At 38.8% G+C, this 288,358-nt stretch overlaps 3 protein-coding genes and 2 pseudogenes across 6 annotated transcripts; 3 read left to right on the plus strand and 2 right to left on the minus strand.

Moving 5' to 3' along the window:
- Positions 1-292: 292 nt before the first annotated feature.
- On the plus strand, positions 293-31,573 carry LOC125125352 (vitamin D 25-hydroxylase). 2 transcript variants are annotated; one of them, XR_007134410.1, is made up of 6 exons: positions 293-578; positions 9,336-9,477; positions 14,407-15,039; positions 16,468-16,797; positions 17,882-18,255; positions 30,565-31,573. XR_007134410.1 is itself a non-coding variant. In XM_047776227.1 (5 exons), exons 1-5 carry the CDS (start codon positions 354-356, stop codon positions 18,055-18,057), a joined length of 1,506 nt encoding a protein of 501 aa, XP_047632183.1. In that variant the 5' UTR covers positions 293-353; the 3' UTR covers positions 18,058-18,799. The 2 variants fall into 2 exon arrangements, 1 of the variants encoding a protein (XP_047632183.1); XM_047776227.1 differs by lacking the exon at positions 30,565-31,573 and having other exon boundaries at positions 17,882-18,799.
- A 9,565-nt stretch (positions 31,574-41,138) lies between these two features.
- PDE3B (phosphodiesterase 3B) lies at positions 41,139-230,399 on the minus strand. 3 transcript variants are annotated; one of them, XM_047776229.1, is made up of 16 exons: positions 229,138-230,397; positions 114,547-114,597; positions 102,776-103,024; positions 98,141-98,232; positions 90,625-90,731; positions 82,268-82,469; positions 81,596-81,672; positions 75,216-75,367; positions 74,360-74,497; positions 73,268-73,379; positions 71,648-71,761; positions 58,412-58,611; positions 51,161-51,364; positions 48,407-48,568; positions 44,332-44,587; positions 41,139-43,153 (listed from the first exon to the last, which is right to left on the minus strand). In XM_047776229.1, exons 1-16 carry the CDS (start codon positions 230,113-230,115, stop codon positions 42,939-42,941), a joined length of 3,309 nt encoding a protein of 1,102 aa, XP_047632185.1. In that variant the 5' UTR covers positions 230,116-230,397; the 3' UTR covers positions 41,139-42,938. The 3 variants fall into 3 exon arrangements, with proteins under 3 accessions (XP_047632185.1, XP_047632184.1, XP_047632186.1); XM_047776228.1 differs by having other exon boundaries at positions 98,090-98,232; XM_047776230.1 differs by lacking the exon at positions 48,407-48,568 and having other exon boundaries at positions 98,090-98,232; positions 229,138-230,399.
- Positions 104,966-106,296, minus strand: LOC125125354 (olfactory receptor 4C46-like; annotated as a pseudogene).
- Positions 230,145-233,541, plus strand: LOC125125355 (translation initiation factor IF-2-like). Its single transcript, XM_047776231.1, has 2 exons — positions 230,145-230,749; positions 233,427-233,541. Exons 1-2 carry the CDS (start codon positions 230,280-230,282, stop codon positions 233,440-233,442), a joined length of 486 nt encoding a protein of 161 aa, XP_047632187.1. The 5' UTR covers positions 230,145-230,279; the 3' UTR covers positions 233,443-233,541.
- A 22,953-nt stretch (positions 233,542-256,494) lies between these two features.
- Positions 256,495-258,205, plus strand: LOC125125356 (40S ribosomal protein SA-like; annotated as a pseudogene).
- Positions 258,206-288,358: the final 30,153 nt, after the last annotated feature.

A 288,358-nucleotide genomic window follows, 5' to 3' on the forward strand; every position in this document is an offset into this window, starting at 1 on the left:
TCCAAAGAAAGGGCTGGTCTACAACGACGCAGGGTCCCTGGCCCAGGAAGGGAGGCGGTACTGTCTTGTCTTCCAGGCCCTGGCTGTCAACATCCTGGAAAAAGCCTCCAGGCTCGGTGCCCAGCCAGGCTGGGGATTGCCTAGAACCGCGCCCAGATCCAAAGGGCTGCTCGCCTTCCACACAGCGAACTCTGATCTCTTCCAATCCCGTTGTAACTGGCCGCAGGCCCTACGCTCAGCCAGCCAATGGCCATGGCAGTGAGGCGGGTCCTCGGGTCCTCGGGCCAATAGGATGCGGCGGAGTTGGAGCACTCGCTGGGTCCTACGGTCGCGGGGGGCCCCAGCTGCGGGCCATGTGGGAACCTCCCGGAGCTGAAGTGTTCCCGGCGGCCCTTGGCGGCGTTCTCTCCTTGCTGCTCTTCGCCCTCGGGGTCCGCCAGCTGCTGAAGCAGAGACGGCCGTCGGGCTTCCCCCCGGGACCGTCGGGGCTGCCATTTATCGGCAACATCTACTCGCTAGCCGCCTCGGCCGAGCTCCCTCATATCTACATGAAAAAGCAGAGCCAGGTGTACGGCGAGGTACAGCCCGACGGGCCTCGGGCAGGGAGAGCCCAGACCTTACTCCCGGGCGGTCCGACGCTCGTGGGCGCAAACTACCGTGAACCCTCTCTGTGCCGGCGGCTTGGAGAGGCCGGCTTCCGGGGTTGGGGTGCGAGGTCCACCAGCCGCGCCGCCGCTGGGGGGGGTTGGGACGAGGGGGGGAGTTCCTCCCAGCCGCGCTCTCCACCCACCCGGCGTCGGCGGGATCGCATCGGGTCCTCCCGCCTCTGAGGGCTCCGGGGAGGTTTCCCCGCGCATGCGCAAAAGTGGCTCCCGGCCGCGCCGGCCGCCCCGTCGGGCGTGACAGATGCTGTTTAGAGCACCAAGAAGCCTGCGCCCAGCTTCCCGCACGTAGATTAGCTCTCACCTATGGCTTCTGGGGAGAACCAGGTGTCTGAATTATAGGACCCTGTTGGTGGTTAACAAGAGGTTGTTTGCAATTGAGAATGGCTGGTCTAGGGCGTTTGTTGTGAGAATGGGAGCGCAGGTGAAGGCTCCGGGGAAAATGACAGAGCGAATTAATTAGTGAGTAAAAATCAGTGCAGTGCGGGTGCCCAGGGGCAGGTCTTCTGGTTCTCCCGGTTTTACGGAGCAGGAAACAGCAGCGCAGGCCCGCTGAGTGACTTACAGGCGTCACACTGCTGCGAGCTAGCAGGGAAAAGCCCACAACACCAGCTTGCGTTTGGAGGGGTGTTCTGATCGCACGTAGCCAGAAGTTTCCAGAACACTGGTCCTAGCCAGACTCACCGGTTTTCTTTTTTTCTTTTTTAGGGCTTCACCGGCGGCATATGGAGGTTCCCAGACTAGGGGTACAATTGGAGCTACAGCTGCCAGCCACAGCCACCACCACAGCCAGGCCGAATCTGATCTGAATCTGCCGCCCACACCGCAGCTCATGGAAATGCCAGATCCTTAATCCACTGAGTGAGGCCAGGGATTGAACCCGAAACCTCATGGTTCCTAGTCGGATTCCTTTACACTGCACCACACAGGAACTCCTAGCGGGATTTTCTTTTGAATCCATTCCTTTATAGTAAACAACGAGCCAGGCTCTGCCAGGTGCTGGAAAGGAAGAGGTGAAGAAGGCAGTCACAACCCGATTTTAGAGTTACAGTCTGATGAGAAATAAATTAATCTAATGATTGACCACAAATTGTGTGAGTTGTGAAGGAAAAGTACAACAAGGTTGTTTGGCAATTGTATTTTTGGTTTGGGCTTACATCCATATTTTAACTAATTTTTACAAGAATTATTCCAGGTTTTTGTCATTCACTAATGGCTTATATTCCTAAAGGGAGGCTGGACTTAGATAAAGCAAATATATTTAATTCTTATATTTTATTTTCCAGTCCTCCAATTCTTGAGTGTATTTTCATGGTTTTCATCAAATATATTTTATCTCTGTTATGTTGGTAAGAAGCATCATTAATATTCTAGAGAAATCATAAGATGTGAAAGCATAAGACGGAGGTTGAGTCCTTTCGGCATATAAAATTTGACCTTTATTTGTCTGAATCTTAATTTTTTTTCATATACATAATGGTGATAGTGATAACTGAACACAGTTAAGTGTTACTCAGACATTCTTGGTTATTAATTACAGAACTATTAATTGGATCTACAATGTAAAAAGTGTTGTGGTTTTTGCGGGGCCAAGTGCAGGACATAGGGAAGTTCAGGGGCCAGGGATCCAACCTGTGCCATAGCAGTGACCAGAACCTCTAGTGATAAGGGAGCTGCTGCAGTGACAAGGCTAGATCCTTAACCTGCTGCTCAGGGAATCTCCTAAAAAGTGTTTTTAGACCAGTTATGTGAAATGCTGTTGTGCTGAATAGGAAATTGTTTTTCATACATAGATACTTGAAGTGAAAGGAACTCTATTTTCTATGAATGCTATTTTTAGGGGAGGGGGTAATCTAACTGTTCCAGTAGTGTTACCCAAAAAACTGGGTTTGCCTTTTGGTGGGTGACGAAAAACAAAAACAGCCCAAAGATCAAAAAAGGAGTGATTTATTACTTGCAACAAGTAAGTAGAACACCAGGGATTTTTCCCAAAACAGCCTCTCCCCCAAACAGCAAAGTTGGGGAAGTTTTTAAGTTGAGAACATGCATATTCATGAAGACTTGGGCGGTATGTGCATATTCATGAAAGGGATTGAGCAAGGGAATTCAGCACAGAATTGGGACAAAGGTCAACGGAGTCCAAACTCTAATTGATTGAAGTCTCAGAGGGTCAGAAAAGGTCAGCATCATCTCTTAGGTTGCTGTAGAGGAGGTGGCTGAATGCTTCATACTAATCGTTACCATTGGTTACCATTCACACAGAACTGTGAGGCTTTACTACTGATACATTATCTTTGCCGTTGTTACTTCTCTTGCCAGATAGCAATCATTTGTTCTTTTGTTCCTTTAGGATTTATTACTGAGACTTGTTCAAGGGCAAGCATTGTGGCCAGGCTTAGATCCCAAAATAACTTTGGGCAAAAATGACTCAAGTCAAAAAAGCAATACCAGATTCTCTTTTTCTGGGGACCCCCCTACCCAATCTGCTTATAAACAGTGGATTATCAATTAAACAATAAATGTGTTGGAAGACTGTCATCTTGGGATAGATAGCTCTGGTTTAATGGATTTGGGCATGAGTAACCAGTTTGTTGCTGGTTACACTATTTGAGGCAACCATGGGTCTTTACAAAGAGTCATTTTACTTGAGGTGGTTAAATCAAATAGGGCTAACCTGTGCTGTTAGGTGCAAGAGAGACAGAAAAAAAAGAAGTAGAGGGATATATGCATTGAATAGTAGGCATTGTTGGAGTAACTCTGCTTGAGATTGAAGTTGAAAACCACCTAACACATTAACCCTTTAAACTACTTGCTCTTAATCTTAGCTGTGAAACACCCCTACATGTCTCCCACTGTCATAGAGGTATTTTCCAGTCCTGACAAAGTCTCGAAGTTGGTGTGAATTGTTAAAATACTATACATTTTTTGGGAAGAGGAGGAAACTGTTATCTCCTGTACTTCTACATGGTTTTGGAAAGTTGTTTATATGTCCTATTTATAAATAGAATCTTATTTTTCCGCTGTCTTACTTGATGATGTGGAGATGTGTGCTTGGAGAAGAAAGCTCTGGACTTTAAAATTGCTTATGAGAAATGACAATCACTTCAAGTGACACCTACTTTTATGAAGTCTGTGAATTCAATTCTCCTTCATAATTCTTGAAATGAAGACAACCAGTCCTCAAGTCTTATACAGTCATTTTAAAGACAGTCTAATATAGCAATGTACTGCATTGAGAATTACCATTTCCTTGGAGACTCACTCTGAATGTGTAAGCTTCTGCAGTGACTAATCTTAACCCAGATTTCAAGAAGCATTCCCTAGCTAGCAAAGCTAGTACGAGAGCTTTTACAGATTATTTTCGGGTAATGCATGTAAGGATAATAAAATAATTACTTTGAGGCAAGTAGAGTTGACAACCTATAATTTATTTATACAGTAAGCATTTATTGAGATTTATGCAAGGCATTGAATGAGAGTCTATGGAGCATTCAAAGATGAAAGAGATGAAATCACTGAATCTGAAGAATTTATAATTTAGCAGGCAAGCAGAAGCCAGGAATATGAATGCATCTTGTTTTAAATACTATTAAATAAGTGCCACAGGAACGTCTAAGCATGTGCTTTGGTGGTTTAAGAGAGAAAGAGAGTGCACCAAGAAAGGCTTCATAGAGGTTGGCTCCTAATGACTTGGTGAGGTTTGGACAGTATGGCAGTTAAAGAAGGCATGACAAATGAGAATACAGCCCAAGCAAGTGTTGAAAAGTAGGTGGCAATTATTTATCAGTTTTCATCAACAGCACTTTTTACATTCCTCTGTTATTATCCCTCAGCCCATAGTGTTTGTGTATCTCCACCACTATTCTTTAAGTCAACATATATTTATCAATTGTTATCATGTGCTAAGTACTTTCTTAGGTATGAATATATAGCAATGAACAAGACAGATCAAAATCCCTGCCGTCATGTAGCTTACATTCTAGTGGTGGAGGGGGGTGGGGAGCAGGACAAAGACAGTAAGTTATGGGAGTTCCCATCATGGCACAGCGGAAACAAATCCGACTAGAAACCATGAGGTTGTGGGTTCAATCCCTGGCCTTGCTCAGTGGGTTAAGGATCCGGCACTCAGCGATGCTGTGAGCTGTGGTGTGGGTTGCAGACATGGCTCAGATTTGGTGTTGCTGTGGCTCTGGAGTAGGCCAGCAGCTGATTTGACCCCTAGCCTGGGAACCTCCATGTGCTGCGGGTGCAGCCCTGAAAGGACAAAAACAAAACAAAAACAGTAAGTTATATAATGTTAGGGTACAGGGTATAAAGTAAACTAAATTCGGGTAAGGGAGATGGAGAACACTAGGAGGGGAAATTTCAATGGGTTAGAGCAGGGCTCACTGCAAAAAAAAAGGTATCTGAGCAAATGCTTAAAGGAAGTGAAGGAGCAAGGTATGGGAATATCTAGGGCAAGAATATTCTTGGCCAAGGGAACAGGTACAGAGGCCATGTAGCAGGAGTATGCCATATTGAGAATCACCTGTAAAGAGACAGGTTAAAAGGCTGTAGAGATAACACTGGGGAAAAATGAAGGATCAGAATGTCGGTGATGGAAGTGGTACGAAATTGTCATGTTCTATCTGTATCGTGAAAGTTGAAACATCACCCTGAGCAGTGATGTGGGGCTAGGGTGAAAAATGGAGTCAACACGGGCAGCTCATGGGCAGTTTGATCCCTGAATAGCTTGAAGGATGGATGTAATGGTCATTAACTTGAGATAGTGAAAAATTGTGGGTAGCGCTAGCTTGGGAGGAGGGGAAGAGACTTGAAAATCATAGACTGACTCCTAGAAGGTGTTTCATGTGTTCTCATTTCCATCTCTGCCAGCATCATAACCAGCCCATAGTAATACTAAAAATTATTTGAATAAATTAAAAATATATAGACCTAGTCTTGGATGCTTCCATAGATCAAAGTAGTATAAGGATGAATTTTCACAATTTGATTTACAAACCTTTACCAAAAGTCCTTGAAAACAGCATAAACCAGAATAGATGCTAGTTCAAGTAACAGTTTCCCCAGTTTTGCCCTCAAATAGAGAGATATCTCATTTTTGAATAAACGTGGATTGTATAACAACTTTCTCAAGCTTGGCTCCTCCTTGGTTTTTATAATTCCTAGTGTCCACAGCCTGGCAGCTTTACCCTGAAGTTAACTGCCCTGTTCTGCCTTCCTATTAACGCAATTTTTAATCTTTGTAAAATCAATCACAAAATTGATTCGATCACAAAGTTAGGATTTTTTTCTCCTGCATCAGGAGCACTGTCTATTCAGTAATGCCATGCTTTATTAACTGCTATGAAATCATGATTTTTAATAAATATGTATTTGGTCCTTGTACCTTTCCTGGCACAACCTCCTTAAACGCTGAGAATTTCATAAGAGTTAGAGTGATAAAGGCATCTTTTGTATCCTAACAAGCTCCTTTCACCCACCTCAGAGTTCATGTTTTAATATTAATGGAAAACTCTTAAGAATGGGAACTTGTTGCCTGGAGAACCAACCAGAATTAGAGGGTTGGAGCTTTTAGTCCTCCTCACCTTTCCTCTGGGAAAGGAAGAGGGGCTGGAGTTTGAGTCAATCACCAGTGTCCAGTGATTTAATCAACCATGCCTAGGTAGTAACGCCTCCATAAAAAATGCCTCATTACTGGCCTCGGAGAGCTTCCATGTTGAATTGGTGAAATGGTGAACCAGTGGAGGTGAATGGAGGCTAACACGCCTTGAGAGAGCATGGAGACTCCTTACCCCTGTCCTTGTACCTTGCTGTTGGGCTGCACTCTGCAGGCCTACAGGGCCTGTACTTGCCCAGCTTCAAGACCGAAGAAAGAACACGGAGTCAGCATCAGAGACATCAGTGGTTTAATGGATGGGGGAATCTTCTGTCTGAAGCAAGGTCTTGGAGCAGCATCCCACAGTGCGTGGCAGATGGTGGCCAGAACTGGCGGCATTCTTTCCCTCCTAGGGGGGATGGGTGGGGAGGAGATTACCAGCCATCGAGAGAATTGACTCTGGTTGGTTCATTAGTTACCAGGGAAACTAGCAGAGGGACACATCCCTCACTGCCCCTTGATAAGAACAATCTTGGGGCCTGGGGCAAGTATGTAGGAAGGTTAATCAGTGAGTAGGGCACTGGCCTGGGATGTACCAAGAACAAGAGAACAGCCAGTTAGAGTGGCCTGACTATACACTTGCCCTATCCACCTCTTCCTTACAGCTGCTCCTCAGTTATATCTTTTCCTTTTCTCCCCCCGTCCCCCCCCCCCCCTTTTTTTTCTTTTTTGGCTGCCCTGCAGCATATGGCATTCCCAGGTCAGGGATCAGATCCCAGCCACAATTGCAACCTAGCAGTTGTAACCTATGCTGCAGCTGCAGCAACCCCCTAAGAAACGGGTAATCTAGAAAGGAAAATAATTGTCTTGAGTTCTGTGAACCACTCTAACAAGTCAATCAAACCTGAGGAGGAGATCATAGGAACCTCTGATTTATAGCCCCTTGATCAGAAGCACATGTAACAGCCTGGACTTGTGATTCGAGTCTGAAGTGGGGAGTCCGAAGTGTCTTTTGTGACACTGAGCTCTTAACCTATGGAGTCTGACACTTTCTCCAGGGAGATAGTGTCAGAGTTGAGTTAAATTGTAAGCCACCCAGCTGATGTCACAGAATTGCTTAATGTATGGAAAGTCCACACATATGGTTGTCCTAAGTGTTGCAGAGAGTAGAGGAGACACAGGAGGGGAGTTTTTCCTTTTTATCTGCTTAAAATTACACTTCTGGTAAAAGACCATCCCATTACTGCTTTGGAAACTGATAGAACCCCACCTTTGCTCAGCTCATAACTCCCTTTATGCTGAAACTCTTACACGACAGCTTTTGACTAATAACAGCGCTTACGGTAGGGAGTCCAAGCTCCTTCCCCAAAGTTCTGGATGTACCTGCTGACGCATTCTTGTGCCAAAGACTGTTGCTCAGTTGGTTGACTGTTACTACTTGGAGGTCTCCACCACTTGGGCTGCTGTAACTATTTTTCTGCTGAACTTCAATTCTCTGTTAAGCCTCCTGGTTCCCCCAGCCGTGGAATAATAAATGATATGTGGATGGAGTCACTTCCTCATTCATCTTGTAAATAAACAGAGATTCTGAGATATCATTGAATGTTTTGAGCTGGAATGAATTTTTTTTTTTTGGCCTTGCCTGTGGCATGTGAAAGCTCCTGGATTGAGGATCAAACCTGTGCTACAGCAGCAGCAACCCAAGCTGCTGCAGTGACAATGCTGGATCCTTAACCCACTGTGCCACAGAAGACCTCCTAGAATTAATTTCAAAAGAGCATATGTGGAGTTCTATTGGAACTCAGCGGATTAAGAACTTAACATAGTCTCCTTGAGGATGCAGTTTCGATCCCTGACCTCACTCAATAGGTTAGGGGTCTGGGGTTGCTGCAAGCTGCGGCTCACATCTGGTGTTGCCATGGCTGTGCCAGCTGCAGCTCTGATTTGTCCTAGCCTGGGAACTTCCACATGCTACAGGTGCAGCCGTAAAAAGAAATAAAATAAAAGAGCATATAACTCAAATTATTTTTTGACTTTCTATGGCAGCCCTGAAGCCCAAAATTTTTCTGCCCAGTGCCCTATATCTGTTTTGTGAAAAGACTTATACTAGAACTCAGGTCTTCTGAGCCTGTTACTCTTTTCTTTCTTTCTTTCTTTCTTTTTTTTTTTTTTGTAAGTAAGGTTTATTGAAGAATAATTTGTATGTAGTAAAATCCACCCTTTTTAGGTGCAATAAAAAAATTTTTTTTGGTCTTTTTAAGGTCGCACGGCATATGAAGGTTCCCAGGCCAGAGGTCTAATCGGAGCTGTTGCTGCCAACCTTCATTACAGCCACAGCAACACCAGATCCAAGCCACGTCTGTGATCTACACCACAGCTCACGGCAACACCAGATCCTTAACCCACTGAGCGGGGCCAGGAATCAAACCCACAACCTCATGGTTCCTAGTCGGATTCGTTTCCGCTGCGCCAAGATGGGAACTCCAGGTGCAATAAATTTTAACAAACTCGTACAGTTCAGTGTCCACCATTAGAGTCAAGATACAGAACATTTTTCTCAACCTAAAACTTCCCATGTTCTCCTTTGTTGTCAAACCCCTCCATGCATTTCCAGGCCGCAAATATGAGTTTGCCTCTTCCAGAATGTCATGTAAATGCAATAATACAATATGTAACATTCTGAGCCTCGCTTTTTTTCACTTATCATAATGCATTTGGGATTGATTCAGATTGTTGTACATATCAATAGTTCATTCCATGTCCTTGTTGAGTAATATTCCACTGCATGAATGTACCATGTTTTTTTTTTTTTCTTTTTATGGCTGCACTTGCAGCACATTACTTACACAATGTATAGGATTTTTGTCTTGAGCCACTGAATGCATAATGAAATCCTGGTGTTTGATATGCCTTGTAGAGAGAAGGAACTCTTAAACCTTGTCAGTTCAGTAATGGCCAAAATTTTCAGTATTTCAAACAAATACTGGAAGAGCTGGCCTTGGTTTGTATGGATTTCCATGGTTATTTTTCTCCATATATCTTGCCATTTAAATATTTTTCTTTTCTTCTCACAGATCTTCAGCTTAGATCTTGGAGGTATATCGACTGTGGTTCTAAATGGCTATGATGTAGTAAAGGAATGCCTTGTTCATCAAAGTGAAATTTTTGCAGACAGACCATGCCTGCCTTTATTCATGAAGATGACAAAAATGGGAGGTATGTTTATTTTCACCTATCTTGTGATTTACTAAACTGTTTTAAGTAATATTTCTTATTTTATATAAATTTAGTGCATAGAGATTTGATTCCATTGTGGTGATTAACAGGAAAGTATTAATTAGTCATTTTAGGTTACAGAACCTAGTATTTGAGGACCTTTCAGGTTGCATTACAGTCATATTTTAGACCAGTACATTCTAATTCTACTGTGGTAGTTCAGTTCTAGTAAATAATGTTTTAAAGAATTAGCACTTGGGAGTTCCCGTCGTGGCTCAGTGGTTAATGAACCCAACTAGGAACCATGAGGTTGCGGGTTCAATCCCTGGCTTTGCTTAGTGGGTCAAGGATCCAGCGTTGCCATGAGCTGTGGTGTAGGTCACAGACACGGCTCAGATCTGGAATTGCTGTGGCTGTGGCTGGCGGCTACAGCTCCAATTAGACCCCTAGCCTGGGAACCTCCATATGCCGCAGGAGCAGCCCTAGAAAAGGCACAAAGACAAAAAAAAAAAAAAAAAAGAATTACCACTTAATAAAATGTGCAGGTTTTTTGAAACAAGTTAAGAATACCCACATGCCACCACAGTTGAATCAAAAGTATCTTTGAGGCTAGTCTTGAGAGCTTGGTGACATTTTATAGTTGTAGCTATCGTTTTATAGCTTGTAGATCCTGAAACAGCCCCTTGCAACTAATAATATTATGATATGCAAATGAAGAGTGGCAGAGTTTGTGTAAAGAACTAGAATTCTCTATGGTTTAGTGTTGATCAGTGCCGGATGATTTGATATTCAACAAGGGAGAAAGGCTGAAAATTAACAGAATGAGTGAGAGGCAAGCAGCAATAGAAAGCTTAAAATAGAATGTTGACATCAAAATACATCCGTTTCATACTTAATGGTGTGAGCATTTTTATAACAATGATGAGTAAAATTTTCCAATTTAATGAGAGATTCACACTTCATTTCAAAGGAAAATTCAATAATGTCTTGGTTATGTAGACTAAAGATAAAGACATTGATTGAAAAAGAAAAAAATTAAAATTAACTGTATTAAATTGCAAAGCAAATAAACTAATGCAAAGAAAACACCAGTTTTAAAGGCCAAATTCTCAGATAAGAGTATGATGATACTTGAAAGCAATAATATAAATAAAATGCAAATCTCCAGCTTCTTAAATGCTCAAAATTATACCACAATTATAATAGAAGACCTTTAAAGAAATTATGAAAATGAACGATGTAGTCAGAATGAAATGTAGGATAAAGTACTTTTTTTTTTTGTCTTTTTGCCTTTTCTTGGGCCGCTCTCGCGGCATGTGGAGGTTCCCAGGCTAGGGGCCGAATCAGAGCCATAGCCGCCACCAGCCTGCACCAGAGCCACAGCAATACGGGATCTAAGTCACATCTGCAACCTACACCATGGCAACGCCGGGATCCTTAACCCACTGAGCGAGGCCAGGGATCGAACCTGCAACCTCATGGTTCCTAGTCAGATTCATTAATCACTGCGCCACGACGGGAACTCCTAAAGCACATATCTTAAGCTATAAATTTATAGGTTGAACTATTTTTATCATAAAGATAAGATAAACATTCAACTAAAGATTTTCAAAGAAATAGAGAAAAATAGAAAATTAGATGTGTTATTTTAAGATGCATATGCATTGAACTTAAAACTGGAAAATCAGAACCACCATCAACCGGCTGTTTGAATAGAGAATAGTTGCCCTTTAGGTGGGTTCAGCCTATGCCCCGGCACACAGGTTGGCCAGTGTAAGGTTATATAATAAGGCTCCGCTGTACTTTTTTCTGTGCAACTGTGTGTATATGTTATGCACATGTATCCCACATGCATACATTTCTCTTAGGCTTGCTTTCATCTCAGTGCCTTTGCACTGATTCTCCCTGCAGTGATCTTTCCCTGAATATCTGCTTGATTCATTTCCATCTCCTATGTCTATCTTTACTTGTGTCAACTCCTCAGGAGTTGAGAGGCTTTTCCCAGCCATCCTACATCTCCTTCCTTGCTGTGTAATTTGTTTGCCTCTCCTCACTCGTATGTAAGGGCCATGACAAATAGTCATCTTTGCCTCTTTTTTTCATTCATATATCCGTGACACTTTTGCTCCATAATACCTGTTGAATGAATATTTGTGGAATTAAGAGTCATCTGGGAGTATGAAAAAGAGAATGGACTAAGGACTATAAGATTGTTGCGCAAGGTTAAAGATGGCCTTATGTATGGTGAACTTTTTTTTTTTTTTAGGGCTGCATCTGTCGCATATGAAAGTGCCTAGGCTATGGGTTGAATTAGAGCTGCAGCTGCCAGCCTACACCACAGCCACAGCAAGGCAGGATCCCAGCCGCGTCTGTGACCTACACTCTGGCTCAAGGAAACGCCAGATCTTTAACCCACTGAGCAAGGCCAGGGATCAAACCCGCATCCTCATGGATACTAGTTGGGTTCATTACCGCTGAGCAACAATGGGAACTCTGGGTATGGTTAACTTTATCGTAAGCTCCAAATTCAAAAATTATTGTACAAAATTTGTTGGAATGTAAATTACATAAGTATCTCATGTAGATAAAAGAACATGACATTTTCATCATAGGTTCACTTACGTACCAATAATGAATGAAATTCTGAGTAAACTACATGTTACATAAATATATGTGCGAAAGATGTTTTTTCTTTTTTTTTTTCCTTTTTCTTTTTGTCTTTTGAGGGCTGCACCCGCAGCATATGGAGGTTTCCAGGCTAGGGGTCTAATCAGAGCTGTAGCCACCGGCCTACACCACAGCCACAGCAATGCCAGATCCAAGCTGCGTCTGTGACCTACACTACAGCTCACGGCAATGCTGGATCCTTAACCCACTGAGCAAGGCCAGGGGTCAAACCCGCAACGTTATGGTTCCTAGTTGGATTTGTTTCCACTGTGCTGTGACAGGAACTCCTGAAGGTGTTTTTTCTTTCTTTCTTTCTTTTGCCATTCCCATGGAAGTTCCTAGGCCAGGGATCAAACCTGCACCACAGTTGTGACATACACCACAGCTGTGGCAATGCTGGATCCTTAACCTGCTGTGCCACATGGAAACTTCTGATGTTTTCTTTCTTATTAGTTGATTTAAAGGGAAAATATTGCATAGTAGACATGCCAGAATGGTGGAGTGTACTGTGGAGACTCTGAAATATTAAAGCAAGCAGTATCAACATTAGAGGTTTGAGTTTCATATTTGTCCTCTTAGTTTGGTCTGCTGTAACAGAAAATCACAGACAAGAGTGGCTTAAACAACAAATATTTATTCTCACAGATCTGGAGTCTGGGAAGTTTAAGATCAAGGTGCCAGCAGATCCACTGTCTGGAAAAAGCCTGCTTCCTCCTTTGTAGATAGCTGTCTTCTCCTAATATCCTCACATAACCAAGAGCCATCAACTTTTCTCATGTCCCTTCTTACAAGAACACTAAGCCCATTCATGAGGACTCGTGACCTAATTACCTCCCAAAGGCCCCACCTCCTAGTGCCATCACACTGGAGCATTTGAGTTTTGTGGAGGCACAAACGTTCAGTCCCTAGCATCTCCTTTAGTTTAGTTTTTTTTGTGTTTTTTTTTTTTTTCATCTTTTTAGGGCCATACCTGAGGTATGTGGAGGTTCCCAGGCTAGGGGTCCAATCAGAGCTGTAGCTGCCAGCCCAGACCACAGCCACAGCAATGCAGGATCCGAGCCGAGTCTTCAGCCTGCACCACAGCTCATGGCAATGCCGGATCCTTGACCCACTGAGCAGGCCAGGGATCAAACCCACAACCTCATTGTTTCTAGTCGGATTCATTTCTGCTGCGCCACAACGAGAACTCCTCTCCTTTAGTTTTGATATTTCCATTACATTCCTCATTCACCCTTGCCTCTGCCAGTTATATTATTAGATAACATATGCCTTTAATGAGAGGAAATTTGTATTCTAAAATCTAGTCTCAGAGTTCTCTGATGGTCTAGTGGTTAGGATTCAGTGTTTCCCTGCTGCAGCCCAGGTTGAATCCCTAGCCTGGGAACTTTCAGAAGCCATGGGTGCATACAAAAAAAAAAAGATAAAAATAAAATCTAGTCTTTTAGGAGTTCCTGCTGTGGCACAATGGGATTAGCTGTGTCTCTGCAGCACCAGGCTGTAGGTTCGACCCCTGCCCCAGCACAGTGGGTTAAAGGATCTGGTGTTGCTGCAGCTGCAGAGTAGGTTAAAACTGTAGCTCAGATCTGATCCCTGACCCAGGAACTCCCTGTGCCATGACACAACCAGAAATGAAGAAGAAGAAGAAAAAAAAAATTTAGTCTCTTAAAGTAGAAAATGTCTAATTCTATAAGGATGATTTTTCAGGTGTGTGTTTAGTCCAGGATAAAGTTTTGCCCATAGAACACACAGCATTTATCTTCTGTAAATTAGGCTTATATTAAAGGTTCGATAATAAAGTCACCTGGGCCTAGTTCACCCAGATTAAATTACACAAGGATGGTCCAGTTTCTTGTGGTGGGAGATTATCGGTCTTTGCTGCTTATCCTCAGATGAGACATAGAGACAAGCTTTGTTTATAATATTCCATGGCTAACAGGTAGCAGAGAATAAGGCTTACCTATTGCGTCTAGTTTTGGTTTTATAGAAAATTTGAAGAATGACTAACCAGCCTTGCCCCCCCTCCCACCGCCCATAGCATTTTTAGCTATAATGTGATGTTGGAATGACAAAATTAAAAAAAAAAAATTTTTTTTTGGCCTTGCTCAGGGCACGCAGAAGTTCCTAGCTCAGGGATCAAACCCACACCATAGCACTGACATTGCCAGGTCCTTAACCTGCTGAGCTACCAGGGGACTCCTTTAATAGTTTTATAGAAAGATAATTTTGAGAAGAATATGACTAACCATTCTTTACTTTTTTTAGGGTTACTCAATTCCAGATATGGCCGAGGATGGGTTGATCACAGAAGATTAGCTGTAAACAGCTTTCGCTCTTTTGGATATGGCCAAAAGTCTTTTGAATCTAAAATCTTAGAAGAAACCAAATTTTTCATGGATGCTATTGAAACATACAGTAGTAGACCTTTTGACTTTAAACAATTAATAACAAATGCTGTTTCAAACATAACCAATCTGATCATTTTTGGAGAACGATTCACTTATGAAGACACTGATTTTCAGCACATGATTGAGTTATTTAGTGAAAATGTGGAACTAGCCGCCAGTGCCTCAGTCTTCCTCTATAATGCCTTTCCATGGATTGGCATCTTACCTTTTGGAAAACATCAGCAGCTGTTTAGAAATGCAGCTGTGGTCTACGATTTTCTCTCCAGGCTTATCGAAAAAGCTGCCATCAACAGAAAGCCTCAGTCACCTCAGCATTTTGTTGATGCTTATTTAGATGAGATGGATCAAGGTGAAAAGGACCCATCATCTACTTTCTCCAAAGAAAACCTGATTTTCTCTGTAGGTGAACTCATCATTGCTGGAACTGAAACTACAACCAATGTGTTACGATGGGCAATTCTTTTCATGGCCCTTTACCCAAACATTCAAGGTGAGAATTCTCCTTATCTCGAGGTCTGTTCTTAGAGTTAGGACTCACACATGTTTTAGAGTCTTTGGCCATGTAGAAAGCATTTTATTTAGGAACTCCTATGTAGCCAGAGAGCCTAAATAGCTAGCCGAAAAGAAAAATATTTAATACTTAATAAGGTTTTCAAAACTGTTAACTCATATAAAAACCTCAGAGATGGATCTTGGAATACCTATTTTATAAATGAGGGAAAAGGCTGAATGGATGATTTGCCACTAGAAGTGACTTAGCTGGGACCTGAACACCCTGGCTTCTATTTTGTTGTTGTCAGTTTTTCATTTTTGTTTTTGTTTTTTTAAGAGCCGCATCTGCACATATGGAAGTTTCCAGGCTAGGGGGTTGAATCAGAGCTGCAGCTGCTTTCTCATGCCACAGCAATGCCAGATCTGAGCCACATCTGCAACCTATACCACAGCTCAAGGCAGTGCCAAATCCTAAACCCACTGAGTGAGGCCAGGGATCGAACCCACATCCTCATGGCTTCTAGTTGTTACTGCTGAGCTACAAAGGGACTCCTGTTTTTTTTTAATTCAAGTTTTTTTGGGTTTTTTGGTTTTGTTTTGTCTTTTTCGGTCCATACCTGCCCCATATGGAGGTTCCCAGGCTAGGGGTCGAATTGGAGCTGTAGCCACTGGCCTACACCACAACCACAGCAATGTCAGATCAGAGCCGAGTCTGTGACCTATAGCTCACAGCAATGCCGGATCCTTAACCCGATCAGCAAGGAGGCCAGGGATTGAACCTGTGTCTTCATGGATGCTCGTCAGATTCCTTTCCCCTGAGCCATGACAGGAACTCCTAATTCAAGTTTTTATGCTTTGCTATTTTCCTTGCTGAGAGTGATGTTATTCTAACCCTAGGTTTGTTTGTTTGTTTCTTTCTTTTTTTTTTTTTTTTGGTCTTTTTGTCTTTTCTAGGGCTGCTCCCATGGCATAGGGAGGTTCCCAGGCTAGGGGTCTAATCAGAGGCTGTAGATGCTGGCCTTCGCCAGAGCCACAGCAACATGGGATCCGAGCCACGTCTGCGACCTACACCACAGCTCATGGCAACAACAGATCCTTAACCCACTGAGCAAGGCCAGGGATTGAACCCGCAACCTCATGGTTCCTAGTTGGATTCGTTAACTACTGCGCCACGATGGGAACTCCAGTGTCATTTTTATTTTTATTAATTTTAATGTATTTTTCACAACAAAATTACTCAGAGCATTGGCTACTGATTGTATAAGATATATGGCATGTATTTAAGATAATGAAAAATCTGAATCCAGGGTGTACGCATACCTTATTGGCTTACTCTGGGCTATCCTTTATTTTAATCCCAAAGGGAAATTACTTTAGATATAATTCTAAGAATTGCATAATAACTTGAACACTTTTTCTGTTACAGGACAAGTTCATAAAGAGATTGATTTAATTATAGGACCAAACAGGAAGCCTTCTTGGGATGACAAATGCAAAATGCCTTATACGGAGGCAGTTTTGCATGAAGTTTTAAGATTCTGTAATATAGTGCCATTAGGGATTTTCCATGCATCTTCTGAAGATGCCATTGTACGTGGTTATTCCATTCCTAAAGGCACAACAGTAATTACAAATCTCTATTCTGTACACTTTGATGAAAAGTACTGGAGAGACCCAGAAATATTCTATCCAGAGCGATTTCTGGACAGCAGTGGATGTTTTTCCAAGAAGGAAGCTTTGGTTCCTTTTTCCCTAGGTAAGAGAACTTTCACAGGGGCAGAATTTTAGGACAAAGTATAATGATGATTTACCACATATAACGTCTTAATCTGAAGCTTCTGTTGTAGAATTAATATTCTAATTCTAAAGCAGCATTTACTCTTACGGGAGGGAATGGTTGAATTAGAGATCCCTAACATCTGTTTCTACTCAGAATAAACAAGCCACGTGTTAGCAGCTAGAGAGAAACTGTTGAGAAGCTTTGGCTTCTTCTGAAACTTTCTTGCTTGTGGATTTTTGGCTTGTAATCAAAACTCACAGAGCCAGACATCAGTAACAGGCAGCTTAGGAAGCTGAGACCCAGCGAGGGGAATGGCATCATAATGTGAAGTAGCTCTCTTGGCTCTCAATTATTATACCTCATTGTCAAAAATATTGCTTCTGGAATTCCCGTCGTGGCGCAGTGGAAACGAATCTGACTAGGAGCCATGAGGTTGTGGGTTTGATCCCTGGCCCCGCTCAGTGGGTTAAGAATCCAGCGTTGCTGTGAGCTGTGGTGTAAGTCACAGATGAGGTTCAGATCCTGTGTTGCTGTGGCTGTGACGTAGGCCTGCAGCTGTAGCTCCGATTAGACCCCTAGCCTGGGAACCCCCATATGCCACGGGTGAGCCCTAAAAAAGCAAAAAGAAAAAAAAATTTTTTTTGGCTTCTGTTGGTAAAAACTACACAGATCACAAGACCCCTGGAAGATGGACCGGAAACTTATTTCATTGAGGGAGGGCACATGTGCCGTCATTTGAAATGAGCTTCTCCTGGGTCTATAGAACAAAATGTCACACCTCAGATCTTTCACAGCCCATCTCAGGTTCTGTTGCCACATGCAAAGAAAGTGGAGAATGCGACTAAAAAGCTTACAAAGAGTCTTGACCTGACAAAAGGTGGTAAGGTAAAAAGGGGCTCTGGGACCCAAAGTGCCAATGTCTGTTCTTTGGGGCTTAAGAAAATCCTTTAATAGACTTTCTTTAAATTCTAGATTTCCCAAGTGGTATATATTAGCCATAAATTTTGGCAAATATCTTGGATTTAAAAAAATTATTATGCCAGTTTTTTTTTATGTTTAGGGAGAAGACACTGTCTTGGAGAACAGCTGGCTCGGATGGAAATGTTCCTGTTTTTTACAGCCTTGCTTCAGCGATTTCACTTGCATTTTCCCCATGGACTGGTTCCAAATCTGAAGCCCAAGTTGGGCATGACGTTGCAGCCCCAGCCCTACCTCATCTGCGCAGAAAGACGCTGAAAATGCACAGATGTTTTTTTTTGGAACAAGGCTATATGTTTGCCTCAGAATAAGTATTAGCTGTTATTTTTTTCCTAACCTTTATGACTTACAAAGTAGAATCATCTGATGAAAACAGAGGTCAAATAACAGTTGTTGCTGAAGATACTAAGAAGGGCCATTGATGCCCTGACTTTGCAGCCTCTTGTTGAACACCAGGTACGCTTCATCCCTTCTTGACTCCAACTTACTCCTGTCTGGGGGCTTTGCTTCCAAATGCTAATGCCAGCTCTCTTCTGATCAGGTATTGTCATTAACAGATTGTGTGGTACTTATCTGGTTTAATAGTGGGCTAAAGAAATTAGAACCCAACTAGATGAGTTTGTACTACAGAGTTATTTTACGTGGTGACAGGTGATAGATAAATATCTATATATTTAATGTAAAACCTACCAATGCCTTCAAATCTTGCTTCCCACTATATCTGCATAAAAGCTGCATCATTCTTCCTACAAATGAGGTTCCCTGTGACCCTTCATAGCAGTAGTTCAGGAAGTTACAATAATGTATTTAAAATAAAAATGACATGTGACTATTATTTGTGGAAACAGACTTTTCCCCCCAGTACCACTTCTTTTCCAAAATAGTCACAGTGCCTAAAGATTGAATCCTTTAACTATTTATTTATTTATTTATTTTGTCTTTTTAGGGTCACACCTGCGGGATGTGGACGCTCCCAGGCGAGGGGTCCAATCAGAACTATAGCTGCCAGCTATGCCATAGCCATGGTAACTTGGGACCCGAGCCATGCCTGCACCCTACACCACAGCTCATGGTAAGGCCAGATCCTTAACCCACTGAGTGAGTCCAGGGATGGAAGCCACATCCTCATGGATATTAGTCAGGTTTGTTTCCACTGAGCCACAACAGGAACTCTGAATCCTTTAATCTTTTAGCGGTCTCTAGGCAGTTCCTTGGATTACTATTAGTTTTCTAAAAAGAATACTATTCAAATACAAAAAACATGCTTTAGAGGCAAGGTAACTGCATAAATCGAGACATTTAAGAATGATGGGGGAATTCCCATCATGACTCAGTGGAAACGAATCTGACTAGTATCCATGAGGACGCAGGTTCGATCCCTGGCCTCACTCAGTGGGTTAAGGATCTGGCCTTGCCATGGGCTGTGGTGTAGGTTGCAGACAGATGTGGCTGGAATCCCGGTTGCTGTGGCTCTGGCATAGGCCGGCAGTTGTAGCTCTGATTCAACTCCTGGCCTGGGAACTTACATATGCCTTGGGTGTGGCCCTAAAAAGAAAAAAGAAAAAAATGAAAGAAGACCTACATTACATAATCAGTAAGGTAGAGCTGATGACTATACATCAGATTTTAAACCTGATAATAGAATATGCTATTTTTATAAGTGCCATGTAATGTTCATGAAAATTGTGTAAGGGACCGAAAATGAATTTTGAAAAATTTTAGAAGTATAAATATTAAAGATTTGATTATGAACATAATGCAGAAAGAATGGATATTGGGTATTAACAAAATTTAAAAACCAGAAAATAGGAGTTCCCGTTTAGTGGTTAACGAATCTGACTAGGAACCATGAGGTTGCAGTTTCGATCCCTGGCCTTGCTCAGTGGGTTAGGGATCCCACGTTGCTGTGGCTGTGGTGTAGGCTGGCGGCTACAGCTCTGATTAGACCCCTAGCCTGGGAAGCTCCATGTCCCTCGGGGGCAGCCCTAAAAAAGGCAAAAAGACAAATAAATAAGTAAATAAATAATAAAAAAAAACAGAAAACAGAACTGTCTTTATATCTTGAAATTAAAATGAAATTGCAAAATAATCTTTGGGCAAGGAGAAATACAAACCATAATTGCAGAATTTCTAGAAAACAGTGATAAAAACTGCACATCAGAATCTATGGAATACATAAAAACAAAAATAAACAAATAGGACTTAATTAAACTTATAAGTTTCTGCACAGCAAAGGAAATCCTAAACAAAATGAAAAGACAACCCACATAATGGGAGGAAATATTTGCCAGTGAAGCGACTGACAAGGGATTAATCTACAAAATTTATAAACACTTCCTACAGCTCAATACCAAAAAAAACAAACAACCCCATCAAAAAATGGGCAGAAGGTCTAAACAGGCAATTCTCCAAAGAAGACATACAGATGGCCAAAAAACACATGAAAAGATGTTCAACATCACTCATTATTAGAGAAATGCAAATCAAAACCACTATGAGCTACCTTACACGGGCAGAATGGCCATCATCAAAAATCTACAAACAGTAAGTGCTGGAGAGGGTGTGGAGAAAAAGGAACCCTATTACACTGTTGGTGAGAATGTAAATTGGTGGAACCACTGTGGAAAACAGTATGGAGATTCCTCAGAAAACTGAAAATAGAACTACCATTTGATCCAGCAATCCCATTCCTGGGCATCTATCCAGAGAAAACCATGACTCAAAAAGACACGTACTCTAATGTTCATTGCAGCACTATATGCAGTAGCCAAGACATGGCAACAACCTAAATGTCCATCGACAGAGGAGTGGACAAAGAAGTGGTACAGGAGTTCCCGTCGTGGCGCAGTAGTTAATGAATCCGACTAGGAACCATGAGGTTGCGGGTTCGATCCCTGCCCTTGCTCAGTGGGTTAACGATCCGGCGTTGCCGTGAGCTGTGGTGTAGGTTGCAGACGCGGCTCGGATCCCGCGTTGCTGTGGCTCTGGCGTAGGCTGGCAGCTACAGCTCCGATTCGACCCCTAGCCTGGGAACCTCCATATGCCATAGGAGCGGCCCAAAGAAATATCAAAAAGACAAAAAAAAAAAGAAGTGGTACATATACACAATGGAATATTACTCAGGCATTAAAAGGAAAGGAATAACGGCACTTACAGCAACATGGATGGACCTAGAAATTATCAAGCTAAGTGAAATCAGCCATACAATGAGAAACCAACATCAAATGCTTTCACTTACATGTGGAATCTAAAAAAAGGACACAATGAACTTCTTTGCAGAACAGATACTGACTTATAGACTTTGAAAAACTTATGGTTTTCAAATGAGACAGGTTGAGGGGTGGGGAGATGCGCTGAGGGTTTGGGATAGAAATGCTGTAAAATTTGGTTGTGATGATTGTTGTACATCTACAAATGTCATAAAATTCATTAAGAAAAAAAAATCTATGGTATACAGATGCAGTCGTCCTTAGAAGAAAACTCACAGCCCTATGTATTTATTTCCATGAAGAAATTAATGTTGAGAATGAATTAAACATGCTATTTTTTAAATTAGAAAAATGGCAAAAAAAAAAAAATTGCAAACCAAAGAAAAGTAGAAGGAAGAAATTACAAATTTTTGACAAGCAGGAATTAATGAGGTAGGCAATAGAAAAATAAAACCAATAGGTTACATACTTTTTTAAAAAAATCAATACATTAGGAGTTCTGGCTATGGCGCAGTGGGTTAAGAATCTGACTGCAGGAGCTAAGGTCACTGCAGAGGTGTGGGTTCAATCCCCAGCCCAGCACAGTGAGTTAAAAGGTCACGCCTGTGGCTCAAATTCTGTCCCTGGCCAGAGAACTTCCATATGCTTCGGGTTCAGCCAGTGGAAAAAAAAAAAAAAATTCAATACATTAGATCAAGGGTCTGCAGTTTTATATCCCACAGAGGAAGTTTTGACTGCCATCTGTTTTTATAGCCTACAAGCTAGGAATTGTTTTTACATTTTTAAATTGTTGAAAAAAAAAGACTATTTTGTGCCACATGAAAATCTTCAGCCTTTCAAAGTTAGAGTTCATAAAATTATCTCAGAATACAGAAAAGAAATAAATATGTATAAAATGATATAAAAACTTACAGGCATTTTTTGTGCTACAATGGTCTAGATGAGTGGTTGTGATGGAAACTATGTGGCATTCTCATCACCCCACATGCTGCTTCCTATGCCACACATGAGTGATGCACTTATAATTCAACAGCATTTCTAGTAATATCTCCAGATAGCAATAATTTATTTAATATTTAATTTTTTTTTTTTTCTTTTTTTTACTGCCAGCATGTACTCATTATGCCAAGCTAAAACAAAAGGAGAAAAGTGAACTTTGAACATTGGGCTTTTTTTTTTTTTTTTTTTTTCTGGCTGCACCTGCAGCATACAGAAATTCCCTGGGCCAGGGATCAAATCTGAGCCACAGCAGTGACAATGCCAGTCCCCAGGGAACTCCTAAATGTCAGGCTTTCAAGGCTCTATGGAGTGTGGATTATTTTGTTACCAAATTAGGTGGCAAAGCTTTGTGTGTGTTGTGCAATGACTCTGGAGCTCTACAATAGACTTAGGCATTACCAAACTCATCATAGTATTCCTAACAGAAGAAAAGACCATCAGAAAAATTAGAAATTTTAAAAATGGACCAGGAGTTCCCTTCATGGCTCAGCACTTAACGAACCTGACCAGGATCCATGAGGATGCGGGTTTGATTCCTGGCCCTACTTAGTAGGTTAAGGACATGGCATTGCCATGAGCTGTGGTGTAGTTCACAGACTTGGTTAGGATCTGGCATTGCTGTGGCTGTGGTGTGGGCTGGCAGTTGCAGCTCTGATTCCACCCCTAGCCTGGGAACCTCCATATGCCTCGGGTGTGGCCTTAATAATGCAAAAAATATAAAAAATAAAAATGGACTACATGGTAGCACAATTTCTTCACAAAAAATGAAAATGAAGCTGCAACTGAAGTAAATTTCTGAATGGCTCATTAGTTATCCATGCAAGGAAAGCCATTGACTAATTGGGAATTTATTAAATTGTGTATAATTGCAGCAGCCAAGGAATTATGTCCAGAGAAAATAAACTTAAGACTAATAGTCTTGCAGTGAGCACAGCTGCTCAGCATTGAGGACATTGGTCACAATGTTCAGTCAATTAAAGAACAAAACAGACGATTGATTTTCCTTTGCTCAAGGATGAGTTAACAGATATTACAAATACTGTTCAGTTGTTTATTCAAAGAGTCAATGCCAAGTTTGAAAATTTAGCCTCTGTGAATAGTCTGCGTAAAACATCTACAAAGATGAAAAAATACTAATTCACTACAGCCTAGGAATGAATCTGCTAAGATGTGTTACAACTGAGGAGTTCCCATTGTGGCACAGCAGAAACGAATACAACTATTAACCATGAGGTTGCGGGTTCCATCCCTGGCCTCGATCAGTCAGTCAAGGATCTGGCGCTGCCATGAGCTGTGGTGTAGGTTGCAGATGCAGCTCAGATCTTGTGGTGCTGTGCTGTGGCATAGGTGGGCAGCTGTAGCACCAATTACACCCCTAGCCTGGGAACCTCCGTATGCCAGGGGTGCGGCCCTAAAAAGCAAAAAAAGAAAAAAGATGTGTTATAACAGATAGAAAAAAAAAATAGATGTGGAGCATCAAAAGGTACACTTTTTCAAATAACATTATCAACAGGTACTTTGCAGAAAATACCCGAATATGTGTTATAAAACCAGTAGTGTCAACGATACACTTCGTTTATTCTCACGGACTTAAGTACCATCCGTTTTGTGAATTTTTGTCAGAAATTAAATCTGAATATCCTGAATTGCTCTACCACCTAACAGTTCAATGATTTAGCAGCAATAACATTTTACTGCAAATTTTTGAGCTCAGGGCCAAGACAAATTTTTCTGAGGGAGGAGAACCACCCTCAGCCATTGTTACCAAATACTGAATGGCTTTGGACATCAGCTTTTTCCTCAGACTTGATGGTTCCTAATGAGCTTACTCCAAAGTGCTTCTGTGGAAAACTTACTGAGGTGAAGTCATTTTGACAACAACGTGAACACTGTGTATTCTTGGGCTACCAATAGTTAAAATAAGAAGTTAGGCCTCCATTCCCGTGCAGCTTTTCAGCAGATACATCTTTTGAACTTAAAATATAGTTCCAGAAGCTCTTTTTTAGACCTGGATGCAAGTGCAAAGAAAATATCCTTATTTCACAATTTGTTTAACTGTGCAATTGAGAAGCTTCCACCTCAACTTCAACTGCAAGCAATTAGTCTGCAAAATAATGACATGCTAAAAGGCAAACATCAGAGAATTTACCAAATTCTATAAATGCTTTTCCAGTGATTAATGTACTCAATTAAAATCAGATGCTCGTGGATTGATATCAGTATTTGGCAGTACCTGTCTGTGTAAAGAGGCACTTAAAAATATGAAACATGTGAGAGGTCTCTTGTAGCCCAGCAGGTTAAGGATCCAGCATAGTCACTATAGCTCCTTGGGCCACTGCTGAGGCACAGGTTTGATTCCCGGCCTGGGAAGTTCCACATGCTGCAGGCATGGCAAAAAAAAAAAAAAAAAAATTTATATGTTATATGAAACATATAAATCTCATTACAGGTCAGCATTAGCAGATGAACATTTGTAATGTTTCAAATGATAATGAAACACAAACTTTGAACCCCAATTAAGCAAAATGTATCCCTCAAAGTAATTCTTTTTTTCTCATTAGTGGGTCAATATTACTTTTTTTAAAAAGTATAACTTTAAGGAGTTCCCGTCGTGGCACAGTGGTTAAGGAATCCGACTAGGAACCATGAGGTTGCGGGTTCGATCCCTGCCCTTGCTCAGTGGGTTAACGATCCGGCGTTGCCGTGAGCTGTGGTGTAGGTTGCAGACGCGGCTCGGATCCCGCGTTGCTGTGGCTCTGGCGTAGGCTGGCAGCTACAGCTCCGATTAGACCCCTAGCCTGGGAACCTCCATATGCCGCGGGAGCGGCCCAAGAAATGGCAAAAAAAAAAAAGACAAAAAAGTATAACTTTAAGAGTGTAATTACTATAATTATACTATGAATATCATCAATAAAATTTTTGCAGAAAATTTTTACTCTTTTATGTAAGTACCTACATAATGTTCTTGGCTTGTAAAGCCTAAACTATTACTATCAGCCCCTGTACAAAAAATGTTTGCTGATTCTGAAATTACAAACTAGTTTCTAACCTGATTAATCAAAGAAAAAAGGGAGACAGCATCAATACTCAAAATATAAAATGACAAAGGAGAATAATCCAGAAACAATTTTAATAATTGTAAGAAATTGATTTATACAACTAAGTGCAAAGAAGTTTGAAGACTTGAATGAAATGGATAATCTCTATGAAAATATAATTTACCAAATCTGCCCTCGAAGAGTTTCAACAGACCAGCTTTCATAAAATAAAAAGTTGCTGAAGATGTGGCCCTCAGAAAACTATCTGAGAGCTATGCTATAGCATAGAAAGAAAAAGTAAATTTTGAATGCTTTTTTAGAATCTAAACAGCAAACTTATGCCTGTTAACTTTATGTATGTATGTAATTAGTCTTTTTAGGGGGAACCCACAGCATGTGGAAGTTCCCAGGCTAGGGGTCAAATCAGAGGTGCAGCTGCCCATCTATGCCACAGCCACAGCCAAGCCAGGTCTGAGCCATGTCTGCGACCTCCACCACTGCTCATGGCACTGCTGGATCCTTAACCCACTGAGCAAGGCCAGGGATTGAACCCGTACCCTTCTGAGGTAAGAGGTAGCTGGGCTGAGAACAGCTGGGACTTGTTAGGCAAGTAAATTGGGCCTTGTTTTTCTCTGACACCTCGAGGAAGGTTAATGGCAAGAGCTGAGTTCTGCTGGAGCAGAAACAAGAGGACCACGTCCATCACTCCTGGGGTCAAGGAGACCTCCCCAGTTACACATGCGCAGTAAGACTACCAGGGGCAAAAAGGGCGGGATCGCCAGGCTATAATTCGTCCGGATCCTGGACATTGCTCTAGAATCCATCTTTGTCAAAAGTTGCGTGTGCATATTAGGGAAGGTCCTGTGCCCCGTCCGGTGTGAAAACTAAAACTATTAGCCAAAGGAAAAAAAGACCGGAAGGACTGTGCCATATAAGTGCTTTAGGTCACCTCCCTGGAGTGCTCCACCTTCAGGAGACACCAGCACCCGCACTCCTCTTTAGGGTGTATATTACCTCTTTGCTTCTGACTTAAATAAATTCCTCCTCTATATAGTAGTAGACTATAAATAAGCTACTACACAAACTCTATATGGTAGTTTATAGAGAGGAGTTTATTTAACTACTCTCCCACATATACCTGTTTTCAGAATCTTTGCCTCCTTGAAACATTCTTGCTTTCAACAGGGGGCAAGAATCGGGGCAATTCTACTTTTAGCCTCTAGCTAATCTAGTGACTGGGATTCCTGGTTTTCAACTAAGTTGCCCAGGTTCAGTTCTTGAGCAGAAAATTAAAATCTTGCTCCGAGCCGTCACTCACAGCTCTCTCTCTGAGATCACACCTGGATACTAGTCAGGTTCTTAACCCAATGAGCCACAATGGGAATTCCCCCTAAATAAATTTTTAAGAAAAGATCCAACACTACATTTATTTTATTTTATTGTCTTTTTAGGGCTGCACCTGTGGCATGTGGATTCCTGGGCCATTTCCTCTGGCTGATCTGAGAATTAAATCAAAGAGTTCCCTTTGTGGTGCAGTGGTTAACGAGTCCAACTAGGAACCATGAGGTTGCGGGTTTGATCCCTGGCCTTGCTCAGTGGGTTAAGGATCCGGCGTGGCCATGAGCTGTGGTGTAGGTTGCAGACACGGCTCAGATCCCGAGTTGCTGTGGCTCTGGCGTAGGCTGGTAGCTATGGTTCCGATTGGACCCCTAGCTTGGGAACCTCCATATGCCTCGGGAGCAGCCCAAGAAATGGCAAAAAGACAAAAAAAAAAATTAAATTGACATGAGAGATTAGCAGAAGATCAAACAAATTTAGTAACATGTATCCAGGAGATTCAGGAAAACTGAGTAACTCACCCAAAAGGCTGCAGCCCTCTCACCTCATCATTCTCAGCTTTAGCCTCTTTTAAGAGGCTGATGGAGGTGGGGAGAGTTATGGGAGTTTACCAAGAAAAGCACGGTAAACAAAGGATGATTGTGATGCAGATTTAAGGCATCAGCTTCTCCCTGGATAAAGAGTTTCTAGAGACTTGTCCCTTCTCCTCGTCTGGGTACAGAGAGGGAGATGTCCTTCCAATTAGTTTTCTCTTACACATGTAAATGTCATGGGATTTCAGAGTTTTTCCCTAGTCTGCCTTTTTGCAGAAAATAACCAGCCTAAAACAATATACTAAAAAAATATATCTTAGGGTGGCAAATTCTGCTCCCCTACACAGCTAAAAGAAGATTTTGACAAATGGATAGATAAGCTCTTGGATAAGGAGACAACACAAAGCTGTCACTTATCCCTAGGCTAAGGTATGAATTTAATGAGATCAGGGTTGGTTTGTTTTCTTTTTTTTTTTTTCCCCATAGAACCAGAGAAGCTGTTTCTAAAAGTCACAGGAAAAGGTAAAAGAATAGCCACAAAAAGAAGAGCAGTGTGGAGTTTTAGCCCCATCAGGTATTGAAACATATGATAGAGTTTGAATAATTAGTGTCATATTGGTGTGAATAGACAAATGGAATTGAAAGGGTTAGAAAAAAATGCAAATACGTAGAAGACCATCAAGCCAGTGGGGCAAAGATGGGCTTTTTAGTAAGTAGTATTGGGGCTATTCTTCAGTCATTTGGAAACCAGCTAAAATTTGAATCCATATAGCATATGCCTTGTTTTCTGGGAAAGAAATGCACAATCTAAAAGTTGAGAAATAATTCTCAATGATGCTTCATTTGGGGGCATTACTGAGGACATAAGTCAGGCTCTCCCAGATAAGGGAGGAGCAAGAATATATAGGCGTTTTTGCAAAACAACGACAATAAAAAGAAATCAGGTAGTAAAATATCAAAACATTACTGCTTAAGAAAAAAGACATCTCAAATTAATGATTTTAGCGCTTTTCCCTGTAGGGGAAGATGCAAGAGTCTGGACTTTGAATGCACCTTAACTATCATAGGCTAGTATCCTTTTTTTTCTCCATCTGAATCCCAGCAGGGTGCACTGGGGGGATGGGGACTGCTGAGGGCTTGACGGCTGCAACATTCTTTGTTTACATTCTGTAAACTCTTTTGTTTAATGTGATTTATCCTGGAGATGTCTAGGTATCACTACACAGAAGACTTTCTTATTCTTTATATAGCTACACAATAACTATTCTAGTGCAGGATATACTGTAGGAATAAAACAACATGAAAACAACGACATAAATCTTCTGCAAGGCAAACAACCCTATAAGTGGAAACAAGCTGGGAAAAAATATGCAAATCTTATTAAGGCTAATTTCCTTAATCTAAGAACACAGAAAAAAAATTTTAATAATGCATTAGAAAACATTGGTCAGAAGTTCCCTGACTAGTATCTGACTAGTTTCTGTAAGGACGCAGATTCTATATCTGGCCTCCCTCAGTGGGTTAAGAATCTGGCATTTCTGGGAGCTGTGGTATAGGTCACCGATGCAGGTCAGATCTGGCGTGGCTGTGGCGTAGGCCAGCGGCTACAGCTCCAATTCAACCCCTAGCCTGGGAACCTCCACATACCACGGGTGCAGCCCTAAAGAAAACACAATCATTGGTCAGAAAACCAGTTAAGACACTTCTCATCACATACACCACACTGGAAACATCCAAAAAGATAACTAAACCTTACTCAAAGAAGGAAACGCAGAAGTTCTGTGGTGTGGTGGGTTAAGGATCCAGCACTGTCGCAGAAGCAGCTTGGTTTCCTGCTCTGGCATAGGTTCGATCCCTGACCCGGAAACGTATACATGCTGTGGACTCAGGAAGAAAAAAAAAAAATGTAAATGTAAACTTTACTAAGATAACATATCTCATCTATGATATTGGCAAACATACTAGAACTTGACAGTAATCACTATTGAGAAGGTGTGCTGAAACATGCACTTTCAGACATGGCAAAAGTACAAAGACATTTTCTATGGAAGGGAATTTGGCATTAACTCTCAAATAAGAGATGCCGTCATCTTTTGACTGAACAATTCCAGTTCTTAGGAAACTCTTGCGTTTTCACTTTGTTGCCTTAAAAACATGCACAACCTGGAGTTCCCGTCATGGCTCAGTGGAAATGAATCTGACTAGTATCCATGAGGTTTCGGGTTCGACCCCTGGCCTAACTCAGTGGGTTAAGGATCCGGTGTTGCCGTCAGCTGTGGTGTCGGTCACAGACGCGGCTAGGATCCTGAGTTGCTGTGGCTGTGGTGTAGGCCAGCAGCTACAGCGCCCATTTGACCCTTAGCCCCAGGAACCTCCATGTGCCTCGGGTGCTGCCCTAAAAATAAAAAGACAGGAGAAAAAAAAAAAAAAAGCACAGCCTAAAAGTTGAGAGTTTAGTTTTATTTGGGGTATATTCTGGGAGGCAGCATTTCTGAGAGCTCTCCCAAGAGGAAGGGGAGAATATTAGTACATATGTGATTTCAGCGAAGGGGGAGGCACATGCCGTGAAGCACACATTTTGCAGACGGTTGCTGCTAGTCTCATGAAGTTTACTGTTAGTCACAAGGAGCAGATGTCACCAGGCAGGATCTGAGTGCTTTTCTGGATATGAGGAGATAACAAGAATTGGGCTCATTAAATCTTCTCCTGAAAACATCTACCTGAGGACCTGCTCTGCCAGTTTTCCCAGAGCACTGAATGCCTCACACCTGATCTTCACTTTCAGCTCCTTTCAGGGGGTGTTGAGGATCAGCAGCTGCAGGGGCTCGTGATTCAGTCCGTGTAGAGGCAGATGGCAAGTGCCAATCTCCAGTTAACAACTTGAACACTTATGAAGGGACATAAGCGCCAGGTTATTTACTAGTGTTTTATTTCTAATAGCAACATGAGACAAAGTCAATGTAACAAATTTTTATCTATCGAAGAAAAGTGTATCCTTTAACAGAGCATGTTACAGCTTTATAAAGAATCAGGCTTTTTTCTATGTATGTATGAGGTGGAGAGAGCTCCAGGATAAATCATTAATCATTAATCGTTAAAGACGAGGAAAACCAACAGATGGAATGCGGTCGCTAGCCTCAAAAAATACCCTCAGCGATGCTCAGCTGGTACACACCTTTAATCGTGGCCGGTCTGTGTGATGAACAGAATGTGATGAAAGTGGTGGTGCGTGAATTCTAAGGCTTGTCTAAACACATTGCAGCTTTACACCCTGGACTCTTTGCTCTTCCGGGGGAAGCCAGTTATCATGTCATGATTGTTACCAGAGAGATGTTACCAGAATCCAGGTTTCTGTTCACGGAGCTGAAGAATGAACTTCAACACACAGGCAGCAAGCAAGCCCAAGTCTTTATTACAGGACAGCAAATAGCTCCCAGCACAGACACTGGGAGGGGAAGGATGAGTCCCCCCTTCCTGTTGTTTTATGGAGGTTTTTATTTCTTAGGGTTGGGGGTACCAACGGGGGGTCCAGACATTCTTCCCTTTTCCCATTGGCTTTGTCCAGTCACCTCTCTCAGGCCTCGTCCAATAGGTCTTAGAGGTGGCTATGTCCCATAAGTTTTCCGGCTACTTTGTTCTTTCCTCTAGATTGGGAGTCGCCATTCCTCTCCTGAGGACACTGAAGCAGTCCTACAAGGAGAGAAACTGAAGCCTCCCGCCAATTGCCCGGATCATCATGCCAACCATGTGAATGAGCCACTGTGGGAGTAGCTTCTCCCCAAACCTCAAGTTGACTGCAGACCCAGCTCGCATCTGATTGTGATCTCATGAGAGATCCTGAGCCCTTTCTAAATCCCCGACTGCCTCACAAAACCTCACAGTAAATACCTTGGGTCTCTCTGTCCACAGTTTCTGGCTCACAGTTCCCAAACCCTTGGGAATTTCCTCAACAGTAAGACCCAGGGGAGCATCCTTTGTTATGATATTTGGTTTCTTGTCCTCAGTTTCAGAAAAAATGCTGCAGACCCCTGCAGGTGAAAAGGGAGTCTGGTTATTCACAATAAGCCTCTTTCCACCACAATTGGGTTTATGTTAATCAGGTGATTTTAGAAAGCACTTAAGGACGGGCTGGTTATCAGGGGAACAAATTTGCTTAGAGGGTGGGAACTCTCAGTCCCACCCCCTGATTGCAGAGGAGGAGAAAATGTCTGGACGTTGAATTAATTGCCAACGCCAGTGGATTTAATCAACTCTTCCTGGGTCCTGAAGCCTCCGCAAAATTCCAAAGGAAAGGGTTTTGGAGAGCTTCCAGGTGGGTGAAGCAGATCGCCTCCACATGCCACTGTGGTTCCAAACTCCAAAAGGACAGAAGTTCCTTTGTCCAGGACCTCGCCTTGCATATCTTTTCATCTGGCTGTTGGTTCGAATCCTTTTAACATCGTCCTGTAATAAACCAGTCATCTGGTGAGTAAATTGGTTTTCTGAATTCTGAGAGCTGGTCTTGCAAGTTAATTGAACCCAAGGAGGGGGTTGCGGAAGCTTCTGTTTTATAGCCAGTTGGTTAGAAGTACAGGTAATGAGCTGGATGTGAGACTGAGCCCTTAACTTGTGGTGTTTGATGCCGTCTCGGGGTAAATGGTGTCGGAATAGAGTTGAACGGTCGGACCCCCAGCTGCTGTTCCAGCTGCTGTTGGAAAAATCACTCTTTGCTTGTGTGTGGAAAGAAACCACACCCCCACGCTGGAAATGGTTCCAGAATATTTAGGTTTAATTTCATTTCTATGTATTTATTTTTTGTTTTGTTTTTCAGGGCTGCACCCACAGCACATGGAGGTTCCCAGGCTAGGGGTCAAATCAGAGCTACAGCTACCGGCCTCTGTCACAGCCACAGCAACTCCAGATCCGAGCCGAGTCTGCGACCCACACCACAGCTCACAGCAACGCTGGATCCTTAACCCACTGAGTGAGGCCAGGGACCAAACCCGCAACGTCATGGTTCCCAGTCAGGTTCGTTTCAGCTGCACCACGACGGGAACTCCTAGGTTTAATCTTAAAAATAAAACTTTTAAGATTTAAACATCTAGATTTCTGGAGTTCCCATTGTGGCTCAGTGGAAACGAATCTGACTAGTGTACCTGAGGACACAGGATCGACGTTGCTGTGAGCTATGGTGTGGGTCGCAGACGTGGCTCCCATCTGGCGTTGCTGTGGCTGTGGTGTAGGCCGGTGGCTACAGCTCCGATTTGACCCCTAGCCTGGGAATCTCCATATGCTGTAGGTGCGGCCCTTAAAAAAAAAAAAAAAATTAAAAATACAGATTTCTTGTAAAAATCTGTATTTTCAGCTTTTCTTTAAAAAATGTGATGTTCCATCAATGCTGGGCTGGCATTTTGTTAGCATTTATTTCTGCTCTGATCTTTATTTCTTCCTTTCTACTAACTTTGGGTTTTGTTTGTTCTCCTTTCTCTGGTTGTTTTAGGTGTAAGTTTAGGTTGTTTATTTGGAATTTTTCTTGTTTGCTGAGGTGAGATTGTATTGCTATAATGGGCTGGCATTTTGAATAGAAAAAAACAATTGGAGCTGAGTTTGTGGCTTTTTACATGATAGGCACTGCACCAAATGCACATCATTAATTTGAACTTTCTGTCTGGTCTTGTAGGTATTTAAATATATGGCCCCCACCTTATTTATGTCTTTTTTAGGGCTGTACCCGCAGCATATTGAGTTTCCCGGACTAGAGGTCAAATCAGAGCTGTAGCCTCTGGCCTACGCCACAGCCACAGCAATGCAGGATCCAAGCCACAGCCCACAGCAACACCAGATCCTTAATCCGCTGAGTGTGGCCAGGAATCAAACCCACAACCTCATGGTTCCTAGACAGGAACTGCAGTGGCCCACCCACTTTAAACATTAGAAGAATAAACATTAGAAGAAAGCTCTCACTTGGGTTCCCCTGTGAATCTTTGTTTCTACAGACTCAAGTATCATAGCTTCTTTATCTAATTTGGCTCTTATCATTCTTCTCTGGACTTTTAATTTACCAGTGTTCCATTTATTTTCTCTGGCTATTTCAGAATGGGTGGATGCAGACAATATATTTTGAGGAATGCAATTTGAGACACCTTTTTCTTTTTTTCTTTTTTTTTTTAACCCGAGAAACATAGATAATTGACAACAGCTCCCAGGGCTTTTATCACTAGAGGGCTTATTAAACCAGCCCTTCTCCATTTATCCTTTTCCGAATGCAGTTATTTGAACTCAAATGTAATGAATCATACCAAGTCTTCTTAACGGTGCATATTTTATATCTCTTTGGATCTTCTTTGTCTTCATTCAGGCTGATAGTGTTGAAACGGTTATTAAGGGAAAATAGACCGAGACAAAGCGTTAGCAACCAGATCTCCACTTACGCTGTCTGTCTTCCTGATGACATTAACTATGACTATCCTTTTTAAAAGCTTTCCTTAAAGAAAAAAACAGAGCCCCAGCTGGAAATTTTGACTATGTGTGAAGCCTCTTCTAGACAACTGAAGTGAGTCTGGGGCCCTGAACTTGGGGACCATTTCTCGAGTAAAACTGGTGACAGACTTTGATCCTGGTCTCTGAAAATGCAATCGAAATTAGTATATTGATAATATATGACAACAGTGCTAAACTTTCTATTTTGAAAAATTTAATTCTTTTTCTCAATTCCTTGGGATTTTCTATTAGGAAATAAATATCTTTAAATAATGACAGTTTTGTTTCTTCCTTTCCAATTATTATGGCTTTTATTTCTTACTACTACTGTGGTTAGAACTTCCAGTCGTGTGTTAATGAAAAGTGCTGATAGTGAACTTTCTTGTCTAAGGGAATGACTTAACATTTCATTGTTACATACGACATTGACTATCGTTCTTCTATGTGTAACCCCCAGACTTAAGTTCCCTTATATTCTAGATTTCTCTTTTTTTCTCTCCCTGCCATCCATACAGCCTTCCTTCTTTCATTCCTCTTTTCTTTATTTCTTCAACGATGAAGGGTGGCTTTTATCATTTTTTGCATCTATTGAAATGATCAGGAGTTCCCATTGTAGCTCAGTGGGTTAAGAACCCAACTAGCATGCATGAGGAAGCAGGTTGGATCCCTAGCCTCGCTCGGTGGGTTAAAGGATCTGGTGTTGTTGTGAGCCGTGGTGCAAGTTGCAGACACAGCTTGGCTCTGGTGTTGCTGTGGTTGTGGTGTCGGCTGGCAGCTGGAGCTCCGATTCAACCCCTAGCCTGGGAACTTTCATATATGCCACAGATGCGGCCATTAAAAATAATTCATTCTTGGAGTTCCCGTCGTGGCTCGGTGGTTAATGAATCTGACTAGGAACATGAGGTTGTGGGTTCGATCCCTAGCCTTGCTCGGTGGGTTAAGGATCCGGTGTTGCCATGAGCTGTGGTGTAGGTCAAAGACTTGGCTCGGATCTTAAGTTGCTATGGCTGTGGCCAGAGGCTACAGCTCCAATTAGACCCCTAGCCTGGGAACCTCCATATGCCGAGGGAGTGGCCCTAGAAAAAGGCAAAAAGACAAAATAATAATAATAATAATAATAATAGTAATACATTCTTGGAGTTCCCGTCATGGCACAGCGGGAATGAATCTAACTAGGAACCTTGAGATTGCAAATTTGATCCCTGGCCTTGCTCAGTGGGTTAAGGATCCGGCATCGCCCTGGGCATGGTGTAGGCCACAGACGCAGACAAGGCTCGGATCCCCAGTTGCTGTGGCTGTGGTGTAGGCTGGCGGGTACAGCTCCAATTAGATTCCTAGCCTGGGAACCTCCATATGCTTCGGGTGCAGCCCTAAAAAGACAAAAGCCAAAAAAAAAAATTTGTTCTTTCTTCTCTTTAATTGGTTAATGTGTCAATTTCTAATGTTAATTCTCCCTTGCATAACTGCCCTCTTGGCCTAAATACCTCCTCAAAGGCCCACATCCATTGCACTGGGGATTAGGTTTCAATATATGAATTTGGGCAGGGACACAAAAATTAGGCCCATTGCCATGACTTGGTTAAGTCCAACATCTCTACTATTTGATAGTGTGATTTGAAGTTCTTAATCATGGTTTTGTAGTTTACTAGTTGAAATTCTTGAGGAGGAGTATGAGAGACAGACTAAGCTTAGTTTAAGGATTAGAACTTGGGTTTGGTGTAAATTCTTGAATCAGTGGTGGCCAGAGAGATGGGTTTTGTGCTTCCAACAAGGTGATCTAAACCACATGGAGACAGAAGTTTTCTATTTTCTATCTTCCATTGGATTCTTAAATTGTCTCATTGTTCTCTTCAGAAGGTTAAGGCATCGCAGGTATTAACTAACTTTCTCCTACCAAACTCAACTCTAGGCATGGGGCACAGACAAACTCTGTCCCACTCATCTCTGGAATCAATCTACACGGTGTTAAGAGTACACTGAGGAATCTCCTCTGCCAGCAGGTGGGGTCTAGAAATGAGTCCAGCAGCCATTAGCAATAAGTGCCTGTGTCCCCCTCCCCTCTTAGGGGGCCTTTTTTAATAGATCTAATTGAATGTTAATTAGTTTCAGGTGTACAGCATAATGACCAGTGTTTGTATTAGTGCAAAATCATCCCAGTGTGTCTAGTAAACAGCAGCCGGGGGAACCGGCACAGTCAAATTCTCTTTCCTCCCAGAAATCTCCTTGCATGCTGCAACTGATAGGGTCTCCAGGGACCAAGTGAACATGACAGTGTCATCTGAGCTACAGCTCCAGTGAGTGTCCGGCCATAGCACAAATTTAATTCTGCTGCCGGGCTGTACACAACTTGTAAAAGAAACATGGCCTTCACCTTGTTCGTGTTGAAAATAGATATCTATTGAGTGAGTGAATTAATAATGGATAAACAAGATAACTCTGCAGCAAAAGTTTAGGGACATGGAAAAATGTTCCCTGGTCAATAATTCTGATGTAGGAAGTGAACAGAGAAGAGGGACCCCCATCACCTCCCCTGGGGCCCATCCTAATAGGAAGTCCCACGTGGAGGCTGTACTCTGGTCTCTGAAAGGCTCTTGGCTGTACCTGCCACTGTAGTGGCTAGTTTACCAGAAGGTCTTGAAGCCTTCAGTGTCTCTCACTTAATACAGCAGCTGCTGTGACACCCACTCCATTTGGACAGCTCATCTCTGTTCCTTCATCTCATTAGAGGCAGCGCTTGCTCACCTCCATTTGTCTAAGGAGCCTGGGCTCCTGGGGGGAGAAAAGGAGACCGTTTACTGTAAATTATTCCATTAGAATCAGGAGCTAGGGCGGTTTCTGCTATTGTCAGACTGGCTAATCCCAGGGCAGCTGGAGATGGCTGGGAATGTTTAATCTGCAGGATCCATTAGGGCTGTCAACAGAGAGGGGACAGCAAATACTGGGGAAAGCAGTTACGAGGTATGACTGCAGCTTCAGCAGTAGCCCTAGGACAGGAAGGAGGCACCTGAGGGTATTGGAGGGAGCAGCAGAACAAGGCAGATCAGGGTGGTCCTCAGTCATGCCTGCCCTGCAGGGACTTCTAATACATTGGTTCTCCACCTTGGATGCTTACTGGAATCTCATGGGACCTTTGCAAAATGCAGATACCCAAGTTCGACCCTCTTCTCCTCATTCTGATTAAATTAGTCTGATTTAAGACTTGTGTATCAGGGCTGTGAGGCTCTCTAGGTGAGGAGGCTGTGAAAGGAAATGGAGAGATCTTATTTCATAGTGGGAGAGCTGGAAGGACCCCTCCAGAGCAAGGTTTTTGGGAGAAGCAACAGGCCAAGTGGGAAAGGTCACCTATCCAGATTAATGATAAAGGGCCATAAGTTTATCTCTTGAGCTCCCCAGCCAATTCATTTTCCCATTTGTACTCCTTTCCCTTTCCAGTCATGTGGTCTTTGGTCAAGTCTCATTTTCCTCACTTGTGAAATGGGTATTGTCCCCTAATTGACCTACTTCCTAGGAGTATTTCTTTTTTGATCTGGAAGTTATTTAGGAGCAATTTCTTAAATCTATCAAGCATACATAGTTTTTAGAGTTCTTTGTTATTTATTCCTTTTTCTTTCTTTTTGTATTTACAGAAAGAACTGGTTATTTATAATTTTGTTGCTTTATGAAGAAATTACAGTCTAAGAAACAAAGTTTATATTATTCACCAGATTTTCCCTCCCACATAATATACCATGTTTGCAGTCTTCATTCTCAATGAAAGACCCAAAATGACTATAATGAATATATTTCCTTTTGTATTATTTATTTCTAATTAATTGCTTTGTAATCAGGGAACATGGGTTGTTTGAAATTTATTGAGATCTGCTTTATAAACAACTGCGTGGTCAACTTCTAAGTGTTCTTTAGATGTTTAAGAAAAACAGAGTCACTCTTGGATTTGGGGGTCCTGTATTTGTCCAAGACTGTTCATCGTGCTATTCAATTTTTACACACTTCTGGCCTATTTAACTCATTGAGTTTTTCTTTTGTTAATTTTACGGCTGTACCAGTGGCACATGGAAGTTCCTGGGCCAGGGATTGAATCTGAGCCTCAGCTGTGACCTGTGCAGGAAGCTTTAACCCACTGCCCATCCAGGGGGTTGAATCTGCAGCTCTGCAAGGACCCAAGGCGCTGTAGTTGGATTCTTAACCCACTGTGCTATGGTGGGACCTCGTTCATTGAGTGTTCAAGCTCCCACTCAGGTTGTAGATTTGCCAATTTTTCTCTGTAGTTCTACCAACTTTTGATTTATGCATCTTTTTTTTTGAGACTATTAAATACATGTATTTTATGCACATGGTGAATTTCCTCCTTTACAAAACAGACAATACCTATGTTATAAAAGTTGTGACAAAATATAAATATTTCACATTTGTTTTTTTTTTGGGGGGGGTGCCTGCGATATGTGAAGTTCTAAGACCAGGGATTGAACCTGCGTCATAGCAGTGCAGGAGCCACTGCAGTGCCAATGCCAGATCCTTAACCTGCTGTGCCACAAGGGAGCTCCTGTCTCACATTTTTAAATCACATATCGTACTTATATGAATAACTAACAACAATGCCTAACATTGTGACTACTAGAAGATAATATAGTCTCTCTTGGCTTCCATTGTTGGTATAGCCATGTTTGCTGTCAGTCTAACAGTCATTTCTCCCTGGTGACTTTTAAATTTATTATACCGTGCTCATTTTTTGTCATCTCATTTTATCTTAAACATTTAACACATGGTTATTTTATATTGTTTTTGATAATGCAGTGTAACATCTGAAGATAAATGAGGAGTCTAAATTTGCTATTTCTTCTGTTTCTTTCCTTGTGTTTGCATATTTTATTTGCTTTTTAGAGTTGCACCTGAGGCATATGGAAGTTCCCAGGCTAGGGGTCCAATCAGAGCTGTAGCTGCTGGCCTACACCACAGCCACAGCAACGTGGGATCTGAGCCAGGTCTGCAACCTACACCACAGCTCACGGCAATGCTGGATCCTTAACCCAATGAGGGAGGCCAGGGATCAAACCCGCATCCTGGTGGATACTTGTCAGATTAGTTTCCGCTGTACCACAACAGGAACTCCTGGCAATTTTAAAGTTCTCCAGAGAGAGAGAACCATTAGGATATATACAAACACCTCACCCTCCATCACATCTAAAATCTCCCTCTCTAGTATCTCCTTCGTTGGTATACCAGTCTCAGGGAGTGACACTGACAAGTTGTCTAAATGGGAAATCTGAAAGTTGCCATCATCATCTCTTTCCACTATATCTGGTTATTCAGGGCAAATTGGTTCTGTATCACAAATCTCCAGTCCATTTACCATCTATCCTAGTTGAGATCACTGAGATCTCCCCATGTCTAATCTTATTATTATTTTTTTTTAATTTCCTTTTTTAGGGCAGCTCCCATGGCATATGTTGATTCCCAGGCTAGGGGTCAAATCAGAGCTGTAGCTGCCGGTCTACACCAGAGCCACAGCAACGCAGGATCCGAGCTACGCCTGTGACCTACATCACAGCTCATGGCAACGCCAGATCCTTAACCCACTGAGCAAGGCCAGGGATCGAACCCGCAACCTCATGGTTCCCAGTTGGATTCGTTAAACCACTGAGCCACAACAGGAACGCCTAATCTTATTCTTCTATTCAACATATGTTGTTTGAATGAGCCTCATAAAATGTGAATCTAATTATGTCACTTTCAGATTAAAACTTCCAATTTTTCCACATTTCCTTTCGGAATGAAGTTGAAATAGCCTGTCATGCTTTACAAGGCCCTTCATCAGCCACTGCCTCTGTACCATTTCCCTCTTGCACGCTAAGTGCCAGCCAGTCTAAATCTCTTTTGGCTCTCCAGAGCAAGGATGCTTTCTCTTCTCATGGCCTCTGCACACACTGTTGTTCTCTGTTCACAAGCGATCATCTCCAAACTAACTCCGACGTCTTCAGTTCTCAGTATTAAAGTCCCTGGCCTATGGGAAGCTTTCATCGCTGCTCCGCAAACCAGTCATCCCCACACACCCTCTCGAGCTGCTGACTGGCTTGGTGACTTTAGCTGAATAGATGAATAGAGTTTAGATGAATAGAGTTGGCTCTATTCATCTCCTTTGTGAAGTTGTTCCTATGAGATGATACAATATAGACAGACACTTAAGTGGTGCAGAATTTCCAGGATTCTTATAAAAATAAGTAAAAAACAACCACCTGATAGCACCAGCTGAGTGAGAAGAGCAGAAAACAGCCTTCAAATCATGAAATGACTTTAAAAAGTAGATTTTTTTTTTTTATGGAGAAAAATATCAGTAAGCACATATATATTATAGCACCACAAGCTTACTTCTAAGACCAATGACTTAAAACAATAGCAAATTCATGATGAAAATGATTCTAATTTAAAAAACTGATCTGAGTAATAACAAAAATAAGATCTGCAATGTTACTTGCTGCAATTTCTCAAGTAAGATTCCATCTAATAGTGCTGTTTACCTAATATACACTCACATTCATTTCTTGCAATGTATAAACTTCAGCACAAGCACTTTTTTAGTGTTTGGGTTATTTTAATGTTTTTTTTTTTTTTTTTCTTTTTAGGGCCTAATGTGCAGCCTGTGGAAGTGCCAAGGTTAGGGGTCAAATTGGAGCTACAGCTGCCGGCCTGCACCACAACTATAGCAATGCTAGATCTGAGCCACGTCTGCGACCAACACCACAGCTCACAGCAATGCCAGATCCTTAACCCAGGGATCTGACCCACATTCTCATGGATATGAGTTGGCTTCATTTCTGCTGTGCCACAAGGGGGACTCCCTGTATCTCAATTATTTAACAAAGGTTAAATAAATAAAAGGTTAAATTATTTAAGTGAGTTTTCACTATAGCATTTTTAATAGAATAAAAACATGCCTCTTTTGAGAAAATAAAAATATACACTAAACAACCCAATACAAAATTTTATTTATTTTTTCTTTTTTGTCTTTTCTAGGACCACACCCGTGGCACATGGAGGTTCCCAGGCTAGGGGTCTAATTGGAGCTGTAGCCGCCAGCCTTCACCAGAGCCACAGCAACTCAGGATCTAAGCTTCGTCTGCAACTACATCACAGCTCATGGCAACGCTGAATCCTTAACCTATTGAGTGAGGCCAGGGATCAAACCTGAAACCTCATGGTTCCTAGTCGGATTCGTTAACCATTGAACCACAACGGGAACTCCCCAAATTTTATTTCTTTATTTTTATTTTTTGGCCACACCTGTGGCATGCAAAAGTTCCTGGGCCAGGGATCAAACCTGAGCCACAGCAGTAACAACTGAATCCTTAACCACTAGGCCATAAGGAAACGCCACAAAATCTTAATAAAACAGAAAGTAAGGAAGTTTGAGTCTCATTATACAGACACGATGTGTGAATTTATAAATACATGTACTTTGCAATAGCAGAAATATACTTCTGCAAGATGTAAACTGCATCAGAGAAATAGAAGCACAGAGATGGGAGTTCCCATTGTGGCTCAGTGGTAACAAATCCAACTAGTATCCATGAGGATGCAGGTTGAATCCTTGGCCTTGCTCAGTGGGTTAAGGATCCACTGTTGTCATGAGCTGTGGTGTAGGCAGTAGCTGGAGCTCTGATTCAACCCCCAGGAACTTCCATATGCCACAGGTGTGGCTCTAAAAAGAAAAAAAAGAAAAAAAAAAAGGCAGCAGAGAGATGCATATGCTGTAAGGGCAAACTCAATAAATTAGTTAAAATTTTATTACTCAGTACTGAGGGACCAGTTTACAATTAATGTAGCAATGGTAGCAAACATAGTAGGAAGGAACTCGGCACTCAACACATCTAAATAAATAAAGCTTAGTAATTCATTAAATATTATGATACTACTATACAGGATCAAAACTTCAGTACTTCCATAAATCTTTAATATCTTTCAGATAAGCTAAATATTCTAGGTACAGAAGAAACTGCCTGCCGATATATTCTTAAAGGAATTACTTTGGAAAATTAATGGTTTCACTGTCTAGAAAAGCTGTATGGACCCAAAATATTATATGGTCTCCAAGAATAATAGAAAATGTTGGTCTACCATCTTGCTTTCATTTTGGCTGCTCTTTATAGCTTCAAAAAAAATTCCCAGCTAGGGTATTTATCTGGGCCTTAACAAGTTTATAAACATTGTAAATATGGTCCATTTTCTTTGCAATTATCTTAATGTGCATTTTGTAAAATGACTTACTAAAATATTTAGATGTTTTTAATATAAAAATTAAATAAGTACGTCCATCATTTACTTTATCTCAGAGATTAGACTTGCATTTGGGCTCTAGAAGTATTGAGTAGTCACAGGTCACTTCTGTCATGTAATCTCAAGGCAGAAGGAAATTAACAGAAAGGTGAACATCAGTTTTAGAGCAACTAAACACATGACACCCAAGATAGGGGTCTCACGATAAGCACATACTCAATTATTTATTCAACGTGTGTGACCTTTAGAGCTCACACTATTTCATTTGTTCTTTATCTTTGATAGGATTGACTGCAGTTGGTTTTTGTATTAAGGCAAAAGACAGGCACCTCTTTTTCCTTGGCTTTAATTAGTCTCAAATTTATCTAAGAAAAGAGAATAATGCTCATTACATAAAGCTTAACATCAATATTAGGACAATTTTTTTCCTTCTGACAAGTCTATGTTGTGTTTATATTAAACTAAATGTTTAAAAATACTAATCCTGAGCAAGAGTAAAAATAAGAACAGTTTTGACTAAAGAATAAAATTCCTTCATTGTTAAACCTAAACAGCTTTAAAATTCAACCATGGGCTATAAAGTCGGTAAGACTGGAATTCAGACTTCTGATGTCCATGACAAACCTGAATACTCTGAGCAGAAAGAACACAAACAGAGTAGATAAAAAACAGTAAAAAGCATCAAAAATTGATGCACCTGGATTTTGTTAAAAATAACAAAGCTTTCTCAGTCCTTCTTGGATCAATCTAGCTGGACAACAGCACTGAACAGTGTACTGCACTGAACAGATCCCTCAGAAAGGCAACATTGGATTTCTTTTTTAGGTAGGCACAGACTGCCCCCCCACCCCACACAGCCCCTGCCACCCAGCATTCAGAGACATAAAATACATGTTTGGAAGTACAATACGAATCCTGGTTTTTGTTTTTGTTTTCTTTTGTTTTAAATCCTGTATTCAAGAAAGCAAAAAGTTCTGGCTACTTAGGAAACTAAAGTTAAGATACTTGAGTTTTTAGTTATAGCTCCCTGCTCATGAAAAATAAGAGCCTTCTAGCCAGCAAAGCAGTATTATGATTAGTATACACCAGTAAATGCTTTAAGTGAGGGCTTGACAACACAAGTCAAATGAAGCCCGGCTCTGAGGAAACTGCTTCAGTTCACGTGGGGCAAGTGCATGGGAGTGGGACCCTCTCACAGCGTTAAGGCCTGTCCACACGGCAGCCATCAGTTCCGAGTCAGCGCCACGAGCACTGGGCACGGCCCTTGGGGTGTCTTCAATATGCCTTTTCTGTTATTCCAACTGTCTCTCTTCCTCTTCATCTGCTTCTTCAATGACCTGAATCTCATCTCCTTGAGGTACGGAAGAATTCTCCACCTGCAGTTTATTCCCATCAGCTTTACATTTCTCTTCTTCCTCTATGATTTCCTTCCATATCTTGTGGTTTTCGGTGAGGTGGTGCATTAGCTGACAAAATATTCGCCGTCTACCTTTCCTTCTCTGTGGTTCTGTGAAATTTAACACACATATATTCTAATCATCGCAATATGATTCAATCATTCAATAAATATCTGAGTGCCTGTTATATTCCAGGCATTTATCTAAGCACTGGGGTTATAGTTACAAGAAAGATGAAAATAATCCCTGAACTATGGAGCTCTCTTTTTAGTGAATAGATCTAGATAAGCAAAGAAACCAGACACGAGTGTCTTAGGCAGTGTTAAGTATTATGTATGAAAACAGGGAAGGGGATTAGGGAAGAGCGGGTGGGATGGGAGGAGTGGGGAGAAGGGAGGATGGGCCTGAAATTTCAGAGATTAAAAAAAAAAATGCAAAATGAATCTTTTGAGGGAATTTTTAAAAATGTATTGAATTAATAAGCACAATTATCAAAATGTTGAGTATAAATTTTTGGAAGCTAGTCACCTTTTCCAAGATGACATCAGATGATAGCAGCATAAGATTATTCTGCTCTTCCCTCTGCCACTCCTGAATATAGGCTAGGGTGTGGGGAGTTCTTTGTTTTCTTCTTCTAAGCTACCTTATGTTCTAATTTGTAACATGCTTGTGGAACAAAAATTAATTGGCGAGATAGAATTTAAATCCCACCTTTAAAGAGCAAATAACTGATTTCACTTATAGTTACAAAGGTGACAGATGTTCCCTTTTCATTTTCTGTCATTGCTTCATATAGAAACACTATGCACTACAATTTGGTAGTTCAAAACCATAATGCCACAAAACTTGGTTTCCCTCTTAGAGTCAGGGAATATGTATTGTCTTCTTCCCCAAATGGGTTGAACTACTTCCCAGGGCTATGTGAAGGGCGTGGTAACCGGGAAGGGTGGTGTGAGGAAGAGTCAGGACAAAGAGGCGCAGCCACGTTACATGAGTTCAGACCTGGCGACAGTCCCATCATGGGTGCACAGGTAGAGCCTGCTTAAGAGCACTGGCTGGAGGACAACACTGCCAGAGATGCGACCTTAACTAAGAATGCTTGTTGTGTGACAGTATTTGCATGGTACCTAAACAGTAGTTACTCAAGATGAGACTATTCAATCTGAACATTGAGACAGAAGGAAGTATACAGAACTACTGAATCTGTATCTTAAAAACAAAGATCCCAATTAAGTGGACATTTGCAGCTAATAACATTAAAGAAATGATAGTATCCCTATATTCTTACTAGGGTTTAGATTGTCTTCTATTTCTTCATCCTCTGTATCTAATTCTTCACCATCTTCTTCATCATAACAACTTTCGGCATCATCGTCCTCATCTGCTTCTATCCATTGACCCGGCAGCAAACCAGCAGCATCATAGGAGTTACACAGGGGACCCACTATGTGAGTGATAAAAGACTCCTGGAGCTTTGCTAGTTGAGGAGAAGAACGATCCATGAAGGGACTGATGGGCAAACCAAGATTTGCTTCTTCATCTCCCTGATCGTATTAGAGAGAAAAGTACATCTTTAACTGATGAAAGGACAACCACTGAGCTTTGCTGTTAAGATTATCTTGAGATTTTTAAATAAGCGCAGTCTACATCAAAATAATTTTTACAAAGGAAGAATCAACAAATCTAATTTCAACTGTAAGAATTTCTCTGCTTTTTAAGGAAACCTAAACAAGACTTTACACTTACACTCCCAGTCAACCAGTATGGTTGATATTCAGGTAACAAGAAAAAAAACCCATCTTTAAAAAATCAGCAAATTTACTAAAAAAACCAAAATTATATCAATAGAGTATATAAAATTTTTTGCCATGTCCCTGGCATGTGGAAGTTCCCGGGCCAGGGACTGAACCGGCGCCACAGCAGTGACCCAAGCCACTGCAGTGACAATGCTGGACTTTTAACCTTTAACCACAGGAGAACTCCAAAATGTATAAATTCTATTAAATTCTATATAAATTGGGAGTTCCCGTCGTGGCGCAGTGGTTAACGAATCCGACTAGGAACCATGAGGTTGCGGGTTCGATCCCTGGCCTTGCTCAGTGGGTTAAGGATCCGGCGTTGCCGTGAGCTGTGGTGTAGGTTGCAGACGCGGCTCGGATCCCGCGTTGCTGTGGCTCTGGCGTAGGCTGGTGGCTACAGGTCCGATTTGACCCCTAGCCTGGGAACCTCCATATGCCACAGGAGTGGCCCAAGAAATGGCAAAAAGACAAAAAAAAAAAAAAAATTCTATATAAATTACCAAAATTCTATAAAGTCAAATATAGATCCTCTTTCTCCTAGGGGGAGATGATACAATGGAAATATTTTTGTTGCTGTAAATTGTACCTCAAATGTACAGAGTTGAATTTTGCAAATGTTTTTCAATACCTTGTCCTTTTTTGGTAACAACAGAACCCTTTACTGAATCTAAATCAGGAAACTCAATATGTAAAAGAGACAGAAGTGAAGAGCCCCTGTGGTTAACGTGAGGATTCTGGACCCAGAACCCTGGCTGCCTCCCTGTGATACCTACTGTGGTCTCTAGGGTTGAGGAGAGCACACCTGGAGACCAGACAGATCAAAATCTGCCTTTGCCACCTACTGCTTGTGTGGCACTGGGCAAGCTCTATGCCCAATTCACGTGTAAGATTTGAATGATAATCTGCAGGGCTGCTATGAGGATGACACGCAGTATTATATATGCTGAGCACAGTGCTGAGCAGTCTCCAAATGGTACTATTAGCATATTAGTATTTGAGTGCCTGGCGTCTGAACCAGTGGAGGACGAGTATTCTCCACAGGGCACAAATTCTGCAGGCGAGCGGTGTCTGTGCTGAGCCAAGAGGGCCCTGAGGAGACAGAAGCTGTCTCATGATCAACTGTCTCACATGACTTTATCCTCTGTGAGGAAGAAAACTATTAAGATTAAAAAAAAGATACCCAGTTGGTTATCCAGAGCATTGTACAGTTTCATAGGTTTGACTTTTTTTTTTTTTTTTAATAATAGTTTGGCTTTTCTAAGCCCATGGCACATAAATGGCTACAGCGTATAAAGACAGTATAATTAAGATAATAAACAGGTAAAAGATGGGGCAAGGTTAGAAATTTGCATCCATAGCTGACGGATGCTTAATAGTATAATTAGACTGAGAAGAAAGTCTGATGGTTTTGATGAGAGTTGCCTAGGACTTTCCTATAGATTAGCACAGTTAACCTTCATGACCCCACGCTGTGGGTAGGGTTATCAGATTATCAGAGGCTTTTTTTTGGGGGGGGGGGGATAGTTTTTTTTTTTTTTTTTTTGGCTGCACCTGTGGCCTGTGGAAGTTTCTGGGCCAGGGACTGAACCTACGTCACAACAGTGACTCAAGCTGCTGCAGTGACAATGCTGGATCCTTAACCCAGAGGGCCACAAGGGAACTCCCCAGATGACATTTTTCTCCTTTGAGATATGAATAATGAAACCTAGAAAGATTAAGTGAAACTATCTGAAATATTATATTGTTTTTAGTGACCTGGAATTATAATAGTTAACATTTATTGAGCACCTATATGTCAAGAATCATTCTAAGAACTTTATACATAATTTAATCCTCATGGCAATCTTATAAGGCAGATACCATCTATATTCCTATTTTCTCAATGAGGAAACTGAGGCACAGAGAGGTTAGGTAACTTACCCAAGGTCACATTGCTGGTAAGGAAGAAGAGGCAGGATTCAAAGTTTGTTTAGTAAATTTTCTAAATTTAAAAAAATACTATAAAATGGGTCTAAATGAAACTTTCTAATGTTCTTTCACTGAATTAGTGAGTTTTCTATTATTAGCATATGCTACCACTTTCTTATTATTTCTGTACAGATAATGTAAAGATAGCATTTTTTCCTTGGCATGAAATTCTTCTGTGAACATAAATTGAAGCCTGAGGCTTCAACTACCTTTGAGAATGAGGATGGGAATATGCAAACTACTATACATACTGCAATCCACAAATTAAATATTTATAACCATTTATTGCTTCAAATTACATAAAATTTAGTTCAAATGTATCAGACAAAAGTATTTGAAGATTATTACTAAGATTTTACTATTTTCATGATTATACAGTATGGTATTTTGTTAACTTGTAAACAACAGAGTATACACTATTGTATTGGGATGTTTAGCTAAGGTGTGTGAGAGACACTGTACACTTACTGGTCATTCAGTACAATCTGGGTGTGACAAGGCATAGCAGATACAAGTGTGCATGGTTTATAGGCTCACTTCATCCCTCCTACTGGAGTTCAACTAATGGTAAGAAAGCCCTGTCACAGAAGTCCCACTTGGTAGGTATCTTGATCTTCCTTGATTTCTAGGGCCAGTAAGGATTCCCAAGGAATGCAATTCCAAAGCAGGAGGATGTATTTGTTACTTCGGAGATACTGAAATGTTAGACTTGTGGAAAAAATCAGTATTCATTTATATTGTAGAGAGCCTCAAAGTTGGACCAAAAAATGATAGAGACTACAGAGTGGTAGGATTATTTTAAAGACAAGATTTAAAAACATGAAAAAAGAGCATATTTACCTCTTTGAACCTGGAAAGCCACTACTCTGTCCTCATTTCTAGCTCTAATATCTTAGCCTCTGCCAGGACCTTTACCCAGCTGATATTTCTAAGGTCTTTCTACAGCAAAGCTGACAATGAGTTTGCTTTAAAAATATAATCCAGGAGTTCTCATTGTGGTGCAGTGGAAATGAATCCGACTAGGAACCATGAGGTTGCAGGTTCGATCCCTACCCTCATTCAGTGGGTTAAAGATCTGGCATTGTTGTGAGCTGTGGTGTAGGTCGCAGACATGGCTTGGATCTGGCGTGGCTCTGGCTGTGGCGAAGGCCAGCAGCTGTAGCTTGGTTAGACCCCTAGCCCGGGAACCTCCATATGCCGCGGGTGAGGCCCTAAAAAGTAAAAATAAATAAATAAATAAATAAAAAATATAATCCAAGTATACTCTGAATCAGTTAAACAACTTCTTTTGGAAATAAATTATCTTAGGTTATAGGCTTTCAGGGTTGAAAGGGACCTTGGAATGATAACGTAGTCTTCACTAAGCTCTAGACTCCAGCACATTCAACCCATTCCTTTATCGGCAATAAGGTACTTCTTGTTTTTAAATTTTAACAACAAAGGCAAAAAAGCTGAGAATAATAAGACCAGAGCAAATGCAACATTTTTGGTCAAAGCAAGTTATTTCAAGCATTTAATGTAGCTATCCAAATCCAAAGGATGTGGTCGTCAGAGGGCAGCTCTTAAAAATTCCACCTATCTCATGTTTCAACTTACCTGCTCATAAAATTCATTGACAATGCCTTCTGTCCATTTCAAATGCAAGTCTCGAATTTTTGCTGGGCCATTTATATCTGCCAGTTTGATGCACACCTGGCATACTAAGAGGCGATCATTTTCATTACTCCATTCTATGCCATTACTATTCACATCATTGGCCTAGTTTGAAAAAACAGATTTTAGGTACTGAGGGCACAGGAGTTCTGTTTTTCTTTTCTCTTTTCTTTTTCTTTTTTTTTAACCAACTAATCTCAAAATCGTTTCCTCTCAATGACATGGAAAAATTTCAACACACGCTTCTTTGAATTTATTGAGCCATAACACGTACCTCTGTAGGTTAAATTTCCCTTTGAAGTGTCATTGTAATTTTGTTTTATTGGAAGCAGAGCACTATAAAAGCATAACCATGGATTTCAATATTTGTGATTACCAAAGAAAATTGTAATTTGTATATTATATATTAATATGATATAAAAATATATATGCAAAATCAAATAATATCAGAATTGTAACTATTTCTACCTCAAAAAGGAACACTTAAGGATCTAAGGAGAAGTTGGCTCTACCTGTAAAAGGCAACATGATAAAGCTAAAAGAACACAAGTCTTAGAAGCTAATCTATGATTTTAAATCCTGACTCAGAATGATTTACTAATTTATTTCATTGTGTAACACTAGAAAAATTACTTAAGCTCCTTGAGTCTTTCTTCATTTATAAAACAGGAAAAGTAATATCGATCTAGCTATATTGCCAAGAGGATTAACAAATGAAAAACACATAGTTCATAGTAAATGCTAAGTTATTTAAATAAATGGTAATTATCTGGCAAATTACTATGCCTTTTAAGAACTCAAATTTTCTCTTGTAAGAAATAAAGTGGGAGTTCCTTTGTGACTCAAAGTTAAGGACCTGGCATTGTCACTGCAGTGACTCAGGTCACTGTGGCGTTGGTTCAATCCCTGGACTGGGGCCTGGGAACTTCCACATGCTGCAGACAAAAAAGGAAAAAAAAAAAAAAGCAAGAAAGAAAGTGAATGGGTCATACCAATGGCTTTGGAGCTTTATTGTGATGGTACATTTTTTGGTATCCAACCCTTCTGTCAAAGGAAATTTTATGTAGACCACCAGTACAGAAAACCGAAAAGAAAGGCAAAGGCTTTAGACTGAAATTGTGTAGTCTAGAGCTCCACTCATGTGGCATCTTCCTGAGAGAGAGACTGCACAATAGAAGTCTTGAAGGACACAGATTCAAAAGTTTTGGGCTAGATAATCTTTCACCTGTAAAAACTTCTATTTATTCTGACTTAAGCACTTAAACAAATTTTTATTTATTTATTTTGTCTTTCTGCCTTTTCTAAGGGCTGCTCTGCGGCATATGGAGGTTTCCCAGGTTAGGGGTCTAATCAGAGCTGTAGCCACTGGCCTATGCCAGAGCCACAGCAACTCGGAGTCCGAGCTGCGTCTGCGACCCACACCACAGGTCCCGGCAACGCCGGATCGTTAACCCACTGAGCAAGGCCAGGGATCGAACCCGCAACCTCGTGGTTCCTAGTCAGATTTGTTAACCACAGAACCACGACGGGAGCTCCTAAATGAATTTTTATTAACCAAAAGAACTATACAACTATGAAATAATTTTAAAGGCACACTGATTTCTTGCTGATTTTTCTAAGTTCTTTATCAATACCACAACAGCAACATGTATAGGCCTCCTTCCAGAAGGTTAAATCTAATACTACTGTGATACCTGTTTCTCTACTCTGAAGGTACACCATCCTTCAGGACACAAATATTATCAAGAAAACAACAGTCTCCTGCCTGCAAAAGATGGGGCTTCCTTCCCTCAGGAATCTAAGGCAGTGGTTCTTAACTTTTTTTCACCCCTTTGTCTGGGGGACAGAACACACTCCCACTAGTACCACTATTGCAGGAGGGCAGTGGTTCTCAATTCGGTGATGAATGTGAGTTCAGTGAGGGCAGGGCTTTCCACCTGTTTCATGCCTGTTCTTCACCAGCACGACTGCCCGCAGTGCACAAGCCTAATAAACAGTAGTTCTGTGAGTGCCTTATTCTCAAGTCCTCCTCCAATCCCACACCTGCCAGTTAAACACTCGGTCATATGAAAAAGGGAAACAGGTGCAGTAAAGTAGGCATAACGGGCTTCTTAAAAACACATCTTTAACTTCATAAGATGCTTTACTGGGCACTGGGCATGATTTTCTCAAATCTGCCCCTAAAAACTTCAACTGACATAATTGGAAATGTGGTAGACAACAGTATTTTTGGACATGTTATAATTATTTTTTTTTAAAAAATTGGCATATATATATTGTATTATATCAGATTTATCATGACTTCATGAGTGGTATTCTAATTTAACATTAAAATATATCTTTTTGGAGTTCCCGCTGTGGCTCAGCGGTTAACCAACCCAACTAGGATCCATGAGGACGCGGGTTTGATCCCTGGTCTCGCCTCAGTGGGTTAAGGATCCAGCGTTGCTGTGAGCTGTGGTGTAGGTTGCAGACGCGGCTTGGATCTGGTGTCGCTGTGGCTGTGGCATAGGCCGGCAGCTGCAGCTCTGATTGGACCCCTAACCTGAGAACCTCCATATGCTGTGGATGCTGCCCTAAAAACACACACACACACAAAATATATATATACACACACATATATATATATATCTTTTGTCAGCAATAATGACAATGATTTCTACTTTTTGAAACCAGGAATTAATTTGTGTAACAAACCTTGGCATTGAATTCAGCAAGGAAATCAAAATGCTTTTTAAGGTCTGTGGCAAGGATTGTTTCAATGACTAAAAAACGAAAGCGCTTGAATTCCACATGATCAAGATTAAGAAGGAAGTTGTATTCTGGACGAGAAAGATAAAGATTCCAGGCCGATGCAGCATGATGATTTTCCAGAACAGATCTGTCGTTGTACAAAACTGCCTAAAAAGGAACAAGAAAAATGAGGCAGGCATCCCAATGATAGTGAACTTCAATAATAAACAGAGTTATGACCAGGTTGGAAGAATATAATGAGCACCTACTACATTTTGATACCAGTAAAGAAGGGGTGGTAATTTTATAAACGGGTAGACTGGAAGTGCAAAGAGAATAAGGCACACCTTTCCAGCATTCAAGCCAGGAAGCGAAAGGGTAATTTGCCTCCAAAGTTCATCTTCTTTATAGACACCACGCTGCCTCCCAAGAAATGTAAAGTTGATGTTTGAAGGCTACCTCATTAAATCAGTAAGCCTTCTCAGATAAAGCTCCTGTTCATAAAGTCATGAAGGATAGAGAGAGAGAGAGAGCAGGTTTAGGGATATGCATCACTGCTCTTTCCCGAGCATGGAATGAGTGGTGGTGGTGACTGAAGGAGAGGAACCTGGAGCAGTGTGTAGGGAAAGGGGAGTCAGAAACCCACAGGAATGAGAAGGACACATCCTCTACTTCCTACTGACACAGGGCCTGGCAGTCAAGGAAGTATCAATTGAGTAAAGACACAAATCCTCGGTTCAAATGGTGTACATCTAATTCACGTTTTTCCACCTTGCTTCAGGGGAAGACTCTGGTACTTCCTCAGTAGTCTAGGATTTGGGAATACAGGTTTTAAAAAACCACTGGATTATAAAATTTCTAAAGCTTTTTCTACCTTTAACAAATAAGCAGTTTTAAAAATTATTAAATAAGCACAGTAATTATTAAAAAAAAAAAAAACACTCATAGCCGGTGCTAAAGGCTGAGGATAAAAATTAAAACTTGGGAGTTCCCGCTGTGGTGCAATGGTATCAGAGGCGTCTCTGAGGGCCAGGATGCAGGTTCGATCCCCGACCTGGCACAGTGGGTTAAAAGGATCCCACGTTGTGGCAGCTGCGGCTTGGAACTGATCCCCTGCTCGGAGCTGATCCCTGGCCCAGGCCCATATTCCATGGGATGGCCAAAAAAAAAAAAAAAAATTAAAACCTGTAGGAATTCCTGTTGTGGCGCAGTGGGTTAATGATCTGGCGTTGTCTCTGTGATGGCACAGGTTCAGTCCCTGCCACCTGGTGCAGTGGGTTAAGGATCTGGCATTGCTACAGTTATGTCTCAGGTCACAGTTGTGGCTCTGATTCTGTCCCTGGCCTGTGAACTTCCATATACTGTGGGTGTGACCAGAAATGGAAAAAAAAATTAAAACCCTGTCCCTATTTTCATAGAGCTTCATGTTTAATGGAAAAGGACAGATAAAAATATAGTACAATCTCAGTTAAGATGCATATTCTGAGCCTAATTAAATCATTTTATGTTTAAGTGAAATCTAACTATAGTCTAGCTTTAGGTATAAATACTTGGAAGTTTGATAAGTTTTTGTTCTTTTGGGATTTTTTTTTGGCCACAGCATGCGGCAGTTTGATGTAGGATCTTTGTTCCCAGAACAGGGCTCAAGCCCAGGCTACAGTGGTAAAAGCACCAAGTCCCAACCACTGGACCATCAGGAAACTTTGTTTAATCATTGTTTGATTTTATCTAAGCAATGATAGGATTTAAACTTTGCAGTGGGTCATAAAAAGGCTGGAAAGAGTCTCTGTCCACCAATGGATGAATAGATAAAGATGTAATATACACACAATGGAATATTTTCTATTTTTTTATTTTAATTTTTAAATTTTTATCTTTTTAGGGCATATGGAGGTTCCCAGACTAGGGGTCCAATGAGAGCTATAGCTGCTGGCTTATACCACAGCCACAGCAATGCAGCATCCAAACCATGTCTGTGACCTACAATGAACATGCGTCCCCATGGATACTAGTCAGATTCGTTTTCACTGAGCCGTGATGGGAACTCCTGGAATATTTTTTAGCCATGAGAAAAAAGGAAGTCTGGCCATTTGCTATGCATAGGTAGATAGCGATAGCATTGTGCTAAGTGAGATAGGTCTGACAGAGAAAGACACTTTTATATGTGGACCGAACTCACAGGGGAGTTCCCTTGCGGTGCAGTGGGTTAAGGATCCAATGGCTTAGGCTGCTGCTGTGGCCCGGGTATTTGATTCCTGGCCTGAGAACTTTTTGCATGCCACAGGTGTGGTCCCCGCCTCCCCCCGGCCCTGAAAAACCTGAATTTGTAGAAACAGTAGAATAGGTGGTTATCAGGGGCTGGAAGATTGGGAGATGATGGTCTAAGGGTACAAACTTGCAGTCAGACAATGAGTATGTTCTGGGGATCTAGTGTACAACCTGTGATGTTAATTAACAATACTATATTATGTACTTGAAAATGGCTAAGAAGCTAGATCTCAAGTGTTCTTACCACACATACACACAAAGTTGTTATGGGATGTGATGGAGGTCTTGGCTATTGCTATGGTGGTAATCATATTACAGTATATGTATCAAACTAAAACACTGTACATGTTAAACTTCAAAGATACCCTAAGGGGCCAACTTACATTTAATAGTGATTTAATTAATTCATGCTTAAATCCAATAAAGACTGATAAACTATCAATAGACTTATTTCAGGAAGAAGTAATCAAACTCCTAGCTCAAAGCACAATGTATAATGAGTGCCCTGTAAAGCTAGCTGACTTAAACTTCCAGTTAGCGAGATCAGTAAAAGGAATCAGTAGTTCAGAATTCCTTCAACATCCTAATTTGCCTCTGAAACTACCAGAGAAATAGAAAATGGGGACCCCCCCCAAAAAAAAATCTGAACCAGTATTAGAATCTAGATATAATCTTCATACTGGAAGCTTTAAAGACCTGTGAAAGTGGGAATGGTTGAGGAAAGGCCATCTAAGTCATCACATAAGAAGGGAAAAACCCAGAGTTCCCGTCGTGGCTCAGTGGTCAACGAATCCAATTAGGAAGCATGAGGTTGCAGGTTCGATCCCTGGCCTCACTCAGTTGGTTAAGGATCTGGTGTTGCCATGAGCTGTGGTGTAGGTCGCAGACGCGGCTTGGATCCCGTGTTGTTGTGGCTGTGGCGTAGGTTGGCAGCTGCCACTCTGATGAGACCCCTAGCCTGGGAACCTCCATGTGCTGCGGGTGCAGCCTTAGGAAAGACAGAAAGACAAAAAAAAAAAAAAAAGAAGGAAAAACCCACCTGGAGGAGAGGTGGAAGGAGTCCCCTGCTGGACCCCAGTAAACTCACTACCTCATGGATAAGTGGAGGTGAGAATCATGGAACAGTAAGGAGGAGGCAAATCTCAGTTCTACTTTAGGAAGAATACTAGATGGGGGCACACAGAGCAACAAGCCAAGCTTAAACTTGGTGAGGAAAACATTCCAGGTAAAATAAAATTAAGCCTCAGCTGGCTTTTACCGAAGGTGCCCTAACAACTAGAGAAGGAAGACAGTCTCCCCCCCACCCCCCCGGCATTTTTTTTTTTTTTTTTAAAGAAGCACTTATTTTTAGGGAAAAAAAAAAAGCCATTCTCTTTAAAGAAATAATCTTGATGAACAGCTGTCATCTAGGGATTCCTTTACCCTCAAGTTCTGGCTTCTAAAATTTCTGGTAATCCTGTTTCTTCTAAGACCCTTTGTCTTAGTTATCACTCTTGTTTTGCTAAAACACATTTTTTAATGGAACATTCTCAGAATGTATGGGACATGATTTTTAAAAATCTCTGCATACCTGAGACTTAATTTTGCTCTTAATATTCAACTGTAGCTTAGCTGGATACAGAACTCTAATCATCCTTCTACGCCAGCACTCCCTATATCTCCTTCTCTGGTTTTACTTCTTTCCTAGCACTTGTGTTGTAATCTTCTCTCTGTCTCTTACACACATAATGAGCTTCATTCCTTACGTTATTTTGATCAGGAGGAAGGGGAGACAAGTGCACTTTAACTACCATCTTGATCCATATTTGGGCAGACAAAAATTTATGACCGTCTCAGATCTACAGTTCTCAAAGTTTTGTTCCCTTTTACCCCAAATCAAAATATTCTACAAACTCTAACATTTCAATCACTGATCTCCATCTTTCAGCCAACCATTCACTTAGCGGGAGCTCAGAAATCTCTTAGAATCTTAATACTGACATCCCTCCAGGATAAACCTGACTAAATGTTCCCCCCTTTTTCATGGCAAGGATTCAAAATAATCCTCCTAAGTCTTCCCACACACTTCCCTTACCATGAGAATGAAGAATGCTTGATCCAATTGGAAGTACTATACATTATCGTCCCTTTTTATCATACACCAGAGTAATAATATGTTCCACTAATTATGCCCTGATTAGACCTACTAAGAGTCCTAAGATAAGAGAGGCTGCTTTATTACTTAATAAACCAGTTAAGCATCAGGCTTTCACAAAGGAGTCCTTATTTCACAGACAATGGCTGAAGATGGTCTCGTGAATTTCATTACTTTGAGAAGAAGAGAGTATGTTTCAGACAACCTTAGCAGTCCTGCCGAGCAAAGAAATCAGGCCTCCTTACATTCAATAAATATTTTTACTTTACCAATACCTTTTGTGTGTAAGGCACCATTCTAGGTATATCAGGAAAAACAAGAGACAAGAACCCCTGCCCTCATGGAAAGTTATATTCCATCAAGGAGAGGCATGTAGTAAAGAAAACAAACATCCAAGCAAAATACATAGTAAGCTAAATGTTCGCTGCTATGGAAGAAGCAAGTCAGGGTAGGAAGGTAATGAGTGCCAGGGAGGGGCTTTTGAAATTTCGGATGGAAGGAGGTGACAAAGTGAGCTATATAGAGATGTCTAGGGAAAGGGCACTCGGCAGGGAGAACAGAAAGGGCCCAGGTTCTCAGAAAGGGAATGTGCCTACACACCAAAGGAAAGAGCAAGGAGGCCCTGAGGCTAGACCTGAGCGAATTATAGAAGGAGACCTGATGGGGGCTAACCTGTGTATTGCTTTCTGAGTCACTGTAATACTGACTTTTTTTGGGGCGGAGGAGTGAGGGTTCTAAACAGAGTGATGTGTAACATTTAAGCAGGGCCACTCTGGCTGCTATGTGTTGAAACCAGACTGAAGGGGAGCAGGAAGGAAGCGGAGAGACTAGGTAAAAGGTCATCCTTTTTCACAGCTGAATTTTGATCAATTTCCTTTCCAATCAGAGCTCTTCCCTTTTCTCCTCCTGTCTCCTGGCAGTCCTTAACAATGAGAAGTTAGAAATAACACATGGATATTGATTGTGTCCAGACTTCATGTTTGTATTTTGATCAGAACAACAGTTTTGAGTACATGGCTTATATAAATTTTATCCAAGTAACATTAGAGTTCACTAACTTGTAATGTCCTTGAAGAAGAGGTAATAAACAAGTCTGACTCACCTATACGACGCAAAGCTAATAGAGACTGAAAGCAGAGAGTAGAACAGCATAGTAAATAGTCTACATATTATCTGATTCAGTAGAAAACTTTCCAAATGTTACCTCATTTTACCCTGAATCATATGAGGTACATATTTTGAGGTTAAGAAAAATAAGAGTTACGTGCCTAACATCACACAGCTCCTAGTGGGTAAACAGAAATAAAAGAAATAAAACTCAGCTCTCTCAATTCCAAGACCAGTGCTTTTCCCACTGTGCCACTGCTGCTCAGGTCTGTGACTTGCCATAGGACTAAGATTTTCAGAGTATGAAGTGCATATCTGATTCTTGCAGAATGGGATTGCCAATGAGGAAATGTGTGTTTCTTAGTGGGTAATTTCTCCAATTCTTGTAAAGTGGAAAAATATTAATATCTAGATTGAAATGCATTTAAAAGTTACCTGTGGAAATCATGAGCTATGAATAGATGAAAGTCTAACTGGAGAAAATAAATCACATAGCACTTTTAATTTTCTCTCTCTCTCTCTGAATCCTCTTCTTGTTCTGGCTAGAGAATCTATCTCTTATATTTTATGTCTATCTCCTATATTCTAAAAAGGAAGAAATGAGAAAATGTACACAGAGAATGGCTGTACAAGATGAAAGAATCAGAACTGAGGTTTGAACGTACAGCAGCAGAGAGAGGAAGTAAACTGAATCCAGCAAACAATCATTGACAACTTATTCTTTGTAAGGCAGGCAGGCAGAAATACAAAGCTGACATTTCAGGAATCGCCAGCTTAAACAAACACTCGCAACCACACTACATTCTGCTTAAACCCAAGTACAGTCATCCCTCAGTGTCTGCAGGGAATTGATTCTAGGACTCCTGCAGATGCTCAAATCCCTTACATAAAATGATGTAGTATTTTCATATAATCTGCACACATCCCCTGTATACTTTAAATTTTCTCTAGATTACTTATAATACCTAAGGCAATATAAACAGTTGCTGGTGTGCAACAAATTCAGGTTTTGCTTTTTGGAACTTTCAGGAATTCTTTTAAATTTTCAAATATTTTGATCCATGATTGAATTCATGGAGGCAGAACCCCTGGTTATGGTGGGCTGATTGTATTTAGTTCCAAGTTCCAATATTTAAAAACATTACAATTACAGTATCCATTTGTTGGGAACTCCTACCTCTTATGCAAATTGTGACCCTAAAGGAATCTTGCATCTTATCAGCTGTACTGGATACAAACATAATATGGTATTAGAAGATTTTTTACATACATGAATATATGCAGAACTAAGAGACTTAAAAGTCTGCATACTATGAATGTCTTAGGAAAAAAAGGGGGGACAACAACAAGGAAAATAATAATAGTTTGCAATCATTACAGCTTTTATCCTACAAAGGATCTTGCTAGAAAGGAGAGTAAGTCTTACACCTAGTCAAAGTCTTATCAATTTGATCAAAGGCAAAGATACTGACAGCAAGGACTCCAGAATTTCATAAAACAGCAAATTATTCTTTCAGAAACAACATTTATTTATTTTCAAGTTGAAGAAGATGATTGTTCTCTCTTTAGCCACATGTCATTAATGCCATGGGGTATTATCCAATGGCTAAATGATTCTACTAAAGACTGGTTTACAGTGGAAAATACAGCATGGGTGTAAAATTTCAGAATCCACTCCTTAAACTTTCTGAAAAAGTATTTCCTACCTGAGGGGCATTTGTAGCCACTAGAAATGCATTTGTCCGCCCTGGGTGATCATAATCATGCATGGCAGCTGCCACGTATAGCGCCATCAATTCTAATGCAGGAATGTTTGAAGATAGACAACCATAGCTCTCATCTGGAATAGAGCAGCTCCTTGAAGAAATGTAAGCAATGCGCCCAGGATTAATTCTACCATTAGAATCTGAAGAACAAGCAAAATAAACAAGTATTACACATAACATCCTCACAGTGAAGCTAAGGAGATTCACTTAAGTAACATGATTATCTATCTTATTTGCTGACTTACCTACAAAATACTCTTTATAAATATAGACATAAAGCAGTATCCTATTTTCAGCATACATGCTAACAGGAACAGTGTTAAATACTACTCTGAAGTCATTTACTTTACAGGACATGACAGAATTCTCATGATGCTCTTACTCAAGTGATACTTTTTTATTTATTATTTTATTTATTTATTTTTGTCTTTTTGTCTTTTCTGGGGCTGCACCCACGGCATATGGAGGTTCCCAGGCTAGGGGTCTAATTGGAGCTACAGCTGCGGGCCTACACCACAGCCAACGTGGAATTCTTAACCCACTAAGTGAGGCCTGGGATCAGACCTGCAACCTCAAGGTTCCTAGTTGGATTTGTTAACCACTGAGCCACGACGGGAACTCCTCAAGTAACAATTTTTAAAATCCTCTGATTTTCTAAACATCTGAGGGTTAGATACAATGGCCAGAGTAATAGGAAAAGCCAATCTGGAGAATAAAGTTTTATGAAAATAATACAGAGATATAGGAATTTAATGTATTAACAAGCAAAGCTTTTCAACGTAGATGCTTTTCGAATCTTATCCAGAAAGATTACATTTCATTTGTAATCCTGACTGCAACCTTTCTTCTTCTTTTTCCTTCTATGAAGCCCCTTATAAAATACTGTTAAAAAAAAAAAAACTGAAAAAGCATGGGAAACTGAGAAATAACTCTATCAATATAACTCTTTTTGTCTTCTAATTAGAAACACTATTTTCATGTCAGCACTGTGCTTTTTTGGTATCCTAATATCTTACCATTTGTTTTTTCCTTTTTTGTAATTTGATAGCTTTATCTATTTAGGTGGTCACTTGATTGTTTTTGCTAAAGGAATCTTAAAGTATAGGAAGGAAGTAATAAACTATTGAGAGTAGACAGCAAATAAAACCTCAAAGATATTAGAGAGATACAAAATTCATTCACTGGTTGTGTTCACCAATGGAAACTCAAAATAATGTCCTGGCTTGTCAAAGTCCAAAAGGATCTTATCATAATTTAGTTCACTCAGTATTTGCGATCACAAGGTTTTTTTTTTTTTTTAACATAATGACTTTAATATACACTACTGATGATTATAAAGATAGCTGATTCTTTTCATGCTGTTTATATTTTGTACCTAAACTGAGTTTTTGAATTACACACACTAGAGCTTTTTTTTTTTGGCCACACCTGCTGCATGTGGAAGTTCCTAGGCCAGGGTTAGAACCCATATCACAGCAGTGACTGGGCCACAGTAGCAACAATGCCAGATCCTTAACCTGCTGAGCCACCAGGGAACTCCTAGAACTATTTAAAAAAAATAATTATAAAAAGTGAAAACAAGACAGTTAAATGTATGGATAAAGATTTATTTAAATATTCAAATTTCTGACAAGACTTTAATTATCAATGTCAGAGTCAATAACTTAGATTTTTTCCTGCATTATATGCATTCTGTATTTTTCCTAGAATTTAAAATATATACATAGACTATCAAAAATAGCAAAAGATATCCCTTAAAACTTAATAATTACTTAGATATATTTGGATCTTAATACCTTAATGTGTATATGTATAACATGAAATTAATAGTATAAAAAAGAAAATAGATGGCAAGGACAGCTAAACATAACTACTATAGATTCCACTTAAAAGGAGGCCTCAGTAAAAGGCATCCAGATTGAAAGGGAAGAGGTAAAACTGTTTCTACTTATAGATGACATGATCTTGTATATAGAAAAATCTTAAGAAATCCACTGGAAAACTATAAGAACTAGTAAATGAGATCATCAAAGTTAGAAGGTACAAGATCAACATGCAAAAATAATCAATTTTATTTCTCCATACTGGAGATAAGTAATAATTAAAAAAAAATGAACCCAAGCAATTCTCTCATGGCGCAGTGGGTCAAAGATCTAGTGTTGTCAGTGCAGTGGCTCAGGTCACTGTAGTGGCGTGGGTTATATCCCACGTTTACATGCCACAGGAAATCAATTCCATTTATACTACCATCAAAAAGAATTAAAATACTTAGGAAAAAATTAACAAAAGAAGTGCAAAAATCAGTATTCTGAAAACTAAAAAGTAGGGCTGAAATAAATTAAAGAAAACATATATAAGTGGAAAATGCCCATGTTTGTGGTTCAGAAGACTTCATATTGTTAAGATGACAATACTCTCCAAAATGATCTATGGTTCAACACAACCCCTATAAAAATCCCAGCTGGCTTTTTGTGGTAGAGATATATAAGCTGGCCTTGAAATTCATATGGAAATGTAAGTGATCCAGACCAGCCAAAACCGTCCTGAAAAAGAACAATTTCAAAGTTTACTATAAGGCTTCAGCAAAGTAGATACTGTGGTACTGACATAAGGATAGACGCACAGATCAATGGAATAGAATTCAGAGTCTAAAAACAAATTCTCCTATTTAAGGTTGATTGATTTTGGACGAGGGTGCCAAGACCTTGCTGACAGCCAACTGTGCCTGAGTGATGCTGGGCACTTTCATATGTTATTTCATTTAATGCTCACATTAGCAAACACCTCTACATCACATAATTATCATTTCTTTTTTTGTGGTGAGAACAATTAAGATCTAGTTTCTCAGAAATTATTATAATATTGTTGACGATAATCACTATGCTGTACATGAGCTCTCCAGCACTTATTTAGTAGTTCCACGTCTGTACCCTCAAACATGTCCCCAATTCCCTTACCCCAGCCTCTGCTAACCCCATTATACTGTTTTCACGTCAGCATTTATATATATATATATATATATATATATATATATATATATATGATATCATATAGAATTTCTTAACTCTGACTTATTTCATTTAGCATAAAGCCCTCAAGTCCCATCCATGTTGTTGCAAATGGCAAGATTTTCTTCTGTATCATAGCTGGATAATATTCCATTGTGTATGTCTACACCACATCTTCTTAATATGTTCATCCATTGACAGGTTGTTTCCACGTCTTGGCTGCTGTGCATAATGCTGTAATAAACATGGGAGTGCCTATATCTCTTCAAACTCTTGTTTTCATTTCCTTTGGACTTATACAAAAAAGTGAAATTGCTGTGTCATATAGCAGTCCTGTTTCTAATTTTCTGAGGAATCTTCATATTGTTTTTCACAGTGGCTGAACCAATTTACCCTCCCTTCAACATTGCACAAAGTTCCCTTATAGACTTACCTCTTGCCTTGTTTTTTTTTTTTTTTTTTTCCTTCGTGGGGATGTACCAGCTTCCTGGGCCAGGGATCAAACACATGCCTCTACAGTGACCCGAACTGCTAAAGTCAGATTCTTGACCCACTGTGCCACAGGGGGGTACTCCAGTTCCTGTCTTTTTAATGACGGCCATTCTAACAAGTGGTTTTGATTTGCATTTCCCTGATATTAATGATGTTGAACACATTTTCATGTACCTGTTGGCCATTTGGGTATCTATTTGGCTTTTCCACCCATTTTTTAAAACTTGGATTATTGAGTTCTATTTTTTAAAAAATGATTTTTATTTTTTTCCATTATAGCTGGTTTACAGTGTTCTGTCCATTTTCTACTATACAGCCAGGTGACCCAGTCACACATACATATTTACATGCTTTTTTCTCACATTATCATGTTCCATCATAAGTGACTAGATATAGTTCCCAGTGCTATATAGCAGGATCTCATTGCTTATCCATTCCAAATGCAATAGTTTGCATCCACTAACCCCAAATTCCCAGTCCCTCCCACTCCCTCCACCTCCCTCTTGGCAACCATAAGTATGTTCTCTATGTCCATGAGTTTCTTTTCTATAGAAAGGTTCATTTGGGCCATATATTAGATTCCAGATATAAGTGATATCATATGGTATTTGTCTTTCTCTTTCTGACTTACTTTACTTGGTATGAGAATCTCTAGTTCCATCCATGTTGTTGCAAATGACATTATTTTGTTCTTTTTTATGGCTGAGTAGTATTCCATTGTATATATATACCACATCTTCTTAATCCACTCATCTATTGATGGACATTTAGGTTGTTTCCATGTCTTGGCTATTGTGAATAGTGCTGCAGTGCATATCCAGGTGCATGTATCTTTTTCAAGGAAAGTTTTGTCCTGATATATGCCCAAGAGTGGATTGCTAGGTCATATGGTAGTTCCATGTATAGTTTTCTAAGGCACCGCTATACTGTTTTCCATAGTGGTTGTACCAGCTTACATTCCCACCAAGAGTGCAGGAAGCTTCCCTTTTCTCCACACCCTCTCACGCATTTGTTATCTGTGACTTATTAATAATGACCATTCTGACTGGTGTGAGGTGGTACCTCATAGTAGTTTTGATTTGCATTTCTCTAACAATCAGTGATGTTGAGCATCTTTTCATGTGTTTATTGGCCATCAGTATATCTTCTTTGGAGAAATGTCTATTCAGGTCTTTTGCCCATTTTTCAATTGGATTGTTGGCTTTTTTGCTGTTGAGTTATATAAGTTGTTTGTATAATTTAGATATTAAGCCCTTGTTAGTTGCATCGTTTGAAATTATTTTCTCCCATTCTGTAAGTTGTCATTTTGGGTTTTTTTTTATGATTTCCTTTGCTGTGCAAAAGCTTGTCTGTTTGATGAGGTCCCATTGGTTTATTTTTGCTTTTATTTCTGTTGCTTTGGGAGATTGACCTGAGAAAACATTTGTAAGGTTGATGTCAGAGAATGTTTTGCCTATGTTCTCTTCTCGGTGTTTGATGGTATCTTGTCTTACGTAAGTCTTTAAGCCATTTTGAGTTTATTTTTGTTCATGGTGTTATGGTATGTTCCACTTTCATTGATTTACATGGGGCTGTCCAGTTTTCCCAGCGCCACTTGCTGAAAAGACTGTCTTTTCCCCATTTTTATATTCTTGCCTCCTTTGTAGAAGATTGACCGAGGTGTCTGGGTTTATTTCTGGCTTCTCTATTCTGTTCCATTAGTATGTACGTCTGTACAAGTTCTTAATGATTTTGGATATTAAGCCCTTACCCAGTATATGTTCTGCAAAGAGCTTCTCCTGTTCTGTAGGTTGTGTTTTCATTTTTTAAATCATCTTTGCTGTGCAGAAGGTTTTTAGTTTGATGTAGTCCCATGGTATATTGAGTAGTATTAAATATTAACCTCACTCCTAGGGTCTCCTGACTTACATGTCATTATTTATGCATCAAAATTTATATGTACTAAGGTTTACTTAATAAAGAATTTTAAAGAACAGAGATAATGAGAAGACAGGATTAAGATGGCAGAGTAGAGGACTGGATCTCACCTTCCCTCATGAAAACAAAATCACAACCTACTGCTGAACAACCATCAACAAAATAGACTGGAAACTAACAAAAAAGATATCCTATGCAAAAAGACAAAGAGGAGGCCACATCGAGATGGTAGGAGGGGTGAGTACATGAAATAAGCAACTCCATACCTGCTGGGTGGGTGGGGCCCACAGACTGGAAAGTAACTATACTGCAGAGGCTCACCCACAGGTGTGAGAGTTCTGAGCCCCATGTCAGGTCCCCATGCCTGAGGGTCTGGCTTTCGGAGGTGGAGCCCTCAGAGCACTTGGCATTGAGGGCTGGCATGGCTTGTGCACAGGAGCTTGACGGGACTGGGGGAATCAGAGACTCCACTCTTGAAAGGCACAGAGGCTTTTGTGTGCGCTGGGTCCCAGGGCAAAGCGTATGCTCCATAGGAATTGGGGTCAGACCTGCCTGCTATTCTTGGAGGGTCTCCTGGGAAAAAAGCAGGTGACTGTGGCTCATTGTGGGGGAAAGACATTGGAGGCAAAGGTCTCGGGAATAATCATCAGTGTGTGCTCCTCTAGAGGTGGCCATTTTGGAAAATCTGGCCCTACCCATCAGGGCTGAGAAGCAACAGGTTAAACAACAAACTGGGTGGGAACATAGACCCACTCATCAGCAAACAGGCTGGCAAAGACCTCCTAGGCACATGTCCACCTCTATTTATTTATTTTTTATTTATAATGATTTTTATTTTTTCCATGATAACTGGTTTACAGTGTTCTGTCAATTTTCTACTATACAGCAAGGTGACCCACTTACACATACATGTATACATTCTTTTTTTCTCACATTATCATGCTCCATCATAAGTGACTAGACATAGTTCCCAGTTCTATACAGTAGGATTTCATTGCTTATCCATTCCAAAAGCAATAGTTTGCATCTCTTAACCCCAAATTCATAATCCATCCCATTCCGTACCCCTCCCCCTTGGCAACCACAAGTCTGTTCTCCATGTCCATGACTTTCTTTTCACACAGCCACCTCTAATCACACCCAGTGACAAAGCCCCACCAACAAGTGGGATAAGAATCAGTCCCTCCAATCAGGAAGCCTGCAGAAAGGTGCCTGTACCAACTTCAGTCACAAGGGCAGCAGACATTAGAAGCAAGATAGGCTACAATCCTATTGCTTACAAAAAGGAGCCCCCACAAAAAAATCTACACAAAATGAAAACATAAGGAATTATGACTCAGATAAAGGAACAAGAAAAACCCCCAGAAAAACAGCAAAGTGATCTGGAGATTAGCAACCTCCATAAAAAAGACTTTAGACTTAATGACAGTAAAGATGATTCAAGATCTTAGAAATAAACTGGAGGCAAAGATTGATAAATTATAAGAAGCAATGAACAAAGAAATAGAAGATTTAAAGATTAGGCAAGCAAAGATACAATATAATAACTGAATAAATACAATAACTGAAATAAAAAATTCACTAGAATGAACCAAAAGTAGAATACAGGAGGCAGAAGACCAGTAAGTGAGGTTGAAGACAGCCTGGTGGAAATAACTAATGTGGAAGAGAAAAGAGAAAAAAGACTGAAAATAAGTGAAAACAGTCTAAGAGAACTCTGGGACAACTTTAAACACACCTACGTCCACATTATAGGGGTGCCAGAAAGAGAAGAAAGAGAGATAGGGCCAGGGAAAATATCTGAAGAGATAATAGCAGAAAACTTCTTAACATGGGAAAAGAATCGCTCATTTAGACCCAGGAAGCACAATGAGTACCATATAAAATAAATCTAAGGAGGAATTCCCTGACACATATTAATAAACTTGACTAAAATTAAAGACAGAGAAAATACTGAAAGCAGTTAGGGAAAAGAAATAACATACAAGGAAACTGCTAAGGTTATCTGGCTGGTTTTCAGCAGAAACTCTGCAAGCCAGAAGGGAGTGGAAAGATAAATTTAAAGCAATGAAAAGAAAAAACCTCCACCAAGATTACTTTACCCAGCAAGGTTCTCATTCAGATTTGAAGGAGAAATCAAAAGCTTTACTGACAAGTAAGAGCTAAGACAATTTAGCACCACTAAACCAGCTTTACTGCAAATAGTAAAAGAACTTCTCTAAGTGGAAAAGAAAAGGCCAGAACTAGAAACAAAAATACGACAAATGCCAAAGTTCACCAGTAAAGGCAAATATACAGTAAAAGTAAAAAATCATCTACACACAAATATGTTACCAAAACCAGAAATTGTGAGAAGAGGATGGTACAAATGCAGAATACTGGAGATGCATTTGTAATTAAGAGACCAGCAACTTAAAACAACCTTGTTTGATATAGACTGATACATCAAAACTTAATGGTAGGAGTTCCTGTCGTGGTGCAGTGGTTAACGAATCTGCCTAGGAACCATGAGGTGGCAGGTTCAACCCATGGCCTTGCTCAGTGGGTTAAGGATCCGGTGTTGCCGTGAGCTGTGGTGCAGGTTGCAGACGCGGCTCAGATCCCGTGTTGCTATGGCTCTGGCGTAGGCTGGTGGCTACAGCTCCAATTGGACCCCTAGCCTGGGAACCTCCATATGCTGTGGGAGTGGCCCTGGAAAAGGCAAAAAGACAACAAAAAAAAGAAAAAGAAAAAGAAAAAAAACTTAATGGTAAATGCAAAGCAAAAATCTACACAAAAAAGAGAAAGCAATCGAAATATAACACTAAAGATAATCATAAAACCACAAGAGAAGAAGGGAGTTCTTGTCATGGCTCAGTGGTTAACAAATCCAACCTAAGAGAAGGGAAGAAAAAAGACCAACAAAAACAAATCCAAAACAATGAACAAAGTGGCAATAAGAACATACATAATAATTACCTTAAATGTAAATGGACTAAATGTCCCAACTGAGAGACATAGACTGACTGAAAGAATACAAAAACAAGACACATATATATGCTGTCTCCAAAAGACCCACTTCAGTTCTAGGGACACATGCAAACTGAAAGTGAGAGGATGGAAGAAAATATTCCATGCAAATGAAAATCAAAAGAAAGCCGGAATAGCCATTCTCATATCAGACAAAATAGACTTCAAAATAGAGAATTTTGGAGTTCTTGTTGTGGCTCTGTGGAAACAAATCTGACTTGTATCTGTGAGGATGCAGGTTCGATCCCCTTCCTTGCTCAGCAGGTTAAGGATCCACCATTGCCGTGAGCTGTGGCATAGGTTGCAGATGCTGCTCGGATCTGGTGTTGCTGTGGCTGTGGTACTGCCCAGTGGCTATAGCTTCGATTCAACCCCTAGCCTGGGACCATCCAAATGCTGTGAATGTGGCCCTAATAAAAATTAATAAATAATGAATTTTATAGGAGACAAAGAAGGATTATATAATAATCAAAAGATCAATTCAATAAGAAGATATAACAGTTGTAAATATATATGCACCCAACATAGGATCCCCTCAATATATAAAGCAACTGCTAATAGTCTTAAATGGATAAATTGACAATAACATGATATTAGTGGGGAACTTTAACCCCCTACTTACATTAATGGACAGATCATCCAGACAGAAAATCAAAAAGGAAATACAGGCCTTAATGATGCCTTGGACCAGATAGACTTAATAGATATTTACAGAATATGACATCCAAAAGCAGCAGAACACACATTGTTCTCAAGTGCACATGAACATCCTTTAGGATAGATCACATTCTGGGCCACAAATCAAGCCTAAGTAAATTTAGGAAAATTGAAATCACATCAAGCATCTTTTCCAACCACAATGCTTTAAGACTGGAAATCAACAACAAGAAAAAAAACTGCAAATACACAAACGTGGAGACTAAACAATGTGCTCCTACACAACCAATGGATCACTGAAGAAATCAAAGAGGAAATTTAAAAATACGTAGTGGCAAAAGACAACAAAGACACAACAATCCAAAAACTATGGGATGCAGCAAAAGCAGTTTTAAGAGGCAAGTCTGTAGAAATACAAGCCTACCTCAGAAAACAAGAAAAAGCTCAGATAAAAAACTTTACACCTAAAGAAACTAGAGAGAGAAGAACAGACAAAACCCAAAAATAGCAGAAGGAAAGAAATCATAAAGATCAGAGCAGAAATAAACAAAATAGCAATGAAGAAACCCATAGGGAAAATCAGTGAAACTAAAAGCTGGTTCTGGGGAGTTCCCGTTGTGGCGCAGTGGTTAACGAATCCGACTAGGAACCATGAGGTTGCAGGTTCGATCCCTGCCTTTACTCAGTAGGTTAACAATCCGGCGTTGCTGTGAGCTGTGGTGTAGGTTGCAGATGCGCCTCAGATCCCGTGTTGCTGTGGCTCTGGCATAGGCCGGTGGCTACAGCTCCGATTAGACCCCTAGCCTGGGAACCTCCATATGCCGCGGAAGCGGCCCAAGAAATAGCTAAAAAAAAAAAAAAGAAAAAGAAAAAAAAGCTGGTTCTTTGAAAAGATCAACAAAATTGATAAACCCTTAGCCATACTCATCAAGAAAAAAAGAAAGAGGACTCAAATCAATAAAATTAGAAATGAAAAAGTTACAACAGATATAACATTAATACTTTTGTACTTAACAGAAATACCTCATAAAAGACTACTATAAGCAACTATATGCCAATAAAAAGACAACCTAGAAAAAATGGACAAATTCTTAGAAAGGTACAATCTTCTAAGACTAAACCAAGAAGAAATAGAAAAGATGAACGGACAATTGCAAGTACTGAAATTGAAACTGTGATGAAAAAATTTCCAACAAACAAAATCCAGGACCAGATGGCTTCACAGGCAAATTCCGTCAAAAATTTAGAGAGGAGTTAACACCTTTCTTTCTGAAACTATTCCAAAAAAACTGCAGAGGAAGGAACAAACTCCTTCTATGAGGTCACCATCACCCTGATACCAAAGCAGACAAAGATATTACAAAAAAAATGAAAACAGAAAATTACAGACCAATCAATATCGCTGATGAACATAGATGCAAAAATCCGCAACAAAATACAAACAATCCAAATCCAGCAACACAGTAAAAGGATCATACACCATGATAGTGGTATTTATCCCCGGGATGCAAAGATTTTTCAGTACCTGCAAATCAATCAGTGTGGTACACCACATTAAAAAACTGAAGAATAAAAATCATAGGATCCTCTCAGTAGATGAAGAAAAAGCTTTTGACAAAATCCAACACCCATTTCAGATAAAACCCTCCAGAAAGTGGGCATAGAGGGAACTTACCTCAACATAATAAAGGCCATATATGACACATCCAAGCTAACATCCTTCTCAATGGTGAAAAGCTGAAAGATTCCCTACTAAGATCAGGAACAAGACAACGATGTCTGCTCTTGCCACTTCTATTCAACAGAGCTTTGGAAATCTTAGCCATGGCAATGGAAAAAAAAAAAAAAAAAAAAAGGAATTCTAATTGGAAAGGAAGAAGTAAAACTATCATTGTTTGCAAATGACATGATACTATACCTAAAAAGTCCTAACGACACTACCAGAAAACTGTGAGAGCTCATCAATGAATTTGGTAAAGTTGCAAGATACAAAATTAATACACAGAAATCTACTTCATTTCTATTTACTGAAAAATCAGAAAGAGACATTAGGGAAAAAATCCCATTTACCATCACATCAAAATAAAATAAAATACAGAAAAAAACTACCTAGACAAAAGACCTGTACTCTGAAAACTATAAGATGCTGATGAAAGAAATTAAAAATGACACAAACAGGGAGTTCCCATCATGGCACAGTGGAAAGGAATCCAACTAGTATCCATGAAGATATGAGTTCAGTCTCTGGCCTTGCTCAATGGGTCAGGGGTCCAGCATTGCTGTGAGTTGTGTAGGTCACAGGCATGGCTTGGATTCTTAGTTCCTGTGGCTGTGGTGCAGGACAGCAGCTGTAGCTCTGATTCAACCCCTAGCCTGGGAACTTACATGTGCCATGGGTACAGCCCTGAAAAAGAAAGAAAAAAAAATTACACAAACAGATGGAAAGATAATATACCATGCTCTTGGACTGAAAGAATCAATACTGTCAAAATGACTATATTACCCAAGGCAGTCTACAGATTCAGTGCAATCTCTATCAAATTACAAATGGCATTTTTCACAGAACTAGCCCAAAACATTTGAAAGTTTGGAAGTACAAAAGACCCAGGATAGGCAAAGCAATCGTGAGAAAGAAAATGGAGCTGGAGGAATCAGGCTCCCCGACTTCAGACTATACTACAAAGCTACAGTCATCAAAAACATACGGTACTGGCACAAAAACAGAAATATAGTGGAACAGGATAGAAAGCCCAGAATTAAACCCATGCACTGTGATCAACTGATCTATGACAAAGCAGTCAAGAATATTCAGTGGAAAAAGACAGCCCCTTCAGTAAGAGTTGCTGGGAATACTGAATAGCTACATTTAAAAGAATGAAATTAGAACACGCCCTAACACCATACACAAAAATAAACTCAAAATGGATTAAAGACCAGATACTTACATAAAACTCTTAAAGGAAAACACAGGCTGAGTACTTTCTGACATAAACGGCAGCACTATCTTCTCAGCTCCACTTCTTAGAGTAATGACAATAAAAACAAGTATAAACAAATGGGACCTAATTAAACTTAAGTTTTTGCACAGCAAATGACACTCTAAACAAAAAGAAAAGATAACCCACAGAATGGGAGAAAATGAAGTGACTGACAAGGGATTAATCTCCAAAATATACAACCACCTCCTGCAGCTCAAGACCAAAAAAATAAACAACCCCATCAAAAAATGGGCAGAAGATCTAAACAGTCAATTATCCCAAGAAGACACACTGATGACCAATAAAACACATGAAAAGATGTCTGACATCACTAATGCAAATCACAACTACTATGGGGCACCAATTTACACCATCCAGAATGGCCATCATCAAAAAGTCTACAAACAATAAATGCTGGCGAGGGTGTGAAGATTTACATCCCCACCTCTTACACTGTTGGTAGGAATGTAAACTGGTGCAACCACTATGGAAAACAGTATGGAGATTCTTTAAAAAACTAAAAATAGAATTACCATATGATCCAGCAAGCCTTCTCCTGGGCATCTATGCAGAGAAAACCATGACTCAAAAAGATACATGTACCTCAATGTTCATGGTGGCACTATTATACAATAGCCAAGACATGTAAGCAACTTAAATGTCCTCTGACAGAGGAGTGGATAAAAAAGATGTGCTACATATACACAATGGAATATTACTCAGCCATAAAAAGGAATAAAATAATGGTATTTGCAGCAACACGAAGAACCTAGACATTATCATGCTAAGTGAAGTTAGACAGTGAGACACAAACACATATGCTATCACTTATAAGTGGAATCTAAAAAAAGACTAGAATGAATTTATTTGGTAATAGAAAAAGAGTCACAGACTTTGAAAAACTTATGGTTACCAAAGAGACAGGTTGTTGAGGGGCAGCGAATGGGCAGGAGTCTGGGGATGGAAATTTTGTAAAATTAGGTTGTGATGATGGCTGTACAATTGTAAATACAATAAAATTCATTGAATTACAAGAAATCAGAGACAATGAAATGAGAGCTTCACTTATTATTCCTAATCAAATAATTAAAGGAAAAATTTGTTGAACTAAGTACCTGTGTCATTTCCCGTTCCATGATCATTGTGGATCTTTTGTAAGCCAGGAATTGGCCGTGTTGTCAGATACCAAACAGCATGTAGGACATCTGTGGCATGTATACGATTGTGATCTAAAGTCACCAAAATGTTTTATAAAAATGGTCATTTTGTTGTTTTTTAATATAGGACATTTTAAAAAGTACTTTCTAGTCATATAGTATCCTCAAAATGTATGGCTTCATCTAATTTCCCATAGTTATATTTTTGTCATGAAAACATATTTTGTAAAGTTTCTCGATGTGTTAAAAACTTTCACATATACTATGAAATACCTCTCTCTCAGGCCTGCTGTAAGGATTACATGTTAAAAAGTATATAAAACATCCAGAGTAGTGTCTGACAAATAGTATGTGATCAGCAAAACATTGGTTTACTGAAATACCACTATGTGAAAACGTAAAACCTACAAATGAAACCCAGCTTTGCTATTTCCAGTTTTATCATCTTGGGAAAGATCCTTCTGCTTCTCATTTGTAAAAGGTAGATAATACTACCTTTCCAACAAAGACCAAATGAGGTTACCTTTGTGAATGTAATGATTATAGTCATAGCTGATGTTTCAACAAATATTTAATGAGTACCTACACCATGTAGCATTAGTAGATGATATAATATTAAAAGTTCAGACTATAGCCATGATATGATTTAAACCCACTAGGAGCTTAATTATTACTGCAGTTACTACTTTTTATTGATCATTTACTATGTGCTATGAATTCTGACATGTGCTTTACATGAATTATCACTACTTATGGGGCAGGTACTATAGTTATTCACATTTACAAATTTGGAAACTAAAATTTAGAAAAGTTAGCTTCCAAAAACTGTTATCTTACCTAATATGTCCTAATTGGAGGTGACAGTGAAGACTCACCATCACTTTATTTTTTCCCTTTCCCTGTCCTTGAAGTCCACCTTTGTATCACTTTATCCCATTTATAAAATTCAGCCACTTTTCAAAATGCCTACCTTGTAGGTGGTAATTATAGTACATATATTGCACATTAAACTATTAAGCATCAACATTATTTATGAGTTTTTCCAAATTAAGAATTATTTGCCCTCTATATAATTTCCCAAACACGTGTCCACATAGAGGTTAACTATAGAATGAATCAACACATAAACTATATCTTAATAAAATTAAAATTCTATTTTGCCCTAAAATTAAGTAACTATTAAAAATTATCCCACAAATCAGGACACAGTTAAAAACAAATTCTATGGATAAATGTGAAACATTTTAAAGTCAAGAAATTTCTGAAACTCATGACTTAATGTTACCAAACATAAGTACAGTAAGGTACTTAGCAGAATAATTACTGACATAGAAAGATGTTTACTACATGGTTAAGCAAAAAAGTAGATTATAAAAAGGTATTATATGATTCATGTCATAAAAAAATAAATATATATAAGAACTCTGGGTAGGAGGATGTAGATTTCCTTTTTAAATCTCTATTTTCCAACTTGTCCAAACACATAATTTAAAAAGTGTTTCAGGGACCGTCTGAAGGAAGAATTTCAAAACAAGTATTATTATTTCAACTTAAATAATAAGACATGTTAATACTTACAAGGAATGTCTCGATAACCATTTTCTAATGCACGAAAGTAGTTAATGAATTGTAGAATGGGAATTTTAAATATCTCCAATAAACCAGTGTCTTGAAATAGGATATACATAACCTAAATGTCAATTAAGAGAAAGTTCACTTTAAAAATCAGAATTTCTTAGAGTAGTTGATTTACAAAAAAAATAAATACATAAATCAGACACTGTCCAAATTCCTATTCTGAGTTGAGTATAATATGTTTTTGTGATTTGTATTTGGGAAAATTAACTATATATATGTCTTAATAATGTATTAAAAACTTCCCTACAGGGAATTCTTTCCAAAACATGAAAAAGGAAGTTATCACCCTATAAAGCACTTGAAAACCAAAGACAGATGACCATGTCATGTCCTAGTTTTAAAATTTTTCTACTCTGCCTTTTAGCCTTTCATTCTAGTCCTGGGTGTTAGAAGAACTCAGAACAATACATATATCACATTTCTGTCTTAAAGACTTCAATGAGATGAACTTATGTCCTCCACATAATTTATCCTTATGTCCTTGCATTTCATATGTAATATATTTTGGGATTAATGAGAGTGATATTTCAGGATGTTGTTTTATGGACCCACCAGGGAGAACTTGGAGTCTGGGTGTAAAATGGAAGTATTTTTCCATGATTCTAGCATGAAATGAACCAGCTGGCCTTGCCTTCTTGGGTAAAGCACAGGGAGGACAGGTGAAAAAGATGAAGCATAAATTTCAATCTTTAGAACTAAATCCCTTTCCATATCCTTTTCAACCTTAAGATTCAGTAAAAAGTAAATCTTTATTATTTCTTTAGCTTAAATCCCACTATTATAGGCAAAAAAATGACTTCACATATATATGAAATTATGAAATACTTTACATAATAATACATTTGGTTATATATGGGTTTATATATACACAGATTTCTCTTTTCAAATTTTATATTGAAAATTTGTGAAAAAAATAATTCAATGAACAATGCTGAACTTGTACCTAAATCAATATTACATATCTTCAGATTTTGCTTTTTATAAAGATTCAAGAAAAAAATTAATTTATAATAAGTAGAGTTTGAAACAAACCTGACTGAGGATCCTTCCTGATTTCTCTCCCATTTTTTCTGCAAGTTCAAAAATTTGAAAATTCCAGTTACTCATCTTTTCTATTAATGAGTCATAATCTTCTATTAAATCCAGGTCCAATGATGCTTCCTGTTCAGTCTGTACATGGAGGAGGGAAATAACCCAAACCAACTTAAAAATGGTCAGTATTACTTTCTACAACAGTTATTCTCAAATATAATCTGTACTTACCATACTATTCTCTTTGTAGAATGTTATCTTCAGATAACATGTCAAATATAAACATGTTTTCTAGGCATCAGAAGACTTAATCTTTACATTACTTTTATAGATAAAAATATATTTCCAAAACATTGCACAAATCTCAAACACATCATTTTCATTTTGGAAGTTATAGCTATCAAAAGATCATAGAATACTGGCATTTATTAATAGGATAATTCCTCAAAAGAAATGGATGGATTTTTTACCTTAAAAAGCTTAAAATCTGAACTTTAAGGAAAAAACTGCTATTATAAGTAAGCAATTATTTTCATCATTTTTTATAACTATGTGCATATTTACTTCCTCATACTTAAACACATACAATGAAGAAAATATCATAGAAAGTAATATATTTACTATAAAACTAAATAAAATGTGTTCATTTAAAAATGAATGCATGTTCTATGAGCTTAAACGTAATTATTTTTATTTAACCTAAGATTTTCTTTAAGGTGTTAATAGTGACTTTTCAGTAAAATTAAAAATAAATATATCATATTAAAAACCTTATTCTGGGCAAAAACAATGAACTTGGTACTAACTAATAATATATTTCACCTTAACATAATCATACTGAAAGTTTATCTTTTACATTTGGTTGCTCTTCATTCTGTGCCTCTTCTGTTAGGTGAGTATCACCTTCCCAAAATAATTTTCTGCAGTGTCTGTTCTCTGTTTCAACTTCTTGTTGAGCTTCTGTAAGGTTGAGTGATGCTCTTGGGAAAATGGTATCATCTTCATCACCTTTCAAAAAATATATAAAATAATAAATAAAAATAAAACTTGCCCTGTGTGAAGAGTTTCATAAGAAAAATTTGTAAAAAATATTCAGATAAAGTGGACCATACTGGCATTTAATTTAAATTAATGACACCATTAAGCTGTATCTTGCTGGACCATTTTGGCCTATGTCTTGTGCTCAGGCAATATTTTACCTGATATATCCACACCTGGATGAAAAGGATGGATGGATATTCACTAAAAAAAGTGAGACCCAGAAAAGTCAGCCCCTCCCACTAGTAGCTTTTTTCTTTTAAACCAATTTCATGTAAATAATTTCAAATACCTGACATTATTTGAGTTTTAGACAGGAAAATTCTAAATTCATAGTGATGAGTGAGAGTAAGGCACATCTAAAAATTAAAACAATGTCATGCATCTTGAGTTATTTCTCAAAACCAGCGAGATTAATAATATTCTTTTCCCCAAATTACATGGAAAAGGGAAGCAGCACTGGTCGCTAAACTGCACTCATTTACATGTAAAAAAAATTCATACTCATTGCATCTGTAGTACACAAAACAGGGAACTTTCCCCAAATCCATCAACAATAGAATAAGTTAACTGTAATGTACTCACGCTATTGAACACTACAGAACAAAGAGTGAACTACAATCACATGTACCAATATGGATTATTCTTAAAAATACACAAATCTTAAGTGAAGGAAGCCAGTACAAAGGTACATACTCTGTGATTCTCTTTATGAAAAGTTCAAAAACATATCAAAATTGATATACATGAGTACTGAAAAACAGAATGAATGTTACCTTTTGAGGATATTCCTGGAAGGGGGGCCTGAGGGGAAATTCTGGGGTGCTGGTAATATTTTGTTTATTGACTTGAGTATTGATTATATAGGTATATTAGATGTATGAAATTCACCAAGCTACAAACTTAGGGCTTATTTAGTTTTCAATATGTAGGGATTTTTTTTTAAATAAGTGTTTTTAAGAGTACTCATTTGAGTTGTTTCAGAAGAACCAGATTTAAATCCTGATTTTTGTACTTAATAATGGCAAGCTTTCTCCCCTGTAAAATGTGGATAATAACACCTGTCTTACTAGATGTTACATACAATAGATGATCAATAAATGTTAGTCAAGTCTGAACCTAACACACTGAATATTCTAAAAATCATTAATTGATGATAAAGAAGTATTATCCTTTGGAAAGTATCATTTTTTTAAAGACAAAATGTATTTTAAGAAAATTTAAAAGTTTGGACTATTTAACTGTTCTTAGAAAGTTAAGGCGCTAATGACAATAATATTCCAAAACAGCCCTAATTCAAAAATTGTTGACATCTGAAGTACATGATTTACTTTTTAATCTAAATTCCTAATAACGATATCTTGCAGATAATAAAGTTGAAATAAATGTAGCAATTTCTTTTCCAAATATATATACAACATACTCTTATGCCACATGCATTCTTTAGAAATGCATTCTTATTGCTTCATCAAGGGAGCATTTATTTCCCATCTCCCTGGAATCTGGACAGGCCACATGACTGCTTTGATTAACAGAATATGACAGAAGTGACACTTTGGTCTGGGTTGAGCCATTAACTAGACTGGCAGCTTCTAGAGCCTCTTCTCTTGGACTCCAGCCAACATATTGGAAAAAGCCCAGAGAGAGGTCATATTTAGATGGACTGGTCAATACCCAACAGACATATAACACATCTTGGAAATTCAGTCTCTTTTAAACTCTATATAAATTTGTCTTTTCTAAAATTTAATATAAATGGAATCAAACTATGTAACTTTTTAAGCTTGGTTTCTTTCATTTAGAATAATATTTTGAAGTTTATCCATGTAGTATCATATATCAGCAGTTTATTTTTTTGTTAAATAGAATTCCACTGTATGGATATACCACATGATGTTTATCATTTATAGGTTGATAGACATTTGGATCATTTCCAGTTTAGTACTATGGTGAATAATGATGTCAAAAGTATTCATAATCCTGTCTCTGAAAGCTCATATGTTTTTTCTCGAGTAAATTCTTATCCATGTTACTGCTGGATATGGTAAATTTATATCTTAGAACTGTCAAAATGTTTTCCAAATTGGGTTGACCACTTTACATTCCCATCAGCAATGTACAGGGTTCCAATTTCTCTGCATCGCTGGCAACACTTGGTATTGTCTTTTTGACTATAGCTATTCTAATTTGAGTGTAGTATCTTACTATAGTATTAATTTGCATTTCTCTAATGACTAATGATGTTAATCATTTTTAATGTGTTTACTACCCATTCGCTTATATCTTTCATATCCTTCTCCATGACTTTCACCAAAATAGCTAACATCTGTTGCCCACTTTTTAAGTGAGTTGGTTGATGTCTTCCTATTGAGTGGTAAGAGTTCTATATCATGGATATGACCTGCATCAGATGTATAATTTGCAAATATTTTTTCCCAATCTGTGGTTTGTCTTTGATTTTTGTTTTGTCTTTTTTTTTTTGTCTTTTTAGGGCTGCACCCGCAGCATATGTAAGTTCCCAGGCTAGGGGTCAAATCGGAGCTGCAGCTGCTGGCTTATGCCATAGCCACAGCAACATGGGATCCGAGAGGCATCTGCAACCTATACCACAGCTCATGGCAATACCAGATCCCCAACCCACTGAGCAAGGCCAGGGATTGAACCCACATCCTCATGGATATTAGTTGGATTCATTTCCACTGCACTACAATGGGAATAACTCCCCCCCCCCACTTTTATGTCACATTTTTAAAAATGTATTAACTATATTTATTTATTTTATTTTATTTTTGTCTCTTCAGGGCTACACCCACAGCATATGGAAGTTCCTAGGCTAGGGGCTGAACTGGAGCTATAGCTGACAGCCTACACTAGAGCCACAGCAACTTGAAATCTGAGCCATGTCTGTGACCTACACCATAGCTCACAACAATGCCGGATCCTTAACCCACTGAGTTAGGCCAGGGAATCAAACCTGTGTCCTCATGGATATTAGTTGGGTTCATTATTGCTGAGCAACAACAGGAACTCCTGTCTTTGATTTTCTTATTGGTGTCTTTTGAAGTGGAAAAGTTTTAAATTTCACTGAATTCCAATTTGTCAGTTTTTCTTTCATGAATTGTGCTGTTTTGAGTAAAGGATGTTTTACTTAAACCAAGGTCACACAGACCTGGTTCTATATTTTCTTCTACAAATTTCATGATTTTAACTTCTAACACACAGGCCTATGATTTATTTTGAATTACTTTCTATAGATGTAATGAGGTAAGGGTCCAAATTCTTTTCCTAGTTAATGAATGAAAACTGAGCCTGGACTTCTGTTCACCAACATCCAAGGACCCCAGCAAATGTCCAGAGCTAGAGACTAGGGGACCAATGATCGAGTGCCCTCACTGCACACCATTGCTAGGTGATGGCCCAGAAGCTTTGGTCCCCTGAAGCTGGTGTCTTCCACTGTCACCCCCCTCCTGCAGGCTGGGACGCTCAGTTTCCAGGGAACCTCAGTGTTGGCCTCCTTCACCCACAGGTACATGGGCTGGATGTGAGTGCAATATATCAGGTTGTCGAAGATCTCCAGGCCTTCCATCACATGCAGCATGCCATACATCACTAGATCAGTCAGGTTCAGCCTCTGGTCCCCCTTGAAGGGTTGACCTTTGCCAGTGGTTGCCACCCATTCATTAGCAACCTCACAGAGGCTCTCATAGCACTTTATCCTAGAGGTTGTGCCTGATCTTGATCCTCTTGCTGATGAGGTACATGGCAGCTGTGCTCACATTATGTATCCACAGTGCCCTCCAGGCCGTGAAACTACCCTCTGACAAGAAGTCGGCCAAGGCCTCAGCAAGCGTTCTGTACACATTGGAAATCAGGTGCACTAGCCAGTTGACTGCCCACTGTCTCTACTTACTCTTTTTGATACTATTATGAGTGGAAATGTTTTCTTAATTTCAACTTATGATGGTTCATGCTGGCATGTAGAAATATGATTGATTTTTTTCGGAGTTCCCATCCTGGCTCAACGGTTAATGAACCTGACTAGGACCCATGAAGATGTAGGTTCAATCCCTGGCCTTGCTCAGTGGGCTAAGGATCCAGCATTGCTGTGAGCTGTGGTTTAGGTCACAGACAGGGCTTGGATCTGAAGTTTCTGTGGCTATTGCATAGGCTGGCACCTGCAGCTCTGACTGGACCCCAAGCCTGGGAACCTCCATATGCTGTGGGTGAGGCCCTAAAAAGCAAAAAAAACCCCAACCAACCAACAACAACAAAAAAGAAAGAAAGAAAGAAAGAAAGAAATACAATAGATTTTGTACAATGAAATTGTATCTTGTAACTTTACTAAACTTGTTTATTGGTTCTAATCACGTGTGTGTATGTGTGTATATTTGGGATTTTCTACAAATGATATGTGAATAAGGAAAGGTTTACTTATTTCCATTCAGGGTAACTTTATTTCTTTATCTTTTCTAATTTTCCTGGCTAGAACCTCCAGTATGATATTGAATAGATGTGCTGAATGCGAAAATCCTCTTATCCTTGATTTTAGGGGGAAAGCATCAATCTTTCTCCAATAAGGATGGTGTTAGCTCTGTGTTGGTTTCAAAGATGCCTTTTATCAAGTTGAAGAAATTCCCTGATATTACTTGTTTGAGTGTTTTCATCATGACAGAATGTTGCATTTTGTCAAATGCTTTTTCTGCATCTGTTTAGACTATCATGTGTTGTCCCCAACCCCGTGCACCCTTTATTTTATTAATGTAGTGTATTACCTTGATTGATTTTCAAATGTTAACCACCCTTCAATTCCTGGGATAAGTTCCTCTCGGTCATGGTATGATATTTTATCTGTTGCTTGATTCAGTTTGCTAGTATATTGTTAAGGCTATAAGAATGTTAGTCTATGGTTTTTCTTGTTTTTTTGCTTTTTGTTATTTGTTTTTTGTCTTTTTATGGCCACACCTGAGGCATTTGGAAGTTCCCAGGCTAAGGGTTGAATCGGAGCTGTAGGTGTTGTCCTACACCACAGCCACGGCAATGAGGGATCTGAGCCACGTCTACAACCTACACCACAGCTCATGGCAACACCAGATCCTTAACTCACTGAGCAAGGCCAGGGATGGAACCTGAGTTCTCATGGATGCTAGTTGGGTTTGTTACCACTGAGCCACAAAGGGAACTCCTGATTTTCTTTTCTTTGTCCGATTATGGTCTTATAGAATGAATTAGGAAGTTTTCCCTCTTCTATGTTTTGGAAGTTTGTGAAGGATTGGTATTCTTTTTTGTTTTTTAATCCTTTAAAATGTAAAAACCAGAAACTATTGTATGCCATAAAACAACTGAATTTTAAAGTATATGAAGGGATTGATATGCACATATAATCCCTGAAAAGGCTTACCTTTATTACTGGTTTACCTTTATTACTAGGCTGCAGTACTATAGAGTTTACCAAGTTATTCCTATCACAGTTAAGCCTTCAATTCCAAATCTTTGTCTCCCTAGTCCCACAAAACTGCCAAAAGGGACTGCTCATTCTATCAGTTACTGGCCCGTCTAGAAGCAACAAACATCTTTTTGGTGCCCCAAACTTTTTTCTTAGACTTCTATCCTCCTCCAGATCCTGTACTGGAAATTCTGAGGAGTTGTTAGTTCTTCAGTGCTTCAAGCAGGTTTTTTTTTGTTGTTGTTGTTAATAATTTGTGGCCTTTCTAGCTATCTTCAGTGAAAATGATGATATGAGTTAACTAGCTAACTATTACTGGATGCCTGAGTCATCAATGTTTTAATGTTATAAAAAACTATAATTTTATCACCAACAATACTTCTTGTTTAAGGATATACTTCAGAATAATATAATTAACTAAATTTTAAAATAGCTCCTCTGTGTAATTATTTTAAAAATGTATGCAAACCCTTTTGAGCTTATATTGTGCAATTTAAATTTCAATGTTAATATAATTAATTTCACTGTTTGCGAACCCTAGCTGTGACAAAAGGCTATATTCATTTGTGCAGTACATTTTTACTCTTCAAAATACTTTTACCATCTATTTATAATTTTCTAATACTCCTGTGAAGTAGATAAAAACATTATAATCTTCATTTTAAAGATGAATAACCTAAAACTAAAGTGATTCATTCATTTAAAAAAATATATAAGGAAATGCTTTTAAACACACTGGATTTCTGCAATCTCACCTGACTTTCCTCTGTGGCAGTCTGTACCAGACTCTGATTCAGATGTTGAAGCATATTTCAATATTTGATGTCCACAGCTTGTAAAATAAAACAGATAAATATGTACATATGATAAATGAGGCAAAACTTTTTTTTACCAAATACAGTAAGAAAATCTGTTTGTTTTTTAACTGCAAGATCTCAACTCAAAATATCCTAATATTCCAATCTCTTTATAAACTTAATAATAGGCTTTATCCTTAATAGATGCTTTATCCTAGCATCTGTGTCCCTGAAGGAAATAACATATTTTGAAAATCACACTGAGATTTTATTACCATCAAAGCAGAAATGAGAATGAATGCCATAAGATCTGGGTATTATAAATTGGCACTAAATTAGTAGATATTAAAATAATTCTCATACATTTACTGATATCTTATGATGGATAGAATACCACTGTTATTTCACTTCAGATGGTAATCATTTAGCTGGAAAATGAATAATAGCACTGGAATGAGAAGAAAATTGTTCAGAATAAAAACTAGAAAATTGTTTAGAATAAAAACTACTAGATGAAGGAGAGGATATAGTCTTCATCATATAGTTATAATACAGAACTGGAAAACTGGTAATACTTTATAAAATAACCTATATTTTGAAATGGAAATAATAGACATTCAGGAAACCTACCTGTTACATAAATTGCTATCAGAATTTCTAATTTGCTGACAAAAATCTGGTGAATTGGGTGCACTGCCCAGAGATCTGTGTAAAATAACACTTGGTTTAGAAAGAAAATCAGCAGTATCAGGAAATTCTATAGGTGACCGGTTGGTTGGAGAGCCAGCAGACATTGGTCCATGACTGGGAGAATTCGGGCTGGGTAAAGCACCTAGAAAATTGAAAAGAGAGGAAAGAAATAGGTATGTATGTTTCTATGTATATATTTATTGTCTATTTTGGGGTATTTATAAAGAATATTTTCCTTCTTTAAAGAAAGAAAAGTATTTACAATTAAATGATAAAATAGTTTTTTTTTTTCTCTTTTTTGGCCCTGCTGCACCTGAGGCATATGGAAATTTCCAGACCAGGGGTCAAATCAGAGCTGTAGCTGATGGCCTATACCACAGCCACAGCAACACAGGATCCAAGCTGTGTCTGTGACCTACAACACAGCTCATGGCAACGCCAGATCCTTAACCCACTGAGTGAGGCCAGGGATCAAACCCGCATCCTCATGGATACTAGTTGGATTCATTACCACTGAGCCATGACAGGAACTCTGATAAAATAGATTTCTATGTGCTATCTTTAAGATATTCTAGAAATCAAGCAGAATATAGATCGTATTTGTCATCATCAATGCTTGTGGAATAAACACCCTGTGGCAGGATGGCACATAGTAAGTAAATATTAGGAATATAACTAAAATATACATAGCGTGTGGTACAAATTTTCCTAGTTCATATTGGTCTTTAACTTTCTCATTGTGTGTCCCTATCAGCTTGATTATCCACATAACAAAAGCATCTTCACCAAATTTTACAGAATATTTTCTAATACAATAAAATTCATGTTTTTATCAAAGAAGCAAAGTTCTTAATAGCATTAAGCAAGTTGAGCATATTATAAAATTATATTAACACAACAGCAGATCTCTTTTAAAAAAATCAAAATCTTTCCAGCTCATTCATTCATTCAACAAGTATTTGAGAACATATTAAATGCTGGAAAATGTGCAGGCTATCACAATGGAGAAAAAAAGATGCCATCCAACAACTCAACAAACCTAAAGTCTAGCTGAAAATACAAGCAAGTGCTAATTCCTAATATAAGGGGAAAAAAGAGTGTTTCAGAAAAGCATCCCTAATCCTACTGATTTAGCTCAAGAAGCCTTTGCTGGGTGCCTTGAACTAAGGGTATATCAGGAGGGGTGTAGGCAGATTTAAAACTTTATTTTGAAATAAAGATCCAAGTCAAGTGTGAAGCAGAGAGTAAAGCAAATAACAGTTATCTTTTGTGTGTGTGTGTGTCTTTTCCAGGGCCGCACCTGAGGCATATGGAGGTTCCCAGGCTAGGGGTCTAATCAGAGCTACAGCTGCCAGTCTACACCACAGCCACAGCAACATGGGATCTGAGCCGAGTCTGCAACCTTCACCACAGCTCACGGCAATGCTGGATCCCCAACCCACTGATCGAGGCCAGGGATTGAACCTGCAACCCCATGGTTCCTAGTCGGATTCATTAACTACTGAACCATGACGGGAACTCCATACATAACAATTATTAAGGACCTATGATATTTTGAGACATAGTTATAGATATGTGTGATGGTTAGTTTTATGTGCCATTTTGGCTAAGCTATGTACCCAGTTGTCCAGTTTAGTAGGGCTTGCTATTTAGGTATTTTTTCAGATGTGATTAACACTGAAAACAGTAGACTAAGTTTACTTCATAATGTGGGTTGGCCTTATTCAATTAGTTAAAGGCTTTAGGAGAAAAAAACTGAGGTCCTCCAAAAAGGAAGGAATTTTGCCTCCAGACTGCCTTCCAAGTCAAGGCTACAACATCGACTCCTGCTAGAATTTTCAGCCTGGTAGCCTGCCCTGAAAATTTCAGACCCAGCAGCCCTCACAATCTGGCAAGCCAATGCTCATCAGTCAATCAATCAATCACCTTCTCCTCCATATGTATGTGCATACCTATGTTTACGTATGCATGTATATATGTATGTAGTAGGTGTATATATACACACACAAACATCCTCTTGGTTCTGTTTCTCTGGAAAACTCTGACAAACACAATGTGTTATTTAATCTTCATAATAACACTTTTGAGTTAAATAGTATTTTAATTTTACATGTGAAGAAAAAAACTGCCAAAATAAAAATCAAGAAACTTGATTTATTTACACGGTTAACATACTCCTTGCAATGCTGTTCTATGGAACTGATTTGTTTAGAGGCTCCTATAGTTTCATATAATGTTAGGATTGAACAAGATCTTATAAATAATCTCATCAAACACTTTATGTTTCAGAAGAGGAAACAGGACTAGAGAGGGGAAGTGTCTTGCTTGTCAAAATCACAATTGGGAGTTCCTGCTGTGGCGCAGTGGGTTAAGAACCCAACTGCAGGGTCACTGTGGAGGTGTGGGTTTAGTCCCTGGCCTGGCACAGTGAGTCAAAGGATCCAGTGCTGCTGCAGGTCAGATTCAATCCCTGCCCCAAGAACCTCCTTATGCTGCACGTGCAGTCATTTAAAAAAAAAAAAAAATCATAGTGGTTAGTTACTAACTGGAGACTACAGTTCCAATTTTCAGCATTTTTTTCTCTAATTATACTAGTGAGTGTCCAAAGCCCTGACAAACAGGCTAGGAAGAATAAAGGATAAACTAGTTATAAGGTAGAGTTCTGATAAAACATAGAAAAGTTTAAAGCAGAGGACAAAATGGTAGAGAAAAACCTAGCAACTCTTAAATTCTTTCTACAATACAGATTCATCACGTGGCATGTGGAAGTTCACAGGCAAAGGGCTGAATCAGAGCTGCAGCTGCCAGCCTAAGCCACAGCCACAGCAACACCAAATCCGAGCCACATCTGTGAACTAAGCCACAGGTCACAGCAACATCAGATCCTTAATCCACTTAGTGGTGCCAGGGATCGAACCACATCCTCATGGACACTAGTCAGGTTCGTTTCTGCTGAGACACAATGGGAAACCCCAGATTCATAATTTTTATTTTAAATAAACCTTTTTAATCGTGAAATATAACACCTACAGAAAAGTTATAACAGGAATGCTTACAACTCAAGCTAAATGTAGAACACGGCCCAGAGATCAGAAACCCCTGTCCAAGTCCTTATTCCTCTCCCTCTCATTAAAGGAAATCATTAGTTTTATTTTTATGGTAACTGTTTTTCTTGCCTCTCTTTAAATTTATACCACATATGTATCTCTTAACAATTCAGATTAGTTTTGCCCTTTTTTTGAACTTTGTAAATTGAATCAGACAGTATAAATGCTTTTATGCCTTGCTTACTTTACTCAACATTTTAAAAAGACATTTCACATATTCATTCATTTTGAATGACATATAAAATTGTATGTATGAATATAGCACAATTTTATTTCTCTTCAAGTACTGAACTGCCAAATTGTCTTCCAAAGTAGCTGTAGCATTTTACTTTCCCATCACAGATGTATGAGTGTTCCTACTTCTGAACATTTTTCCAACACTTGTTATGCTGTCTTTAGAATTATAGATATCAGAGTGAGTGTGAGGTCATGGTTCATTCTGGTTTTGATTTGCATTTCCCTAATGACTAATGATGCTGAGTATCTTTTCATGTATTTGAGGGCTATTTGTATATCTCCTTCGGAGAAACATCTATTCAAATCTTTTGCCAATTTTTTAGTGAGGTCATTTGTGTTTTTATTATTGAGTTGAAGAGATCTTTAGGTCTATTCTGAATACAAGTACATCGTAAAATTATAATTTGCAAATATTTTCTCCCATACTAGGGATTGTCTTTTCACTTTCTTTAAGTATCTGTAGAAGTAAAAATGTTCTTAATTTTAATGAATTCCTATTATCAACTTTTTTCTTCCCATTTTTCTTATTATTAAAGGTTGTTTTAGCTATTCTGGGTCCCTTGAATTTGCTTTTGGTGTCATAGCTAACAATCGTTTACTCAATATCCAAAGTCACAAAGATTTTCCGTGTTTTCTTCTACAAATTTTATGGTTTCACTCTTACATTTGAGCCCATGAGCTTTTTGAGTTAATTTTTGAGTATGACGACAACAGATATGTTCCAAATTCATTTTTTCATAAAAGTGTATATCCAGTTGTCCTGACCTCATTTGTTAATTATAAATGAAATTATTTTCTTAAATTTTAGTTTTTCATTTTTTCCTTGCTATTATAGAAAAATATAATCGATTTTCGCATATAGATTTTGTGTTCTGCCTCACTGATGAACCTGTTTATTGGATGGAAGAGGTTTTAATCGATTTCTTAGGAATTTATAAATACATGACAATGTCATCTACAAATAGTTTTATATCTTCCTTTTTATTTTTCATTAATTTTATTTATTTTCATTTTTAATGATTTTTATTTTTTTTCCATTATAGCCGGTTAACAGTGTTCTGTCAATTTTCTACTGTACAGCAAGGTGACTCAGTCACACATACATATATACATTCTTTTTTCTCACATTATCATGCTCTGTCATAAGTGACTAGATATAGTTCCCAGTGCTATACAGCAGTACACCTTACTTTTATTCCTTTTAATTTAATGTCATCTGCAAATAGTTTTACATCTTCCTTTTATTCCTTTTAACCTGTAGAACCTCAAACCCAATGTTGAGTAGAAGTAATTATTTTACAATTATTTATTTTATAATTTTATAATTTCTAGTTCTCTCCTTGGTGAGTCATTGTTGTCACATTCTCCCTAAATACTTAAGATATGGTTTCCTCAAACATTTATGGTAACACATTTAAAGTCACAGGTAAACATATTTATGGTAACACATTTTAAGTCATTGCTAAACAAAAATCCACGCCCCCTCAGGGAAATTTTCCATTGGTTGTTTTTCATTGTCTATCTACATGGTTGAAACTTTCTTGTTTCTTTGCATGCTTCATAATTTTTTGTTGAAACCTAGACATTTTACATGCTATATTGTAATAATTCTAGTATCAGATCTCTTTCACCCCCAACATTTGTGTTGCTGGTTTTGTGTTAGGTTTTGTTTCTGATTGTTCATTGAGTAATTTCCTGGATTCATTATGCAGATTTTGTTTTTTCTGAGGTGTGTTGCCACTGAGTTCTCCACTGTTCTTTTTTTTTTTTCTTCCTCGATTTTTTTTTCTTTAAGTGTCTTGGCTATCTCTCATCTGTAGATGAGAATCTGTTTGAAAAGATACTGAACTTCAAGCTTCCAGACAATCTACAAGACAGCCTTAGCTTTAACTTCCTGCTTGTGCAGGACCTCAAGATCAGCTACAGGTGGGCCTTCTACTTTCCCAGATCTTTCCTGGGCATGTGCACAGCCTTACACGTGTGCTCTCAGCCTAGCAGATCTTTAGGAACACGTCAGAGCTTTCCACTTTCCAACATGGCCATCTATTATCCAGGATCTCCTTTTAAATTCCCAATCAGCTCTTGTTGCCCAGTTCAAATCACAGCCATAAGCACTCACAATGTTGCCTGGCATAGGATATGGGTTTTGTTTTTCTTTCTATGGCCCATGCCTGAGGCATATGTAAGTTCCCAGGCCAGGGGCTGAAGTGGAGTTGCAGGTGCATCCCACTGCACAGCTACTACAACACTGGATCCAAGCTGCATCCGAAATCTATGCTGCAACCTGCAAGCAATGCAGGATCCTTAATCCAGAGTGATACTAGGGATTGAACCTGTATCCTCACATGATCAGGTCCATAACCTGCTGATCTACAACAGGAACTTCAGGGTGTGGGGGTTTTTTTGGGGTTTTTTTTGAGAGCTGAGTCCTGAGTCAAATAAAATATCTAAAACACCCTGGAAACATGGAGAGGTTTTCCAGGAAGCGATAAGTTTGGACAAAACAATTAATGTATTCTCAGGATGTTGCTTTAAAAAAATTTTTTTTTAAAGTTTTTATTTTTAAATTTAATTTTATTAAAGTAGAGTTGCTTTCAACGCTGTGATAATTTCTGCTGTATAGCAAAGTAATTCAGTTATACTTGTAAACATATCCATTCCCATATAAGTTATCACAGAACACTGAATAGACTTCCCTGTGCAGGTCCCCATTGATCCTGCATCCCATATGCAGAAGTGTGCCTTTGCAATTCCCAAACCCCCAATCCATCCCCCTCACTCCCAGGATGTTGCTTTTATTTCAAAAGAGGTCAGACTTGAGGCTGCAAAGCTACTGGCTTTTAGTTATAGTAACACTGAGCTGGGAAGAGAGAGGGGATGGGAACTGCTCCCAATTAAAATATCACAGAATAGCCCAGCAAATCATCTATTTTCATCAACCTTGTGAGTATCCTTGAGAAAAACATTTATCTTTTAATGTCTGAGTGTAGTGCTTTATGGTCAATTAGGTCAAGTCAGTTAAATCATGTTGTTTTAATCTTCCATATATCTCTATGAATATTTTGGTTTGCTATTCTACTAATAATGAGAGTGGTGAGTTAAAATTTCCATAATAAATATGGATTTGTCTTTATCTACCTTTAGTTCTATTAATTTTTGGTTTGTGGGTTTTATAGCTATGAGATCAGACCTATCTGTGCCCTTTGATTTAGGGTGTGTCTTTTGTAAAGAGCATATACTTGCTGTCTGACAATCTGTGTCTTTTAATTGGTGTGTATTTTCAAGTTTTTATTGAAAACTGGACATTTTAGATAGTATACTGTAACTCAGGTCAGATCCCTGGTACCCCTGCCCTCTTGCCAACCATCCACACAAGGTGTATATTTTCTATAGTTTGTTTAATCCACCATCTTGCTATTTCTTTTTCAATTGTTCCTTATGGGTTTTTGTTTTTGTTTTTCTTACTTTCTCTTTTGGATTATTTTGGGCTCTTCAACTTTTTTTTTTTCTTTCCTTTTTTGGTCACACCTGTGGCATAATAAGGACGTTCCCAGGCCAGCAATCAAATCCAAGCCACAGCTGTGACCTATGCTACAGCTGCGACAATGCCGGATCCTTAATCCACTGAGCCAGGCAGGGAATCAAACTGGCACTGCCATAGAGAAAAGGCAGATCATCAACCCCTGTGCCACAATGAAAACTCAAAAAAAATGTTAATCATTCCATTTTACCTTCTATATTAGGTTTTGGGTTATATTTTTTCTTTTTGTTCTTTTAATTTTCACCCTGGATATTAAAACGTGGATCTCTGAAGTATTAAGTTTCTTTTAAATTAGAACTTTTCAGTACTTTTCAATCATTGCTACAGTACACTGTAAGTTTAAATCTAATTTACCCCTTCCTGCCCTATGTGCCATTGTTTCCATATATTTGACTTCTTCATACATTATGCAAGCCACAAGGGAGTCATTGTTTTTAATCATCAGTATTCACTTATATGCACCCATTTAGGCTTACCAGTGCTTTCCATTTGTTCCTGCAGATCCATGCTTCAATCTGGATCATTTTCCCTCCAACTTAAGTAACTTCTTTTGCTGAATCTTAGTGGTACAAGTTTACTAGCAATAAATTCTACCAGCTTTAGTTTGTATGAAAAAAAATGTTATTTCACCTTAATTTTTAAAGGATATTTTTACTGGATAAAGAATTCTAGGTTGGTAATTTTGTTTTTGCAAAACCTTAAGTATGCCCTTTTATTATCTTTGGTGACTATAGTTAATAATATTGTATTGCAAATAACACTCTATTGCATAATAATACTATATTGCATACCTAAAAGTTGCTAAGAGAATAGACGTTAAAGGTTCTCATAAGAAAAGAATGTTGTAACTATGTATGGTGATAGATGTTCACTAGATTTATTATGGTGTTGATTTCACAATATATACAAATATCAAAATCATTTAGTTGTACACCTAAAACTAATATAATGCTATATTAGATAGCACAGATAGATAAAGTATGATTTGGATATTTTCCATTCCATTTGGATATTTTCAAATGGAAAGGATTTTTCCATTCTCATATTAAGATTTTTTTTTTTCCTTCACAATTACCATGATACAAAAGAATGTCTTTTCCTGAGGGTTTTCCCTTGTTCTGGAAATGCGTGTTTCAGAAATAGTTCCCTTGTTTGCAACTATGCATGTTTAGATAGTTCTGTATTTTACCCCTGAATCCCTAGTGCCTAACAAAGTGCCTGATACATAGCAGATGTTCAAAAATGAAAAAATGAGCAAATGGCCAACTCACAGCCAACCCAAACTGCTTAGTTATGTTAACACGACACATGAAATGGTATTCAAAATTAGCTACAAATAAGTAATGACAAAGTTTGCACTAGTATATACTTTGAGATTTCACATATTTAAATCACAAAGAATGTTTTCTTACCAGATCTTCTTAGACCTATATGGTGAGTTAATGATACAGAAGATGACCTTTGCTTCGGGATTGTCAGTAGATTTGAACTAAAGGGCCCATTAAGATAGCATCCTTGACTAAAAGGGAAAAATAATAGGTTAAGAATTTTAAAAACCTAAGAAATTCCTTTTTTCTTTATGGACTTTAATTCAATTAAGAAATATATGCCTATACATCTAGCTGAGACATCTAGCACTTGAGTAAGGCAGGAGTCAGCAAACTTTTTCTGTAAAGAACCCAACAGTAAATACTTTGGGCTCTTCAGGCCATGAAGTCTCTGTTGCATTTACTTTACTCTGCCACTGTAGTACAAAAACAACCGTAAACAATAATGAGGAGTTCCTATTGTGGATCAAAGGTAATGAACCCAACTGGAATCCATGAGGATGCAGGTTCAATCCCTGGCCTTACTCAGTGGGTTAAGGATCTGGCATTGCTGTGAACAGTGTGGTGTAGGTCACAGACGAAGCTCAGGTCTGGCATTGCTGTGGCTATAGCAGATGCTGGCAGCTGCAGTTCCGATTTGACCCCTAGCCTGGGAATTTCCATGTGCTGCAGGTACAGCCCTAAAAAAGACAAACAAACAAAACACAATAATAAACAAATGAGTGAGGCTGTATTTCAATATAACTTTATGGACAAAAACAGGTTATATGCCACAGTAGGTCCACAGGCTATAATTTGCTGAATGCTGGCATGAAAGTAGGTTACTAATATCACCTGGTGGGCTTCTTACAACACAGACTGCTAGTCCCACCCCCAGGATTTCTGATTCACTAGATCTGGGACAAGATCATAGACGTGGCATTTCTAATAAGTACCTAAGTGGTCCTGGGACCTCAGGGAGAATCACTGGCCTAACATACACAGTTTTTCACTATCTTCTCCTCTTCTTCACAGATACTGATTACCCATTAACACAATCATATCCTATAACTGAAATATTATAGGTTTTAGGGTTCTTAAGAGGACATTAAATATAGGTGAGTAATCACAAGTCACCAATTGATACTTTTTAGGATTATCTATTTAAAGCTTTAGGCCCAGCATCATATAGACAGCACACCCTTTCTTAGATATTCACTAATCTGTTTTCTTCTGTCAGCTCCTGATGAGGGCACTTTGCCACAGGATCAAGGACAAATCTAGATTCTCTATTTTTCACTTGGTATTTTGTTAGTGTAAGCTAGGTTCTCAAAAAGCTTTTCCCCAACCCCTTCATCTTTTCTCCATTTTCACCCTCTATTACTTACTCAAGAGAGATCTATTTTTCTGTGACCGAAGAATTTTTTGTTCATGCCTTTACTATAACATTTGCCCATTCTGTATTATAATTTCAGATTATAGATGCGTATAGACTCTTTTTCCTCACTGACTCACAGTGCCTGGTGAAGATGTGCAACAGACATTTGTGAATTAAATGAATGACCCTCTCTTTAGGTTCCTATTCTCATTTCTCTATATTATAGATCTTTTCCATTCCCCAGTCCTGAGTGAATAGATTCTAGCTAACTCCTGCTTTGAGGCTCTTCTTGGGCCTTTTTCTAGGAATCTAGTTTGTCTTATATCCTCATGTAGGAAAAAGATTCTGTATTATAAAGAGAAAGCATGTAAAACCAGTTCGAAACTACTTAATATTAACAGAGAAGTTTTAACCAAAAGTTATAATAACAGCACTATTTTGAGTATGATATATCATTCATTGTTTTAGGTATTTTACATATTTCATCTCTTTCAGTCACATGAACAATGCTATTATTAGATAAGAAAACTGAGACTTCAAGAAGAGAAGTAATTCACACAGGTAGAATTCACGGTGGCAGAGCTAAAATTCAACTTCGAATTTCTCTGATTCTTAAATGTTTCTGACTGTAAATTGTATGCCCTTTCCACAAGACCATTCTGTTGCTATCTTTGTGTTTCTCCATCTGTAAAATTGGAGATTTAGAATAAAGGACTTCAGGGGTAACATCTAGCCTTTAGATTCTATAATATTTTTTTGTTTAAGCTAGTAGTAATAATAATTTGTTGGCAATGTTAAAAAAAAAAGGCAGTATGTAAATAATACTGCTCACAGAAACTCATCTCCCTACCAATGCTCAATCATTCTTTGTATTTGAATATTCACTGCCTACCTATAGTGTGGGAGAGACAGGGAAAGAAGAGTAACAATGCCACCCAGGGCAATATTCAAATAGAAAAATCTGTCTACTTCCTGGTTAATATTCAAAATGAAGACAGGGTTTTTTTCCTTTGGAGAAGAGACCTGAGGCTCTGCTCCACAGTACTCTGCCTTAATCTAGGATCTTTTAATAAATGAGACATTAAATGCTAAACATTAGTTATTTAGCATTGAAAGGTATAGGTCAAAGTATGGGTTTTCAGCTCAGGTCCAGAATCATCTCATTAATTCCTGACCTAGAACTAGATAAATATACACTCCAATGAGAACAGATAAAACAAGACTGCAGAAAGCAGAAGGCAAGATACCTCGGAGTCTTAGTGATTATTAAATAGTTGGCAGGAAGGTGATTAAAGTCAGACTTGGGAATCAGTCCTAAAAATCCAAATGCACAACATGACAAGAGACCTCAAATGTTATGGTCACAGAGTTAAACCATTGAGTAAGACCTGATTTCTAGACAATCAATACAAATTACCTTGAAAAGGTTTGTATCACCTCTTTTTTTTTTTTTTTTTTTTTAGCAGCTGCAAGAACCTTTTGGCCATACAATATCCAGACTTAGATAGCCAATTATCTTAAGAATTGAGTGGGGTGACACCATTGGCCCTCTTGAATCTCTGCAGTTCAAATAGTGTCCAGGCACTGGTATAAATCTCTAATAAACTATGAAACACATAATTGACAAGCTGGTTCCCAAGTACACTATTTAGGAGACATACTATTGCCAGGCAACAAATTAGATTTAATTAAAAGCACGTATGGTGATAAATGATGAATCGGCAAAGAGGTTAAAGGTAAGGCTCTTTAGGGTAGGATTAACTATAGAGGATATCCCTGTGAGTTTTGGGATGCAGTTTGCCTGTATTTTCCCAGGGAAAGTCTGTTCAAAGGGAATAGCTGTGGGCTCTGAATATGTGCTGATGGTCCACAGGGAGGGTCTGGGTCCCAGCAGATGGTCTGTGGATAGTGGTTCAACCACTCTTTCAACCCTACGTACTAACACTGTACTTGGGTAATTCAATTCCCAGCCAACCTAGAGAAGGATTATTCAACCCTCCATGGAATTTCTTGACCAGGAAAACTTCATCCTACATCTGAAACTTAATCAGAAGGCAGTGTCAGTCGTTACATGGACACCATACCCCTGCAAGATACTTGTTATGCAGCCGTTTATCTTCAAAGACCCATCTTAATGTAATCCCAAACTCTTCACAGTAACCAAGCAACCTCAGAAGGATAGTAATGGCTAAAACAAGGTAGAAAATGAAAATTTCCATAAAAGAAGCAAAGAACGAGATTCAGAGGCCATACAGATGATTTTTCCTTGGGGGGCTGTCTACGTGTCATCCTGAAGTGCTGACATCTGAGCTCGGTCTTTAACAATACAAAGGTAGGGTGAGAAGGTCCAGCCCAGGTAGAGGGAACCGCTGAAAGGGCGCATGGATGTGTAAAATAGAAGGAGTATGAAATAGGTGAGCTGGACTGGAGTTTCAGATAAATAAAATTGATACTGGAGAGGTGTTTTGGAGTTGTAAAGTCATGGCCCTCCTAATGAATTAAAATCACAAGTCCTCTAAGAGATGAACAGTGGTAAACTCTTAAAGCAAAGGTAATACAGTGGCTGTTCAAGGAGGACTAACCCTTCTACCTGTGGGTTTCCTTTACAGTGAGGTAGGCTAAAAAATAATTAAGCTTACTTTTCAAATGGAGTGAAACTAAAAACAAAATTATGAGAAAACTTCAAGGAAGAGTCTAACACAAATTACATGCCTGTTGGTTTCACCTAGAGAGCTTTCCAAATCATTTTTCTATTATTCTCTGCAAGACTGCTCATCTCTGTTTAATTTTCCCAAGTAAGGGTGCAGTTTTGTCATGAGGGAGTAAAAGAATTTTGAATCTCAGGCTAGGAATCTGGCAGTAATTCTACAGGCTTTGATAAATGTCCAAAAACTTAATGATTAGAAAAACTATGTAACCAAAGTTTCAGTTAAGGAAGATTTCTGGTAGAAGGGGAGAAGATGGATCAGAGAATGAAGGATATTAGAAATGGCAAGGATAACTCAATGGCCCTGGTAAGGAACAATGAAAGCATGAAATGGTGTAGAAAAAGTGATAAAAGAAAAAAAAGGGGAGTTCCCATCATGGTGCAGTGGTTAACGAATCCGACTAGGAACCATGAGGTTGCGGGTTCGGTCCCTGCCCTTGCTCAGTGGGTTAACGATCCGGCATTGCCGTGAGCTGTGGTGTAGGCTGCAGAGGCAGCTCGGATCCAGCGTTGCTGTGGCTCTGGCGTAGGCTGGTGGCTACAGGTCCGATTCAACCCCTTGCCTGGGAACCTCCATATGCCGAGAGAGCGGCCCAAGAAAATGGCAGAAAGGCAAAAAAAAAAAAAAAAGAAACAAAGAAAAAAAGAGAGGAAAAGAGGTTCAGAGACAGACTGGACAACTGATTACCTGTAGACTAAGGTAACAGGATCCAATGATAACACCAAGTTTTCTAGGTACATCAATTTTATTAGCAACCACAAAACTAGAGAATAGATAGAAGCATTGTGCCAGAAATGAGGACAAAACAATAGTAACAGAAAAGCAGCTGCATGGATGAAAAATTTTGTTTCCGACATAGTCTCAGGGAGATATTGAAATCAGAGTTAGGGTCATTTAAAATTACAGTCAGAGCAGCTATGATCAGAATGCAGAGCTGCATTCAGATCAAAATGTGGTCTCCATTCTGGAATACCCTAACACAAGCCTATTAGTTCTGTGCTACTAAAGCATAAAGCCTCCCAAAGAAAATGTCACCAAACGTTAAAGATCTATAGCTTTGCTGTCTAATATGGATACCATTTACGTCTACATGATTGTTGTGCACGGCTCTTTATATTTTCATTACTTAATATAAAATAAAATTTAAATTCCTCAGTCATACTAGACACACTTCAAGTGATCAATAGCCACAGGTAGCTAGAGACTACTGAACTGAATGGACAGATAAAAAAATATTCCTATCACAGACATTTCTGTTAGACTTGAATTTAAAAAGGAAGAGTGGTTATAAATGCATCATATGGCCCCATTACCCTATGTTCAAAGTATACTTAAAAATTTATTACTGAAAAGCTCCAGCTTCTGCACACTTGAAAAAATTACTTTTAGACTCATCTCTTTAAAGTAGATGTTTCATAATACCATCATAATTTAGTCTCCAAATTTCTAAATCTTTTATGAGGTGTATGATTTTGTTTTAATGAGGGTTGAGTCAGTATATTGAATCTGCCTATATTTACCTTTAACTCTGAGATATGTTCAAATAAAGATTAGATTTCCATGCTTCTATTTTCATATCAATAGTGTGAGGCAGTAAGATAAAAATAACCCTACCTCAGTGTATCAAACACTTAATTTTAAATGCGTGGCTGTTACATCAATGTGACGGAAAGACAAAAAAATAGAATCCTTTTTGTCATTCTTAAACGCAAAAATATTCTCAAGAGGTTGTTTCCCATGGTTAAGAAAGATCTGTCGTATTTTCAGTACCTAACGTCACTGACTTCATCATATCCTGCTTCCGTTTAAAAAAACAAAACAAAACAGCAACAAAAACCATATCATCTTTGGGCTCTGGGCAAGCTCTGGACCAAAGCTCATTTTCTTGTAATGTTCTCTTCATACTAGAATCCATCCTGTTTTATATGTCATTTCACTCAGCTTTTCTTTTATAAAAAAGGAGTTCGTCTACTTGAGTGTACTGTAGAAGACTCAAATTAATAAATCACAAAAGAATCTGGAAAATTACAAGCGTCTGATCATAGTTCATATATAAATGGTAACAAAGTTTAAGAGAGAAGTTAGCTATGATCCAACTCTGCCATCTTCTGCTTCTAATGTGTAATTACACAGTTCAAGCTAAGAAAAGTTATAATACATGCTTCATTGTAATTGAGTGGCTTAACAGGAGTTTTACACTGATTCCAATTTAAAGATTTTGTTTTCTTTTTTATGGCTGCACTTATGGCATATGGAAGTTCCCAGGCTAGGGGCTGAATCAGAGCTGCAGCTCGAGCCTATGCCACAGCCTTGGCAATACCCCATCCAAGCTGCATCTGCAAACTATGCTGCCGCTTGCTGCAACACGGGATCCTTAACACACTGAGTGAGGCCACGGATCAAACCCTCATCCTCATAGAGACAAACAGGGTCATTAACCTGCTGAGCCACAACAGGAACTCCTTGATTCCAATTTTATTAACATGGTTAGTTAACTGACGAATAGAAGCCTCTAACACACAAGAGATCGATATCTTTCCTGGCCTTTAAAAGGCAAAGTATTGAATCCTCTGTTATCAGAGTATGGGTATGTTTACATTCAGAAGATTCCTTCCAACTTCTGCAATTTCCCAGCCTCATTTGGTTGCCTTTACTTTGTAGGATTAGCACTGTTTAGTTCCAAGAAAATCCTCTATAGACTATATTAGTGGTCTTTGTTCTCCAGCAGGACAGGGCTTGAAAGAGTCCTATGACCTTATGCACAGGATCTTACCTCTCATGTCTGAGATAACATCTGGGGTGAGCCCAGGGGATGCTCTTCCTTTTTCACAAGTCAGAAACTTTGAACACCATGCAGTGGACTAGTGACTGCCCCTTATGAGGCCTCCTCTACCGTGGCTTTCCCAAGTACTGTGTCCTAAATTGATCCTCATTTCTTTAACTGTCTCCCTGGCTCATGTTCTTAAGGCCCCAGCAAGCTTTGTAACTTACCAATTTGGGGGGGAGAAAGCACATTTATCTTCTTTTTAAGAATCAGTTTCTCTATCAGGCCATCTTACAAACTGTGCTGTCCTATACCTAAATTACTTCACTGGTCCCTTTACGCCTTTACAACTATTTCTGCGGGTTTTTTTTTTTTTTTTTTTTTTTTGCTTTTGGTCTTTTTAGGGCTGCACCCACGGCATATGGAGGTTCCCAGGCTAGGGGTCTAATTGGAGCTGTAGCCGCCGGCCTATGACACAGACACAGCAACACGAGATCCGAGCCACATCTGCGACCTACATTACACCTCACAGCAATGCCAGATCGTTAACCCACTGAGCGAGGCCAGGGATCGAACACACAACCTCACAGTTCCTGGTTGGACTCGTTTCTGCTGCGCCACGATGGAAACCCCCCCTTTACAACTATTTCAAACTTCATTGACAGAAACAATGCGGATGTATGAGATTCAGGATCCTTGAAAAGGCTCTGGGGATTTTACCTTGAAATACCAAATTCTTGGTGAGGCCTTTTGCCATTACTGCGTTCCCACCTTGGAGAAGTCTGGTCGATGGGCGGCAGACCTGAAGTTCCTGAGCTCCTTCTCAGCTGTGGAGTTGGCAGACTAGTCCTACTGTTTAGCCCCTGTGGAATAATTTAACAATGGTTAAAATTGTCACCCTACAATATGCCATAAATGTGATACTCAAGATGGTACATGAAAATAGCAATACAAAGTACAACCGACCCTTGAATAACTCAGGGCTTAGGGACACAGCTGAATATTTGGGTGTAATTTATAGCTGGCCCTCCTTACGTGTGCTTCCTCCACCTCCAGGATTTCGCATCTGTGGAATTTACTACTGAAAAAGATTTGCATATAAGTGGGCCCCGCACAGTTCAAACCTATGTTGTTCAAGGGTCAACTGCACGTTTTTAGCATGCACAGGAGAAACAGAACATTTTATTCTGAAAATCTGTCAGTTTTGCTCCATATATCACATTATACCTATTGTTCTACTTATCCTTCTCCTACTAAAAAATGATTTCTGACCTCCCTAAGGTTTAACTAAATTTTTTTCTTTTTGTATATTTTATTCTTAGTTTTATGAGAAATAAACAACTGACAATTTTAAAAGTAGATATGAAAGATGTACCTTGAAAAACGACTTCAGAGGGCAAGCTTAGGATCAGGTATGATCAACCCTATATCCTAAACTTTTTTATATTTTCAGTATAACACTAATGTTTATAGAGGTTAAACTGCAGAATTCTAAGGTACCTTTTAAATTAATGGCTAAATTAAATTCAGAACACCTTTCAAATTAAGAATATTTTACCCTCACAGCACGGTAAATCAATAACAATTCAATTAAAAAACGCAAAGGGTAAACAATGTAAAGGATGATAAAATGCCATTTATTAAAATTACTAATCATTAAAAAATAGGAAGTTGGGGGTTTCAAAAGTCTAATAATCTAAAATATCAAGGAAAGATATAATAAAGAACCTACCTCTGAGTTGCAAAAAAAGAGAATAATTTACCTTAGTGTTTGAAAATATTCTTAGTTCAAATGTTAACCATAATATTCTATTTCTGACCACTGTGAATAGGTATTTTATTGAAATTTACATAAAAGTTTCTGCTTCTTATGAATTTCCCCTATCAGCAGACATGAAACCATCTCAGAGAGATAGTTAGACTTACACTGAAAAAGTTGTTTATGGTATTTTGTCCTTTCTGACTATAATTTAGGTTCCTGTACTCTTAGTTTTGTTTTAGTTTTTTTGTTTTCTCACTTTTTAGGGCTGCATCTAAAGCATATGTAAGTTCCCAGGCTAGGTGCAGAATTGGAGCTTCAGGTGCTGGCCTATACCACAGCTACAGCAACGCCAGATCTGATCCACCTCTGGGACCTATACTACAGCTGTCAGCAACACCAGATCCCTAACCCGCTGAGCAGGCCAGAGATCGAACCCCCATCCTCATGGGTACTAGTCAGGTTCATTACCACTGAGCCACAACAGGAAGTCCTCTTGCTTAATTCTTATATATGACATCTTTTAAAATTATCTGTTCTAGCTCCTTTTTCTTTACTATTTTTTCATAAATGCTATTGTTCTTTTCTGAAGTAACATCAGGCTTTTTATATTCTCTTCTAAAAGCAGAAATAAGTTAGATATAAAAATTCAAATAGAAGTTTAAAGAATTACTTCTTGGTTCTTATATGACTCACAGTAAACTCCAATACTCAGAATAAGCCTGATAAACTAGAAAGCTCAAGAAATGAAAAAAAGTAAACAAAAACAAAACAAACAAACAAAAAAAGAAATGAGGCAAATCATTGGGTTAAGAACCTGACTAGGAGTTCCCGTCATGGCTCGGCGGTTAACAAACCCAACTAGTATCCATGAGGACGTGGGTTTGCTCCATGGCCTTGCTCAGTGGGTTAAGGATCCAGCATTGCCATGAGCTGTGGTGTAGGTCACAGACTTGGCTCAGATCTGGCGTGGCTGTGGCCAGTGGCTACAGCTCTGATTCGACCCCTAGCCTGGCAACTTCCATATGTCACCAGTGTGGCCCTAAAATGATTATAAAAAAAAAAAAAAGTACCTGACTAGTATCCTTGAGAAAGCGGGTTCAATCTCTGGCCTTGCTTAATGGGTTAAGGACATAGTGTTCAGCATTGCCGAAAGCTGCAGTGTATGTTGCAGATGTGGCTTGGATCTGGCATTGCTGTGGCTGTAGCGTAGGCCAGTGACTGAGGCTCTGATTTGACCCCTTGCCTGGGAACTTTCATGTGTATAGGTGCAGCCCTAAAGAGAAAAAGAAATGAGGCAATTAGGCATCCTGTTTAATTAATATTGCTGTTTAAAATGTTTCTAAAATGTATCAGTATACTTTTCTACATAGTAAACATAATACTAACATCAATGTGATTTTTACGATTAAGATTTTTAAGAATTAGGGAGTTCCCTTTGTGCACAGCAGAAACAAAACCGACTAGGAACCATGAGGTTTTGGGTTTGATCCCTGGCCTGAATCAGTGGGTTGGGGATTCAGTGTTGCCGTGAGCTGTAGTGTAGGTCACAGACACAGCTTGGATTCTGCGTTGCTGTGGCTGTGGCGCAGGCCAGCAGCTATAGCTGCTGTAGCTCTGATTGGACCCCTAGCCTGGGAACCTCCATATGCCACAAGTTTGGCCCAAAATACAAACAAACAAAAAAGATTTTTAAGAATTACTATTTTTAAAAATTACTGTTCTGGAGTTCCCTTCGTGGCTCAGCAGTTAAAGAATCTGACAGGCATCCATGAGGATGCTGGTTCGCTCCCTGGCCTTGCTCAGTGGGTTAAGGGTCCGGCGTTGTTGTGAGCTGTGGTGTAGGTTGCAGATGCGGCTCAGATCCTGCATTCCTGTGGCTGTGGCTGCAGCGACAGCTCCAGTTCAACCCCTAGCCTGGGAAAACCTTCATATGCTGCAGGTGCTGCCTTGAAGAGCAAAAAAAAAAAGACAAAAGAAAAGCACTGCTCTAAACATCAAATGTCGATGGAAAATACAAAGGAAAAACAACATATCAAATGAAAACTAACTCAAGAGAAAGTTATTTAACTGATGAATTTATTGCTATCCCTTTTTGATGCTTGTGATTAACCTATTTTTTGTAGGTAAGGTGCTAAAAAAAAATGCCATTTAACCAAGTCCCATTGGGTATTGAGTAATGCAGGTGCTACTATAGATACTTTATAAAATAAAAGCTTCACATAACTATGTATGATCCAGATTTAGGATTAGTAATTATCAAAATCTTGCTCCAATCAGACTTGCTTAATTTTTCAACATTTCTGTACCATAATGCTGAGAACTAAGAAAATGAAATTAACTGATGATCGAAGTCCTTCCAAAAACTGTATTTAACTTTTTCTTTTTTTCTTTTTTTCTTTTTTTTTTTTTTGTCACACCTGCAGCATGTTCTCAGGGATTGACTTAAACCACTGCAGTGACAACACTGGATCCTTAACCCTATATTTAACTTTTTCTGAGCTCTATCACTATTACAATGAACTAAATTAACTGATTTAAATTTTATCTTCTCTTAGTTTCTTTAACCAGTAGAATAAAGTAGTTAAAGTAGAATAATCTCTAAGTTATTCTTTTTATTTTTTTATTTTATTATTATTATTTTTTTGTCTTTATGTCCTTTTAGGGCTGCACCCGAGGCATATGGAGGTTCCCAGGCTATGGACTGAATTGGAGCTGCAGCTATTGGCTTATGCCGCAGCCACAGCCATGCCAGATCTGAGCCGTGTCTGCGACCTACACCACAGCTCACAGCAACACCGGATCCTTAACCCACTAAGGGAGGCCAGGGATTGAACCCTCAACCTCATGGTTCTAGCTGGATTTGTTTCTACTGCGCCATGATGGGAACTCCTAAGATATTTCTATTTTTAAAGTCTTATAATTTTAGTTGCTGGTAAAGATATGGATAGCCGAATAAAGAAATCACAAGCTCTCTGTGTATGTATTTTCTAGAGGAAAGAATTTTCTAGTATTTATTATTTTCTAAAGATAGTATTTTCTAGTATTTATCATTTTCTAAAGGAAATCCTATTTTGAATTATTGATATTTAAAGAAAAATTTATCCCTTATCTACTGATGGAAAAATCAATGCTTACTGGGCTATAGCAATCTACAGGGGGTAAGTAGTAGTGGTCAGAAGAGACAGTTCCCAAAACTGAGAAAATCAGTTTAAAATAATGCTATGTAATTTCATAAAATGAATATTATGATGACCATTTTTCCTTGGTTCAAAAAGAACAATTCCTGGTTTCTAAAGAATAAGTTCAATGACACAGTTTGACCTCTAGTTTGTTGTACCACCTGGAATTAAATTTGCCTGTTCTCTATTTCTTAAAAAACAATAACAATGGCAATAATAAGAACCTTGTTACTGATGAAGTTACAACTGCTAATAACAACAATATTATTTAGAATAAAAACTAAGTACTTGCTTAGAATTATTTGAGATTGCAATGATCACCAATGTTCCAAGCAACTAAACGACTATAAAAGAGGCTGGACTTTTAAAACAAAATTCTATCTTATTTAAGATTTAAAGGAGTAATTCTAATTTGAAAATGTTATTAAACATGATGAATAGGGCTGGCTGATTACTAAATTTGACCTTGTGAAGTTTTCGATCTCCTTTCTCAGCTGGGTCCTCTATTTCAGAGCAGGGATAAAATCCAGGAAATGGTGTGAGAGGGTTAATCTTTGGCCTACAGGAGCCTGAGAAAGCACCCATCAAGCTACTGATACTCCGTAGGGAAGAAACAACTTGTGGGGGAAGGGTTGGGTCACTGAGAAGATCTGACACCATATTGCGAGCCTCATTTAGCATTGAAAGATCAACTCCACTTCCACCTCCAGAATTCTAGAAAAGAAAAAAAAAATACACAAAATTACATATTGGTTACACAGAAAATTTAACATTTAAGAACTTTACCTTTAAAAATAAAATTTTACTGACGTATAGCTGACTTACAATGTTGTGTTAGTTTCACAGGTATAGCAAAGCGAGTCAGTTATACATATACATTATATCCATTCTTCTTCAGATTTTTTCCCATATAATTACAGATTTTGAGTAGATTTCCCTGTGCTGTACAGTAGGTCCTTGTTAGTTTTCTATTTTAGATATAATAGTGTGTATATGCTAATCCCCAACTCTTAATTTATCCCACTCTGGCACTTTTCCCCTTTGATAACCATAAAGTTTGCTTTTGAAGTCTGTGAGTCTATTTCTGTTTTATAAATAAGTTATTTTGCATTATTTTAAAATTAGATCCCATATATAAGTGATATATTTGTTTTTCCTCTGTCTTACTTCACTTAGTATGATAATCTCTAGATCCATCCATGTTGCTGCAAATTGCATTTCATTCTTTTTTGTGGCTGAGTAATATTCCATTGTATATATGTACCACATCTTCTTTATCCAGTCTTCTGTTAATGGACATTTAGGTTGCTTCCATGTCTTGGCTATCGTTAAATAGTGCTGCAGTGAACACTGGGGTGCACATATCCTTTTGATTTATGGTTTTCTCTGGATATATGCCCAGGAGTGGGATTGCTGGAACATATGGTAGTTCTTTATTTAGAATTTACTCTACTTTAAATAAAAGTCCATCTAACAACAACTAATTGAATCCTATTCAATATTAAATTTCATTTATTTTTCAATGAAAATCAATCATTTTCATTGATTTTAACCTTAAAATTTTTGATGCTGAAGTATGTACCAGATATTGTGATATTTTCCCTATATTTCTCATTAGTGTGTCTCATTTAACAGTATTCATTAATGATTTCATACTAGTATGGAATCAAATTTGTATTTCAGGATGTATAATTTGGGCCTTTCATTTATTTATGATTTTCTTTCCTTTATGTCAAAATTTCTTTTAAATGTGTACAGCATTTCTTTCGTTTACTCTTCACTTAAGAGGCAGTCCAGCATAGTGACAAGGCTTTGTTGTGAAAACATCTGAGTTTGAAATCTAAACTTTAACCCTGTAACATAAAGCAAGTTATTCAACATCTGAACTTTTCAGTTTCTTCACTACTATAAAGTGGGGATAGTCTTTAAAAGATGATGAGAGAATTAAATCTGATAATCTATGTAAAGCACATAAAGCAATATATAGTACATATATTTAAAGTACAATATACAATATCATTGATAGTAATAATACTATCAAGACTATGGAAAATGATGAGATAAAAAGAGAAAAAAAATGATGTTCAAAGGAGATAGTGATAACATGGAACTCAATGGTTAACATGGAAGGAATAGCATAAGACTGGGCCCTTAAAAACAGATGGAAATACATTTTTAAAATTTAAATATTTCATATATGTGTGTGTGTATATATATATATATATATATATGATATGATTTTTACTTTTTGAAAAAATACATGTAATGATGTTTAACTCAATGACCCACAAAAATAAGTACACTGATAATCAGAACAGGGAATTAGGAGTTACCGTTGTGGCGCAGAGGAAGTGAATCTGACTAGTATCCATGAGGATGCAGGTTTGATCCCTGGCCTTGATTGGTGGGTCATGGATCCAGCATTGCTGTGAGCTATGGTGCAGGTCACAGACGTGGCTCAGATCCAGCATTGCTGTGGCTCTGGCGTAGGCCAGCAGCTGTAGCTCCAATTAGACCCCTAGCCGAGGAACTTCCATGTGCCCTAAAAAAGGCAAACAACAACAACAAAAAAACCAAAACCATAAAAAACACTGAATTAAACGTTACTTGTTTGTTTTATTGTATCTTGAATTTATATTTGTGTCTTTAATTCATAATTATTCAAGGTATTTACTGAGTTCACTGCTTATTAAGTATCCCTTAACACATTTTGAAGTTGAGAAATGTTATGAAAGTTAGACCAATAATTAGCTAATAATATCTTTGCTCTTTGTGGATTTTTTTTTTTACTTGTGAAGTATTATTTTGTATTAGTTTTTATTTTAAACATTCCCCATTATTGGGCCATAGCCTATTTCTAGTCATTATAAACAAATACGTCTCTCTGTATGTCACTGTAGATAGTGAAGTATACTTCTGACAGATAACTTTCCATAACTTGAACTGCTGAACCAAAGTAAACGAACACGTAAAACCATCAAAAACTACTCTTTCATGTGTTGGTCAAACTTATACTTCCATGCATTGTATATAACAATATCTGTTTTCTCCTACCCAAATAATAAATCTGCTGTCATCAGAGCTGGTGTTCCTTTACAGGCACTGTGTCATTTCTCTCTGGCTGCTTTCAAGATATTCTCCTTGTTTTTCACATGGGAGTTATCATAGTGTAGAAGACAGCAACTGCTTTATCAATGGGTAAAGTAACTGCTGGTCGAACGTACTCAAATATGCAGGGCACAAAGAAGATGACAACTGCTGTGATGTGGGAGACACAGGTAGAGAGGGCTTTGCGTCTGGCCTCCAAGCTTTGCTTCCTTAGGGAGTTAAGGATGAACCCATAGGATCCAACCAAGAGTAGGAAGATTAACAGACAGATGAATCCACTGTTGGCAGCAACAACAAGCCCTAGAGTGTGGGTATCAGTGCAAGCCAGTTTAAGCAAGGGAATCAGATCACACATAAAGTGATCTATGACATTAGGGCCACAGAAGGGCAATATGAAGATGAAGAGGATCTGAATGAATCCATGGAGAAAGCCTCCCAGCCATGACACTCCCACCAGCAGGCCACATAGCTGCCAATTCATGATGGTTGCATAGTACAAGGGCTTGCAGATGGCCACATAGCGGTCATAGGCCATCGCAGTCAGCAGGATGATATCAGCTCCTGCAAAGAAATGTTCCCCAAAGATTTGGATCATGCATCCATGGAAAGTGCTTGTTTTCTTTTCATAGAGTGAGTCTGCTACCAGTTTAGGGGTATCTACACGGAATAGCAAGCATCGATGAAAGAGAGATGAGCCAGGAAATAGTACATGGGGCATCCTATTAATGGGCTGGTAGTGATGGTGACCACGGTGAGCACATTTCCTCCCAGAGAGACAGCGTAGATAAGCAAAAACACCACAAATATGACTTTCTGCATGTGTGGATTCTGCGTGAGTCCCAGTAAATGAACTTTGTTACATTATTCCTATTCTCCATGTTGGTTCATGTTACTGTCAACCACACTACCTGAAAAAAAGTCCTTTTTTTTTTTAGCCCACTCTTGAGTTTATTAAGCTTCACCATCTAATAAATATCAAATGCTTATATTCTAAAAAAAAAAAAAAAAAGATATTCTCCTTGTTTTTAGTTTTCAAAAGTTTAATCGACATAGAGTAGATTTCTGAGGGGATTGATTCTATTTGGGATTAACTCATCTTCTTGAATTTGCAGAATTATTCTTTTGCAAAACTTAGGAAATTTTCAGCATTATTTCTTCAAATGTTTTTTAAATTCCAGTCTCTCTCCTTCTCAGACACTGATGATATGAATGTTGGATCTTTTGTTACTGTCTCTCAGGTCCCCAAGCCTTTGTTCATTTTGTTTCCATGCATTTTCTCTAGGTTGTTCAAATTAGGTAAATTCTATTGATCTACCCTCAAGATCAAAGATTCTATCTTGTCATCTCCACTCTATTGAGCCCATTTAACAACTTTTTTATTTCCATTATTGTGTTATACACTTTTTTATAATTTTCTTTTTTTGGGGTAACATCTATTTCTTTGCTGAGATTTTCTATTTTGTTCATTTGTTTCAAAAGAATTTGTAATTGCTTGTTAGGACATTTTTATGATTTCTACTTTAAAATTCCTTTTCAGACAATTCCAAATCTGATTCATCTTGATATTAAACACTGGTTGTCTTTTCTCATTCAAGCTGTGATTTGCACGGTTCTTGGTATGACAGGTGATTTTCAAAATTTTATCATTAACATTTTGGCTATTCTGCTATAGGAGATGGTCTTCCTGATTATATTTAGAACACAAGTCCTGGTCTACTTTTTCAGGCTGTAGTTCTAGTGACAATTTAATTTTTAGGGCATTCACAATGGTATTTTCAGTCTGTCTGATTTTCTTCTGGTGCCACTAGGGTTTCCACTGCTCCCCGCTGGTGCCTGGAGGTGGGAGTTGGTGGGCAGCTTCCTCAGGTTCCACTACCTGGTACCTCTAGGTGGGGGGATGGGAGTCTCCCGGACACAAGAACAAAGAGCATTTTCTGGGCAAGGCTCCTGGTTTGCCAAGACCTGGCCACGCAGTCTCTCATTGGGAGGGGGAGTCTCACACCCTGTATGGAATATGAGTATATCCCCAGCCACTCAATGTCATTGGAATTCCTGATCAACTCCCCCTTGGCGTAGTTGGCAAGACTCTTTTAATTCTGAGGATGGAAAGAGACTACCTGCATCCCATTCTGGCTAAGCTGGGAGTCTGCATCACCTTTTGCTGGTGGGTGATGGTTCTAAGGCACTCTCTTACTATGTTGTCCCTAACTTCTCTTCTTTGTTTCTTTAGACTTCTCCTTTGTTTGCCTCTTGTGTTATTTCCAAAGTTTATAGTGGTACTTAGCAGATGATACGAAGAGCACTTAAAGCAATGTATGGTACATACAGGTACAGTGCAATAAATATTATTGTTATAGAAAATGATTTAAAATACAGATAAAATGGCACCAGAGTTCAAAGGGGATATAGGTAATAACAGAAATGTTAAGAAAAGGGTACCACTTGAGCTGAACTAATAATGTCGCAGGATTTTATTTATAATGATTAGGAGAAAATAATTTTTTACAATAAACATAATTTATTTGGAGGAGCTCATTCCTCAAGGAGAGGGCATAAATAAAGGTACAAAAGTGGTAAAATAACAATGTAGAGGGAATATAAATTTTTTTTTTTGTCTTTTTGTTGTTGTTGTTGCTATTTCTTGGGCCACTCCCACGGCATATGGAGGTTCCCAGGCTAGGGGTCGAATCAGAGCTGTAGCCACTGGCCTACGCCAGAGCCACAGCAACGCGGGATCCGAGCCGCGTCTGCAACCTACACCACAGCTCACGGCAACGCCAGATCGTTAACCCACTGAGCAAGGGCAGGGACCGAACCCGCACCTCATGGTTCCTAGTCGGAATCGTTAACCACTGCGCCACGACGGGAACTCCAAGGGAATATAAAATTTTTAAAGTATAGCGCCATATATATGTATGTGTATGTACATATATCCCACCCCCACCCCCCCACCCCCTGCCTTTGGGCCACCTTGAGGCATATGGAGTTCCTGGGCCAGGAATCAGATCTGAGCAACAGCTGTGACCTACACTACAGATGTGGCAATGCCAGATCCCTTAACTCACTGTGCCAGGCCAGGGATTGAATCTGCAACCTGGTGTTGCAGAGACACCACTGATTCCATTGTGCCACAGTGGGAATTCTTTTTTTTTTTTTTTTTTAAAGCAGTGGAAAATAAGGCTGGAGAGGCATGTTGGAACCAGTATTTGAGAACATCAGATTCCAGGGTAAGGAAAATGGACCCCCAGAATCATGGATTTTGAGCCGGTCCAAGAGAAATAAAGCAAGAAAAGGGAAAAAGAAGTGATGGAAGACAATGAAATTTTAGGGAGGAAAATAAGGCAGGACTTATGTTAAGACTTGACAAAAGGTGTGGGAAAGGAGCATTCCAGGCAGAAAGATCAGAGTGAGCAAAGATGCAGAGGCAGAAGCCTGCCTGGGTTGTTTGGGGAAGAGCAAGGAGGCCAGTGTAGCTGAAGCAGAGTAAATGGAAGAGAAAATCGTAGAAGATGAGGTCAGAGAAGTAAAAGGGAGAAAAGGAAGGAACCATGATTAAGTTCATGATTAGTATTTATCTTTTATTTTTCGTCAGATAGGAGAGCAGTGATCAAGAGAGTGACATCATCTGACTTAGATCAAATTGTATGTTCAAATTGTTTGCTATAATTTAAAAAGTTTTACTTAAATTCTTACTTCCCATTGGCTTATATTTGACAAATTCTTGTTTTTACATAGTTAAGAATAAATTCTACATATTAAGAGTTACTGAAGGAGAGGAGGAGGGGGAAGAGTAGGTGGCTGTATGTTTGCTATCTGGCCCTATATAGGGAAAAAAATTGCAGACTCTTGTCTTATGGTATAATTTCAGAGATGCTTAGTATTTACTATAATTTATATTTATATTTATATTAGCTTACATTTTCGTGCTACTGTGTACCTGGCATATATTATTATTATTTTCATCAGTGCTTTGAGGGAACTATATTATTCCCAATTTAGATATGGGTAAATATGTTAAAAGTGACTTAAGAATAAGAAGGTCGCCTAATTTTTCAGCTTCGGAGGACTAGTTTGAATCAGACCAACTCTTCTGCATAGAGCAACTGCCTAGAAAAGCCAAAATAAAATACAAGTAGCATTTTTTCAAGGCATCAGAACACAGTCAAACAGCCAGGGCTCAAAAAAATAAGAACTCAGAGTTAAGAGAAAGTAACTTAAATGAACCCAACATTCTGTGCAACTTTTTCCCCTTTCGGAATTTGCTGTAATTCGTAGCTGGCACAGGGCAGAGAGGATGAGAAGCAGAGCAGTTATGAGGCTAGGAAATACATCGTAGAGCTTTCTAGGCTCAAGGGGCTGGGAGACCAAAACTGGAATTTAGTGTTCTAAAGACAGACAGAGCTTCAAATGCCCAGAGAGAAGCAAAGAACAAGGAGGCAAGCTTGAATTCAGAGCTGCTTTTGCCCTGGAGATATTTGCCAATTTATAAACAGTGGCCAAGAGATGGAAAAACCAAGCAGAAATCCTCAAAAAGATTTCTATTTTGAAAGTAAAATAGATCTTGCAGCAGTCTTAATGCTGGAGGGAACAACACGAAAGGAGTTCTCAGAAAAATAACACCAGCCAAACTAAGATGGAGTAGAAAATCTAAATAGCCCTAAAACTATTAAGGAAACTTAATAATTTAAGACTTGTCCATAAAAAGCTGCAAACTGGAGTTCTCATCGTGGTGCAGCAGAAATGAATCCGACTAGGAACCATGAGGTTGAGGGTTCTGATCCCTGGCCTCACTGTGGGTTAAGGATCTGGCATTGCAGTGAGCTTGGTGTAGGTTGCAGATGCGGCTCGGATCCCATGTTGCTGTGGATCTGGAGCAGGCCAGCAGCTATAGCTCCAAATTAGACCGACCTCTGGCCTGGGAACCTCCATATGAAGTGGGTGCAGCCCTTAAAAAAAAAAAAAAAAAAAAAAGCTTCAAACTGAGATTATTTCCCACCTTATTTTATGAGACCAGTGTAGCATTTATATCAAAACAAGTCAAAAACACGAGGAAAAAACAATCATAGGCCAACTCTCTCTAGTAAACTTGTGTTCAAAATTCCAAAATAGGAGTTCCCGTTGTGGCGCAGTGGAAGTGAATCTGACAAGAAACCATGAGGTTGCAGGTTCAATCCCTGGCCTAGCTCAATGGGTTAAGGATCTGGTGTTCAATGAGCTGTGGTGTAGGTCGCAGATGCGGCTCGGATCCCATATTGCTGTGGCTCTGGTGTAAGGCCAGTGACTACAGCTCTGATTAGACCTGGGAACCTCAATATGCCACGGGTGTGGTCCTAGAAAAGACAAAACAACAACAACAAAATATTAATAAACTCCAGTGATATATATTTTTAAAAAGAAAATATATCTTATCTTGATAAAATTCGTCTTATTCTGGGAATTGAGGGATGGGTCAACATGGCCACAAAAATTAAACAATATAATTTACCACATTAATAGAATAAATGGGGGGAAATCCACGGATAGTCTCAATAGATGCAGAAAAAGTATCTGATACAATTCTATACTTACTCATGACTTAAAAGAGAAAAAAAACTTTTTAGTAAACTGGGATTGGAATGGAACTTCCTTAATCTGATAATGGGTAACTATAGAAAACATTAGTGGTGAACCTGTTGAACATTTTCTCCCAGAGTTCATAAACAAGACAAAGCTGCCTACTAGTACCACTTCTGTCCAACATTGCTTGGAGGCCCTAAACCATACGGTAATGCAAGAAAAATGGCATAGGATTGGAAATAAATCAATAAACCTGTCTTTATTTATTGATGACATTATTCAATCCCTAAAAGACTCTCAAAGAATCTTCAGACAAGCTATCAGAATTAATAAGTAAATTTAGCAAAGTCACTAGATACAAGGCTCAACATATAAAAATCAGTTGTATTTCTCTGAGGACAAACTTTTTCTAAAAATTGATAGGTGTTTTGCAATCAAAAAAATTAAAGATCTAGGAATAAATGAGATGACTCAGAGAAGTGAAGGAATAAATGATTTTCATGGATTGAAAGCCTCAGTATTACAGAAATGCAAAGTTTCCTCATACTGATCTGTACAGTCAATATTATCTCAATCAAAATCCTAGCAGTATTTTTTTGTGTATGGAAATTTTCAAGTTTATTAAAAAATAGCCAAGATAACTTTGAAGGAGAACAAAGCTGGAGAACTTATCAGATATCAAGACATTATAAAGCTATGGTAATTAATGAATGTGGAATCAATTTGTGGATAGACAAATTGACAAACAGACCAGAATAAAAAGTCCTAAAACAGATCTACAAATGGTCACTTGATATATGACAAAAAGTGATGATGCAGTGTGCAAAGAAGAAAGAAGTGTATCAATGGGATATCCATATGGAAAAAAAAGTCGATCTATAAATCACACAATATAGAAAAATCAATTCCAGATGCAATTACAAATCTAAAGATGGAAAGTAAAACAAAGCTTCTAGGAGGAAACTCAGTATCTTATATTAATCTATTAGGGAAACGAATCTAAAAAAGAATGTGTGTGTGTAACTGAATCACTTGTTGTACACAACAAACACAACACTGTGAACCAACTATACTTCAATTAAAAAAAGAAGCTACTAGAAGGTAACAGAAGAGGTTTTGTTTTTTTTTTTTTACAACCTGCACGATAGAAAAAGAGTTCTTAAATAGGACACATACAAAAAATCACTAGGCAAAAAAGGAAATGATTGATAAGCTGGCATACAATAAAATGATATATAGAATATTTTCAACAGGACCAAGCCATAGACAGGGAGAAGATTTTTTTCACGAGTAGGTATATTCATGTATAAAACACATGAATTCGTATTGATCACTTAAGTAAAAGCTAGTTAATCTGTAGAAAAATGGGGAAAAGATCTTACCAAAGGATATTTGGGAAGCAAATTAACATATGAAAAGATTCTCAACCTGATGAATCAGTGAAAACAAATATTAAAGCCACAATGAGGAGTTCATGTTGTGGTGCAGTAGTTAAGGAATCCGACTAGGAACGATGAGGTTGCGGGTTCAATCCCTGGCCTCGCTCAGGGGGTTAAGGATTTGGCATTGCTGTGGCTGTGGTGTAGGCTGGCAGCTACAGCTCTGATTCAACCCCTAGCCTAGGAACCTCCATATGCCATGGTGTGGCCCTAAAGAGACAAAATATCAGTAAGAAGAAGAATCTTACAGAAAGAAGCAAAACAAAATACATGAATGCTTTCATTTATATAAAATTCAGAAAAAGACAAGAAAAACAGGGTGTGATGACAGAAATCAGGACTGAAATAATATTTGGGAGAAGTTGATGACTAGGTGGGGAGATTTGGGGTGTTGAATTCTTCATCTGAAAAATGGTCACATGCATATTTTAATTCAGAAAATTCATCTAGTTGTACAGTTATGGCCTGTGCACTTTTATATATGAGTGTTACACTTTAACTTTTTTTTCTGGCTATGCCCGCAGTATATAAAAGCTCCCAGGCCAGGGGTCAAACATGAGCCACAGCAGCGACAATGCTGGATCTTTAAATCTTAAACTGAGTCACCAGGAAACTCCTAGAATATTTTATTCTCAATGAGCTCTTGTGTCTACTTCATTTATAGTTTAAAAATAAAAGCCAACCAGAGTTCCCATTGTGGTGCAGAGGAAATGAATCCTACTAGTATCCATGAGGATGAAGGTTCGATCTTTGGCCTCGCTTAGTGGGTCAGGGATCTGGCGTTGCCTTGAGCTGTGGTATGGCTTGGATCCTTCATTGCTGTGACTGTGGTGATTTGACCCTTAGCCTGGGAACTTCCTTCTGCCGTGGGTGTGGCCTTAAAAAGAAAAAAAAAAATTCTTCTGTTGGGACAACTAACTAAATTAATGTGATAAAAAAAAGGTAATGGGTCTATAAACACAACTGACAAAGGTTTCTTATTTATTAATGTTTATCCATTAATGTGAAAAACATAAGGTTTCAAAACTGCATCATGAAATATAATATTACACATTTTTAGACTTGAATATACAAACACTTCAATACAATTGAGAAGTAGGAAAAGACCTAAAAAATATACATATACGAAAAGTTAACAAAATTAACATATTCCTTGATGTTTGAGTGATTTTTCCTTTTTCTCCTAAACTTCTATTTTCAGTTCCACTGATACCAACCTAAAGTGATCAAAGAATGTTTTAAAAAGTACATTTTGTATGATCCTATTTATAAAGCTCACAAATAAGCAGAACTAAATGCTGGAAGTCAGGATAGAGATTTTCTATGGACACATAGGTAATGATTAGATTGGTATGTAAGTGAGGCTTGTGGGATGCCAGAAATGTTCTATTTCTTCCTTTTTTTGCTTTTTTTTTTTTTTTTTTTTTTTTTTTTTGCTTTTTAGGGCTGCACTGCAGCATGTGGAGGTTCCCAGGCTAGGGGTCGATTGGAGCTGTAGCTGCAGGCCTACACCACAGCCACAGCCCCACAGTATCTGAGCTGCATCTGTGACCTACACCGCAGCTCACACACCACAGCTCACAGCAACGCCAGATCCTTAACCCCCTGCAAGGCCAGGGATCAAACCTGCGTGGATGCTAGTCAGATTCATTAACCACTGAGCCAGGATGGGAACTCCAATGTTCTATTTCTTGATATAGGTACTAGATACATGGGATACTTATTTGTTGAAAATTCATTAAGCTGTGCAATTTTCGATATGCTTCTGTAATAAAATTTATTTTCAATTGCTTTGCTTTTTATCATACATGGCTTTTAATCTGTTTTTGTTTCCCCCTCTCTGTGGATCAGTTGTCCACAACTAGAAAAATAAATCTCATCCTTAACATAGAACTAATAGTTTATTTTGAGACCAGATTAATTAGCAACATTTAATAAATAACTATATAAGTTTAGTTTCTTTTCATTTTCTTCAATTAAAATGTATTTTAAAAAATCCAACTAAATGAAAGTTCTAGTTATTTTAGTTTAGTTAAAGAAAAATCTTAAAACATAGAAATCTTCTGAATGTAACTTCAACTTAGGTATCAAAAGTTTGATTACAGATATTATACTGATATCACTTATATTTACCTGATAGTGAGGTTTATACCACTGCTTTAAGTCCCAATCCCAAAGAATCATCTGAAAAAGAGAAATCCACTTTGTTATACACTGGAAATAAACAAATGCATGTAAAGACAAAATGGAGCATCTTTGATTACAGATACCTAAAATACCTTATGGTTTGAGAGGAACTGGGAAGGTGAGAATAAAATTATCCCTTAGATGGACTATTTCATTAACTATGCAATCTGTGATTGACAAATCAAAAGAATAAGGTCACTAAACTATATTAACCTTCAAAATATCTATTACCACAGAACTGAAAATGTAAATCCAAAATCACATCCATTTGCTAAAAATACAAGAAAAATAACAAATCACCACTCTTCCCCCTCCCACTCTCCAAAGGCTCATAATCTGTCATTTTAAATCATGTCAGTAGGTGGTGATATTTCCTTACCAATAGGGCATTTCTGTCAAAAACACTTTAGAAAGCTGGCCCTGTGGTTTACATATAAGGGAATGGATTTATAAAAATTAACACTCCTTCTGATACACAGATAACTACGGATTTCCTTTTTGTCTCCTTTATAGATTATCAATGATAACTTCTTAGTACCAGACTAGTTTCTTCCTGCCCTTCTCATCCTAGCAGGGTTTGTGGCTACCTCCCCATCCAAGAGGAACTGCTCAAAGAAATAAAATTAGCTTTAATTTATCAAACTATAACTGCTCCCTATCATTAATCTTAAATTTCTTTTAAATTTACTTAATAAGTAGGTCTCCTTTTGCTTAAGTAATTGATTATAATTGTGATTTTCTACATAGCTTTGAAACCCTAGTCTTGGAACATAAGCCTGGTTAATTTGTAATGTAATCATAAAGTTTCTATGTACTGAAATATTTGTGTTATTTCTTGTCCTTGGTCGTAAGGATCCTGGTTGCAAAAAAAAATATTAAAATGCACACAGATATACTCCATCATTGGTTTGATATTTTATTAGGAGTTGGCAGATTTTTTTCTGTGAAGGTACAAGTAGTAAATATTTTAGGTTTTGCAAGCCACATAAGGTTTCCACGGCATATTCTTTGCATTTGTTTGTTTGTTTGCTTTATAGCCCTTTAAATGCAACAAAACAGAACAATATTCTTAGCTCAATGGCCATACAAAAACAGGTTGCTGGCAGGATTTGGTCAGTGGGCTATAGCTTACTGACCTCTATTTTAGATAATATGATCACTTTAAAAAATTGTCAATTGTCATTATCACCTTGTCAACATTGTTGCAGAAGGTCATCTCCTGCCAGTGAGGAGAAACCTATTTCTTCCCAAAGAAAATCCAGACAGACTACAACCACTTACAAAATTCACGGCCTTGTACCTGCAAAATGACTATGGTATAGCTACATGCAAAGTACATAATGTTATTTAGTAGACTCACCAAATTTATGCAGTATTTTATATAGTCCTAAGTGTGGTTCTCATATAATTATTTTAAGTTGTGACTTAGCCAGCATACATTCTAGATTCTAGAGACATCAATTAATGCACTTTAAGACATAAAGAATTTTTTTTTTGCTTTTTAGGGCCGAACCCGTGCCATATGGAGGTTCCCCGGCTATGGGTTGAATCAGAGCTGCATCTGCTACCTACACCACAGCTCATGGCAACTCCAGATCCTTAACCCACTGAGTGAGGCCAGGGATCAAATCCGCATCCTTATGGATCCTAGTCGGGTTCGTTAACCACTGAGCCATGAGGGGAACTCCAAAACATTAATAACGTTTTAGGAGCATTCACATTAAGATGAACATAACCTAGGGAGTTGCCGCTGTGGCTCAGTGGTTAACGAATCCCACTAGGAACCATGAGGTTACGGGTTCGATCCCTGGCCTTGCTCAGTGAGTTAACGATCCAGTGTTGCTGTGAGCTATGGTGTAGGTCACAGGCGCGGCTTGGATTCCACGTTGCTGTGGCTGTGGTGTAGGCCGGCAGCTACAGCTCTAATTAGACCCCAGCCTGGGAACCTCCATATGCCGCAGGTGCGGCCCTAGCAAAGACCAAAAAAAAAAAAAAAAAAAAAAACCTAAAACCCCTGAGTTTCTTTTATATTTGATATACATGCTCCATTTGCTTCATGCTATTCTTATACAACTGGCTTTTTATTCCCAACTGCAATACTTCCCTTCAGTCCTCATTTTAGCCTGTCCAAGTTTCTTTGGAGAGTGAGAATGTCGACTAACCTATTCACCACTCCTCTCATCATCATGACATTTGTAAACCTGATCTTTCCTTAAGTTCACTAATAAAAATACAGACTAGAGAGGAGTGAAGACAGAACCACATGATGGGTCACTAAAGATTACCTATGACACTGTTTTTGGAGTCTACAAACATGCCTAACATGCTACCATTTAATCCATACTTCTGCATTTCTTCTACAAAGTGACATACATGTACCTCATTTCTTCAAGCTGTTAGTCTAAGTAGAAGCTGATTTCTTGCTTACTCCAGCATACTTTCATTAGGAGAGTTTCTTAACATTTGAGTCTTCCTTGCCCCCTACTTCATTAACCTGTATGATTATCTTTTTAAATATCTGCCCTCCAATGCCAACAGCCATATTTATATTCATATTATGAATTCTTTTTTTTTGTCTTTTTGTCTTTTTGCCATTTTCTCGGGCCGCTCTCACGGCATATGGAGGTTCCCAGGCTAGGGGTCAAATCAGAGCTGTAGCTGCCAGCCTACTCCAGAGCCACAGCAACGTTCCTAGTCGGATTCATTAACCACTGCGCTGCAACGGGAACTCCTACATTCATATTATGAATTCTTAACAGCAGTCTTATCACTCCCAAGAGATCTAAGTTAGTAACTCGGTGGCAAAAAAAACACAAAACCTTTAAAATATTAAAATGGCTGTGGCCCTCCTAACACCACAGTACATACAGAGATAAACTAAATCTACAATATTAAATTTTCATACGTATATACATAAGTAGTCCTGCTTCCCATAAGAGCATCACTAGTTTACATTCTGAGAAAGTTCCCTAATGCACTGAGACCAGTCCAAGGCTTCATTTTCAAAAGCTGCTGCTGACATGGGAGATAATGTGTACATCCTATTTAACTGTGCTCTTACTTTACTATGTACAAGGTTTTTTTTCTCTATGTTTATCCTTTCTAGCTCTCTCTACGGTTGCATTTGTTATTGCAGACCATCTCCCTTAATAAACTCACTTCTTCTTTGCCCTTTATCCCATCATCTTGGTTTTCTTTCACTTGTACTTGCTACCCTAGCTTCAAATAAACTCTTCAGCAGCTCAATCTTATTTGCGGTCACTTTCTCTGGGATCAATACATTTACCAAAAAAACACCAGGTCTTAGTCTGAAATCCCCTGTATATTAGGAACTGAAAACAAAATACAGTGAAAGCCACAAATTACAGGTAGACGGCCTTCTTTGTAAACTGGACAATGAGAATACTAGTGATTTTAAGAAAAAATTTTCTGGGAGTTTCCATTGTGACTCAGTGGTAATAAACCCAACTAGTATCTGTAAAGATGTGGGTTCGATCCCTGGCCTTGGTCAGTGTGTTGGGGGTTCAGCATGGCTGTGAGCTGTGTGGTGTAGGTGGCAGACATGGCCTGGGTCTGGTGTTGGCATGGCTGTGGCACAAGCTGGCTGCTACAGCTCCGATTTGACCCCTAGCCTGGGACCCTCCATATGCTGCAGGTACAGCCCTAAAAAGAGCAAAAAAAAAAAAAAAAAATTTTTTTTCCACTTAAGTAGTGGAAGATACATGATCCTGGAATTCTGCAGCTAGGTACATCTTAGAACAGTGTTATTCGAGGTGTAGTAGACAATAAGAAAGGTACAGAAAGTAAATATTTAGAAATTTTTATAACAATTTGATATAGAAGGTTTTAGTGTATTTTTTAAAAGCATGGGTCCACAACAGATTGGGGCAGAGCCCCAAAGCTCGATCCTTTGCTATATAGTTTGATTCCAGGAGACAAGAACATAAATGCACAGAGTTGCACTGTTTGGGGTAGCAAGAAAACTAAATACAATGCAAATATCTATCAATAACAACATGGGGAAATTTTGGTATATTCATACAGTGGAAAACAACAGTGAAAATGATGAAAGATAGTTACCTCCTATATGAATCAATCCTAAAAATATAATATTGCATGAGGAATGTATGCATATAGTCTAAATATATACATATAAAATTAAACACATTGAAATATACTTTTTCTTTTTACGGCTGCACCTGAAGCATATGGAAGTTCCTAGGCTAGTGGTCAAATTGCAGCTACCGGCCTGTGCCAAAGCCACAGCAATGCTGGATCTGAGCCACATCTGCGACCTAGGCTGCAGCTTGCAGCAATGCTGGATCCTTAACTCACTGAGCCAGGCCAGAGATTGAACCCACATCCTCACAGAGACAACACTGGATCTTTAACCCACTGAGCCACAACAGGAACTCTCTGAAATATATTTTTTAGAAATATAAATATAGGGGAAACCATACAGAAATTCAGTATAATCATCTCTAAGGGGGAAGAGAAGAAAACTGAATCTGAGAATGGCATACAGTTAATTTCAAAGTTATTGGTAATGTTCAAAGTTAATGGTGGATTGATGGTGTCTGTTATTATCCTTAGTGTCTATTCTGGTAAAGAAGCAGAGACAGTGACGAGAGTAAGCTTTCTAGGAATTGTGCTGTATAAGGCAAGAATGAAATGGAGTGATATCTGGAAAAGAATGTGGTGATAATACTTCTGTTAAAATGGTAGGTTCTGGGAGTTCCCGTCGTGGCGCAGTGGTTAACGAATCCGACTAGGCACCATGAGGTTGCGGGTTCGGTCCCTGCCCTTGCTCAGTGGGTTAACGATCCGGCGTTGCCCTGAGCTGTGGTGTAGGTTGCAGACTCGGCTCGATCCCGCGTTGCTGTGGTTCTGGCGTAGGCCTGTGGCTACAGCTCCAATTAGACCCCTAGCCTGGAAACTTCCATATGCCGCGGGAGCGGCCCAAGAAATAGCAAAAAGACAAAAAACAAACAAACAAACAAAAAAAGGTAGGTTCTAGAGCTTGTTTATACTTAATAGGAATGATTCAGGACAGTAGGAGAACTAATATACAGGGCAGAGTGAGAGATTTCCCCAAAGGAGCAAAATCCTTAATGAAAATCTTGCTCAATATCTCTATAATATTAGCACTTAGATAAAAATTCAAACTGGGAAACAGTAGCAGGGTATTAGCCATTATTAATTAAATCTGTGAATCACCAGTCGTTCCTCAGGGGTCTGGAATATTTATAGGAAGAATAAAAGAACCAATTTAGTTTATACATATTTCAAAATGTTGAAATATAAAATAACTGATTTCCACAAAACTATCATCTTAATAATCATTATATTTTGAAAAGTGGGCCAGGTGCCCTAAGGACCTGCATTATCCTGTAAGACTACAAATCGTTTTAGTAGAAGTATTTTCATGTCATTTGAATACTACTGTTTATATCTGTTAAATTTGCATTCTCTACATTCTGAGATGTTGTTGTTGTTTTGCTTTTTAGGACCCAACTTGCGGCATATGTAAGTTCCCAGGCTAGGAGTCAAATCGGAGCTACAGCTGCCAGCCTACACCATAGCCACAGCAGCGCAGGATCCTAGCTGCATCTGTGACCTACACTGCATCTTGTGGCAATGCCAGATCCTTAATCCACTGAGTGAGGCCAGGGATCGAACCCACATCCTCATGGATACCAGTCAGGTTCATTACTGCTGAGCCATAATGGGAACTCTGTATTCTTTACATTCTGTTACAGTATTATTCCCAAGGGGGAAAAAAATGGCTCAAAATTGGTTTCCTAAAGCTTAAAGTACTAATAAAAATAGTAACATAAATAACTCAGAATAAATGCTAAGCCAAAATCAAGAACAAGATTCTAATGCAAACTGACTACAAATCTGTGGGTATGATAATACCACAACCCATGAAAACAAATATATACTATTAAGTGATACAAGAATGACTATCGAAAAACTAGACTTTTTTTTCAGACTTGCAATTCATTCACTCTATATTCTTCTGCATGTTGTCTACTTTGAAACACTGATGACATTCAAACAAAATATGAAGCTTTTTGATAAACCACTAGAACTTTTCTAGAATAAACACACAATACTTTCTTATATGAAACTCAAGATTTCTGTTCCTAAAACAGAGGAGACAAAAACTATAGAGGCACCATTCAGAGTCTGTGCCTTTCATAGGAAAAGCATACACAAAAGACAAACTATTGCTGAGAGACTTGTAAAACTAGTCACACAGATGACAAACATTATGCTGGTAGAGAAACCAGACCAAATAATTTCCAAAACGTATTTATTACATGACACCTTGGGACATCACAGAACTGAAAAGGCATAAAAGGTAACAGAGTAATTATTATCATATGTGTACATGGCAGATATTTCACTTTACTGGCAGGCAAATGTACTCATATGATGAATCCAAATCAGCTCTTGGTTTATGTGTAATACAGACAACAAAAGATAGCAGACAACATTTTATGTGTAAACTCATACTATAAAATATGATTTTTTCCTATTTAATGATTATTCTGTGAACTATGAGAGAGACTTGAAAAATGTGTTGCAATCAATTCTGAAAGAATCAGTTAACTGTTCAGTAAGAAAAAGACTTACTAAACAATGAGATTACCTCTTAACTACAGATCTACCACTGCTTTAGTCACAGAAAACAGCTTGGTGGTTAAAACATACATGCCGGGCATGATTTCAGTTTTAAAGAAAGAGCATAACACACACTCAATTTTGGGCCACAGAGTGTATGTACATCTTTTCAGCGTGCTGTGGGAAAATGGAGTACAAATAAAACTGTAAATAGTAAATAGAAGTTTTTCTTCAATAAAATGCAAAGAACTATTTCTCAAGTTTTTAAGTATGACAATGCCCATTACTTAGCAACTGACACAGTCTTGAAAGAAATCTCTTTATGATTCCAGGGTCCTTGTTGAATTAGAGTATTCAGAACCAACAGTCAAAAAAACACTTGCTGCTTTCCATTGTAGGTTATAGTTTTGCTTGGATTTTTCCAATTGAAGAGAAATAGAAAAAAGGAAAGAATTTGGTTAGATACAGAATGAACCTACAACACATACCTCTTTACTCATCAGTGAGCTAAAACAGAATGCTTTTACTATTGCAAACAATGTTCACTGGTAATGTAATTTTTTTAGTTTTTAAAAATTATGAATCATTTTAATATATTTATCTAATATTGGTAGTGCATGCCACTTACAGTGAATACATAGTGGATAGTGCATGGGTATTAAAAGTTTAAGGAGTTACCATTGTGGCTCAGCAGGTTAAGAACCCAACTAATATCCATGAGGATGTGGGTTTGATCCCTGGCCTCACTCAGTGGGTTAAGGATCTGATGTTGCTGCAAGGTGCAGAGTAGGTTGCATATTCGGCTCAGATCCCACATTGCTGTGGCAGTGGCGTAGGCTGGTGGTTACAGCTCTGATTCGACCCCTAGCCTGGGAACTTCCATATGCCATGGCTGTGGCCCTGAAAAGACCAAAAAGAAAAAGAAAAAGTTTAAGAAACATCAGTAGAAGCCTCATTCTTCCTATATAATATATAGCCCTTTTAAAATTTAATTTCCAAGTATATAGTATATGCTTTGTATGTAAACTGTTCCCAAGTCCATTAAAATGTAGGCATCTAAAGTTCAATCCCAATGCCAAAGTAGATCTTATAATTTAAATATAAGAATAAATAAATAATTGAAACATGGCTAAACTTTGAATAACAGTAAAGCAAGAAGTTACGGTGACAATGATATGTTCTCAAATCATGGTTCTATTATAAGATTTAACAAAAGTATGAAATTTTAATGGCTATTTTTAGGGGCTCTATTATATTTGTTTCCATCTAAACTCAAGTATAATACAGTTATTGGAAATTATTACATATTTTCACACACTGTAGTTACCTGTTCAAGATAATTTTAAAAACAGCATTTTCTCATAAATAACATACAAGGTGCATACTATTAAAAAATTCTTTTAGTTGACATGATAAAGTAAACCCAAGACTGTGCCTTTATATAAATTCAGCTTTTCTTTGTGGTTAAAAAGTTGAATCCTGATAAAAGTTTCTGTTTGAATATGTTTATAAGTCCAACATGCTTTATAGAGCTCTACAAAACCACCAATACCACAGTGAAACATCAGCAGCACAACCAGGAGATGTTATCAGGTTCAATTACGTCAATGAGGTTTTATTTCATTGTTCCCCATGTAGCCAAAAGGAAAAACATATATGTGTCCTCAAGTCAAGCTTACAGAACTGTGATATTTATGTGAAATTTGAAAGATTAGCCATTATGGTATAGCTCTGAATTAACTGTTAAAGCATCCTTTATTCTCGTGTTTCTTGTTGATAATTTACTTGAGCTTCACGTATAAATCTAGGCTAATGAAACTGATTGAATTTTAGCACTAACAACTTTTTCTATTTTTATGCCTTCCACCTTAGGCCCATTTAACTCTGTTTATTGAATATAAACCAAAAATACAAAATAAATGGACAGTCAAAAAGCTAAACTAACCAAAATGGTACTTTCTACTAGTTGAAAGCACAAAGATAGTAACCCTGACCCTTGCATGACACAGAAGGGCCCCAGCCAGAAAAACTGAGAAGCAGGGGAAAAAAGGGGGGGGGGGAGTGGGTGGAGACTAGCATTACTTAGAAACTAATTTCATTTACTATTCTTACTGATCAATCAAAATATATGATTACAGCTGTGGTGGCTTAGACTGCAAGCTACGCACCAGCACTATGTTAGATTCCTAATACCTAATGTCCTCTTTAATCTTTACTAGAATTCTTTGTGGTAAGCCTTATTTCCTTATTTTGCAAATGACACAACAGAGACTAAAAAAGGTGAAGTAAGCTGCCCAGGGTCACATGACTAGTAAGTGGCAGGGACAGAAATTAAATTCAGATCTGCCTCATTCCAAAGCCTTAAGGATTCTTAACCATTATGCTACATCATCTTATAATTATCATTTACTACTATTATTATCAACAGCACTATGTGCTAGTAATACAGCAGGTGCTTGGCAGCCATGTAAAATCACAAGTTTTACAAGTAACCCCTTTTATGTATGGAGAAGTTGAGGCTTAGTGATTATATTATTCTGCATTTGCCTTCCAGATCCCTTCTTTGCCTTCCTGTGCTCTCTGGGGAGACAGACCCCTATTCTCTGCATCTCCTGAGCTCCCATGCAGCTGATTTCCGCTCAGATTGAGATATGATGACAGCAGGAAACGAGTTTGGGAGGAGAGAGAGATGAAGGTTATTTTTTCTCTGCTGCCTCTGCCTACACACCTGTGTCTCTGGTAATAACTGTAGTTCCTCCATGACTACAGCTCTTAGCAGATGGTCTTCCCTTCACAACTTCAGCTGTGACTCTGGAAACACCATTTCCACCCTTGTTCCTTCAGCCTCAGGTGAGATAATAGCTTTCCATAGTTACTTGTCTCTAGTTGCCTAGCCACCTCTTGTCTATCCTATTAACCCTGCTCACTCTCTCAAAGTGGATTCATCATTAAAATCTTTTTATTGGAACCACCTTGGAGTGAATTCTATTTCTCCCTGAACCCCTGAGTAGTACAGGGTCATTGTTAACCAAGTTCTTCTGTCAGATGTTAGCTAGTAAATCACAGAGCTAGAATTTGAATTTAGATTTATAACCCTCCAATTTTATCCCCTTTCTATTACTATGCTGAAAGGATAGTTATTTTAACTTTTGATGAGACCTTTCTTTCCAAAACTCATAAGTTAAAAAAAAAAGTCATCAAATTATCAAACTACCTTCCGATACCCCCATCCCACACTCCCTGCATTTCATTCTGTTACTATAGATGAACTTCACCAGGTCTAGTCAATGGCACTAGATCCAATCCCCTGGAGCCTATCTGAGGATATTTCACAATCAATTTTCTCCCTCTTCCTTACTTCATCATTTTTTTTTCTCGCTACTAAATCATTCCCATTAGACTTTATAAATATACTGTAGTTCCTCACATCTCACACACGCTCTCATGATCATACTCACACCCAGCCATTTCCAATTCTCTGCTCCCATTTATAGCAAAATTCCTCAAAAGAGTGATGGTTACTTTTTGTTTCCAATTCCTCTCCTGTAATTCTCTCTTAGCTATTCTGGTTTATTTTGCTGGTCCTTCAACATGCCAGTCAACTCCAAAAAGGATTTTTCTAAACCCATACTGATAATAAAGTAGCATGTAAAATATACATGTAAGGTTTTTTTCCTGTTAAGTGTACAAAACCAGAAATAACAATATTTAAAGGGACAAGCGACAAATATAAGTTGAGTGGAGCAATATATGAGAGTACTGAGGTCACTTATTATTTGAAATAGGTAGAACTTTAACCTGTAAAAATACCAATTAGTTAAATCTCCATATTCTATTGACAGCATGAGACTTTTGTTTTTATCATTCGATGTTCTGAAATTGAGTAAAACACATACTTTCTTTTTTTTTGGTCTTCTTGCGTTTTCTAGGGCCGATCCCTCGGCATATGGAGGTTCCCAGGCTAGGAGTCTAATGGGAGCTGTAGCTGCCAGCCTACACCAGCAACATGGGATCCAAGCCATGTCTGCGACCTACACCACAGCTCACAACAACGCCAGATCCTTTACCCACTGAGCAAGGCCAGGGAATGAACCGGCAACATCATGGTTCCTAGTCGGATTCGTTAACCACTGAGCCACAACGGGAACTCCTTACTTTTTTTTCTTAACCCTAATATTTTTCAGACTCATTTTAAAATTTTTAAATTGTTATAAACATCATGGTCTAATTGTGCTAAAGGGAATTCAAGCAGAGACTGCCATTTTCCAAATATAATATGGAAGAGCCTCTATTTTACCAGTATTCTTAAATCTCTTGTTCCCTCCAGATGTTTTCAAGTTTTTATCTGCCTGCTTCTCTTCTAGACCTCCTGTGTCCTTCCTGGATATGTAACATGGCACATGTCCCAACCGGTTTCTCTAGCTTATGATTGAGCAAAATTTTATCTATATCCCTGACATGGACTCTACATTATGGGGAGTTCCCATTGTGGCTCAGCAGTAATGAACCCAGCTGGTACCCATGAGGGTGCAGGTTCAATCCCTGGCCCCGCTCAGTGTGCTAAGGATCTAGCTTTGCCATGAGCTATGGTGTAGGTTGCAGGCAGGGGTTGGATCTGGCATTGCTGTGGCTGGCAGCCGCAGCTCCGATTCGACCCCTAGTCTGGGAACTTCCATATGCCACAAATGGAGACCTTAAAAAAAATAAATAAAGGGATACATATTCTGGGGAGAATGTATCAAAAGTAACTGGAAAAAAAAATGGGACTCTAAACCTATAACCTCTCTCTTCCTCCTACTGTGAATAATGTTTTCTTTTTAAGTTGCTATATAATTTTCAGTACAATTTAAGCAAGATTTTAAATAATAATAGCTAATATTTAAAAGATCTTACAAACGTAAAACATGTGAACAAATCAGGATTGCATGAGGAATTTCCTAATAAATATTCTAGAATTCTAAGCACCGTTTATGAACAAGACCAAAAGAGAACAAAAGGTTTCTCACCTCAATCACAGGAATATGCTACAAACTTGACTCCAGTCTAGAGAGAAAACCAGGAGATCACAAAAACCTTCTGGGGAGATCTGAGTTCAACCTAAAATAATGGTTTTATCACCAAATCTAAATCATCTCCATCTATATATATGACAACTCAAGCAGATTGATGCCAGAGCCCAGGGTCTCAAATGCTGCAGTATAATGCTTCTCATCTGCTTCAACTCGGAGGAGGCTGAGTTGCTTCCCCACCCCTACCCCAAGGCAATCAACTCTATCCAGCTCACATATCTAAAAGATCCACAAATTGCACAGATGTTCAAGTAACCAAAGGAACTCGGCCTAGGCATACTTACCCTCTGCTTAAGAAAGCAAGTACATTTTTTCCCCCTCTGATTGTCCTTTAGGCTAAAGAATCATGAACTAACCAAAGACACCAGGCTTACTGATGTAGTAGTTACATAATTCATACAGAGGAAAATAAGATGCAAGTTCCCTGCTTGGAAGCCCCTTTGTTTAGGAATTCTGCTTCTTGGCTTTTCTGAGGTCTATGACTCTCTAATACATTTACACAGGCCCGTGACCTTTGTATTCCCAAATAACACAAAGGAGAGTCCTAATGGTATTTCACCATGGACAGAGAGTGTATTTCATCATCAATTTGTAATTTCTGTCTCAAGAGTACTTAAAGAGGGTAAGAATACTGCTGTACAAAAAAGCTAGAAGTTCCCTCCAAGGATTCAGCTCCAGGCTTTGATACTCCACTGTAGCCTGCCCACTGAAGTCTGCCCACCCCAACCTGCCTTTGATCATTAGAACTATAGACACCATTCATGGGTCCTGGACTGTGGAAGTTTCCCATCTTCAACTATGTCCAACCCTTTTGGCTACAGGGTGGAAATCCTTGTAAGCAGCAGCTAACTACTGCTTGGGTTGGAGTTCCTGTCGTGGCACAGTGGTTAACGAATCCGACTAAGAACCATGAGGTTGCCGGCTCGATCCCTGGCCTTGCTCAGTGGGTTGACGATCCAACGTTGCCATGAGCTGTGGTGTAGGTCGAAGACGCCGCTCCGATCCTGCGTTGCTGTGGCTCTGGCGTAGGCCAGTGGTTGCGGCTCCGTTTCGACCCCTAGCCTGGGGACCTCCTTATGCCACGGGAGCAGCCCAAGAAATGGCAAAAAAAGACCAAAAAAAAAAAATACTGCTTGGGTCATGCATTTCAAAGAGAACAAGTGGTGACCTTTAATCAGTCTCAGTCTTGTTTTTGTTTTTTTGGTTTTTTTTTTTTTGTCTTTTTGCCATTTGTAGGGTCGCTCCAGCGCTCCAGCAGCATTTGGAGGTTCCCAGGCTAGGGGTCTAATTGGAGCTGCAGCCACTGGCCTACACCAGAGCCACAGCAACGCGGGATCTCAGCCGAGCGTCTGCAATTTATACCACAGCTCACAGCAACGCCGGATTGTTAACCCACTGAGCAAGGCCAGGGATTGAACCCACAACCTCATGGTTCCTAGTCGGATTCGTTAACCACTGCGCCACGATGGGAACTCCTCAGTCTCAGTCTTTTACTGTCCTCAAATTCCTATCTCATCATAACTAAAACAAGTAAAACTTAGCTTAAAAAGGGGAGACAATCTCAAGTCTGGCAAACCAGAGGCAACAAGAGGGGTTCTGAAAACCTGTGTGTTGACTACATTAGGTACTCTTTTGGGAGCTTTTTATATCATTACACTCCACCTGTGAGGTCAGTTTTTATATAAAATTCAACTTAGACGAAGTAACTTGCTGAATGAATAAATGACACTTTCTTCCCAGTATCAATCTAATTCTAGATATTTAGAAATAATAGATATTACTTTCTATTATCACCATGTTTTCACGTTTTTATCGTGTCAAACCTAGATCACTTTCAACAGCCTCCAATTGATGCTACCTGTTTTATACAATAAAATCAATTTCTGAAGCCACATGTATCCTGTTACTCTCCTGTTAGAATTATTCAGGGTATATTTGAGCTGAGGGGAATTTAGAAGCTAATTCTGATCTTCTCATTTCATGGATAAAAGAAAACAAGGACTACAGTAATTAAGTGATTTTTCTTGGAACTATTTGGGTTTAAGTGAGACAAACCTTCTCCAAAGAAAATAAAGACATCTCTTTGATTACTTTTATAATTCTACCAACTCATCTTTCCAACCAAACTCACATCTGATTATCTCCCCCAGACTCATGGAGGGGGAAATCTAACAACAAAAACCTGCTTACCACTTTCTACATCTGACTTAAACCTTCCTATTTTCCTTGGTTCCTATTCTCTACTTCCTATTTCTTAACCTCAATTAACACAGCTGACCTCTTAAAACAGCAAATATACTTAAAGGCTACAATGGAAGTATTCTTTAAATAATAAAACATTTTGAAGGTACTAACCACAAGTTAACTTAGAAAGCAACAGTAAGAATTCAGATTATTCAACATGAACTAGCACTCTGCCAATACTGTAAAGATTCAGGATCACAAAAAAACTCTTATTTTGTCAAATGGCTACATCTCCAAAATTCAGGTATATTTAAGAATATTTTCTTATCACTTGTTTAATATAACTTTATGGATAAAATTTTAAATATTTAACAGAGATATATTTACTAGGTAGGCCCTTACCTGCCTGAATATTAAATTTAGGAGACAGAGGTATTAAAAAAATTATCATATAAGCATCAAAGTAGATTTTAGTTGACTAAGAATGAAACTTAAAAATCAAGAAAACAGGACTTCCCGTCATGGTGCAATGGAAAAGAACATGACTAGGAACCATGAGGTTTTGGGTTCGATCCCTGGCCTCGCTCAGTGGGTTAAGGATCTGGCGTTGCTGTGAGTTGTAGTGTAGGTCACAGATGCAGCTTGGATCCCACGTTGCTATGGCTCTGGTGTAGGCTGGTGGCTACAGCTGCGATTAGCCCCTAGCTTGGGAACCTCCACATGCCGCAGGTACAGCCCTAAAAAAAGCAAACGACAAAAAAAAAAATCAACAAAACTTTTTTTCCATTTAAAATTAAAATTTACCATTTTTCATTTGGGAGTTTTTATTCAAGGAAGAAATTATTCAGTTTCCCAGCAGTATCTGTTTCATACTTGCTTGAATAAACAGGTTTTGTAACTGTGATTAAAATTAATAACTGCAATTAAAATTAAGCAAAGATACTAGCCCCACAGGGACTTGATCTGAAAATGAAAATGGAACCTCACATATTAAAAAAAAAATTAGATTTCCCCAGGGACCATCACAGTATCCTAAACTTATGGAAAAAAAATGTACTAAAAGTTTTATGCTTTGCATAAACAAAATTACCTTTTACTAAAAATTACATTTTACTAAAGACTTAATCATGTAGGAGACCACTAAACATTAATTTTCCATGTATAAAATAGAATAAAATTGGAATTCCCACTGTGGCTCAGCAGGTTAAGGACCCGACACTGTCTCTGTGAGGATGCGGGTTTGATCCCTGGCCTGACTCAATGGGTTAAGGATCTGGTATTACTGTAAGCTGTGGTGTAGGTTGCAGATGCAGCTCTCATCCTGTGTTGCTGTGGCTGTGACCTGCCTGCAGCTGCAGCTCTAATTTGACCCCTACACTGGGAACTTCCATATGCTGCAGGTGTAGCCATAAAAAGAAAAAAGAAAAAAAAAACAGAATAAAATAGTAAAAATGTGAGGGTTATTTAATATGAATTAACTATTACAGTAATATGACACAGATCAGCAAAAGAAACAGATCAAAAGTAAGCTTCAAATAACTTATAGAGACCCTATCTAGACTGACAGCAAGTACTAACTGTTCAGTGTGCTATCAACTTATTTTCCCAAACATTAAACCTTGTGATAGTGCTGTAGTCACCATTAGCAGCTCCAACTGGCAAAGAAAAGGAAACCAGTTAGTTATATTAAGGTCTGTCAATGATCAATATATTAGTAAAATTTTAAAAATACTTCCAGTTTTATTAACTCAGTAGTCTTTTTTCCCCCTAAATTAATGGCTACTCACTCATTAAGGGACAAATGCACATCAAGCTGGCCGGCATTACTCTGAGATTAGTGAATCTAGCACAGTGATAACCTAATTCTTGACCACAAAACTTTAAAAAAGTAAACTAACCTACCATATTTGGTATGCTGATAGTTAATGAAGACAGCTCAACAAACTATTAGGCTGGCAACATCTATGTCAGTATAGGCACTGTTTACTAATTCACCAATTATTAATATAAGTCAAATGCTAGTTATGTACCTTCAGCCTAGGAAGACAAGATCTGATCTGTTTCTGTGATCCCAGCATCTAACAAAGTGAATCCCTAGCACACAACAGTTGCTTAATAAATACTTGTAGAATGAAATTACTTGTCACATTTTATAAATGTGAAATTTTGGTTATGGAGCCTATTAATACTATTAATAATAGCTAATATCTATCGAGAGCATACTACATGGCCGCTGTCTCATTTAAGACCTGTTGTACTCATTTTTATAGTTAATCATGACTGAGAGAGACTAACTTGACCAAGTTTACATGGCAAGTGAGTAGTAGAGCAAGAACTCAAATTATGGTTTTCTACCTACAAAATCCAGAAATTCAATAACTACATACTTGAATATTCACAATTTATTTATTTATTTGTCTTTTTAGGGCTACAGCCACAGCAATGTGGGATCCGAGCCATGTCTGCAAGCTACACCGCAGCTTATGGCAAGGCTGGATCTTTAACCCGCTCTGAGTGGGGCCAGGAATTGAACCTGCGTCCCTATGTATACTAGTTGGGTTCATTACCACTGATCCACAATGGGAACTCCCACAATTTATTTTTATGCTAAGAATCAATACTACTGAAGTCTCTTTCATCCCACAGAGAAGATTAGTTTACAAAAAACGTGAAAGCAATGAATTTTCAAATGGTAAATAATACATTATCTGCTCTCCTGGCTTCAGTACTTGGGTCTCCTGCTAAAATTGAGTTCTTAACCACTTAAAACAATATCTCAGGGAGTTCCCATTGTGGCTTAGTGGTTAATGACCCAACATAGTCTCTGTGAGGATGCAGGTTTGGTCCATGGCCTTGCTCAGTTAAGGATCTAGCATTGCTGTAAGCTGCAGCTACAGCTCTGATTCAACTCCTAGCCCATATGCCACAGATGTGGCTGTAAAACAAAACAAAACAAACAAACAAAAAAACAACCACATCTGCTTCTGTTGGAGAATACTACTTTATGCAGTGGAAGAAGTGTCCTACCAACTTAGAAAAAACAAGGACTGAACTACTTTTGTTCCAAATGCCAGTATATAAGAACATACCATCCTAAACTTGTAAAGACAAATTTAAAATATACTTTATAAAACCTAAAGCACTACAAAAATGCTATAAAATGGTATTTTATGTGTTAATATGGTGTTGTCTGAAACATGGTATCTAGATTTCTCATTTAGAATATGTTACCGCATATTGTTGTAACATAATCTTGCTCCCAGTGCTGGGTACTCTCCATTTGTGCCTTCAGATCCACTCTGTATGGCAGTTTTCGCTTAGCAAGCTGACCATTTTGGACCACATCAAAAAGCTGTTTGTCATCTGGCTTTCAGTGGGAGACGACGAGAGGCACCAGCAGGAGAGGAGAGGGCCAGAGGAGAATGAAGGTTAGGTATTTAGAGATGGGGACACCACCAGCTCCTTCCTAGACAGCATAGGCTGGCAGTGACTGGGTTCCTCCACCAAAAGCTACAGCTTCCATCTGCTGGGGAACCTCTCCTATAACTTCTATAGCTACCCCTCGTCTCTCTTCGGGCCCCAGGTGGTAATAAGGGTTATTTCCCTTAACTCTCTTCACAGTTTCATAAATAGTCCTTTAGTAAATGATCCTTAGTTACTCTATTTTAGTGTGCCATCTGTTTCTTGCTGGGGCTCTGGTTGATGTACTACCTAACTAAATTATAATGTCCCTGGATGATTTAGGCAAGTTTTCATATTTATTTTTTAATATCCTTAGCACCCAGTATAAGCATTTACATATGAATCAAGTATACTAGAAAGGATACTAGACAGAAAACAGAATATCTTAGTTTTATTTTCAATTCTACCAATAACTAGCTTCCACTGAACCTTGGAATAGTAACTGCAAGATAAAGAAGGTGGGTTAAATGGTAACCTAAAATCTGTTCCAGAAATGGTGAGAAGTATTTTTTTTTCCTCTACTGATAGTTGAAACCTCACCAATAGAAATTTATTTCTTTGTGGTTGGATAATCATGGGATCACTTAAAAACAAATGAATAACTGCTTAGCTTGAAGTTGGCACTTTCTATCTAATGGGCCAGAGAGTCAATATTTTAGACACTGGAAGCCAGAAAATAAGAGTAAGGCTACTATATAGGAACTTCTATAATGAGAGACAAACATATTTCTATAATTTTTAACTGAAAGCATTCAGAATATAATAATAGTATAAGTTTTGTAATGCAGATCTGCCAATGAGAAGAATGAAATTAGTTTGGAAGGAAAGCATTTCATTTAATTGAGACTCAAAGTTGGTGTTCCCTATTCTCACCATTGATATTCATTTGTTAATGTACATCACTAATGAGATTTTACAAATTTCACCTTTGAAAATGTCTTTTCATACAGACAGGGACTGGCAAATATGGGTACCAGTTGATAAGCATATGATTTTAATTGAGCATACTCATCACTTGAAAGATATTTATAGAATTAGATTAGACTCTCCCCCTGATATTTGCATTGCAGCATGTCATTATGTTGCAGATAATCTGTTCTAGTTGAAAGTTACTTAGAAGTTCTCTGTGCAGTTAAATGGATTTTGAAATCTGGAAAATCCTTGACTTGAATTGAGTTCTGAATACAACTCCTGGAACTATACTTTGATCTAGGATATATATCTGATGAAAATTTGTGTGGAAATGGAGATTCAATTTGTTTGTTTTTGTTGGTGGTGGTGGGTTTTTTTGTTTGTTTGTTTGTTTGTTTTCAATGGCTGTACCCATCGCATATGGAAATTCCTAAATCAGGGACTGAATCTGAGCCAAAGTTGCCACCTATGCTGCAGCTGCAGAAACCCCAGACCCTTTAACCCACTGTGCCAGGCCATGGATCAAACTGACCAACCCAAGCAGCTGCAATCAGATTCCCAACCCACTGTGCCTTAGTCGGGGAACTCCCCCACTTCTTGTTCAAACTTTCGACAACATGCGAAGAATATTAAGCAGCAGGACACTACCTGTGTCCAAACATTTATTGTCATCAAAATTAGTTCCACCATAGTATAAATTTTGCATTAAAGCTTTGTTATTCCTTGTAATATTAGGTTGAATTTGTTAAGCAGTTCAGTATTAATAATAATGGTTGAGGATGGTTTCTCTCATTCAGAAAATTTCAGTCTCAGCCCTAGACTCCAACTATACAGTATATAATGGTAGAATATTACATGGAATGTCTTTCCAAGACTACAACCTCTTGGTTTGGGAGGGAGTGAAGGGGAGGGGTGCATGGTCAAAAGTACATAGAGAATTCAAGTCTAAGCATACATTATTATGGGTGAGGAGGTCCAGAAACAGCAAGTTAAACAGGAATATCATCATTATGAAAATCCACATCAATAAAGTGATAAATTGGGGCTGCTCACATTCTGAACACTTCATGTTTCCAAAGGACTAACTGAAGAGCTCTTTTAAATAATGTCATCTATAAAGGAGTAATAATACTCACACTCACAGGTTATTCAGAAAAAGTGAGATAATATCCATGAAAGCCTTATGTACTACTGTACAAATTGTTGCAATAGTGTGAACGTTTATTAGCATCATTGATGCTAATAATCAGTTCTCTTGATTTAAATGTACTAAAACTAAAGTGTTAAGGAAACTATCCAGTAAAATTAGACTATTCAATTAAATGATCAAATTGTCAAAGAAAAAACAAAATTGCATTTCCATAAATATCTGTGCAACTCAGAATGGAACAGATAATTTAAGAAAAGCAAACTATTCCTTTAAAGCTAAAAATGCTTTTTGAAGTTTCTGCCTATCTAAGCTGAGTCCTATCTCACAACCCATATTACTCTATGTCTTTGTATGGTATTTAACACAACAGGAAGTTCCTAAAATACAAGCTTCCACAGTCACTCTCTTGTTTAAAAGTAAAAATAAATAAGCCTACATGATTTTATTGGTGTGCAATGAACTATTTTCATAACAATTTTTTTTTAACTTTGAAAGAAAAACATCATTTAGTCATCTAACATTAAGTGGATTTTAAAAATCTCCAGGGCCTATTTGGGTTTTCCCCAAAAAAGTAATTATTTTAAGGTTTTATGCACATTTTGCTTACTAAAATATTTAAACACTTGAGTTGACTGAACATTACAGAAAATGTTATTACTTTTCTTTGGAAAACAGTAAAAAATATGAGGAAAATTGCAGGTCAATTTTGTAGACCTTTTTTTTTTCTTTTTTTTTTGGGGGGGGGGGCCCCACTCACAGCATGTGGAGAGTCCCAGGTGACGGGTCGAATCCAGAGGTGTAGCCACTGGCCTACACCACAGTCACAGCAACGCCAGATCTGAGCCGCGTCTGTGATCTTACACCTCAGCTCACGGCAATGCCAGATCCTTAACCCACTAAACAAGGCCAGGAATCAAGCCTGAGTCCTCTTGGACACTAGTCAGATTTGCTTCCACTGAGCCACAATGGGAAGTTCCCATTTTCATATTTATAAACTTATTTTTTTATTATTCTAAAAAAAAAGTTCAAAAACAATATGATAGCTGTGATCAGATGTGTAGGTAGCTCCTGCTCCTCTCTGATCCACTAAAAGAGATAAGTTTATCATTCTATTTTTAATTACCTCTATCACTTAAACATAGAGGCATAAAAATAACAATACTTCTCTTTGGTAGAAAATGCTGACAATATGGGGATGGATGGTTAGCTTAACATTTACCTATGAAAATCAAAGCTACTGGATTTTTAGAGAATTTTCAGCCTAAAGAAATCAGAACTGTCATCTGAGAATAAACATGTCGACTTTAGATAGAATTTTTGAATCCAAGGGTTATCAGAACATCAAATGTTATTACTGATATTTCATTAAAAAAATCTATCATCAGAGTTCCCGTTATGGCTCAGAGGAAACGAATCTGACTAGTATCCATGAGGATGCAGGTTCGATCCCTGGTCTCACTCAGTGGCTTAAGGATCTGGCATTGCTGTGAACTGTGGTGTAGGTCTGAGACACAGCTCTGATCTGGTGTTGCTGTGGTTGTGCTGGCGGCTACAGCTCTGATTTGACCCCGAGCCTGGGAATCTCCAAATGCTGTGCGTGCGGCCCTAAAAAAAAAAAAAAAAAAAAAGCAGCATCAAGAGCATTCGATTTTATTTTGACATTAACATTCAAGTATTTGTTTACATTTCCATCTCTTCTCCTAGACTTTTTGATGGCGAGGTTCCTTCCTTATTTATGTATTTATCCTTATTTATTCCTTATTTATCCTCAGTGACTAACAAAGTACATGGATCATGGAAGGGGCTCAAATAAATGAATACTCAATGGAAAAATGAGTAAATAAAACCCAGCTATGAAAGTGAGCCTAAGAAAATGATGACCTGCTGAAATGTTTACAAAAATATCATCTTCTTGACATGAAATTTGTGTAGACTTTGGAAGTCTCCTTCAAATGGTCTCACACAAATTACTGAACATTCAGAGAAAGTGCTGGTTTGGCATTTATTTCACTTCTTGGTTTTTAAAGTAAAGCTGTTATAAAACTCAGAAAGTTATTCAACACGCATTTTATCCCACATGTATTAAAGAAAGGCAAGTGAACAACAAATAAGTTACTGTGACAGCTTTTTTCTAACAATACAATTATCATTGGTGTGCTAGTGCTAGGAATCATTAACATTTGGGATATATACCAAGATCATTATATTTACACAACAATTATTACATCAATACCACCTTACCATAATGAATTTAACAACCAGTTATTGAAACCTATTATGTGAGATCTCACACCAAGAAACATGCACACACACACACACACACACACACTTTTAGCGTGGCTTGTTTGAAATCCCAAAAATAATCATGTTTGGCCGTGAAAGAGTAATTATAGCTGTTAGAGAAGCTGACCTCTCTTCCCCACTCCCTTATTCCAGTACCGTAACAAATGCAAAACTCATTTTACCATAGTTAATGCCATAATATTAAGTGTGAGGTAGGACCTAAGAATCTATTTTTTACAGTTCCTCAGATGATTATAATGGGCAGCTGGGTGTGGCAATCTGTGATATAGAGGGTATGCTTATCATATTTGTGGATGATGTAGGCACAGAGCAGAGAATATACTAACAGTGATTCAGAAACAATAAAAACCAGGACAGGCTGAATCAGAAGATAGACTAATTCTCAGACAGAGATAGACAAATACTATATGATATCACTTGTATGTGGAATCTAAAACTACAACAAACTAGTGAATATAACAAAAAAGAAGCAGAATCACAGAGAGAGAAAACAAACCACTCATTACCAGTGGGGAGAGGGAAGGGGGTTGGGGAAATATAGGGATAGGAGATTAACAGGTACAAACTACTAAGTATAAAATAAGCTATAAGGATATATTGTACAATGTGAGGAGTATAGCCAATATTTTATAATAAATACAGCATAACCTTTAAAAATTGTGACTTACTATATTGTACCCTATAGCATATAATATTGTACAGCATCTATACGTCAATAAAAATGCATTAGAAGATAAAAAAGAGGAGTTGCCACTGAGATACAGCAGGTTAAGAATCTGCTGTTGTCTCTTTGGTAGCTTGGGTTCAATCCCTGCCCCAGTGGTTTGAGTTAGGATCTGGCATTACCACAACTGTGGCATAGGTTGAAGCTATAGCTTGGATTCAGTCCCCTGCCCAGGAACTTTCATATGCCATAGGTGCAGCTGAAAAAGAAAAACAAAATTAAAAATATAAAATAAATTAAAGACAAAATTAACCATTCAAAACAAACAAACAAACAAAAAAGATGGACTAATTCGAATTGATGCGAACTCAATGTTCCCCCAAATAAATGGGGTCTTGGTTTATGTTACATAGACTCAAGATGACAGCTTTCCCTACTTACTGTTTGTGGGCCACAAACATTAAATGTATTTATATTAATAATTACAGTTTAGGGAGTTAGCATCATGGTACAGTGGAAACAAATCCAGCTAGGAACCATGAGGTTGCGGGTTCGATGCCTGGCCTTGCTCAGTGGGTTAAGGATCTGGCGCTACTGTGAGCTGTGGTATAGGTCACAGACGGGTCTCAGATCTGGCATTGCCGTGGCTGTGGCGTGGGCCTGCGGCTACAGCTCCAATTAGACCCTTAGCCTGGGAACCGCCATATGCTGCAGGTGCGGCCCTAAAAAGAGAATAAATAAATAAATAAATAATAAAAATTACACTTTAGAGAAAGTACACACTAAGAGATTTTTAACCACTTCTAGAACAATGAACTTATTCTGCAGCTTGGTAAGGCCTATGGTCTCTTCAGAATAATATTCTTAAAAACAAAATAAAAAGCAATTATTCAATAAAATTTCCATTTAGAATATTAAAATAAGATTTAACAATGTACACTCTTCTCACAATAAGAACGTGCATATACTATAAGCAATAATGAGTGTCACTATTTGAAAATATCTGCAACAGCTGCAGTGTGTATGAAATTATCTGTGATTTCTACTGGTATAAAGTCACAGGTTTAGCTATAGTGTTTTATTGTCAATAGCCATAATTTTTTATATGGAAGTTCCCAGCCCAGTGATTGAATCCAAGCCCAGCCACAGTGGTATAGGTCACAGCTATGCACCGTGGATCCTTTAACCCACTGCACCAGGTCAGGGATTGAATCTGCGCTTCTGTAGTGACCTGAGCTGCTGCAGTCTGATTCTTAAGCCAATGTGCCACAGTGGGAACTCCAACAATCATAATTTTTTTAATGCCAAAATTCATTCAGAACCTAGGAAATTTAAGAATATATTTTATTCATATCTGTGATGGTTAAGTTTATGTTATCAACTTGATTGGGTCACTGGGGGCCAAGACTTTGAGCCAGATGTTCTGGATGGGTCCCTGAGAGTGTTTTTGTTTGTTTATTTTTTTTTTTTATGAGATTAACATTTGAATCAGCAGACTGAAGAAGGGAGATTTCCCTCCCTATGTGAGTGAACATTAATCAACTGCAAATCTGAAAAGAACAAAAAAGGACTGGTAGGAAGAAACTTCTTGCTTGACCATGAGCTGGAACACTGTCCCTTCCAGTAGTATTCTGACCCAGACTGAAACTCTGAATTCACCTGTCCTGGTTCTCAGGCCTCCAGACTGGGAGCAGAACTACTCCTCCCTAGTCTCCAGTGTGCCAACTTCTCAAATTCCATTATTGGTTGAACCAATTCCTCTTCTCTCTCCCTCTCTCTCTCCCTCCCTCCCTTTTCCTCTCTCTCTCTCCTCTCTCATGCCTTTGTTTCTCTGGAAAATGTTGACTAAAATAATATCCAAATCATTGTATTCCCTGAATTCTATCACGGTCTTTATCCCTGGTAGGGATCATCTGAAACACATTCTAAATGACAGAAAATAACTGTGTGACACATGAAGAATAGCTGAAGGAATTAGAAAATTTTAATCTAGTGGAGAAACTTTAGGAATGAAGAAATAGGTCATAAACGATGCCCTCAAATATTTCATGAATGTTAGGAAGAGGGTTTTGGTTATTCTCTATAGCCCCCAAGAAATCTGGGGCCAATGGGTTTAAAAAAAAAGCAGACTACCTCACTAAGTATTTGCTTTTAATTAGTCAATGCTCTCCTAAAATAAGATGTATAATCTCCAGAAGTACTGAGTTATTCATCATTGGGTTGATCTTTGCAGAAGCTAGCCTACTATTTAGTTATATGTTCAAGGTAATTCAAACATTGAAGAGTCAGATTAGACAATTTTTCACTTCCCTCTCAACCTGAATATTCTATTATTTTGCATTTATGTATGTGTGTGCACGTGCATGCACGTGTGTGTATGTGTGTGTGTGCTAACCTAGGTATAAAACAGTCTTACATAAAAATAGAAAGTTCCTAATGCCATAGGTAGGTCTTCAAACATTTATGAAATTAGATTTTGAGTACTGCCATTATAATACGGATATTTCAAACAATGAAGAAAAATAACATTTTCTTTTCACCTTAACTATAATATAGTTAATCAATGTAGCTGCCTAGAGACCATCCAAAGCCATAATGAACGATTTGAAAAAAAGAGACAGAGAGAGATGAAAAAGTTAGATGGTGAGAATTCCACTGTTAATAATTTTTTCCCACTTAAAAATGATTAAAGAATGAATGTAATAACCTTTATTATATTTGGGTCAAGATTTAAATAAGCATTTGTGAGAAGTTTCATGTGAAAATATAACTGGGATATTTTAGCTCTTTTCTATGTGAAAATAAATTAGCAGCTATTTCACATAACTTAAAAGAATACTGTTATATAACAATGAGGCTAATTTAAATTGATTATGTGAAAATTGAAAGAATATTAAAGCTTTAAAATCACTTGTAGTGAAAAGACTTCATTTTAACCTGAAGGTGGCAATAATGGAGAAATTTAACAAAAGGTGGCAATAATGGAGAAATTTAGGGGAAAAATATGAGATTTGTAGAAAACAAAAAGCAATATGGCAGAAGTAACTTCTTCCTTTAAGGTAATTTCTTTTTCCTTTTTTTTTTAAATGGCCATGCCCACAGCATATAAAAATTCCCAGGCCAGGGATTGAATCTGAGACATAGCTGCAGCCTACGCTGTATCTGCAGCAATGTACATCCTTTAACCCATTGCACCACAATGAGAACACCAAGGTAATTACTTTAAATGTAAACGTATTAAACTGTACAATTAAAGGCAGAGACTGGCAAGATGGATTTTTAAAATATGGTCCAATATATATTATCTAAAAGAGACTCATTTTAGATCTAAAGACACAAATAAGTTGAAATTTGAAAGGATAGGAAAAGGATTTCCCATGCAAATAGTAAGCAAGAGAGCTACACTAATATCAGACAAAAGATATGTTAAAACAAAAAACTGTTATAATTATTGTTATTTTGTCTTTTTCTAGGGCCGCACTTGTTGCATATGGAGGTTCCCAGGCTAGGGGTCTAATTGGAGCTGTAGCCACCAGCCTACACGAGAGCCACAGCAATGCGGGATCCAAGCCACATCTGCGACCTACACCACAGCTCACGGCAACCCCAGATCCTTAATCCACTGAGCAAGGCCAGGAATCAAACCCGCAACCTCATGGTTTCTAGTCAGATTCATTAACCACTGAGCCACGATAGGAACTCCACAAAAAATTATTTTAAGGGACAAATAAAGACCTTAGATGTTGATAAAAGGGTTAATCCATCAAGAAACTAATAATTATAAGACCAATTATAACAATATTTGTTAATAATTATTAGCAATAGAGCCCCCAAAATAAATGAAGCAGAAAAGAAAGAAGAGAAACAAAGCTAGTTATAATAGTTTACAATGGTAGTTAGAAACTTCAACACCCCATTTTTCAATAATGAATAGAAAAACAATACAGGAGATCAAAAATAAATAAATAAGGAAACTGGGGATTTGAACAATGCTATAAATCAACTAGACCTAACAGTTATATATGGGACAAAACATTCAACAACAGAACACAAGTGCACATAGAACATGTCCCAGGATAGATCATATATAAAACAAGTCTCAGTAAATCTAAAATGATTGAAATTATAAGAAGTATGTTCTCTGAACACAAGTAAATGAAACTAAAACTCAATAACAAGGAAAATGAGAAAATGCACAAATATGTAAACATATTCTTTATTTTTGTCTTTTTTAGGGCCATACCTATCGCATTTGGAAGTTCCCAGGCTAGGGGTTGAATTGGAGCTGCAGCCACTGGCCTGCACCACAGCCATAGTAACACAGGATCTGAGCCACCTCTGTGACCTACACCACAGCTCATGGCAATGGTGGATCCTTAACCCTGAGAGGCCAGGGATTGAACCCATGTTCTCATGGATACTAGTCAAGTTCGTTACTGCTGAGCCTCAATGGGAACTCTGAAAATTAAACATATTCTTAAATGAGTCAAGAAGAAATTCAAAATAAATGTAGAATATATTTTGAGGCAAATAATAATGAAAACACAACATACTAAAACCCAAAGCAGTGCTCAGAGGAAAATGTATAGCTATAAATGCTATATTTTAATAAAAGAGAAAGATCACAAATCAAAAACCTAACTTCAATCCAAAAGTAGCGGAAATAAAGTTAATAAACATTAGAATGGCTAAACAAAATAGACAATAGAAAAGTAATACCAAGACATGGAAACAAACCAAATGTCCATCAGCAGGTGATTGGATTAAGATGATGTGGAATATATACACAATGGAATACTACTCAGCCATAAAGAAGAATACAATAATGTCTTTTGCAGCAACATGGATGGAACTAGAGACTTTCATACTAAGTGAAGTAAGTCAGAAAGAGAAAGACATATACCATATGATTTCACATATCTGGAATCTAATATATGGCACGAATGAACCTTTCCATAGAAAATCATGGACATGAGGGGGAAGGACTGGGAATTTGGGGTTAATAGATGTAAACTATTGCCTTTGGAATGGATAAGCAATGGGATCCTGCTGTATAGCACTGGGAACTATGTCTGGTGATGGAGCATGATAATGTGCAAAAATAGAATATGTACATGTATGTGTAACTGGGTCACCATGCTGTACAGTAGGAAAAAAAAAACTGTATTGGGGAAATAACAATAAAAATTTTCTTTAATGAAGAGCTATTAGTATACAAAAAGAAGATGTAAATAAAAAAAGAATATAGCATTATTTTTAATCTTAAAAATGAGAAATGAGACAGAGATACGAAGCAAATTGCCCAGGGCTACACAGCTAGCATGTGGTGGATTGGAGGAACCAATGCACATGAGCCCACATTGATTCCTGGCGACCATGGCTACCTCTCTTGAGCACTCAAAACCTATCCTTTTAATCTTGTCTGAAACTATGTCAAGCCAATGTATTTATTGTTTGTGGAACCCTCTTTTCTGCCCTCCGAAAATCAAGAGTCATGTACCTATCTCTAGTATTCCAGAACCCTTCTCATGTCTCCACAGTGCCTCCAAGAAAAATAAAGGCTGGTTGCTAATCTCTTGTAGATTCACTGCATACCCTGGACAAAATTAATCTGTATTAGGATGTTAAAACTGAACATTCACATGCTATAATCTTCATTGATCTGGGACTTCAGCTCCCTAGAGCAACTTCAGTTCCACCCTTTTTAGTTAGAAAACAAATTAACTCTCCATGCCCAAAAATACTGAAATAAAATATGTATAAAAGAGATGTCATTTTTGTTATGATCCAAAAGCATTACAAAATCTTCCCCACGCAGCAAGCCTATTTTCTCTTTAAAATTTTTGCTTCACACAAAACTTCCAAGGACTTCTGTACTTCAAGATGTTTTTACCATCCCTTGGAGCTTTTGCTTCCTTCTGTACTTCAGGCTATCCTCTTAATGTGCTCTTGACTGGGCATCTTTTGCTCATTTAGTTTATCAGGGTGCATTCTGTGCTTTGCTCTTAGACCCCACAGCCATCATCTTGGGCACCTTCTAACAATACCTAGTCTCAGGACATCCAGCCTAGATCAAATGCTTAGCCCTTACCTTGCAAGGAAGAACAACATAAACTAGATTATTCATCTTCTGCTATCCTTCTTCAGTGTTCAGTTATCTTAATCGTCAAAAACAAGTGATACACACACACACACACCCTACCTATTCCCAACATGTTCCTTTTTATAGAGGACTATAAAGATGTTTCCACATTCTCTTCCTCGCTCTCATCCCTATGTGGCTCATCTGAACTGGATAACTCTCAAGGATACTGACAAATTTAGGAAGGCTCTTTGCCAAATCCTGAATATATACCCTAAAAACCAGCATACCTCTGTGGTGAGTCTATTGCAGTGCTGTCCAATAAAACTTTTTTCCATGATGGAAATGCTTTGTGTAACATGATTGCCATGGGCTATGTATGACTGTTGAGCACTTGATATGTGGCTAGTGAGGCTGAGAGACTGGATTTTTCATTTTAATTTGTTTAATTGAAGTCTCAACAGCCATCTGTGGCTAGCCTGTATAATATAAGCCATCTCTTTTACACATTACAAGTAAAGTGCTTTTTTTCACCTTTAAGTTCTAGACAATAACCTATTTTTCCATACTTACCACTGGAAGATCTAACATTCTATTTAGGATAAATCTGGTAATATTTTTAAAACTCTCATAATGCAAGCTATTTCCTTTCTTTTTTTCATAGTCCTAACTTCACAACCTCAAAACAGAGAACCTTAACATTTATCATATAGCTCCAAGGTTCAAAGTTTTTTCCTTCTGTGTGTGTGTGTGTGTGTGTGTGTGTGTGTGTGTGTGTGTGTGTGTTTTGGCTATGCTTGTAGCATATCGAAGTTCCCAGGCCAGCGATCAAAACCATACCACAGAAGTGACCAAAGGCCCTGCAGTGCAATGCCAGATTTTAACCTGCTGTGCCACAAGAGAACTCTCCTTTGTATCCCATTCCTCTACTCCCTATGACATAGGTTCATATAGGCTCTGTACCCTTGGACGTTTCTATACATCATTTCCTCTGTTCTGTCTTGGGACTTTTCACCTTCTTTCCAAATGGAGTGCAGAGGTATGAATCTCAATGCCCATCACCTTTTCTTGAAGGACTGCAATCAATTCAAGTTTATCATACATCTAATTGAATGCTTTTCCTTTGGCCAAAAAAGAGAAAAATATATGTAATCTCTGACAATTAGTACAACAGTCCAATAGACATCCATACATCTTGAATAGGTCTGAAATTTCAATGAGAACTCTGACTAACCAGGGTCTCCTGGATTACTGTCTGTACTGATCTCAGGAGCAAAGTACCTGGTCATTTCTGATCTTTCAAGGTTTAGATCTTTCAAGTGCAGTGTAGGAACTCTGTAAGTATTTGCCAAATTAAAACTGCATCAATGATAGTGAATCAGGAATATGGACTTTGGCCTCAGGGATGAGTTCAAGTCCTAGATCTGCCACTTAACTATGTGACTACAAGCAATGTATTTAAACATTCTGAGTTTTTGTTTCTGAATCTCTAAAAAAGAGATCATAACAGTATATACCTTTTTTTTTTTTTTTTTTGGTGGAAGTTCCCAGGCTAGGGGTCAAATCGCAGCTGTAGCTGCCAGCCTACACCAGGGCCACAGCAACTTGGGATCTGAGCCGTGTCTGCGACCTGCACCACAGCTCAGTGTAACACCAGATCCTTAACCCACTGAGCGAGGCCAGGGATTAAACCCATGTTCTCATGGATGCTAGTTGGATTCATTAACCACTGAACCATGATGGGAACTCCAACAGTATATACTTTTTATCAAGAAGATCATGCATACTTTGTTGTACTGTACCTTGAAAAAAAAAATCTCCCACAGGACAGTTATCTACAAGAATTACTATAAAGGATAAAATGAAATAATGTCTGCAAAGCACTGAACACAATATTTGGCACATATTAAAGTGTCCATAAATGCTAGTCATTTTTAAATTGTTAGCCTCCTATTATTATTCTTTTTTTTCCTTTCAGGTCAGACATATGGTTTGGTTCTTATAAACAAACTAGTACCAATTATTACAATCAGTATAGTCTCCCAGACATAGTTACTGAACTGTAAACTGCCAAACTATAAGATCATTGAACTATTATTTTTTCTCACCTTCTAGAGTCTCTCAGAAAATATATTCAATTTATGGATCATCTTCTGAAGGAGTATTGTTTTGTTTTGTTTTGTCTTTTTAGGGCTGCACTGTAGCATATGGAGGTCGAATGGGAGCTGTAGGGGTAGAATCCACAGCCACAGCAACACCAGATCCTTAACCCACTGAGCAAGGTCAGGGATCGAACCCGAGTATTCACGGATACTAGTTGGGTTTGTTAGCCACTGAGCCATGATGGGACCTCCTGAAGAGTACTTTTTTTTCCCTTTTTTTTGGTCTTTTGTCTTTTTAGGGCTGCACCTGCAGTGTAGGGAGGTTCCCAGGCTAGGAGTCTAATCGGAGCTACAGCTGATGGCCTACACCAGAGCCACAGCAACTTGGGATCTGAGCTGCATCTGCAACCTACACCACAGGTCACAGCAACGCTGGATCCTTAATCCACTGAGCAAGACCAGGGATTGAACCCGCAACCTCATGGTTCCTAGTTGGGATTTGTTAACCATTGAGCCACAACGGGAACTCCTTCCTGAAGAGTATTTTTAAAGCTCTGAAGTCAATGTTGAGGAGATTGGCAAATACACTATCACAAACTACTGCTAAACAACAAAAACGTAAGTGAGGTATAAAAGTGGATTGATAACTAAAAAGGAGACTAAAGTAACACAGTGTATAAACACCACTGAAATACAAAATGACTTTCATAATAGAGGAAAATATGGACAGAATTACTATTGTTATTATTACCTTTAATTTAGTATTATAACAACTTAGGGAGTACCTCTAAGTATCTCAAGCAAAAGATGCCTGAGAAGTTATAGGCAAGTAGTAGATGGGGAAAGCACTGGGCTAAGATATAAGAGAACATCTTTGAGTCCAAGTTTTACCATTTATTAGCACTTACATGAAAGTTTCTGGCTAAAATGAAAGGTTTTGTTTTGTTTTTTTTTTTTTTTTTTGTCCATGCAAAGGAATGGACTATCAGAGGATCTCATATATCATGAGACTCATTTAAGAAAGCTGTCTCAGAGTTCCCATTGTGGCTCAGTAGTAAAAAACAAACAAACAAACAAACAAAAAAATCTGATTGGTACCCATGAGGATGCGGGTTCAATCCTTGGCCTCGCTCAGTGGGTTAAGAATCTGGTGTTGCCATGAGCTGTGGTGTAGCTCGCAGAGGCAGCTCAGATCAGGTATTGCTGTGGCTGTGGTGTAGGCCTGCAGCTGCGCCTCTGATTCAACCTCTATCCTGGGAAACTTCCATATGCTGCAGGTGTGGCCCTAAAAAGCAAAAAGAAAGATAAAAGAAACTCATCTCAACCTCTACACTCCACATTGAACCTATTAATTCAGAAAAGTTTGAAAGTAGGGCAGGTACCAGGAAATAAAATGCTACTTAGTTAATTCTGAGGTACAGCCAGGTATGGGGATCACTGGACTAAAAAGCTAAGGTTCCCTTCTGTGTGTGTGCGCGTGTGCGTGTGTGTGTGTGTGCGCGCACTTTTTAGGGCTGCACCTGCGGCATATGGAGATGCCCAGGCCAGGGGTCTAATCCGAGATATATCCGCTGGCCTACACCAGAGCCACAGTAATGCCAGATCAGAGCCACGTCTGCGACCTACACCTCACGGCAATGCTGGATCTGTAACCCATTGAGCAAAGATAGGATCGAACCAAAACCTCATGTTTCCTAGTCAATATCGTTCTGCTGCACTAACCCATTGAGCAAAGATAGGATCGAACCAAAACCTCATGTTTCCTAGTCAATATCGTTCTGCTGCACCACGATGGGAACTCCTATTTCTAATTCTATGGTTTGTACACTTGTATTTTCTTCATTCTGATTTTATGACATTGTGACCTATCAGGAATTTATTCCAAATAGCTAGTCTAGCAATATTACTAGGATTAGAGAAAGCTGATGGCATACCCCATGCCTTCTGTATGCACAGAAATCACAGTACAATGAATAAAGGCAGTAAATAGAGACTTGGCTCCATTTACTAGCCATGGGACCTCGGGCAAGTCACATAACCTCTGTACCTCATCTGGAGGATGTTATTGGGTGAAAATGAGAATAGCGTACTAGGAAATCTCTTGTGCATACTATAACAGTTTACTGTTTAGTATATTAATTCATACTCAAAGCCCTCTGATACCATGAAAATTAAACATTATAAAGTATATTGTGGTTATTAAACTAAAGTATATCTGTATTACACTTTAAATATTTTTCAACAAAAGTATTAAAAAGTTGCAATGCTTAATTCTACGTTTCTAAAAATTCAATAAACCAGAACTTATGAGCCATATGACAGACCGAAGTAATGATTTAATTTTAAGATTAAAATCAATTCATTGTTTCATGTTTAAGGTTCAAAGTCAATATTTTTTTATCCTAGGCATAATACAGATTCATTTGGTTGCGGTTAGTTTCTTTTCCTGGATGAAGGCCTACAAACTTTCTAAAAGACAGTAATGACAAACACGTGTGTTAAAAAAACAGAAAAGTCACAAGCTGAGGAAGGTCAGATATATTACGTCAGATATGAACTTTATTCCACAATAGCACATTTCAAGCATGAACATCATATTTCAGAAAACAGTAAATTTAAGGCATATTTGTTACCTGGTTTTTTGAAAGGAGGCAGCTTGAACAGAACTGTACTTGGCTTCCTCATCTCTTAAAATTTTTTAGCCAAGAACAAACAGCAAGAGAGACAGTTTCTTGTGATTCACTACCACTGCCAAACCTTTTTTTCACTCCTATTTCTTCCATTCTGTGCTTTCTCGGCTTTCCTTATTATATTCCTTTGGTTTGCAGTACCACAGACTATTCCACAGACCTCCCAGTGACACCCCTGGGTATTTGTTTATTTAACCAGTACACTTAAAACTAAACATATTTTAAATTTCTCCTCTGTAACAAGAATTCCTAAGTACCCTGCAAATTGTTCTTGTTACAATTACCATGAGTTTAACTTTAATTATAGTGAAAGGTAGAGACAAAGGAGAAAGAGAAATTGGATTATTAGTCAAACAACTTATCCAGGCCCTACACTTGAAGACAAAGGAAATGACAAAGAAAAAAGCTAAAATGTGAATAAACATCTAAACATAATTCTACAACATTTAAAATATATTTATTCAAATGAGTGCTCGCTGTAATTGATGCGTCATCGTATCACACTGACAAAAACCAAAAGGTTAATAAAAATTAGGTGGATAAAATATGGGAAAGTCAAAAGATATTCTGAACTCACCTGTTATCTTGTAAGATCCACTGAGCAAGAGAAAAACAATTAAATTATTAGGCAAGTTCAAAGGAGGAAGAGATTGTTTCTAAGGGAGCCACAGGAAGAAGGTTGGTGGGATTTGATTACCCAATAAGAGAAAGGGGGGAGGGGAAGCAGGATGGAAGAAAAGCTCATTTCAAACAAACAACAGAAAAAACAGGAACTATCTCTTTTATCCTTGTGTACTGCTCTTTGGTTAAAAAGGATCAAATTAGCATCTGGCTAAAGTTCTTTTCAAACTGCAGTTCCAAAACAATACTGATTGGGTCAAGATCTTCTAGGTGGTTTCTTAAGTTTTCATGCTCTTTTACATGTTTCTATTACTTTTATATATGAAATGGATCAAACTAATCAAAGTTAGTTAATAGCTGTCACTTTAGCAGAATCATGAAAGGCAGCACACTTTGAGTTTATTCTAGAAAACAGTCAAAGAATCATCAGATGGGCTAAATAGTCAAAGAAGTCCTTACAAAGAAAACTACTTAGCCATTTTATACCTTAGTTTCCTCATCTGTAGAACAGAGATGAATAGATAGTATTGAATAGGTAGTAGCAGCAGTGGCAAGGCGATAAAGAGTATGACTTTCCCAGAATTGAGTTCAAATCTAGACACTACTACTTAATAGCTGTGTGACCCTGGAAAAGTCTTAACTTTGCCTCGTGTCTGTAAAGATGGAGCTAATTATGGTACCAACTTCAAAGGACTTCTGTGAGAAGTAAGGAAGATACAGGTGTAAATCACTTCACACAGTTCTTGTGCTTGAGCACAAAGTTAGTGCTCAATAGATATTATCTGTTCTGCTAATGTAGTTTCAATACACCATTCCCCAAGCCCACTCCCATCAAAGCTTAACAATCTGGATATAATAACAGGAAAACAGTTTAAAAAAATTGAATGTACTGAGAAAATTAATCTGATTTAGTACTCCCTAATTAGCCAGCAAATACTACAGAAAAATTAAATGGATTAAATTCAACGCCTATGCTGTAATATCCAGGCATTTAAATTTTGTGGCTTTTTGTCTAAGGTAGTCAAACAACAAATAACAATCAAATAAGACTATTGGGCACTCAAGTCCAAAGCACACATTAATTGAAACTTGCAACTAAACTAAGTCTGAAGTGGGAAAGAATTAAGGAATTTATCCTAGTATCCATACTACACAGAAGTTACCTCTTAAGCTTAGAAAGATTCCTGGCTGAATGAATCACAAACACATTGGTATCATGCAGTTCCTGTTGTGGCTCAGTGGTAACGAACCTGACTAGTATCCACGAGGATGTAGGTTCAATCCCTGGCCTCACTCAGTGAGTTAAAAGATCCAGCCCTGCTGTAAGCTGTGGTGTAGTCACAGACATGACTCAGAAGTGGGATTGCTGTGGCTGTGGTGTGGGCTGGTGGCTACAGCTTCGATTCAACCCCTAGCCTGGGAACTTTCATATGCTGCAGGTACAGCTTTAAAAAGACACAAAACAAAAACAAAACAAATACATGTCTTCTTGGGATCATCAATGTATCTGATCTGTAGCTGTGTGAGTACTGGCTAAAGGAGAATTTAACTGCCAATGGGTCTTACAAGGTAACAGACGGTATACAAGCAAATTTAGAAAAATTTAAAACAGTAGATAAAATTCTGTGAAAACTGAACTAAAGGAGATTCTAAAACAAAGCTCTACAGTGAAGTCTATGTCATTGAACAGTATATCACGGAACATCCCTAAGGCAAAACAGGTCTGCAGGTTAACCTGTAGGTTTAGAACCCCACAGTCTGACCACTCTTAAGAGCAAGTATTTTTCAAGGTTTTATTTCTCATCTAGAAACACTATTTGCCTGCAATTTTAAAAAGTATCTATCACCTGGATTTCACATGCTCAAAATTTTATCTACCATCTTAAAATCAGAATCGTCTTGATAATGGTTGAAAAGAGTGAGTTTCAAAACCAGATCCAGTTAGAACACATCTTGGCCGCTATCAGTTGTGTTATCTTGATTTAATCTCACCACTTTTCAATTTCCTCATCTATATAATCTTGCATATTTATAAAATAATGTATGAAGTTGCATGTTTAATGTTTGTCTTACATTAGTAAAAACCTCTGAGAATAATGGCAGTGTCTATCAAAACTGTCCTGGATTCTTCAGAAAGTCAATGAAGGGGGAAAAAAATGGTAGGGAGGGTGTTTTTCTAGAATTAAATAAGACAAAAGAGACGTAACTACATGCAATGTTTAAACTTTGCCTCATTTGGAAAAAAATGAGAGCTATAAATGATATTCTTGGGATGTTTGGGAAAACATCAAGAATGGATATTAGATAATATAGAATTATTAATTTTCTTAGATATGATAGGGGTTTTATAGTTATGTTGGAGGCCTTATTCTTAGAAATGTACGGTGAAGTATATACGGTGAAGTATCATGATTTCTAATGATTTCAAATAGTTTAGAAAAAGCTGAGCAAAATAGCAAAACACTGACAATTATCAAATTCAGATAGAGGATATACAGATGTTCAATGAATTATTTCAACTTTTCTGTGTGGTTAAAATTTTCATAATAAAAAAACTAATGAAAAAAGAATGGAGGAGTTCCAATGATGTCACAGTGGAGGTGAATCTGAATGGGAACCATGAGGTTGCAGTTTTGATCCCTGGCCTCGCTCTGTGGGTTGAGGATCCAGCATTGCCTGAGCTGTGGTATGGGTCACAGATGCAGCTCAGATCTGGCATTGTGGCTGTCGTAGGCCAGCAGCTGTAGCTCCGATCCAGCCCCTAGCCTGGGAACCTCCATATGCTGCGGGTGAGGCCCTAAGAAAAAAAAAGAAAGAAAAAGAAAAAAGAATAGAATCATGTGATATGTTTCAGAAACACAGGTATAATTCAATATTGCGCAACCTGCTAATAGACTTCCCCTTATTAACAAGTAAAAGAAGAAAAAGTATGTAACTTGTTGAAGAAATAATGAAAAATCACTGTCTTGGAAGTGCTCACTTTGTGCAATTAGAGAAGAAAAACAAAATCTGAGGTTGGAAAGAAAGAAAAATTATCACTATTGGAGATGATATAATTATTTACTTGGAAGCTCCAAGAAAAACAAGGTAAAATTTATAAGAAACAGTAAGTTCAGCAAGATTGTTATCAATATGTTGTAAAAATTAACTGTGTTTAATTTCAATGTCAGAAGAAATGATATATTGGAATCAAAATTATACTTGAAATTTTGAGTCAGGTGACTCCTATGCATATCCTCAAACTGAATGTTCAGTTTTCAATCATTTCCAATTTTCAGTAAAATGTTTTCTTTCTCAAGCAGTTTTTAATATAGAAAAATCACTTTCTGAAATAGACTCCCTTTTCTCTTTCCTCCTATAGAGTAATGGTGGCTTTGTTAAGGCTAAATCCAAACTCTTGCAAAAAAACAACATCCTACTCTTTGATGACTCTTAAACTTCTATTTTCTAGTTAAAAGTCAGATCTTTCTGAGCCTTTTTCATTTTTCTCTCTATGTTTTGTTGTTGTTGTTGGGGGGGGGGCACACCCACAGCATATAGAAGTCCTGTGCCAGGGATCTAATCAGAGCCAAAGCTGTGACTGACCTACACCACAGCTGTGGCAAGGCCATTGTGCACAGAGGAGATTTCTTTCTCTCTACTTTTTATCAGAGCTGCAGCTGCAGGACTACACCACAGCCACAGCAAGGCCAGATCCGAGCTACGTCTGCGAGCTATACCACAGATCCTTAACCCACTGAGTGAGGCCAGGGATTGAACCCACATCATGGATACTAGTCATGTTGGTTACTACTGCACCAAAATGGAAATTCCTCTTTCTACTTTTACCACTACCAATTGCTTCCTTTTTAAGACTATTTCCAATAAAATGATTCTGAACAAAAATTTTTATCACTTCATATAAGGTATTATAAATGGGAAGAATAGCAAATTGTTAAAGTAGGACAATCTAGGTTCATCTACTAGCTGACTCCCACACCCTAGCCTGAAAAGTATATATTTACAAGTCATGCTTTCACAAAGTTACTATACTTCTATTTGTGAGTTTGAGAATTACAAAGATCTCAGAACTCACACCTCATAATAAACTAGAAATTTTAGTCAATTTCCAACTTTGATGGATTAAGAGAAAGAAACAGGAGAATCTGAAAGTAAAATAGAGAAAACAGGAAAAGATAGGATAGGCATAGTTAACATAATAAAAAATACAAAATTTGCAGTTTTATTAGTTTTTTAATTATTTATTTATTTATTTATTCTTAAGGCCCACAGGTGCAGCATATGGAAGTTCCCAGGCTAGGGGTCAAATCGGAGCTACAGCTACTGGCCTACACCATAGCTGCAGCAATGCTGGATCTTTAACTCACATCCTCATGGATGCTAGTCAGATTTGTTTCCGCTGAGCCACAAGGGGAACTTCTAAAAGATAATTTTACAAGATAAAACATTCACTCCTAATCTTTTAACATACCTGACATCTATAAAATCCTCATACACTTTTTTGTTTGTTTTTTAGAGATGCACCTGTGGCATACCAAGGTTCCCAAGCTAGGGATTAAATTGGAGCTGTAGCCGCTGGCCTACATCACAGCCACAGCAACGCCAGATCTGAGCCGTGTCTACAACCTACACCACAGCTCATGGCGATGACGGATCCTTAACCCAATGAGCTAGGCCAGGGATTGAACCTGCGTCCTCATGGCTACTAGTCAGACTCGTTTCTGCTGAGCCATGATGGGAACTCCCCTCATACACTTCTTGTTGTAACTCATTATTGATAAATATTAGTGAAACCTAATAAGCAAAAATTAAAGATGTTAAAGCCTCTTAGAATAATCTGAATGCTATTTTTTCATACTGTCATTTTATAAAGCAATAAGTATATTAATATGCCAAAATGAGTATATTAATATGCCAAAATGAGTTTTCCATAATGTCTGCTTTTAAAATATTAAAAATATGTGTGTCTAACAATGGGAATTAAAAAGCAATTTGATTTGTCTTTTATGAAACTGCCCAAGACAGAAATCATGTTATCAGTTATTATTTTACACAAGGCAAAACATCTAGAAAGCTAACCTGATATATTTGTTTGGCAAACACAGATGATCCATTCTAGTAAGTTTTCTTGAATAGCTGTGTTTTTTAAGATCATTATTTTCCTCTCAATTTTATCAAACAGTGAAAAAATGATACTAAAAAAAGACTTCAAATTATATATTAAAAATACAATTCTTCAGAGTATATTTGATCTGTTCAAGGTTCTCAACCTAGTTGCCCCAGTAAATTACAGCTGCTCAAACACATCCTTTGACATGCTGACAATTCTTATTAACAACTAAAACATTCAGGACAGGTACCAGTTTGTAACCTATACATAAGAAAAAAAACAAACCCGCACTTTTGTAAGCTTTTTCATTACTTTTTTAAATCACATCTCCTTTTCCTTGTCCTTCTGCTTGCCCAGCTTTTGACATTCTCTGCCTCAACTTGAGTATGTTAAACATGCTCCTGTCTCAGGACTGATGCCCTTACTCTTCTCTCTGCCTGTAAAGAAATGTTCTCCAAGGTTTTTGCATGTCTCCCTCCTCATACCTCCTTTAGGACTCTTTTTGCTCAGGTGCCAAATTCCTAAGAGGGTCTTCTGCAAAAACCCTGTTTAAAATTACAATTCCCCTCTCCCAATGCCAGAGCTCTCTTTTATTCCTCCTTGCTTAATTTTGGCCATAACACTTACCTATCAACAGTTGACCACAAGTTTTTACATTTATTTGCTATCTCCTTCTACGAAGATGTAAGTCCAATGAAGGCAGTTTTTCTATGGGAAGTAAATTATAGCTGAATAGCTAAATAGCACCAGACAGTAATATATTTCTCTTGAGAAAAAGAAAATTAATACTATTTAAACAATAGTGCATTTTCAAAAAAATTAAAACATGCTCTGACTCAATTACATACCAAGTCCTTAAAGTATATAATCACTATTTAGAAGATTGAGCTGAAAGAAATAATTTTTCCTCCATATATTTAAGTTTTCACATCTATAAAATTGACATTTTACAAGGGTGTCACAGGGATAAAATCAAAGTAAAAGGCTTTAAAACTTTAAAATATTAAATACAGGAGTTCCTGTCATGGCTCAGTGGTATCAAACCCAACTAGTATCCACAAGGGTGCAGGTTTGATCCCTGGCCTCATTCAGTGGGTCATGGATCAGGTGTTGCCATGAGCTGTGGTGTAGGTCGCAGATGCAGGTTGGATCCCATGTTGCTGTGGCTGTGGTGTAGGCAGGCAGCTATAGCTGTAGTTCGACCCCTAGCCTGGGAACCTCCATATGCTGCGGGTGTGGCCCTGAAAGACAAAAAATATATATATATATAATATTATATTAAATATAAAGTGATAGTGGTGGGGTATAATCAAGAGTTATTATTTAGAATATGAAAAAAATTCTAAACATAAAACATAGAGAAGACAAACTGATCTAACATGATTACCTATTATTGTAGATAAATTACAAATTAGGTATTTACAATCTGAATATGGGAACCACTGCATACCTAAGACACAATAAAAATATCTATTCTACCTTGGGGAGGGGAGACAAAGTTACCAAATTTTTCTGGCTTTTTCATGTTTAATCATTCATGTTTAATCAAAAATTCTTGAGCTACTTGACCTCTATGATTCAGTTTCCTCATGACTAAAGTGGAAATAACAGTAAATGATAGATATCAAATGATCATGACAGGGAGTTCCTGTCGTGGTGCAGTGGAAATGAATCTGACTAGAAACCATGAGGTTGCATGTCCTTGGACTTTCGGGTTCGATCCCTGGGTTAAGGATCCGGCGTTGCCATGACCTGGGGTGTAGGTCACAGACGCGGCTTGGATCTGACGTTGCTGTGGCTGTGGCGTAGGCCAACAGCTATAGCTCTGATTGGACCTTTAGCCTGGGAACTTCCAAATGCCGTGGGTGTGGACGCCCCCCCCCAAAAAAGACAAAAGTCAAATGATCATGACAAAGTGACAGGGGTCACATCTGACCCCAAGTCTGGCTCTAAAGTTTTTGCTCCTTCCTTTACACTTTCAGAGCATATTATCCAAACCAGGTAAAAAGGTGAGGATATATCTAAGGAAATCATATCTTTCAGAAGAAGCAGAAGTCTATGTTTAAGTGATAATGCTGGAAGAATACAATCAGTATGTCTTTACCAACATTTCTGTGACTTAACAGAATCTGCTAAAACAATAACTAAAATAAGATTGAAAAAAACCCTGAAACTTCAAAGAACAGTTAGTGTAATACTGTCTCCAAATAATTCTAAAATACTATAATCATTTATGACTTTTTCTCTTGTGTCATCACAGGGTAAAAGAATTCATAAAAAAAGTGGAAAAGAAAGAACACAGATGCAGTAAAAGAATATAGTGGATATCTGTCCATTCTTGGCCACCTAACATCTGAACTCCCTTTCTACATTCGAGAAATTCTCTACCCGATGTTGGTGGTCCACAGAGCTCACTTCCCAATCATTCTGGGAGTTAATGGCACTTGCATATGTCCTTAGATCAACTGCTCAGAAACACCTGTCCAGGGCTTCAAATTGGTGGATGATAATGCAATAAAGGGGAACATCAGAGAATCTATTCTGGAGGCAGGTGGAAATGGATGGCAGCAACATCAAAGTTCTGAGGTACCGGTGGCAGAGGTAACAGGTGGAAATGGATCAGCTATGATTATCAACATGCAAGTGAGTATTCACTGTTGGTGGCTGCCATGCATGTATATACATTCGCCAGATGGATATGCTATGATGTTTTGTTATGGTCTTGTCTTCGCCTAACTTCTTTTTTTGTCCTTTTCTTGAGACTAGTTTTCCACCTTTCCCAGGGATTCTGTGACCTTCTCGATATTCTTTCAATATTTTTTTCTTTAGTTCTTAAAAGAGCCAAAGTTGATTTCTGTTATTTGTTACTAAGAACCCTAACTTATATACTCTCAATTAATAATTTATTCAATCATTCTAGTCATGAATTATGTTTTTGTTACCAAGTATTTGAATACTTCATTAAATGCAAAGCAAAATTTAGGATTATTATTTTATACCCAAATTTGTTTATGTAGTATTTAAGTGTGGAGATTAATTATATTTTATATAATGGGTATAACCCTGAAAGTTATAATCAAACTCTGAATATCATATTTCTCTCACAGTACTTAGGTCTTTTTTTTTTTTCAATCCATCTTTTAATGACTTTTATTTTTTCCATTATAGTTGATTATAAAGTATTTTTATTTATTTTTTACCATTAAATATTTTATATAGCATAATAAAAAAATAACTTAATGGTAATAATAACAAAATAATATACCCTCTGAAAATGAGTAAAATATAAAATGCATAAATTGGCTAAAAAACAGTGTAACTATATAAATATGTCCTCACAATTTGTTACATCTTATTGATTCTTCAATATAGGCATTACACCATTCTAGGTGATGTGATAAACAAGACATTATAGACCTTACATTGTACCATGGAGAGAAATGGTTATTAATAATACAGTTGTAGAACTGTATTATTTAATTGTACAGTTGCATTAATTATAATTATCATAAATTCTTTGATGGAGAGGAAATCAGAATCAGATGTAAGAAGACTTCAGCATTCCAAGAATGATGTCAAATGACCCCCTTCGTGGTGGATTATGCACTTATTTACTATGAGATATATTTCTTCTCCAGAGATTCCTTGTTTGTGTATCAACTGTAGATTTTTGGTTTGCAGTTATTCTGAAGTTTTGATATAAGAGTCTATATGTATATGAGATTGTTTTAAGTTGTTGGTCTTTTAATTGCAAGTTCATCTCCAGTGTCCTGCATTTGTAACCACCTCTTCTCATGATTTCTGATTTTGGTGGTATAATTGTGCATGGATGATTTTGTATCTTTACTGTATATACATCTTTACTGGTGAGCCTTGTCATCTGTGGAATTTTTGTTTTCTGTCGCTATCTTTTCTTTTCTGCCTAGAGAAGTTCCTTTAGTATTTGTTGTAAGGCTGGTTTAGCGTTGCTGAATTCTCTTAGTTTTTGCTTATCTGTGAAGGTTTTGATTTCTCCTTCAAATCTGAATGAGAGCCTTGCTGGGTAGAGTAATCTTGGTTGGAGGTTTTTTCCTTTCATCACGTTAAGTATATCATGCCACTCCCTTCTGGCCTGCAGAGTTTCTGCTGAAAAATCTGCTGATAACCTTATTGGGGTTCCCTTGTATGTTACTTGTTTCTTTTCCCTAGCTGCTTTCAAGATTTTCTGTCTTTCATTTTGATTACTATTTCAGTTTGATTACTATGTGTCTCGGTGTATTCCTCCTTGGGTTTATTTTATATGGTACTTGTGCTTCCTGGAATTGAGTGAGTGATTCCTTTACCATGTTAGGGAAGTTTTCGGCTATTATCTCTTGGAATATTTTTTCTGCTCCCTTATCTCTCTCTTCTCCTTCTGACACCCCTATAATATGGATGTTGTTGCGTTTAACGTTGTCCCAGAGTTCTCTGAGACTCTCTTCATTTCTTTTCAATCTTTTTTCTCTTTTCTGTTCTGCATCCATAATTTCCACTAGCCTGTCCTCCACCTTGCTTATTCGTTCTTCTCCCTCCTATATTCTGCTGTTAGCTGCTTCTAGTGAGTTTTTTCAGTTATTGTATTTTGCATCTCTTCTTATTTAAGTTTTACATCTTGTATCTCTTTGCTCAGTGTTTCCTGTAAGTTATCCATCTTTTCCTCCAGTTTATTTCCAATGTCTTACATCATCTTCAGCATCAACAATCTAAAGTCTTTTTCCTGAAGGCTAAGAATCTCCTTATTGCTTAACTGTTTTTCGGGGGTTTTTCCTTTCTCCCTCATCCGAGTTATAGTTCTCTGTCTTTTCATTTTTATAGGTTTTTGGTGTGGTGACCTTTTTATAGATAATAGAGTTGTAGCCTCTCCTACTTCTGGTGTCTGCCCCCTTGTGGCTGAAGCTGGTATGGGGGCTTGCTGTAGGCTTCCTGATGGGAGGGGCTGATGCCTGCCCAATGGTAGGTGGAGCTGATTCTAATCCCTCCTGTGGGTGGGGCTTAGTCTCTGGATGGGATTAGAGGCAGCCTGAGGGGTCTTTAGATAGCCTGTTTACTGAGGGGCAGGGCTGCAGTCCCACCTGGACTGTTGTTTGCCCCTGGGGCTTCTCAGCGCTGACTAATAGGTGGGGCCAGATTTTCCCAAAATGGCCATTTCCAGAGAAAGGCAGCTGCCGAATATTCCTGAGAGCTTTGCCTTCAATGTCTTTCCCTCACAACAAGCCACATTCACCCCTGTTTTCCCAGGATGTCCTCCAAGAACTGCAGTCAGGTTTGACCCAGATTCCTATGGAGACCTCGCTCTGCCCTGGGACCCAGTGCACGTGAAAGTCCGTGTGTGCCTTTTAAGAATGGGGTCTCCGTTTCCCCCAGTGCTGTGGAGCTCCTGCGCACAAGTCCCACTGGCCTTCAATGCCAGGTGCTCCAGGAGCTCTTTCTCCCAGTGCCAGATCCCAGCACGTGATGGTTTGATGTGGGGCTCAGAACTCTCACTCCTGTAGGTGAGTCTCTGTGAACCAGTTAGTTTCCAGTCTGTGGAGCTTCCCACCCAGGAGGTATGGGGTTGTTTATATCATGAAATCGCCACTCCTACCTCTTGATGTGGCCTCCTCTTTTTCTTCTGGAGTAGGGTATCTTTTTCAGGTTCCTGGTCCATTTGGGTGGAGATTGCTCAGTCTTTAGTTGTGAATTTTGTTGTTTTTAGGAGAGAAGTTGAGCTCCAGTCCTTCTATTCTGCCATCTTAATCCTGTCTCTAGTACTTAGGTCTTACAAATGTTTTAGCAAAACTCTTTGCTTGCAAATTAAAATATGCAACATCATAAAATCTTGGTATTGTATTATGTAGTAATTTCTGCAACCAAGATGAGATAAAATAGAGAAGCAGAGCTGGCAGTAAAAAATATGACTTACTTTTACTACAGCACAATTTCTCATTATATAAATTTGAGAAACTACAATTAGTTCTACCCAGGCTAGAACTTTATTGCTTTTTTGGTCAGAGGTCACTATGGGAATAAACATAAAAGTCAGTATATTCGAATTAATTTCAAAGGCAGCCATCAGATTAATACGTTACTATCATTTTATTTGAAATTCTTAAAATAATTGAGCCATGAATCTGATTAATAAAAGGGTTGAGGAGATCTTGTTGTGGCTCAGGGGTAACAAACCCAACTAGTATCTCTGAAGATGTGGGTTTGATCCCTGGCCTCCTCAGTGGGTTAAGGATCCAGCATTGCTGTAAGCTGTGGTGTAGGTCTCAGACTCAGCTCAGATCTGGCATTGCTGTGGCTGTGGTGTAGGCTGGAGCTCTGATTTGACCCCTAGCCTGAGAACTTCTTATGCTGCAGGTGCGACCCTAAAAAAATTAAATAAATAAAAGGATTGAGATGCTTTCTTATTTATCCACATCAGTAAATAATGCATTTGCTGTTGGCATTCTAAGATAAACTCTAAAGAAAATATCTTCAAGAAACATTTGATCTTGCCCTTATCTGAAACTACACCAAAGGTAAAGGGAAAAGGTTGTCTAACTCAAAGTCTCCTACAGAAGATAAATGAACTGGGTGGAAATATGAGACTGTTCACGGGTATCTTGAATATGGCGGTGAGCATGGTCTGGAACCATACTGATATAAAAGTGTCTGGGTTCTGGAAAAACATCAATGATCATGTATATCTGAGAGATCTACTTTAATTTAGTTATTCCATAGCACTTGGAAAGATGAGGCAGTTTATGCAACTTTGCAAAAAGTTTATGCAACTCTATTTATATATAAAAAATCAGCAGGCATATATATATATATATATATATATATGTAGTATAAGATCTTGATATTTATAATAGCTACATGAATAAAAATTTTAATACCATAGAAATCCTGCTATGATATAAAATAAGTTTCTGTATAAGAAGGTCAAAGAAAACTCCATGAAGCAAAAGTACAGATTTGGCTTGAGTATTAAACAGATCTAGATTTTAATTCTGGTTCTACCTGTGTGATCTTCATCAAGATAACCTTTACAACATCATTTTCCTCTTCAGTAAAAGGGAAATGACTAATACGTTGCAAGAGTTCTGTGAGAAACAAGTAAAAGCCATATCTCTGGTTTACCAAGAATATAGTAGGTGCGCAAAAGAAAATGTTACTTCTTCCTTTTCTCTGACCCTCCCAGCTCCTTTCCATTGCCTGTAGCATTCTTTATAATGTTAGCATGAAAATTACTAACTCTTAAACTCTTGCAATTTCTTCACAACTGTGGCAGTAAAAATATTTTCATCAAGTCGTGTGACCTTTATAAAGCATAAAAATTTATTTAAATAAACTTTTAGCCTTTCATATTAGAACAAACTCTTTCATAGCTTTTATCAGTCACATTTGATTTGGACAATAACCTGAAATGAAAGAACTTATTTAAATTCATAATTAAAAAAATTTAAATTCTAATCCTAAAATAACTCTAAAAGTTAAATTCCTAAAAACTTTTATTTGCCACTTAAGCATTTACTAATTACCTTATAAAAACCTACTCATCCATTATAAACTCTATATAAGCATGCTGATAAGACCTTGCTGTTATATAAGTGAAAGAAACTTGTAGAACTATCACATAAACAGTTCTAACATTCCTTTTCAATGATGCCTATGAGTATGCTCTTTATCACTGTCAAAATGGAATGTCATGAATCCAAAAGAGCATATTTAAGAAGTGTGAACTTGATAATGGCTACTCTAACATTCTGGAAATGATAAGCCTTGTAAGGTTAATTAAATTACTCATGGCATGAAATAAATTTAAAACTAAAGTTCACAACTAACAGAGGAAGGCCAAAAAAGATACATGGGGAAAAAAAATGCAGTTTAGCAAACAGGTCTATCTGATTAGTAAATTTTATTCCAGTCATTATTTAATTAAATGTCTCATCTAACTCTGAAACCTGATGATTAAAGAATGGAAATACCGACAACCTATTCTAACACATCTATTCGTATGATAGATGATATGAAAGGAGAGCTCTTGACTGTACCAAACGTTTAACCAAGGGCATATTTATTTAACGTAATTGGAAGATGAGATATTTGCTTTGTTTAATGTAGAGACAGATGAGCATAGTGCCTAAGAGCAAACGCTCTCCAACAACACTGACAGCCACTTACTAGTTGAATTATCTTGACGAAATTAGTTCAAATTCTCCGTATCCCATATCCCTGGATCCTTTGTCAAGAATAATAATAGCACATGTCTCCCAGGGTTGTTCTGAATATTAACTCAATAAATTCAAGTGAATCACTTCAAAAGGTCCCATGTACATAGTAAATATCAATACACATTAGCGTCTTATTACAATTATTACTACTATGTTGACACTTTAAAGTATCTGTGATGGTTATACAATGCAATAAAATCATCAAACAGCTGAAAAAGCTTAATTTACTAAACGGTTATTTAAAGAAATGGAAAGCGGAATTCTCCTGTGGCATAGTGGGTAAAGGATCTGATATTGTCACTGCAGTGGCAACAGGTCTGTCCCTGGCCTAGGACCTTCCACATACCATGAGCGCAGCTGGAAAACAAACAAACAGAAAGCATTTACCAAGGACTCTAATGAAATGGACAAAGATAGATAGAAGGTAGATAAAAAAGGGAGGAAGCTACATTTTGCCACCTTGTAAAAAGGCATTATAAACAAATCCTCCAGTTAACTGATGACAGCTCAACCTCAACACAAGAGGAGGTAATCAAGATGGATGGATCCAGAAATTCAGAAAATTCCAGGGAATGCTTTAGCTCTCTCTTAACTTCATTTCCTTCCTTCATTAATCACCCAATTCTCTGTTACCCTACAGACACAGCAAAACTTCTCAAAGGAGCTCTCTACTTTGTTCTTCCTACTTCTTGACCTTCACCCCCTTTTCTATTAAAGTTGGGTTTCTATCTCAGCCATTCCAAGAAAAAACTCCTGGAGGCCACAAAACCACTTTCACTTTGCCGAATTCAATGGTTAATTCATAAACCTCACCTTGGTCAACCTCTCAGTGTCATTCAATACAATTCTATCCTGAAAACATGTCCTCTCTTTGTTTCAATGATATATCTCTTCCGGTATTACTCCTAATTTCCTGGGTCTTTCTATTCTGATTGATTGATTTCTGTTTGTTTATTTGTTTTGCTTTCTAGGGCCTCACCTGCGGCATATGGAGGTTCCCAGGCTAGGGACTGAATCAGAGATACAGCTGTTGGCCTACGCCACAGCCACAGCAACTCCAGATCTGATCCACATCTGCGACCTACACCACAGCTCATGGCAACGCCAGATCCTTAACTATCTGAGCAAGGCCAAGGATCAAACCTGCAACCTCATGGTTTCTAGTTGGTTTCATTTCCATTGTGCCATGACGGGAACTCCTCTATTCTGATTTATAAATGGAAAAGTAGCCCAAGACTTAAACCTGGGTCCCCTTTTCTGCTATGACCACATGCTGTCCCTTAATAATCTCCTATGGTTTTAAAAACCATCTATATGCCACTGACTTCTAAATTTACATTTCAGCACTGAACTTTTCCCCTCAAACTCTAGACTTACATATATCCATTCATTCAACAAATCGTTATTGAACACACACATTATGCACCAGGCATTATCTTAAGCTACGGGAATACAGAGATAACTAAGATAACGTCTTTGAATTCTAGAGAGGGAAAAGATAATAAACAAATGTGTTTGTGAGGGGGGTGATAAGTGGAATGAAAAATAAAGTAGTTAAAGAGATATAGAATGACAGTCAGGCATGGAGAGATGGTCAGGTGAAACCTCTCGAATATGCTCACACCTGAACAGGAATTAGCGTGAAGTGAGAGAAATATGTAAGGAAGAGCATTCTAAGCAGAAGAAACAGCAAATTTAAGTACCCTAAACACAGGAAGCGTTGATTTCACAAAGGAACAGTGAGGAGTCCTGGCCGGTGTAGCTGAAATAGAGTGAAAAGGCTTTTGAATGTGAAGTCAGAAAAAGTAGAAAGTGACCAGATCTAATAGGACATTATAGCCATTGTAAAGGATTTAGACTTGATAGGAAAAAAACTAGAGCATTCATTCAAGGAAGTGACCAGGTAAGATTTTCATTTTATTTTATTTATTATTATTATTATTTTGCTTTTTAGGACTGCATCCACGGCATATGGAAGTTCCCAGGCTAGAGGTCAAATGAGAGCTGCAGTTGCTGGCCTACACCAGAGCCACAGCAACGCGGGATCCTTAACCCACCAAGTAAGGCCCGGGGATCGAACTTGGGTCCTCATGGATACTAGTCGGGTTTGTTACCACCAGGCCACAACAAGAACTCCAGATTTTCATTTTTAAAAGATCCCTCTGGCTACAATGTGAAGATTAGAAGGTGGGAACCAGAAAAGTGGTTACTATATTAGTTTAGGTAAACAGAAACAGTGACTTGGACTAAAGAGATAGTACCATTAATCAAAGTAATTAGATTGGGCACCTATTTAAAAGATAGTTGTCAAGAGTTACTCTAAGGCACTGAATATGGGATGTAAGACAAAAAAAAAAAGAAGGAATAAAGAACAACTGCCAAACTGGGTGAATGTCAGTGCTATTCACTAGCATGCAGCAGCCACTATTACCCAGTTGGCTATCAGACACCTCAAAAGTAGCATGGCTACAACAAAGTCCTTTATTTTCCTCAAAAGTCTTGTTCCTCTTTTTAGTCTTCCCCATCTCAGATGCTATCACATAATCCTTCTCTATTTCCTTCCAGCACTTGTCCCTCTCTGAATTACTTATTTACTTATTTATGTATATATTGTCACTACAGTGCAGGCTCTAAGAGAGTAAGGACTTTGTCTTATCCACTGCCATATCCTTGGATCCTATAATACTGCCTGGTATATAGTAGGCACTAAGGTATTTGTTGAATGGATGAGTAAACGATGTCAAGAATCCTCCTACTGTCTACTCTGTAAGTTATTCTCTTCAGCTTGGCCAGTTAATATTGGAGTTCCCCGACTTCTAGACCCTTTCACTAGCTCTCACAAGGCATTCTTTATCCACCACTTCAGTTTCTACCTATTTGCCCATTCTTATCCACCACTTCAGTTTCCACCTACCTATTTTTATCTCCAGCCCAGAGTTATTTTTTTAAATTGAAGTATAGCAAAGTGATTCAGTTATATATACATATATATATACTCACACACATATATATTCTTTTTCAGATTCTTTTCCATTATAGGTAATTAGAAGATACTGATAATAAGTCATTGTGCTATATAGTAGGTCCTTGTTGTTTTACCTATTTTATACATAGTAGTTTGTATCTATTAATCCCATACTCCTAATTTATCCCTCTCCCCCATCTCCTCTTTCCCCTTTGGTAACCATAAACTTGTTTTCTATGTCTGTTTCTTTCATTCATTCATTTATTTATTTTGGCAGCACCCACATCATGGATGTGGTGGAAGTTCCCAGGCCAGGGGTCAAACCCACACCACAGCAGTGATGATGCTGGATCCTTAACTGGTGAGCCACCAGGGAACTCCAAAATAACTTTTTTGAGGAGCCATGCCCATGGCATGTGGAAGTTTCTGGGCCAAGGATCAAACCCATGCCACAACAGCAACCCAAGATGCTGCAGTGATACCACCAGATCCTTAACCCACTGCACAAGGGAACTCCTGTTTTCTATGTCTGTGAGTCAGTTTCTGTTTTATAAATAAGTTCATTTATATCATTCTTTTCTAGATTCCACATATAAGTGTATCATGATATCTTTTTCTGATTTACACTTCACATAGTATGATAATCTCTAGGTCCATCCACACTGTTGCAAATGGCATTATTTCATTCTTTTTTTATAGTTGAGTAGAATTCCTGTGTGTGTGTGTGTGTGTATGTGTGTGTGTATCACATCTTCATCCATTTATCTGTTGATGGACATTTAGGTTGCTTCCATGTCTTGGCTATTGTAAATGCTGCTACTATGAACACTGGGGTATGTATCTTTTTGTTAAGTTTTCATCTTTTTTGGGTATAGGCCCAGGAGTAGGATTGCTGGATCATAGGGTGATTCTATTTTTATTTTTTTTAAAGGAACTGCCATACTGTTTTCCACAGTTGTTGCACAAATTTATATTTTGCCAACAGTGTAGGAAGGTTCCTTTTCTTCACACCCTCTCCAGCATTTATTATTTGTAGATTTCTGATGATGGCCATTCTGACTGGTGTGAGATGATACCTCATTGTAGTTTTGATTTGCATTTCTCTAACAATTCTAGCCCAGAGTTTTCTTAGATCCAATCTAATACATGCATCTCAAGATTTCAACATGGATGACTCAAAAATATCTCAAACTCAGCAAGAACTGTCTTGTGAGCTTTACCACCAATCCCGTCCCGTTTCCAACGTTCCATACCTTAATACATCACATCACCATCCATCCAGATAGGGAAGCCAGAAATATTTCAGTCATCCTTGTTATCTCCTTCTCCCCCAGCTTCTGGTAATCTATCACCAAGTCCTTATGATTTTATCTTATAGTCATTTTTCAAATCTATTTCCATTTCTGAAAAGACTTTTGCTGTCCCTCTAGTCCATCTTATTTAGTTGGATTATTGCAACATTTCCTAATAATCTTCCCATAGCCACTCTGGTACTTCTAAAATGTATTGTCCATATTGCAGGTACAATAATCTTTTCAAAGAAAAAGCCTTAATATCTATTACAGAAAACTTCTCAATAGCTTTTCACACACCTTAGGAGAAGAGCAAAACAGGACTCCAAGGCCTGGCCAGTCTAGTGTGCGTATATCTTTCTGGCCTAATCTCACACCACTCTTCCTTTTAGTTTCTGTGCTACCACAACACTGGCCTTCTCTCACCTCCTAAGCAAGTCATTACTCCGCCTGTAAATTAAATTGTAGCAAAAGTCATTACTCAGGACCGTGCTTTTAACAAAGGATCTCAGAACTCACCCCCATAGCACTTCCCTCAGCCTGTAAATATACACCCATTTTATTGGTGTCTATTTTCTGCAGAAGATTATAAATACCGTGAGAGCAGAGATTGTATTTCACTGTCTTCATCACTACATCTACAGGATCCACCAAAACTTAAGAATTCCTCAGAAGTTTGTTACATGGATTTCTGCACCTGAGAAGTTCTCTGATGGCAGTATGGTCTGCTGGCTAAATTGGAGTCAAAGAGATTTGGGTTTAAGTCCTGACTGCATCTGTCTCTGTAACTTTAGGAAAGTTACTTAATCTCTTAAAGCTTACAGTATTTCATGGGATTTTTGTGAGGATCAAATGAGAGGATGCACACAGTATGCTTAGCACACTTTCCTACACATAGAAAAAGCTCAGTACATCTCAGCTATTATTAGCTATTTTTCATTCATTCAAATGGCCAGATGCCATTTAGGTGGGCTAGTTGGAGTGCCTTTTTCTTAGCCCTTTTTCTAATTATATTTATACCTTCAACTAAATTAAATTGTAAATAAATTTTCACAAATAACTTTTGAAAACTATATCTATTCAACACTTAATATCAAGTACTGCATCCTAAAAAAAAAAAATCACAGCAAAATAAACACATAGTAAGTATATATTACTTATCTCTTCTGTGTAAAATAGTTATGCCCAGGAGTTCCCAGGTGGCCTAGTGGTTAAGGACTCAAGCATTTGCCACTCCTATGTCCAGGGTTCAATCCATGGCTTGGAAACTTCCTCATGCCATGGGTATGGCCAGAAGAAAAAAATGTTATGCCCAAACTAAGCAGCTTAAAACAAACATTTTTATTTTTATTTTTATTTGTCTTTTTAGGTCCACACCTATGGCATATGGAGGTTTCCCAGGCTAGGGGTCAAATCAGAGCTGGAGCCACTGGCCTACCCCACAGTAACAACAACACCAGATCCAAGCTGTGTCTGCAACCTACACCCACAGCTCACAGCAACACTGGATTCTTAACCCACTGAATGAGGCCTGGGATTGACCCTGCATCCTCATGGATACTAGTCAGATTTGTTTCCACTGTGCCATGACAGGAACTCCAAAACAAACCTTTTTAATCTCACAGATATAGATAAATAATCTGAAAGAGGCCTAGCTGAGGGCCTCTGACTCAAGTTCTCATAAGGTTAGAGTCAAGCTATCAGCAGGGGCTATGGTCAACAAAGGGCTGAAGGATCTGCCTACAAGCTCACTCATGTGGTCACTGGCAGACATTAAGTCTTCATACATTTTTATCAAGATCTGATGTAAACAGTATGATGAAAATATCTCCCGTCATTTATGAAATGATGTCATCCATGATGCTATTCAACACTCCCTATAAAATTCAATAAATTTCAGAGTTCCCATGTGGCTTAGTGGAAATGAACCCAACTAGAATCCATGAAGATGTAGATTTGATCCCTGGCCCTGCTCAGTGGGTTAAGGACCTGGCATTGCCATGAACTGTGGTGCAGGTTGCAGAAGCAGCTCGGATCCTGTGTTGCTGTGGCTGTGGCTGGCAGCTATAGCTCCTACTTGACTCCTAGCCTGGGAACTTCCATATGCCACACCCGAAGCCTTAAAAAAATTTTTTTTTCAAAAAATTTCTCTTCATGTTTCATCTTAAGGAAAAGCTTCTCTCTTGACAAAATGGCATATGTCTTTTTACTACACAAAGATTTTTGTTGTTGTTGTTGGATTTCTCTTTTTACTCTGGCAATTGGTACAGATTTTTTCTTTGCCAAACTAATCTCCACTGAGACTTTTTTAGATTTCTCTCTCACACCCATTCTAATTCTCCCTTCTTTTATTGCATGACTCTTCCTTCTGTCACTAATTTATTAATCCTCTTGTTAATACATCACTTCGCAATATCTATACACAATATTTGGTATTAGGCTGAATTAAATAATCAGTCAACTAATAACTACTTTTACTGGAGTTGACAATATCAAAATTCATTTACTGTGTAATCACCAAAAACATATTTAAATAAGTTTAAAATAATTTTCTAATTTAAATACATGTTTACCATATGTGAGTGAAAGCGCTACCTGGTCAGCCTTTCTCAACACCAAAGACCTAGAAACAGGTCAAAACTGCTTAAACTCTATATAAGTATGCTACCCCATTCAGTACCTAGCTACCAGCCGTATGTAACAATTTAGTGAAAATTAAACTTAAAATCCTATTTCTTAGCCACACTAGCCATATTTCAAGGGCTCAGTAATAAACATGAATTTCAAAGTTATAGAAATCTTTGCTTTTCTGTAACTTAGTTCCACAAACAGAGATGCAAGCTTAAAATAGGGCCAAAGGAAGAATGCTATCATGTTCACTGTGAAACCTGCCAAGACCAATACAAAGACCAATACAAAAAGCAACACACACACACACAACCATCACTTCCCCTGGACTAGAACATGGCAAAGGAATGAAAAATGATCACAGGTTAGATTAATTAGGATGCTGAGAAAGTAGGCTTCCTCTTTAATCAATAATCAGTTACTGTCATTAAAAAAAAAAAAGGCACACACATACAACCACCACCACCATCCAAAACTAGACAGGCTGTAATAAAACTGGCGTCCTCCTACAACTCATCTGAAATGCAAAACAGCAATGGAAAACCCTGAACTCCAGCCAAATTATAGTACTTAAGATTGCTCCCATCACATGTGCTATTTCCTCTGCCTATGATGTTTTTCTTTACCATCTTTACCTCATGAAATCCTGCTAGACAAGAGGCCTGCACTTTTTTTTTTTTTCTTTTTTGGCTGCACCCGTGACTTATGAAAGTTCCTGGGCCAGGGACTGAATCTAAGCTGCAGTTATGGCCTACACCACGGCTGCCGAATGCCGGATCGGGCCAGAGATCAAACTGGCAACACGATGGAGACAAGCCAGATCATTAACACACTGTGCCACAGCAGGAACTGCCAAGCTATATTTTAAATCCCACCTACTCCTTGATACCTTTCAGAGTCACCCTGTAATAGCCCAGGTTGCCCAGAGAAAGAGCGCTAAGAGTAAATATATAGATATAAAGAGATTTATCATAAGGTACTGGCTCACACAATTATGGAGGCTGGCCAATCCCAAGATCTTCAGGGCGTACAGGAAGCTGGAAAACCCAAGAGAGCCAACAGTTCCAATCTGAGAACCAGCCAATGGTACAGTTCCTGTTTAAATATAGCAAGCTCAAGGCCCAGGAAGAGCCAATGTTTCAGACTGAGTCTGTAGGAAAAACGCTAATGTTCTAGTTTGAAGGCAGTCAGACTGGAAAGAATTCTTTTTGTTCTACTCATAAGGCCTTCAACTGATTGCATGAGGCCCACTCACATTAGGGAGGGCAATCTGCTTTCCTAGTCTATTTATTTAAATGTTCACCTCATTCCAAAACGCTCTCATAGATATACTCAAAATAATGTTTGACCAAATATTTGGGTATCCCATGGCCCAGTCGAGTTGACACATAAAATTAACCATCACAAACCCAAATGGATTTTGATGATACTTTCAGCTTATACTTGGCATAAGATATTTAATATATAATGCTTTGGGTAACAGATATTTGTATAAATATTTTAACTCTAAGAATGTACTTGGCCTACAGCAGACTACTTCTTTATCATGGAGTCCTACATAAAACTGGTATTCTAATTTTTAAAAATAAATGCTAAATGAAGTAATTCTATGTGCCTGACAGTAAAGAATCTCAACATCATTCTTTTGTACAACTTTCTGAGACATATTAAAGGGCTTATAGGACAATCTGCAGTACGGTCAAACAGTTCATTATTTAAGACATTATATTAAGGCATTACTTAAACCTGACATTAGTAGACTTGTATTTAATTCTCCTATGCAACCACTTGCAAAGAAAATAAGTTAAGCCAATCCACAGGATTATCATCTACTTTTAAAATATCTTTTGCACACCCACATAAATCACTTTTACAATCTTGGGTAATATTTAAATACTAACGCACACCAAGAAAAGAAAACAGAGATACAAATGGTAGGAGTTTGTGTACTATTCTCTAAATACAGCTCTTCTCAGATTTGGAAGAATGACTAATTTTTTTTCTTGGCTTCTCAGCTTAATCATTTCTACCACACTGAGTATTCAGTGTGCAACATGATTTTAAAGGAAATTCCTTCCTTCCCTAACATGTTCTCAAATCCTAATCAAATTATAAACTTGCATGTGAATGTTATGATCCTCGGCCCCTATCCAGACTAACTATCCCATTTGAGGACACAGAGTATTTTTACCAGCTGTGGATGCTGACACTGATTCATTACCCTTCTGAGCCTCCCACTTACATTCCAGATCACCCCTCAGACCAGTCAGGCTCTGATCACTCTATCTGAGATACTTAAGGAAAAGCAGTATAGATCCAACCCACAAAAAATTGCACATGTAATTTCATCCCCTTTGCCCATTATATCTTTAATCAGAGCTTCTAAAATAACTAAGAGTATCTATCTAAAATTATACTGCAGAGTTCCCGTTGTGGTACAGTGGAAATGAATCTGACTAGTATCCATGAGGATGCAGGTTCCATCCCTGGCCTCCATCAGTGGGTTAAGGATCCGGCATTGCTGTAAGCTGTGGTGTAGGTTGCAGACACTGCTCGGATCCCACATTGCTGTGGCTGTGGTGTAGGCCAGCAGCTGCAGCTCCAATTTGAACCACAGGCTGGGAACTTCCATATGCCACACCTGTAGCCCTAAAAAGCAAAAAAATAAAAAATAAAATTACACTGAAATTTTTCTTCGAACATCTAAATAGAAGTCTATTTTCAATACAGTATTCTATGCAGCATCACTGGAAAGAATCACGTGACATGAAAAAACATCCTAAACTCAGGGACATTCCTTTAAAAAAATTGTAATTTTTATTCCTTTCCTCAGACATTTAAATCCCCCCCCCCCCATTTAATGCCCTGTTAAACAGTAGTTTTTGGATATTTAGCATGGAAGCAATAAAGGCAGTTCTTTGAACAAGAAAAATTCTTTAGACAAATAATATCATTATCATACCTACCCATTAGGACTCTGCATTGCAAGTGACAGAAAGACAAAGCAAACCACAATAAGCCCCAGAAAAGCTGCAGAAAGAAGGGCCTCAAAAAAATGGAAGTAGGTCTCCTTCAGCTGGTTGAGTGTGTGTGTATGTGTGCCCCTAACCATCCTCCCCCTGCACCCACCTCTTATCCCTGATAGTTTCTCCTTAGCTTTATTATTTCAGCAGAATTTCTCCATATAGAATTGGAAGATGATGGCCCAAAGCTTCAGAGCCTAAATCTCACATTCATAATAGCAATGTAAAAGAGAGGTTTTCTTCCTCCGATGTACACATATAAATCTCTGGCCAGACAAGACTGTGAAGGACTTTGGTTACATGCCCATTCAGATTTAAACCTATTATTTTATCTATGGCATTAACCTAGATCACCAGGGTGAGTAATGTGGCCACACTTCTGGTGGTTGGGTAGAGGCGTAGAGGGGGTGGGGAGTGGGTGGGCAAGATATATTTCTAAAAGAAGAGGGACTGGATGGAAGGGAATATCCTGAGAAACCAAAACCAAGAGCTATTACAGTCAACCCCAAAATCAATCAGCTATTCAACACCACATTTGTGCCAGTTGCCACATTAGACCTTTAATATATATTATCTTGTGGAAGGCTCACAATAACATCATCAGAGTAGTATTATCATATCCATTATCTAGATAAGGAAATTAAGGTTCAGAAAGGTTAATAACCTGCAAAGGTAAGTTGCAGAGGATTCAAAACCAAGGTTAACTCCAAGGCATATGGATACTCATTCATCTATTCTATAATATTACCACAAATGTCCTCCAAACCAAAACCTGCCACAGTGACTACGCTGCAACTTCTCACCATGATAAATGGCTTAATGGAGCTTGAACTATAAATATAGGGTGCTATTTTCCTTTTAGAAAGATTCCTCTGGCTCATTGTGAAACCATGAACAGGAATAATATAATCAAGAACATATATCCAAACAGTAAGAATGTTAAGATTAGCCAGGAAGGGGAAAAAAAAGTACATTATCAATATTATTTTTATGTACAACTAAAAATGAAAAATGTCCAACATGAGGAATATAATAGAAAAGCTCATAATGAAGCTTGATGTAAAGTACATAGGAGAAAAAAAGAAACCTATTAAATGAAAAGCAACAGCACAGAAACTTGTCATCTTAACCTTGGCACTAGCTGAAGGGGTGTAACTCCCTTTCAAATTTGAACCACCATCCAGAACTAACACAGACTTGTAATCTGAATTCATACTACTAGTGTGGTTCAAATCCTCATTAAAATGGAGTTGGGTTGCTAGGGCCCCCAGGCTATGAGAGAAGCAAACACAAATATTTTATGGAAGAACTGACTGTCAAATGCCATTGATTGTAAGGTACATCCAGATTTCAGAGGTTTTAAAATGTGAAAAAAAAAAAGTGAATATTAAAATCAATGAGATACATAAGTGTCCTTAGGAATGAAAAGACTGGAAACACTGCTCTACAGTGGTAGCATTTACATGGAAATTTACTTTCAAATTCACTTTCTGCAACTCTGAATTCTCTAGCCAATTCCTCTATCTCACCTCACCACTACACCACACAAACTTCTGCACTTTCGTCACTGTCCTAACATGAAGCCTACATTAATCTTCCCCAATTCAAGATTCTAAAAACATTAGTTTTGTATCCCAATATTTAATACCAGTTAATCATAGTAGCCATGAGGAACTCTTCAAATCAAAATTGCTATCACTTCTGACAATGAGATATAGCTAGATTTTAGAATTATTTCTCTGCTTAATACATAATAAAATACCAGATTAAAAACCTTCGATTTTATAAATAGCTCTTACTTAAAAGGCATCTTTATAAGAAAATAATCTTTTTTAAACAATCTTATTTGAACATAATTGTAAACTTACAGAAGAGTTGCAAAATAAGATCAGTGCATAAAGGCTCTGTTTGTCTTCTCCTGGACTCATCTCTTGTTAATATGTTGTCCTATCTGCTTTATCATATATGTACTCTTGCACGCATATTCTCTATTTTTTCCTCTTGAAACTTTACAGACAAAATGGCTTATATCATACCCTGCATCCCTAAATTCTTCAGTGTAAATTTATAAGAATAAGGGTATTCTCTTAAGTTATCATACTATGGTTAACTTCAGAAAAACCAACACTGCTAAATACTCCAATCAAATCTACTGTCCTATTTCAATTTTGTCAATTGACCCAATAATGCCGTATAGTTTTTAATAGGATCCAATCTACAATAGGGTATTACATTTAATTTTCTCTCTTTACTTCCCTTTAAACTAAACCTTGTGGTGCAGCAGGTTAGTGATCCAGCATTGTCACTTCAGCAGATCATGTTGCTCCTGTGGTGTGGTTCAATACTTGGCCCAGGAACTTCCAGGCGCTGTGGGTATGGCCAAAAAAAATTTTTTTAATTATAAATAAATAAATAAATAACTATAACTTTTCTAAAGCTTCTCTTTGCCTTATGACACTGACTTTTTTTCTTTTTAGGGCTGCATCTGCAGCATATGGAAGTTCCCAGGCTAGGGGTCAAGTTGGCGCTGCAGCTGCAGGCCTACACCACAGCCACAGCAATGCAGAATCCGAGTCGCATCTGAGATCTACACCACAGCTCACAGTAACACCAGATCCTCAACCCACTGAGTGGGGCCAAGGACTGAACCCGAGTCCTCATGGATACTAATAGGGTTCATTACCACTAAGTCATGACAGGATCTCAACACTGACTTTGTAAAGAATATAACCCTTTGTTTTTAATATTATGCCCCTCATTTTACGGTTTGTCTGATCTCTTCTCATAATTAGATTTAAGTTATTCATTCCTGGTTGAAATACTAATACTGTTTAGAGAATCACGTCTGGAAACACACAATGTCCATCTACCCCTTATCGCTATTAATTTTGATCCTCTGTTCCAAGTGTTGTCTGATATTGCCTCTGTGTAGTTACTATTTTTTCCCCTGTAACTAATAAGCACTTTGCAAGGAGAAATTTTAAAATCATTCAAATATCCTGATCCTCATTAAAAGTTCCACTTGGGAGTTCCCATCATGGCTCAGCAGTTAACGAACCAGACTAGCGATCCCTGGCCTCGCTCAGTGGGTTAAGGATCCAGTGTTGCTGTGAGCTGTGGTGTAGGTCACAGACGCGGCTCGAATCCTGTGTTGCTGTGGCTCTGGTGTAGGCTGGTGGCTACAGCTCTGATTGGACCCCTAGCCTGGGAACCTCCATATGCCACAGTTACAGCCCTAGAAACACAAAAAAAGACACACAAAAAAGTTCCACTTGGATTTTAGCATCCATTGATGATTCTTGCCAGATCCAATCCGTATCATATGGCTGCAAAATTTAAGTCCATTTTAATTCATTGTAAACTACTGCTATTATTTTGAAAGAATATTTGACAACTCCTTTTAAACTCATCCCCTCCTCCTTTTTTAGGGCTGCACCCGTGGCATGTGGATGTTCCCAAGCTAGGAGTCGAACTGCAGCTGCAGCTGCTGGCCTACACCATAGCCACAGCAAGATCTGAGGCACATCTGCAACGTATACCACAGCTCATGGCAACACCAGATCTTTAATCCACTTAGTGGGGCCAGGGATCAAACCTGCATCCTCATGGATACTAGTTGGGTTTGTTACCACTAAGCCACAATGGGAACTCCCTCCTTTCAAACTCTTAAAAGGCATATACACATGGATAACTCATACAAGATGCAAGTATACAAGTTACAAGGAAACTGGAAGCAGGTTTATCAATAGCAGCCAGGTCAATAAATTACATTTTATTCAAACAGTGGACTACCATGTAGCTGTTATAAAAAACAAGATGGGTCTATGAAAGATATAAGAGTATGTATTATGTGACAAAAATACTGCAGAACAGTATTGTAGATCTTATACATGTAAAAAGAGAAAGGAAGGGAGGATACACTATATATGTAAATTTATACAAACATACTCTTACACATGACTGCATAAACATAAAAAATTTCTAGAAGGAAACGAACAATGTTTATCTCTAGGTAATAAGACTGCAAGGGTCAAGAACTTTTACTTTTCTTTGTACATCTTATTCTACTATTTCAATTGCTGACCACAAGCATGAGTTGTTTATAATTTTTTAAAATTTTGACAACTTTTTAAAATACTAGAGGTGAACTAGCTATCACAACTCAAAATGAAATAAAAATTATCATCTGCTAGGAATAGCATAAAAATTTTTTCATATTCTAATTCTATACTCCAATCTGGAGGGAGAACTATCAATTGTTGTGCACATACACATAGTAGACACTTAACATTTTCCATATATTATCTTTCTAGTAATTATCAGTGGCACAAAATTTCCAGATGGTTAACTAGGGCAAAGGGTACTTGTGGTCTGCGGCTCTGAAACAGAAAGAGAAAAGTCACCTACCAAACATGACAGAAGTTAGGTTAAAAGGAAAAACTTAAAACAGTCTAGTCCTTCATAAAATCCATGATATTCAAGTAAATTATCAAACTGAGTGAAACAAAGAGCAACTAATTCACTATTCCCAACACTATTCAACCACTATTCCAGTAACTAAAAGATTAATGTAATTCCTCAGAGTGCAAATACAAAATAGAAAATTACCAGCAAAATGCATAGTTTGTAAATTCTACGCAACAATGATAGGTTCATATCCTATAATAGCATTCACAATAATACCAAAATTATTAATATTCGTATGTACCTATATCAATCTCTATGTATATATTTATGTAATTATATAATACATATATATGTAATAGGAGAAAAGGGTACTGTGCACAAGTTTTCTCCTCTACTGCTTTCAAAACACATTTTTATACCTTGATAATTCACTAAAGAGAAGCCAGGTATCAGTCAGGACTGGTTTATCCCCAGAGCCTAAAAAATTATGATTATTTCTTTTATTATACTTTCAAATCCCCAATAAAAAACCTTTGCGGATTTTTTTTGGTTTCTGAAAAGCCACATTGTTAATACCAACCACATGTTTTCCATAATTCTCTTTGCTAGTGGCATCATGTTCAGAGTCAGTAAGAAATGATTCCCAAGGCTATGACTGAGAGATCCCTGCTTATCTTTACACCCCCTCTACTCTATTACTCTTCCAATCATACCCTGTAGTATTATTTATCTTTTAAAGTATTCAAATATGTCACAATCATCAGGCCTAACAAGCAGCTGCACTCCTATTCCCACTAACAGAAAAGCCATCCCAGGTCTTCATGAGACTGTCTCCTGGTCATTCAAGTCTCAGCTCAAACTGCATCTCTCACAAAGGACTTCTATAACCATGCAATCTAAATTAGTCCTTCCAGGCACACTTTATCCCATCAACCTGTTTTATTTTCTTCTTAGGACTTAATCACACTATCTGAAGTTATCTAATTCTTTCATATACTATCTTGTCCAATCACTCTTCTCCAGTGCCTTCCCCAAAAATGATTTCTAAGTTTCACGATAGCAGGAATCTTGACTGTCTTGTTCACTATGCTATCCCTAGCATCTGGTACAAAGTATGAATTTCTTAGATGATTGAATAAAGGAGAAATCAATCTTGTCACTACATGCTGTCAGATGTTTAAGATATAGGATGCACCAAAATACTAAAATATGTTTATATGAAAACAAATTATGTCCTTTAAGCTATTTTGAAGTCTATGAAAGTGGCCAAAAATTCTAAAAACAAATGAAAATTGCCCATCTAAATGATGATTACAACAGATGGCCAACAAGCATGTGAAAAAATGCTCAACATCCCTGATTATTAGAGAAAGGCAAATCAAAACCACCACGAGATACCACCTCACACCAGTAAGAAGGGCCATCATTAGTAAGTCCACAAATAACAAATGCTGGGGGGAGTGTGGAGAAAAGGGAACCCTCCTGCACTGCTGGTGGGAATGTAAGCTGGTATAATCACTATGGAGAACAGTATGGAGGTACCTTAGAAAACTATACATACAACTACCATACGACCCAGCAATCCCACTCTTGCGCATATACCCGCACAAAACTTTCCTTGCACCTGTATGTTCACTGCAGCACTATTCACAATAGCCAAGACATGGAAATAACTCAAATGTCCATTGACAGATGATTGGATTAGGAAGATGTGGTATACATACACAATGGAATACTACTCAGCCATAAAAAAGAACGAAATAATGCAATTTTCAGCAACATGGATAAAACTAGAGACTCTCATACTAAGTGAAATAAGTCAGAAAGAGAAAGACAAATACCATATGGTATCACTTATATCTGGACTCTAACATAGGGCACAAACAAACCTTTCCACAGAAAAGAAAATCATGGACTGGGAGAATAGTCTTGTGGTTGGTTGCCAAGGGGGAGGGAAAGGGAGTGGGGTGGATTGGGAGCTTGGGTTTAACAGATGCAGACTATTGCCTTTGGAATGGATTAGCAATGAGATCCTGCTGTGTAGCACTGGGAACTATGTCTAGTCGCTTATGATGGAGCATGATAATGACAGAAAATAGAATGTGTACATGTATGTGTAATGGGGTCACCATGCTGTACAGTAGGAAAAATACTGTATTGGGGGAAGAATTTTAAAAATTAAATTAAATTTAAAAAATGATTATTACATAAACGTAACACATTATTTAAAAATTCAACCACATATATGATGTAAAATTTACAATACACATCTTTCTGTTTCTTTGACAGTGTCATATTACCAGCATTTTTCTTTTAAATACATTAACTCTTAGTAACACATACATTAAAATAGCCATCATGGGGTATAGGAGAAATTTTACTTTGGATATGATGATGATGACATGCAAATTACTGGGTAGTTACTATGTGCCAGCACCTCAAACACAACAGCTCATCTAATCCTTACATCACCACTAGTTGTGGTACTGTTACCACTGCCATTCTACAAATGAGTAAATTGAGAAACAGAGGGCTGAATTAATTTACCCAAAGTCACTCAGGAAATTATAAATTTCAGTCTACCATCTTAAACTAAATACAGATGCTAAGAAAATATATATTTTTTTGCTGTACCCATGGCATATGGAAGTTCCCAGGTCAGGGATCAAAATCTGAGCCACAGCTGCTTACCTACACCATAGCTGCAGCAATGCTGGATCCATAACATACTGTGCCGCAGTGGGAGCTCCAAAAATACAATACTTTAAAATATATATCAACTTACTTAACCTTTCAGTTTTAGGTACTGTATGATATAGTCTAATTAAAACTACAGTTTAATTTTCCTTCATTCACCTCAATTTTTAAGTGTAAGCCTAGATCAGAATACAAATTTCAACTTGCACTGCCATCATCGAAAAGAAAGGAAGGGGCAGGAGGGAGTGGGGGAGGAGAGAGAAAGACAGAGAGGGAAGGGAAAGGGGGAGATTATTGCTAGCAGGTATAATGCAAATTGTTTCCAGGGCAACTGCCAAAGTCCTGGAGTGCCTGACTCAGCATGTCTTCATCTGTTTACAATCACTCCAACAGTCTAAAAACATGGTCATTGCATCCTATTTTGTGAGCTTTCACAGGCTCACATAAAAGATCTGAAATAGCTACTGTCCCCATAGTTTTTAAACAATATACAGTTTTTTCATCTTATTACTATATAAATAATAAAAAATTCCCAGTAATACATACAGAATATAATTGTAACCTACACTTAACATCCATGCTATATCAACATTCAATTAAAAACTAAAATATTTTATTTGTAAATGAGCCAAGGTTATACGTACACTTTCTCCATAGTAAATACTCCACATTCAACCATAAACACTGTAGTTTAACCACTAAACATGGATTTGAAGTCACAAAACAAAAACTAGAAGCGACAATATCATTCCCCAAATGGTCTTTGTCTTTATAGGCAAATGTAAAATAAAACTACAATTCCCAGTTTATTTTTTGTTTTTGTTTTGTTTTGTTTTGGGGGAGGATGCCCTATGGTAAAGACTCCAAACACACACACACACACACACACACACACACACACACACACACAGAGTTAAAAAGAGCAGTTACAGGAGTTCCCACTGTGGTACAACTCTGCAGTGCCAGGATGCAGGTTCCATCCCTGGCCTGGCACAGTGGGTTAAAGGATCCAAGTTTGCTCGGATCTGATCCCAGGGCTGGGAACTCCATATGCCACAGGGTGGCCAAAAAAAAAAGATGAGTTACAATCCTTCTGGAAGTGTAATTTTCATTCTAGAATTTTAAACTGTCAATGTATACCCGTAGTAAAGTAATAAATAAAAATTTAAGAAAAAGACATATATACTACTGTAACTGGACAAAAATATCAGTTTAATAGTGTTACTTTTATTTTTTGCTTTTTTATTTTTAAAATGTATTTATTTTTGGCCATGCCCACAGCATGCAGAGGTTCCTGGGTCAGGGATCGAACCTGCATCACACAGCAACCCTAGTCATAGTGGTGACATCGGTGGATTCTTAACCCACTGAACCACCAGGGAATGCCGGTGTTAATTTCCTTAAAATCAAATTTATTGAAGAAAAATTTAAATACAGCTATGTATTTAAAATGTTCAGTTTGATGATTTTTGACAAATATTGTACAACTGTGTAATTATCACAAGTAAGATATACATATTTCCACCAACTAAAGTTCCCTCACACTCCTCTGCATTCAATTCCCCCTACCACTGCCCTTAGGTAACAGATCATTGATTTGCTTTGTGACACTATAAATTCTTTTTCATTTTCTAGAACATTATATAAGCTGAATTATACAGATTTACTCCTTTGTATTATGGCTTCTTCCACTTAGTATAATGTTTTGAGATTCACATGTCATTGTGTGTATTCATAGTTCATTCCCTTTTATTAATGAGTAGCATTCCATTGTAGGGATAGACCACAATTCGTTTTATCCACTCACCTTGCATGAACATTTAGGGCTATTATGAACAAAAGTTCTGTAAACATCCATAAACAAAATTTTTCTGAGGCTGTATGTCTTCATTTCTCTTCATTAAATACCTAGGGGAGAATTCCAAGATCATATACTAAACTGCTAAAATATTTTCCAAGGGAATGTACAGTTTTACATTCCTAGCAGCAGTGTTTACATTTTTTGCCTAATTTTAATTCAATCATTTATTTTCTTTTTAATGAGCTGTAAGAGATCTTTAAATGTTCTAGACAAAAGTCACTTGTCAGATAACATGTTTAATAAATATTTTCCCATGCAAGTGCTTGCCTTTTCCTTTTCTGATAGCTTTCAAAGAAGAAAAGTTTTTAACTAATGAAGTCCAGTTAATTATTTTTTTTTCTTTTATGGTGTTTTTAATGTTCAGTATTTTCTTCTAGATGTTTTATAGGGGTTTCTTTTGTTTTTTTTTTCGGGGGAGGTTGTTGTTGTTGTTTGCTTTTTAGGGCCTCACCTGCAGCATATGGAAGTTCCCAGGCTAGAAGTTCAATCAAAGCTGCAGCCACTGGCCTACGCTACAGCCACAGCAACACTAGGGGATCGAAGCTGCATCTGTGACCTACACCACAGCTTATGGCAATGCCAGATCCTTTAAACCACTGATCAAGGCCAGGGATCGAACCCGTGTCCTCATGGATACTAGTCGGCTTTGTTACCACTGAGCCATGACAGGAACTCCTATAGTTTTTTAGTTTTAAATTTTGGTCTATAACCCTTTGTTGTATATGGTGTGCAGTAGGGTGAGTGTTCATTTTTCTCCCCATCGATTAGCCAGTTGTTCCAGGACATTTGTTGAAAACTATAACCTCCTCCTTTGAAGTTCTTTGGCACCCTTGACAAAAATTCACTAACCTTATATATGTGGGTCTATTTTTGGACATTCAATTCTATTCCACTGATTCATAATGTCTACCCCATTACTACTACCACACTGTATTTGAATGAATCTTGAAATCAAGTAGTTTAAGTCTGAATTATGTTTTTTTATAAATTGTTTTGAGTATTAATGTCTTCCCATGTAAATTTTATTTTATCATTATTATTTTTTTTTTTACTTTTTAGGGCTGCAGCCATGGCATATGGAAGTGCCCAGGCTAGGGGTGGAATCAGAGCTACAGCTGCTGGCCTATGTCACAACCACAGCAATGTGGAATCCAAGCTGTATCTGCAACCTATACCACAGCTCACCTCAATGCTTGATCATTAACCAATTGAGCAAGGTCAGGGATCGAACCCAAATCTTCATGGATACCAGTTGTATTAATTTCTGCTGTGCCACGAAGGGAACTCCTCCATGTAAATTTTAGAGTTAGATTGTCAATAGCTTTTTTAAAAAGACTATGAAATTTATACTAGAATTTCACTGAATATACATGTCAATTTGTAACTCAGTGTTTTTTTTTAATCCCTATCTATACATTAGAATTATCTGGGCACATCAAAAGATAGCTCAGGCCTAGACTCCCATCCCATACCAATCAAATCAGTAGGTTCTAATATTGAGCTATGATTCAGAAATGCTGGTTTATTCTTTCAGGGAAAAAAAAAACAACTTGCCTTTAAAATTAAAGATATCTGAAACTATAAAGAACTTTTTTGTCATAAATATTGCTCATGTCTAATAGAAACTGGGATAGCCATTCAAAAAGTTAATTTCTGTTTGTTAGATCTACAGACCTAATACAAGTAAGATTCAAGTTAAAATATCAAGCCATCTGGTCATCATGCCAAACTTAAAGAAGACATTTGGAAATTTTTCAAAAGATGTTTGAGGAGGAAAAACCTAGGGGGACAAAACTGTCAATCTGAATTCTGTATCTTGCTAAACTATCATTCAAGTGTAAGAGTTAAACAAGGAAACTTTCAGACACACAAAAAGAGCTTACACCAGCTGACCTTAACTGAAAGAAATATTTTTTTAATATACTTATGAAGAAAAATATTAAAATAGAAGGAAGCAGTGTCTCTCTCTCTCTGTCTCACACACACACACACACAAACACACAAAACTAGGCCCAAATTGAGTACCTCAAACAGGCATTAAGGAACAAATAATCCCAATTTTTTTGTACAAACTGTTGCAGATGACAGAAAAAGAGGTAACACACCAATTTTTTTCACAAGTCTAGTGTTACACTGATATCAAAACAAGATGAGAATGGATATTATTTCTTAATGCCATTAAATGCCAAAATGTCTTATGCAAATAGACACAAAATTCTCAATAAAATATTAGCAAACTAAACACAGCAAAGTGGAGGAGAAAAAAACAATACAATCATGGCAGCCTTGACATCAGTGAGTGGTGGCAAGTCTCCTAAAATTTAATCAAATAAAAGATCCTGGGATTAAAGAAAGAAAAAACAACACAGCAGGCCTAGTTGGATTTATCCCAGCATTATAAGAATTACAACTATATTTTTCTTTATAGTTCTCCATCTTTGAAACACTGTATATCATAATGTTTCTTAAGCCCTAAAGGAGTGGCATTTTGCCAATCAAAAAAGATTGAAACCTAAGAGCCTACAGTAGGGAAAAAGAATAGGAAGTCAATGTACCCTCAGAAACTTCCAGAGACTCAGAGCTTAAAGACACCAATTGCCATAGAATATTTGGGTGAGATTGCCCACTAAAATCTGGGGAGTTTGACTGAAAACCTACATATTTATACTGATAAGAGACTACCTCCACCATACTCAGTCAAGTGACTACTATCCTTTAAACTGACAGACCAGAATTTTGGTTTCTGGAGAAATTCTAGAGACGAGATGTAAAGAAATTCTCCATTTGGTGTCAGGAGGCACCCGGTAGAAAACAGAGATGAGACAGCAGGCTGACACAAAACAAGAGTAAGAGGTCGTTAACAATGCTGGGAGCAACTTGAACCAATAGGGACAGATATTGGTAGATAAAGTGCCCTGCTTTCTTGCACCTCAGTGACACAATTCTGTGGTTTGCTCTAAAACAACGTGGAAACATTCAATATTTGCACTGACCTAAATGGCAACCACTAGCTCCAAGTAGCTATTGAGCACTTTAGATATGGCTAGTGTGACCAAAAACTGAATTTTTTTTTTTTTGTCTTTTTGCTGTTTCTTGGGCTGCTCCCGTGGCATATGGAGGTTCCCAGGCTAGGGGTTGAATTGGAGCTGTAGCCTCCAGCCTATGCCAGAGCCACAGCAACGTGGGATCCAAGCCGCGTCTGCAACCTACACCACAGCTCACAGCAACGCCGGATCGTTAACCCACTGAGCAAGGGCAGGGACCGAACCCGCAACCTCATGGTTCCTAGTCGGATTCGTTAACCACTGCGCCATGACGGGAACTCCCAAAAACTGAATTTTTAATTTTATTTAATTAACTTAAATTCAAATAATAGTACATGGCTAGTGATCAGCATTGGATAGCACAGAGTCTCCCTGAGGGTCTCCTGTAATACAGAGCTGCCCACAGCAGTAATCCATTCAGTCAATATTCTCTTTACTAGTTTTCCTCTTGTACTGTCTCACCTCATTCTTTCATGATAATTCCTGGAATCATCTCCCTACCTCAGAGTCTGCTTTTGAGAGAGCTAAGACTCTAAGGATCTGATGAAAGCTTCCAAGAGAACGGCAAAGACTAAAATGAGCCACAAGAAATTAGGAAATGGCAGGAAAAAGAAACAGAATATTGATAAACCGTTATCGATAATCTCAGAGAGATAAGAATAGATATTGTATACATAAAACAAATATGTAATATTAAAATGGGAACAGAGGAGTTTCTATCATGGTTGAGTGGTTAACAAACCCAACTAGCATCCTTGAGGATGTGGGTTCTATCCCTGGCCTCGCTTCAGTGGGCTGAGGATCCAGCATTGCCGTGAGCTGCGGTGTAGGCTGGCAGCTACAGTTCCTATTTTGACTCCTAGCCTGGGAACCTCCATATCCTGCGTGCATGGCCCTAAAAAGACAAAAATAAATAAATAAATAATAAAAAAATTAAAATTAAATGGGAACAGAGAACAAGAAAACCCTTGGAGAAAATTAAAACCATGGTAACAAAAATTTTATAATTCAATTCCCATAGTGGCTCAGTGGTTAACAAACCCAACTAGTACCCGTGAGGATATGGGTTCGATCCATGGCCTTGCTCAGTGGGTTAAGGATCCAGCATTGCATTGAGCTGTGGTGTAGGCCAGCAGCTGCAGCTCTGACTCAACCCCTAGCCTGGGAACTTCTATATGCTGTGGGTGTGGCCCTAAAAAGCCAAAAAACAAAAAAAACAACAACAACAACAAAAACCTCTCAAAAAACAAACAAAAAAACCCCCCAAATTTTATAACTCAGAAGGATGGGAAGATGAAGGACAACTAGAAAAATAAAACAAAAATCCTAAGAGATGGACTTTGTGAGAAAAGAAAAAGATTTTAAAAGTTAGGCAATTAATCCAAGAGATGCAATGTCAAAAAAGGAGATATAACGGCCAATTAACAATAAATCCAGAAAGAAAAAGCCAAAAAGAGGAGAAAAAGAAATTACTAAAAACTGCAGGAAATTTTCCCCAAATTAAAAGATAACTCTTAAATTAAAAAAAATCAAATATCAGCATATTTGAAAGACATATACCGAAGTACAACATCACAAAATTTGTGAACACCAGGATAAAGAAAATCCTAAAAGCTTCCAGAGAGAAATCAGATTAACTTTGGACTTTTTTAAGAGTAACACTGGATGCTTAAAAAAAAAAGTGGAATGAGTTCAACAGTAAACAATATTTTCATATTCAAAGAATGTAAATACCAAAAATAGATTTTAAAATTGTGACACAGCTATAGTAAGAGAATGGAAGAGTAAAAGGGAAAAATTCTAAGAAACCTAAATTCTCATTAACATATAGGAATTATTTAAGCCAAGAAATTGACCAAAGAGATGTATTATTTAAATTACGTAGCTAAATACCATAAGAAATAGTGCAAAGAATTAGGCGTAATTATGTCTAAAGAGCAGGACTGGAGAATGGGGAAGAACTAGCAAGGGGACTGCAATTTTTCATTTTCAATCCTTTAGTGCTATTTGATTTTTAACTATGTATATGTACTACTTGGAAGGAAACAAAAATGTATTTGCAAAAATGGAACAGAAATTTCATGTTAAAATCATTCAAGCTTTTAAAACTATTTTTGATTATCAGCTGTAAAGATGTGGTGTAAGTAACTGGAATCCAGAGATAATTGCAATACATATAATATCTACTGCTCATTTTAGACATCTCATTCAATAAAACTTAAGAAAATGGTAACAGGAAATATAATTAAACCTATTCATTTTTGTAGATAGAAGAGAAGTAGATATGAATAAATTCATTTATTTCTGCCATTTAAATACACAAAGTAAAATTTGTTAGGAATATTAAGCTCTGTCTGTTGGGATGGCTACCTCTTTATGTTTTACAAAGTTAATATTAAAACTGAATACTATCACTTGAGCACAAATTAATAACCTAATGTTCACAGAAATGTTATACACATAACCAGCACTTAGATTTGTTAATTACCTAAATGACTAAAGGAGATACTCCAAAAAGGGCTCCTAAAAAACGAGGAAAAGCCAGTACAAATATAAAATTTGCCATGGAATATATACAAGTAGTAACTGATAACTTAGTATATATTTAATTACTTGTAGTTTCAGTTTCATCTCTTTTCCAGATAACCTTTTGCCCTTTTACTGTGTCAGGCTCCCATAAGATGACTGAACCATGGCAAAAGACAGAAAAGGAAATAATGATGATATCAGAACATTTATGATAGGAAAAGAAATCTAGTTAGGAGATCTTGCCAGCAACAGTATCACTTGAATATTACACATGAGAACACAGAGGTAAAAAGTGAAAACTTCATTTGGAGGGAAAGCCTCATCTAGAGTATCAGAAGTAATTTTTTTTTCTTTATTCAACAAAGAATTTAGGAAAAATACCCTAAAAGTGGAAATAACTGACAAGCGTTTTCTATGAAAGTTTTTAAAGCACTGTACTATGATATTAATCTTAGGCAAAAGATTAGTTGTCAGTTCATAAGTAATTCAACATTAAAGTATTCCACTCTAAATAAATACTTATTTTGACAGCATAATAATTTAAAATTTTTTTCCTATTTCACAAAATTATTATTACAAAATCAATTTCCTCTCCTTCGATCTCAGATTTCAGTGCAACTTCTAGAGCAAGTGTTTCCAATTCCATTACTACATAAAATTTCCAAACTTTTATTATTCAGCACAAATAATTAACTATCAAGTCTATTCATGTCTAGCTTTATATAAAAATCAAAGTGAAATCCTTAATTCTCATACTAGTAATTAACCTTACTAAATACTAAAGCCCACATATTAAGCAATTAGACCTACAGATTAGAAAAAGAATAAGGTCTACTATTACCAACAGAACTAAAGAGAAAGAAAAAGACCAGAGAGCCAATACGTTAACTCCAATTTTTAAGGTGACCAAGGCTAAAAATAATATTTATTCCCCTTTTTTTCCTCCAATGATTGTGACTACTCAGAGCAATGGTTGTGTTGCTTTCATTTGCATACCTAGGAGCACGTGGCACAATACCTAATGCCCTCCATCAAATTTTCCTATGTCAAAGACTGAATAAATTGTTTTTCTCCATAACATCTGTCCCTTTAAATTAAATTTATATCTCCATTGTTGGAGGCACCCATAATTAATACAGGATTTTAGAAACCAATAAATACTCTGTCAACAAAATAATCCCATTAAGATATCAATATCTGTGATGATTGTTGTACACCTATAAATGTAATAAAATTCATTTAAAAAAGGATATCAATATCACAAGTACCAAAAGGATTAAATGATCTCTTGGAAAAGTTTCCAGCTCTAAAGTCCTGAGATTTTATTAACACACAAAACATTTTTCTCCTAAAAAGAATTACCTTCTCTAACATTACTCTTTTGCAGGCTTCACTAAATAATGCTTTATGCTTTAAAAATGAGAAGCTGTTTCAAAGGGAGCCAGACTTTCTAATTAAGTTAACTGTAAACAAGAAAAACTTATTGAGGCTTTCATACGAAGAGAATAACATAATGTCATTGGCACAGTATAAATTTTAGTGACTAAACATTATAACTTGCTGAAAAGTCATAAGGAATCAAACATTTCCAATACACTCCTAAAAATAAAATGTAAATAGCTACAGGATAATAAGTCACTAGTAAATAATTGTTTGAAAACCTGAATTCTTTGATGATCAACAAGGTACATCTTTTCATGTATTTTGTATTCCTTAGAAGAAAAGACGCTTCCATGTGAAATATAAGTTAATTTTCTTTTTATAAGAGTCTCTGATGAGAACGCTTGAACTAGGGGGTGAATAAAGCACCAGATAAGTCTTAAAAATCAACTTATATTTCCTTTGTATGAAGTTTTTTCCCCATCCTTGGTCCTGTCAGTATAGGATAAACTGACTCTCTGAACCTAACCTATGCTAGGAAATATCTTAACTTCTACAAAGTCAAAGAATTTTTGCCAGGACTATGTGGATTTGGAAAAAGAGGAATTCCAGTAAATTCCAAGTAACCATTTGTTACCACAGAGAAATAAAACTGATTTGTTCAGTTTTGGAATGGGTAGGCTTTTCAGTGGACAGAGCCAGCAGAGAATTATAAAGCTTAGCTGCTTTAAGCCACAAGCCCTCACAAACAGCTAAGAAGCAGTCATCAAGAGTGTGATTCTTAAGCTGACAGAAAAAGTTTTCAAAAGAAGTCTCTCAGCTTTCAAAAGGATAATTTCTAGTATTTAAAGACTTCCATATGACCACTTGGTCAGTCACTTTCCTCCATCGTACATTACATATCATGGATTTCGAAGTAAGATAGAACTTATTTTTAATACCAGATCATTATCTCCCAGCTACTAATCCTGCTTAACTTCTCTGAGCTTCAGTTTCCTCAACCATAGAAGACAACCATACCCTATATTTTGATGACTATATCCTAAGTTTTCTATCCTGTTCCACTGATGTACATTTCCGTCTTTGTGCCAGTACCATAGAGCATTGATGACTGTAGCTTTGTAGTACAGTCTGAAGTGAGGGAGCCTGATTCCTCCAGCTCCACTTTTCTTTTTCAGGATGGCTTTGGCTAGTCTGGGTCTTTTGTGCTTCCAAACAAACTTTAAAATATTTTGTTCAAGTTCTGTGAAAAATGTCTTTGGTAATTTAATAGGGATTGCACTGAATCTGTAGATTGCCTTGGGTAGTAGCTCCAATCCAAGAGCATGGTATGTCTTTCCATCTATTTGTGTCATCTTTGTTTTCTTTCATCAGTGTCTTATATAGTTTTCAGAGTACAGGTCTTTTGTCTCTTTAGGTAGGTTTACTCCTAGGTATTTTATTCTTTTGGATCTGATGGTAAACAGGATTGCCTCCCTAATTTCTCTTTCTGATCTTTCATTGTTAGTATACAGAAATGCAGTTGATTTCCAGCAATCCCACTCCTGGGCATCTATCCAGAGAAAACCATGACTCAAAAAGACACATGCACTCCAATGTTCATTGCAGCACTATTTGCAATAGCTAAGACATGGAAACAACCTAAATGTCCATCAATGGAGGAGTGGATAAAGAAGATGTGGTACATATACACAATGGAATATTACTCAGCCATTAAAAGGAAAGAAATAACAGCATATTTAGCAACATGGATGGACCTAGAAATTATCGTGCTAAGTGAAGTCAGTCAGACAAATGAGACACCAACATCAAATGCTGTCACTTACATGTGGAATCTAAAAAAAGAACCAATGAACTTCTTTGCAGAACAGATACTGACCCACAGACTTTGAAAAACTTATGGTTTCCAAATGAGAAAGGTTGGGGGATGGGGGGATGTTCTGAGGGTTTGGGATGGATATGCAATAAAATTTGGTTGTTATGACTGTTGTACACCTATAAATGTAACAAAATTCACTAAGTAATAAAAAAATAAGCATTTTTTAAAAAGGATAAAGTCAGGATTTTAAATTACTTCTGCAGAGTCCTTCCCCTCTTACTCTGGTCAAAGAGAAGGAAGTTCTGCAAATCTAAGATGCAAGGAAGAGAAAACATACAGAGAAGACCTAAATATGTTAAAAAATGAGATGAGGCAGAGTTCCCATTGTGGCTCAGTGGGTTAAGAACCCGACTAGTATCCATCAGGATGTGGGTTTGATCCCTGGCCTCACTCCGTGGGTTAAGGATACAGCATTGCCATGTGCTGTGGTATAGGCGGACAGCTGCAGCTCCAATTCAACCCTTAGCCTGGGAACCTCTATATGCCACAGGTACTGCTCTTAAAAGCAAAAAGCAATGAGATCCTGCTGTACAGCACTGGGAACTCTATCTGGTCACCTATGATGGAGCATGATAATGTGAGAAAAAAGAATGTATACATGTATGTGTAGCTGGGTCACCTTGCTGAACAGTAGAAAAGTGACAGAACACTGTAAACCAGCTATAATGGAAAAAATAAAAATCATTATAAAAAAAAAGACAAAACATAAGACCGTGAAAAAAAATTAACAAAAACAAAGAACTTACACAACCCAACTTTAATATTTACTATAAAGTGGGTGTGACAATGGTCAAAGGATGGAAGAATATACTAATGAAAGAGTCCAAAACTAGATCTGGACATACACAGTCACTTGCTTTATGGAAAAGATGCCACTGTAAATATGAGCAGGGAAAAGAGAGACTTTTCAGTCAATGGTGCTAGAGCCCTAGAAATCAGTATGAAAAAAACAATAAACTTTGACCTCAATTTGACACCATTAACAAAATCAATTCAAGATAGATCACAAACCTCAAAATGAAAACTATAAAACTAGAAGAAAATGTAAGTGAATATCCTCATGATATTCATTGTAAGCAGATTTTAAAAATTAATATTCAAAAAGCTACTAAACTGCTAAAAACTAAAACTACTAACGTACTAATAGGAAAAAAAAACAAAAACAAAAAAACAGGAGTCCCTGCCATGGTGCAGCAAATTAAGATCCAGCATCCTCTGTGGCAGAGCAGGTTAAAGATCTGGCGTTGCTGCAGCTGTGGCATAGGTTGGATTTGATCCTGACCTGGGAACTTTCATATGCCATGGTTGCAGCTGGGAAAAAAAAAAAAAAAGAGTTGTACTTCATTAAAGTTAAAAACTTTTTTTTTTTTTGGCTGCTTCTGAAGCATGCGGAAGTTCCCAGGCTAGGTATCAAACCCCATGTCACAGCTGTAACCAGAGCCACAGCAATGACAACACCAGATCCTTAACTCACTCAGCCACCAGAGAACTCCTAAAATTAAGAGTTTCTGTTTACTGAGAGATATCATTAAGAGAAAGAAAAAATAAAGATAAGCCACAGACCAACCAAAGATATTCGCAATACATAAATCCAGCATATGTTTTCTATCAAAAACTCATAAAAGGAGTTCCCGTCATGGCTCAGTGATTAACGAATCTGACTAGGAACCATGAGGTTGCGGATTCGATCCCTGGCCTCACTCAGTGGGTCAAGGATCTGGCATTGCCGTGAGCTGTGGTGTAGGTTGCAGATGCAGCTCGGATCCAGAGTTGCAGTGGCTCTGATGTAGGCCGGCAGCTACAGCTCTGATTAGACCCCTAGCCTGGGAACCTCCATATGCCATAGGTGTGGCCCTAGAAAAGACCAAAAAAAAAAAAATGCTCATAAAGAATATAAAAGACTACTATAAATCAATAATAAAAACAGACAATCCAATTTTTAAGTAGGCAGAAGATCTAAACAAGAATTTCATAAAGGAGAATATCCAAATGACCCATCAACATACAGAAAAGTACTCAAGCATTATTAGCACCAAAGAAAAGTAAAGTGACAATGACACACCACTACATAGCTTAGAGAATAGCTAAACACTCATGTGAAGTGTTGATTAGAATGTGGAGCAAATGGAACTGTCATCAACTACTACTGGGTGTGTAAATTGGTACAACTTTGGGAAACTGATTGGAAGCTTCTACTGCAGTCAAACACACACCTACCCTAAGATTCAGTAAACCTATTCCTACATATAGTCAACAAAAATTAATATGTCAACCAAAAAATGTATAAGAATGTTTCTTATACAACAGCTTTATTCACACCTGCTCCTCCAAAATGGAAATGACTCATAAACTGGGGAATGAACAAATAGTGGTACATTTGTATTATGGAATACTACACAGAACTATTAAAGAACAAACCTGTGATACATTTAACAACAAGTATGAATCCTGTAGGCATTATTTTCAGCAAACAAAACCAGATATAAAAGATAACATATCAAGTAACAACTTATATGAAATTCAAAAACAGACCAAAAAAATTGATGGAGACAGGAGTTAGAATAGTGGTTAACATTTGGAGAGAATAGTGTCTCTAAGCATGAACAAAGATTTCTTCTGGTATGCTAGGAGTGTTGTATATTTGGATCTAGGTGGTAATTACCTGTGTATATACCTATGAAAATACTCACTGAGCAGTATATTTAAGATTAGTGTACTTTGTAGTATGAATGTTGTGCCTCAATTTAAAAAATTTCTTTTCCGTAAATTTAAAAAAAATCCCATAAGTTTCAACCTGGAATTTGGAGATATATGCAGGAAAATAAGGTACATAACAGAGGACTTGGTCAACTTATTACCTATTAGTTCACATAAATTCATATGTAATAAATAATATCATATAAAGTCAGGCTAAAAAGGAGACTCAACATTTATTGAGAGTTGATAATATCTCAAGCATTGTGCCAAGCATATGTGCGCACACACACAACACACACACTCACACACAATCTTATTTAAACTCTTCAATAAATCTACAGAGTGGTACGTATATTGCAAATAATTTTAAAGATGAGAATTTCTTTTTGTTTTTTTAGGGCCGCACCTGCGGCATATGGAGGTTCCCAGGCTAGGGGCCACATCAGAGCTGTAACTGCCAGTCTACACCACAGCCACAGCAATGCCAGATCCCAGCTGCGTCTGTGACCTACACCACAGCTCACAGCAATGCTGGATCCTTAACCCACTGAGCAAGGCCAGGGAATCAAACCTGTGTCCTCATGGATACTAGTCAGATTCATTTCTGCTGAGCCACGATGGGAACTCCAAGATGAGAAAATTATGGTGAATACGCAATGATCCTACTAAATATTAAATGGTTTGATCTTCACAAACACATTCTGGTTTGCATAAAATAGTTTTCTAAATATACTGACAAAAAGTGGTATATAGATTTCCTACCTGGCTTTCCTATCACATTATGTAAATATCATCCTCCACTATTTTTTTACTCTCCCCTATTTTTCTTCATAACACACATTACTATCTGATAATACATGTTTATGGCTCATTTGCTTATTTGCTATCTCCCCCATTAGAATGCAAGTTCCATGAAGGCAGAGACCTGGTCCATGTTGCTCACTGCTTTCCCCCAGCACACAGACCCATGTCTGACAGGCAGTAAGCACCTAATAAATATAAGTGGATGGAATGGAAAAAGTAATAATAAATATCTTATCTGATACTTAATTTGTACCCTTGTGCATCTATAAAACTAAAAGAAAATAACTCTACTCCATGTCTTTGATAATAATCAGTTTATATAACTCTACCAGTGAAAGACTTGACATATATCTTAAATTTGGGGGCAACCATTTCATAAAGTCAAAGAAGACTATGGAAGATTGAGTTTAACATGTTAAACTAATATGTTCCATTTATGTCATGAGAGACATAGCCATGTAAATGCAAATTTTTTAAAGTTCTATTATTTTGAAGCCAACTAAGCATAGAGTATGTCATGGTTTGGGGATGAACTGCCTGGGGCCAGCAGTATTAAGACCAATTTCTATACTCAGCATTAACACAGAGCTAAAACAGTAATGACTAAAGAACTGCTGAAATGCAGCATTATTTACAACTGGCCAAGATAGGGAAATAACCTAAATATCCACTGATGGATCAATGGATAGAAAGAAAATGGGGTATATGTGTGTGTGTACACACACACATATTATGCAGCCATAAAAAAGAATAAAAATCTTGCCATTTGTGACAGAATGGATGGACCTTAGGGGCATTATGCTAAGTGAAATAAGTCAGAGAGAGAAAGAAGAATGCTATATGATTTCATTTATATGTGAAATCAAAAAATAACAAACACGCTACAGACACAGAGAAAAGACTGGTGGCTGCCAGAAGTGAGGGGTGGGGGTGTACAAAACAGGTAGAGGAGGTCAAAAGGCACAAAGTTCCAGTTATAAACTAAATAAGTCATAGGGATGAAATGTAGAGCACAGTGGCTATAGTTAACAATACTGTATTACATATTTGGAAGTTGCTAAGAGTTGCTAATATGCAATAATGCTGCATTGCATATTTGAAAGTTGCTTTAGATTTAGCTAAAGTTGCAAAATCTTAAAAGTCCTCATCATAGGAACAAACAATTTGGGGGGTAAAGTACGTATAGTGATAGATGTTAACTAGATTTATTATGATTATTTTGTAATAAATACAAATTTCAAATCATTATGTTGTATACCCAAAACTAACATAATGTTATATATCCATTAAACATCAATTAAAAAACAAACCACTTCAGGGTATAGGAGTGGATGTTTCCCCCTGCTCTAGCCACTGTCTCTACTTTGAACCTCTCTTGCTATTATCTCTAATTTTTCCTACCGTGCTGTACATATATATTTTCCTCTCTAACATACTTAGAGGTGCATCTATCTTTGAAGTATTTACACACATAAACACAAAATTTGCCGGGACCTTGCCTTTTCCCCAAAAACACTGCTATTTGACATCTACAACCACTTTCTTGAAAAAATATACAACTTCCATACCCCACTCCCAAATTCATATAACCATCAATAATAATCTTTATCACTAAGTCAAACTGCCTTCCTTACTACCTCAATGCATCATTTAAAACAGAACACATCCTCTATCCTTAAACTGTATTCTCCTGACTTCCATGATTCCGTGCCTCTTAGGTTTTGGTGGGTCTGGACTTTAAACAATTTAGGGGAACCTCCTTAAGATAAAAAAAGCAGAAATACAAGTACAAACTTAGGTGTAAAGGTCAATACTTATCTAGAATGGGGGGGATCACAGCAATACAAGTCTCACAAAAATCTGGAAAAAGAACATCATAATTCTAACAATGATAAACTCCCTAACTACTTCTATACTACTTTTTCTACATTTTAATTGCCATGTATTTCATGATCATTTCTTTGTGTGAAAATGATATGCAAGATTTTCTATAAAGAGACTTAAAAAAATCTTTCTGGGGAGTTCCTGTAGTGGCGCAGTGGTTAACGAATCTGACTAGGAACCATGAGGTTGCGGGTTCGGTCCCTGCCCTTGCTCAGTGGGTTAACGATCCCGGCGTTGCCGTGAGCTGTGGTGTAGGTTGCAGATGCGGCTCAGGTCCCGTGTTGCTGTGGCTCTGGCGTAGGCCGGTGGCTACAGCTCCGATTCGACCCCTAGCCTGGGAACCTCCATATGCCGTGGGAGCGGCCCAAGAAATAGCAACAACAACAACAACAACAACAGACAAAAGACAAAAAAAAAATCTTTCTGAAGAGTAAATCATTACGTTTTAGAAAATATTCACTTAGGTTCACAAACTTTTACTGGCTGTGATATAAAATTTTAGTATTGCCAAATTTGAGGAAATTTCCATTTATTTCTTTAATATATAAAGCTATCAGATTCAGAAGACTTTTCCCCAGACTAGCTTTTGGCTCTATTTCAAATTGTGTTTCTCTTACACTACTCACATACTTCTTCCTTATCATCTATAATCTCTGGCCTTGCATCTTTTTGTCATAACACTAGGTCAGCACAATAAGTAACGAGTACATGGAGTTCCTATCGTGGCGCAGTGGAAAAGAATCCGACTAGGAACCATGAGGTTGCGGGTTTGATCCCTGGCCTCACTCAGTGGGTTAAGGATCCAGCATTGCTGTGAGCTGTGGTGTAGGTCACAGACGCGCCTCAGCTCTGGCATTGCTGTAGCTGTGGCATAGGTTTGCAGCTACAGCTCCAATTAGACCCCTAGCCTGGGAACCTCCACCTGTGTGGCCCTAAAAAGACAAAAATAAATAAATAAAAAAGAGTACACCTGGCCAGGAGTGGGGGGAATTAGGAGTGCCAACCCTCTAAATCCTCGAAAATCTGCATATAATTTATAGCCACCTTAATGCATAGGCAGTTCCTCCATATATATGGTTCCACATCCACAGATTTAACAAGCCTCAGATAGCATAGTACTATAGTGTGAGTGTGTGTGTGTGTATGTATGTATATTTGGCCATGCCTGTGGCATGCAGAAATTTCTGGGCCAGGAATCAAACCCACAACACAGCTGTAACCACAGCCACAGCAGTGATAATGCCAGATCTTAATTCACTGAGCCACAAGGGAACTCGAGCAATGTATAGTATTTATTCTTAGAAAAAATCCTCATATAAGTAAATACACATAGTTTGAACCTGTTTTGGTCAAGGGTCAACTGTATTCCAAATGTCATTCCTATATCAGAACAGCTAGCAAAAACTATACTCTGAAGTGAAAATGAGCCACATAAACATATGCCACCCAAACTAAACATAACCCCAATTGAACTTCCCCATAGATGGCTCCCAAAAACACCTACAGGCATGCCAAAGCTACATTACATGAGGCTAAATCAAGAATGGAAAGCACTTTGAAAATAACTGACTTTTATGACACAAACAGATGGAAAGACATACTATGCTCTTGGATTGGAAGAGTAAGTATCATCAAAATGACTATACTACCCAAGGCAATCTACAGATTCAATGCAATCCCTATCAAATTACCAAGGACATTTTTCACAGAACTTGAACAAAATATTTTAAAGTTTGTTTGGAAGCACAAAAGACCCAGAATAGCCAAAGCCATCCTGAAAAAGAAAAATGGAGCTGAAGGAATCAGGCTCCCTCACTTCAGACTGTACTACAAAGCTACAGTCATCAAAACCGTATAGTACTGGCACAAAGACAGAAATACAGATCTGGAACAGGATAGAAAGCCCAGAATTAAACCCACGCAACTACAGTCAACTAATCTATGACAAAGGAGGCAAGAATATACAATGGAGAAATGACAGCCCATTCAATAAGTGGTGCTGGGAAAACTGGACAGCCACATGGAAAAGAATGAAATTAGAATACTCCCTAACACCATACACAAAAATAAACTCAAAATGGATTAAAGATCTAGATATAAGACCAGACTCTATAAAACTCTTAGAGGAAAACATAGGCCAAACACTCTCTGACATAAACAACAGCAACATCTTCTCAGATTCACCTCCTAGAGTAATGACAATGAAAATAAAAATAAACAAATGGGACTTAATTAAACTTAAAAGTTTCTGCACAGAAAAGGAAACCCTAAACAAAATGAAAAGACAACCCACAGAATGGGAGAACATCTTTGCAAATGAATCGACAGACAAGGGATTAATCTCCAAAGTTTATAAACACCTTCTGCAGCTCCATACCAAAAAAACAAACATCCCCATCAAAAAATGGGCAGAAGTTCTAAACAGACAGTTCTCCAAAGAAGACATATAGATGGCCGAGAAACACATGAAAAGATGTTCAACATCACTAATTATTTTGAGAAATGCAAATCAAAACCATATGAGGTACCACCTTACACCAGCCAGAATGGCCATCATCCAAAAATGCTGGAGACAGTATGAAGAAAAGGGAATCCTATTACACTGCTGGTGGGAATGTAAATTGGTACAAACACTGTGGAAAACAGTATGGAGATTCTTCAGAAAACTAAAAATAGAATTACCATTTGACCCAGCAATCTCACTCCTGGGCATCTATTCAGAGAAAACCACAACTCAAAAAGATACATGTACTCCAATGTTCACTGCAGCTCTATATACAATAGCCAAGACATGGAAACAACCTAAATGTCCACCGACAGAAGAGTGGATAAAGAAGTGGTACATATACACAATGGAATATTACTCAGCCATTAAAAGGAAATAAATAAGTCCAGGACCTGATGGCTTCACAGGCGAATTCTACCAAACATATAAAGAGGAAGTTATACCCATCCTCCTTAAGCTTTTTCAAAAGGTTCAAGAAGGAACACTCCCAAAGACATTCTATGATGCCACCATCACCCTAATTCCAAAACCAGACAAAGATACCACCAAAAAAGAAAACTATAGGCCAATATCTTTGAGGAATTTAGATGCAAAAAATCTCAACGAATTTTTAGCCATCCGAATCCAACAACATATAAAAAAGATCATACAACACGACCAGGTGGGATTCATCCCAGGTTCACAAGGATGGTTCAACATACGCAAATCAATGAATGTCATACACCGCATTAACAAAAGAAAAGTCAAAAAACCACATGATCATCTCAATAAATGCAGAAAAAGCATCTGACAAAGTCCAATATCCATTCATGATAAAAACTCTTACCAGGGAGTTCCCGCCATGGCATAGCAGAAACGAATCTGACTAGGAATAATGAGTTTGCGGGTTCCATCCCTGGCCTCACTCAGTGGGTTAAGGATTTGGCGTTTCATTGGCTGTGGTGTAGGCCGGCAGCTATAGCTCCAATTAGACCCCTAGCCTAGGAACCTCCACATGCCTCAAGTGCCACCCCAAAAAGGCAAAAGACAAGGGAAAGAAAAAAAAAAAAAAAAAACCTCTTACCAAAGTAGGTATAGAGGCAACATAACATAATCAAAGCCATTTAGGACAAACCCGCAGCAAACACAATACTCAATGGAGAAAAGCTGAAAGCCTTCCCATTAAAATCTGGAACAAGACAAGGATGCCCACTCTCACCGCTATTATTCAACATAGTATTGGAAGGCCTAGCCACAGCAATCAGACAAACAAAACAAATAAAAGGCATCCAAATAGTAAGAGAAGTGGTAAAATTGTCACTGTATGCAGATGACATGATACTGTATATAGAAAACCCTGAGGACTCAACCCAAAAACTACTTGAACTGATCAACAAATTCAGTAAAGTAGCAGGATATAAGATTAACATTCAAAGATCAGTCGTATTTCTGTATATAAACAATGAAATATTAGAAAAAGAATACAAAAATACAACACCTTTTAAAATCGCACCCCAAAAAATCAAATACCTGGGAATACACTTGACCAAGGAGGTATAAGACTTATACGCTGAGAACTATAAAACATTAATCAAGGAAATTAAAGAAGATACAAAGAAATGGAAAGATATTCCATGCTCCTGGGTTGGAAAAATTACCATTGTAAAAATGGCCATACTAGCCAAAGCAATCTACAGATTCAATGCAATCCCTATCAAATTACCCATGACATTTTTCACAGAACTAGAACACACAATCCAAAAATTTATATGGCGCCACAAAAGACCCAGAATTGCTTTGGCAATTCTGAAGAACAAAAACCAAGCAGAAGGCATAACTCTCCCAATCTTCAGGCAATATTACAAAGCCATAGTCATCAAGACAGTGTGGTACTGGTACCAAAAGACATACTGACCTATGGAACAGAATAGAGAACCCAGAAATAAACCCAGACACTCATGGTCAATTAATCTTTGACAAAGGAGGCAAGAATATAAAATGGGAAAAAGACAGTCTTTTCAGCATGTATTGCTGGGAAAGCTGGACAGCTGCATGCAAATCAATGAAACTAGAACACATCCTCACTCCATGCATGAAAATAAACTCAAAATGGCTTAAAAACCTAAATATAAGACAAGACACCATCAAACTCCTGGAAGAGAACATAGGCAAAACATTCTCTGACATCAACCTTACAAATGTTTTCTCAGGTCAGTCTCCCAAAGCAACAGAAATAAAAGCAAAAATAAACCAATGGGACCTAATCAAACTGACCAGCTTTTGCACAGCAAAGGAAACCATAAAAAAAAAACCAAAAAGACAACTTACAGAATGGGAGAAAATAGTTTCAAATGATGCAACTGACAAGGGCTTAATCTCTAAAATATACAAACAACTTATACAACTTAACAGCAAAAAAGCGAACAACCCAATAGAAAAATGGACAAAAGACCTGAATAGACATTTCTCCAAGGTAGATATACAGATGGCCACAAGCATGTGAAAAAATGCTCAACATCCCTGATTATTAGAGAAAGGCAAATCAAAACTACCATGAGATACCACCTCACACCAGTAAGAAGGGCCATCATTAATAAATCCACAAATAACAAATGCTGGGGGGAGTGTGGAGAAAAGGGAACCCTCCTGCACTGCTGGTGGGAATGTAAGCTGGTATAATCACTATGGAGAACAGTATGGAGGTACCTTAGAAAACTATACATACAACTACCATACGACCCAGCAATCCCACTCTTGGGGCATATATCCACACAAAACTTTCCTTGAAAAAGACACATGCACCTGTATGTTCACTGCAGCACTATTCACAATAGCCAAGACATGGAAATAATTCAAATGTCCATTGACAGATGATTGGATTAGGAAGATGTGGTATACATACACAATGGAATACTACTCAGCCATAAAAAAGAACGAAATAATGCAATTTTCAGCAACATGGATAAAACTAGAGACTCTCATACTAAGTGAAATAAGTCAGAAAGAGAAAGACAAATACCATATGATATCACTTATATCTGGACTCTAACATAGGGCACAAATGAACCTTTCCACAGAAAAGAAAATCATGGACTGGGAGAATAGACTTGTGGTTGTCAAGGGGGAGGAGGTGGGAGGGGGATGCATTGGGAGCTTGGGTTTAACAGATGCAGACTATTGCTTTTGTAATGGATTAGCAATGAGATCCTGCTGTGTAGCACTGGGAACTATGTCTAGTCGCTTATGATGAAGCATGATAATGACAGAAAATAGAATGTGTACATGTATGTGTAACGGGGTCACCATGCTGTACAAGAGAAAAAAATGTATTGGGGAAATAACAATTGATTACAATTAAGACTACTTGATAAGAAAAAAATAAAAATAAATAAAAAAGCAAAAAATAAAAGGAAATAAATAATGGCATTTGCTGCAATGTGGATGGACCTAGAAATTACCATGCTAAGTGAGCTTAGCCAGTGAGATACCAACATCATATGCTATCACTTACATGTGGAATCTAAAAAAAGGACACAACGAACTTCTTTGCAGAACAGATACTCACCCACAGACTTTGAAAAACTTATGGTTTCCAAATGAGACAGGTTGGGGGTGGAGGGATATGCTGGGGGCTTGGGGTAGAAATGCTATAAAATTGGGTTGTGATGACCCCTGTACAACTATAAATGTAGTAAAATTCAATGAGTAATTTTAAAAAATAATAAAATAAAAAAATTAAATACTCGACTTTTGGAAATCCTGAAAAAACAATGTAATCATGTAAACCCCTTTCTCCCCAAGTCTTGGAAGAAATTTGCACAAGTGGTAAATCCCCACATCCTACCACTCTGTTTTCTTCACTGACTCCTCTTTGACATACCAACCACTAAATACAGATATATCCCACAATCTTTGCCATTATCCTAAAAACCTGCACAATATAGGTACCTCCCAAAGTCACACTGTCCTTAATTTTTTAAAAATTCTATGAATGCTCCTTTTTCTTCTTTCCATAGTCACATTCTCAAGCTTCAACTATGACCTTAGGAAATAATTCTCCCTCTAGAATACAGTGACTAAACTATCAACCCTATGGGAAAGGAAGAAGCCAGTCTTGTGGTGTGCATGAACTTCAAGGCCTGAATTCCCAGGAGCTATAGTAGACTTTCAAGGAATCATATTGAGTATCTATGAAAGTTTATCTCTAGCCTCATTCTCTTTTTAGGCTCCAACCCTGCGGTTTTTGATTCAACTGCCTACTGGCCTTTTTCATGGAGATAACATCTGCTCCCTCAAAATACACACAAAATCCCACAGCTCCGGGTGTACTTTAAACTTCATTTTAATGCTATGTTTTAAGTTCTTAGTAAATGATTTTCAGAATAATCTTTAAAATTAAGGCACAATGAAATGATAGGTCTTGATCAAGAAGTATACGGATTACTCCACCTCTAATAGCTTAAACTTCCCTCTTAAAAACAAGTCATGTGGCTCATAAACCATATAGATCTAGTTATAATAATTTATCTGGAAGCACACTCAGTGCTCTCTCATGACACCATAATCAGAAGTGCAAACTTAATTAATTGCTAGTTATGAAACATGAACAGATAAAATACTTTTAAGAAAGAAAATAAATACAATATATGACTAAATATTAGTAATAAATAGATAATATGCCTATATACATATGTCTTTGATACAGAATCCACTCAGACAATACAGAGTATATATTCAGTCCTGTAGTCCTGCTCCAGAGAAAGACTTCATTGTAAACATGCTACTAAAACAAGAGTTCCCCAAGCAAACAGGACAAACTGCTGACATAGTGTGGCACTGACGTATCTATTTGCCTTCAGTTGCTAGGATTCAGTGTGTCCATTTTTCTCTAAGCTCTAGAACATGCAACTCTTTGATGTTATGAAGATTCTACAGTTAAACAAAAAACTGGCAGACTGCCTGACATACAAAAATATTTCAAATTCAAATCTGTAATTTCTTAAAAACACTAAAAAACAAAATGTTAGTGAAATTTTAATTTTTTAACCAAAAACAGCAATAAAAATCAATGTCAATAAAATGAAATGAAAAGGGAAACTGAATACTTTCAAGTTACTATCAGAGAAATAAAATTCTGAATGCAGCTTTAAGAGAAAAGTATCTCCTAAATAGTCAGAAACTTTTTGAATCTGTATAGTATGAGAAGTACATACTTTGCATTGTTCAAAAAGGGGAAATTACATGGTGATTTGAGTATATTCCTAAATTACTCAATTAGGATCCATTTCACCTTTAGAATTATTATCTTAAAATTATACGCTAGTTGATTAAACACTAATAAATAAAATAATTGTATGTCATTCATACAATCTGTGAAAGAAGAGGAAAAAAAAATCTGTTTGTTAGGCAAATAGAACAGAAACAATGGCAACTCCAGGACTACTTTTGAGCCCTGTAACTATCACCCTATCTCAAATTTTGGACCAGTGAGAAAGTTCCCCCCAAAACTTCCATCTGTTCTTGATACAGCTCAGGTATGGTGTATCAAATGGACTCAAAATACCACCTGATGGGCTGACAGCAAAATCAATCAAATTTCCAGGAAAAACCTTTAGAATTTCAGTATTTAATATTAAGTGAACACAGTTCCATTATTTTTCTAACAGCATTTAACAATGTTGCTTCATATTTCTCACTGGCTCTCAGAGCATTTAAATATTTTTCAACGTTATACATTTTGGGATACAACTTCAATATTCTATTTCAATATTCAGATATTTCAAATCAATTCAGTATAACTTATTTCAAGGGTTGTCATTTAAGTAACATTTGAGAAATCACAAAGCAGTAACTTTTCTACCTCTACAAAGTTTTAGATCATCACTTCACTTAAAAAACAATTTCGGTATTATTTAGCAAAACTGAAGCATAGACATACCCTATGACCTGGCAAGTCCATCCAAGGTAAAACTACATCAGAGAAAAGATCATACACATGCACCAAATATATGTAGAGGATTGAAGTCATATAAAAGTAAGCTTTCTGACCAGAAAGTTAGACTAATTAAACTAGAAATTCAACTAGAGATTCAAAAACAACTAAGCACTTAGAAATGAAGCAACTTCTAAATAAGCTATGACTCAAAGAGGAAGTTTAAAGGGAAATTAGAAAATACTATGAACCAAATAAAAATTAAAATACAACACATCAAAATTTATGACATGCAGAGTAGTGCTTAAAGGGAAAATTAAAACACTAAACACTTATTTTAGAAGAGAAATCTAGAATCAATCATCTAAGCTTCTACCTTAACAAACTACGAGAACAAAATAAGCCTAAAGCAAGCATAAAAAATGTAACAATGATAAAATCAGACATCAATTAAAAAAACACAATAGATAAACAATAGAGAAAAGCAATGAATACGTAGTTTAAAATTTTCCAAAGAGAAAAAAGGAATTTCTAGTCCCCAATAATATCACTAGCAAATTCTAACAAACATTTAAAAAATAAACAAAACTAACTGAAAATAAAAAAGGAATACTTTCTAACTCACACCGGGAATACCATTACTATGATACAAAAACCAGACAAAAAAAACAGTACCAAAAAATCTACAAACATATATCTCTCGTGAACATAGACCCAAAAATTCTTTTGTGTGCGTGTGTGTGTGCTTTTCAGGGCCACAACTGTGGTATATGGAGGTTCCCAGGCTAGGGGTCCAATCGGAGCTACCGCTGCCAGCCTAGGCCAGAGCCACAGCAACACCAGATCTGAGCCATGTCTCTGACCTACACTACAGCTCACGGCAACGCCGGATCCTTAACCCACTGAGAGAGGTCAGGGATCAAACCAGCAACCTCATGGTTCCTAGTCAGATTCATTTCCGCTGTGCCACGACAGGAGCTCCAAAATTTTTTTTTTTTTTTCCTTTTTATGGCTGCATTTGCAACATATGGAAGCTCCCAGGCTAGGAGTTGAATCAGGGCTGCTGCTGCAGGCCTACACCACAGCCACAGCAATCTGGGATCCACACTGTAATTGTGACAAAGCCGGATCCTTAACCTGCTGAGCAAGGGCAGGGACTGAACTCACATCCTCATGAATATTGGGTTCTTAACCCACTGAGCCACAATGGGAACTCCAGGCCCAAAAATTGTTAATAAAATAATTAACAAATAAAATCCAGTAATACATAAGAATGATAATACTCCACAACCAAGTGGGACTTATCCCTGCAATGCAAAAGCAGGTTTGATATTTAAAAACCAATCAATTTAATCCATCATACCAACAGTCTAATAAAAAAGGCTAAATGATATCACTGGATGCAGAAAACACATTTGACAACATTCAACTTTCAGCAAACTAAAAATAGAAAGGAACTTCTCTAACCTTAATAAAGAGTATGAATGAACTCACTTAATAGACATTTATTAAGTGCTACATTAACAACAGTGCTACAGTGCTACCTACAGTACTAAGGATAAGGAATGAAGAGGGATAAGACTGCCCCCGTGCTTAAGGAACTCAGCATCTAAAGAAGAAGACAATCACACACATAACTAAAGGTACTTTAACAGTAGCGTATGTAAAGCACTATAGGTATTTAAAAAAAAACACTCTAGGGAGTTCCCATCACGGCGCAGTGGAAACAAATCCGACTAGGAACCATGAAGTTGTGGATTCGATCCCTGGCCTCGCCCAGTGATTTAAGGATCTGATGTTGCCATGAGCTGTGGTGTAGGTTGAAGACACAGCTTAGATCTGGTGTTGCTGTGGCTGTGGTGTAGGCTGCTAGCTGTAGCTCCAGTTCAACCCCTAGCCCGGGAACCTCCATATACTGCAAGTGCAGCCCTAAAAAGCAAAAAAACAAAAACAAAAACATTCTAGCCAAGAGGTAAAAGGGGGGTGGGGTAGGATGTGGGGAGAAAGTCCCCTGAGACAGTCCAAGCCTCTCTCTCACTTGGACGGCTGCAACTGTCGCCTATCTTCCTGCTTCACTCTAGCTACTTCCCACCAACAAAAAAGCACGAATAATGTTTTTGAAACATCAATTATATTGTAGTATTGTTCCATGCCTCCCCATTAGAGAGGCAGTTAGAAAGAAATGCAAGTGTCAATATGGTCTACAAGGCCCTATGTGATTCACGAGCTTCTTAACTCTCCTACTGCTCTCCAGGCACCCAGCTTTCTTTCTAACCCCTAAGAATGCCAGGGTCATGCCCACCAAGAGTCTCTGCCTTTGCTGGTCCTTCTGCTTGGAATGTTCTTCCCCAGAGCTTACATGACCAGCTCCTTCTCAACATTCATGTGTCAGTTAAAATGTCTCTTCAGAGATGCTTTTCCTGACCATCTTACCTAAAGCACCACCTCCACCTCCTCCATCTAGGTCCATTATTGTTTTGCTTTCTTCATGTATCACTGTATTTAGAACTACCTGAAGTTATTTTACTCTGCTTTTATTTTCTATTTACTTGTACTAGCATCTTGTTAAGGCTCCATTAGAGTGAGAACCTTATGTGTCTTACTCACAGTACTAATCAAAATCTGGCACATTTGTATGTGCTCAATATTATTAAATAAAGATGACATTCAAGCTGGATTCAGGTGGCAGGGGGAGTACAGGAGGGACTGACCTTGTCAAGAGGAATAAAAAGAGGGGGAAAAGGATATCAATAGGGTTTATCCGGTGCTTCATTTTTCACAGACTCAAGAGAATAAAGTTATAGCTGGGAGGTATCCTGAAGATGTTATCTACTTTTGTTGTGTTTTCATGAAATGAATATACTTTCAAACAGCCCCAGTTTTTTCTTACACACTTAATACTTCCTCTGGCATACAAATCATTATTGCACAAGGTAATCAATTCGGATCCCAGCAACCTTAAATGATCAAAATATTTTCTCATACTAATCAAAAAGCTGCCTCTCTGATATTTATACACATTAATCTCAGTGTTGACCCCAGAAGTTCTCATGAAAATAGGAAGTTTAACCCGTATTTCATACAGTAGGCATTCAAGTACTTGAAGACAACTTTTATTCTCCTAAATGTAATTTTAAAACAGGTAACATTTCTTGACAGTGCCTACACTACATTTAATCACCACAATAACTAAAGTTATTATGACTATGCCTATTTTACTAGCGAGAAAACTGAGGCCTGGATTAGGTAATCTGCCTCTCTCATCAAGCTGGAAAGTGCATTCTGGAGCCAGGAGACAAACACAGACAGCCAAACTCCAGAGCCTACATTCTTAAATGAAAGCCTTACTCTCAAAATGACCCCTGCTCTATTATTTGTACTGTGTCACTATGTGCAAAACACTGAGATAGCAATGCTAAAGCTCAGAACTTGACCCAGATGTCTTCTTCTACCTAATAATGAAGGCAATACTGATTCTGATACATTTATGACACATACTATGAATAATGTAAGACAATACTAAGAGGAAAATTGGTGTAAAAATTAACATTTCTTGCAATTCTATCCCATCTTCCAACTTTATGAACTATTATTCCTCTTTGTTCAGCATGTACTCCAAACCGAAATACTTCCCTTTTTCTGAACACGCTTTTTATTTCATTACTCCTCTAACTCTGTGTTATCATTTTCTCTTCCTAAGCAGCTATTCCTCCACTTCTGCAGAGAATGGTATCCTCTCTGTTTTTAAAATGCCAATTATGGGAATTCCCACCATGGCTCAGCGGTTAGTGAACCCAACTAGCATCCATAAGGACACGGGTTCGATCCCTGGCCTCACTCAGGGGGTTACGGATCTGGCGTTGCTGTGAGCTGTGGTGTAGGTCGCAGACGTGGCTCGGATCCCGAGTTGCTGTGGCTTTGGTGTAGGCCGGCGGCTACAGCTCTGATTGGACCCCTAGCCTGGGAACCTCCATATGCCACAGGTACAGCCCTAAAAGACAAAAAGACCCAATAAATAAATTAATTAAAATAAAATAGCCAATTATGCTGGGTATATTTCATTTGTTCCTCCAGATCCATACTCTACTTTTCTCCACTCTGTTTTGCATCCCCAGAAGGCTATCCTGAATTGACTGTATCAGCAGCCTCCTTTAGTCTGTCTTTTGGGTGAATTCAGCCAATGGAGAAAGGAAGAGAGTGAGCCTAGAGTAATGCTCCCCAGGTCTCATGTAATATCACCTCTAGTTATTAATCCCCTGCTATGAGAAGCCAAAGCTGCGGTTCAAATAGACCTCATACAGCTGCCCTCTGAGTCTTGACAACAGCCTCCTATCTCTGCCCTTAGATGTCTAAGGGCTGCAGTGGCTATGATGGGAACTCCCTAGACTGCAAGTTTCTTGATGACAAGTATGTTTTATTCATCTTTGAATCTCTCAAATCATTAATTTCTTGCCCACAACAGGCAATGAATGAGTGTTCCAAGAATAAAAGGGGGAAATAACATTAAAAAATTGGAAGAATAGGAGCTCCCATTGTGGCACAGTGGAAACAAATCCAACTAGGAATCATGAGGTTGCGGGTTCGATCCCTGGCCTCACTCAGTGGATTAAAGATCTGGTGTTGCCATGAGCTGTGGTGTAGGTTACAATGTGGCTCAGTGCTGGCGTTGCTGTGGCTGTGGCATAGGCCATCACCTGTATATCCAATTCGACCCCAGCCTGAGAACCTCCACATGCCACAAGTGCGGCCCTAAAAAGACAAAAAATAAAAATAAAAATAAATAAAGAAATAAAAGAACAATGTTTCATTAGAAAATGATATAAAACTCAAACATCAGTTTTCTGTATATGTATAACTGAATTACTTCACTGTATAGCAGAAATTAACAACACTGTAAATCAACTATATTTCAATAAAACTTTAAACAAATGAAAAATTTTCAGTTTCTATAAAGATTCAAAAACAGGCAAAACTAATTTATTAGGATAGAGGTCAGAATTGTGGACATTTCTGGATGAGGCTATTAACTGGGAGAGAACATGAATGAGCCAGCTAGGGTGCTAGAAATGTTCCTTATTTTGATATGAGTGGTAATTATATGGGTATATACATATGTCAAATTTTGTTGAGCTATATATCTGACATTTGTTCATTTTATGTTATGTACAATATACCTCACTAGAAAAGAAAAGGAAAAATAAATCTATATTTGATGGCTCATGTTGAATCAATATGACTAACATCTTATTTATCCAGAGATTCTTATCAAAACAAGCAAAAAAGGTCTCTGCATAGTCAAAATAGATGTTACAAAGTCCATACACTTTATCCATTAGAAAGACTTAAAGGCCTTTTCATCCTTACTTTTACTGGCCAATTCCAATTAGCTTGGTTAGTTTCCTGACCTACTGTTAATAATCAGCAACAAATAAGAGAAGGTGAAGAGGATGTCTGTTAAAGATTAATAACTAAGAAATAAGAGCTAACAGCAAGAAGCAAGCAAAATAACTATTAAAGAGCAGGCAAAAATTCAAAATACCAAGTCTGAGATCACTTAGTATATGGCAAGGACAATTTATAAGGCTCTTAGGGCATGACGCAAAGAAACAGTGCTTAAAAAGACAATGCTTCCTTATCAGGGAAATAACTCTTTTCATCAAGATCAATTCAGTAAGCAGAAACAGGAGTAAACATGAATTTTTTTTTTTTAAATCTTTTTGTCTTTTCTAGGGCCGCACCTGCAGCATATGGAGGTTCCAGGCTAAGGGTCTAATCAGAGCTACAGCCACAGCCACGCCAGATCCAAGCCGAGTCTGCAACCTACATCACAGCCCACAGCAACACTGGACCCTTAACCCCACTGAGCAAGGCCAGGGATTGAACTCACAACCTCATGGTTCCTAGTTGGATTCATTACCACTGAGCCACGACGAGAACTCTGTATTTTTTTTTAATGTATTTAAATTAAAATGGTATTATTTGTAAAAAGATAAACTTAGTTACCTAAAAAAACATACTTAATTTAACATAATCACACTTCTGGAGTTTGCTCTGTAAATTATGACTAATAATTTACTACCATCTTCCTACCTGGCAAACTATAAAAATTAACAGATCTGTATTAAGAATGCAAAGTTCTTTTTGCATTCTGCAAAAAACAAAATGCTTTTGTTTTTTGTTTTGTTTTTTTTTTGACTTTTTGCCTTTTCCAGGGTGCTCCTGTGGCATATGGAGGTTCCCAGGCTAGGGGCCAAATCGGAGCCTTCGCTGCCAGCCTATGCCACAGCCACAGCAGCTCAGGATCCAAGCCCTGTCTGCAACCTATACCACAGCTCACAGCAATGCTGGATCCTTAACCCACTGAGCAAGGCCAGAGATCGAACCTGCAACCTCATGGTTCCTAGCCGGATTTGTTAACCACTGCACCATGACAGGAATTCCTCCCCAGAAATTTTTTAAAAAGCATCTTAGCACTGAAATTATTCATTCTATCAACATTGGTTAATTGAAAATCATTCCAACACCTAGGAATTTTTAACCAAATCTAAGCATGTTTTAATAAGCCATATCTGAAAAAGTAACATCAAAGTTATTTAGAATACTACTAAACTACCACAATGTCATCTCAAATTGTTACATGCCATCTGTCTCTCTCTCTTTTTTTGTCTTTTGTCTTTTTAGGGCCACACCCACAGCATATAGAGGTTCCCAGGCTAGGGGCCAAATCGGAGCCCTACGCCACGGCCACAGAAACATGGGATCCGAGCTGCATCTGCAACCTACACCACAGCTCACGGCACTGCCAGATCCTTAACCCACTGAGTGAGGCCAGGGATCAAACCTGCATCCTCCCAAATGCTAGTCGGATTCGTTAACCACTGATGCACAACAGGAAGCTTCTTTTTTTCTTTCAAAGAGGGAATTCCTACCCACAAGGACCTGCATTATTAGTCTCCATTCTCCCAAATTTGAATATTCACCTAAACTTCCTCTATAAACTCTGTTATTCACCTAAAGCAATCTTCCTCTACTGGAGAAGATTACTGCTGGGTTCTCTGATTTCAATAACATATTCTTTAGGTATCCTCCTCCTTGCATTATTTTCAATGATGGAATTATGAGTATTAGGTAGCAACGAGGAAAAAATGCCATGTTAAGTGCTAAAAAAGAATAGTATTTAGAGCAATAATTCAATTCAAGAAACTATTTGGTATATGCCAAGCAAAGGGGATGCATAAATAAGAAACTGTCCTTGCATTTAAAGAACACAAAATAAGGAAGTACGAAAGACCTGTCAATACAAATATATTGAGTATAAAGAGCAATAGTAGATGCACACTGAGAAGGAAGTGACTCAATATTGTCAAGAGAAGAAATGAACAAAGGCAGAATCCAGCCTCAGTTTTAAAATTCAGTACTCCATACAACTATGTCAAAACTACAGTAGCAAAACCGAGGACATGCAAAATTTAAAATGCTTGTTGTAGGAGTTCCCTATGGTGCAGCAGGTTAAGATCCGGCATCGTCACTGCAGCAGCTCAGGTTGCTACTGTGGCACTGGTGTGAACCCTGGCCCCAGGAAGTTCCACATGCCACGGGTGCAGCCAAATAAAATAAAATAAAATACTTGTTGCATAAAAAGTGTTAAGATTACCAAGGACCTCCATTTTCATGTTGAAAGGCAATGCCTTTTCCTCAACCCTACTGTTTCCATAAGTTGGAATTTTCCCTAAACCTCCTGGCCTCTCTTTATCCCCTCACTATTTGTACCTAGAAGGGGAATAATAGTACATGATTGGTAAGTTTAGACTAAAGAATTACATAGCATAATTCTACCTGTTGCCTTTTGCTCTTGGGAGCCTATCTGCCAGCTGGAAGTTCTCCAGTGCTCCTCCACAAATAGGCTTTCCTAGCAAATAGGGAAGATGTTCCTGGCTCTGTCCTGTCTGTGACCAGGTATGTCTATTTAACTCTGGGCTTCATATTAGAAAGTAAAACAGCCTGCATATATAAGCCATGTGCTGCAACATGAGCTTTACCAGGAATAAAGGTGGTATTCTGATACTCATCTATCATTCTTTTCTCAGTTTGTTCAAAATTTGGGGAAGAAATGTGGGTGTTATTTATTGAGCCCTCTTAGATGCTACAATATTATAATGTCTTCTTATTTAAAACAAAATCTTCACTTTTATCTTATACTAAACTCCTGGGTATAATATCCATACATAATTCTTCTTCATAGCCCTCTAGTTCCTAGCAGAACATTCACCCTAGCAATGTTTGCTGAAGGAGTGAATTTTCAGAGAGCAAAGCTAATTCTACGTGGTGCCTAATTTACAACAAAAGAAAAATGACTTGTAAAATAATAAATATTGGTGTTTACTAAGGCATACATAGGTATTTAACTTCTAAGGAAAGATATTTTCCCACATATTTATAAAAATTCACATCCATAATTATTTTCGTCTGCTTTAAACCATCATCACTTAAGTAGTGAAAGGTCTTCAGGGAACTTTATCTAAAAAATGGAACTAATTGTTAAATTAAAGAAGCAGTAAAGCTTGGTGCCTAATGGTGACTGGAGGGTAGGAGAAATCACTTTTTTACATAGCGTTCCTATCCTTCTGTTTCCTCATCTCTTGTCTCCCTCTTATCAGCCCTGGGGTTAGGCTGCATATAACTGTCAACATGCTTAGCAGACAGTGAACTATGAAGCAAGACTTACGAGTGAGGCCATTTGTTTGAAGTTCCAGGGTACTTCCAAAGTGAAAAACTGGAACAAAAGTTTAAGGGACAGAAAGTTATAGTTGCAATAGTTGACGAATTCGTCGTCTGGTAGACCAAAGGTTCTTAACCTTTAACTCTGAAACTTCAAAAGATTAAGTACTCCAATTAGCTCTTTTAATCGCTTTTGAAATCATCAGTTGCATCTTTTCTTTGTTGTCCTAATACCGAACAACTGATGAAAGAATTTCCCCCATAAAATCTCTCATGCACACATTTTTTACTTAATACAGATTGTAAGAGAAGTATCAGTACAATAAAAAGGGATTGCTTGGAGTTGCCTGGTGGCTCAGCAGGTTAAAGATCTGGCATTGTCACTGCTCTGGTACAGGTTTGATTCCCTGGCCTAGAAACTTCAGCATGCAGTGGGCATACCCCCGCCTCCCCAAAAAAGAATTGCTTGAAAGATCTAAATTGCAATTAGCTTTACCATTGATTTTAGAGTAATTTGGCATAAAGCACCAAGCAATTCAAGGATGAAAGTTTGAACTATTAGTAACAACAAACACTAACATTGCACGACAACCTGTCAGGTGCCAGGATCTGTTTTAAGAATTTAACAAGTTATCAACTCATTTAATCCTCACAATGCCTCACATGAGTGAAACAGATGCTATTATTATTATTATTATTGCTTTTTAGGGCTGTACTAGCAGCACGTGGTGGTTCGCAGGCTAGAGGTCGTATCGGAGCTACAGCTGCTGGCCTATGCCACAGCCTCAGCAACGCCAGATCCGAGCCGAGTCTGAGACCTACACCACAGCTCACGGCAACGCCAGATCCTTAACCCACTGAGCAAGGCCAGGAATCAAACTTGCAACCTCACAGTTCCTAGTCGGATTCATTTCCGCTGTGTCTGGGCGGGAACTCAAATAGATACTATTATTAACCCCAGTTTACACCTGGGAAAACTGAGGTACAGAGAAGTTAAACAACTTGCCCAGTATCTTGTCAGTGGCAGAGATGCCATTTAAACTCTGAAGCATTCTGGCTTCACAATTGTGCAACACAGCTTATTGTTAAGGAGAACACCAAAGACAGTAGGGAACTGGGACCCATCTCCACCTAGAGCTCTTTCCTTCATTCAAGGGCAACGCAGAACTATTATGAAAAATGACAGAGTAAACACAACAATAGATAACCACTGTCAACTCCAAAATGCACTATGAGAAATACGAAACAGAAATGTTTGACCCCTGTTCTCAGGAAGTCACATCGCACTTAGAGACAACAAGCATACACGTGAGAAAACATGCATTAATCAACAACACCAAGCTCTTTGTCATTTCTCCCAAACCAGGTCCTTTCCCCATATTCCCTATGTTAACTAATGACACCACTAACCTTTCAGACACTCAGACCTGAAATATCTTTAGACCTCTCTTTCTTCATATAAAAATAGTCATATCTTTCTGTCTCCCCACTCCCACCATTCTCACTAGAGAGAAAAGATCCTCACTCCATCTCACTATTTTTTCTTCCACGGTAAAGGCTATTTTTTTCTAGTTTTAGTTCTGGCTTGTTCTTCCCTCATGAACAAATGAGGCACTGTTAGTAACGTTTCAGAACATCAAGGTTACTTAATTTTAACCTGTATTTTACTACCAGCATTCCTTTTTGATTTCAGTTCTTCCTTCTGCTTGAAGTATACATATTTTTGCTTGTAGAAACTCTGTTTTTCCTGGTCTGAAATGGTTTTAATATGTTCCCTTTCTAGAAAGACAGTTTTGCTTAGCTTTGGTTTCTACTTTGACAGTTATTTTCCCTCAGCACATGACCAATGACAGTCTACTGTTTTCCGGCACTCTTACTATTAAGAAGTCACTTTTCAATATAATTGCCATTCATTTTTGGGGTAAATAACTTCTCTTTTCTCTCTGCCTTCTTTCAGTACTTCTCTCCACTGTGGGTGTTCTGAATTTTGCAATGATAGAAACTAAGAGTGGATTTCTTTTTCTTTACTCCACTTGGGCTTTCTGGATATTGGTTGGTATTTTTCATCAGCTCTATAAAGTTCTATTTTACAGCCATTATCTCCTCAAATATTGTCTATTCTCCCTTTTATGATCATCTTTTGGAACTTCAATTAAATTCACACTAAACTTTTTCCTTTATTATCTAACCTTTTTTTGTCTTTTGTTTTGTTTTGTTTGTCTTTTTGCCTTTTCTAGGGTGGCTCCCGCAGCATGTGGAAGTTCCCAGGCTAGGGGTCTAATCCGCGCTTTAGCCGCCAGCCTACGCCAGAGCCACAGCAACGTGGGATCTAAGCCTTGTCTGCAACCTACACCACAGCTTGTGGCAACGCCGGATCGTTTACCCACTTAGCAAGGGCAGGGATCAAACCCACAACCTCATGGTTCCTAGTCGGATTCGTTAACCACTGAGCCATGATGGGAACTCCTATTATCCAACTTTTCTTGATCCCTCTTTCTTAATTTCCACCTCTTTTTCTCTCTGCAAAACATTGTGGACAATTTAGTTCTGGCTTGTTCTTCCCTCATGAACAAATGAGGCACTGTTAGTAACGACAATTTCTTTGAATCTATCTTCTGGTTTGCATATCCTGTCTCTCAACTGCTATTTAATACGTGCATCAGGTTTTAATTTGTGGTTATTTGTCATCTTTAGAAGTTCTCTTTCAAATCTGCATGATTATTCTTTTAGTCCTTTATTCCTCAATCATTTTTGCAAGCTTCTATTTCATTTATTTAAGCAAATTAAACATATTTTTAAATATCTGATGTATAACATCTCCAAGCTCTGAAGCCTTTGTGGGTGTTTCTTTCTCTACATACTTTTTTCTGCAGGTTCTTACTCATAGTGCCTTGTTTCCTTGCAAGTTTTGTGGATTTCTGACTATGCACTGCTCAATTTCCTTGGAATTTTATCTGTGGGGATTTGAGGCCTTAGAGAATTTGAATGTACTTCTAAGAATCACCTCAGACCACTTTACATTTTTCATTTGAGGTTTCTAAGGCCACATACATAGCATTAATTCAGATTAAAAAAACTAAATGACTACTCTATGATTTCAATTATATGACATTCTGGAAAAGGCAGAACCATGGAGAAAGTAAGAAGCTTTGTGGCTCCCAAGAGGGGTAAGGGATGAATATGCAGAGCACAGAAGATTTTTTAGGGTGGTGAAAATACTTTCTATGTATTTTCCACAATGATGAATATATGTCATTATACATTTATCTAAACCCAAAAAATGTACAATACCAAGAGTGAAACATGATGTAAACTATGGATTTTGGGTGATTATGCTGTATCAATGTAGGTTCATCAGTCCTAACAAATGTTACTGGTGGGAGCTATTGATATGAGTAGAGGCCATGGCCACATGCAGGCAAACTGTATATCAGAAATCAATTCCCCTCAATTCTGCTGTGAACTTTAAACTGCTCTAAAAAATGACATTAATTTTAAAAATTTTAACTAAACGAGGACCCCAAAGACTCCATACACACACACACAAAAGGTTCGAATACACAGATTCAGGAAGGCTGTAGGATACAAAATCAATACATATAAGTCCGTTAAATTTCTAAACATTAACAATGAAATATTCAAAAATAAAATTAAGAAACAATCCCATATACAATAGCATCAAAAAGAATACTTAAGAATAAACTTAACCAAAGGGGTAGAAGACATGTAAACACCGCTGAAAAAAAAGAATCAAAACACAGATAGATATCCCATCTTAATGAACTGTAGGGCTTACTATTATTAAGATGTCAACATTACTCAAAGCAATCTATGGATTCAATGCAATTCCTATCAAAATTCCAAAGATGATTCTACCAAATGAAGTCAGTCAGTTACAAAAAGATAAATACAGTATGATTCCATTTGCATAGAGTATCTAAAAGCAGTTGAATTCATAGAAACAGAAAGTGGGAAAACACTTACCAGGGGCTCAGAGGGGGAATGGAGTTTCAATTTGGGAAGATAAAAAAGTTCTAAAGATAGATGGTGGTGATGGTTGCACAACAATGTGAATGTACTTAACACCACTAAACTGTAGATGTTTAAATGGTTAAAATGGTAAATTTTATGTTATGTGTATCTTACCACAATTAAAAAAAAAAACCCACCCGCATGTTCTTTGCAGCTCTATTCACAATAGCCAAGACATGAAAACAACCCAAATGTCCATTGAAAGATGACTGGGTTAGGAAGATGTGGTGTATATACACAATGGAATACTACTCACCCATAAAAAAGAACGACATAATGCGATTTGCAGCAACATGGATGAACTAGAGACTCTCATACTGAGTGAAATAAGTCAGAAAGAGAAAGACAAATACCATATGATATCACTCATATCTGGTATCTAATATACAGCACAAATGAACCTTTCCACAGAAGAGAAAAATCATGGACTTGGAGAATAGACTTGTGGTTGCCTGGGGAAAGGGGGAGGGAGTGGGAAAGATTGGGAGCTTGGGTTTAATGGATGCAAACCATTGCTCTTGGAATGGATTTAAAATGAGATCCTGCTATGTAGCACTGAGAACTATGTCTAGATACTTACATCGCAGCACAACAATGGGAGAAAAAATTATGTATACCTGTATGTGTAACTGGGTCCCCATGCTGTACAGTGGGAAAAAAAAAGAAAAAAAGAAAACTCAAACAAACAAACAAAAACAACACCTACCTAGGGGCCCTCTTGTGGTTATATATTCCCAGGGGAGATTTATCTTATACTCCCCCAGCCCTTATGCCAAGGTGAAGACAGGCATCCCATCCCCATATTTATTTCTCACCTATCCTTACACTGCCGGGAGAGGCACTTTGGGATTTCAGCTTTTATGCACTAGTTTTTCTATTAGATTTCTGGTGCTGGAAAGACCCTAGGTTTTAATCTTTTTTTTTTCTTTTTTCCTTTTTTTTTTTTTTTTTTTTGTCCTTTAAGGGCCACACCAGTGGCATATGGAGGTTCCCAGGCTTGGGGTCAAATCGGAGCTATAGCCACCAGTCTAAGCCACAGACACAGCAACACGAGATCCTAGCCGCATCTGCAACCTACACTACACCTCACAGCAACGCCAGATCCCACAGATCCCAGCCGTGTCTGCGACCTACACCACAGCTCATGGCAACGATGGATCCTTAACCCACTTAGTGAGGCCAGGGATCAAACCCGCAACCTCATGTTTCCTAGTCGGATTCATTTCCACTGCGCCATGACAGGAACTCCGGTTTTATCTCTTAAGCCTGGCCATACCTAACAGAAACAAATGTTCAAGGTCTCTAAGGATGGTCAGAAATCTTCCAATGAAATCTAGGTTTAATATCTGCTTACCTCTTTGTATTCCTACTGAATGGGAGCAGAATATGCCACTTTGGCAAACTGATTATTTTGAATTAAAGCTTACTTGAGAAACAGTAGTGCAAGGACTCTGACTCTCCTTTGTCCCTCCCTCCCCCAAAGCAGGATATAAATCTCCCATGTGAGAGGTACTCCTCCATGTACCAGGAGGGGAGAAGCCATCCTTATTACCAGAGATAGGGCATTTAGGGCCAAGAATGCTGTATAATCAAATGTTGTTACTTCTCCACCAATTCACTACCCTAAACCCAAACCTCTTTGTCTCGTCAATTCTTCACAAATTTATTGTTTCTTTTGTCTTAGAGGTATAAGTGCTTTAGTCACTTCTTTGAGTCTCATTTTTTTATGGGGCTCTTATACATACAAAATTAAATTTGTTTTTCTCCTATTAATTTGTCTTACGTCATTTTAAATTACTCAATCAGCCAAAGAACCTAAAAAGGAAGAAGAGAAATTTTTTCCTCCCCTTTACTACTTTCACTTTTTTTTAGGAGCTGAGATTTTTTTTTTTTCCCCCTGCTCAATGATTGCTTTCAAAAAATATTCTAAAATATTTAAACCTGCAGTTTAGTTGTTCAATTGGGAGAGCTCTTAGGGACTTGTTACATACTAAAAATGACACTTAGCAGATTGTGGTATTTTCTATGCACTAGCTAAGTGATTTGGGTCTAGTCAATTTATCTGTCTTAGTTTCCGGCTGCAAAACAGGATCTTAATACTTCACAGAGTTGTTGGGACTAGCACATAGTGAGCACTTGGTAATTATTACATCTTATAATAATTCCTCTTTTCTAATCCTAGCTTCATTTCTTTATTGCCTATATTATTTTTACCACTGATACTGACATTTCTAATAGAGAATTTAAATGTCATTTTTGGTTGTCAGAATGATTGGTGACTAAAGGTGAACAGTTTGCCTGATTGGCATCAGTATGTTTCTGTGACTTTATAGTCTTAGTTGAGAAGTATTTACTTCCAAACATATTTAGAGTAAGGTGGAATTATGCTGTAATAACTCTGAAAAATTCTTTTTCAGGTCACAGAAGTGAAAATTTTAAGTTTTTTAAAATTTGTTTTATATCAATAAGACTTCAAACTTTCTTTGAAGATTAAAGTTCAATTGTTAATGTACTTTTTGAAGGCTTTCTGACTCTCCTCCTGGAGAGGGTTAGTTGTTTCTTCCCTAAAGCTTCAATGGTACCTTGTTTATTCCTCTGTTATATCACTTACCACACTGAATTTTAATTATTTATTTACATTTTTTCCTCTCCATTAAAGTGTGATCTCCTCGCAATACAGACTCTGTGACTGTCATCTTAGTATCTCTCCAGGACCTGGCATATATAAAAGGCAATTGTAAATACATGTTAATGCTGATCAAACTAATTTTTCATTACTTTCTCACATTGACTATTTAAACATTTGACACAGACAATCTCCCATGCATCCTTTCTTTTCCGCCTTTGATAAATAATTCTATCCAATTTTAAAAGTTCATTTCTCCATACACCTATGCACAGACTATGGGAAATCTACCAGCAAAGTGAGTTTTTTTAATGCTGTCTAGTTAATAATGGGTCAAGAAGATAAAGTCAGTAAAAACAAAGAAGGTATAATAAAGACATTTTACAATTTTTATCTACCAGACAGCTAACAAACAACACATCTACTGAAAAACAAAAATATATTTTTCAAGTACACAGAATATTTATAAAACTGATCATATGTTAGGCCGCATTCTTTGCCCACAAGGCAATCAAACTGGAAAGTAACAATAATGAGAAATCATGCATAAGATTAGGATTTTTTTTCTAAACAATTGTGAGTTAAAAGGGAAATTAAAATGAAAATTAGAAAATTCTTAGGACTGAACAATAACCACGCTACACATCAAAACTTTTGAAATTTGGAGTTCCCTGGTGGCCTAGTGGTTAAGGATTTGGTGTTGTCACTGCTATGGCTCAGGCTGGATCCCTGCCCCAGAACTTCAGCATGTCACAGGCCTGGCCAAAAAGAAAAGAAAAAAAAAAAAACCTTATAAAATTAAACTAAAGCAGTATTTAGAGAGAAATATATAATCTTAAATGCATTTGCTGGAAAAACTTAAAGTTAATGGGCTTAGCATCTCAAAGATACTACTGAAAATGAAAGGTGTAATGAGGATTTTTTTTTTTTCTTTTCTTATTTCTGAATGCCTGTCATGTAAGGTATAAACCCATGGTCTGATTTATGCAACCAGACCTTTATACGTGACTTAAGAGGTGTGTTATGTATGAATATATGAAATGCACTTACAATATAGAAGTGATCCTTACTGGGAATAAAGAGAAGAGGAAATACTTAAAAAAAAAAGGTTAAAAAAGGATCAAGAAAATAAACTCAGGAGTTCCCATCATGGCACAGCTGAAACGAATCCAACTAGGAACCATGAGGTTTCAGGTTCAATCCCTGGCCTCGCTCAGTGGGTTAAGGAACTAGCATTGCCACAAGCTGTGGTGTAGGTCGCAGATGCAGCTCGGATCCTGCACTGCTTCGTCTGTGGTGCAGGCCACAGCTGTAGCTCCAATTTGACTCCTAGCCTAAGCACCTCTATATGACGAGGGTGTGGCCCTAAAAAGCAAAAAAAAAAAGAAAAAGAAAAAGAAAAGAAACTCAAAGAAAGAAAAAATAATAATAAAAGAGTTGATATAAATAAAATAGAAAATAAATGCCAATCCAAGAGCTAGTTTTTTTGAAAGATTCAAAAACAAATTTCTAGCAAGGGTGATTAAGAAACAAAGAGAAACCATATAAATGATTTTAGGAATGAAAAAGAACACATAAATGCAGATGCTAAACAAATTAAATGGATAATAAAAAAGATATGAAGAAAATAAATTTGCAAACTCCACAATGGAGTTCCCATTGTGGCTCAGTGGTAACAAACCATGAGGATTCGGGTTAGATCCCTGGCCCCACTTAGTGGGTTAAGGATCTGTCATTGCGGCATAGGTCACAGATAAGGCTCGGATCTGGTGTTGCTGTGGCTGTGGAATAAGCTGGCAGTTCCAGCTCCAATTCTACCCCTAGCCTGGGAATTTCCAAATGCTGTGGGTGTGGCCCTAAAAAGACAAAAAAAAAAAAAATCAAATTCTTCTCTAAATGGTTCAAAAGATTTCAGGCAAGTGTTTCTGTGGTGGCCCAGTGGGTTAGCACTCAGGTCACTCACTGTGGAGGCACATGTCTGATCCCCAGACCGCAGGGTGGGTTAAAGGATCTGGTGTTACTGAAGCTATGGATGCAGCCATTGAAAAAAAAAAAAAAAAAGGAGTTCCCATTGTGACTCAGCCATAACAAACCTGATTGGTATCCATGAGGATATGAGTTTGATCCCTGGCCCCGATCAATCAGTTAAGGATCCCTCGTTGCTGTGAGCTATGGTGCAGGTCACAGATGAGGCTCAGATTTGGTGTTGCTGTGGCTGTGGTGGAGGCTGGCGGCAGCAGCTCAGGTTTGCCCCCTAGCCTGGGAACTTCCATATGCTGTGGGTGTGGCCCTATAAATAAATAAAATAAAATAAAATAAAATAAAAGATTTAATGCAATGGCAATAAAATTCCAATAGGATTTTTTGGTAGAACTTGACAAGCTTATTCTAAAATTTTCATTGAAAAGCAAAGGTCCAAAAATAACTGACAAATTCTTGAAGAATAACAAGTCGTGGGGACTTACTGTACATTGTCTTATTATAAAGCTAATACAAGTAAGACAGTGTGGTATTAGCACAAGGTGTATAAACTGATGAAGCATAGCAGAAAGGCCAGATACAGACTCACACATACACTGAAATTTGATATATGACAGAGGCAGCACTGCTAATAAATGGAGAATAAACTTTTCAATGAATTGCGCCGACCCAACTGGTTATCTATATGAGCAAAAAAATGAAATTGGATTTCTATATCACATTTATATATGTAAGTCAATTCTAGGCAGATAAAAAGCAAAACTTTAAAACTATAAAAAGACAATATAGGAGTCTATGACTTCCAACAAAGAAGGGTTTTATAAACAAGACATGAAGAGTCTTATAATTAGAGGAAAATTCTAGTATATTTAATAACATTAAAATTAAAAACCTCAGTTATTAAAACATACCATAAAATCTGGAAGAAGGTATTTAACCTAAATAATCAATAAAGGGAGTTCCCCTCAATGGCGCAGTGGTTAACGAATCCGACTAGGAACCATGAGGTTGTGGGTTCGATCCCTGCCCTTGCTCAGTGGGTAAACGATCCGGCGTTGCCGTGAGCTGTGGTGTAGGTCGCACGCAGATGCCGCTCGGATCCCGAGTTGCTGTGGCTCTGGCGTAGGCTGGAAGCTACAACTCCGATTGGACCCCTAGCCTGGGAACCTCCATATGCTACTGGAGTGGCCCAAGAAATGGCCAAAAAAAAAAAAATCAATAAAGGATTAAATCCAGAATATTAAAAAACAAAACAGAACTCATGAATTAAGAAAAAACAAACCATTGAATTTTTAAAAGGGCAAAAGACATGAACAATCTCTGAATAAGAAATACAATCCATAAACATAAAAAATACTCAGTTTTACTAGTAATTAGAAAACTTCAAATTAAATCACAAAGAAATACATTTCACACACACTAGACTAACAAAAATTAAAGTCAGTAATAGGAATCACTGGCTCGAGGGCATTCTTATTCACTGCCAGCAAAATGTAAATGGTGCCACCATTCTAATAAGCAATTCAACTTCCCCAAGTCTTAGATTTCCACTGCTACTTTTATGGATTGACTTGTGTCCCCCACCCCCCCAAAAAACACTGAAGTTCTAACCCTTAAATACCTCAGAAAGTGACTTCCATTTGGAAATAAGGCCATTTACAGAGGCGATTAAATTGAGGTGATCAGGGTGGGCCCTAGTCTGATATAATTGGGGGTCCTTAAAAAAAAAGGAGATATTGAAACACAAAGACACTCAGGCACAAAGGGAAGACCGTGAAGAGACACACAGAGAGCGCCATGTGAAGATGAAGGCAGAGATGGGGTGAAGCTTCCACGAGCAGAAAAATTCCAGGACTGCCAGAAAATCACCAGAACCCAGGAGACAAGCATGGAACAGATTCTCCCTCAGGGTCCTCTAAGGAACTAAGCCAGGGGACACTTTGATCTTGGACTTCTAGACTCCAGGATAAGAGAGTCAGTGAAGTTCTGTGTGTAAACCATCCAGTTTATGGTATTTTGTCAGAGTACCCAAGCAAACTGTTATAGCAGTTAATGAAAACTAATACATTCCTTTAAAAAATTACCACAAACTCGGTGGTATAAAACAAAACAAATTTTTCATCTTAAAGTTCAGTGGGTCATTACGTCTGACAAAGGCCTCACTGGCTAAAATCAAGGTGTTGAAAGGGCTCTGTTACTTTCCCGGAGGCCCTAGGGAAAAATCCGTTTCCTTGTCTTTTCCGGCTTCTTTTTCAGGAGTCAGTGAAAAGGCTGCTTCTTTTCATTGACCCCCCTGACCTTCTTCTCCCATTCTCAAAGCCAAAGGTAGACTGAGTTGAGTCTTTCTCACCTTGTATTACTCCAACCCTAGTTCCATTGGCACATCTCCTCCTTTGATCTCTTTGCCTCCCTCTTCCACTTTTTAAGGACCCTTATAATTACACTGGGTCTATTTAGACAATCCTGGATAATCTCCCCCTCACAAGGGCCTTAACTAAATCCCATCTGTAAAGTCTCCTTTGTCACTGGAGGTAACACACTTACAAATTCCAAGGATTAGAACATGGACCTCTTTGGCGTGTCATTATTCCACCTACCATACAGAGGAAAGGTGAATATGAACATCCCTTGCAACTCAACAATTCTACTTCCAGATGCGCACATGCACCAGGAAACATTCACAAAAATTTTCATAGCAGCATTGGACTTAATAGCAAACAAGTGAAAACCACCCATGGGTCCATGAACAGTGGAATAGATAAATTTTATTATAGTCATACAATGAAACACTATACAGCATTGAAAAAAATGAACTACATGCATCTGTATCAACATATATGAAGCTCAAACAGCAAGCAAAAAATGAATTCATGATTCTATTTAAAGTTCAAAAGCAGGCAATACTGACCACATACTATTTAGATTACTTAGTAATGCATTCAGTGAGGTTATAATTATAAAGATAAGGGAATGAATAGCAAAAAAAAAAAAAGCAGGATAGATATATTGCTTCTGATGCAGAGAGAAGGGGATACAAAAGAGGTTACACAAAGGAAATGAGTGGTAAGCACTTGACTTTCTTTTTTGGTTTTATTTTCTTCCCTAAATTGTACAAAAAATATATATATATACACATACATATATATATATATATGGCATTTCTTGTTAACAAATTTAAATGCTAACTAAATTTAAAATATTAAAAGGAAGTTGCACAAAATGTAAAGAAGCAGCCAAACAATGTACTCTATCTGATGGAGGAGGGAAAATCTAGAAAGAAAGATACCTTCCAGGTAAATTAATACTGGATTAAAAGTTCTAGGTTGTAAAGGAAAAAGTGTGAAATACACTCCTTTTCTAAGAACAGGCTTCTAACAATCTCTTAAAGAAACATGAAGCTGCTTCTAAATAATAAGGTGAACAATGTAAACTGTCAGGAAGTACCCACTGACAGAACCCAGCTTTACTAAAGTTTTGCTTGGCTAACAGGGTTGTTCAGTTTGTTTTGTTTAAACTGAAAGCCCTTAGGCAAAGTAGGCAACAGTCAGCTCACTTCCATTCTCCCTCCCCTCCCCTCTTTCCTCAGCATATAACGTATAAAGGCTCTGTGGCTGGCCTCTAAAGGCACTTGAGTTTGAGACCAGCTGCATCCTGACAAGTCACCCTGAAATATCAGGTACCAAGTTTATCCTCAAGGTCATCCTGAACCAAGTGACTTCAAGAGTACCTCCTTTCTCTCACTCCCCGCACCCACCCACCCACTACCCTCAACCTCTTTTAACCAGGGACATAATTTATCATGTAATTGGAGATAGCTGGCAAATTAAGAACAGCCTTGGAAAACTATGACTGCAGGTGCATATGCTCTTTATGGAAAGTGTAGGTAAACTACAAATCAAGACCTAGGTTCTAGTCCCTGTATCCCAATATCTCATGGCATAACATAGAGAATATTTTTCTCTCTCTGGAGCTGAATTTTTTTTCTTTCTATAAAATGAGTAGATTTCAATTAGCAAACCCCAAATCTCTTCTATCTATACAGATGTGTTTATTTTGAAATAAGCTTTTTCCCACGGGTATAGACTCTTCCTGCTTTGGGTCGGGTATAGTAAGTCAGGAGAAAGCACTAAGGAAACAGGCTAACTTGCTCACTAGAAGGGAAAAAGGAAAAAGAATGAGAGAAGGGTCTGCGACTGAGGAAGATTAAAAAAATCAGAGGACTATAAAAACAAGCTTCAGTAAAACCAAAGTTTTACTTACGGTTGGCCCTATTTAGCTTCCATTCTGTGTACAAAAACAAACAATGGAGATCTAACTATTTCATGTAGCATAATGAAAATATTCTATCACACATCATCACTGTTTCACGTGACTTATCAACTTTTATTTTTAAATATGGCCAACTCTGCTACGATGGAGTTTTGTTTTTAGCTTATACATTAACTTGAGCATCACTGTACTGCCTAAAAATTTCTTAATCTTACACGTTTCTTAAAGGAGATTTTAACCAGTGTGAACAGTAAAAGCAAGAGAAAAAAATCTATACATCAATAACAACAAGCACTCCTCAAATAGCTAGAGCCATGGATGGATGTGGGGAGAGGGTACTCCATAATTCTTAATGGCTTTTATAAAGACAAACAAAACCAAAAAAAGAAGAAAAAAGCTAACAAGTAATTAAGGACTTTGAAAGCAACAGTGAAGGGCATGAACATTATTCTGTGGACAATGAAAAGCCATCAGAGATTTAAAACAGAGTGAGTGATTTGATCAAATCTGTGTTTTTGAAAAATAACTCTGATGACAGGGTACATACAGTATTTACAAAATAGAGCATAAAACTATTATGTAGGCTGATGTTTTACTACAAAATATTAACATGATATTAGAAAAAAAACTGACATTAAATTTCCTAAATTTTACAGCATTCTTTACAAAATTCATAGTGGTTATGCCTTGCAAATTCCTGAGGGGAATAAATAATCACTTGAACTTAAAAATCTTTTTTCAAAAGACTTCATACTACATATGTATCCTTTTCCAAATAAAATTAACACTTTAAATAATATTTATGGGCTTTAAGCCCACAGAATTTTTAAATATTTACCTAACCATTTAGAGAGCACTCAACATTTTAGGTATAGAAAAATACCTCACACACAGACGTTTATGCCTTTCAAAACCTTGTATTTATCTAGTCTATGACACACAAAATGATCTGATTTAAAGTTGAAAACTACATTGCAGAATATACAATTAAAATGGCACAGAAATGTATTTTGTTAAATTCTGGCCAAAACATCTTATGTAGACAACAAAAAAAATTTTTTCTTTTACTTCCTATTAGTTTCAGCTGACTCTTGGCAAATACCCTGCAACCTAGTGCTTCTTTCCATTAACCCACCAAGGTAGAACATGGTCAGCAGTAACTAAACTTCAAACCTAATTATGAAAAAATCAAATGTTTTACAAACATACGTCATTATTTTTCAACACAGTATCTAACATCCCAAACGTTAAAAATTACTTAAAATCTACTCCTACAATTAAAAATGTTTATAGTGATATGTTTTCAATGGTTTTTCAAAGATGTTAAAAAATGTTTAAATTCTTAAGGAAATGACAGCATAGTAATTTTATCGATCCAAAAATGAATGTCTGCATATTCTTGTTAAAAGTTCTTTCTCTTCAAAAAATATAGAATATTCGTTCAGATCCAAATACCACACCTTGGAAAATACAGGTTAATAGTATCAATAATAAGCATTTAAGTAAAACTTCAAGATCTACTAACTTGTGAAGTTTTATTCATGTTTTTATTCACACCTTACAAAAAGTATAAACTAAATAAAAGAATAAATTCAAGAATTGGAAGGTAGTATAGAATTCATCAATTCTCCTGATATGACAGGATACTGAGACTAGGAAAGGCTCACTGACTTTTCCAATATGACAGTAAAGCCAAAACTTAACCCTTGAACCTCTATAAATCCAGGTTATTTTTCTTTTTTTTCTTTTTGCTTTTTAGGGCCTCACTCTTGGCATATGGAGGTTCCCAGGCTGGGGTCTAATCAGAACTACGGCTGCCAGCCTACACCACAGCCACAACAACGTCAGGTCCGAGCCACGTCTGCGACCTACACCACAGCTGAGGGGAATGCAGGATCCTTAACCCACTGAGCGAGGCCAGGGACTGAACCCAGAACCACGGACTTATCTCTGCTGCACCATAACGGGAACTCCCCCAGGACATTTTTCCCCTGTATCAGTTTCTACCCAAAACTGTTTGTCTCTCTTCACTTTCTGAAATGAGAATGATTTTACAATTGTCATATACAAAGTTTAGCACTTTGAAAAACAGAAAAATCTCTTGATTTTATTCCCATAAAAATATTGGCTCCCTCTTAATTTCTTTCATAAAGCATACATGCAAACAAAATCACAGATCCACTGTTAAACTTCAGGAAAAAGCATAAGTAAAAATTTTTGTTTTTACAATTGCTCCCAAGTTAAAAATACCTAGTAGTTTCTAGTAATACCCAAAGGGTATTATATAATGACACTGAGCATTAAGTAACCATATATAAACCCTTGAACTACTAGTATATATTTAAGACCCCACCCAAATGTTCCTATTCATAGTGGAATGCGAAGAAGGGTTTCCTGCACTAATAAAATATGCCCTTTTTAAAAGCACAAATTGTATTTTCCTCTAATATAAACTGACAAAGCTCTGTAGCATAACAACGCTGCACTTAGTTAACAGCTGAAAAAGGGTTGCTATGATGGAAAGGGTACCAGACCAGGACTAAGAAGACCAGAAATTTTCAATTTATAAGATTAACAACCACAATTCTCTATGCCAATATATTACAATTAGGTTATGTTAAACTGTAATGCAGTTAAGCTCAGGAAAATTGTCTGCAAATGTGATGAAACTGTGCTAAAACACTTTGCTGGTGTTAAAAAATGCACCCAATTCACAAATAGTCAAATGTCAAATGCTTTTCTCCCAGTCTACACAACTGCTCTACAGTGAATCTTCTCATGACAATTTTTCTCCTGATACATATTTTTAAGCATTGTCTCTCATCGCTGGCAGTAAACTGAAAAAAAAAAAAAAGGCATTACATCTTTTGAACACTTCTTGAAGCATTTGGCTAAATAACTACAGGCCACAAAAGCAGCCTCTGAAAGCACTTTTCAGGAAGCAAGGTGTTGTCTCTATGCACTACACATAGTGTAGTAGCTTGTAGATTTAACTTAAAGAGCAAAGAGCTTCAGATGTAGTAAGAATAAGAAACTTGTTTCAAATATATTGGGTCTCTGGTGCAGAACATATCACTAATCAAGAAGTCTGAAAACCAATGGTATAGACTCCTACTTAAGCAAAATCTCTACACTCATCCTTTTAGTTGTTTAGCAGACAGCACTGAAAACTGGAAAACCTAGTTTCAAATTCCAGCACTGCCACTTACTAGATGTGTGACGCTGGGTAATATCTATAAGCCTCAATATTTGTTCATCTCTAACTTGAGGTTAATGTCATCTGTCATACAGGGTCCTTGTAAGGATTTAAGACATTGTAAGTATTTTGCATTTAGTAAGTGCTCAGTGAATAGTAACTATAGTTAGTGAGTTTCTCCCCAAGGTAGAATAGGTAAGATTTCCCAAGGCTACATAAAGACAGAAACTCTCCCCCTAATGATGATGATTTCAATTCCTTTACAAAACAAAACCATGTAAACCTACAGGAAAAGAAATTGTAAATGCTTTTGGCATATTTCCAAACATTACTAAGTTTAAAGGTTAAATTGTTACAACACCCTCCTACTTATGCAACAAACACGACCCTGAGTTAGTCTGTAAAAGATTTTATTAGCCTGTACTTCTGAAAAATGCAGTGGGAGGGGGGGGTCTTAAAATTATTCCGAGTCTTTTCACCTAAATTAACAAATCTCCGTTCCCAAACTCACCACTGTTCCTTTTATTGTAAGATCTCAGACTTGTCCTCTTAATTATTCAGAATAATTAAACCACACTGATTAAAATGCACATGTATATATATTCACTCATTCTAATGACTGCATGTTATCTTCGGCGAGACATCATCATTATAACAGCAACAGATAAATGGCCTCACAAAGAGACACATCAGACTCTGCCAAAGTGGGAGTAGTCAATCTATTAAAGTTCAAAATAATTCATTTCATTCTGAGAATGCGTCCAATGCATAACAAACTCTTTAAAAAGTGCAATATGCCTAGTCTGCTACTTCATTTCTATTCAAAGATAAAAGGTACTTCTGCCTTTTAAAAAAGCTTCTTGTATTTCAGGAACTTTTTACAGAACAAAACTTTTCTTTTTTTCACCCTGGAAGTTAACATGCTTTCAAACACGCTAATTCAACTCGGGGAACTGATGCGATAAAACCGCCCTCCCTTCCTTACCAAACCTTGCTTTCTGGTAACATACCTGTTCTCTCGAAACGCAAGGCAACGAAGGTCTCCTAAACATTTTGCAACTTCCATAGTAACTGGCTGAAGTTTCTCCGAACGACACGCAGCTGGACCTCCTCCGGGGTCTGATCACAGGCACTTTTTCTTCGGCGGTACTGGACAACCGAGGATGATGGGGAGCTTCCCTGATTTGAAAGAAGTGATCCAGCCCCAGGGCCAGCAGGCAGCCGACGCTCCCCACCAGGCAGGACAGCAGCGGCCGGACGGCTGGGGTCAGCGCCCCGAGGCTGGTGAAGGACACCCACCAGACGAAGCTGGAGAGGAGCAGCACCAGGATGCTGTGCTGGAGCCTCGCCGGGTGCACGAGTGTCAGCAAGCCCACGCAGCTCAGCACCAAGAACCACCTGCCTGCCACCACTGCGGGCGTGTGCGGGGCCGGGGTCCCAGCGTCTCCGTCCCCCCAAGGCCAAGACCCCCACTGCTCCACCAAGAAGTCCCCCAGGTAACAGCAGCCAGGCAGCGCCAGCAGCCACCAGGAGCCGCCGCCGCTCCGGCCCGGGCCGGGGCCCCGCTTGGTCTGCGTCAGGAAGCAGGTGAGGAAGAAGAAGGCACAGGCGATGCTGAAGAGGGGGCTGAGGCTGTGCGAACAAACGCTTAACAGGGTCCGCAGCCGGGCGGCCCCAGCAGCCCAGCTCTCGGGCCCCGAGCCGAACAGCAGGGCGAGGACAAAGGCGGCCAGGGCGCCCAGCGCGAGGCGCGCCGGGGAGAAGGGGGAGCCGCGCCGCGACTGCTGGGGGGAGGCCGGCGGCGGCAGCAGCAGCTCCACGTTGCAGAAGCGGCAGAGGTGGAAGAAGAAGCCGCGCGGAGGGTCCTGCCGCAGGGGGCTCACGCAGCCCTTCACGTAGCCGTTCCTCAGGCTCTCAGGGGGAGAGCCGGCCCCGTCCGGCGGCTGCGGATACCGCATGGCTTTGGCGTCTCGCTCGTCCCTCCTCATGGCCCGGACCCGGAGTGGCAGCAGGGGCTCGGCACGCCCCGCTCAGACAGCAGCAGCGGCTCGCGCTCGGGGCGCCCCCCGGCTCGGCAGCGCTTCAGGGCTGCGCCCGCCGCCTCGGCCCAGGGTCCCCGCCGCACGGCCGGGGAAGCGGCGGGGTCCGCGACATGCTGGCTGAGGAGAGGGGCGGAAGGGGCTTTGCTCCCGGACCGCTGCGGCCGGACCCTCTCCTTTTGCCTCGGGCACTTCTCGACACTGGAGCCTCGGTGTCGCCTCCCAGCTCCCGCGGGCTGCAACAGTTACCTCACGGCCCCAGCCTGGTCCGTTGGGCGCGCGAGCGACGGGCGGGCGCTCCTCCCCCGCCGCTGCCCCGGCCGGGCGCGCGCCCCGCCCGCCGCCCGCGCGCTCTCGCGCCCTGTCCTGTCCAGCAGCCACCGGCACCGCCTCTTGTTCTCCTAGCTGCTGGTCTCGACGTGAGCCGGGGACCCCTGCCCACTAATAGTGCGGGGACTGGAGAGAGCGCGGCTGGGGCTGCCGGAAGACTGGCCGGGGCTGGGAGAGACAGGCGGAGTCCTTTTCGGATAGAAGAGGGCGCGCCCGCCATCCTGGGACCCCAGGCGCGCAGGTTCCCTTTGGGGTAAGTCACAGACTCCAGCCAGGCTCCGACAGGTCACCAACGGGAGCTTGGGTTAAGAGGGCGTTTATGGCCCCCAAGGGGATTGCCTAGTAGAGAAACTGAGTTGAAGAGGCGGCGGGTCCTACCTCTACCCTCATTTCAGTTTAGGGTGGGTCATTGGACTGTCCAAGCGTGCTGTGACCCGGTAAGGGTCAGCCACCACCAAGGTCATGGCGAACAAGCTCATTGTGGCTAGATCTGTCCCTCAGCAGCAACGTGGACTCTTGGGCCACGCTGCAGACCCTTGCAACGGTTTTTAAGGAGAAGCATGCACCTGGAGCGCTCTCTGGAAGCATCCTAGTAGATATTATGGAGTTTGTCTTTCTCAAGAACCATCTTCATAGGAGAGGAACTACTGTTCCATCTTAGCACTCCCTGCCCAAACATACCCTCTGTTCACATCTGTATCCCTACCCCCAACATGCCTAGAAAATCTGTTGGAAAGTTCTTTCCACGTAGAAGGCTTTTTCACTGTAATTGCGTGTTGGGGGGGGGGGGTTTGCAGGGGGCGATTGAAGGATTAGGAGTTCTCACCAAGACCATTGCCTAGTTTATATCAGTTGGCCATAAAAGAAGCTAAATAGGATGCTATCTGTGAATTACTAGTGAAACTAACTGCACGTAGGAAACACTGGCTTGAAAGCGGGAAGAACTTTGCTGTACCAAAGGGACTGCTCTGGAATCTCACCAATCATAACTGCCTTAGAGAGTGAACTGTGTTTCCCTCCACCGAAAGTCTCCCTTCAACCTCATGACAGCCCTGCATTTCTCAAAGAGCTAATTCCACATTTTTCCAGGGAGATGTGAAACCTTACTGTGTGGTAAATCCCACAAACAGGCCCATTTTTCACCAATTAATCTCTGCCCACAGCCATGACCTAAAACAGACTATTTTCATATATGGTCATAGTTCACATACATAGCATAAATCACAGAGAAATTAGCACAAGTGTTTGACCAAAATGAGAAAAGACCAGAGTTCCTTTTCCTTGTTTGCCTCTCGGGTAAGGGGAAAAATATTTAATAAAGTCTTCAAATTGATTACTGAGATGCTTGCCCTAAAAGATAAAAATTCATGGGTTTTTTTTTTCCACAACAATTGAATTTTTTTAAAAAAAAACTCATTTCAACAGAACTCAGCAAATACATTTTTAAGTATATTGAAAATAAACAGAAGCATCACTACCAGTCAGAGATTAAAATAGGAAACTTAAGGATACATTTTGAGTAGGGCATGACAAACTAGTATCAGCATCACTGAAGTGCAACATTACAAATTTTTGTAAAAAAATAATTGTTTTGAAAATTAGAACAAATTCAGATTAAAGTTGTAATAAAGTAGTTGGAGTTCCAGCTGTGGCCCACAATGGGATAGGGAGTGTCTCTGCAGCGCTGGGACACAGCTTCTGTCATGGGCCCGCACAGTGGGTTAATGATCCGGCGGGTAGGTTGTGACTGCGGCTAGGATTTGAACCCTGGCCTGGGAACTCCATATGCCTCAGAACAGCCAGAAAAGAAAAAAAAAGTTGTTATGAAGTTGTTGTTTTCAAAACTTAGGTTGTCATCTAAGGTAGGATGGGCATGATAATGGAAATAGTAGTAGACTAGAAATCCATGTCATAGTTTCTAGTCCTGGCCCAAGCATTCATATCCCAGGATTAAGCAATTCACTTAACTTTTACAGGTCTCGGTATTCTCAAATGAACTTTTACAGGTCTCGGTGTTCTAAAATGAAGCAGTTTAATTTTGGTGAACTTAAAACCCCTTCCAGTCTTGAAAAGCTATGATTTCTATATGCCAAAAATATATAGGCATTTTTAGGATCCAAAGATTGCCAAGAGCAACCTTTAAATTATTTGTGCCACTACACTAAAGCAAACTCTGTGTTGACAAGTAAAAATAAAAGGATTTGTATTCAAGGATTACTATCTGGAAAATAAAATTCAAAGCCCTCTTCATACTTGCCAGTTCTCCTCTAAGCTGTCTTCCCAGGTCTTTTTGAGGCTAAAAGTCCAAGTCTTTCAATAACCTGTAGTTGGAGTGCATCCCTCTAAACACCAACCCTAGCACCTGAGGGGATTCTAGGATAAAATATAAGGACGTGACCAAAGGCCATCGGTTTACTTAACTGAAAACATGCACAAAAAGAATCAGCTAGCTGTGTTTATAGCAACTCCCTTCTCTGTTTACAGTCTTTGTCAGAGGTTATTAGTAGGCCGCACGTCTTAGAGTTCAAATTATTTAGTTATTGTTTCACTAGATCTAAACAACCAATAGAATTACATAGCTCCTGTCTTTAGGTTGAAGAAAATAACCATTGTCTCTTGTGAAAAAAAGACTCAAAGAAACAGCATACCTTGACTTTTTTCAACACTTTCTACTCCAGCTTCATTCTACCTAACTATGCCTTCCGTCAAGTCTTGACATAATCTTCCCACTAGAATCATTCTCCCAGTTTGATAATCCCTGATGTGAGATTCTAGTGCTTACCACCCAGCTCCCAAGTCCTGGTGCAATGCAACCGTCTGTCTACTTCTTTGTTCTGACAATGAGATCCATCCTCCCAAGCTTCATAGACAGAGTTTTCCCATATGCCCCAGTTTATAAGCTGAGAATTTTGTTTTGTTCTCCATTTCAGGTACCCACACCGATAGATTGCCAATGCCCCAATTAATTATGAAAGAACTAAAATCCTGCCTATAGAGTTCCCGGCGTGGCTCAGCGGTAACAAACTAGACTAGTATCCATGAGGAGACGGGTTCAATCCCTGGCGTCACTCAGTGGGTTCCGGCGTTGCTGGGAGCTGTGGTGTAGTTTGAAGACACGGCTCAGATTTGGCGTTGCTGTGGCTGTGGCATAGGCCAGCAGCGGAAGCTTCAATTGGACCTGTAGCCTGGGAACTTCCGATATGCCATGGATGCAGCTCTAAAAAGCAAAAAAATAAAATAATAAAATAAAAATAAAATAAAATCCTACCTAGGTATTTAGGCCAAAAGCTCTGCCCCTAGTCTACTGGCTAAAAACCCCATTTATTGACCTTTAGGGTGCCACTGCCTGCCCCTGTCTAACTTTCCAAGCAACAATTGAGATATCCCGTAATCGGGCTCAGCCCAGCTGTTAGAACATCCACTTCACCTGGCACCTCAGGGTCTCACCGTTGCTGGACTGGATATTGTCCTCTCTGTGAATTCTCTTGTTCTCTCCTTAAACCTTCATCCTCAGAATAACAAATGGGCCTCATATTAGGCCTCAACAACCCCTGCCCACCTGCCCCATCCTCTGATAAGTCTAATTCCCTGTTCTTATACCTTGTGCTTGTAACCTTTTTTTTTTTTTTTAAGTTAGGATTAGTTCCTAAACTCTAAAATCCAGATGTAAAGAAAACCCATTTCTAGAGCAGTATTCCCAGAAATTCCCTTCCAAAATTAAATATTTTTAAATGGATCTTAGTCACTACATCTATTGGTGACCCTATTATAGTTATTATCATGGAATATAAGTAGGAAGGGATGGTAAAGGTGGATGCATGAGAGATAATTCTCTGTCCAGTCATTATTACTGTCCTATAATCAAGTGACTCCTCGGGATCTGACTCCTTAGCTCAGATATATGGAGAAGCCTCTAAAGATTTGCTAAGTGTAGTTGAAAAGCAGGGGGAAAAGTTTGCCAGTTCTTTAAGAGCTTTTTATAACTGTTCTCATTCTGCTTTGTCACCTCTCAACCTTGGTTTTCAAACATTTTTCAAAAGAAGTGTTAAGCAAATAAAAGCAGACTGCTGTTATTGAAGTGGAGATGCCCCAGCCCAGAGCATGACCACTGGCAGGTCACTGACACCTCCTATGCTGACCTGAAGCCCCTCTTTGGAACCCTTGGGCCAAAAGAAAGAAAGGAAATAGAGGGGGAGGAAGGGATAGAGAAGGGAAGAAAGGGAAAGGAAAGAGAAAAAGATTGATTTAAAACCTATGATCTGAAGTAGATTTGGATCTGATTGGATTTGGATTTTGGAACATGCTTAGAACTGAGTTCTCTTTCTAAAATATAACTTTTCAGGAGCTCCTGCTGCGGCGCAGCGGAAACCAATCTGACTAGTATCCATGAGGATGCAGATTCCATCGTGGCCTCGCTCAGTGGGTCGGGGATCCAGTGTTGTCACGACCTGTGGTGTAGGTCACAGACTCTTCTCTGATCCCACATTACTGTGGCTGTGGCATAGGCAGGCAGCTGTAGCTCCGATTAGACCCCTAGCCTGGGAACTTCATATGCTTAGGGTATGGCCCTAAAAGAAAAAAAAAAAGGCAAATAAATAAATTTTTAAAATATAACTTTTCAGAATTTAGTAACAGAAGCCCTAATTCCTCAGGGATAATGACATAAAATAGTCTGAAAAATTTTAAATATCAAGGAAACTTCCAGGAATAGCCAGTAAATCAAGCAAGATCATTGAGATACCAAATTCCAAAACTAGAGCCATTCCTTAAAATACATGAAAACCTTACAAGATTTTAAAGAATGAAAGAATTAACATTTACAAACTTACATTTGAAAATTTTAAAAAGACTGGCTTTTCTCTGGCATAGAAGAAATCATTCTGTTTTCAATATGCAGTGACTATTCTTTGGCCCAAGTATATCAATATCTATTTTCCTTCCAGCCAATACTCATCTGAGAATCTGAACCTCACTTTGACTCGCTCTTTAGATCATCTCAACAAGTATTTATTGAGTGCCCCCCGAATGCAGAGTACTGTGTGCTAGATGCTATTTAAAACATTAAAAAAAAACGTAAATTCCTTTAGAAGCTTCTTCAAGCTCCCTCTTTTTGTGGGACGTAGGGCCTATGCACATGTAAACTATTAAAGAGCACAACAGAATACCTGATACCAACTGTTGGAAACAGTACTTGAGAACTTTTTTTTGGTCGTTTTTAATGCCACACCTGCAGCATATGGAAGTTGCCAGGCTGGGGGTCGAATTGGAGCTGCATCTGCAACCTATACCACAGCTCATGGCAACGTCGGATCCTTAACCCACTGAGGGAGGACAGGGATCGAACCTGTGTCCTCATGGATACTAGCTGGGTTCCTTACAGCTGAGCCATGACAGGAACTCCAAGAACAATTAAAGAAGGAAAGAGTAATTCTTTTTCAGAGTCTCCCTGCTGTGTGATTATCTCAGCTTGTTTTCAAGATTCGTTTCTCTTCCACCAGTTCCAGTTCTCTTCCTGCTCTGCCTGTCTTCTTTCTCTCATCTCTATATTTAATCCCTAATTCCTTTTACTTCCTCAGCTCTCCTAAGTACCACTATCCCTGCCAACATTTAACCTCTCTTCCTTAATGACTGCATTCATTCACTTAAGTGTTTATCAAGTGCCTGACATTGTGCTGGGCACTGTACTAATAAGGATACAGCCTTTAAGGGTTCATGGTGAAAGCTAGAAAAATAAAAGGACTATTAGTGCCCAGTGTAATAGGATCTGCGACATAGATGTAAGCAAGCTCAGTGTACTCGGGGAGCTTGGAGAACGGACGCCTGAGACCAAGGTGGAGGATTGTGTTAAGAAGTAATGCTCTTAAGGAATCAGAGAAAGAGATTTCTAGGCTCAGTATTGAAAGATGAGACATTACCTAAATAAAGTAGGAGAAAAGATAATCTGGGCAAAGGAAACAAGCAAGTTTAAAAATCTGGAGGAATGGTGCACTTGGATAATTTCAAGTATTTGATGGCTGGAGGGTAAAGTATGAATGGGGCAAAGAACAATAATGAAGGAATGAAGAGGCTAGAGAAATGGTATGGCCCTAATATGTGGATATTTATTGTTACCATTTGTTATACAAAGGTTCATATTCTGTTATATTTGTTTACATGGTAATGTCGTCAATGTGCTCTTCAAACCCCAAAATCCTGTCTTATTCAGTCTCCATGTCATACATAAGTACTGAGTTAATACTCAGAATTTTTTTGAAGTATGTTTGTATTTCTCAAAAAAATTTAAATCAGATTTAAATTTTATTTTTATTTTTTATTGAAGTATAATTGACATGCAATATTGTGCCAATTTCTGCTGTATAGCAAAGTGACACACACACACACATTCCTTTTTATATTATTTTCCATCATGGTCTATCCCAGGAGATTGTATCTAGCTCCCTTTGCTATATGGTAGGACCTTGTTGTTTATCCTTTCTAAAGGTGATAGTTTGTTTCTACTAACTCCAAACTCCCAGTCCATCTGACTCCCTCTCCCCTCCCCCTTGGCAACTACAAGTCTGTTCTCTATGTCTGTGAGTCTGTTTCTGTTTTGTAGATACTTCATTTGTGTCATATTTTAGATTCCACATATAAGTGATATCATATTTTAGATTCCACATATAAGTTGTATTTATCTTTCTCTTTCTCACTCACTTTACTTAGTATGATAATCTGTAGTTGCATCCATGTTGCTGCAAATGGCATTATTTTTTCTTTTTTATGGCTGAGTAGTATTCCACTGTATACATGTACCATATCTTCTGTATTTATTCATCTGTCAGTGGACATTTAGGTTGTTTCCATGTCTTAGCTTTTGTGAATAGTGCTGCTGTGAGCCTAGGGGTGCATGTATCTTTTTGAATTACAGTTTTTTCCAGATGCATGTCCAGGAATTAAATTGCTGGATCGTATGATAATTCTAGTTTTAGTTTTCTGAGGAACCTCCATACTGTTTTCCACAGTGGCTGCACCAACTTACATTCCCAAGAACAGTGTAGGAGGGTTCCTTTTTCTCCACACCCTCTCCTGCTTTTGTTATTTGTGGACTTTTTAACGATAGCCATTCTAACTGGTGTAAGGTGGCACCTTATTGTAGTTTCGATTTGCATTTCTCTAATAATTAATGATGTTGAGAATCTTTTCATGTCTCTGTCAGCCATCTGAATGTCTTCTTTGGAGAAATGTCCATATAGATCTTCTGCCCATTTTTTGGATGGGTTGTTTATTTTTCTTATTATTGAGTTGTATGAGTTGTTTGTATATTTTGGAGATGAAGCCCTTGTCAGTTGCATCTTTTGCGAATATTTCTTCCCATTCTGTAGGTTGTCTTTTCTTCTTCTTCTTTTTTTTTTTAATGGCTTCCTTTGCTGTGCAAGAGCTTGTAAGTTTGTTTAGGTCCCATTTTCCAGTTTTTGTTTTTATCTCTATTGCCTTGGGAGACTGACTAAAATTACATCATTTTATTTATATGTCCTTTGGGTATGTTTTTGTTTTGCTTTATTAGTCAATGAATTTTAATTGAAACTTTTAATACATGATTTAATGCAAAAGATTCCATATTATTCCTGGAAAATGTTTTTCTTAACATCTATTTGTACCACATCAGTTAAAGAACATTTTCTCTTAGATTTATAGAAAATATTATTTCTATATTTATGTTTTATTCAATTCCCAATATAAAGTAACTGTTTAAGAGATGTGTGGTTGAATTTTTTTTTATTCAAATGATGGTACCTAGATTTATTTTGCTATGAAGGAATATATTTTACTTTTAAGAATTTTTATTTTTTTACGTCTAGTTTTCAGAGCAACAGTTGTATCTTTGACACAAATCCCCTATATTTTTACCAAAACGAACTGGTAAAAATATTAAATCTATAACTGTTAATCTGAAATATCCTGAATTTTTTTGGTATTAAACCTAAATCCCGAATCTTGAACAATAAACAGCAATGCAAACTCTTTCCAAGTTTCCTGTTCCCTCCTTAGACAAGCGGTAGTTTCTTCGGCTCTGGCTATCCCAGCAGATCTGAAGGATTACAGCCACGACGGTGGCAGCCTACCGTTGACACTGAACTTGTGGTTAATTGTGGAGTTCTGCCACAAAACCACCTCACTACCACAAGCTGGATTCTTGCCCAGGAGAGTGACAAACTGCCAGGCTAAGCAATGTACAGGAGGCAGCAAGAGCAAACTGCCTTTTACCCCAGATAGCAGTCATTGCTAGATTCCAAATGGAGCCAGCAGCGAGGCACACCAAGGAAAAATTTCGAGGTATGCTTTCTCCACTAAACCTACTTAAAATACATTTATGTTGTTTTGTAAGAGAAGCTCAAAAAGATTCATCCGATTCATTATCTAGCATCATCAATAAACTGGAGACTATTCATGAATAGATTTCTTTAAATGAGCATTGGCATCAAAAATAAAAATTATTACTGTCAACTAGTAAGTGAGCCACCTACATATGATCACTGCAAATAGGAGTAAAGAATGTGTCTTTGTGTGTGTTACTAAGCTGCACACAGCAGCACAGCAGCTCTGGGAACTTTATATAAAAGCCACGGCAGCATGCTGCGGGGGGAGGAAACTTTAGCGTCAGTCAGATCCAGTTACCACTTTGCAGCTGCAGGACCTTGGAGGTTACTTAATGTCTCATGTTACCTACCTCATCTACAAAGTGGGGGTGACAATGTCCTCCTCATGGGGTCATTGTTATGGATTAAATTAATATGTAAAATGACTAACAATGACTAAATGACCAGTAAATATAAATTTAGTTTGTCTTACATCCTGTCCTCTTCCTTAACGTTCTCCATCTTTTCAGGACTTTCCAGGATTCTATCAATTCAGATTATCTCATCTGTTCAACTTGTTTTCAAAGCTTATTTTCAAAGCTTGCTTTCAGTGCTGTTTCATTCAACTAAGACTTTGTCTTCCTAAGTACACAAATAGATAAATTAGCAGCTCTCTTTCAACACAGGGCATATGCTACAGGGATTTTATGCTGTATTCTAATTGTATACTATAAATGCAAAAAAAATTAATATGTTAATTTTTAAAGGAATGGCTACATAATATTATCATAAATTTATGCGCCTACATATCTTAGACTTAATTCTGCTGAAAAGATGTTGATTTAGGGCCTATTGGTAGTAACATGGAGAAACAAAAAAAAATCAAACATTAACAACCAATTTCATCCATAATAACATAAAACACAGTGAAGACAAGAAAACATTTATGTTTGCAAAAGTTTATTCATTCATTCAGCATGTGCCAAGCATTGCCCTAGGTACTAAAAGTACAAATATGAATAAGATATGGTCCCTGCCCTCAGCTTGGTAGAGGAGAAAACATGTAAACAAGAGCAGCACAGTATGAAATGTTCTAATGTAGCTCTTACCAAGTAGTGTGGTGGGATGAAGAGGAGTTCACAAATGAAGAGATGATAGCTTGGGTACCAAAGAACAAATTGAGGTTTCCCAGGTAGACAGGAGAAGGTAGAGTATCCAGAGCAATATGCATAAAGATGTGGAGGCATTAAGCAGCATGGACACCTCTGGGACAGTTAACCAGGGTAGGTATGACTGGGTTTGCAGAGAAGATGGGCATGGAGAAAAGAAGCTGTACAGGTAGGTGAAAGTCAAATAATGGGAAGATCTAGAGGTCATCCTGTGGAGCCTGCAATTTATTCTGTGAGTAATTAAGGAACTGTTAAAAGTTTTTAGGCAAGAAACAGGCATGATTAATTTTTTTGGGGGGGTGACCAATTTTAGTTGCACATTTCAAATCTCAATGCTGGTACTGCATGAAGAATAGTTTGAGAGAAGTTCCCATCGTGGCGCAGCGGAAACGAATCCAACCGGGAACCATGAGGTTGTGGGTTCGATTCCTGGCCTCACTCAGTGGGTTAAGGATCTGGCGTTGCTGTGAGCTGTGGTGTAGGTCACAGACGTGGCTCAGATCTGGCGTTGCTGTGGCTGTGGTGCAGGTCCGCAGCAACAGCTCTGATTCGAACCCTAGCCTGGGAACCTCCATATGCCTCAGGTGCAGCCCTAAAAAGACAAAAGACAAACAAACAAACAAACAAAACAGTTTGGAAAACTGTGAGACCAAAGCCAGGAAAATCATTTAAGAAATGTTTATAATAGGCCAAATGAAAGATAAAGTTCTGTAAGGCAATGGCTATAAATTTGGAAAGGAAGGATTGAGTTAATTAGTAGGGAGCAACTACAGAACTTTCTGGTCCATTCCATAGAGGGAAATGGGGGGATACAAAGAGGATACCCTGAGTCTAGCCAGGATGACTAGACTACCTTGAAGCTATTAACCAGGATAAGAAGTACTAAAGAAATCATTGAGTATAGAGATTGTGGGTTCACTTTGAACTGGTTGAATCCAAGTAGAAGTGTTCTTTGGTAGTTGGATATATGAGTTTGAAGTTCAAGAGAGCCGTGGAACTTAGAGCTAGAGTCTGGAAACCTGGAGTATACAGGCAGAATGGAACCCTGGGAGGAAAATGACACATCACTTAAAAGAGTACATAGTGTGAGAAAAGGACCAGTGTCTGAACTCTGAGGAATCCCAACATATAAGAGACAAGGAGCAAAAGGATTGCTCAAAGGATGATTGAAAAGGAAGTGGCAAGGTTAGAAAATCAGGCAAGAGTGGTGTCATATACCTAAAGAAGGAAGTTTCGAGAAGGGGGACAAAAACCATAAGATGCCACATTCTAAAAAGATGAAGACAGGAGTTTCCGTCATGGCTCAGCAGAAACAAATCTAACTAGCATCCATGAGGATGTAGGTTTGATCCCTGGCCTTGTTCAGTGGGTTAAGGATCTGGTGTTGCCGTGAGCTGTGGTGTAGGTCACAGACAAGGCTCAGATCTGGCATTGCTGTGGCTGTGGTAGGCTGGCAGCTACAGCTCTGATTTGACATCTAGCCTGGGAATCTCCATATGCCGCAGGGTCCAGCCCTAAAAAGACAAAAGACAAAAGATAAAAAAAAAAAAAAAAGGATGAAGACAAGAAAGAGTGTCCACAGGAGGTCATTGTCAGCCTTATGTAGAACAGTGGATTTAGGAATAAACTAATATTTATGTTGACATTAAGAAAAGTTTCAGAGTTCCCTTCATGGCTCAGTGGTTAACGAACCCAACTAGGATCCATGTGGATGTGGGTTTGATCCCTGGCCTTGCTCAGTGGGTTAAGGTTCTGGTGATAACATGAGCTGTGGTGTAGGTCGCAGAAAAGGTCGAAGACATGGCTCAGATCCTGCATTGCTGTGGCTGTGGTGCAGGCTGGCTGCAGCTCTGATTAGACCCCTAGCCTGGGAACCTCCATGTGCCTCAGGTTCAGCCCTAAAAAGCAAAAAAAAAAAAAAAAAATGTTAAAAATAAAGAAAAAGGAAAGGTTTCATTCTAGAAAGTTTAGCCAAGAAGTTTATATAGTTTCATCATTACCTTCATTAGTTTTAGCTAAAAATACAATTCAAATAACTTACTGATACAATATAAAGACCACAGACACATATTTTTTCCCTGTATAAAAAATTTCTGGAGTTCCTTTGTGGCACAAAGGGTTAAGGATCCAGTGTTGTCACTGAAGTGGCTTGGGTCACTGCTGTAGTTTGGGTTCGATCCCTGGCCCAGGAACTTCCATGTGCCACAGGCATGGCCAAAAAAAAAAAGAGAGAGAGAGAGAAATTAACAGATTCCCCTCAATGTGTACCTGCAGGCTTTCCTACATTTTTATTAATGGGTATTTTAAACCAGTACTTATTTTGTATTCATTGTGGTGTCCTACAAATTAGGAATAAAAAATAAGACAGCGAGATTACAGATTTAGTATCATACAGAGACCAACACCTAACATAGCTCTGAGAGCTTTCTTTTTTTAAAACAAGCAGTTATCTAGCTTCAGTGAGTACTGCAATCTTAGTCTGATTCTTTATTTATTTATTTATTTATTTATTTATTTTGCCCTTGTATCCCTTTGAAGTCAGTGAGAAATCCTTTTTTGAAAAGACTTGGATGATAAGATCATTTAAATGGTCTCATTTAATATTCTTTCTTTAAAATTACAATACTTTCACCAGCTCTGGAAATAGTAAACAAGTCACAAGATCCAATGAGAAGCAAATGTAAATTTGCATATTTAGAGCAAATTAAAAAAAAATCTGGTAAGATAATTCAGGCAAAAACAAGTGTGTTTAATGTCCTTTTCCTGCTAAATAACTAAATTCACTGCAGTGATCCAGTTAACCTAATTCCAGTCTTCAGTAGAATTATGCTTGGCCTGTTCCCAGTGACAACTCTGTAGCATGGTTTAGTGCTTTGGTAAGTATATTAAATGTAAGTGCAAACTGTGAAAAATAACAAGAACCCTTATATAAATTTAAGATTTTAATACTGTCTTTTGGGGATGTGTAATCTTGTTTGAAGGGATGATTAACATCCACTCAAATATGGACAAGACTTTAAACAAATCAAAACTATGGTTTTTTAACCAGCAAACCTCATGGGTATGGCACATTTTTTTCCTTAGTGACCCCTCCTTTTTGCAGGTGAAAAGGTTTACATCAGATTTCCTCTCCTTATAACCTCTCAAATGCTGTCTGGACCAGCAACCCACTCTCTTTAAACAAATACCAGCCAACCAGGAAACCATGAGGTTTTATTGTGCTATAAAATAGACCAGACATATCCAAACTTTCATAGGAATAAACCTGACTAAATCTTTACTAAAAATAGTTTCAAAATAAACTGTAGGCTCCAAGTTTCTCTAACAATCAAAATTCCTTCATCCTTCATCAACCTCATTCTCAAGCTCTTTACTCTTCCACAGAGTTCTTTGCAAGCAGTTTCTCTGGCCACATATTCATAATAAGAACTAAAGGGTCCACTTCTTTTTGATTACTGGGACATGCGGATTGAGAAAATATTAGCTTCATCTCCCTGCAAACATTTACATTTGTCAAAATTCTGTTTCCAGTTTTCCTGTACACTGCTAGCCCCTAAATCATGAGCTACTTCTTACAGTCTATCATGGGCATAAGACAGTGAATTAGGAGTTCCCGTCGTGGCGCAGTGGTTAACGAATCCGACTAGGAACCATGAGGTTGCGGGTTCGGTCCCTGCCCTTGCTCAGTGGGTTAACGATCCGGCGTTGCCGTGAGCTGTGGTGTAGGTTGCAGACGCGGCTCGGATCCCGAGTTGCTGTGGCTCTGGCGTAGGCCAGTGGCTACAGCTCCGATTCGACCCCTAGCCTGGGAACCTCCATATGCCGCGGGAGCCGCCCAAGAAATAGCAACAACAACAACAACAACAACAACAAAGACAAAAAAAAAAAAAAAGACAGTGAATTAAGCCAAATTACAGCTTGGAAAAAAAAAAAATCCTCTTGGACTCCATTCAGCAAATATTTATTAATTTAAGCCCTGTTCTAGGTACTCTGAAGGAATGTGTGTTATATGTGTATGTATGTTTGAGGGTGGGCTCATCTGTCAATGGCCAGTAGGGGATAAGGCACATGCAAAAAACTATAATGAAAAAGGGAAAACTCTAAGAGATAGCCATATAGCAAAGGGGATTTAGGAAAGGTGACATGAAACAGGTGTGATTTAAAGTCCATCTTAAAATATGGGCGGGGGAGTTCCCGTTGCAGCTCAGCGGTAACGAACCCGACTAGTATCTATGATGAGGGTTCGATCCCTGACCCCGCTTAGTGGGTTAAGAATCCAGCATTGCAATGAGCAATGGGTGTAGGTCACAGACGTGGCTCAGATCCCATGTTTCTGTGGCTGTGGTGTAGGCTGGCAATGGTAGCTCCAGTTCAACCCCTAGCCTAGGAACCTCCATATGCTATGGGTGCGGCCCTAAAAAGAAAAAATATATATATATGGGTAGGATTTAGAGATGAGAGAGGAGGGCAGTGCAAGGAAGAAAAAAAGAGCATAAAAATGAAGAAAGGGTTCATGGAATCACTATTTTATCAGAACATAAAATGAAAAATGATACAATTTTTTAAATTGTGAAACACATATAGCACATTAGGTTCTCTAATCCTCTCTATCTCAAATCCTCACAACAATCTGAAGGTAGTAAAAATAATAGTACCCACTTTACATATGGGGAAATCGAGGCAAGGGATATTAAGTGTTTGGGCAAAGATTACTGGAGCTAGTAATTGTTAGAGCCGTCATCTGAACATAGGCAGTGTGACTCCAAAGTTTCTAAGTACTTTCATTGTATCAGCAATTACTAATTTTTTTTTAAAAAAATGTAAGTACAATTGGTTTACAATGCATTAGTTTCAGGTGTTCAACAAAGTGATTCTTTTTCAGATTCTTTTCCCTTATAGATTTTTACAAGATCTAGAATATAGTTCCCTATACAGTAGGTTCTTTTTCTTTACCTGTTTCATATTTAGTAGTGTGTATTGTTAATCCCAAATTCGAAATTTGTCCATCCCCCATTAATTATTAAACTTTAGTACATGAAAATCATCTAGATAACTTTTATTCAGATGGTAAAAACACAGATTGTTCAACCCCAACCCCAAGATTCTGAGCTAGTAAACCTAAGATGGGACGGTAGGATCTCCCCAGCACCTCAACTGATCCTGATGTAGGAGGTCCAAGAACTGCATTATTCTGACATAGACAAGGGCAGTATTGAGTAGGACTTAGAATGGCTTTCGATATACTTAATGCTTATGAACTTAATTATATCCCGCCGTGCAATCATATGATGAAGCCCTCTCAATATGACTGTACTTGGAGACATTTGACCTATAAAGAGGTAGTCACCAGTACAAAAGATCATAGGGGTGGGGACCTAATCCAGTAAGACTGGTGTCCTCATAAGAAGAGGAAGAAATAACTGGGGTGTGTCTGCACAGAGAAAAGGACTTGTGGGAACATGGCAAGAAGACGGCTGCCTGCAAACCAAGAAGGAAGCCTCAGGAGAAGCCAACTCTGCCTGCACCTTGTTTCGGACTTCTAGTCTCAAGAGCTCTGAGAGAATGAATTTCTGTTGTCTAAGCCACCTAGGCTGTGGTATTTTGTTATGGCAGCCCTAGTGGACTCGTACAAGGAGCTAAATCAACTTCCTGCTTCCTTTATGCTATATACATCTGCCATATATCAGAAGCCGTGTCAAAGAAGCTCCCTAATTATCATCACCATCATAAAAGCTCAGATCCACATGGCATTTTATAATTTACAAACCCTTTTCACACGCTCTGTTGCACTTAAACTTTGCAACAACCTCTAAGGTAAGCAAGACTCAAAAAGACAATAGGACTTACCCAGGTTTCTTAGAAGTGGTAGGGCTGTGTTCACATCTTCCAACCCCAAATCTTAAGCTTATTTTTCCTATATCTCACACACACACACACACACACACACACACACACACACACACAAACACACATACCATCATCTTCATCATCAAGTACGGTTATTATATAAAAGATCAAAAGATCCATCTGGGCAAATGTCTTCCTTTAGCTTAGAGAGCAAATACCCTTACCCCTATTTTCTAGTTAAGTAAGATACGATTTCAGGAATTCAAGAGTTCCTGAAATATACATACAGGAGTTCCTGCTGTAGCTCAACTCTGCAGCAGCAGGGGCACAGATTGGATCCTCGACCTGGTGCAGTGGGTTAAGGATCCGGTGTTGCTGCAGCTGTGACTCAGTTCACAACTCTGGACTGGATTCAGTCCCTGGCCTGAGAACTCCATAGGCCATGGAGCAGCCAAATAAGAAAAAGATAGAGTGATGTATTTAAACATTAATAGCAAAGATGAGAGAATTCTGTACAAGAGTCCTAACTCTGTTTCTCTTTCTCAAATAACTTACTGGGCAGTAACAAAATTCTCCCATTTTTATGAATTAGGATTATGCTTTTAGCCCTTTAGGGCACACACTTTTTGGTGGCTTTCTAGTAATAGGAATATGTTTGCTCAGATACCAAGTGATATAAATTTGCACAATACCAGACAGCACAATGGATTCCTGCTTAAGTAACAGTAGAAACTGTAAATAGGGGGGAAAAAAAAGTGAAAGAGCAGTTAAAGATAGAGGAAGTGATTCCTCTACTTTCGTTTTCTTTTACTGGCACTTCCTCCTTTTTTAGGGTAGCAAAAATAATAAATTGTGGATTGGTGTTTTCAGACAACAGTGTAAACATTGTCTGAATAGTTTCTAGATATCCAGTATAAGAAGATAGGTTCTCCATCTGTGCTACCATTTTCTTGTTTAGCTAAGGTCTCATTTCCTCAGTGGCATTATGTTAGCATCCTCTGAGAGGTGGATGCCAAGACAGAATTAGATGTGCAAAATATTTATTGGGGGAAAGAAAGGAAAGAAAGCAAGGGCAGTTGGGAGACCCTTCAGTCTGTGATGCAAGTCTGACACCAATGAAAGAGAAGTAGAGGAAAGATTTAGGTGGAACAGGGCTTATACTACAGCACAGTTCCAGCCAGGGCAATGGGAAGTCATCAAGCCAAAGCCACTTGTTAAAAGGAGTCCCTGTATCACAGAAATGGGCTTAGCTTAGTACCCTTGCTATGCTGCCCTGGCTAGAAGGAGTCCAAGGGAAGTTTGGCCTGGTGCAAAAACAGGAGTGCATCCAGTGGGAAAGGTTTGGGTCCAACAGTCAATTATGCCCCCCTCAGCAGATTTGAGTGTCACACTCTTGTGGTTTCCACATTCCACCCCATGCTCTGGACAAATCTGCTTCTCTATGCAGATCTAGGAAACACATCTTTGGTTCCCGTGGGCCTTTCCTTCTGGGAGAAAACTTGGAAGAATGAGGTTAGTGAGATAAGCCAGAGTCCTCATTGCTGCAATTAGTCTTGGGGCTGTAATCTGCTACTCGTCCTCTCCCGCCTCTTTTGTCCATTTTAAATTCCCATCGCTCACAGTGACCACCTTGGCAAGTCTCGGTAGCTTATCCCAGGCTGTGACCCAGACCTTCATTCCTCATGGATATTAGTCCTTGGCAGTCATGGCCTTTTCAAGTCAGGGTTGCTACCCAGGTCCATCCATAGTTACAGTGGACTAAAGGGGTACCAGGAGGCTTCCAAGGTAGATCACCTGAGTTCTATACATATTCCTACCCCTGCTGTGTAAGAGCAGCACTACCTTCTCCTGATGGCAGGGTTGATTACACCTGCCAAGATGCTACTCTTCTTTTTATGTGCTGGTCCCTGGACACAGGGAGTCCAAAGTTCCCTGGCAGGATCCATGACTCATACAGTTCACTGAGATACTTTCCGTAAGAGTGCACTCCTTCTGGGGCCCAGAGCCTCTGACCTTGTAGGGCTCAGAATTGCAAGTACAGGAAGGACAAAATTCCCAGTGGGTTATCAGAAGTAAAGTAAATACAACTCTTCCTGAGTCTATGCCTTGGTGTTCATTGTGTTTTTCTATTGTGGACATGGCACCATATAAAGGTCTCTGATTTAGTCCAGATCCCCATGCCATCCACTATGATTGCAACGGCACCCCTCCCTCAGCTCATACTTATGGCTATAGGGGTTACACAGGAAGAGAGTTCCTGTATGACCAGCTGAAGGAAGAGGGAAGACCTGGGCTTTTCTCTAAAAGGATGGCACTGCATTCTTTCAGAATATTGCTTCATAGCTGTGCCTTCAGAAGGCTATTCCAGTGTTCTATGAAGTAGGATGCCTCTAAATGGTGCAGTATTTGATATGGCTAGTCATGAATCCAATTCTGTACCCCCTTCACAGTGAAGTGGGTCATTTGTCCTGATGTTTATTGTGTGGGATTCATACCTGTGGATCAGGCATTTCTTAAGCCTGCATATTGTATTGCTGGTTGAGACACGGCAATCAGGAAAGACAAGACTGTACCCAGAATAGGTATCTATCTCTGTGAGGACAAGCCACTGGCTTTTGTAGTTGACTTACTAAGTGATAAGTTGGTCTTATTAAGAAATAATGATATATCTATACTGGTTTCTGTTACTGACAAGTTAGACATTCAGAATCAGTAGAAAACTAGACCATGTAATAGGAAGTCCATGTTATTGGACCCATGCATAGCCTGTCTCTTCTGCCACCACAAGTAAACTTTGTTCATGTGCCCACTATGGTAGTTCCAGGGTGGCCAATGACAAAGACTAGCTTATGTCCAATTGTCTAGTTATTATATATCCTTGGTTATTCAGTTCTCCTTCTATGGTAGATGCTTTCTGTTGAGCTGTAATGTGTGATATAAAACTCTTCATGTTCATAACATGCCTCTATCTTCTTGTCTCCAATTTTTGATTTCTTTTCTTTCCAGGCCACTTCCCATATCATTACATACTAGGCCACTTATCATTTCACACACACACAAAAAAAGTAGATGACTAAGCGTACTGTTCACAGCTTTACCTGTTGGGAAGACGTTCCCTCCCAACTGTCTTTCAAGATTATCCTTGAATCTGGCTATAATGCAGCCATGGTCCATTTTCAACCTGTACCCACATACAGAACTGATGTATCTATAAATCAAGCTATTTTTTTTCTTCTCCTTTAGTTGGTCATGGAGTTCCCCCCTAACCCCCGCACCCCATATGGCATTAGGAGCAAGCTGAGGAAAGGTGCTGTTGCAACTGTTGTGAGTGACATGCTGGTCTAGGCCATCTGCTCATGCAGTTTACTGTTTACTGTGTGCTCTGTCCTACTGGAGCTTCATTCCAGATGTGTCATTTCCATATTACAGTGGACTGCTGCTGGCCCTATCTGACTTTATGAGTTGATATATCCAACAGAACCCAGCTCTGTACCCATAGTCACCCGGTGCCCCATGTATCATTCCACTTCTACCAGTCTCAATATCATACCAAAATCTATTCTCAAAGGCATATAGTTAGTTCTGTGCTACAAATGCCATAGCATTGATCCAGAATCCCAGAGGCTTGTATTATTATTCTACCAATGGGACTTGCCATAAGACATTGCATCTTTTCTTCCCACCAACACCATAAGATCTGCTGAATTGTAGGGTCCAAGTGGTGGGGCTATTTGCACTGTAACATGGACCTCTCCTACTCAAAGCTGGCTGCTTTCTGTCACTCAGTATATGCAGCAATATTTGTAGATATGGCTTTTTTTTTTAAGGGCCACATCAGAGGCATACAGATGTTCCCAGGCTAGCGGCTAAATTGGAGCCATAGCCACAGCAACGTGGGATCCAAGCCAAGTCTACAACCTACACCACAGCTCACAGCAACACCAGATCCTTAACCCACTAAGAAAGGTGAGGGATCAACCCCGCATCCTCATGGGTACTAGTCAGGTTCCTTAGTCGTGCTGAGCCATGAAGGGAACTCCCAGTATTTGTAGATTTGGAATGTGTTGTCTCCAGAACCTGAAGAGGCCTGCCAGGCACTGTGTATCCCTCTTTATGGTAACAAATGCAAGATACAGCAATTTTCTTTTATTTGGAGGGGATACTTGGTCATGCTCTGACCATTGGACCCTTAAAAACTTGGCTGAAGGGTCATAATCCTGAATCTTCATAGAATTTTTATCTCCATCCCTCTGGAACTGTGTCTTACCAATACCTTCAGCACACTAACCACTTCTTACTTGTCCTGAATAATCAGCATGATGCCATCAATATAATGCATCAGGGAGATGTTCTGTGGGGTTTCCAGGCAGTCCAGATCTCTTCAGAGTATATTAGAATAGGGGCAGGAGAGTTAATACAGCCCTGAGGCAAAAGCTTAAGTGAATATTGTTGTCGATCCCAGAGGAATGTGAACAATTTCTGACCCTCTCTTCTAATTGGAATAGAAAAGAGTGAATTCGCCATATAGATTGCCACATATCATGGGCCTGAAGTCTTATTAATGTGTTTGATCAGTTATACAGTGTCCAGCAAATCAGCTGCAACTGAACTACTAATTGCTTGACCCTGAACTCCTAAAAAATAGGGTGCATACCCAGTTTTAGATTTTTTTTTTTGTATTTAGAATACCTAGAAGAGTACTTAGCACTTTCCACACATTCTATAAGTATTTTATAAATGAATTAATAATTTGGAAATGAAATTCAAGAAAACGCATACATAGGCTATTTTAGTTGAACTAACCCTAATTTATAAAGTTATTATAAGGACTAAATGAGTTATTAAATGTAGAGTCTTTACAGCCATGGCTGGCACCTAAAAAGCATTTAGTATTTCCAAGTCATAGAGAAATATCATATAGGATAGAGAACTGTGACATTAGGTTAACTCTTTTTTTTTTTTTTTGCTTTTTAGGGCCGTACCTGCAGCCTATGGAGGTTCCCAGGCTAGGGGCTGAATCAGAGCTGTAGCTGCTGACCTACACCACACCCACAGCAACACCAGATCCAAGCCACGTCTGCAACCTACACCACAGCTCATGGCAACACCAGCTCCTTAACCCACTGAACAAGGCCAGGGATTGAACCTGCAACCTCATGGTTCCTAGTTGGATTTGCTTCTGCTGTGTCACAACAGGAACTCCAGGTTAACTCCTTGAATAGAGTTCTAAATGAAATGTGAGAGATGTGAGTTGCCCTTTAAAGTGAGAGTGTCTGGAATATTTTTCCTGAGGTGTGAGGTTTCCAAGGAAGATGCAAAAGAAAAAAAAAAATGATTATAAAGCTATTATAGATACAGACATTTAACCCAATGGAAAAAAGGTAGTTGCTGTGTGCCAATTCATTACCAGTGCTGCTCTATTTGAGATAATTTCATGAAATATTGAAGCTGAAATTCTTGACAAATGCTTCTCACTAATAATAAAGTGAAACATGATCTTGAAACAAAATGAATAAATGCACTTGTGCTCACTAGACATCTCACAAGATGACCTTTTCCATTACCTAAATGTCTGCTTATGTAAAACACATTTATTCACATTTTTCATCTCTGTCTGAAATAGGTCAATGTAAAAGCCAGAACAGGAAAATGAAAAAGTATTACACCAGAACACACATAGACAGACACATAGATGCACACACATCATTTGTCATCATTAGGGCAAATATCATTTTTCTTGCATAATACTGTGATTGAGAGGACTCAAAGCTATTATCCTCAGGCATTAGCTTAGCAGTCAAACTTTAAATGATGTTGATGACTCTCAGAGAACTGCCAGGTCTCATTAAACTTGGCCAACAATTATCACAGTGAGAGCTGTGAAATAATTCCAGGGCCTCTAAGAAGGGATCCACACTTGCTACTTTTAAGAGAGCTAGGAAAACGGTGTTGGACAAATTATAAACAGGACCGCTTTCATCTACAAAAAAGTTGAGCAGTATACTATGACATCTCCAGTACCCTCTCATTTGTCAATCGGCCGTCTCACAGTGAAGCTCAGATAACTTCAAAACCTAGGAAGTTGCTTTGTTGTTTCATTGCTAGTATCTCTGTCGTTAGAGTTTTCCAAAGCAGTATCACCAGACTGAATTTATGCTGCCAGGGAGTCAGTTGCTTATTAGCACTTTTAACATCCAGATGGTTTGAGACAAAGGCTCAACTGGGGGTAACCCCAAGAGTAATCAGTGGAAACTCTCTTTTGCTGAGGGACTCTTGACTACTGGGCAGTGGGCCAGGGCATGGGTTTCTTTCACAACCTCTCAACACTGCTGTGTCTTTTCTATAATCCTTGAAAATTGTGTCACCTGAGAAGCCAAGAGTTAAACTGGCTGTACAGTCTGAACTGGGAAGGTTGGAAGTAAATCTGAATGGACCAATAGCCTGGATCTCTTTCATGAATAAACAGAGGTGTTCAGGCTTGGGACCCTATAAAGTTAAGTCAATATTAGCTGTAGAGGAAATCCTGTTTGTTCTTTCTTCTTTTATAGTTGCATTTAAAAAAGAACTCAAGTAGAGGTTCGGGTATGTTCTCAAACTAAAAAAACCATTTCTCACACACACACACACACACAATCAAGAATGTTGGTAACCAAACAGAGAGGAAATCACTGTTGACTTTACTATTAGGCACATGAGTATCAAGGATGTTTTCCCAATATCCTTCAAGTATAAAACTTAAGATGCCCCTATTTATGAAATGGGAAATATGCAGCTAGATTCTAAAGCCATGTAGTTACCCTATCATAATTATTAAGATAAAGATAAGTGATTGTTATTAAAACTCTTTAGTTCTGCTTATTGGGCACAAATTTCTCCCAGTACTCCTCATTGCCTAGAAATTGTATGTAACAAAGGCTGAGCAAGCAAATGTTTAAACTTCTAGGGTACTAGGACAATGATTTTGAACCTCTTTGGAGTTGTGACACTCTATCTTTGTTAGATTTCACAACTATCTCTCCTGTCATACCATCCTCCACACCTCCAAGAAAAAATTATTACTCCATTATGTGGAATTAAAAAAAAAAAAAAACACTTAAATGAATTTTTTTTCTTTTGTCTTTTTTAGGGCCACACCCGCAGCATATGGAGGTTCCCAGGCTAGGAGTCAAATCAGAGCTACAGCTGCTGGCCTATGCCACAGCCACAGCCACAGCAACACCAGATCCGAGCCGCATCTTCAACCTACACCACAGCTCACGGCAACACTGGATCCTTAACCCACTGAGCGAGGCCAGGGATTGAACCCACAACCTCATGGTTCCTAGTCAGATTTGTTAACTGCTGAGCCACAATGGGAACTCCTTAAATGAATTTAAATTCATCTTACTTAGATTCAGGGTTTTTTTGTTGTTGTTGTTGTTAGATTTGTTGTTGTTGTTGTTTGTCTTTTAGGGCCATAGCATATGGAAGTTCCTAGGCTAGGGGTCGAATCAGAGCTGCCCATGCCACAGCCACAGCAATACCAGATCCCAGCTGCGTCTGCAACCTACACCACAATGCATGACAACTCAGGATCCTTAACCCACTGAGCGAGGCCAGGGATTGAACCTATAGCCTTATGGATACTAGTCAGATTTGTTTGCGCTGAGCCGGAACTCTCGTTTTGTTTTGTTTTTAATTAACTTTCTCTCCTCTGAACTTAAGTCACCCTAAGGCTTGAGTCTGAATTAGCCTTTCCTGCTGCATTGTTTTAGCTCTGTATATAAATCTATGTTATGGTATCTTCACATTGTATTTTTGTTGGTTAATTTTAAATCTTTCTCTCTGGCTTAGATGCAAGGACTAAGTCATGTTCATTTTCCCCCCAGAATTTCTTGCACAGTGCTTAAAACAGAAGATTCAATGTTAGTTGAATGAATGAATGAATGAACAGTGGCCTTGGAGGCAGAAACACACCCAGGATGTCAAAACTATGAAATAGAGAATCACTGTTCTAGTAGTTTAAAGCTGGCTCCATGTAAGATCTTCTGTTCTAGAACTCAAATCCAGTGAGAGAATGAGTGTGAAACACTTTACAAACCTAAGTACAGGTGGGCAAGTGTCACTGGTACCTATTATGTAGTAGCCTTTGGGGAGTAGCTTCTGAATTTGTGAATCAACAGTCTGTGAAGACAAGGATGAACTTGGCTCATTGCATTTGGAGGATCGTGAAAGGATTAATAAATGGAAGCAAGCTGACAAGAAGTTCTCCCATAATACAGTGAGAGTCCAGTTTTGAAAAACTGGGTCTTGCTGAAGTCTTTCCCAATTATTCATTTCTATGCTCTGATTATAAATGACCATTTATTTAGATGCTTAGGTTTTGGGTAGTTTTATATATCATTCCCAGAAATATGTGTTCCCAGGTACAAAATACACAGGCTTGATTGGTCAAGGAAACATGTGTTACATTTGGATAACTCTACTGAGAGGCTAAAATAACTGAACCGTTTTGAAGTGACCATTGGTAGTAAGCTTCAGCAGTTCTGGAAGACACAATAAAAATATCAGGGCAATTTGACAAGCTACTGTGATTCAAGTAGATGGTAGTGGTAGCCAAAGTTCACAATTATGTCAATGAAGCTGGATGCCATTAAGTCAATCAGTAACTAAGGAAATAGTTAATTGAGATACAATCACAAACTAGAAAAACAGGATAAAGAAGTAAGAGGAAAAATCACATTTCTTGATAGTCACGTGCTATCAGACGGCAGAATGTGATGTCTGGACGATAAAGCAGGCTGATTTCAAAAATGGAAAAGGAGGCTATGAGCAAGGGCATGAGTAATTCCATAAAAGCAGTCAAATGGGAGTCTTTCTGAAAAGCAAATGACATCCTCACAGAAGGAAGATGCCTAAAAACTACGAGAACATAGCCACTACAAGCATAATCTGCCCAACAGCTAGTAAGTTGCAAAGTGGGTTTTCAAATCGAAGCTGAATGACACCAAAGCCCAAGTCTTCTTTTTGGTAGACCAGGGATAATCTAGATATGTGCTAAACTGTGAGGCTCTTGTTCCTTACCACTGTCTGATTCCAATCGCAGAAAAGCCATGGATAGGAGCAGCAATAAGTAGGAAGCTTGCTTTCAGCTTGTCTGGCTCACCTGTCATGGCTTTATATTAAAAATAAAAGCCAGGAATTAAAAGATTGAGGATGACCTCAAACCAAGAAGCTGAAGTGCTAAAGCAGCTAATCTATTTCCAAGCTAAAAACAAATCATAGTATGCTGTTAAGTTCTCACTCCTGTACTTTTTGGGAATTAGAAAAAAATATTTATTTGTTCATTTTTTCATTTAACAAGCAGTGACAAAGTGGGTACCATCTGTCAGTCACTGGAGATCCAGAGATTAGAAGAAAAAGATTTCTACTATTAAGAAGCAACGTTAAGTGAGGCAGGAAGAAGGAGATAGAGACAGACAAGCAAATAATTCTAGCACAATGTGGCATTGATATTGAGAACTAAAAAAGAAATAGGACATTACACTGAGGGGAAAATACCTCTTTCCAATACCTGATGTTTCCTTCTATGTAGAAGGGGCTCCACTGGTGTAATACCCCTAAATTCCTCCATCCCTCAAATCTTTCCCCCTTAGGAGAGAAGAATTTACTTAATCTGATTGATAACTATGAGAAAAAAAGGTGGGCATGCTTAGGTAAGCTCCCCGTTTATCTCCTCTATCTGTCTGTCTATCTGTCTCTCTCTCCCTCTTTCTTCTCTCCCTCTCCTTGCAGCCAGACTGCCTATGAAGAAGATAATTTCTCTGCTCTTCCATGCCCCAAATTTTCCAGAAATAGGCCCCATAAAAGGAAGACTGTAGAAATTCAGCACTGTGCATGACTAGGGTTTCATTACTAGGAATCCGTCTTGTCTGTAGGTGCAAATCACATTCTCCAACATCAGGTTTTATCCATTATAAATGTGCTCAATATGTGTAGTGGTTAGGTGCTTAGACTCTGGATCCAAACTGGTTAATACCTCAGTATTTTCCACTTAATAATAACTATGTGACTTTGGGCAAGTTACTTAATTTCCCTATGCTTCCATTTCTCCACCTACAAAAGTGGGACTAAAAGTATCTACTCACAGAATTGTTGCAAATATTGAGTTCATATATATCAAGCACTTAGAACAGAGCCTGTTAAGAGTTCCCACTGTGGCTCAGCAGAAACAAACCTGACTAGTGTTCATGAGGATTCAGGTTCAATCCCTGGCCTTGCTCAGTGGGTAGGGGATCTGGTGTTGCCGTGAGTTGTGGTGTAGGTCACAGACGTGGATCAGATCCCACATTGCTATGGTTGTGGTATAGGCCAGCTCTGATTGGACCCCTAACCTGGGAACTTACATAAGCTATGGGTGAGGCCCTAAAAAGCAAAAAAAAAATTAAAAAAACAGAGCCTGTTACAAAATAAGTGCTCCAGAAGTTTGAGCTCTTATTATTGTTTTTGACTCTGTCTTAATCTTGCTTTCTTGGTGGTTTTCGTTTCTGGTTTTGTTTTTTTTTGTTGTTGTTTTTTGTTTTTGTTTTTGTTTTTTTGGCTATGCCCATGGCATACAGAAGTTCCCGGGCCAGGGATTGAACCTGTACCACAGCAGTCACCCAAGACACAGAAGTGACAACACCAAGTCCTTAACCTACTAAGCCACCAGCCAAGGCCCGTCTGTCTGAACCCATCTGTCTTAATCTTTTATTTCTCAATTTGTTGAAAAGCTGGGCAGGAAGAAGTTCTATTTATTGGTATCTTCCAACTCTTACCTCCAACAGTTATGGACGTTTAAGAAATCTTAAACGATTTTTAGAGTTATTGCCATTTTGTTAATAGATCTTGGTCCCTTTATTAGATGAAATCTGAAAGCCTTTATTAGTGGATTCCAAATGCCAGGCCAGCCTTCCATGCTACACAGTCCATGTGGCAGAGTTCTGGATTCCCACTGTAACTTAAAGGGAAACTTTCACAATGTCTGGAACCCTTGATGTCCTTTATATAAAGGAGGAGGATGTCCTCAAATTCCTTGTAGCAGGAACCTGGAGTTCCCATCCTGGCCCAGCAGTTAATGAATCTGACTAGTATCCATGAGGATGCAGGTTTGATTCCTGGCCTCGCTCAGTGGGTTAAGGATCCGGTGCTGCTGTGAGCTGTGGTGTAGGTCACAGATGTGGCTCGGATCCTGCACTGCTGTGGCTGTGGCGTAGGCCAGCAGCTACAGCTCTGATTCGACTCCTAGCCTAGGAACCTCCATATGCTGTGGGTGCGGCCCTAAAAAAGAAAAAAAATTTTTTTTTTGTAGCAGGAACCCACTTAGGTGGAACCAACTTGGACTTCCAAATGGAGAACAGTACATCTACAAAAGAAAAAGTGAGGGCATCTATATCATAAATCTGAAGAGAACCTGGAAGAAGCTTCTGTTGGCAGCTCCTGCCATTGCTGCCATTGAAAACTCAGCTGATGTCAATGACATATCCTCCCGGAATGCTGGCCAGTGAGCTGTGCTAAAGTTTGCTCCTGCCACTGGAGCCACTTCTATTGCTGGCTGTTTCACTCCTGCAAGGTTCCCTAACCAGATCCAAGCAGGCTTCCAGGAGCCAAGACTTCTGGTGGTTAATGATCCCAGGGCTGACCACCAGCCTCTCACAGAGGCCTCTTAGATTCACTCACCTACCACTGCTCTGTGTAACACAGTCTCCTCTGCATTATGTGGACATCGCCATCCTGTGCAACAAGGGAGCTCACTCAGTGGGTCTGATGCTGTGATGCTTGCCCGGGAGGTTCTGCCCATGCATGACACCATCTCCTATGAACACCCATGGGAGGTCATTCCTGACCTCTACTTCTACAGAGTTTGTGAAGTGATTAAAAAGGAAGAGCATCCAGCTGTATAGCATAGGGAATTATATCTAGTCACTTGTGATGGAACATTATGGAGGATATGTGAGAAAAAGAATATATATATATATATATATGTATGTATGTATGACTGGGTCACTTTGCTGTACAGTATAAATTGACAGAACACTGTAAATAAACTATAATGGAAAAAAAATAAAAATCATATATATAAAAAAAGGAAGAGCAGGTGGCAGCCAGGAAGGCTGTGACCAAGGAGGAATTTCAGGATGAATGGATTGCTCCTGAGTTCACTGCTACTCAACCTGAGGTCGCAGGCTGGTCCAAAGGCATGCAGGCACCCTCCGTGTACACTCAGCAATTCCTCACTGAAGACTGAGTGCTCAGCCCACTGCTGAAAATTGGTCTGCAGCTCCCACTGCTCAGGCCACGGAATGGGCAGGAACAACCACTGAGTGGTCTTAGGCTATTCTTCCACAAACTCTTAAAATGGAAATAGTTGATGGAAGATAGTTTCTTAAAAAAAAAAAAAAAAAAAAAAAAAGGCCAGACCAAGCATCTCAAATGTTAGCTCAGGTGAGATTGAAATTGACAAAATTAACTGGTTGGATCATATTTTTCAGTCCTTCCTTTCTGATTTTCCTTTTAAGTATACACTCTCTTTTTTCAGCCAGGTTAACCCTCTGAGCAAGGCAGGTGGGCAGCTACTTACCTCATTTGCAAAGATTACTGCCAAGTCCTCCAGGTTTTCTGCATATTCCAGAGACCCCTCCTTGCTCTGGTGCCTGCAGGTCCTACCCTAGTCTTTGCAAATCCCTTCTAGGAGAGGAAAGCTCTTCTCTACCTAGTTACAAGGATTCTTTCCCTGGATTCAGACCAGCCCAAAGGAGTTTAATGGAGGAAATGAACAGATTGGCAAAAATAACTGGAATATAATGTGTTAAGTACAGTCAAGGAGATCTCTAAATGCTACTAAAGGAGTATAGCAGTCAGGACAGGAAACAGATGGCATACCCAAAAAGAATGATTAAAGAGAGATTAATAATTTATTTAGAAAGCTGTAAGCAGAGTTGGGGATGATTAAGCATTAACATTGAGAAATTACTCCCATTCCTAGGGCTAGAAGGCAAAGGCAAGGCACTATCACCAAAATCCAGGAAGAAGGCTCTAGCTGTAAGGAAGCGTTACCCACCAGGAACTCTTTCACTAGATTAATGCAGCCCTTGCCCATCCAAGGCCTGGGAAAAGGGAGTTAGGGGAGTATTACTACAGTCTTACTCTCTTCTGCCCTCTGAGCTTCTTCCAGGGCCTGCCATTGTTCAAATTGACCAGAAAGTCAGAGAAAACCTGATCAATTGTGTCTGAAGAGGTCAGACTCCCAAGGAACAAGAGAGATGAGGAATGGTAGATAGGGAGTCAAAAAGGACAAAGAATGGCCCAGCACAGACAGTGGAGGTTAATAACTCTTCCAGAGGACCTCAAAGATGGCTTTGAGAGGAGGTGGTATTTGAACTACATCCTGAAAGATAAGTAGGGGTTTACCCAATACAGATTCTATACAAAGAGATAGCATATTCAGTAGCTCCTAGATATAAAAAAAGAGCATGCATAGCATAGACAGCCAGGCAGTCCCATTTGGCAGAAGCATATAATACTTGTGGAGAGATGGACCAGAAAAGAATATGTAGGGCCAGATTATAAAGATTCTTAAAGGCCATGCTAAAATCATCAGACTCAGAGTTCCTGTTGTGGCATAGCGGAAACGAATCTGACTAGGAACCATGAGGTTTCAGGTTCAATCCCTGGCCTCGATCAGTGGGTTAAGGATCCGGTGTTGCCGTGAGCCATGGTGTAGGTCACAGACATGGCTCAGATCCTGCATTGCTGTTGCTGTGGCTGAGGCGTAGGCCAGCAGGTACAGCTCCGATTGGACCCCTAGCCTGGGAACCTCCATATGCTGCCAGTATGGCCCTAAAAGGACAAAAAGACAAAAAAAAAAAGACAAAAAGAAAAAAAAAGGTTCCTGTCATGGCACAGCAGAAACGAATCCAACTAGTAACCGTGAGGTTGCAGGTTCAACCCCTGGCCTTGCTCAGTGGGTTAAGGATCTGGCATTGCTGTGAGCTGTGCTGTAGGCCACAGATGTGGCTCAGATCGAGCGTTGCTGTGGCTGTAGTGTAGGCCAGCAGCTGCAGCTCTGATTTGACCCTTAGCCTGGGAACCTCCATATGCTCTGGGTGCGGCCCTACAAAAAATAAATAATAAAATAAAATAAAATAAAATTATTGGACTTAATCCCATGGTTAGTAAGGATCTACTCAAAGACATTCAAAGAGAGAGAGAATGACATGAGTGTATGTATGTATGTATGTATGTATGTATGTATCTGGTTATGGCATACAGTGAGTGGCTTGATGAGGGATTTCAAATCCCAGACCAGGGATTGAACCAGGGCTGTGGCAGTGAAAGCACTGAGTTCTAACCACTAGGCCTCCAGAACATATTTAAGTTAGAAAAAAGATAACTTTAATGTCAATACAGAGGATGGACTAGAGTATTGAGAAACCAGAAGCAGGAAGATTATTTTGGAGGCCTTTGAAATGGTCCAGGCAACATAAGGGTGAGTGGCACTACCATGGTGGCAGTGATGAGGAAGCAAAGAATCTATTCTAAAGATAAAATTAACAAAATTTGATGACCTAATAACGAGAATGCAAGCAGGACAGGTTCTAAATGAGCATCCAATTTTTAGTTTGAGAAATTAGGTAGATGTTGGTACTATTAATTATGAGAGATTTCAAGAAGACTAGATTTGTGACGACTACACAGGGTTTAAGCTTTATACATAAGGAGTTTGTCCGCCCATGGAGCACTAGTGGGGAAATGTCCAGCTGGCAATGGATAAAAGATGGCCAGAACTCTGGAGGGAGGAGTTCCCACTGTGGCTTAGCAGTTTAAGGATCCATTATTGTCTCTGCAGTGGTTCAGGTTTCTGCTGAGGTACAGGTTCAATCCCCAGCCCAGAGCATTGGGCTAAGGATTGCCACAGCTGTGGCTCAGATTCATACCTGGCCCAGGAACTTCCATACGTCATGGGTGAGGCCAAAAAACAAACATACAAAAAAGAACTCCGGAGGAAGACTTGGGAGCTAGATATACAGTTTGGAGAACAATTTATTTTTTGTAGTCTATGTAAAATATAGTCCCCAGATTTCTCTCAACCTCTGTAACTAACAAAGGAGAAAATGCGACTCATCATGTAATGAAATAAACCACAATGAGGGTCAAATAATCTACTGCTGATGTTCTTTGCCAGGGGAAGGATTTTTCATTTGTTTGTTAGCAATAGAAACTCATAACTCAAAATTGCATAGTAGTTTAGGAGTGTTCTTTGAAAAACAAACAAACAAACAACCCCCGGTTTTGAAAACTGAGTACTATTTTCTCCTTAAATTGAAGCTCATTTATTTGGTAGAGAAACTCCAAGTTTCTCATAGCAGCTTCATTTTATTATATGAACTCATATCTCACGACATGCAATTGTTTTTCAACTGAAGCCTTTAGTTGCACAATGTCTAGAAAAGAGCATTCCCTCATAACATGTACCTAAAAAATATCTGCAGTATAAATGGATGGTAGAGAGATGGATAAATGAAAGCAATAGATTATATTAATGTTGTTTTTTTAGAAGTTTATGTATATGTATATGTAAAAATCATAATCGAGGGAGAATTAGAAAGTGTCTGGTTTTGCTTCACCAGTGGAAGAAATCCAGAATTGTATAACTACCAGTTTCTCCTTCATGTTCAGCTGCCTCAACCACCTTACCTAAGAAGAACTGCAATGCTTCTCTTCAAGTTCCTTGCTATGTTAAGTGATCATAGGTATGGGGTCTCACAACTTTTTTTTTTAAATTTTTATGGCCATGCCCGAGGCATATGGAAGTTCCCAGGCCAGACACTGAATCTGAGCTACAGCTGTGGCAATGCTGGATCCTTTAATCCACTGCGCTGGTCCAGGGACTGCACACAAACCTCCACAGTGACCCAAGACACTGCAGTTAGATTCTTAACTCATTGTGCCATGGCACAAAAACTGCAACTTTACTCCTTTGTATAATTCCCAGCATAATTATTTTGTAAATCTTAGAAATATGGTTTTAATTATCTGAAACCAATGGAAGTCTCCCATTAACAGCATACACTGTGGTACAAGAAAAACCAATTAATTTTTGAGTCAATTTTACACATGATCACTCTGTGACTAAATATACTGATTAAAAATTGTTCAGTTATTGGAGTTCGTTCCCATAATAGCACAGTGGAAACAAATCCGACTAGGAATTATAAGGTTTCAGGTTTGATCCCTGGCCTTGCTCAGTGGGTTAAGGATCTAGTGTTGTTGTGAGGTATGGTGGGGGTCACAGATGTGGCTCAAATCTGGCATTGCTGTGGCTGTGGTATAGGCTGGCAGCTGTAGCTCTGATTTGACCCCTAGCCTGGGAAACTCCATATGCCGCCAGTGTGGCCCTAAAAAGCAAAAAAAAAAAAAAAAAATTGTTCGGTTATTGACTAGGCTCTGTTTCGTTAAAGTTCTTTTCAAAATTTTATTCAAAATAACCTTGGAAAGGAGATCCTGTCATGGCACAGGGGAAACAATCCAACTAGGAACCATGAAGTTGTGGGTTTGATCCCTGGCCTCACTCAGTGGGTTAAGAATCCAGTGTTGCCGTGAACTATGGTGTAGGTCGCAGACGCGGCTCAGATCTAGCGTTGCTGTGGCTGTGGTATGGGCCAGCAGCTGCAGCTCTGATTTGACCCCTAGCCTAGGAACCTCCATATGCCGCAAGCACAGCCCTAAAAACCAAAAAAACAAGAACAACAACAAAATAAAAAAACCATAGAAAAAACTTTGTTTTGGCAGTTGTCTTCCTTGTGAAATTTGGAATGTCATCAGTATACTACATGACATAACCCTTTCCTACCTTCATCTCAATGTAGTTTCTTTGTCTTCAATGGGCACTATCAACCCTGCACCTTTTATCACACATCCACCCAGCCCTCCCAGTCCATGTGACAAGTGGGAAGGTTTTTCTCCAACTGCTGCCTCTCTAAAGAATGAAGTGCAGATACATTCAGGCTAAAGAGAGCTGTACCTCAAGTTAAATCATGATACAGCCTGGATACAGATCATCTGATTTCTGGGTAAACAGAACCTACCTCTAAATGACTGAGTTAAAGGTTAACTGGAAGATATAGGAATACTGAAGATGCCTGACAAACTTCATCTTTCACTGAATATTCAAAATACATGTATTTAATAATGTCTCTCTCCTATAGTTTACAGCCCATATCCTAGACATCTATGTATTTTTCTCAGCACCTAGCACAATATCAGTTGCCAGTAGAATAAACTGATAAATTGTTCCATACATAATCTTTCCTTCCTTCTAGTTTTTTCTATTGTCCAATTTTTCTTTAATGAACATAAATTGTTTATATAATAAAAATAATGAAAAGTCCCAATATTTTGTTTGTGTTTTTTTTTTGGTCTTTTGTTGTTGTTGTTGTTGTTGTTATTGTTGCTATTTCTTGGGCCGCTCCCGCGGCATATGGAGGTTCCCAGGCTAGGGGTCGAATCGGAGCTGTAGCCACTGGCCTACGCCAGAGCCACAGCAACGCGGGATCTGAGCCGCGTCTGCAACCTACACCACAGCTCACGGCAACGCCGGATCGTTAGCCCACTGAGCAAGGGCAGGGACCGAACCCGAAACCTCATGGTTCCTAGTCGGATTCGTTAACCACTGCGCCACGACGGGAACTCCCTGTTTGTGTTTTTAATGTGTATGCTTTTATATGGATCTCTGTTATTGTACATAGTACACGTTATATATAATATATAAACATATGATCATATTTTTGATAAAGGAATGTAAGGGAATAGTTTAAAATTGACTTGTGAATCAGTACATAATACATCTTCAACATCTTATGATAATTTTCTAGTTACAATACAGAATATTTAAATACTGAATATGTATTTGTGTTTTTCTGAAAGATGGTTAGCAAAAACTGAAACGAATGTTTTGGTTGTTTTCTTATGACACAACTGGGTGAAAAGCAGAACTACACAGATGTTTCACAATAAAACTCCAAAGCACATTAGACTTGTCCATTGTCAGGTTTTGTTACATTCCCTCTAACTCAACCCAGACTCCCTGAGGCTGGCAAACAGGGCAAAGTTTGAGCCAAAAGCACTCCCTTCTTTGAACTTTTCAGATGCACTTAGAATTCTGGGAGAAACCAAAAGAAACAGCAGTTTTTCTTCCAGATGTGGCAAGTCTGTCACTTTCAGTGTTTATTAAAATTTCAAATTCAGCCCAACAACTAAAGACAGTTGCCTGGAAAGGGAAAGAGGGTGGGGCAGGAGAATCCCAAAGTTCTGCTCCACTCAGAATAAGGTACTGATGCTATAAGATTCCTTAGGAGAGGGAGCAAATTAGGAAGAAAGTAGGGCAAGGAGGGAGAAAGGCAAGGAGGGAGGGAGGAACCAACAAAGACAGTGTGTCATAACCAAAGATTAGGATTAATCCAATTCTGTGGTCCTGAGGTCCAAGGGAAAAAAACTTCACACTTGACCTAATCATGTTCATTTGTCTGCAGGCTGTTTCCACGTCTGAAGCAGGTTGTAGTCATAGATGAGCATTAACAGGACAATTTAAGGCATAGAGGTTTACTCTTTGAAATTAAAAAACTCTGAAAAAATCCAATGTTATAGGATTTGCTTGGTTGCTCTACTTCAATCATTTTACTTTTCCCCTTTAACTCTTCCTATTAATAGTAAACTGGAAAATAATTTTCATCTCGATATTTCAATTATTTTTCTACTTATATTAGTCAACATTTATTGAGTACTAACCTTTTCCAGGCACCGTGCTAAGTATTTTACACACTTTTATAGGGGAACACTTACTCCTTACTGCTGATATTGCCTTGCATATGAAAGAACATCCATTAGAATAATCTTCCTTCCTAAATACACTTACTACCCAGGAGAGGAGAAGCAACTTTCATGAGTTTGGGATGAGATCAGGGCACATAAAAAGATCAAATATAACTGATGTTCCTTTCCTCTTCCCCACTCTCTTTCTTACATTCCAGCCTGCAAAAAGCATGTGTTCTGGTCTGATCTAGATGAGGTCAGCAGCAGTGTGGTACAGGTCCTGCCCCTGCAAGACTGGGAAAAGACAATGACAAGTCAAGTCCCGGCCCTGCATTTCATATTGATCAACTAGAAGACTTTCTCCTGGCAAATTTTTTTTTTGTCTTTTTTAGGGCTGCACCCACAGCATATGGAGGTTCCCAGGCTCAGGGTTGAATTGGAGCTGCAGCTGCCAGGCTATGTATGCCACAGCCACTGCAACTCAGGATCCGAGCCATGTCTGCAACCTATACCAGAGCTTATGGCAACGCCAGACCCTTAACTCACTGAACGAGGCCAGGGATCGAACCTGCAACCTCATGGTTACTAGTCAGGTTCATTAACCACTGAGCCAAAATGGGAACTCCTCTCCTGGCAATATTATGCCACTAGCGAAGGTAAGAGTTTCTTTGCTTTTGGTAAACATTGAGATTTCATATGTCTCACTATGGGAGACCCCACAAAGCAAAATTTAGAGGCACATGTAAGAAAAATGCATGTCTGAGCCAGAAAACAAGAGAGAGACAAAATTAAGAGTGTGTATAAGAAAGCAGAAGAAAGAAGATGCTCAAATCTCTACCATAGGTAGAGAAAGAAGGGGAGCAATCAAATCAGGATGAACTGCTATAAATTCAGATGAGTCTTTCTGAAAAATAGCAGTAGGACAGAGGAAGGAAATCTAACTCTAGAGGCCTAATCTCTTGCTGCAGAAGAAGAAAACACTACTCAAGTTTTGTGACATTCAAAATGAAAAACAAGGTCTTGAGTAGTACCTATATTGGTGATAGAAACTCACGAGGCCCTTGAGGTACAGCTTCCAAAAGCAGCTTTAGTTCAGGTCTCTGCTAAGGGTGATTATCCTGTTGAAACAACTGTAGGAAGCAGGAGGAAGTTATCCAGAGGAGGCAAGAGTCTTAGTCATGGCAAGAGGTAAAGGCAACAAGCCCTGAGGATCATGATTGAAGTACTATTCATGAGACATCACGGAGGCTATGTAACTAGACAGAGCCCCAATCTTTTCAGCATGGGATACCTGAACCATGGGGATCAATGGGAAAAGGGTGGAAAGTAAGAAGTTCTGAATATCTTAGACAGGAAGGATCAATACTTCGAGTAAAGCCTATTGACTGGGCCTGCCGTCATGTGAAAATTTTTAAATGTTATTTTGTTTTTGTTTGTTTTTGCCATGGCGTGCAGCAGCTTGAGGTGGGATCTCAGTTCGCAGACCAAGGACTGAACTCTGGTCACAGCAGTGAAAGCACCAGATCCTAACCTCTAGACCACCAGGGAACTCCTTAAAAGTGTTTTTAGAAGCCAGAAGTGTCACAAATGCCACTTTCTGAGAAAGGAGATAGTATGAAGAGCTGGCCCTTCCTCCCACATCAGAAATGAGAGATTAACTTCCTGATGGGTGCTTTCTCCCAACTGAGATTAAGCTCACATTTTCTCAACACCAAGAACTTGGAAGTGACTGCCATCAAACTATATATAGAAACCCAACTATATGTCACTCCTCTCACTGCCATCACCTTAGTCCAAGCCACAATCATCTCCTCCCTAAGTTATTGCAATAGTTCTCTAAACGATACTCCTGCTTCAGTAGTTGGTCCTTTAGAGTCTCTTCTCAACACAGTATCCAGGTAATCATGTTAGTTCAAGTCAGTACTCTGCTCTGAACCCACCACTGGCTTCCCAGCTCATCAAAATGAAGGCTAACAAAGCTCCACATAACCAGTCACCATGTGTCCCTCTGATCTCATCCCTTATCACTTTCCACCTTGCTTCAGCCACACAGGCCTCCTTGATTGTTAAACACTCCAGGAACACTCCTGCCTCCCACCTTTGTGTTTCCTATGCCCTAAAATGACCTCTCCCTAGATAACCTCATGGCTTGCTCTTTAACATCTTCTAGGTTTTTAATCAAAATTGCCTTCCCTGACTATTCTAGCTAATATTCTTATCCCTGCCTAACATGTCATAATCTCTTTTATTTATTTTTTTCCTCCTTATCATAAAACTAACATGCTAACATAATTCTTTATCCCATTTAAATCATGTCTTCCTCAACAGAATGCAATTTTGCTCCATGAGGGCAAGGACTTTTGTCTATTTCTTTCACTGCTAGAATACCTCCTGGAACATAGCAGATATTCAATAATTATTTGTAATGTGAATGAATGAATCTTTATGTGAGATGAAAACCCAGATTACCTCTATCTACTCCCCTGAATTTGGGTACCTTTCATATGGTCTTTAGCCTCACCAAATGATGTGATCTGGAAACATAATTTTCCTGTGATAACTCCTTTATGATCTGGGAATTAGCTTGATTTTTTTTGTTTTGTTTTGTTTTTGTCTTTTTGCCATTTCTTGAGCCGCTCCCACGGCATATGGAGGTTCCCAGGCTAGGGGTCTAATCGGAGCTGTAGCCGCCAGCCTACGCCACAGCCACAGCAACACTGGATCCGAGCCGCGTCTGCGACCTACACCACAGCTCACGGCAATGCCGGATCATAAACCCACTGAGCAAGGGAGGGCAGGGACCGAACCCGCAAACTCATGGTTCCTAGTCGGATTCGTTAACCACTGCACCACTACGGGAACTCCAGCTTGATTTTTAAATTGTATAGTTAATGAGATGAATTTTTACAGTCTTGTATGTTCTAGGAATTCTTTGGACTTTTTTTATAAAGTGAGGATCATGAAGACAAATTCTAATTCTTGATTCTTGAAAGAATCACATCCATTCCAGGTGCTGTGGTACTGAAGGAACCCAACATCATCTTGACTAAGATTTAGAGGATAAGAAAGTGGAGAAAATTAATTTTGGATTTTAATTATTTTTTAAACTTTAACTCATAAAGTCAAGAAAATTTGATTTAGGGTTTTAATCCTTTTGGACTGCAACTTATTTGAACTTAATTTGCATGGTGGGGGTTTAATTTTTTTTGGCTATATCCAAGGCATATGGACGTTTCCGGGTCAGGGATCAAATCCACACCATAGCAATAACCTGAGCCATAGCCATGACAACACCAGATTCTTTAATTGCTAGGCCACCAGGGAACATCTCTATTTTTTTTTTTACTATAATTTCTCCATGGAATTTAATCATGGAATGTGAAGTATCTCATTGTTAGGATATTATTATTACAGTATCTTTATGCTGTCACTTGATATCATTGTGGAACCACTGATGAATTATATACCTGTGGTAGCCATGAAAATGCACTGCTCAAATCTTCCAGCTGCAGAGATCTTAATGGCCTGACAGTCTTGGACCCACCACTGTGTTCACACTGAGGCCACCCTTCCCTCTTCCCACCAGCTGCTCCTAGACAATGACTGAAGATGGTAGGGTATTAAAACAGGCCCATCCCAGTGAGACACAGAATTCCTCCAACAAGTGACTTTGGCTCAGAGAGTCCCCATGACTCAGGTGTAACCTTTCCAGGAGCAGCACTAGTCTGTTTCCCCCTACTGTGTCTTCCGCTCTTCTTTCTTGCACAGGTGTAAGACATGCACCATGATTTCAAGGCTCTCCTCTCCTTCTCCTGTTCCCTCTTATTCTTTTGTCATTTTAGGGCCACACCCACAGCATGTGGAGGTTCCCAGGCTAGGGGTCTAATCCGAGTGGTAGCTGCCGCCTACGCCGCAGCAAGGAAGAATCCCAGCAGCGTCTGCAACCTACACCACAGCCCACGGCAACGCCGGATCCTTAACCCACTGAGTGAGGCCAGGGATCAAGCCTGTGTCCTCATGGATACTAGTTGGGTTTGCTAACCCCTGAACCAGTATGGGAATTCCCTCCGGTTCCCTCTTCTGATAAATCTCGTACAGGTCTGATCCCTTCTCAGCATCTGCTTCTCAGTGGACCCAAACAATATGAACTTGAACAACTTGGCTGGACATAATTTGGATTGGGAAAAAAAAGTAGGGAATTGATTGTCATCCTGGGGTAAAATGTTGCCTCTAAGTTAGTTTATTTAATGTACTCATCTGCCCTATCTCAGAGCATTTCGGGGGGGAGCAACACTGCAGACCTGGGGTATACCAGGAGGACCCAGGGAGGAACACGATTCGCTTCCCTAGGGGAACACATTTATGAAACTGAGAACAGGACCATACTGATAATCTGTTGATCTTTTCCCCACAAGGGGATATCCAGAGCCTGGCTGAATATAGCCTAAACTGTTAAGCCCAAAGGATTAAGAGAACAAAAGTCTGGGAAGTGTTAAGGGTACAACTTTCCTCCCCTTCCTTCTTGTGGAAGGAGCTTCACCAATGTAATACCCTTTGTCCACTCTCTGCCAGCTCCTCTTTCTCCTCCCCAGGGAAAGAGGCGAGACTTTCTTCTTGAAGAGGTAGGGAGAAGAATTTTTTGTTTTGTTTTTGATTTTGTTTTTTGTGGGTTTTTTTTTTTTTTTTTTTTTTAGTATTTTTAGGGCCACACCCTCGGCATAAGGCTAGGGGTCAAATAGGAAAAACAGCTGCCAGCCTATACCACAGACACAGCAACACCCGATCTGAGCTGTGTCTGCCACAGCTCACAGCAATGCGGGATCCTTAACCCACTGAGAGAGCCAGGGATGGAAACTGCATCCTCATGGATACTACTCCAGTTCATTACTGCTGAGCCACGATGGGAACTTCAGGGAGAAGAATTTTTAAATGCTTATCTCAGCCTCTCGCTACTTCATTTTAATCTGGGATCCACAGAGAGCATGCATTCTATCCTGTTCCTCCATGCCGCATGTTTACAAGAGCAGACCCCTGCATGAAGAGATCAGCAGGTTCAACATTATCTGATCTGTGACTGGAGTTCATACTAGGAAGGTCATTGTTGTCTTATATCTAAACCACATCTTTCAATTCTAGCCTTCAGCAGTTTAGCAGGTGATATTTTCATCACCATCTAACTTTTCCTTTTCTGTCTCATAACTGGTTCTGAACTCTGGTGGGGAGGTGGTACTATTTTTCCCTTTTTACCTAGGAGGAAACTGAGATACAGTGAGCTAAGCGACCTTTTCAATATCCTACAGCTAACAAGTGGTAGAATAAGAATTCAAGCTAAAGCTGAGTTCTTAGCTTCTATGCTTTCTCATTTTGTCATTTCTTATTACAGTTCTATTTTCATGATGAAAGATTTTGATACACACAAATTAGAAAAATTCAATTTTCAAAACATTCAACTACTAGTGAATACTCTTACATTAGTATATTTGGTCCTATAGTCTTACGTTTATTTATCTTGGATTTTTTTAAACTTTAAATTTTCTCATTTGTGGTCTCTCACTGAAAGACCCGACAAATATTTCCATAGAGGTTATTTAAAGGAAAACACTAACTTCTAATTTTCTTGTTCTCACATGTGACCTCTAGCACATGACAAGGCATGGACTAAAACTGTTTTGCTCCCAATATTTTCATCTTTGAACATGGAAAGGCTTGAATCTAGATATTTCAAATAACCTGAACATAATTGTCAAGGAAGGAGAATTAAAATGACAAAGTACACATCTTAAAATCCAAGCAAAATTTATCATACTTACAAATCTATTCCACACTTTCCAGGAAGTCATTGTCAGTCATTGTTTCTGTTTTGTCTGGATTGTTCTATACTGCTGATTTATGCAATGATTTGAATATTTTATTTAAATCTATTTCATAAAAATGAATAGAAAGAAGAAAAATAAAATGCCAATACTTATGACTACTCAAGAAAGACAAAGATGGAAATTATTAAGCACGCTAAAAGCAGCAAATATTTGACCTCAGTTAAATTCTTATTGAACTTAGGCTTGTCAACTGTTAAATTACAAATCTAAGAAACAAATTTTAAGCATTTGTTCAAAATGCAGAGATGTAGCGACAGAAGTACATCCATAAAATTATGAATTGAAAATCAGTATCAAGAAATATTCCCGGAGTTCCCATTGTGGCGCAGTGGTTGGCGAATCCGACTGGGAGCCATGAGATTACGGGTTCGGTCCCTGCCCTTACTCAGTGGGTTGGGGATCCGGCGTTGCCGTGAGCTGTGGTGTAGGTCGCAGACGCGGCTCGGATCCCGCGTTGCTGTGGCTCTGGCTTAGGCCGGTGGCTACAGCTCCGATTAGACCCCTAGCCTGGGAACCTCCATATGCCGCGGAAGCGGCCCAAAGAAATAGCAAAAAGACAAAAAAAAAAAAAAAAAATTCCAGGAATCCAGAGTTCCTGCCATGGCTCAGTGGTTAACGAATCTGACTAGTAACCATGAGGTTGCAGGTTCAATCCCTGGCCTCGCTCAGTGGGTTAAGGATCCGGCATTGCTGTGAACTGTGGTGTAGGTTGCAGACGAGGCTCAGATGCCTTGATGCTGTGGGTGTGGTGTAGGCCAGCAGCTACAGTTCTAATTCGACCCCTAGCCTGGGAACCTCCACATGCCATGGGTGGGGCCCTAAAAAGACGAAAAGACCAAGAAAAGGAAAGAAAAAAGAAAAGAAAAGAAAAGAAAAGAAAAAGAAATATTCCAGGAATCCAAGTGTAAAAACACAGCTCTACTAATAGGGATAGAGGTTGCGGCTTGATTCCTCTATAAGGGGGAGAAGAAGGATGGTTAACTTTCTCTTGAGTAAGTTAGCTCCCCATATCATGTGTGAGTTCCTACAAGTACCCTGAAAAATTACCCTTAGCAAGTCCTTCCCAACATTAAAATACATTTCTTCTGACTACTTTCCTTCCCAGTTAAGCTGAGAGAGCTAGAATTTGAAGTAAGACATTACTTTAGGAAATTCGCTCAGATGTATATTTGGTGTTTAAACTATATGTGGAATGTCTGCTACGGTGTTAGAACCATTGACAAAGCGCTGGCAATGAGAGAGTTTAGTCAGCTTCATCTCTATTTCCCTACTTGATGCTTCTGCTCCTTTCCCTCTTGCCATCAGCCTGCCTCCCCATCCTCCAAGGTTAAAACAAGGAGGTGAATAAGAACTAAGGGGCAGGAAGGGGCTTTGGTATTGGTTTGCTCTAGTTGTGGCAAATATTTAAAGCTCTCTCCGGCTGATGTTCAAAGCTGGCTATTCTTCACGTGGGTGGTTTCATGGGTACTTTGGAGGCACCACACTGAACTGCCTGTCCTGCAGGTACAACATTTACCTCCATCTGGTCAGTTATGTTTCCTCCCACAGCAAGGGGAATCAGTGGACCAACCTTCCGTGTGAGTCACTTCACCTTCCTGAACAAAACTCGAGTGAAATTTGAGATTACTCCAGGTTAGCGCTCTTCAGCTGAGCCCACACTGAATCCATGAGAAACACTCATGACCTTTGTCTCTGTTTTCAGTGTGCATGAAACTAGCACTCAACGCAAGCTGCCTTCTGTCTTTCTCTTTGTCTGCACTTTAGACCAAGAGAGACAGCTTCTTGTCTTGCATATTCAAGTTTGTTTTTTTAAACTTTATGCATTGCATCACCAACAGTCTTCTTTATTTATTTATTTATTTATTTATTTATTGCTTTTTAATTTTTTTTAGGGCCGCACCTGTGGCATATGGAAATTCCCAGGCTAGGGGTCAAATCGGAGCTGCAGCTGCTGGCCTACACCACAGCCATGGCATCGCTAGATCTGAGCTGCATTTGCAACCTACACCACAGCTCACAGCAACACCAGATCCTTGACCCACTGAGTAAGGCCAGGGATCAAACCCGCATCCTCATGGATACTAGTTGGGTTCATTTCCACTGAGCCACAGAAGGAACTCCACCAACAGTTGTTTTTAATACCTGCTTAAATATGACTACTCCAAGCATAAGCATGATAGCCCATTCCCAGTTCCCCAAAAGAGGCACACTGCAAGCATTCTTGAGATTATAAACTTATAACGTAATAGTAATTATATCTATAAAAAATAAAATATAAAATCATTATATTAATATAATTATAGTTACAGTATATAAATATAATTATAAAATGTAAAATCATATGCATAAACAAGTTTCTATAACTATCATTCTTTCACGCCCTTGAAGGAAGCTGGAAAGCTTGGCATAGAACTCTCTGCCCAATGAAGGTACCAAGTCAAGGGTGAAAGTTTGAGACAAGGTCTATTCTTTTCTCTCAAACAAATGTCCCAGAAGTGATGATGAGTAGGACAACTTTCCTTCCTACTCCCAAACAGGTTGGTGATAGCCCAGGCTTCTCATTGCCTAAGACAGTTCTGTCTAAGTGCCCATTGCTGGGAACCATCTCCATCCTCACATTTGTGAGATACCCTGTCCCACAAATGTTTAGTGGTTTGTGGGTTCCTCCATCCTGCTGGATCCTCAGCTTCTGGTAGGACATATCCAAATGACAGGTGTGCTGACACAGGTGGTCTCCCCAAGCCCAAAGTAGGACCCACTTACCTAACTGTGCTATGCTGGTGTTATGCCTAAAACCTTGCATTTACAGTGAGCAACCAGTGCTCTATACTGGCCACAAGAGGCTTCACTAAAACTTGTGTAGAAGTGAAAGGTGAAAAATGGTGAAAAGTGGGGGTGGGGATCAGTTTCATTATCTTTTTCTGACTGCAAGCCCTTCACAGGATATCCTCACATGTGTAGTTATCTGGCCCAAACTTTGACTGGTCTCATTTAGCATCATGTTCTGTGCACAGGTGCTGGGAGATAGAAAACTTGGATTTTAATCCTCTCACCCTTACTTACTAATGTAACGTCTTGGACAAATTAACTGAACAAGTTCATGGAATAGGGATGTAAGTACTCACTTCTGCTCCTTAAAACAATCTAAAAATCCTTTTAAATCAGACCCTGAAGCCATGGCTGTCAGATTGGCCTGAAGGGACCATGTAGGTAATTGTATCTGGCCAAGAAGACACCCCTCCCCTTTCTATTTTTATTGAGTCTCCATTCCCCCAGAGTAACAAGAAACTCAGGCAATAAGTCTGACAGGATATGCGTCTTCTTCAGGCCCTGTCTGGAGACTCTTAGGCAAGAACACAGGCAGCTAGTCTCATGTTTTGAGGTGGAGGGACAGCAGACGTTGCAGGTTTCAAGGGGTAATTTCACAAGACCCTGGAACAGCCGTGGAGCTGGGGGCATCCAGAGATGAGAAACTAGTTTAGAAACAGGAAGTATCCCTGAAATCCTTGGCTACAGTTGTTTGGAGATCTTACTCCAGCCTTACACCATTAATCTGACAGCTACTCCCTTCATATCTTTTCCAACGAGGTCCCACTTTTACCAATTTAGGCAGCACCCTAGACCTGGCACCAGTCCTCCTCTGTTGCAACAGGCTGTGCAAATCACATATGTAACTGAGGCCCAATACTTCGTTCCTGAATCAGTCAACTGACAGTCACCTGAAATAGGGAGTCAAGCTGAAAACTCTGAAAGGGAATAATGCATGGCATAGTGTTATTCACTGGGAATGAGTGACTTATTTCCTAATCTAAAATTTAACCCCTTTTGGAGTTCCCGTTGTGGTACAGCAGAAACGAATCCGACTAGGAAACATGAGGTTGCAGGTTCAATCCCTGACCTCACTCAGTGGGTTAGGGATCCAGTGTGGCCATGAGCTGCTCGGATCTGGCGTCGCTGTGGCTGTGGCATAGGCTGGTAGCTGTAGTTCCAATTAGACCCCTAGCCTGGGAACTTCCATATGTGGTGGGTGCAGCCCTAAAAAGACAAAATAAATAAATAAATGAATAAGTAAATTAATTAAATAAATAAAATTTAACCCCTTTGATAGTCCCCCCCAAGATAGCTGGGGGTTTTTTGTTTTCTTTTTTTTAAGCAGCACATAAGAGAACTAAAGAAAGAATATTCCGTTTTTTCTCCTCTACCATTCTCATTGCTAATGTCAACTTTGTCCAGACCCAGGCATCACATGCAAACCCAGCCTTTTCCTATATGTCTCTTTTCCATGAACAAGCAAATCTTTCCCAGAAGCCCCCAAGTGGACTTGGCTTTATGTCTCACTGACCAGCATTGCACAAGGTGACCTATTCATTTCTACACCATTCACAGGAGAGGAGAGTGATTGGCTTAAGGAAGTAAAGGCTGCATGTAAGAGGGTGAATTACAAGGGGAAACATGGGGGTTCTGTTAAAAAGAGGAAGAAAGAACAGATGTTGAGTAAACAATACCAATGTCTCTTCATCCTCCACTGAAGATCTCTCCTCTGTGTTATAGACCAAACTTAACATTCTGCTGCCTTCCTTACTCAGGTCAACATACTGAACCTTTTCCTGAAAGAAAGGCCATCTTTGTGCTTTTCTCTTACTGGGAATTTTTTTTTTAGGGGTGGGGTTGAGGGGGGGAAATCTTTCTCACCTAGATCTCTGCCTCCGTATTGGTTTTTTTTTGACAGTAACCCTGGGCTGTCTTTGCTTTCCCATTGAAAAGACTTTGATTCCTTCATCCCACCATGTACCTTAGGTTTATTAGGCCACATGGGATTACAACGGAGTTATGGACATAAATAAATAAATAAATAAATAAATAAATAAATAAATAAATAAGTTCTATCAAGTTCCCAGTGAAATGGGCTAGAAACTTTATGGCAACATTTCCAAAACATATACATAAAACTATTTTATGGAATATCCAAAATATTCCATAAAACTCCAGGATTATGCCACACACACACACACACACAAAGAATTCTGTAGTCAAGTAGTTTGGGCAATGTTGCATACGCTTTCCCTTTCTTATAGATTGCAGATGGAGAGGCTTGCAATTAAATAAACGGACTCAGAATGAGTTCTGGAATCAAAACTGCCTGTGTTCAATTCTGCCTTCTACCACTCTCTAGCTCTTTCTAGCAGTATAAGCTCTTTAAACCTCTGTTTGGCATTTGAGAAAGGGGCGGTGGTGGCGCTAATGGTGCTATTTAATGTGGGTTGTTGTGAGAAGGAGGTAAGACTAACCATGTGTAGCCTTTAGCACAGATCTTTTCATTCAGATAGTGTGCTAAATAGTAATAAATGCTATGGGAGAAAGTAGCAAGAAAAGAAAGTATATTTAATTTTAGCTTTAAAATTTTTTTTTTCGTCTTTTTATGGCCACACCAGTGGCATATGGAGGTGCCCAGGCTAGGGGTCCAATCAGAGCTGTAGCCAGTGGCCTACCCCACAGCTACAGCAACACCAGGTCCGAGCCGCATCTGTGACCTACACCACAGCTCACAGCAATGCTGTATCCTTAACCCACTGAGCAAGGCCAGGGATCAAACCTACATCCTCATGGATACTAGTCAGGTTCGTCAACTGCTGAGCCATGACGGGAACTCCCAATTTTAGCTTTAAAATTTAAACATGGTTTTTGGGATCCCTCCGTGAAAAGGTCATACATAAACAAAGGAAGACCTGGAAGAGATGATGATATAAGCAATGCAGAAATCTGGGGAAGATAATTCTAGCCAGAAGGTGCAAAGGTCCTGGGGCAGGAACATGCTTGGTATAGTCAAGGAAGAGTCAGGGGATTAGAATGCAGAAAGAAGAATAAGTAAATGGAAGGGTAGCCAAAAAACAAAAACAAACAAACAAACAAAACCAACAAAACAGGTGCCATATTGTGTAAGGATAAGCAAAAGTCTGGAGTGAAATTCTTATACAGAGAAGCAACAGCAACTATGAAAGTCCTCAATCAGGACCAAAGTTGGCCTATCCAAGCAGGAAAAATGGGACTGATAGAGCTGAAGCATACTGAGCAAGGGGAAGAGTTGAGATGAGGTCCAAGAAGCCATACAGGATAGATCATGTAGAACCTTATATTGTAAGTATAGGCAAGTGTAAAGAATGGATATATACATATTTTTCCAAGTACATAGGAAAAAATTAACTGTGACTGTTGTTGTTGTTATTCATGAGACATTATTCTTTGCAGAGATTGAAAAATGCTGCCTCAGAGCCAGTTTTAACCACTTTCTTGCCCATCTCCTATATCAACCAATCCCCAAGTGTTATAAACTATACCATGGCAGGACTATGGAAGGAACTTGCTAAAAGGTCTCCAAACTCTTGTACTATTTTTTAAGTTACAGTTGGATCAAATCACTTATCACCTCAAAACTTTCTGTTGATATTTTTACTTGTAGAATCAAGTCCATGTCCAGTAGCTGGCAAGGATTTGGAGGTCTCCCTCTAGGTGTCTCTCCACATATTTCTGTTAGAGGCACTGAATATACAAATTGCACTCTGAGTGCAGAAGCTTGATCAGAGCTCTACCACTTAGCTCATTCTGTTCCCTCAGCCTGAGTATCCCTTCCCTGCGTTCTTTGCTTCTTAGACATCTTCTCTTCCTTCAGAGCCAAGCGAGTTCTCACTCCTCTGAAACTGTGCCTGATATCCCTAGACAGAGTTAGCCCCTCCCTCCTTTAGTCACATACCCATCAGTGTCACTCATGCCTCCATTTGGCATGTTCATCAGATTGCTTTTCTGTAGACTTAGTTGTCCTCACCTCTCTTGCTCCCATTAGGCTGTAAGCACATTGAAAGCAAGGGCTTCATTTTCATTGTGTTTTCTAAAACTAGTACCTAGCACAATTCCTAGTACATAGCAGGTGCTCAATAAGCTGCTGATGAAATGAGATTTAAAAGGCAATACTGTGGCAAATACCTTTATATAAAGCACTAGACAGAAAGAGAATAATTATATGGCCATGACGTCAAGGAGTTTATAAATCAACAATAGCAGTTGCCATTGTTTGAATCCTAACTGTGGTACAGGCATGCCTCCCAGCAACACAATGAGGTAGGGGTTCTAACTCCGACTTTACAGAATAAGGTTAAATGGCTCGGCCAAGTTTATACAATAAACGACGGCATTCAAGCTTAGATCCCTCCAGCTTCCAAGCCCCTGCTCTTTTCACTATACATTGTATCAATTGGTATCTAGCCAGGAAAATAAACAAGTCTTTCAGAGGAAGGGATTTTTTTTTTTTTTAAAACAGAGGACTAGTCACACAGATGAACTGAAGAAAGAATAAAGAAACCAAACAAGGAATGGTGAGGCAGCCCAGATATTTAGCAAAATCCGGAGTCCACTCCCCTTGTTGCATGGCTGACACCAGGAGAAGATGGTGTTACCAGAGCCCAAAAGCCTGGGCTGTCAGGCAGAGGAAACTAGAACCATGGAGGGAACTGCCCAAGGGAGAGCTGGGGCCAGGAAGGGAGGGGCCATCCAGTGGGACCTGCCAGATTCCACAGGAAACAGGGAGAGAAAGAGAAAGAACTACCTCTGTTTCTTGCTTCCTCTGCTTCCATTTTTTGACAGTGCTTATTGCTTTGACTTATCAAGAACCTATGAGAGCAGAGCATGGGGAGGGTGAGGATGGGTCTGAAATCAGAATAAGCATGCGCTCTCTCCACTTGAAATGAAAAGGGTGATGAAAAGAAATAGTATTTAATTGGGGGCTAGGAAGAATGGCAACAATATTAAGCAAATTCAAAAGAAAGAGGAGATTAATGGTGGCTGCAATAGCAAGGGAGAGACTCCTCAGGAGTAAGTTATACTGATTCCTAAAGAAAGGTAGAATTTCTGTAGGCAAAGAAAAGAGAGTAGGCATTTCTGAAGAAGGAACCACTTAAGGGTTTTCTTGTAGGTAAAGAATATGATTCATTCTTTAGAAAAATCTTTCTTGAGTTCCCACTGGGGCACAACGTCTCTGGGACGCAAATTCGCTACATAGCCCTGCACGGTGAGTTAAGGAGCCGGCATTGCCATAGCTGCAACTGCGGCTCACATCTGATCTCTGGCTGTGGAACTCGATGTGCTGCAGGGTGGCCAAAAAAGGAAAAAACAACAACAAAAAATATTTCTACTTGGCAATATCTGTAATATATGAGCTCTTTTATAAAGGATAATAAAACCCAAACACATATATACACTATCCAGAAATACATCAGTTGCTGTTTACTTAAAAATTTTTATGGGGAGTTCCCTGGTAGCCTAGCAATTAAGGACTCGACGTTGTCACCGCTGTGGTTCAAGTTCAGTCCCTGGCCTGGGAACTTCTGCATGCTATGGGAGTGGCCAAAAAAATTTTTTTATGGTTTAGAAAATACATATATATGCATACATATATCTGTGTATGATAACACTTACCATTATAGCCATTTTTAAGTGTATAATTCATACAATTCAGTGGCATGAATTACACTTACAATGTTATGCAACCATCACCACTATTTCTTAACCTTTTTCATCACCCCAAACAGAAACTCTGTTGCCATTAGGCAATAACCCTCCATCCTCCCTTTTCATATGCCCTGCTAATTAATTTACATTAAAATATTTTTTAAAATAAGATGGATTAATAGTTAAAAGAATGTTGAGACGGATAAGCATGTGGTAATAAAATGTTAAAAGATGGATAGTCATGTATAATAAAATGCTAATATTAAGATCTAGGTGGTGGATATATAGGTGTCCTGTAAATTTTTTTCAACTTTCTTGTATGTTTGAACTTTTTCTCAGTGAAATTTTGGGAGGAAAATTTCATGCTTGAGCCCCAGTCCCAGAGATTCTAATTTAATTCGCTGTGTTTGGGCCTGGACATTAGAAGTTTTTCAGTACTCTCTGGATGATTCCAGTGTGTGGCCAGAGTTGAGGACTGCTGCATTAAAACTGTTCCATGGGCTTCCAGAGCCAGAGTGAGCAGAAATGAGCCTGGGGTAGGGAGGAGAGGTGGAAAGAGAGGGGAAGTTTCTGGGTGCCTATCAGGGATGGGGCCTTCAGGATGGGCTCCTAAGTGCTTTTTGTGCCTGGACAGGCAGATGGGCCAGCTCCACATCAAGGAGGCAAAACAGCTGCTGAGTGAGCCACTGAGAACATGGCATAGGTCAGCGTTCTCCTAGGTTCTTAAGATGGGACTGAGGAGTTCCCTTCATGGCACAGCGGAAACAAATCTGACTAGAATCCATGAGGATGTGGGTTCAATCCCTGGCTTTGCTGAGGGGGTCGGGGATCCGGCATTGCTATGAGCTGTGGCACAGGCTGCAGACACAGCTTGGATCCCACATTACTATGGCTGTGGTGTAGGCCAGTGGCTACAGCTCCAATTCGACCTCTGGGGACTAGGCCTGGGAACTTCCATATGCCTAAAAAGAAAAAGGGGGGGGAGAAGTTTATAGTTACACCTCAAATGTCACATTTCATCCTTTGCAACATTTCCTATAGCTTTAATCAAGGGTGTCCATTCTTTCAGAATGATCCTTTTAGCATGTTAGCTCCCTTTAACCTTGGGAAGTATAAGATTCATATTCAACATGTATATACATACACTGTCATGTTTTACTAACTCACCTTTAAATCATTTTTATGGAGATGAAGAGGTGAGTCTGTTGAAGCAGAAAGAGAAAAGGTTATAACCTGGGTAACCCTGGGCTCTTGTGTCAGCAGGGGGAAGACAAGAGAAAGCTAGTCCTGGGTAAGTTAGGGGCCAGTGATGGAGCCTAAGCTGTCAGGCTTGGAAATTTGACAAGCATTTATAACCCAATTAACCAGTAAAAATGGTCATTGACGCTCCCCAGAGAACTGCTGTCTGCACTGCCCAATCACAGTAGGCCTTCTTCTGTAGTACAAATATCTTCTGTAACCCTTCTTCCACTCCCAGCTATTTTAAGTCTTACTCGGGGGGTTATGGTGGCGTGTAAGGTTGTTTGTCTCTGCAGTAAATGATCCCAGTGCATTTAACCATGTGAAAGGCGTCAGGAACACTAACATCTGATCCCTTGTCATGGGACCCTAGCCTGGCTCAGTACAAGTGCCAGCTGGAGGCAGAACAGGGCTCAAGGGCAGAGGCAGAATGGCATATGAGGAAGAAGACCAAAGGTCAGTCACAGAGCAGCTGTATCGCAGGTGAGATCTAAGGGGAAACGGCTGGACTAAAAGCAGGAAGCAAACAGAAGTTCAGGAGCCAGAGGAATGCAAGAACACATCAGGAAGGGGTGTGCAAGACAGGAAGAGAATCAGAGCTTTGACTATGAATGAGTCTCATTCTTTGGGGGAGCTTGCCCTGTGGTGCTTGGGTGAGCAGGAAGGAGTTAGGAAATGCAGGGTGGGACAATCTTAAAACAACAACAACAACAACAAAAACCCAAAACACATTATCACACAGCCTATTAATTGATGCTCATTTTGATGACTGTAAGCCATCCAGAAGAGGTTAAATGTGGTATGACCCATTTTAAAAGGGAAGTGTATATAACATTTTAGCAAACTCTGTGAATAATATGGCAAAAAGAAAAAAAAAAAAAAGAGGCTCTTTTACCCTTGAAAGGATAACCTTCAGCTGCCAGGAAAATTCACATATATGTAATCCCACATTGCCTCCATGTAGCTATGGCAGTGATTCAGAAAAGCAGAGCCATAGCTTTTTTTTTTTGGCTGTGCCCACAGCATATGAAAGTTCCCAGGACAGGGACTGAACCTGTACCATAGCAGCAACCCAATCCGTTGCAGTGATAATACCAGATCCTTAATTGGCTGTGCCATAAGAGAACTCCAAGCTTTTTAACTTTGGATATCTCCATTCCTCCCAGCTAGAGTGACAGCTATTTTCCTTTCTCCTTCATTTTGGAATTGTAAGGTGTATGTGTGTGTGTGTGTGTGTGTGTGTGTGTGTATAAAATATATTATGTATAATATATACATATATATGTACATATAATGTGTTATATATATTATATTTATATATTATTATATATATAATATGTTATATATATATATACAGTCTTTTTTTTTAATTTTTAGGGATGCACTTGCGGCATATGGAGGTTCCCAGGCTAGGGGTCTAATCGGAGCTACAGCTGCTGGCCTATGCCACAGCCACAGAAACACCAGATCTGAGCCATGTCTGCAACCTACACCACAGCTCACGGCAACGCCAGATCCTTAACCCACTGAGCGAGGCCAGGGATCAAACCTGCAATCTCATGGTTCCTAGTCGGATTCATTTCTGCTGCACCATAATGGTAACTCCTAGAATTGTAAGGTGTATTAATATTCTTATATTGCTTTGATCCAATTTAGAAATTTTGAAAACTTTCAAGGAAAGATTACAAGGAGCTGGAATAACTTATGTATTTATTTGCTATATCCAGGGCCCTGTGACACTGAAATTGGCCTCACTGGGTAATATCACTGAGGGGTAGGAGAAAGGAGGGGTTGGGGGTTACTCCTAACAGACAGAGCTCTGAGGCCATATGGAGCAAGAAAGGAGAGCCCTGAGGGAAAGAGGCTGCTGTTTCCAGAAGCAGAAGTGTGGGAAAGAATGCTTGGCAGATACCCACCACAATCTATCAAGCTCCCACAGGTAACATGTGAAACAGCAAGGACCTGAACCCACGTTTTTCTCTTTATGAATGTTTTCTTTTTTTTTTCTCCTATTGATGTGTCTCCTTTGCTGAGGAAAACATTTACAATTGCTGCCAAACTCCCAGTGTTCCACTCTGTCTACCCTCTCTCCTACCCTGCTTTTACCCCCAGCCTGGAGTCCACTTGGGTGGAAAGGCAGCGTATAATGGGCCCAGAGTTAATCATCTGCAGGTTTCCCCTGATAAGTCACAGTATGTTTGCTGCGCTCCTTCCAAGAGTCAACAGCAGCTGTGGGGATGTGCCGAGAGTAGCCTATGGCATTCAGAGCACTGGCCCAGATGGGAGGCAGTGTGCTGGGGAGCCTATCTGAACAGTACCATCTGGAGTGCCTCTGTTGCCCTGAAGGCACTTGTCTGCGTCTCCAATGGACACAGCTTAGAGATGCCAAAAAACGAGCCAAGTTCGCTGGATGGACAAATGGCCTGACGTCAGTGGAATTTGCTCATAATTTGGGCCTCATGTGTGATGTACTGTCTGAACTCAAAGAGCTATCAAAACAATCAGGGCAGAAAAGGAGAAGCAAGAAGAAAAAGTGGAGGAAAAGGAGGAGGAAGAGAAGGAAGAGGCACAAGAACAGGTAGACAAGAAGAAGGAAGATGACATTAGGACATGGCCAAGAGCTGTGGCAGGACAGGTTCAGCTTTGACTCCTGGGGCCAACGGTCCCTGTAAGTTTGTTGAAGGCATCAGTGCCAAATAAAACATGGCCTTTTAAAGCACTGAATTACGTGAGTGTAGAGCTGTTAAAATCAGTGTAGCAAAAATCCAGCTGGGTTTGGCCAGTGCCACAAAGTACAAAATGATGATCACTTGTTCTGCCAAGAACCAAGGTTCCCCAGACGTGGTGGCCTGAGCAGAATTATTTGAATATATGTCCATTCTTTAAAACAAGGAATTTGCTATTAAGAAATAGACATCTGTTGTTGTTGTTTTTTCCCCCTTGCTCTGGGTCCAGAGGCAGATTTATTGGGAAACTACAGAGCCTTTCACTTGCATGGGTCTGGTCCTTGCAAGTGCTGGGAGGCTCTAGGAGTTACAGATTGTTCCAGATAAGGAGAGGAAGGCACGTTACAATCAAGAAGACTTTAAATATAAGCATTTCTGGTAAATTGCCTAAACAGACCTTAGCAGAAAAGAACCAAATCTCGAAGATTTCAGTAATTTGTTGTGAATTTTTCATTCTAAACAAAATTCATTTGCATATTTATTTTAAATTTGTAATTCTGTATTATTTTTATTAATGAGAGGCCAAAAATTATAAGGCTTCAGGCCCCACAAAACCCTAATCTGTCTCTGTAAGCATCCCTTGCTTTTCTACTGGTCATCACATCTTAATTTGCTTTTGTGAAAAGTCCCTACTACTCACTAGGTGGGAAGCATGGGACCCAGGCCTAGCCAAAAAGAGAGAAAATGATTGGTTTTGGAATGAGCATGTGATCCAATTTGGGCCAATGAGAATCAGAGCCAAGAGTTTCTACTATGCAGCAGAAATGGATCTGATTAGTATCCATGAGGATTCTAGTTCCATCCTGGCCTCACTCAGTGGGTTGGGGATCTGGCATTGTTGCTGAGCTGTGGTGTAGGTTGAAGACACCTGCATTGCTGTGGCTGTGGTGTAGGCTGGCAGCTGCAGCTCCAATTAGATCCCCAGCCTGGAAACTTCCATATGCCACAGGTGCAGCACTGAAGAGCAAAAAAAAAAAAAAAAAAAAAAAGAGAGAGAGAGACAGAGAGAAAATTGGGGCCAGACTTTTCACTGGATCTCTCTGCCACGGTTGTTAAGTTGCAGGAGTGAAAGTTTGACATTACAGTTTTGCTTCTACAAAAGGAAACTACCTGAGAATAAAAGTAGCACAGCTGAAAGCAGAGCTGAGAGATTAAAAATAAGCCAAATTCTCATAAGGTCACTTTTTGCCCCTGAAACCAGCTATATTGAAGCTGGTAAACAGAATCCCGGGCTTTTCAGATAGACAAGTCGATTAAGTCCTCTTTTTCGCTTAAGCTAGTATGAGCTGGGTTTTTGTCATGTGCAACTGATTGAGTCTTGACTAATACAGGTCCCACTGTGCTAGGGAAAAAACCTATTATTTCAGTTCAGAAGATGGTTTTTTATTGTATTTGCCTCTTCCTGCCAGCAACTGTATTGAGATGTAATTGACATATAATATTGTATAAGTTTAAATTATACAACCTGATTTGATACATGTTATCTATTGTGAAATGATTACCACAATAAGGTTAGTTAACACATCCACCACTCACATTACAATTTTTCGTATTTGCCTCTTAATAGTTATAATAATAGATATGCTTATTGAGCATTCTTATTAAGGGCTTAGGTAACCCATTGTAGCCTACAAGCAACCTTGTGAGGTGTGCACTATTACTATTACACCCATTATACCAAAGAGGAAACTCATGCACTAAGAAGTTAAGTAACTTGTCCAATTGGTCAAGTATTGCCAAAACAAGTATCTCAGACTTGAAGCCATGTTGACCCTGTCCTTCCGGTTTTTTTCAGCAAATATTTATTGAGCACCTACTAGGCACTGAGGACTTAGGGATGAATATGACACAGTTCTTTCTAAAAGCTAAGTATTGGAAGGAGGTTGGATGGGAGACAAGGTCAACAGTTCTCATGAATGGACTGACTTGGAATCACATTAGAGGGAGGTGCCAACTCATGGGAGGGAGTGAGGAAGCTCATTAATGAAAAACTGTGGATGAGGTGACAAGGAAAACTGGTCTTGAGGTGCCAACAGGAATTCCCCGGCAGAGAAGAGACAAGAGCATTCCAAGCGGATGGAACAGTTTGTTCAAGGCTAGAAACGCAATAAAGGACACGACTTGTCTGGGAAATAGCAAGAATTTTGGTGTGGCAATGATGATTTTTGAGAGAGGAATCTTAAAAAAATGGGTAGAGTCCAGCTCACAAATTCTATGTGTGCTGCGATAAGGAATCTGTGCACCCTGTATTCATAGAGAGTCACTGAAAGACCTCAGAGAGTGATATTACATTAGTATTTCAGACAGATCACATCGACAACAGTGTCACTCCCTTGTAGTAATCAGGCCCTTCCTTCCAGCCTGCTCTTTGAATTTGAGGTTCTTCAGATGGCTCTAACTTTTAGCCTCCGTGATTGCTTGTTGTATTTTTCTCTTTCTTCCCTCAGTAAGCAACCAACATATCCTGAAGATCCCTTTTACCTGTCAGCCAGCATTCCCTCAGAGAAGTAATTTGCAACCATGTATGGTTGTATACATTAGTGGAAGAGATATATCACTCTCAATAAAAGGATATTTTCAGGAGTTCCCATCATGGCGCAGTGGTTAACGAATCCGACTAGGAACCATAAGGTTGCAGGTTCCATCCCTGGCCTTGCTCAGTGGGTTAAGGATCTGGTGTTGCCGTGAGCTGTGGTGTAGGTCGCAGACACGGCTCTGATCTCGAATTGCTGTGGCTGTGGCATAGGCTGACAGCCGTAGCTCCTATTGGACCCCTAGCCTGGGAAGCTCCATATGCAGATGCAGCGCTAAAAAGCAAAAAAAAAAAAAGAAGGATATTTTCATTTGTCTTGTGATGCACTCCCCACTTGCCTGTGAAATTCTAATAGACCTAAGGTTTAGAAAGAATGGTAGCAGTGGTTGAAGTGATTAGCATTCTAGAAAAGTTTAGTCTTTTAAAAAATGGGGATCTGGCATTCCCGACAGGGCTTGGCAGAAATAAATCTGACTAGCATCCATGAGGATGCAGGTTCGATCCCTGGCTCTTCTCAGTGGGTTAAGGAGCCGGCATTGCTATGGCTGTGGTGTAGGCCAGAGGCTGCTGCTCCAATTTGACTCCTGGCCTGGGAACTTCCATAAGCCGTGGGTGCAGCCTTAAAAAGAGAAAAAGAGGAGTTCCTCTCATGGTGCAGTGGTTAACAAATCCGACTAGGAACCATGAGGTTGAGAGTTCAATCCCTGGCCTTGCTCAGTGGGTTAAGGATCCTGCATTGCCATGAGCTGTGGTGTAGGTTGCAGACGCAGCTCAGATCCCGAGTTGCTGTGGCTCTGGCATAGGCTGGTGTCTACAGCTCTGGTTAGACCCCTAGCCTGGGAACCTCCATATGCCATGGGAGCGGCCCTAGAAAAGGCAAAAAGACAAAAAAAAAAAAAGAGAGAGAGAGAAAGAAAAATGGGGATCTGGCCATGGGAACCCTAATGAGTGTCTCTCTCAATTCTGCGGTTGCTATTAAAACACTACAAAATCTGCATTGCTATATTAATAATGATACCCTCTGTAAATGGTTGAATGGTGACTCCCCAGAAGTTATGCCCACATCCTTACATCTAGACCCCATGAATGTTACTTTTTTTTGTTTGTTTATGGCTGCACCTACGGCATACGGAAGTTCCCGTGCCAGGAACTGAAATCTAATTACGGCACAGTTGTGGCAACACCAGATCCTTTAACTCACTGCGCCAGGCCTGTGATCGAACCTGCACCTCTGGAGCAACCCAAGCTGCTGCAGTCGGATTCTTAACCCACTGTGCCACAGCGGGAACTCCAATGTTACCTTATTTTGAAATAATGTTTGCAGCTGTAATTAAGTTAAGGATTTTGAGGAGTTCCTATCATGGCTCAGTGGAAATTAATCTGACTGGTAAACCATAAGGACACAGGTTCAATCCCTGGCCTCACTCAGTGGGTTAAAGATCCCATGTTGCTGTGAACTGTGGTGTAGGTCACAGACATAGCTATGATTCTGCATTGCTGTGGCTGTGGCATAGGCTGGTGGCTACAGCTCCGATTCAATCCCTGGCCTGGGAACCTCCATATGTCGTGGGTGTGGCCCTAAAAAAATTAAGGATTTTGAGATGAGATCAGCCTGGATTATTTAGGTGGACTGTAAATCCAGTGATAAATGTCCTAATAAGAAACAGAAGAGAAGTCAGGACAAAGAAGGCAGAGATTGAAGTCACAGCCACAAGCCAAAAAATGTTTGGAGCCACCAGAGGCTGGAAGAAGCAAGGAAGGATTCTCCCTTCGAGACTTCAGAAGGCGTGTGGCCCTGCTTGCACCTTGATTTCAGACTTCTGGCCTCCAGAATCATGAGAAAATAAATAAGCTGGTGGTTGTTTTAGACCACCAGGTTTGTGGTAATTTGTTATGGCATCCTTAGAAAACCTAGACACCTTCTTTCTAATAGGTTATGCTTAACAGTCTCTTTTCAGAGAGAAGGCAGCTTTCAAAAGTGTTATATATGGTATAATGCAAATGAATTTCGGCAAAGTGACAATCTTTCTGAGCCAGTTTTCTCACTTAAAAACATGGAAATGGTAATCCCATTCTCACAGAGTGTTTAGACTAGTAAATGAGAGAAAATAAAACTACTCTGCAGACAGCTAGCAAAAAAAGGCAGGTGCTCAAAGATGTCTCCATTTGCCAATAGGACCCAACACATACTCCACAGACACCGTGGTGAAACAAGGTCTCTCAGGAAAGAGCTGGGATTGTTCACATGCAGAGTCCTGGCTTGTGTCAGAATTTCTTTTGCATATAACCGTTTACACCCCTCTGGTGTCAGCTTTTGCTCTCACCAACTAACCACTGCCCTCTCCCTCAACCTTCTCTACTTCCTGTTTACGTAGATTGCTGCTTCCTGGCCAAGGGAACCCAACAGTTTCAGCCAGACTGCTTTTCCCTTGGACCTATGCCAAGACTACCTTCTCTGTTCTTCTCTCATTCTCCTTCTTGTTTTAGAAGCTGTCATGTTAATGAGGACAAACTGTTTGCTGCTCTGAGCAAACAGCTAAGCAGCTGGTTAAATGCTTGGCTGTTAAAATGAATCAGATGGACATGAGAAAAAGCATAGCAAGTATTACGTAGGCATCAAGAAATCAGGCAATCCCTACTTGCTTCAGCACTGCAAGCTATTGACGCTGAGGTTTTTTTCATTCAATGTCTGGTCATGATGCTTCCACTCTCGGGCCCAGCCCTAACCTGTTTGTGTGAAGCAGTCCTGACGGACACCAGCAGGACAGCAGTAGGTTGAACTCGAGCAGAACAGCAGGTGGGGAGGCTG

Source organism: Phacochoerus africanus, chromosome 4 (genome assembly GCF_016906955.1).
Source record: "Phacochoerus africanus isolate WHEZ1 chromosome 4, ROS_Pafr_v1, whole genome shotgun sequence".
Lineage (NCBI taxonomy): Eukaryota > Metazoa > Chordata > Mammalia > Artiodactyla > Suidae > Phacochoerus > Phacochoerus africanus.

Coding starts and splice junctions, on each gene's coding strand:
- LOC125125352 (XM_047776227.1), top strand. CDS start 354: ATGTGGGAACCTCCCGGAGCTGAAGTGTTCCCGGCGGCCCTTGGCGGC. Junction 9,478..14,406: donor GAAGATGACAAAAATGGGAG/GTATGTTTATTT, acceptor TACTTTTTTTAG/GGTTACTCAATTCCAGATAT. Junction 15,040..16,467: donor CCTTTACCCAAACATTCAAG/GTGAGAATTCTC, acceptor TTTCTGTTACAG/GACAAGTTCATAAAGAGATT.
- PDE3B (XM_047776228.1), bottom strand. CDS start 230,115: ATGAGGAGGGACGAGCGAGACGCCAAAGCCATGCGGTATCCGCAGCCG. Junction 90,732..98,089: donor CAAGAATTTGGTATTTCAAG/GTAAAATCCCCA, acceptor TTTCCCTTTTAG/TCAAGGATGCTATCTTAATG. Junction 82,470..90,624: donor TATAGGTCTAAGAAGATCTG/GTAAGAAAACAT, acceptor TCAATTTTCTAG/GTGCTTTACCCAGCCCGAAT.
- LOC125125355 (XM_047776231.1), top strand. CDS start 230,280: ATGCTGGCTGAGGAGAGGGGCGGAAGGGGCTTTGCTCCCGGACCGCTG.